This window comes from Manacus vitellinus, unplaced genomic scaffold (genome assembly GCF_001715985.3).
Source record: "Manacus vitellinus isolate BGI_N305 unplaced genomic scaffold, ASM171598v3 scaffold_16_pilon, whole genome shotgun sequence".
NCBI classification, from domain to species: domain Eukaryota; kingdom Metazoa; phylum Chordata; class Aves; order Passeriformes; family Pipridae; genus Manacus; species Manacus vitellinus.
This window is the reverse complement of record NW_021939189.1, coordinates 10,992,552-11,280,909: the sequence shown is the minus strand read 5'-3', so window position 1 is coordinate 11,280,909 and position 288,358 is coordinate 10,992,552. Positions and strand designations below refer to the sequence as shown.

The 288,358-nt window shown below is 40.1% G+C and overlaps 6 protein-coding genes and 4 long non-coding RNA genes across 21 annotated transcripts; 4 read left to right on the top strand and 6 right to left on the bottom strand.

Moving 5' to 3' along the window:
• Nucleotides 1-23,615: 23,615 nt before the first annotated feature.
• SLC24A5 (solute carrier family 24 member 5) lies at nt 23,616-32,063 on the top strand. The gene is made up of 8 exons (XM_008925433.2): nt 23,616-23,826; nt 25,236-25,319; nt 25,402-25,505; nt 25,825-25,925; nt 26,677-26,960; nt 27,904-28,110; nt 31,017-31,118; nt 31,669-32,063. Exons 1-8 carry the CDS (start codon nt 23,616-23,618, stop codon nt 31,989-31,991), a joined length of 1,416 nt encoding a protein of 471 aa, XP_008923681.2. The 3' UTR covers nt 31,992-32,063.
• MYEF2 (myelin expression factor 2) lies at nt 27,686-59,270 on the bottom strand. 8 transcript variants are annotated; one of them, XM_018069730.2, is made up of 17 exons: nt 59,098-59,270; nt 44,364-44,596; nt 43,101-43,153; nt 41,833-41,840; nt 41,630-41,723; nt 40,586-40,777; nt 39,778-39,931; nt 39,327-39,376; nt 39,176-39,239; nt 38,902-39,003; nt 38,660-38,710; nt 38,514-38,585; nt 38,139-38,237; nt 36,078-36,149; nt 34,666-34,868; nt 34,504-34,555; nt 27,686-32,885 (listed from the first exon to the last, which is right to left on the bottom strand). In XM_018069730.2, exons 1-17 carry the CDS (start codon nt 59,157-59,159, stop codon nt 32,722-32,724), a joined length of 1,725 nt encoding a protein of 574 aa, XP_017925219.1. In that variant the 5' UTR covers nt 59,160-59,270; the 3' UTR covers nt 27,686-32,721. The 8 variants fall into 8 exon arrangements, with proteins under 8 accessions (XP_017925219.1, XP_017925221.1, XP_017925222.1 ...); XM_018069732.2 differs by having other exon boundaries at nt 38,514-38,558; XM_018069733.2 differs by having other exon boundaries at nt 38,517-38,558.
• A 1,406-nt stretch (nt 59,271-60,676) lies between these two features.
• On the top strand, nt 60,677-62,565 carry CTXN2 (cortexin 2). Its single transcript, XM_018069741.2, has 2 exons — nt 60,677-60,917; nt 62,120-62,565. Exon 2 carries the CDS (start codon nt 62,174-62,176, stop codon nt 62,420-62,422), a length of 249 nt encoding a protein of 82 aa, XP_017925230.1. The 5' UTR covers nt 60,677-60,917; nt 62,120-62,173; the 3' UTR covers nt 62,423-62,565.
• Nucleotides 61,249-63,382, bottom strand: LOC112840994. The gene is made up of 3 exons (XR_003212649.2): nt 63,026-63,382; nt 61,773-61,878; nt 61,249-61,363 (listed from the first exon to the last, which is right to left on the bottom strand). It is a non-coding gene; the product is annotated as an uncharacterized LOC112840994 (long non-coding RNA).
• Nucleotides 63,383-65,104: 1,722 nt separating this feature from the next.
• Nucleotides 65,105-111,693, top strand: SLC12A1 (solute carrier family 12 member 1). 3 transcript variants are annotated; one of them, XM_018069728.2, is made up of 27 exons: nt 65,105-65,150; nt 66,988-67,587; nt 72,953-73,087; nt 73,302-73,377; nt 77,311-77,406; nt 78,705-78,844; nt 79,303-79,413; nt 80,344-80,455; nt 80,944-81,071; nt 83,760-83,844; nt 85,554-85,705; nt 87,342-87,449; nt 88,156-88,279; nt 89,209-89,310; nt 91,138-91,293; nt 92,410-92,509; nt 92,594-92,705; nt 95,119-95,259; nt 97,159-97,265; nt 98,114-98,196; nt 101,109-101,252; nt 103,171-103,302; nt 103,535-103,646; nt 105,330-105,416; nt 107,572-107,707; nt 109,686-109,753; nt 110,728-111,693. In XM_018069728.2, the coding sequence occupies exons 2-27, from the start codon at nt 67,177-67,179 to the stop codon at nt 110,861-110,863; spliced, it is 3,294 nt and encodes a 1,097-aa protein (XP_017925217.2). In that variant the 5' UTR covers nt 65,105-65,150; nt 66,988-67,176; the 3' UTR covers nt 110,864-111,693. The 3 variants fall into 3 exon arrangements, with proteins under 3 accessions (XP_017925217.2, XP_017925218.2, XP_017925215.2); XM_018069729.2 differs by lacking the exons at nt 65,105-65,150; nt 77,311-77,406 and adding exons at nt 65,158-65,298; nt 78,030-78,125; XM_018069726.2 differs by lacking the exon at nt 65,105-65,150 and adding an exon at nt 65,158-65,298.
• On the bottom strand, nt 66,386-79,392 carry LOC108639103. Of its 2 annotated transcripts, XR_003212650.2 has the most exons (5): nt 79,235-79,392; nt 77,668-77,853; nt 72,800-73,007; nt 71,011-71,101; nt 66,386-70,269 (listed from the first exon to the last, which is right to left on the bottom strand). It is a non-coding gene; the product is annotated as an uncharacterized LOC108639103 (long non-coding RNA). The 2 variants fall into 2 exon arrangements; XR_003212651.2 differs by lacking the exon at nt 72,800-73,007.
• Nucleotides 80,291-85,002, bottom strand: LOC108639105. The gene is made up of 3 exons (XR_001920272.1): nt 84,939-85,002; nt 80,932-81,108; nt 80,291-80,410 (listed from the first exon to the last, which is right to left on the bottom strand). It is a non-coding gene; the product is annotated as an uncharacterized LOC108639105 (long non-coding RNA).
• On the bottom strand, nt 87,244-107,844 carry LOC108639104. 2 transcript variants are annotated; one of them, XR_001920271.2, is made up of 5 exons: nt 107,536-107,844; nt 102,732-102,787; nt 101,995-102,102; nt 93,075-93,205; nt 87,244-87,556 (listed from the first exon to the last, which is right to left on the bottom strand). It is a non-coding gene; the product is annotated as an uncharacterized LOC108639104 (long non-coding RNA). The 2 variants fall into 2 exon arrangements; XR_001920270.1 differs by lacking the exon at nt 107,536-107,844 and having other exon boundaries at nt 102,732-102,881.
• A 5,784-nt stretch (nt 111,694-117,477) lies between the features above and the next one.
• On the top strand, nt 117,478-122,524 carry DUT (deoxyuridine triphosphatase). Its single transcript, XM_029958731.1, has 6 exons — nt 117,478-117,685; nt 118,990-119,101; nt 119,974-120,018; nt 120,790-120,864; nt 121,682-121,752; nt 122,197-122,524. The coding sequence occupies exons 1-6, from the start codon at nt 117,530-117,532 to the stop codon at nt 122,251-122,253; spliced, it is 516 nt and encodes a 171-aa protein (XP_029814591.1). The 5' UTR covers nt 117,478-117,529; the 3' UTR covers nt 122,254-122,524.
• Nucleotides 122,525-147,563: 25,039 nt separating this feature from the next.
• Nucleotides 147,564-281,080, bottom strand: FBN1 (fibrillin 1). The gene is made up of 65 exons (XM_025894832.2): nt 281,043-281,080; nt 279,241-279,323; nt 278,242-278,340; nt 271,525-271,620; nt 269,876-269,971; nt 241,488-241,685; nt 238,224-238,349; nt 233,619-233,744; nt 229,682-229,840; nt 226,659-226,817; nt 225,227-225,367; nt 224,316-224,435; nt 220,813-220,938; nt 218,565-218,687; nt 214,093-214,215; nt 213,012-213,164; nt 210,745-210,798; nt 209,712-209,837; nt 206,723-206,848; nt 205,968-206,087; nt 204,873-205,010; nt 203,835-203,885; nt 201,272-201,397; nt 200,239-200,463; nt 198,882-199,007; nt 198,661-198,789; nt 198,047-198,172; nt 197,789-197,914; nt 196,949-197,071; nt 193,287-193,412; nt 192,370-192,495; nt 184,180-184,302; nt 183,482-183,604; nt 181,566-181,691; nt 179,974-180,096; nt 179,287-179,409; nt 178,256-178,420; nt 177,799-177,867; nt 177,562-177,687; nt 177,167-177,289; nt 176,898-177,056; nt 175,919-175,990; nt 173,803-173,928; nt 172,607-172,729; nt 169,583-169,708; nt 168,714-168,830; nt 168,185-168,313; nt 167,800-167,919; nt 167,224-167,349; nt 165,128-165,277; nt 163,717-163,782; nt 162,897-163,013; nt 162,418-162,537; nt 160,665-160,787; nt 160,111-160,242; nt 159,366-159,491; nt 158,605-158,811; nt 157,916-158,041; nt 157,576-157,698; nt 156,551-156,667; nt 155,890-156,018; nt 155,005-155,124; nt 151,504-151,735; nt 150,302-150,476; nt 147,564-148,838 (listed from the first exon to the last, which is right to left on the bottom strand). The coding sequence occupies exons 1-65, from the start codon at nt 281,078-281,080 to the stop codon at nt 148,449-148,451; spliced, it is 8,466 nt and encodes a 2,821-aa protein (XP_025750617.2). The 3' UTR covers nt 147,564-148,448.
• Nucleotides 281,081-288,358: the final 7,278 nt, after the last annotated feature.

Here is a 288,358-nt window from a genome sequence, read left to right as displayed (position 1 = left end):
CAAACTTCATTTCATATGATTGCTCAAAATAATCACTAAATAGTTCATATTCCAAGCATTACAGCTAAAAATTTTGATGGAGTCACCGGAAAGCAACAAAATAATACCGTCAGCTAATCATCATCACTGCCAAACTTCAGCATCTCACCATACAGGTGCTCATACAGAGAAGACCAGACACCTCACACTAGACTGAAAGCTTTGCTGCTCTGCATGTGTATTCCTCACTGCAATCATCTAGGTGGAAACCCCTGCAGGGACAGGCAGGAAAAGTGTGTGAAGAAGAGGTTTGGTTTCATGAAAGCTTCTGAGCTTTCAAATCTTCAGCTTTCTGCCAAACCTGAATGGAAATTTATGAAACAGCTTCCCGTAAAATTATTACAACTCAACCTAAAGGTCTGGTTTTCACTTCAGTTATATGCTGTACATGTACAAAAAGAGCTTTAAAATGAAAAGCTGGTTTCAATTTAAAGGAAAAAAAAAAAAGAGAGAGAAAACAAAAACCGAAATAAAAAAAAACAAACAAAACAAAAAACAAGCAAACAAACAAAGAAAATAACTTTCTATCCCCAAAAGGTGAAATGGGAATGACATCACCAGAATTTTTTCTAACTTTTTTCAAAAACAATGTCTTTAATCAACAATCAACCTAATTTGGCAAGATATTTTGGTTCATATGAAGCACTTACCCCAGAAAAACACGTTTCTGTCAGAGTTTGGACTAACTATGGCAGGCCTACTGCTCCCCAGAAAAGAAGGGCTGATACACTACTGTCAACCAACACTGTGGCTGTTGGTTACCAGAGAGAAGAAACGACTTGAGCTACATAAATGAGCAAAATGAAATTAAAACAAGACCCTTCATCTCAAAGCTCAGTCCAGATCATTGGCTGTGCAGCCCTCCTGCTCCCCAGGGAGCTTCCAACCACTGAATCAGAGGCAAAACAAAACTGTTGGCCAGGAAATACACGGTATTCACAAGTGCTGTAACAAGAGGTGTCTCTCAAAGGAATAACTGCTGAATGCATTCCCAAAACCCCAGTATTTTTAAACCCTAATCTTCTACTTAGGAATGATCTACAGTCTCTGGCACTTTATGAACCAGTTGTTATCATTTTACACATCAGACAGGCACAATCTAGTTACTGTGTCCCACTTCCCCATGTGAGGCAAAGTGACTAAAACAAACTTCATGAAGGCCCTTGTCCTTTCATTCAGAAATACCAGCTTTATAGAAACTGCTTCCAGCTGCACAAGCACGTCAGATTGGCATCAACAGAAGAAAAAAATATTTTCCCTCAGGATATTGTCCCCAAACACTCCCAGCAAAAACCTTTTTCTTCTAAAGGTTTCCTTTTGGGATGAAGTAAGTCCAAGGCTTTGTCCTCTGTGAGTTGGCATTTACAGCAAGAGCAGAGGAGCTCATATGAGGAGTCCTTTGATTCCAGGAGAACAGTTGCCGTGCTGTCAGTATAGCACATGTGATTTTGCATGTGTCTGAATAAGAAGGGAGCAACAGATGAGAAGAGGAGATCATTGCAATGGGGAAAGAATCCAGTTTCTAGTCTGAATGAACAGAAGGTGTCACAGTGCAGCTTGCCCTCTGCCTCAACACTTCTCAATTTTGGTTTCTAACATCACAGGCTAAATCAATTTCCCCCTTCTGGACCAGAGCTGGAAGAAAAGCTTAAGTAAAATGTCTTTGTCATAAAGGATATTACTCCCCTGCAGTGCCAGATGGGTCCACAGACATGCAATTTATCCAGTACTGGGAGGTGAATATAGAGCTAGCACAACCATTTTCTCACTACTCTCTTAAGCCTTTTTTGTTTTTGCTATACCAGGCGAAAGTTCGTGGTTTCAGGCTTTTCCCAGATTGCAAAAATTAAAATCTGAGCAAGTATACAGGACAAGAACAACACGTGCTGAAGAATATTAGCCTGAATTACCTTTCAAAATCAAATCTTTAAACAGAGCCCCTCTGCAAATACTCTCAATCAAAAGTAAAGTATTAACGTACTTGCAAAGGGAACTCAATCAAATTATAACCACTTTAATTCTGAATAAGTAATGAACTAGATTTCCATAAGCAGAACAGTCCATAACTAGCAGCTGACAAGTTGGTCAGGGGGCATCCAGAGGAAGTGGGAGAGATTTCTCTGCACAGGGGGAGGGAGACTTTGTTTAGGACACGGTATAGATCCACATTCAAGGGGTCTGCACCATTCAGAACCTGCCCAGAGGAAACTCTCAGCTTTAGGATCACAGCCATCTGCCTCTAGAGAGAACAGAGAAGGTATTGACTGCAAACTGTGCCCTAAAACTCTGGTAGACAGTGGCTTGGGCTGAAAGAGGGAGTAGGCATCATTTCATCCAGGTATGGGGTGCAGGCACAGAGTGGAATCATATCGGTTAAGCAAGCCAACATTACTGACCCAATCTTCAAGGTACAGAGCTTGTAGCCTCCACTTCAGGCCATTTAGAAAGAGAGAGGGAGTTTGCAGGACTTCATGTCAGCTGGGAACAAGACATTTAAGACCAGATCTCTGATTAAGTGTGGCCTCTTCTTTAGCTGCACAATTCCCTCTCTATTGATACAGTAGACACAATTCCTTTGCTGGAGTTTGCTCTGTCCAACTCAAGGGTTTATTATTATTATTCTGAATTTGCTGAAGGCAGAACACCTCTGCCTGGAGGAGCACGAAGTCTCAGCTTTATCAAAGAACCTGTGCTCTCATCTGCACACAAAAAGAAACTGCAGTGAATACTCAATAACAAGAACTGGAGGGAAAATAGAGAAGACACTTTCCTTGGACTCCCACTACTGCAGCAGGAATACAGTCTATACTGCTCCTACCCCAGTTCACTGTTCTAGCTTCTGTGAGCTGAACAGCTTAACACCTTTCCCAAGCAGGAAGTCTTTGTTGTCTAGAGAATTAAGGGGATAGATGAAGTAAAACTGCTCTTTGAAAACTGCCACACCTAGGGAAGTACTAGCAGAGATACCGTGGGAAGACACTGCTGGGTCAGGCCTAGATTCTGCCTACACCTGGAAGGTGTTTCTGCATGTCTGAGGAGCAGATGTGCTGCTGTTAGAGAAAACACACAGCCCTTGCAGGTAAATCCACTCCTCTAGATAAGTTTCTTGCTCCTCATTGGCAGACAAAATATACTTACCCCAGTTATATTTTTGCTATTTTCCTGCAATTTTGGAAGAACAGTAAAGAACTGATGCACATCCTGTTTAAGCCCCTTTGCTTGCAAGTGGTCAGAACATCTCCCAGCTAACCCAGTCCTGTTCTGCCCAGCCATTCCATGGCACTAATGACACACAGGGCCACATGCTTCAGTCTTCCTTCCCCATCACAAACAAATATACTGCTCATACACAATAACATGATAAGTGGGAAGGACAGCAGAGCTGAGACAACTAGGAGCAGACTATCTCAGCTAAAAGAACCACTCCTTTTGCCTTCAGACCACCTCCAAATTATCCCAGGAAGCTGGCCAGATTAATTACCCTGGTAGACCACACACAGCCCATGGGTAAACAACCTTTGCCTTGAAAAACTGACTTGAATTATGAAACTCTCTCTCTTGTCAAAGGTGCCAGGCTTGAAAAATAATGCTGCACAACCTTATGTTTTCAGTTGTACTAGTTTAGGATGTAGCCTATTGCACCATGTTAGCAGAGTGCTGTTGGAGGGTAACTGCAGAGGTGTAGGAGGGCAATTAAAAATCTCACCCACTCTCAGCCTCCTGGCTGGGTGACTTCCAGAATATGAAGGTTGTTTTAATCTCAGACAAATACATGCATACTTCAAATCTCTCTGCCAGGTCTGCTTTTTATGAATAAGGTACTGAAACCAGCAGGAATTCTGTTCTCACAAGGTCCAGAAATGGGGGAATTCTTGTGAATCTCAAATCCTGCCAGGTAGGAGAAGCCAAGGGACCACACAATGCACAGTGGACAGGGACTGAGATTACTGTTAAATCAACATGCTTTTGTCAGTCACACACTTCAGTGTTCATTTCTGGAAGCTGGTTTTGGATATCATGCAGAAAGGACTATAATTGGACTGCAGTGCAAAGCTGTGCTTTCTTTGGGCACCTAAAGTGCTAAATGACCTTGCAAATATCTGAGGCAGCATAGCTGTACTACCAGTGCCTCCCAAGTGACTTGCTATGATAGTGATCCTGGTTTGCTACAGCTACACAGCATATGGGCAGCATCTGATTTGGCATGGACTGGAGATGCTTTAAGGTGGACCTCGCTATTCCAATCCTTTGTCCTCAGAACACCACATACACTCTAGTGTGAAACACAAGGATGTGGATTAGTTTGATCTAAAAGTGAATTGTTCTGAGGTGCTGGACTGTGAAGTGGAGTGGCTGCATTCCCTCACACCAACCCTGCTGCAGGAAGGCAACTTCTAGCAGAGGGACAGTAACAAATCACTGCAGGACAAGGACATCTGAACTGCTGCAGCTGTTTGTCTGGGCACACAGAAGCCGTGGCACTCAGCCTTGTTTCAGCAAACAGTAAAGGTTTTGATGACTGAGCAGTGGGTGCTTCAGGCCACAGAGGAAGGCTGAGTCCAGCCACCCCAGGAAAGAGAAGAATTAAACAAAATCAGGGAAATTTAGGGTTCAAGAAGCAAGCTTAGATGAGAGGAGAAGATTTACTTGGAGGCAGTAACCTGCAAGTCTGCCATTGGTAAAAGCACTTAAACATCTTCCAAGATATGGAGGAGGATTGCTGCTGGGGCCATATGGACCACTTCCCATCGTTATTTTCCACACCTTTCAGGAATGTTTTCCCTTTGTCTGTCTGAATTCATTTTCACAAAGTACTTGACAGTCTGCCATAAGCTTGATATACTTAGTTTAGTTCTTGCTAATTACATAGCACCTCAGCAATTGATTGTATACTAGCCAAATAAATCCAGAAAATAGTTCTCAGTAAGACACTGTTTGTAGCAAACAAATTAGTAAAACTTTAAAATCAATGTTTATAATACTTTTCCCATTGCTAGTGAAATTGTAGGAAACTTAATTAAGACTATCTTGTTAAAGGTTAAGCAAAACTCTCTGCCAGAAAGGAGGCTTGAGGGTGGGTGGAAGAATGAACACAATATACAAGAAAGACAGTACTAGTCTTTTGGCTACCTACAATGAAGGGTAGCAGGTCGCTCAGGGGAGCAAACACAAACTTCCTAGAAAAAGGAAATTTTACCTTCTCAAGACAAAAAATTTTCCCTTCAAGACATCGTACAAGGAAATCTTGCTTAATAAAATGGCAAATGCAGTGAAATCACCTACTGTCTTCCTAATGAGGTAATATAAGTCTTAAGTCATCAAGGAGATCAGTCATCACAGTGACTCTCAACTGTCAAGACTTGAGTTAAAGCAGCCCCCTTCCATCTCAAAAATTGACTCAATGTTGACAAAAGCTGAGCAAAAGGTTCAACAAATACTGATCCTTTCTGGAGTAAGGGGAACAAAACAAAACAAATCCAGCCAAAAATCACCAAGCCAAGCCACAAGCCAGTCACCACAAGAGAGGCCAAGCTAAGCAAGATGAAGCCAAACTTCAACCCAGGCAGTCAGGCATGACCACTGTCAATACTTCACACCTTCAACAATAACTGAAGCATTTGGCATCAACCCACCCCTCAAGGAGCCCACTGATCTGGAGTGGGAGATCCAGAAATAGTGAAAAACGAGATTCTTGAAACTCTAACCACAGACAAGATGAACAAACCCATTAAAAGCACAACTGAGTAGAACAGGTATGGTATTACATGATTTGTTGTTTTTAAAGATCCTTTTAAGATCATAATAAACATCTTATTCAGCAGTCACCATCAAATAAAAGCCACTTTCTTTAAATATGTGTGTATATATACATATACACACAGCTATATCTAGGCAAATCTTTCTTTGTTGTGGGATAATTTAGAAACAAGGAAGGCTTATGCAAGAAATTCTAATGGAAAATGCACCTTAACATGACTAAGAAATACACAATGTGCAACACACAGCTTCAGAGCTCCTCACAAAGCCTGAATGATCTCAACCACCAACTCCCCTGCATCATATTGTAGGATTAATGCCTATTTTAAAAATTTCTAAACAAAACAGCCTGTAATCTCAACCAAAACCAAAATGAAACTAAATTCATGTTTGAATAGCACAATTACTTTTAAGGCAGAAAAAAAGACAAGGCTTAGTTACATATCAGTACACAACAATGGTGGAATGAAGTGAAACATGAGAGACATATATGAGCCATCTGAGCTGGTTTCAGAAATGGACACTGGCAAGAGAACAACTAGTTCCCTGAACTGTTTAAGCACTCATGGCTAATCTCTTGTTTCCTGTCTTCTATCTTTTCTTCCTCTCATTATCTCCAATCTGTACTTCAGAGGATGCAAATTAGTCATTTAACAGACCTCAGTGCTGTTTTCTCCATCTCACTTTAAAATAGTGGCATGTCAAGGACTTAAAAAGAAACATTGTGCAACACAAAAAGAATGTTTATGCTCTATTGCTACAAGAATTTCTGTCCAATTCAGAATTACTTTTCAAATACTAAAATATTTGATACGGTATTAGAGATTATTTGAGGAAAAGACAAATATGTTTATGAAACACTGTAGATTCAGCTAGTATTTTGAAACAAAATACAGTAAGTGCTTTTGACTAAATTACCATGTGTCTATAGGATTCAGTATGTAGAATTTCAGAGGGATGATTTAAAACATGCAGGAGAAAACAGAATAGTATTTACATTGCTAGTTACTAAGCTCAATACCAAGCATGCATGGGGCTTCCATTTAGTACAAACTCCACCACGTACAGCACAAAAGCTTTAGAGCTATTTTCCCTTGCTTGGATATGAAAGTCTCTCTGACCACTCAGCAATTCAATGTTTTTCAAATTCAAGTAAGACCTTGTTACTGGCAGACTGTTTCCTAAACATCCACAACTACCACACAGGTAACTAAATTTTGGCCTTATGTCCAACATTACAAAAGAAAGAAACTTGTCCATGTGTCTACTGTAAATATCAATGCACATTCTGCAGGCAAGAGAAACCAAACAAGATAATTCTGTAATATACAACTCACCAAGGCTGAACACACTTTCAAAGCAAGAATCTGAGAATACAGTGGTTTTGATAGATTTAAAGATATCGACAGCCATTCAACTATTACAATTTATATTACAAGAGAAAACAAATGCAAATAAAACAAATGAATCACTTACCAATACTACTGACTGCTTCTGCCTTAAAAAAATGAATTACCTTTAGGATCAAGAAAGGGCATTAAGCAAGTTCTGGCACGTATCCGCTACACTGGCCAACTGGGAATTAGCAACACAGTCATCCACACCTAAAGGAGAATTTTTTTTTTTCATTTAAATGGTGAGTAAACTCCACCATTTAAACAAACTACAGTCACATTTTAGGTAACAGTACTGCAACTGCTATTTCTACCATGAGATTTTAATCGGTTCTTAGCCCCTTCCATCTGTAAGGAATCCATAAGCTGATAGCAAGCGGTGCTTTCCTGGTCATGCAATTTACACAGCCCTGGCCCATCTAAGTCACAAATACAGACTGTACAGAGCAGAGTGCCTGTGAGAGAGAGGGAGAGAATGAATTATAAATGCATCTAATTTGGCTATAATTCAAGCTGCACATGTGGACTGAGAAGAGTCCACGGCCCAGAGTGTATAAGCTGTCGCCAAATTGCATTTTGCTAATATTTCATATCTGTAGCCAGCAAATTAAGCCTGCCCAAGTGCCTCCTACCCAGGTAGCTGTGCTGACTGTGTTTAGCTAAACAGTCAGTTAAACAGCTACAGCTTGGTTTTGCTTAATATGGTTTCTCTTAAAATTTTGACAGCTGGCTACTCTAGCAGCTTTTAGCCGAATTATTGCAAGGTTTCAATTTTCATCTTAAACGCTGCAGAAAGGTATGTAATCATATTATGCTAATAAATAACCAGTGCTTTCAAGGTCAACGGAGGAAAAGGATCATAAAATTGTACAAATCAAAAATATAAGAAAAATCATAAGCAGGTAAAAATTCTAATTTATTTCACATTGATGCTCCTCACTGGTGGTCAAATAAACACTGTTTTGCTTTCATTTCTGCCATTCATTTTGATATCCTGAGGTATTGTCATCAGCAGGAGGAGAACATTAGTTGTGATGGAACATTTGCTTTCTGAGAGCTCTATAATTCCCCAAATGTCCTCGTTGTATATTTGGGTATGCAATGGTAGAGATATACCTGAAGCAAACAGAAACCTCAGAAAAACATTATCTGTATTACATGCACAACGTTACTGTCTGCTCAAACAACAAGTAGTTTCCTGAGAACAAAATACTTAAGAGTACCTGGCCATGATTGTTTCTATTTCAGAGTATTATGGTAGCAAACATCTTTTACACACATAGGTAAATTGCTGGATGCACAATGACCTAGCAACTGAAGTATTTCATTACCAGAGCAGATTTTGTCCGTTCAGAACTTGATGCAAAATCAGCTGCAAATGCACAGGACTTATTGCTTCAGTTAAAGGTGGAATAACTACACATGTTGATAAGCACAGCTGCTGATTAATAATCACTCCACTTGCACCTGAGATTTGTCTGCATTTGGATATGGTTCCCAAGCATCTGGATTTCTATTGACAGCTTTGAGATTAGGAACTAAAGGTCACCATGATATGGTTGAAAGAGAAAATTTTACAAACATTTTAATTATATAGAATATCACATTCAGTGCAGGGGGAGAAAATCAAAGTAAGGTACTCAAATGCATGAATCTAATAATCTTTTTTTATTTATCTCTACAAAAATACATATATCTATGTAGGTGTATCTATCATCAACATTGGTATGGAACTACGAATTTCATTTTTTCCTTAAAATAATTAAATATCAATTGCACACCACATTTGTATGCACTCCAGTAGGAACACAGAATGAGGTAGCATGTGAGAGCAGGAAGCTCTAGGGAGACAGGGTCACTACACTAATAAATCCACATGGACTGCAACAGATGCCATCTCCTGTCAAAGCCATTAGAAAACACTTGATCATTTGCTCGTTTTGTTTGCCATGTACAGCATAATCAAGAAAATGACTTCTCAAGTAACACTAATCTTAAGAATTTTTTATCCCTAAACAGAATATAGACACTGTCCTTGTTTTAAAGGCCACGGATATAGGAGGGAATTGCTAAACTCATCCTGACAGGCATTAGCAGAGCCAGGAATGGTGCATTTGTTTATCACTCTGCTCTCTGTGCTTCGCAGGGTCACTGTCTCCACAAAGCTGTGAAGAACCCACCTGCAGACACGTACAGACTCACACAGACATATCTGTGTAGCAGCTGTGTAACAAAACACACAAGGAAACAGTGGGGGGGGCTGCCGAAAGGCAAGGACTAAACAGATCTGCTCAGAATAAACAAGATAATACACGTGCCTGGAGCAAACACCAAGTGGCTACTACACAGCACTGCATCAGAGATACACTTCCCACCATTCATCTGCCAAGTGAAGACTGCTAATAGCACAAACCCTAGAAATCACAGTGGTTGTAGAAGAGTCACAAAGAGCAGTAGGAATTATTTTTCACCCCCCTCCAAGTCACCACAAATCTTCAATACAGAAAACTTTTCCCATCTTATTAAAGTCCAACTACGCTAATAACAGTTACAGAACCATTCACCATACACTTTTGCTTTACCTGTTGTGAGTCTCTACTCCCACCCCTGGATTTTAAAGACATGCTTGGCATGACTGCTCAACCAGATCTGTCTGAAGATCTTAACAGGCTCATTCTGTGTGAGTAGCAGCTGAACAGAAATTGCAGCCACAGCACTCAGCCAGGCATGTCGTGCTCATCACACTGAGAGCTTGCTGAGTTAAACCAGACAAGACTGCAATAACCTTGGGCCTTTAAGACAACAAATACTAATCACCAGCTGACACCAGCAAGTTCTGCTTTCTAGTGAAGTGTTTTCATTTTTGTATATATGTCCCCTCAAGAATCATCACATTTTTAATTGCTTCGTACACTGCAATGATGGTGCCGAGGACCCTTATCTTGAACTTGTAAATCACCGGTCTTGCAATGAAATAACATCACAAGGAGATGTTGCTAACCATGGCTTAGCACTACCCACAGTACACCTGTCACACAGAAAAATCATTTCAGTTTTCATATGAAGCAAGAACAAATTTATTGGGGGGAGGGGGGAACTCTAGAACTTTATTGCTTCCATAATCATTTTCTGTTATCTGATTCTTTCCTGATCGACTGCACACAGAACTGCCTGTAAACGTCAATGGGAAGTACATGACAACGACTTTGGGAGAGGAGGGAACAACCTTCACTAATCTTTCCAACAGCTTTTAGAATTACCCTTTTTTCCCTTAGTTTTTAGCAATATACTTGAACACATGTTATCTGAAAATAGCTGTAGCCAGTGTAAGGTGGTATGTATTTCCTCATAGCAAATGATATTCCTCATTTAACTAGTTTTTAGATCAACGCATATTGAGGCCAGCAAATATTACAAAGAGGGCAGATGATGTAGTGACATTGGCAGGCATTAGGGAATTGTTCAACATAAGGAATTCCCAAGTGCTCTACAATCAACAGTTTGCACTTAACCACAAACATCTGCATAAGAGATTCTCTCAACCCTGGGAGAAAACAAACAAACAAAACACAACGAAACAAAGAACCAAACCCACAAACAACCAAAGCCAAATAAATAAAACCAAAACAAACAAACACCAAAAAAATCCAACTCCAAAAGATAGCATCAAAAAATGTAAAAACATAGTCAGAAGTGGAAGAGGGTGGTTGGTCTGTGTTGCACAGATGCTCAAAGTGTCAGGCACTAGCTGGTAAGGTAAAAACAAGTGCAACACACTGATTCTAACACACAGCTCACAGATGATCCACATCTGTGAGGAAGGGCGTCCACATCACTGGGAAAATTATTCCCCAGTAGGTACTATTTCAGATTGATAACACAGTCAGCTATGAACCTCCCCCAGAATTAGATCTATCTTTTACTTCTCGATTCCAATACAAATAAAAATTACACTGTTTTCTATCCCTGTGACTGATGTGGGTTTCACTGGGTCCAACACTGCATGACATGACAAAGTGGGAAATATCTTTATTGCTTTACGAACATTTTGCATAGCTGGGCTTGGCTGTTTGAGACAGATAGCTTGCTGTAGGTAAGATCAAAGAGGGGTGTAGGGGGAATCTGACAGGAAAGAAAAATGATGACCTAGATAAGGAGCATCCCCACAAACATTCAAACTACAACACAGAGACTATTAGCTGTGAAGAAACAACCTGCCTGCAGCCAGCAGTTACATGGCTGCTTTTCCAAAGCTAAAGGAAGAGATACAAAATAAATAAGTAAACAAACACAACAAAACATTTATTCCTTGAAGGAAAAATTGAGCAGAACCAACACATTGACACTTTCAGAGCATGCAGCAGTCAGCAACCAATCCAACCGGCTAGACCTGGAGTCAGCTGGCATGTAAACACCACAAAGAAAAGTCAACAATGCAGTAAATGCAGAGAGGCCCTTCGTTTTTACTACTGGGTGAAGAAATAAATTAATGTTATAGGCTTTGCCTGGATAAGTCACTTGGCTTAGCCTACTGGTAAAAATTGCTCCAGCCACAGAGGTCAAGGCACTGAGGCAGACAAGAGAGGTAGTCTGACAAATGCAAGAGCATATTAGCACTACAGAGAGAACATCAGTAGCCAGGCTTGAGATCCAGAGGCAGTCCAGCCACACAGAGCAAAGCTCAGCCACAGCCAGTCAATGTGAAATACTGTCCTTGTGCACTAAGGGCAGCCCAACCCACAGCACAGCCCATGGGCTGGTCAGGAACCAAACCAGGGTGGTGGGCACCACTTGTGTAACTCTCTCCATATGACCTATCAGAGAAACAGGGGAGCAACATGAATCTCACTTCATACTCACTTCCAAGGAGGTGCAAGAAGCATACAGGTGTTCACTGCTCTCTTCCCTACCTGCTTGCCTTCAACAATGAAAATCACTTTATGCAATGACCACTTCATGCCTCCCTTGGCACAGAAGCAACATGATGACTTATCTGACACATTCCAGAAACCTCTACAGTACTTCTCAATGCAGTGCAGACTGATGATACTCAGGACAGTCAAATATTTAGCCAATTTTACTCGTATTCAAGCTTGCATAATACAAATTTTATAAAATAAAGTGTTCTTTCCCTCCCCCCCAAAAAATATATAAAGTTATATTGGAATGTGCTTGCTTGTCATGTACCTCCCTTACCATGCTCTTTGCTGCTGGGCTGAGGGCCAGAATAGTTCTGCTTTCCAGATTCCAATCTTGTTTTTCTCTGAATGAATATTGGAATGAACAGACTGACAGAGGACAATGCAGTGAAACCTCTTTAGGAGAAATGAAGGTCAAAATGTTGCATGGCAGCAGGTTTTCTGCTCCACCGGCAATAGTAGGAACACTGTGACATGTTCTGCACAGACAACAACTGCAGCTTCTATTCACACCCTCACTTTTGCAAACACTGTCCTGGTAATAGGATGAACAAGACATGTGGTTCCTCTCAGTGAACTGTGCTTTGAAAGTTGTCTTCCCTGAACAGCTGGAGGAATGCTGGTCTCCCAGTCTTCAGACAGGCCATAAAACATAAGACTTACTGACAGCCTGGAAAAAGCTCTGTTGCAGTACTACACAACAGAGCCAGTTTCTTACGAACCACTGCCAGCCCCATGTTGCAGGAAGATTTTTATGCTGTCAACTTAATAATGCAATAAAAGGCAGAGGAGAGCTTTAGTTATAAGTATCAAAATATAAAATTCTACCACAGATAGTGCTGGGAAGATAAAGTCTCTTCTCACAGACTAGAAGTGACAGCTTTGCATTAGAAAGCAGCAGTAGATATTCAAAAGCTCCAGGAAAACCTGTAGTAAAGGCACCAAAAATCAAAGTGCAGCTGCTCTTTTTACTGTTTAAATCATTATATATTAGCAACAAATCTTGTTGTTGGCCAACACTCAGAAATGGCATATGGCCAATAAAAGGTTCAGTGGAGTTTTCCATCTGTCACTGGAATCAGCTATGGCTCCAGCTCATACATAGTAAGTTTAGTGTCATAATTATTTGTGTACTAGGCATCAACCACTCAGTCTAACAATCATTTGACTACACAATTTGCTAAATATACTACCCAAGCAAAACACAACAGAAGCACTAAACTGGATGCATGAGATATATTTACAGTGTGTGAGGCTGGCACTAACCAGGGGTAAGCATGGAAATGGGGGGTGCTGTCCTGCCATCGTAGGTTATGCAAATAGAAACACGCAGTTGCATCCTCTTGGTGTGTGTTAAGGACAGTAAGGGGCACCATGCCCTTGTTAAAGTCAAGTGCCTGAAAGACAGCAAGTCAGTGAGTGGATGAGTGGAAGTGGACACCACATATTTTTTTGTACCTCTGCTTGTTCATCACAGATTCTAAGCATATGGATTTACTTTGTTGTCTTCACAGTCCTGCCAGCACAAGAAGGTTGACAGACTAAGCTTTAAACTATTTTGTTTCAGTATAGATTCAGGAAATACCTTAGTAAGAGCATTGTCTGAGGTTTTTTAAAATTCCTTCTACAGAATTTTCCATTAGTTTTTAGCAACTATGGAAACAGCAATGATATTTTTTTTGTCCCTCCCCCCACAGCACTCTGATGCTATGAATCCTGCACCAATAGGTCTTTAGAGATGTATTTAGATCTGGATTTTCCAGACACTGGGAGTTATATTTCAATCAGCCAAGAGTCACAGTCTGCTTGGTCCCAGATTTGGGTGCAGGCACAAGCAGATTTCTATTTTTTTAGTTCAGCCAGAAAAAATTGTAGCACTCCTAAATGCAGAGTTTTAACAAAGAAAGGGGGGGAAAGTATTCTAAACTGTGCTGGAAGTCAAAAACAAGTACATTTTTGTTTGTGCAAGCTTGTAACTGTACTCTTTCTCTTCCCTAAGCCTCAGTGCTCTGCATCTGCTCCAGGAGAACAGCCAAAGTAGTTTAGAGCTACTGGATCTGACCTGTGGCTGGCTTTTAACATTCAGAACTTGGGAAGCTGACAGCATGGTAAAGAGGGATGTAGGAATTCACTAAAAGTTTTTATAATATTTAATAATCCCTTTGTGGTTTGGTCAGAGCTGGCACAACTTCACAGTGATAAGCTGATTTGCACAGAAATGGGCTCATGGCTCTGACAGATGTTAACAGTTCACAAGAACAATTTTTTGCTGCAAACGAGGTCCTATCTACAGTGCTGGTTTGCTCTGAACAGGGAGGAGAGTAAAAACAGGTTAACTTTAAAGAAACCAAAACACCTCAAATAATAACAATAACTTACATGCTCAACTCAGTTGCTGAAACATTAGTTATCTTGGTTAGCAGGGGAATCTTAGAGTCCTCAAGACACTCGTGTGAGGGGCAGACACAACGGACTTAGGTCAGGGCAGCAGATGGAAAGCTGAGGACACCCTATAGTATCCAAAGGTCAAACACCCACAATTATAGAACTGAAGTCTATAACACTTTCAAATTTCAAATTATTGGACACCAGATATCTCACTAAGCAGATTTAGTATTCAGTAATATCTCAGGGACAATTAAACTGAGCATTTTTAAAGTCTATTTAAGTTTGCATACTTTTTTTATTGCTTCCATAAATATGAAATATTTAAATGAGAAAGTATTTGAAGAAAAGGCATTTGCAAGCAGAGCTTTTAAATGCCATAAGTCTTATATTGCCAATTGTTTGTCCTGTCTTGAAGATCAGAGATTGTGCAAGGTCTCTTACAAAGAGCATCAACTCATCACACTTGGCATAAGTACATCCCTCCTCCACAGAATCAAAACAAGTGTCATTAAAAAAAAAAAAAATCAGTTTACACTAACTAGAAAATGACCAGTTCTGGTTCACAGACCAGTTCACAGGAAAACACAGGAGCCCACCTAAAGTCATTCCTTGATTCCAAGTGATTTAGCCTTGGTTTCAGCAGGCATGGACACCAGAAAAGCACAACAAGAGGCTTCCTGCAGTGTTAGCCCAGCCCAATGTCTTCAAACAGTAACAAATAAAAATGTCTTTCCAGCTGTTGGGGAAAGTGTGGAGACAGCTCACAAAGATGAAGCTATCACCACTGCTCCTCCTCAAACAAATGGGAAAATATGCAGGAGAAAAAAACCCACAGTTCTTTTAACTACAAATTTCTCAGTGTGGCAGGTGAAATTCAGCAGCAACAGACTTGAAAAAGGAAAATAACACCTTTACATTTATAACAACCTCTAAACCGGCTGTTCTCATTCAAATTGAGAGTGCAAAGGGTCAGGGGTGGACATAACAGGTAAGAGCCAAAGTATCTCAAAGCAGCTCCACTGAATTGACCAGTTGTTATCAGTAGAACATCTATTCAATTTCTAGCTGATTTGCTTCCTTATTCCCACCATTTTTTCATCCCTGCTGGTGGCTTCCAGCCTGTTATGCTGGATCAGCTGTTCATTCAGTCAAACTCTAGCTGAGAAATCTTTGGCAATGAGTGAGAACATCTAAATATGATTCAGGAAAAGGTAAGCCATAATTGCTTGTAAAAACTTGTTATTAGCAAACCAGTCAGTACTAAAACATCTTTCTTGGATAGCAGAAACAGGACAGCAGCTGAAGATCTGGCTGCCATTTCCATCCCTGCTTACAAGGAGAATGGTCCATGGAAGAAGTCATATAAACTTGCATATACCATGCATATTATCTCCATGGTTGTTGATTATGTTTATCAGCGAAAAATGACCACAATGAAATCATGTTTCTAGTGGCCAGGGAACAGATGGATAAGCTAGAAGCTTTTAAAATGGATGAGGACATACTAAATCAGAGAGTTCACGATATGCGAGAATATGAGAAACAAGTTTTAGCAACATAAGGATATAATAATGGTTCTATCCTGAGGGAAAAAGTTTCAGCTCTATCACATCAGTTCTTCTGTCAGCAGAACATGATTTTTGTGGAAGATAATGCTGTATCTATATATTCTGTGCTAGCAATTAAGACACCAATATGTTCATTTTTTTAAGGTCTGATAGAAACTTAAATGTTGCCTTAGAATATTAAAAACATTATGCTCTGGCATATACAGCAATGCCAGAATTACTATTAAATGTGTGAGGTTTTCAATATTCTCCATTTCACAGTAGAGCTTTTTTAACTTAGCATTGTGAAGGAATAATCAGTAGTAGCTCACCAGCAGTTTATGCAAGTTTGAGAGAAGCTAAGCCCTCTGACAAAACAAACTGCATTTCTGGTGATATCTCATGAGGAAGCAGAGGGGGGCTGCACCAAAGCTCTCTAAAGAGACACATTCTCAGAGATTGCAATAATTTTATCCTTCAGTTGTCTGCCCTGCTCAGTTTGAGCAGTAATAGTTCTGTCATCTCCTCAGCAGAAGCACAGAATTGATTTTGTTCCTTCACCCTCATGTAAAGCTTACAGCATTTCCAGAGGAAAGGCAGGCGTCTGCACACATGTACAATTGTATATTAGTCTGGATATAATTTACATGAACTCTACCCAAAATATAAATTGGGAGAACTGATTTACCAAGAAGTTCCAGATGAATTTGCATAAACTCCAGGTTCACAGAGCTGTTTGTCTAGACCATCTTTTTGGTGCATAGCTGCCCAGTTATGTTTTATCAGAAGTTTCTTTCTTCAGTTTGTTGCCACCCACTCCCTTCATCACAGAAATCACAACAGGTTTATGCTTCACTGTCTAGCCAGGTTGCCACAAAGGCCCCTGCTCCAGCTCCTGAGAAAACTGTTCACCACCCCAACCCCCCCTTTCTTCTCCTCCTCCTCCTTAGCGAAAGCACAGCCAAAAAGCAACCAGTCTAATGTTTTCCCTGCTGGCCTCACCCCTAAGGCTGCAGAGCAGTGAAAGGAGGAAGAAAGAATTTCCAGGAGCATCTCACAACGTGCACAAAGGAACAAAGGTTCAGCATCACGGTTACTGCACCAAAAACTGAAAGCGCTTTAAAATGGAGTCGCATCTAGGCTGATGCACAGGAACATAACCCAACATACACTAGTAGTGTTTTGCAACACACTGCCTTGTAGCAATCGACTTCTGGAACTGAGGAACATCCTCAAATCAACAACATCTATTGCATTGTAAATAACATTAGTACACGCTGATGTTATCTGGCGAAACAACTTGGTAGCCTGTGAGATAGAACTGAATGTGTCCCTTTTCTAGTATGTCAATAATAATTATTTTTCTAATGCTTGTTCAGTTACAGAATACATGAAAAGGAGCAATCGCATTGAAGAAAACATGATTTGATGTTGTTTATGTAGACACTTATGTTCTGAGAGTTTGTTTTATCTCCAGAGATATCACTGAGATTACAGAACTTGCAGGCAATAACCATAAGAATAATATTATAAGAATAATAATTTTCATTTTATTTATGTAGAATATAAATTCCTAAGTACTTGCAAATTCAAGGTCGGCTGAAAGTTGCCAGAGCAGCAAGATTGTTTCATTAGCAACACAATAAAAAAAGAACAGCAAAACTTTAACAAACCCATTAGACACACTGCAGACTGCAGAGGCTGTGACACACAGCCTTCAACATGCACCTTGATCTCCAAAAAAAAATGCTGAAAGGACGGCAGCAGCAGATAAAGCCAAGCCTCAAGACAGCCAGAGTGAGAGCCGGAGTAAAATAAAAGTCATAGCAAACACAGGCTTCAAAGGGTGGGAAAAACAAGCACATACTCCAGTGTAAGTACAAGTACAACTGTTGGCTAAAGTGTTTGTGTTCATGGTAAGAGGAAAGAAAACAAACAGAAGAAAAAGTCACTGAGAGACACCAGAACTCCTTGGTGCACTACACTTGCAGAAAAGACAAGCTTAGAAACTGCAGACAAGGAATGGTTTTTCTGCTCTTTGTTTCTCCTTTGTCCACAGAAACAACACCTTGAATATTTGAGGGGGGGGGGAAAACAAAACAAAACACCAACCATAAAAACACCCCACCCAAGGCATTATGAAAGAAATATGTGACTCGCTCATTGCCAGTATCTACTCTCACTTATGTTTTGTGGTGTATTTATCTGCCCCCTTGACACACAAGTGTAGAAATAGAAGTTGGATGTGTATTTGGTCTGTACATAAATTGCTGGAGAGATGGAACAGAGCAACCTCCAGTGATCATGGTGCAATATAATTATCATCTATCCTCATAAACCTTAACATTTTGCTCCATGCTTTGGCCATCCTACATGCAAACACCTGATTTAGGTGTTTGAAGCATGCTGGCTGTTTGCAGAGCATCCTTTTTAGACTACGTGCAATCTTTGTGGTTAGATGGTCTAAAGGCACTGGGTATATTGAGATACCAAACAAGAGCTATACAGAGAAGCTTTTCTATAGCTTTATTACTAACTAGCAACAGCCCTACTCTCCTGGTGTATGTAGGTATTTATATATAGCAAGATTTTCTGTTGTGATCAGTCTAGATAGTTAATCACCTGCAGATATTCAGCTCCATGATACCACAAGCACTGGCATTACAATTCATTCCAATTGTCTTAATGAGGACTTCTAACCAAAGGAAAGCATTTAACACGGATGGGCACTCAAATAAATCAGGAGAAGTTCTTAAAAATATTTAATCTGGGACATGTTTCATTTTCAGGCTGAGACTCTTTCAATATCCTGAACAGATGATCAAACTATCCAGTGAGCAAGATAAGACCATGAGAACTACTGTAGAACTTCACCAAAGAGACAGCAGATGAAGTGAGAGGGGCCACCTAAAAACATACACTGTTCACAACTTCACAGCTTAGAGTCAGTAAAAACCATTCATGACATGTGCAAAGTCAGGACACAAAGGCCAATACGTTTGACTCACACCAGTCTGCACTGGCTATCACATGCCATTCCTTCACAGCTCAGCAGCTTTCCAGGTCGTCACTAGGGATTGCAGTGGAGCTATGTCTTCCAGTGATCTTCAAAGATATCCTCAGAAAAGGCATTTGGCTCTAATGGAGCTAAGAGTCAGAAATCAGATCCTTCCCTTTGACATTGTTCTAAAGCCATGAATGAACCTATCACCCCTTCCTCAAGTCATGAGATTAGCTTGAAAATAATACTGTCATGTGCTTATTTGCCTCCAGCATTAGATGCTCAGATCCTCATTTTCAAGCTTTCTACAACTATCTATTTGAAAGAAAGAGAAAGCAAGGCAGGATTCTTGTGTGGTTAATGTACATCAAGCTGATGCTTTAAGAAAAACGGCAGCCATCATGAGAGTTGGCAACTCTCAAATTGCTGGTTATGAAGAAAAGAATATTAAGCAGCTATCATCAATCTATCTACATCCAGGAAGTGAGCCATGAAATGCTGACAAAGGGGAATATCTGGTCTGACAATGACGGTATATTTATCTTTTAAATTAAGAATAATGGAGTTACACTGAAGAGACTCATTTTAACTTTGCAACAGTAAAGTATCTGTCTCATCACCTTAGGGTGATATTTGAGCACCTCAGGGTAAGAGGATTTATTCTATCAGCTCTTTTAAAGACCACCATTTTACACAGATAGTTATCACAACACTCCAAAGATGCCACAGGACCTGCATGAACAGAAGAAAAAGAGTGTGGAAACTCACCTTCCAAGCAGCACCAGCACAGCCTCCTGTCACAGTGGTTTGCCAGGTACTCAGTGCCCTTTTCATCCTCAACTTCTCTTCTGCCAAACAGGGATAACACCAGACTATCACAACGGTGTTGGGGTTTGGGGTATTTTTTGAGGATAAAAACATCTTCATGCATTTTGTTTCCCAGCACATCAGGCCTTGTGACTGGGAGCACACTCCAAACCCACACCAGGCTATTTTTTTTACCAACCACTACCAACAAAACCCCCAAAAACCCCAAACCCACAAACAAACAAATCCCAAAAACCAAAACCACAAGGAAAGGATGACACTAATATGTGATTGAAACAGTAGGATGCAGCTTGAGTTATAAGGAAAATTCCAAGTGCATTTATAGTTAAGGAAGCCAGAGAAACTTAGCATTCCTGCACAGGTATGATTACCTGTACCTAAGTTAGCTACAGATTTCTTACTAGGATCTATACCACCTTTTCTTTCCCCAGAAAGACTGGACCCCAACCCCTACAAAAATATTTTTTTTTTGTTACTTTAAGCTAGTCATGGATTGATCATACCATCCCAATATCTTTTCTAGGGACTGGATCCTTCCAACAAGGACTCATGCTCCCTCTAAACTCTGAAAAACTCACCTGCTTTTCTTCTTCATTACCCATGCTCTGTCTGCTGAAATCGTGAAGAAAGTAGGAGAAAAAACCCTCAAGCAATGCCAAGCAATTTCACTGCTTATAGAAAAACTCCATCTTGGACTTCTACAGAAGTACTAAAATCCTACCCCACTCGCAAGAAAATGAGTACTTGTTTTGTGGAGACACAACAGCTGATCCCAATGAACATTTTCTCTCCCACCTGCCCCCTAAATAGCACACAGCTGGGTCACACCTCTAGCCAGCCCAGCCTCCTTTTGCTTTGTGGGACAGCAAACCAACTCTCTGTCCTCAGCTGAATTGAGGAGCATTGAGATGTATTGTAACCAGTTCACACTGGAATGTGGTCACTGGGAAAGGAGCTACAGCTGCTGTATTTTGATGCTCCCTCATCCTTCCAGAGGGTTGTGCTCAGGCAGCCACCCCCGTGGGTGGCAGAGCACCAGTGTTAGTAACCTGCCTACCAAACAGCCACCTCCTCTCTCCTTCAGATGCTCTGGAAAATTTACATATCCATTTATTTTACTACCAGAGAGTGGAACTTTACCTTAACAGCAGCCAAAAATGCAGCAGCATGCATTAAATCTGCACTATTAGTTGACACATCTCAGCTTCACAGAATGTTCTCTCAGACTGCAGTGGCCCAGCCCGGGCAGCCAGTGGTGCTGAGGCCAGAGCATACTCTGGCTGCCAGTGTTTTTGTGCTGGGTCAAGCACGCAGACAGGCAGCACGTGGTTCCTCATGCTGGGACACCAAGGGCTTTTTTCCTATTTGTTGCTCTCTCCAGGCGTGTTCTTGGCAAGGAGGGTGAGAGTGCAGCACCCTCACTCACGACTTCTCAGCAAACTAAGCAGACTTCAGCCTTCAGCAAAATCAAAGCTCTGGCTTTGCTTCAGCTATGCATGGAGAGGGGGTGCCTATAGAAAGGAATTAGAGCTTGAACACCCAGTAAAACCAGAGCAGAGCAAAAGCTTCAAATCCTGAAATCACATGACTGAGCTTTCCTAACCATGCAGTGAGCATGTTGCTGTACCAGAGCTTGTTCCCATCAGAACAGCAGACTCATAAGTACTTTAAAGCTATTAAAAAAGAGTGAGCCATCAAAAAATACCTAAATTGAAATGAAGCAGCTGAAAAACTGTGCTGAAGTTTTAAGAGTAAGCCAATGATAAGTTTCAAGGAAGAGAGGCAGTGGCAAGGAAGCCTCTCACCTTGATAACAAAACCCTTTCTGTTGACCTATGTAAGGCAAGAGCCACCAGTAATTTAGACAGGAAATTTTGTACTGTTTTCTTTGGTGGAAAGTGGGATTTGGAAGAAAATCCTTAAATCTTTCAAAATCAGAATGACTTATTTTCTCCTGAAAATAAACACAGAACTCATTTCTGGAAGTTAGTTGTAACCCCTAAAAATCTTGACTATTAAAATCATTCTTGCTCTAGTAAAAAGCATTCTGGGCCACAGAGGGGTCAGAAATGGGCAACAGCAATTGCTGCAGAATTTGCTGCTCCTGAAAATTTTTCTCTGTGTTCCTATTGTAATAGTGGCTGTACAATTATGTTTCATTCAAACCAAAAGGAAAATTTCCACTTTTTCACCTTATCTCATCTCTTGTATCCTAGAGAAGGGTAGATCACATATTAGCCAAACACCACAGACACAGGGAATGAGGAGAGTTTAGAGGGATTAAATGCAATGGAGCAAAACAATATGCTCCAGTTTGCACTTCTTACTCATAAATGAGGGCATCAGCCCTGCACCTCACAAAGAATCAGAAATAAAACAGGCACCCCAAAAAGCCATGTGGCATCATAAGGTTTGAAATGTTTACACACACGTGTGTAAGTGATTCTATGGAAACACAACTGACTTCCTGAGAAACCAGTAACTGGGGAAGGGCAGGGGGGGCGACTTTACAAAGCTTAAAAGACTGTATTTTACTCTTTAATCCTCAGTTATACACATGACTTCATTGTGGAAAGGTTGCCAGACAAAGGAGTTCAGTGAATTGGGTCTGAAGGGAGGGATTGTGTGTAGGTCTCCGCTCTGCTCTTGCAAAAGTTCACCTAAATTGCACAGTCATCCTCCCCATCTCAGGGGCAGCCCTCTGCTCCCACAGTCCGGCACCGGGATCCTGGTAATCAATGGGAATAAGCAAAATTGTCACAGCAGAAAAAAGGTACGGAGTACCTTTGACCTCCCCAGACAGCCCACGGCACCTGGGTGTCGCGGTCAGCACCTTGCACCAAGACCTCACTCGCCACGGCCAAAACCTCCGCTGTCCCCCAAAGGCAATGCAGGACAGGGCGAGGAGCGCGGCTCCCTGCGGGCCCGTCAGGCGCAGCCCCGGCTCGGGAGGCGCTGCCGCAGAGCCCCGGCCCCCTCCTGCGGCCGGCAGGGAGGGGTGGGACCCTGCGAGGGGTGGCAGGACCCCTGGGGGGGGGGATGGAGGGACCCCTGAGAGAGGGGGCCAAGAGACCTGAGAGGGGCGCGACCCTGCAGAGGCAGCGGGACCTGCGAGGGGCGGCGGGACGCTGAGGACCTGGTGGGCGTGGGACCTCAAGGAGGCACGGCCGCCGAGAGGGGCGTGGGACCTGAGATGGGGCGGTGGGCAAAGGAGGCACGGCGCTGAGAGGCGTGGGCTGATGGGCGGTGGACCTAAGGAGGCACGCCGCCGAGAGGGGCGGTGGACCCTGAGATGGGCGGTGGGGACCTCAAGGAGGCAGCGCCGCCGAGAGGGGCGGTGGGACCTGAGATGGGCCTCAGAGAGAGCTGAAGCACGGCCGCGCTGAGGGCCGTGGGGAGCCTAGAGGCACGGCGTGAGAGGGCGGCGGGACCCCGGGCGGGGGGGACGTGAGGGCAGGGGGGGGCGGGGGGCGCGGCCCCGCGTGACGCTCGCGCCAGCGGGGCCCGCCGCCGCGGGGCTCGAGAGCGGCGCTCGCGCGGGGCCGGCGATGCGGCGGGCGCGCGGCGGGCGCGGCGCTTGCTGCTGGTGTGGGCGCTCGCGGCTGGGGAGCGCGGGCCCAGCGCCCGGCGGGAGCGCGGGTACGGGCGGAGGGGCGGGCTCTCGGGGGCCGGGCGGCATCGCTGCCCTTCTCAAACAGCGAAACCCACCGGAGCTCCGACCCGCGGAATTGAAAGGTGTCGGGATGTGTAACACTTCTGTGCTCAAATTTTCAGAAAACGGGACACGCTGTGTCCTCTCGTCTTCATCGGAGTTTCCTGAAGGATTTTTCACGCCGCAGGAGAGGAAGGATGGAGGGATCGTTATCTACTTCATAATTATCCTGTACATGTTTTTGGCCGTGTCCATTGTGTGCGATGATTACTTCCTACCCTCCCTTGAGATCATCAGTGAATGTAAGTGACATCCTGATCTTTTCCCTGTAAAACTGAGCAGCTTGGTGCTCAGTTCTCTTTAAACATTCTCTTAAAAACATTCTCTTTTAAAAAACTTCAAAGTTTGAGTGCTCTGAAACAAAACCAAACAAGCTTCAGTCTTTCTGCAGACATATCAATACAGTATTTAATTTGATACACAGGATCAATATTAGCTTGAAAAAACCTTCTCCGATTAAACTGCACAGGTATTCATTTAGCATTTGCTTTCTTTCTGACTGGAGGAAAATCTTAACACTTCCTCAGTATTAACTAAACTGACAATGTAACTCTGGGGTGCACAGTGGCATGTCCAGGTTACTAGGAAAAGAAATAAAAAAAGGGGGGGGAAGGCTGGTGTGTGGAACCAAACCAAGAAACCAAACCTCTCCCTGTATTAGAACATAGGAATTTAGCACCTGTCTAGAGTTTCTTTCTATGAAAGTAGTGAACAAGTAGCAGGATGAGCTACTGTTTACATATTAAAAGTATGACACAGGAAGCAAAGGAATACTGTGGTTACAATGGTTCTCTGACATCTAATCAACCTGTACCAATTCCCCTGGCTTAAGCAGACCACTGAATTAAAGAGATGGTCTTGGCTGGGAGTTCAGCTTTTCACTGCCAAGAATTAAAAACATTCCTTAGGGAAACTCATCCCTGAACACCAGAAAACATTCTCCAAACCAGAACACTTACAGAAAATGTAAGTTTAAACACTGCTGTAGAGCTGATTTTTTTTTTAATTGATGATAATTAAGCATTTGTCAGACTTCCTGCATGGTTGGCCAAACATCCCTCTTCTTTGTGCAGAAGACTTGATCCCCAGAGTGAGTTACATTTCAGGAACAGTCAACTTACCAGGACAAAAATCTCATTTCTTTCAAGCAAGACACAGGCTTTTATACTGTCCATACGAAGTGAAAATTTGTTTTTAAGAGTGCAGCACAAATTTGCATGTAACTAGTGCTTCTGGTATGTGAAGACACAGTAGTATAGATTTCCCTGGAAGACAGATAGACTTGATATGGATCATGTAACAATATCACACCAGTTCACGGAATTTCCCCACAATTACTACCCATATGAAACACAGTTGAAGCCTGCTTACAAATGCCTATTTTACAAGAAATATGCACATGATCTCAGAAATTCATTATCAGTACCTCTTTTCTTGTATTTAAACTAATTTCAGTAACAAAGTTAGAAATAAACTAGCCCAATAAATGAGGTTAGTTTTCAAGATATTATTTCATGAATCTCAAATAAATGCATTGACTGTACAAAAGTAATGAAAGTTCATTCTATTAAACTGTAGTAGCATCTAACATTAAATACTAATACAAGTAAAGGGTACAGACTACTGAAGTATCAATTTGCTCTATACCCAGGCCTTGGCCTCTCTCAGGATGTTGCTGGAGCAACCTTTATGGCTGCTGGAAGCTCTGCTCCAGAGCTTGTCACTGCTTTTCTAGGTATGTTTTGACTCCTTAGAACCTAGAATTCTTTTCCTTGTGTGTTGAACTGAAACATACCAGAAAGTCATTTTCCTTATAGGAGCTTTTGTGACAAAGGGAGATATTGGCGTCAGCACCATCCTTGGATCAGCAATCTATAATCTTCTTGGTATTTCTGCAGCTTGTGGACTGTTTTCCACTGTGGTATGTATCAACTTTGATAGTTCTGCTCCCAAGAGCCTAATAGTTATCTATTCTCATTTTCCAAGAAAAGCCAAGGGAGACTTACTATGACAACTGCCAAGTTTATTATTTAGTAGCAAAACCAGCATGTAATCAGTTTTAAGATAACTTGCTATGAAAGTTTTTAAAAACACTAACTTGTTAAATATCATACTTAAGTCATTCCTAAGAATCTTAAATTTTTACATAATATAGAAACAACATATTGATGCAGCATTTACAGCACTTAGTGAAAGTATTACAGAGAGGTTTAAGAAAAGTAAATGACTCTGATCTGCAGGTTTCCAGGCTATCCTGTTGGCCGCTGTTTAGAGACTGTCTGGTCTATACAATCAGTGCAGCAGCAGTCCTTGCGATGATCTCTGACAACAGAATTTACTGGTAAGAGCACAAGCTGTGTTGAATTCATGTTGACTGGAGATTAGCGAGACAGTGTTTTGAAAAACAAACAAAAACCCCCAAACTTCAAGTAGCCTGAACTGCCGTTCACTAACAGAAATAAACATCCTGTTGGCTTTAAAAAACAGAAAGTCACAATGCTTGTAAAGATTATTACCTAAACATTCAAACTCTGCATATTTATAAAGTTTGATCTGCATAGGTTTGTCTGTACAGACTTCACAATTTCTGTCACAACTGTTCTAGCATAGCAATTAGTGTTCATCATTTACTCCTTTTGAGCCTTTCCTTTCACAGCAGAATAGTTCACAAAAACATTTGTCTGCCAGAAGATCATGAGTTTCTGATGTTGCAACTCTTCCATCAACACCAAAACTCTTGTTACCTCAAAAAGACAGTCAGGTCCAGCACTAAGTCTCTTGAAGTTTCTAATTTAACCATCACATGAAGACTCAGTTTTGCAAACATCAGGAAGATGTTCAGTCAGTAAGATTCCCTGGGAAACATGCAGCTATACAATACACAAACAAGATTCTGCAGGGGAGGGGAATTAATCAAACTGCTGAAAGACAGGGGGACACTCACAAACTTCCATGACATCAGCCATACAACTGCAAATAGATGCTTTTGTGTGTTTTCCTTTTGCTACTCATGCAAATTTTCTCTCTCTACTTATCCCAGCCACTGGGTTCTTTTATACTACATGTTACATAAAACCTGTTTTTCATTCTAGGTATGAAAGTGCATCCTTATTATTGATATATGGGTGTTATATTCTGATACTGTGTTTTGACATTAAAATCAACCAATACCTCATGAAAAAGTTCAGTCCCTGCTGTACATGTTTTACAAAAGCTATGGAAGAGAATGCAGAGCAGCAGCCACTGGTTGGATGGAGGGAAGAGAGTGGACCTCTAATCCGTCAGCAGTCAAGGACAGACAGTGGAATTTTTCAGGATGAGCTGGACTACTCTCACCTTTCTACAAGCTTACATGGGCTTGATGAAATCTCTGGAGGTACAAGTACTATTACAGCTGTCTCTAGCACTCTGCATGCCTGTCTGCATCAGTTCTAATCAAGAGCAGATTCTGAGATAGTTTTAAGATTTTGTTCACAGAAGAACTCCAGCATAGTATTTAAGTAAATAATATTCTAACCTGGAATATAAAATTAAGCAAAATCAGACCGGTGGTATTTATATGAAGTTAATTGCTAGAGAATGTAAGCATAGTTGCTCATTTTTGTCATATTAGAACTTCTAACCGTCTTTGCTGTGTATATTTGAAACTTCCCAGCAATGCTGCTTGTAAAATGCACTACCACCTGACAGCCACACTGGTACTGTACTAATAGATGCTATTTTCTTATGACAATGACACATTCATAGCCCAAGAGATGCATCATATCAGAAGGAATAGCTGTGATGTGGCCACAGGCCATGTTTCTTCTTAGGCAAAAAAACAGTAGTTTTTTTGGGAAATGTTATGGGTAAACCTTTATAGAGAAGTTCATTTTTCATCCACCTTGGTGATGTGGTAATAAAGAACATTTTAATCATAGAGTACCAGGTTGGAAAGGGACCCCAGGGATCACCTGGTCCAACCTTTCCTGGCAAAAGCACGGTCTAGAGAATATGGCCCAGCACCTGTTCAGCTGAATCTCAGAAGTGTTTAGCACTAGGAATCCATCACTTCCTGAGGAGATCATTTTAGTAGCTGATTATTCTCATTGTGAAAAATGCTTTTCTTGTGTACAAGCAGAATCTCCCCATGAGTAACTTGATTTCAAAATTTTGTCCAGAGTGATGCAGGTACTGGGCAATACTACAGCTGGAACTTGAGGAGGTATTTTTTACCTTTTTTCAGTATTCTCACAAGTAAAGGACAGTAATATACTGTATGCTATGGATTCAAATTTAATTAATGCTACAATTTAAAATAGTTACTTTTTCTTCACCAGATCATCCAAATGTCTTCACCATGCCTGAAGCAGATATGAAGAGAATTTTGTGGGTGTTATCGCTTCCCATTATCACACTACTCTATTTGACTATACCAGATTGCAGAAGACAGTTTTGGAGGAACTGGTTCATGGTGACATTTTTAATTTCAGCAGCATGGATTTCTGCAATAACTTATGTTCTCGTATGGATGATAACAATAGCAGGTAGGTACCCAAAGTGCTCCTGCTATACAGCATCAACCAACCAAGAATCACTGAAAAAACATTTTCTCCCTGTGAAGTTTCCCTTTCCACAACCGTCAGTTTAGCAACTCAGACTTCACTGTAAAAAAACACAACAAGGAAAACCCAACAGAAACTTATGTTTGACTGCTTAGTTGGCCACCCTCTTCCATCTAATGATGGAACACTTTTGAGTTTAGCTGCTTCACACTACTTACCATCACAGGAAGGAGGATTTGTTTCTGTAGCTACAAAAAACCAGCCTATATTTAAAAAGAGTTTCATTAAACTGCTCATTAAGGGAAACAATTAGATACACAGCAATAAACTTGTCATGCTGAAGGCTGACAAACACAAAATCCACAAAGACTGGAATTAGAGGTTAAGGTTTTTGGAAAAGATCTGTTATTTCTGCACCTGTATTTTTCATGAGTGCTATAGTAAGAGACTTGGCATTAAATTAACTGCCAAAAAACGTCCCAAATTTTTGTACTATATTATTTCAACTATAGCATCATGTGTTTATTAACCATTCTTGATGTGTGTGTGTATGTAGATCTCTTACAAATCTGCATCATCAAAAACTGAAGCAGTGAAAGGATTGTGTTTAAGTGAGGGAAGGGGTATGAACTTGTGTGTAAAAACATTCTACTAAATGTTTTAAGGTACCTTAAGGTATTAAAGGTCTCCTCATTTCACTATTTCTCCAGTCAGCTTTAAAGAAATCAAGTTTTTAATTTTAAGAACAAGCAGAAAACAAAACTCTAAACCAGAAGGAAATTTTACAAAGCTTGCCATTTCCACCTTATAGTTCACTAATCCTACTCAAGCATTGTGCTAGCTCAGATATGAATAACTCCTTGTTCAGTGCAGAAACAGACCTACATGTTTGGTAAACCTTTGAGAAATAACTAGTAAATGGCTGGATACAACAATCACCACGTTCACCCCTTGGTCAAATAATTTTCCAGTTGTATCTAAAGAGCAAGGGTTCACTGTTCACTGTCTGGATGCTAGAAGCCTTTGAAACAGGATTCAAGTCAAAGTTATTGCTGTTCTACAAGACAAAGCATTAATTCATATGAAAGCAGGTACAGTGGAGATTCAGTAGTGTATTAGTTCACCTTCAACAGTCATCACAGGCAGTACTGGGGTCTTTGGCCCACTATTTCTAGGTAAAATATGTTCTACTTACATGTTAAAACACTAAAAGTTACACACACATTATATTCAAGTCCAGATTCTTTCATGAAGGTTGACTCAAAGATTCTATCGTTGCATAATCAGCCTATCAGAATTGTCACAAAGGTGTCACAGCTGGGGACTAAACTTAGATGGTCAAGAACAAACCTACCTCAGTACACCTTTCTGTTGCTAGCAAAGAAAATCTGACTACTTATAGCAAGACATTGCCACTGATACACAAAATTAACTAAAGGCTAGAAAAATAATACTATTCTATCTTTATGGTCAGTTGCCAGAAAAAAAAAAAACACAACCCTACACATTAAATAGAAGATAAATCTATCTAATAAAAAGAAAAATTAAATTCTCCTGAGTTTATATTCTGTCTTATAACCTTCAGAGGGCTAGAAACTACTGTTGGGTACATAAGGCTGGCTCATTCATACTTCACCTTGGTTTGACCCATTATTTTCCAGCCTGGATGGTTTATAAAAGTTGATTTTGTTGGTCGCTCATCCTACAAATCTGTTAGGAGCGATGGAAGGATAAAGAGAGTACAAATTCTGCAACAGGATCATGTTAGTCCCTCTGAACCAACAAACAGTTTCAAACATAAATTTACTGGGCTGCTCTAGACTAAGATGGTAAGTAATAAACAAGCATTGCTGACCTAGCTTAGAGCACTGCCTCTTATTTTATTAAAATTGCTCTTATTAGAGTTGAAATACTGCAAGTAAGAATTCAGATTTCAACAATAAAAAATATTAAGATAGTTTTTAGTGAACAAAAAAGTTTAAGAAAAACTAATTACTTAATAGCTTGAACAGAGGTGTCAAACACTTCAGCATACTGACCATTGTGAATGGTACAACTGCTAAAATGGTTTTGATGAATCCCTGTATTTTAACTGAAAAATTAACAGAGTCACAGGACATGTGGGGCTAAGAAAAATAGACAGTGGGGGAAAAATAAGCTGCCCTTTTAGTAACAGTTTAAAACTTTTCTTCATTTAAACAAGTATTTACCTAACGGAACTCACACTTCCAAAGGGTTACTTGTACTTACAAGTCATATAAAAATTCTGCATTTTGATTCTTCCAAATCCAAGTACTTTCTAATTGGAGCAAAATGGTAAACATGTAGTTGAGACAGTTTTCTCCTAATATCTTAATGACCCTCCTACCCAAGAAAATTCATGTGCTTTTCCCCTTCCCCTTTAGAGAGGGTGATTATAAGAGTTATTGCTTCATAAGTCTTTCGAACGCTAACGAGGAGACGCCCAAAACTGTAAGAGAGACTATATTTTCTAAAGTTGAAAGCAAAAAGAAAGAAAAAAAAGTAGTTGTTAGATATTTAAACATCTACTTTATCTGCAAGAAAAAATTCATAACTGCTATTTTCTTGACCACTGGAGACATTCCACACAGGTCTTTGAGAAACTTAAGATGGTTACTATACTACAGTTCCTTTTTTATTTGATCAAAGAACAAGGACAGGATGGTATTTCTTTGTTGTTCCTCTTGTTTTGAACTGCTTTGTGATTTAGTCATTTCATATGTAGTCAAGTTAGCTGACACATTCCATTTGAAATTACCATATGATTACTAATTCTTTCTTTAGCAAACATAGTGCAAAGCACTGTCTTTGGATGAAACCTAACTAAAAACATACTTGCATTTTCCACCGTTATTTATCAACTGCAGGTGAAACACTGGGAATTCCAGAGTCAGTAATGGGTCTCACATTACTAGCAGCAGGAACAAGTGTACCAGATACAGTTGCAAGCGTGCTGGTCGCTCGAAAAGGTAAAGATTTTAGTATTCCGCCTCATGCCAATGGATGTGTTTAAGAGGTATGAAGAAAAAAAAAGAATTCTAGTCAACACTTCCAGGAATTCAAGGAGTAACTTCAAAATTTGTGCTCCAGATTCTAGAGCTTAAGTTTACTAAAAATAAATAAATAGCTTACCTGAAAAAGCTGTGGCTCAGACATTTCAAAACTTCTCAGAGTATCTCAGAGAAGTATTCTAGATTGATCTATTTGTTGTTGATCAAGTATTACAGTTTTACTGCAGAACACAACTGTAGGTCTTGGTATTTTAAACTTAACTGGACCTTAGCCTGTCTAGCTTATTTTAAGTGCAACTGTGCAGATGCTGGTGATTTAGGGAGATATTTTTATGGTTGTGGTACCCAAAACCGTGTTCTGTAGAATCATGACTACAGTTCCTTCGATGCAAAATCTGAAAAGAGTGCTCTGTGAGAAACTGAGGGCTGACAGTCTGTTCCTCCAAAACAGTTTGGTAATTTCATCCAATACAATTAAGCAAACTTATTTGCCTTTCTTCTTTTACAGGAAATGGAGATATGGCTATGTCTAACATTGTAGGATCCAACGTATTTGATATGCTCTGTTTGGGAATACCCTGGTTTATAAAAACTGCCTTCATAAATACATCAGGACCCATAGAAGTGAACAGCAGTGGTCTGACATACACAGCCATTTCTCTTATCTGTTCTGTTGTTTTTATTTTTCTGGCAGTTCACCTAAATGGCTGGAAAATAGATAAAAAACTGGGAACCATTTGTCTTGTACTGTACTTAGTATTTACTGTACTAGCAATTTTATACGAACTTGGCATCATAGGAAACAATCCTACAAGGGTCTGTGGTAACTAGTTTTAATCAGTGATTATACTGATGAAAAAAATTAAAGCAGGAGGAAAAGATCAGTTTCTTCATTTAGTCAAAATAAAATAAAATAAAAAAACCAACTCCAAACTCCCACTGGGCTCTAAGTCTTATATACAGAACTAAGTCATGTCATCAAAGTAATATTAAGAACAAAAACATCACAGCTTAACTGGAGCCCTTTCTTTTAGAGTCAGGAATTACAGTATGACTACAACACACATATAAAACCAAAATCCTGAAAAATAAAAAGACATCTATTTTTTACATTACAATGTTGATACACACTGAAGGGCAAAAATAAAAACCAGAAAACACTAAATAAATCCCACTATGCAGTCTTGAGATTAACAGAGAAAATGGCTTATTTTATTAAAAACAGTATAACCATTCATTTAAACTGAATGACTAGAGACACTTGGCCTAATTTTCCAAAGGCACTGAGCATCCAAACCTTCCACGGTCAACAGGGACCTGCAGGTGCTCAGTGCCTCTAAAAAAACAACAAAAATCAGGCAAATTGTCTTTAAAAACCAAACATAGTAAGATTCAGTTAACAAGTATCACAGTATATTAAACACTATACTGTTAAAGGCTGGTGGGATTTAAAAGTTCCTTTTTTACATCTTTTGTAAGCATACAATGTTACTAAAAATGACTTGCTAAGATAGAGAAGCTAAACAAGACATAGGAATGTTCCTGAACACAGAATTTTAAATTATGCATTGCGATCCAAGCGGACATCAATTTCTCTGCCACTGATTTTTATGCCGTTCATTATCCTACAGGCCTTTTCAGCAGATTCTGGTGAGTCAAATCTGACTGTTCCACAGCCCTTTGATTTTCCATTCTCCATTTTTATTTCTGCAAACATTACATGACCTGAATAAATAAGTTAAACAGCAGTTATTTCAAGTCCTCAGTGCACTAACAACTTAGAGAACTCAGAAGTGATAAAAAAACATTTCTAAGTATAATCTAGGGGAACATATGAAACTGGCACTTCCAAACTGATGGTACATTCACTCATTCAGGCAAGGGGACATGGGACAAAACAGCAGTGAAGAATCCAAATTATGATCCACTATTTCAAATCTTCACACCAGCATTAAGAAGAAGTATAACTATGCCTGTATTTGACCTCAAGTTTGAAACAAAGTGCCCTGTAAGACTCAGAGAAAGGTCTGTGTTTCATTTACAGACACTGACAGAAGGGTGAGTATTGACAGGCATTAACTGAACTGCAGATTAGTCCAGTCCACTGTGTTCATCACAAAAACATATCAAGCAATAGCAACAATCAAACAGTTTTGTTAAGAAGCTGCAGAGCAAAATGAATGTCTTTAAAATGATGCAGTTACCGGGTTAGGAGTGGTGGATAAGTAACATGCACTATTCAATTCTCGCCAAGTCTTCTTGAGGTTGGACACCCAACTCACGAGGCATTATTTTTATGAAGATGTCTTGATACCTCTAAGAATGTTCAGTTCCCTGGAGCTAATGAGTTTCTGCTTATGGTGTGTTATAGCACATCCCTCCTGAGCCCCAGAATGCCACTAGGAACAAAAAACTTGTCCCTAAAATATATGACTTTATTTTTAAGTATCATATAAGACTGGCCTTTCACTGAAAGAAACTGAACACGGGGAGACAGTCTTTGTATTTCCTTATGACACTGACACGAATACAATCTGTTGCTTGTAATTCTTAAAAGCAACTGAACATAATTACTACATCTGTTAGCTGAAAAAGAAATGATTAAAAAACCCAAATTCTGAAAAATCTGAAAGTTGCCAGGCATTTAAGACTTAAAAAAAGAAAGAACTTGTTGCACTATATCCTCCAGCTACAAAAATAACATCAACACCTTATAATTTTTCATAGTTGAACTGTGAGTTCCATTAATATCAAATCTGCAAACAGCTGTATAACTGTCTTAGACATCAGCAGTGTTTTAGATTATTTGTCTTTTCTGTCTCTCCAAAATAAAAGTCATCCTGTAATTCAGTTAAAGCTTTCTGTTCTGAAAGTGTTTTCAAAACACATCATGTATTTTTATACCCAAGCTTTATTTTTTGTTTACTTCTGTGAAAAGACAAACTTTTCTGAATTACATTAAAAAAATTACTGAATATTTGTAGCAATCCTTTATCTTATATCAAAAGGCCCCTTATTTCTTAAGATAAAGGGGAACATTACAGCCTTCAAAGATGCTAATCAGGATCATCTGTATGCCTAAAAAACCCAATCTGCCACTTTGGCAAAATTACTATCTCTGATTTGATGCAGCACCATTTCTTGAAGTAATGCATGACCTGTACAGCCATGCCTAAAAATTATTTATATAACTCAAGAAAGCTGGGTGAAGTAAGAAAGATTAAGCTCACCAAACTGTCCTTCAGAGTAAGGCAACAGTTTTGTCTTCCTGTCCTCATCTAATAAACACCACATAAAACATGAAGCTGATGGAGCTGAGCAGGGGTAAGATTCATATACATACCACACTGACTGAATTTCTCCTTTAGCTTCTGCCAGGTCAAGTCAAAAGGAAGCTAGAATGAAAACACATTATTGATAACAAAATATTACAAAGAGAAAAAGAGCATGGAATCAAATATACACACAAAATAAGCTTGTGGTTTCTACATATTCAATTGCTTACATTTCTCACAAATATCTGGTTGCCTTTAGAGCCCAATCTCTCTCTTATGCCACTTCCCATGGGGCCAGGCACAAACCCTCGGTCGATGTCGATGTTCCTGTCCAGGCCTCCACCCATGGCTGGTCCCATTCGATCGAATCCGGAGCTCATCCGATCCATCCCCATTCCTCCAGCCATACTGTTCATACCACCCATTCCACCACCTACACAGAGAAAGAAAGGGAGGATAAAATAAAAATCTCTTTTCAGTAATAAACACAAAAGTATTTTGTATAAAAATAAAATTCTTGCATTAGGAGAAAAATAACTTTATTAGAACTGCTGTAATATAAACCATCACTTTCATACATGCACAGTGATTTATCCAGTAGCATGGCTAAGATTTTAGGACAAACCATTACAAGACACAAAGTGTCAGTTCTAAAATAAAAGACCAAACTGCATCAAGCTGTTAGTCATACAACCTAATGTAGCAAAATGTTGAACACAAGTATTCAGATTCAAAGGCTGTCCTGTTTAATTAATAAAAATGTTACACCCTGTACCAAAAAGATCAAGTAAATAACTGTGGCCATGCTAAGATACAGATAATTTGACCAAATACACTATTGTTTATTTGGCTTCCTGCATTTACATTGAGCTTTAGTTAATGCAGCAATACCCACACTTAATGACAAAATCTTCCACAGAAGGCATTGTTTTGCAGAGAACAGAAGTTACTGCCAAGCACTGTAAAGAGCATGGACTTCCCTATGATACATGCAATGAAATATATTAATATATATTATATAAAAAGAACTAAAAACAATGGCATTCAAATATTATTTCTGGATTCGTAATTAAAAATTAATGTACAGCAAAACTATCAAGATCATTCAGGAGGGACATTCTTTTTAAGCCTTATGCCTTTCAAGATTGGCACTAGCAAAATTTTAGTTTCTCATCTGTTCTAGCCTGAGGAACTCAGACATTTGCTGCAATACAATCTTAGTACTGGAGCTTTGCACAAAGTTAAACTGAGTAATAATCTGAAATTCAAGCCTGATTTTTTATTTCAATGATGACTGATTTCTGAGGTTCAGTTTCATGAACTTTACACAAATATATGTGCCCATCTCTCTCTTTTCTGGAACACAAGTTTACTTTAATCGCCTTTCCCTCCAAACTAGAAGTTAAAACCATTTCAAAACTAAGATAAGAGAAAGACTATATTACCAAGTTTTCTTCTGAACTTTTACCTCAACAAAAGAGCTTTGAAAACTATTAGACCTGCAGTCACATGCAACAGAACTCTACTTCTTCCATAGACAGTGAGACACTACCCTACAAGGAAATCCTCTGATACAATTACATGTACACCACATCATTACATTGCCTATGCATTTATGTTCTATTGAAACAAGTTAACCTACTCATTCCAGATCTTACTGGGCCCATGCTAGGTGCTCCCATTCCTCCTGCAAAAACACCAATCATTGCACCACCTAAACAGAGAAAAATAATGAAGTGACATACACTGAAACCACCAGTTAGTGACAACAACAAAGCACACGCTGATGAAGTGCACCGATCTCAGTGTTACCTGGCACTACATATCTACAGAGCACTTTAACCTGTGCTCTTAATTCCTCCCTTTCTACTATGGGATTTAAGCTACTCTGATTTCTTTCTAGCTTTTCTCCCCTCTGACAGTCTGCCAGCAGCACAAACATGGTAAAACTAAATGAGCCACTTCCCACATTGGGAAGAACAACCTCAAAACTCAAGGCTTCATCTTATTTGAACTTCACAGTACAAAAATTCAGCAATTCTGCTCCAAATCAAACATCCTCAATTTCACTAATTGATGCCACAGCCCAATCAAAGACACCCTCCTTGGTCTCAAGGTTACTAAAGCCAAATGCCTTCATAGTATTTCCTCTTAAAATACCATCAACCTAAATATTGTACTGGAGTACAGTAGGACCTTCCCTGATTAAACACGGTCTCTATTAACTACTGTATTTGTGAGTGCTGTAATTTATTTAAGGTTAAGTTGGGAAACTCTAATCTTGATTCTCAGAACACTCTTTATATGGTAAGATTGCTGACAGGTTGCAAGATGAAGCTTGCTGGGTCTACTGAATGAAAGACTCCCCCACCAGTTTCTCACAGTGCCCATGTTCGTGCATTTCAAAACCAATGTATTACCAGAAGACTCAGAGCCCACTGCTTCCATGAACATTTACAACTGGAATCACTTTGCATTTTCACTCAGGAAACACTGGATGTTTATCCAATGCTGCAAGTAGCCAGATTGAAAGTATACATTCTAAGACATTAATTCCAAGGCATTAAGCCTAGCTCAAAGGACAAGCTTGTTATGTTCTTATCACTTCCACACAATTATTTTGTGTTTAGTTTTGGGCCTGTCATGACAAGAAGGAGTGTACCCAAAAAAGGGCAACAAAGCTGGTCAAGGGTCTGCAGCACAAGTCTTGTGAGGTGCAGCTGAGGGAGCTGGGAGTCTTCAGCCTGGAGAAAAGGAGGCTCAGGGAAGACCTTATTGCTCTCTGTAAGGTTGCAGAGATGGGGGGGTCAGTCTCTTCACCCAAGAAACAAGTAACAGAACAGGAGGAAATGGCCTTAAATTGCACCAGGGGAGGTTTAGATTGGATATTAGGAAAAATTTCTTCACAGAAAGGTTTGTCAGTCACTGGAACAGGTGGAGGAAGGAAGGGGTGGAATCAGCATCCCTGGAGGTATTTAAAGTTATGTAGGTGTGGTATTTGGAGACCTGGTTTAGTGGTGGACTCAGCAGTGCTGGGTTAAAGGTTGGACTCGAGGACCTTAGAGGTCTGTTCCAGTCTAACGATTCTGTGATTCATCCAGGTAACAGCACAGTAACAAAGTGCAAGAAGGCTCTACTGTTAAGCACTTCCAGGCCTCTGAAGATAGAAGAGTAACTCCTTTGAGGGAACCCCACTGTCAGCAAGACATCATCTATAAACAAAACAAAGCTGCCTCAGAAGAGGCAAAGAAATACCATCCTGAGCTGCATGAGCTCAGAAGGCAGGAAGAAAACTGAGGGCACTAAATTCACCATTCCTATCCAATGCTACGTGATTTGCAGTAAAAACAATGTTCCACCATGCATTTGCAAACAGGCTCTGGGGAGCCTGTTCCAGTGCCTGACCACATTCTGGGTGAAAAACTTTTCCCTAATATCCAACCTAAACCTCCCCTGACACAGCTTCAGGCTGTTCCCTCGGGTCCTGTCACTGGTCACCACAGAGAAGAGATCAGGGCCTGCACCTCCTCTTCCCCTCACGAGGAAACTATAACTGTGACAAGGTCTCCCCTCAGTCTCCTCCAGCTGAACAGATCAAGTGATCTCAGCTGCTCCTCCTACAGTTTTCCCTCCAGACCCTTCACCATCCTCACAGCCCTCCTCTGGATGCAATTTTCCACAGAAAATTTAACAGTTACCATACCCATCCTTCCAAAAGACTCTCCAAAACCACGGTTCAGTGCCATCTCACCACGACCAAATTCCCTTTCCATGTTTGCTCCCATTCCACCACGGAACATTTCTATAGAGAACAAGGCAAAAAACCAGGAATATTCTGTTATTAACATCGAAGTTTATGCTCCGACAATACTTGTTTCACAGCTGCTTGTTTAAATAGACGTGGGTCTAATGCACAAGTCAGAGGCACCCATTAAATGTTTAACTCTCACGCCAGTTACTAGGCCTCCACTCAGGCAACTGTTTCCTCTGGACTCATCTATATTACCCATCCCTAAAGGAAGAGCTTTTAATAAATAAATATTAGCAAACTAGTAAGTGTACAGGAACGGTGTTCAACTACCTCCCATTCGGTTGACTCCAAATCCTCCCATATTGGGCATTCCTTCCATTCCACGAAATCCAGCAAGTCCTGTAAAATAAGGACGAGTGTTTTCTATACAGTATTAAAGAAACACTTAAAGCAAAAAACTTCACTGCACGTACCGCCTCCCATTCTACTCATTCCACCAAATCCTGGACCGTCTATTCCCATACCTTTAAACCAAAAAGACAAACAACATTTAGAAGACAGGCAAGATCCTCATGGATTTTTAAACACTCACAGATAGTTAAAATCTCTAAATCACACTATACAAGGCTTCCTTAATCAAAAGTCTGTCATTCTTCCAAACACAGAAGTGACAATTTTAAACTGTACAACTTAAAAATTAAGAATGTGGATTTACCTCCTGGACCCATGCTCCCCATTCCACCGCCCATGCTCAACTGTGTTGCACTGATGGGTTGTCCACCTGGTCCAAGTCCCATACCAATGCCACCAAGACCACCTTGAAAACAACAAAATAAGTATCATCAGAAGAGAGATTTTCTTCTGTACAATACAGAGACCACAGCAAGCAAAAGTACTATTAAACTATGCCAAAAAAGGCACTAAATTGTGCCCAAACATGTATCATCACATATTAAGTGCAAGCAGTAGAAAACAGAGTGTGCACTCACGAGGTAACTGTGAGCCTTTGCTGTCCGCAACACGGAAATCTTCGTGAGGAACTGATTTGTCATCCTGTTAAAAATCAAGGATGTCATGCCACGATCCTTTCAATGTTTTGGCAGAGACATTATAAGGTAGCAAGAAATGTAAGCAACTCACCATTTTTACATGCATGGGTCTATCAAACAGGAATTGTCCATTGAACATCGCTGAAAAAATGCAAGTCAAGGAGTCTACAGAAAGTAATTTTACTATTTAAGAAGAATTAATGTAATAACTTATTTTATTTCTGTAGAATAATTAGGACGCTTATCTTTCCTTACCTGATCCTTAGAATGCCAGCAGATGCAATACAAGCTGTTAGGTACATGGAAGTCAGTTTAACAACTGTCATACTCTTAGATATTTTAATTTAGTTCAACACCACCAGGAACTTTTAGACTTTAGCAGTAAACTTAGTCACTTTTACAAATGTAATCTGTACACTATCACACTCTACCCCCTATACACAAGCTACAAGGCAAATAAGCACCATTTGCAAAACTATGCCATCAGAAGCCATTAAAGACTAATCCATATTTGATCAATTGTTTTCCAAACCCAAGGATACATATTGCTTGAACAGCTTCAATTGCTTGTTCAAAGGTAACTGTTCCCATCCCTCGACTCTTGCCATCTTTATCTTCTTTGATGTCGGCACGCTTCACAGTTCCAGCAATGCTGAACACCTCCTTCAGCTTCTTCCAGCCAACTTTAAAGTCAAGCTGACACACAGAAATACATCAGTGAGTTCAGTGCACATCTCTGTTCTGCCATTACATTTGAAGAGATTTCCTGCATTGCTGTTAACTCTTCAGCTTCACAAAATGCTTGATGAATGTAAATAGCCATGATTTTGTAATATACACACACTACATCAAAGTCTAAAAGCAACAATTTATTCTATGTACATGTATTTTACTTTCATTAACATACTAACGTTGAGGAATGGATTCGATCTTGAGAAGAGCAGCTGTACTTCCCCAAGCCCTCCTGCAGATACAGTTGTTTCTTGTGCAGGTAAAGAACTTACATTGTTATATTTATTGGAACTTCATTAAGTTAGTCCAAAGTAACTAGCAGATAAACTGAAGTGTATATTTAATTAAAAAAAATGCAGTTGTAAATAGCAAAAAGATGTATAAAATATTTTTTAATCAACAAATAACTATGCAATAATTATAAGTGCATGCCAGCCTCAAAAGTTTAATGTATCTTTCCATGTCCAAAATATGAATATATACAACCTTTTCAGTTGAATATAGTAATTGTGAACTAATTTCCAACTTCCTCTTTAATATATAAAACTGAACTACGCAGGTATAAGACGTCTTACAAAGATCAAGTATTAAAGTTATAAAATGCAGTTTTAAACTTACATTAGCAACAAAAATAGTGGACCCAAGCCTGCCTGCCTGCAAGTTACTGATAACTTCAGGAGGAATGTTTGGATTATTGAGAATAGAAGGTGGTAAATTCATTATTCCAGGTGCTGCATCAGGTCCATGTCCTCCTGGAAACTGTCCTCCCCCACGCTGTAATGCCCTACGAGCATGTTCTCCTTCAGGATCCTGAAACATGGGCAAAATAAAGCCACTTAATGACCAACAACAGGACTGGCAACGAACAAAAAGTACTGTTGAAATTCTACATAAACCCATCAAAATTATCAGCTGATATCCTTGTCCACGTCAGAGGGATCAAAGACTGAATTAGCATGGAGACCTAATTCCCTCACCTCTAGAGGTGGGTCCTTTTAGATGAGGGTTGAGCCATATTGGCAAAGCACATGCTGAGGAAGTGTGCACTGCCACTTCACATGCTGCACCTACCCTAGGGACAAGTAGAGAAGATTTCAAGCTAAAGGACTGTCAGTCTGGCACCTTCCTCCAGGAACTGAATTAATTTAATTAGGTGGTGGATTTGTATTATTTATTAATACCACTATTAAAGTTGTAATAGGATAAGAAGAACTGCATCAGATACTGTGATATAGTACAATACAACAGAAATGTTGGGATTATTTCACTTTCCAGGCAGCACAACTTCTCTACTTCCAGCCCCCTTGTTGCACATATGTAGTAGTCTGACAATTAGCTCCTTCTGTGCCATATTTTGAGGCAGGTAAGAAATGTAAACATAGAATTATTTAGGCTGGAAAAGACCTGATGACACTAAGGTAAGAATATGAAGTTAAAGTTGTTTCAAAGAAAAACAGCATTAGATTATTTTGACTTTAGGATTTTTGCCAGTTCACTTGGGATAGCTTCTGCAAGCCAACAGGCACTTTAGTCAATTAAGAAAATTTCATAAAAACTTAAACTGGAAATTACACATCTAAAACTGTCAAAACACTGTATTGTCATCTCAGTAACTACAATACCTTCACTATTTCAAATTCAAAACAGCAGCAATAACCATACCTCTTTAATATTCAGGGGTCTTCCACTAAGATCATATTTGTTCATAGTGTCTAATGCTTTCTTAACAAATTCTTCATCTTTGAATTCAACCACACTTAGAGAGAACAAAACATTTAGAGTATTAAAATAAAGTCCAAAATGCCAAAACAAATAGAATGTTTGAATATCAGTGTGTTTCTACACACTTAGAAAAAGAAACTTACCCACAACCCTACATCCATGAGATTTGTCATCATATGTAAAGAGAAAACAAGCAAACAAGAAGTCAGTCAGCACATATAGCAGAGCAATGAAGATTCCAGTTAAAGATCCCAGCTCACTGTTAAATAACTATACAAGTTATTTTCAGCTTCAAAATCCATAATACGTGTTCTTTAGTGGTAGCCAATCTGAATTTCTCCTGCTTTCTCAATATACATACCTTTCAAATGCAAGAGAACACATTGTCTCTTACTCTCTTAGAGTCAAACCAGAATTGGAAAAATGCCACACAGATCCATGTAAGGACAATTGGGGAGAGGAGGTGGGAGGGAAAGGGAGGAAAGAAAATAACCCCAAAACATAACCAAAAACCAATCAAGACACTCATCATGTCATTAAAAGCTGCCCACTGACTAAAGAATTCAAATCTACCTATATCGAGTATACCAGTACAATGAACAGGGAGTCTGCAAACCTCTTCAGTATAACAGCAGAATTGAGAAATTACCTTGTAAGAAAATAACCTGATTGACTGCACCAGAATCCTTCTAATAAAGCAAAGAGTAGAGGATTGCTTTAAGTATAGCAAAGCTGACAGCATGTTTTAGTTTTAACAAGTATTAAAGAAGTAATTTACAACAATTGATACAACCTCAGCTAAGACTCAAACCTGCATTTCTCATGTTCTCACTGCAGGTTCAGAGCTGCTATCGGCCCAACTTTTGACTATTTTTAAGAAGACAGAGGAGCTTTAACAATCTTCACTCCTAGTGCCTCATTGCAGGCACTCTGCTGGCTACCAACCATCTCCATCCATTTAGTTTTAGGAAAGCAAATACATTAATCCAGTGTTTAAAGTACCAACCCTGCAGAGCTGTCAAATCAGGCACTTCACACAGTATATTCTTAGCTAACATTTTATACTCATTGGCCCCGAGAATACTACACTAACAAAATTTAAATAAAATTAGTGGTTTGTTGAACGTCCTTTATATGAAACAATTTGTACCAAAACAAAGGTGTTGGCTAAAAAGAATTAAGTAAATGCCATTTGTTAACATTTACAGAAGTACTTTGTCCTTTACAGCCAGCTAGTGTGAGTTGCATGAAAGTGTCAGACTACTTCTAATACAGAATCCTCAAGGCTACCTTAATGAAAATCAGTGTAAAAATGAAACTTACTTTCCAATAACTGGTACAGGTATTATACAAAAATAAAACTGCTGAGGAACTTTTAAACCTCTAGCAGATTGTTGCCCACGGCACTTACCCTTGATTTTCCTTCAGCATCCTTAAACAGCTCCACGTATGTAACCTCACCAACTACATAAGACATACAAAGGGAAAATACCAAGAGACAATGCATTTAAACACCAGTATCTTTCTTTACTGTGCCCCTGTGCACAAGTCTACAGAGAATCACCTATTATTCACCAACAATCAAAACCAGACCAACATACCTCCTGTCAATGGCTATGTAATTTAGCTAATTTTCAGAAATATGCAGCAGCCACATTCTCAAAAGCTAAAAACAAACAACTATATTTAACCTAATTCATACTACAGATCATATTTTGGCCAGTATGATATAGTTGGTGAACAAATTCAGATATAGAGTCCCTTAACCTAACAAATGAAACGTCAACGTTCACTGGAAAGTGTTACATTTATCATCCTACTCACAACACCTGTTTTAAGGTGACTTTCTACCTGAATATCTTCAATCATAAGTTTGCCTTCAATAATAACCAAATTTACACATCAAATATTTCACAGCAAGCGACTCACTTTCTAAAGTAGGAAGTTTCAGTGAATAAACCAATCAAATAGTCACGTCACCTTACAACAGATAAACCAGCAGTTACAGAAGGGGTACTGGCATTTTTCACAGCCTAAAAGCCAAGTGTGCTTTGCATTACTTTTGAAGAATCAATTTTTCAAGGAAAACACAGAACTAACTTTTTACAAAATCCGTATATTATCATTATTTTACCCCAAACTTAAAACAAAATTTTGGGGGCAGTAAGATTTCTCTATCAGAACTGCAACAATAGTAACAAGCTTTTAATACAAATCTCCAGACAAACAGTCATGGCAGCAGTGACAATGCAGACAAAGTTAATGCCACAGCCAGATTCCACCAAAGAAATACAAAACAACTTTTGAAAAACATCCCTTATTATTCATGTTAACACACTTAATGTGTTGCTTAAATACAATAGCCCTCGAAGAAAAAAAGAAAAACTACAGAAACTACAACTAGAGACGAAACACAATCTCTTTAGGAAGTCATGAGGTCATGCATATACTCTCTACTGTCACACCAGAATGGCAGAAGGTTTGAGCACTTCATTTACCCATCCTACCCTGCAATGCAATTGTCTCGGATGAAAGAGGGGGAAGGGAGATAGATGTACCAAGTAAAGGCCAAAACAAAAAAAGGCAAATCAAATCTGTGTGGCTCAAAGGACACATACACTGCATTTGAGTCCTATCCCTTTCTGTGTGAAGTGTATTATAAGGAATAAGTTACCTTTCTCTCTCATAAGATCTTTAATAGCTTGCCATTTCATGTCATACGGGATGTTGCTAATAAAAACTCTATTACGATTAACAGCCTTCTTGTCTCCAGAGCCTGCATTCTTCTCCTTGGAATAGGGCTGGAATCTATTCTTGTTTCCAAGAGAAGGGATTGCCTTCGCTTTTGCAACGTACTTCTCTTTCACAGGTGCTTTCCCCTCTTTTGCTGTCTCATCATTTTCCCTACATTTAAAAAAAAACAAACAAAAAATCCAAACAAAAACACTATTAGTCTTGTATTGGATCATTAGACCATCATAGCTCCTATATATATATGTGTATATACATATATATGTGTGTGTGTGTGTATCTACCTATCTCTATATATCCATATTTATCTATGTAGCTGCCTATCTCCTATGCTATTATAACTTCCAGGATGTTAAATGTTGCTTTTCAAGTTAAGAAAAATAAATTCACATTACAACTGTAATTCCAAAATACATGGTTTTATCTAGAACAAAAATAATAACATTACAATATCAAGTAAAGAAAGTACATCTTGCTATTTCAGTTACATTCCATTTCACGGAATCAAAGAATCTGTGACTGGTTTGGGTTGGAAGGCACTTTAAAGATCATCTCGTTCCCTGCCATGGGCAGGGACATCTCTCACTGCTCAGAGCCCCATCCAACCTTGAACACTTCAGGGATGGGGCATCCACAACTTCTCTGGACAACCTGTTCCAGCACATCATGTCTGTCAAGATTCACAAACACGGTACTATAGACTACTACAAATACCAAAACAGAATGACTCAGTTGAAAAATCAGCTCTTAGCACCCATGCTTTGGTGCTCCCACCATCTTCACATCACATTTAGCCAAGTTACACAATATTCACCCCAAAAGTGAGAGCTGAAACGGTCTAAGTTACAAAGCAGCTCAGTATGCTTTATTCAATGTAATAATAATATATCAAAATCAACTCAATTTGTAAATCAAATTGTATTTTATCTACCACATAAAGAATTTTTATTCACAATTTGTGCCAGATTGATTTTAGACAGAAATTAAAATTCAACTAAGAACAATTACTTTTTCAGTCTCACTGCTTAGCACTACTAGAATTTGAAAACTTGCTAAATGCATGGGGAATAGCTGTATTAAGACATGATATGCACCTAAGACTAATTAAGTTACCAGATATTATCCACCAGAAACAACAAAATAGACTTCTGGCCTTGGTCTTTCAAAAGTTTACCAACAGTAGCTGCTCCCCTTTTAAAATTTTTTAGTAGAAAATTTGCTGCTTCTCTTTTAAAGTAGCCCAAATCTCAAGTTCAATGAAACAATACACTTTGACCAGAATTGGATTAAATATCAGAACTCTTTGGCACTCTTGACATTGTTACTATCCCGAGCTGATTTAATCTGCTACCAGAGGCTCAAGGTGCCTGAATTGTTACTTTAAATTAGGAGAACTGCTGCACTAAAAGATCCACTCATTAAAGCCACACAAATGTGACCCACTAAACTTAGAGACCCACATCACTGTCTACTTAGTTAACTAAGAGAAGCTTAAAAAGTACTTTTACACAAACATTTATTTAAGAAGCTAGCATTATCCACTCGAGCTGGAACAATTAGAAGGTGATGTCCTACAGAACTGACAGAAGTAACTGATTGTGAACCCTCCTTATATTACATCACTGCCTTTACTTTATTTCCCACATTTCAGAAGGCTTAGTTTTTATCTCATTTTGATACTTTGGAAGGTTGCTGGTAGAAAATTAGCCAAAACAAGCATTTCAGTTTTACAACCACAACATATGGTAAGATCACTGATTTTGGATTAGCTGAGTATTTTCAGCTCTCTGCAAAGTTAACCAAACAATAAGTGGAAATCTTGCACTCAAAAGCACATACAAGTAGCCAGCCTTTCATGTATTATCTACTCAAGCTTGGCCACATTCCAGGGAGGAAGAAATTCAAACACATCCATATTCCTCCCACGACTTTTTCCCCAATTCTGAAATACTCATACGATATGAACTTCACAGTCCTTGTGTTTACCAGTGGATTAAGAGGAAGATTAGCAACTGGGAAATGCCTGGACACTCCTCTGGGCCAAGTATTTGTAACATTTAAAACGTTTCAAGTCAATGACATGTTATCTGGCTGAAGCATCCTCCAGTTTCCCTCTGCATCATCCCTCCTCCACACCATCCTGCCCCTGTGACAACATAATTCTTGTGTGGCTGGGTAATGAAGTGAAATGGAGGGAACAATGCAGGAACTGGAGAGAGCCAGAGGGAGAGGAGAGGGAAAGAGTAGAGTGTCAGGTTTTCCAGTCAGAGCAGTTCCTTCCAATCCAGTTCCATTTGCAAATGCAAAACTCCTGTCCAATGAAGCTCCTAGCAAAAATCCAAGTTCTTCCTTAAGTTTTAGGATTAGAGCAATGGATTCTCTTTAGCCCTTTAAGCTCTTTCCTGCTTACAGGATTATGAAACAGCCCCTTGGTGCTCAGTGCAGTGCCCAGGAACAGACAGGTCTCCACACAGGGAATCCACAGGCTCTGCAAGACCTGGCTGTACAAATCAGTAGAGAGCAAAGAGGATACAAGTCTGGCACAAACTCCAAAATCTGGGAAACAAGATGACACTTCACTTAGTCTGGGGATCACAGCCAGTCTCCTGAAAATAGAGGATTAATTAAAGAAACGATTCTTCTTGCAAAACTCATCTGCCAAGATCCACACAGGCCAGTGAACAAGCTGGACGCAGAGATCCTTTTATAGTTCTTACCCTCCTCCTTGAATATTAAAAATAATTTCAATCAAATAATACATTCAAAGTAATGTCACATTAGTCACCTACAGACCACAGAAAAGACAGCCTCAGAATCTATGACTTGACATTTTCTTGAGGGAAAAACAATAGTAATTTCTAGTCTTCACCTTTTGTATGAGCTACACATTTTATAGATTTAATTAACATTTGCCTTTGTAATCATGAGCAAATTTCCAGTATTGGAAAAAAACCCCTACAATTATTTCTTTAAAAGAAAAAAAAAGCATGTCCTCATTGATTAGCAAGAGCAATTACACCTTTGGAAAAAAAACCCAAAGCTTTTGAACTTTCCATAAAGTTTTGGAAACAAAAGACAAGGTTTCCATAAACAAAACTAGCAGCCTAAAACATAATAACCACAAGATACACCAACATGAAAGCCCTAAAAGCTGATCTTTTAAAACCAAATTTCTACTTCTCTGCTCACAGGTGTCCACAGTAAGATCAGTCGAGATAGAAATGCAAGAAGTTCAAAACATGTGATTCCAAAGCACAGCTTTGTTGTGTGGAACAATTCCCACTGCTCAGTACAATAAATTTATGGAAGTGTGCATGTTGAGACCAGGATTCCTTTCCAATTTAATGAGTGCTAATCAAACCAGGTTACTGATTTATTTTTTTAAGTAATACATTTCACCTGCCCACTGACACCTTCATCCTTCCTACATGTTTTGGGGAAGACTAGAAACTGTATTCGAAAGAACAAGATTTGTATCTCTGTCACTAAGAACTCTGCATTACTTTCACACTTCAAGTTGTGATTTCTACTACATGGAATGACTGGGATTTTTCATTTGCTTGTGAGGTTTTGGAGGGAAACGAAGACATTGCTGACAGGAGCTATACAGAGAAATTAAGTCATTACTTCAACAGCAGCAACCCCAAAAGAGCAATAAAAATTTATACACCTAAAAGGAGCAAAAGGGTGACAATCTTCCTGTGGAAATTCAGTTCTAATCTGTGTAGTTTGGAAGCTGAGGGCCAGACTCAGGAGGGAAAAAAGCAAAACCACAACTTTTGTTTTATAGTAATGTGAAATTTATAACTTGTAAACTAAACTAAATTTCACAGGGCGTCAAGTAAAGGCATGAAATATGCCTTTATTCCTCCAGCTTGATATTGAAGTTGGTCCCTCATGCATTTTTTAAACACAACAGTATCAGAGCTGGGCTGCTTGGAACATGTCAAAACTTAACAGACCTCAACAGCTTTGATGTACTGCAACAGTAAGTCTACTACAAATCCATTTTCCCTCCAAGGTTTGAATGAGATTAAACGAGATATGGAAATTCCAACGATCTGAGGCCAAAACCTAGTTCATGTAAAGAGTGACAACCCTCAAAGCCTAACATCAAGAGCAACCGCTCACAAAAAAAGTTATTCATCGTATTGTTCTAGAGAGCTGGTAGTTCCAGCTCCCTTATACTATGTTCCTTTTAGACAAGGATCTGCATACTCCATGTATAAAAATGTTACAATTTACAAGCAAACTTCGTGCACGCAAGTGTGGTTTTTGTTTCTAGAAAATAAATCACTACAGGGCTGCCTTACCACCCTCACGTAAACAAAGAGTAGTTCAAGGGCTCCACAGAACACACCGCCCCGGCCACAAGTGGAAACGTGACCGGCACCAGAAACGACGCGGACACCCCTGGAACGTGTCAATGGTGTCCCAGCCAGCCCTGCCCGCCGGTGAGGCCCCACGAAGGCCAGCCCCGCGCCGCTGGCCCGGCGCCGCCCCCCCCCCGTGCCCGTGCCCAGCCCGCGGCCTCGCCCGCGCTCCCGGCCGTGTGTCTCTGTGCCTGTGTAGCCCCGGCGAGTGCCCCAGCCCGCGGGAAGGAGCCCGGAGCCACGGGGGGTCCGGCTGCCTCCCCCCGCCCGCCGCTGCCCCGCCGCCGCCCGGCCCTGCCCCGCGCTGCTCCTCCGACACACATGTTGTGACGCCCCCCCTCCCCCACCGATTAGCGCTGCCCGCGCCGCTTCCCGGGTCCGCCGCGGCCGCCGCCGCCTCCTCGATCCTGCGGCGGCTGTTGCGCGGCTGCTGTGTGGCGGCGGCTGTTGCTGCTCGGCTGCGGGGCTGCTGCCCGGCCGCCTCCTCGCCCTGCGCGGCGCGGCCGCTCGGACCCTGGTCGCTCTCCGCCATCTCGTGCCCGGGGCCGCGGCCCCGGCGACCGCCGGTTTTGAAACGGGCCCCGAGCGCCTCGGCCTCGCCGCCGCCACGGCCAGGCTCGCGAGAGCGAGCGCGCGCGGCCGCGGGAGGGGAGCGCGGGACGCGCGCGCCGAGGCTTTGCGCGTTGCCATGGAGACCCAGCCCCGGCCGCCATGGCCGCCGCGGGGCGGGCGCGTCGCGTCAGGGACCTCCGCTGAGTCACAGAATCACAGACACAACCACTGGGGTCATCGAGTCCGCACATTAACACAGCACGGCCAAGCACATCGCTAAACCATGTCCCCAAGTGCCACATCTGCACGTCTTTTAAATCCCTTCAGGGATGGTGACTCCGCCACTTCCCTGGGCAGTGTGTTCCAGTGCTTGGCAACCTTTCCATGAAGAAATTTTTCCTAATATTCAATCTAAACCCCCCCGGTGCAACTTGAGGCCATTTCCTATCATCCTACCACTTGTTTCTTGAGAAAAGAGACCAACTCTCACCTGGCTCCAACGTAATTTCAGAGAGTTGTGGAGAGGGATAAGGTCCCCCGGGGCCTCCTTTTCTCCAGGCTGAAGACCCCCGTCTCCCTCAGCTGCTCCTCACAAGACATGCTCCAGACCCTTGACCAGCTTTGTTGCACTTTTCTGGACACACTCCAGCACCTCAATGTCTGTCTTGTCATGATGGGCCCAAAACTGAACACAGGATTCACAGTGTGGTGTCTCCAATGTGAGCAGAGGGGGATGAGCCTGATATCCAGCCTAAACCTCCCCTGACTCAGCTTCAGGCAGTTCCCCTCCAAACCCTTCACCATCCTCCCTGCCCTCCTTTGGATGCTCTCTCATCACTTAATAGCTTAATGTCTTTTTCATATTGTGGTGCCAAAACTGCACACAATATTCAAGGTGAGGCCACACCAGTGAAGAGCAGAGTGGGACAGTCACCTCGCTCATTCAGTTTTAGTTAGAGCATTGGAAGCTTCTCGATGGCAATTTGTTCTATTCTTATAAAAAACAATTTATATATTTATATATTATATTTATATAATATCTATTCTATAAAAACCAATTAAATATGAATAGCTGTAATTCTACTATAAAATTTTAAAATCACATAGGTCTGTGCCACACACATAGTACTAAACATCTTGCATTCTCTAGCATTCGTCCTCTAAGACATTCATTTACTTATGAGGTAGAATCTGCAATATATTCTTCTGAAATTCCTTTGGTTTCTTCAATTCCAGTTGTCTCTTGGGGAAAACAATAGGTTTTAAGTAATATTTTCAGAAGAAGTAAAAACATTAATCATTTGGACAATGTTTAATCATTTCACTGACCATGAGTACAAAAGCATTTCCAAAGGGTATTTCCAAATAGTATATAAACATCTATTATATAAGGAAAGCCATTCAATCCTCTGCAATGAATTTAGATCAGTGGCTTCTGGTTGCTGACCCACTGACCTGGACTAATGTGGGTTTTGGAAATAAACTCCTTATGAGCTGCTAGCACTTTCTTTTGCCTGTCCTCATGACTGTCACAGCAGGTAACATCTGAGATTTCTGAGAAAGCTCAAAGATACTAAGAAATACCTCAATAAGCTACATCCCAGATGAAGGTAGAAAGGCATGTCCAGGGGTCTGATAAGACATGTAATTCTGTTCACACATTAACCATAATTAAATAAGTATCTTGGTATTTGCGATAACAATCATCACTGAAACAGTTAATGTTTACTTGCTATTGCTGTCATTACATTTTACAGCTCTCACTACTGCAGGATGAAGGGCAGTAATTCCCATGTTCAGGTGACTAAACCCTGGTACCAGACCTCTGTTCAATTGTGCTTTGTACAAAGCATCTCAAGTGCTTGTGCTTGGAATCCTATACTCCTTAACCCAGTATTATAGCACGAAGCAGCTGACATAATTCCTATGCCAACAGGCCCATGGATGTTAGTAACAGGAAGAATTACTGAGGTTCTTATACACAGTTTGCCTACTTGTTCCAAATAACTTACTGGCTATTTCAGCTGCTACCTCCTCAAGTTCGTGTACCTTTTGGGCCAATGGGTATGCCTGAGATGGAGTTAGTTTTCCCCACAGCAGCCCATCATGGCTATATCTCCAACATTCCCGCCTCACCAGCAGGCTGAGGGTGGGCAAGATTTTGGGAGGGGACATAGCCAGGACAGCTGACCCAAACTAACCAAAGAGATATTCCATACTGTATGACATCTGCTCAGGAAGAAAAGTCAAGAAAAAGGAGGGGGGAATAGGGGCCATTCATTATGGCATTTGTCCTCTGGAGCAACTGCTGTGTGTACTGAAGCTCTGCTTCCCAGGAAGTGGCTGGACATTGCCTGCTGACAGAAAGCAGAGAATAAATCTTCTGTTTTCCTTTGCTTCCACATGCGGCCTTTGTTGTATTCAATTGCCTTTATCTTGATCCATGAGTTTTTTTCCATCTTATTTTCTGTAACCCCATCCTGCTGACGGGGAGAGTGGTAGAGCGGATTGGTGGGCACAGCCAAGGTCAACCCACCACGGCCCAGCACACACACAGTAAACTCAGGTATCACACAATGTGTTTTGCAATAAATACAATCCATACACATCCAGAGATGAAGTGGTGTTTTGTATCAGAGCTGCACCGGGGCATAGTTTAGCTTGAAGCCTGGAGGAGTGATACCAGCTTTGCCCTGTCCCCCTTGCACCCCAACTCCGATTTACAGCATCCTGTTTAGGTAGTTGCCTGTGTTAGAATTTTTATGGGAGTCTTGCCTCCTTTTCTACAAGTCTCACACATAATCACTCAGTATTTCTGTCTTCAAAGAATAATAACAAAATTGGGAGAACAATACCACAAAGAGCTGTTACAGACCTGACAAGGGGTAAACTGGGATTAAAAAGTCCCAGTTTCTTTGGTCTACAAAAGTGTGTTGAAAAATGTTTAAGCTTTTTCCTAGGAAGACTTCTGAATATGAAATGATTGAAATAAAAATAAAATAAAAAAACTACTTAGCATAGTAAGTGAAAAAAAAGGAAAACCATTGTCTTTCCATGCCTGTATTTGTGCTGAGAAAGTCTCCTTTGTTACACACTACTGATCTCTCCTGGGAATATTTTAAAATTATAATTTGATATATGGGTTTTCAACATCACTTCCACCTTTGTTCATGTCCTTGCAGGAGACAAACAAGGTTTCTGAGGAATGTTCCTGTTACAAGGGTATCCCTCATTTAGTACAACACTGCTACAAGTGTTCTTGGTCTGCTGTCCTAACAAATTCCTCTCATCATCCCCTCATGTAAACAGTGTCTCTCAGTTGTAGGGAGGGTGTATGGCATAAAGGCTGTTTATTCTTGGCAAGCAGAGAGTTCACAGCACTGATTCACACATGGAGTTGAGGATAATGGAATATTATTAATGTTCTTGCATATATATGTAAATATATATGCAACTGTAAAGGAACTACTCTTGGAAGTCTCTTGTACAAGTAGTAGTTACAGAGCTAAAATAATTACATGTGTTCTAAGTATCACCATTCTTTTCAAAACAGTAACTCCAGTCTGTTAGTAAATTCAAGTCTCAAGTCCTCAATGACAAAGAACACATTGCTTTCAACTTGCTAATGAACAAATATATATCATCCTTTTAGAAAGGACCGTTTTAATTGGTCTGTGGTTTATCTCAATGTTGGTTTTAATTTTATTTCCAGTTAAGTCATGATCAAAAGCAGTTCATCAACACTTTCATCAGGTGGAACTTTTAAAACTATTCTATGTTCCTGAAAGTCAATTTGTATGGAACTTCAGAAAATGGGACTTCTGAGCTTCATAGGTCTTAAATCCATATGACTTTTTTTTTTGTAAATTACTGTTTTCAAGCAGACATTGTTCTCACCTATATGATGCCTGTATGGTAAATATGTCATACATAATTTTTCTTGGTTTTGTAGCTCCTAAATGTGCTTAGCATTTTCCAGACCCTATCCCCTCTCCAAGAAGCCCCGAGTACAGCTGGAGAAGGGTTGCTTTAACAACAGATTCACTTTGTAAATCATTTGACTTTTGTAGCTTATTTAAAGATTCCTTTTTGCACAGACACAAGTAGTTCCAGACCAGTCTGCATTGCCTAAGGATGCAACCAACCTACACTGCTTTATTTTGTGCTAAAAAAAAAATTAAATTAACCCTACTCTGCAACTGGCACCCTTTTTTGCATACTTACAATGCACCTGGAGTAAAACAATTTTTCCCAAATGCTCTCTTTGCAATTAAACATTATCTTCCTAGTCTGAGAAACAACGTGGGATCAGTCACAGAGGAGACCTGCTCTACTTGATCTGCAGGGGCCTAACTTCTTTGTCCCTCATGGAAGGCTTACATCCTCCTAAGTCTCATAAAATTTTTCTTGGTGTTATGCAACCCTTGCCCACAGCTAAAGAATCTAAATCTTAATCACCTGGTTTTTACCCCTAAAAGGCTGCATAACCAGATTTTTGGTAGCACTTTTACTGGTCCTATATTAAAACAACTCACATTACTCTCTCTTCCTTCAGACATTATTCTAGCTGCTGAAGTTACAAAAGAAAAAAACTAAGCAACCTGCTTGTGCTTTGGTCCTTCCTTCCACAACATGCCCTTCCTTCCACCCTGTCAGGCTGAGTGCCCCTTACATACCCACCAGCTCCGCTTTTCACAGCGAGGCAGTAAACACCTCCCTCCTGCAGATCTAAGAAGAACCCATCCTTCCTTTGCCCTCTCCCTAGTTGGCCAGGAGCTTGCCCCAATCCCGGGGTGAAGAAGCTGGAGACACACCTGGGGCCATTTGCCCTCCTCATGGCCGAACTCTCTTGTCCCACCCACACAAGGTGGCACTGTTGATTTTCACTGTATGTATTCCCCCTTCCACCTTTGCCCACACTAACACTGGTTGGACTTCAAAGTGGTGATTTTCAACCTTCTTCAGTTTCTGAATCCCTACACTTTTCCTATTTGAAGAGTGGGCCTACTCAGACATTTAACATGGGGAGACTGCTTTGTAGGACTTGTTTTTCTGCCTCATTCTTGGCAGTCACCAAAGGAGTACCCTACAGACTCGCAGGGCTGTAGATTCATTTATGTCTCTGGTGAAGTGAGTACCTAGTAAAAGCATGGCCTTTAGCCAAGCACAAAGAGAGATTCAGATCTTTAAATATTACAGAAAAAACCCCATGGTAGAACAAATGTTAAATACCCTGAATTAAATTACTTAAGATAATTCCCACTTGTTACTGTGATCAATACGTAAATTAATATATAATCCTCACATACTTCCGCTGTGCCCCTCAATTACTGCTTTTACATCCCCTACTTACTATTGCTTTTTGATTATACATATTCTCAAAAATTTGCTTAAATTTGCTTAGGAGGGGAGTTTCAACTTGATCTGTTTTTTCTGTGCACTATATTACTCACTGACTCTGCCCACTTCAGCCCATTTAAAATTTCTAGCAACTGAAGGGAGAGTTTGCTTGGGAAGGAACACTCAAAGAGCTCTTTAAAGCTAAACTGAAAAGCAAGTTACAGTGGAGTTAGTTATCCCTCAAAGGAGTTATATTTTCTTAACACCTACACCACTCAAGTGATCCTTAAACATCAAAAGTATTAACCGGCTAACAGCTCTAAGAGTTCCTTATTGCTTCTCCCTCATTGGCACCCACTTGCCCAACCTTAAATTAGGCCAGTTGAATTTGCAAGATCAAAGTAACAAATTACCAGATGATTATAAAATCTCTATGTCTGATCAAGGGCTCTCCTTTGAGGAAATACAACTCCCTAAACAAGGATCAAATTAACAGCAAATATGATTGAAGTCAGATGGAAGTGATAGTTATTGTTCTGGTGAATACAAAAAAGATGGAGCCTGATAAAGAAATGGAAAATGAAGAGTAGTGAACACTCCCTTTGTCTATGTACCCAGTATGGGTCACGTACACAGAACAGAAAAACAGTGCTGACAACTGGTAGCTGAAGAGGGAGATTCATTCTCTGGTGCTGGCTGCCAGTTTCTTTTCCAGTTTTATTTCCATGAAAAGTGGATCTCCAATACATAAAATCAAAAGAAAAGTCTTTAAAATAGAACATGAGTATCAGATTCCTAGAAGTAATTACACAATTTCAGCAGCCTCTGCCATGTCATAGTACAAGAGGGGTAATTATTTCAGTGTTGAAAAAAACCTCAACATTTAATCCTACAAGAATAACAAAACAAAAGGATAATATTAAACCTATAAGGAGTAAGATCCCACAAGTAAACTTTTCCCAGGAAAAATGGTAGTGAAAGGCCCAGTGTCAATGCCCAAATTCCAACAGAAGAGACAAGATGCATCTGCTCAAAATTATTTGTTTCTACTGTCAATATTGTCCCTCGTTCCCAGAGAGAGCAGACATATTCATCCTGGCTACTCCCAAGACCTACTTCCAGTAAAGTTCTCCAAGTATAGCAATGCTCAACAATTATTGGAAAAGCCTGGATTTATGTTACTCTCCCTTAACAGTTGTGCCAGGTTGAAGGGGGTACCATGAAATTCTCAGACCTTGTGTTTGATACTCCCAAAATCCCAAACCATAGCTGTTTCCATCTAGTGAGACCTTCATGGGGCCCTCAAGTAGATCAGGGACAGGGCTAAAAAAGAAAACTAGAGCTCCTTAGGAGCAGTAGAGGCTCTTTATATACATAATCTGAAAGCACATTCTTATACTATTTAAAACTATCTATTTATAAAGTCTTCATGGATCTTCAAATATGAAAGGCACTTCAAAAATTAGCTTGACTTACAATTTCAGCAACAGAGATTATTTACCACATGACGGGTGCTGCAACATTAGAAGATCAAACTAATAACCATTAGCAAGCACATAGTTACCCATCGGTTTAACCATTAGTTCTACTAGCAGGAGAAATCTGTGTTTTGACTCTATCCAATGCTTAGAAGTCCACTGCTGATACGACAGAGGAATCAGGCAGTAAAATGGCAGGCAACGCAAACCCCTTTTTTCCCAGATCATATCAGGAAGAAGGTTTAACCTATCCTAGAGTTATTGCATGTAGTGAGAAACATGAGGAGTTTTAAAATTATTTTCTGCACAACAATTCTGCTAGCAGGTCTGCAGTAGTCTCAAAAGTCTCATGATGTGTATCAGAGTGATACAGTCCTGTTCCACTGACCGACGTGCATCCCTGCAGGATGGTGTACAAAAATGGAATCACTATCCTTTAAAAGATTTGCCATTTATTAATGCAATAAATACAGATCCAGCTTTGGGAAAATGAATCTTCTTTCCTAATCCACCTTAAACACCTTCTGTTGTGGTAAATGGAAGCCTCTCTAATATACAACCACCATCAACTAAACGCAGCTAATGAAAGGATATAAAGCGAGGCTTAGGCTTTAATCGTTATTACCGTTGGAGCTATTGGGAGGACCCGAGTCCACTCTGCGGGCGCAGCCCTAAGAGGCTTTCAGGTCCCCACGCCCCGCTCAGATCAGTGTGTCAGCCCCTGCCCGCAGTTCCAGGGCAGCAGCGCGGCCCCGCCGCACCCAGCGCGGCTCCACAGGTCCCGCTCCGCGCCGGCGGCGGGGCTGCGCTGCTCGCCCGGTACCGGCGCTCCCGGCCGGGAGGTACCGCAGCCCGGTCCCCATCGCTGCGGGGACACTCAGTCCCGGCCTGGGCGGCGGGAGCGGAGCGGAGGAGGGAGCGCTGCTCCCGCCCGCTCCGCAGCGGCCCCGGCCCGGCCCTTACCGATGCACCGCACGTAGTGTTTTGCAGGAAGTTTCCACGCTCCTCGGTCTAATCGTGCAAAGGGGGGCCGGAGAAGGCGCGGCTGAATTGCGAGAAGGGGGCGGGGGGGGAGTGGAGGAGGAGGCGGTAGCAGCAGCAGCCGTGTTTAATTTTTAATTAGGGCACTTTGAGCAACCCTCGGCGGGGTCGCATCGCCGGGCGGCGAGGGAGCAAGGCGAGCTGCCCCCCCCCCGCCGCCCGGGACCACCCCGTGCCGGAGCGTCGAGGACTCCGACTGCGGCTTTCGCGCCGCAGGCGGCCCCGGAGCGCGGGAGCTCCGCCGCGCCACATGGCAGCGCGGGCGGGGGACACGGTGTACCCGCGGGCGGGCGGCGGTCTCTGACCTTGCGGCGCCGCCCGGCCCGCCCGCACGCCCAGCGGGGCGGGGGACCGAGGGACCGGGGCGGCGGGGGGAGCAGGAGCAGGGACAGAGCCTAAATCTGCCCTCCCTGGATAGCGGGGCCGGGAAAGCGAAGGCTGTGCGCGCAATCCTACAGCAACAATTGCTTTGCAGGTGCTCGGTCTCTCGCAGCGTCCGTCCCCAGGGAAGCAGGCAACACTTTTCCACGTTCACAAGTTAAGGATGATGCTAATGAGCGTTTTATTTTCCTGCATCACTGTATTATCGAAATCTAGACTACATACATGAATTCACAGCACAAGAGCTCCTGTCCAATGGAGACTCCAGGCTGATGTATTTGCTAAGGATAAAATCTCATTTCTGCAATTCATTGCTTGTTGGAAGGATGGAGGTGTCACTGCCCGGCTGCTGCTTCTTTGCAGGGGAATGCTGTTTAAGTGGAAAAGTGTTGCTTGCACCCAGAGTTACCATGCTGCAAAAACACTGCCTGCTTGTGTGGGGCTTTGCTCTCCTTGCAGAACAGTGAGCCATGCCTTCATTTGCTGGGCATCCATGCCCTGGCCTTCCTACCTTCACCTCCCTGTATGTTTTCTTAGAACCCTGAAGAGACAGTCTTCTCTGCAATTTAGAGAATACAGGCATGCAGTGTGCACATGAGCATGACAGGTTGGCTGTGTGGTCACAGCACGGCTTTTGCAGCATTTCTGGCCATGTGTTATTAACTCAGGTAGCTCAGGCCCGTTGGAGAATTCCATATTCATTCAAATTTCCATTTCATTAGGACTTCTCCACTGTTAGTCTTTTCATCCTACCACCTCCTGTGCCCATTTTTTCTGATAGCATTTCTGGGATACAGTTTAGTTTCCCTAAAGAGATAGTTAAGTGCAAATGAGGTGCTTCCAAAACTTTAAATGTCCCTAACCACACCACCACGTTTTCAAGTTAGGTTTGTCCTTACTCAAACACAAGCTTGGGACTGAAGCTATTAGAAGTACTTTGAGAATGACCACATCCATGAAACAGCAGCTGGGCTGCAGACATCCAAGAGGTGAACAGATGGCCACTGATTTGGTCCATTTTGTTGCACACTACCGTTTATGAAGTGGGTTTTCAGGCAACTGAGGTTTAATCATGCCAAGAGGATGAATGCTCCCAGCTTGAGACCATGTAAAGATACTCCTTTCCAGTACCAAGCCATTAGAAAACAAATCCTATAGGGGGTTCTGTGAGAGAAGGACTGAAACCCAAAACACAAGGAAGATTATTCTGGCTACTTTCTTAATCTTCTCAGATTCTCTGTAAACATACGAGTAAAGGCTAGGTCTGAAAAAAGTGGCACCCTGTCACCGCAAACCACCAAAGAACTGGAGCTGGGGTCTTCAATCAACACCAAACATTGGCAGAGTTGGGCTGATGATGCTCCTAGGATAAGAATTTCAACATCTTTTTTCCAGCTACCTCACAATACTTAGTACCCATGGTGTTCCCCTTCACCATCCCCCCATAGGTGCAGCCAGCACCCCCAGCTTATACCTCCCTTCTTCTTAGCCAAGTGGTCTATATGCTAAGCTGTTTTCCTCATTCCTATTTTCTTTAGGACTCTTATGGTTCATTCTGACCTCAGAAGGGCTTCCAATGGCCTTTTATTTCACAGCAGGATGTTAAGGAGCCTTTCTTTTTGCCAGTGTTTTTATACGGGTAACTCCAAGGAGTAGAGTCTTCACCTGTGAAAAGAAAAGTCAAGCTCAGTCTGGGGCCAGCCCCCACAAAACAGCTCTGCAGATTCTAACTGATACAATGCCTGTCCCCATCATGCTTTTCTAGAGGCTATCTTTGAAGATTTTTGGATCCAGGCCATGTTAGTTAGCATTCAGTCTTCTGACTCAGGACTTGACACATACTCTGCAGCAAATGACAGGGTATCTGACTGACTGGGAGAGGACATCAAACCTGTGTGCAGCACTACAATGTGGAAACAATAAAACAGGCATGCAAGGTCAGATGTGCTGCCACAGTTTTGGGGATACATAATTAGAGCAAAATTTCCTGTGAACGTGGAGGCTTCAGTTACAATTTCTGAAATTCAGGACAAGGAAGAGAAGAACACAAAGCTGCACATTAGAGTTTCCCAGAACCAATCCCCCCCCACCCCCAGCAAAATGCATGGTGTTTTCTCAGGCAGCTGTTTCAGCCAAACTTTTGTTGGTTAAGACTAAGATATATTTTTCCATGTTTCAGCATCAGTCCAGCTTTGCACAGAGATCTGTTGCATAGTGTCTCCTGACAAGCACATAATGTACAAACAAATCCCATTAATTCCAGTGTGTAACCTGCAAAATTAGTAAGACTGGAAGTCATATCCTTGGAAAATGAATATGACTTCTTCTCTATGGTGAAGAAATGTCATGTCAAACACAAACATATTTGCCTGGACTCAGCTCAGATGCAGGGTTCTCCACAGCCAGCCTATCGCTAAGATTTTTCTCTATGTCTTTCAAGGTTGCAACTGGGGAGTTTGGGTCTGGCTTTTCCAGGTAGTGGCTAAGTATCATTTTCCAGTATAAGCCTTAAATTTAATTTTTATAACCCAGTGTCCTATGATTTCTGGAAAGTAATTTTTTTCCTTGATTGGCTCTTGTTCAAATCAACTGATTTGTGACATAAATTTGTGATATTGAACTTTCTGTGATTTTTTTTCCCTGCAGAAGGTCAAACTTAATAGAAAAATTGGAAGTATGCCCAATGAAAATCCATATAGCAGGTGGGCTTTACCTATGATACATTTTCAGAAAATAAATATTGCTTGTTGTTGACATTATTTCTAATTCCAATAGGCTATATCTGGATCTTTTCTCCAGCTTAACAGGAATTAAAACATTGTGACCCAAAGAGCAGAATATAATTCAAAACAAGGAAGGATCTCATACACAACTATATAGAATAAACAGAACATTGGCTGTTATGCTCTGGCACACATGTAAAGACAGTAATAGGAAAACATTATTTAACATCTACTACACTGAGGTTTATTGCAAAAAGAAAAAGACTTGTGTCTTGCCCTTTTAACCTTTGTTTTAAAATGTTTATTCTTTATAGGATAATTAGTCAAAACCCCCACAAATTCTGAAGTGAGAAAGGAGACACCAAAGAAGATAAAAGTTCTGTCCATTTCTGTCTGCTCAGGAATGCCAAATCTTATTTTTGCTTTTTTTTATTGTAGAGTATGGCTACTTTCAGCCATGACTGCAGTACACAGATACCAGAGCTCCCTTTAACCTGGCTTAGCAGTGCAGGTACCTGAAGCAGTGTAGCCATGGCAGCACAGAGCTCTGAGTGGCCTAATTACTCTGCCAGGAAATAAATGGATACTGGTAATTCCCTGGGGAAAAAGATGGTTGAACCGTTAACAAAAAGAGTTTTTCCCTGAGGCATGTTCGTTAAATAGGTGTTAGCAAGAGGCAGGAAACCTCAAACTCTAACCTCAGAATAAAAGTGCCTTTGTCCTTTGGTGCTTTTGATGTCCCAGTCCTTCCAAACCTCCTGCTGTCTATAGGTACAAAAGAAATTTGTGATTCTAATATCTGATAGAAAACCTAAGATAAAGCAAAACGATCCCCACCCCCAATTAAAATCTATACATAAGATCTCCTTAAACAGGCAAAAATAACAGGTTTCACCTGCCTGGAAACACACAGAGCTCTCCTGGTGGCAGTGGCAGGGTGGAGTTGCCTGAGCCTCCTGCCCTCCATAGGACACACTTTAGGGTCAGCGCCCTGAGCAACATCAGGAGGGATTTCAGACCTGCTGTTTCCTATGCCTGTAAAAATGGCAGGATATGTATGTATTTAAGGTGAAGACCAAGAAGAAGAAAAAAATGGGAGCAAGATTTAGGGGAAGGGAATTTAATTCTGTTATCTCTTCTCCCACCAATCTTTCCTCATACACAAGAGCGGACATGTACAGAGAAAGGTGAAGGGGTAATTTTATCAATATGCTCACTTTCTTACAAGCTCAAATACACAGCATTTTTTTTCTGAAACTGGGGACCAAGACTTCACTAAAATTGCACACACAGTGGTTTATTTTACAAGTTGGATCTATTTATTTAGACTCGTGATCTAAATCAGATGGCAAAATCCATATTATTTGGCTGAAATTGCCTTTGAGGTCAATGCAAGTTTAACTAGTTTAAGGATAGAGATTTAAAGCCATTTCAGAAAACATACCTGGCTTCTCCAGGTGGAGACCTCGGTGAGTATTGCCAAATCAGAATCTGTAGACTTGTGCCCAGCCTGACAAAATACTATTTGCAACAGCCATGTGCTGAAGTTCCTGTTTTGAGGAGACAGAAAGCCAGAAAATTGTGAGTTTGCTGTCTCATAACAGAGGCCAGTAAGTGGATAGTGTGTAGAGGCTAAAAGTTGCAATTTTTTCATATTAATTTAAATGTGAAAAAACAACAGGACACTGCTAAAATCCGAGCTGGTTTTCACTTCCAAATGTTCATATACTGCAGCTTAGATACATGCATCCCATTTAGACCTAACCACACTGATTGGACTTTTCTATGCAGGCAAAGAAGCAATAGAGGTGAAAACCCCACAGAGTCACCAGGATGTGATGCCCAATGATGAGCAGTAATTACTGCAGCAACACTTCAGCCAGCATGAGTGTCAACGAAATGTCTGCCTTCCCTCTGACTCTAGAGCAAAAAACTGGCTTTGCCTTTGTGGGGATTTTGTGTGTTTTCTTGGGACTTCTAATTATCCGATGCTTCAAAATCTTGCTAGACCCCTACAGTAGTATGCCTTCTTCTACATGGGAAGATGAAGTTGAGGGGTTGGATAAAGGAACATTTGAATATGCTCTTGCATGAAAACTCACAGAATATCCTGCCTTAAATTTGATGTTGATTTCATTTTGGAAACCAACTGTTGTTACATTTGTTATACATCCCCGCATTTCGGAGATATGTTGGTGGCGTCCATTTTGTTAAATAAATATTTGTTGCAAACTCAAGAGGCGCTTCACGTTGCTTTTACTTACCAAACAGTGGAATGGTAGGTAAGAAATGGTTAACAGAAAAAAAATACTACAATAATTCAATAGAAAGTGATGATGGCCAATATTTTAAGAGTCAGATGATATCTGCTTCTTCAGAGAAGGATCTCATTTCTACTGTGTCTCATGATACGCTGGAGAAAAAGATGAGTAACACAAAAGACAGGCTCATGAATGGTGCATGTTTAAATGGTAACACCCTCCCCTCCTCATCTGACACAATTTTCTGAAACTCGTAGTCTGTGCTTGTACACTGCGAATACAAAAGTGGAGGACAACAAATGTTGAGGAGGTGCCTGCAAGAGGTGTGTGTCTGTGTTGCTGAGGTGAGAGGAGCAAGGGCTAGTCCACATACTACCAATATTAAGAAACTAATGGGAAAGCCAAAGATCACATCCGTTGCTAACTCATCTCTCACCTTCCAAGAAGAGCAGGTGCTCTACTGCTGACTGGTTATGAGGAAAGTACATTGCTTCTCTGTGAAAACTTGATGTGGTCCTTTGCAAACACTGTGTAACTCACATGAGTATTTTTTGATAGATCTCCCAAACTACAGCAACAGAAACTGAAGCAGAATTAGTGGAAGGGAAACAAATATCATTAAGGAAGTTTTTGATACTACAAACATTCAGCCATACAAAATATATTACCTGCTCAGAACTCCAAATCAACATCACCACAGTCCCAGTCCCCCAGCATCTCCTACATTGTTAAAAATTTTAAGTGGAAGAGAAAAACTGAATGTTAAATAACCAATCTAACTCTAGCTGAATTGGTCAATTGCCACTTGGTTACAAATGTCGATTCAGTTTAAACTGGAACTTAAACTGTCTGGTTAACAGCTCCCAGCAATAATTACACCAGCTTGGCAAGGCCCAAGCAGAGACAATCATGCTGCTCACCCATTTGTACCTAGTCCCCAAGAGGGACAAGGGTCCAGAGCTGACTGCAGAGCTCTGTACTCTCCAGCCCCTCTCCACAGCAGGTTCTGCTGCTCCTGCAACTTTGTACAGTGTTCTGGATCTTTGTACAGATCCGGACTGTCACTGAAGAACTGGTCATGGGAGAGCCTATCAAAGCAGAAGTGAAACAGTGAAAGCAGAGACTCAAATTTGGATATTCAAGGTCACCCTCACATACACAGCTGTTTAGCAAGTGTGACAATACTTGACAGAAATTCAATTCAGTTTTTAAGAAGGCTGGCATTAGAATTTTAGGCACTGTCACTTTTGCTAAACAGCTTTGTTTGCAACGAGGAGCTAAGACAAGGAGATCAGTTACAGCAGCTGTTTTCTTTTTTCATGTATTCTGAAAAAATATATGTTATTTCTTTTGCCCTATATACTAGGCAGAGGCAGAGAGTGGAACAGCAGACCTCAAGCGCCATTTGGAACATGAAATACTTGATTGTACGGGGAAGGACATGAATCTCCTGTCTGAAGAATATAACAGAGGAAAAGCCAACATCAATCTACACCGGTCCAGTTGAATTATAAAACATAAACAGTTTTGTGAATATATATGTACTGCTTCAGACTGTACATAAGAAAAAATGTCAGACCTTCAGAGATTCAGTATATTGCATTTATCCTAGTTAATTTAACCATAAAATCCAAGGTAGATATCAGTACAATGATTCATGTGATCTGTTATTGCTGGATAGGATCATCCACTGCAGAGACCTGACACTGCCATTCTTTTTATGTACATCTAATCAGCACAGCTGAGCTCTGTGCTGTCAGGTTAGAGTGCTGAAGGTACTTAAGTTATCTGGGTTAAATATAGCTCAGTTAGCTTTAAACTACACAACAAACACAGCAAACATACCCAAAGAACCCCAATATTGTCTTATGACTTTTGTTCTTGACCCAATCTATTGCTGGAAGCAATTATCAAGTTCCCTTATGATTACAAAGCTTCATCATTTCCTGCCTGCTCTTCTCTGCATCCCAAATAGACAAGGAAGTCAGCCTTCCTGGAAAGAATACAGAGAACATAATTTTTCAAAGGTTTTCCTTAAATATACAGAATAAAACTTAAAAAGAGGTCAGGAGTAAATGGTTCAAAACTGCATGTGGGACAAGGGACCCCCCAATGACCAATCCCACTGACTTCACTGAATGTCTTCTGCATAAAATGCACCCAGCAGATCCTGTCCTGAACTCATTATCTACATGACTATATATGCAGAACTGAAAAACAGAGAGAACATGATCTGTCCATAGAATCTGGCATAGCTGGGAGGGAAATGGAGATAACAAAAGTATTTTCAGGCCCCCTTAGAAATTTTGCAATGCCATAAAGTCAGTAATTGTAATGGATAGGTACATTTGCTGGTTAATATGTAACAAGCTAGAATGTCTCTCTAAATCACCATCTAGAAATGTTTTGAAAGAGAGGGATTGGATGGTCTATTCAGTGTATTAAGCAGGAGAAAAATCTGGCCAATAAGGCAGAGTCTGTAATGCCTCAAAGAGAGGGATAGACTATATGCATGAATAAAAGAGGCAGGTTGTCCTTCCCTAAAAACACAGGATTGAATGGTAAGTTAAATTACCCTAATACGGTAAACTTGATTATTTATGCGTAATGCTAGAATGCTAAACACAAAATTATTGACAAATAACAGTTGAGAGACCTCTGGAAATACATTGTGAAAACCAAAGTATTATTTTCAAGAACAGCAGAAAGGTAAGAGACTTTACTTTTCCTAGCAAAACAGTAATATTATGGAAATAAGACAGTGAAATGACAGAATCATTTTACTTGGTAGCACAAGTCATCAAAGCAAATTGTCATCAAAGAATTGGGATTTCATTCAGTCAGGGAGATGAGAACAAATGTAGTTTCACTGACCTTAATGACAGAAGATTTGTTTTTGCTCCTCCGTGCCTGCAGATGAAACACTTCCTTGCAACTTTAAAAGGCTGAAGGAAGCAGAATACTATCTATGATCAGAAATGTGTAATAATAATAACACTATTGATAATCCAGAGACAGCAGAAGTAAAATAAACTAAATAAAAGTAACATTGCTGTGAGGCTTACAAAACATTAGGCAGGAAAACCAACATAAATATGAGGGGGTTAAAAAGTGGTATCATAGCAGAGAGGTGACAGCAGAATATTATCTGTAGCTTATGGAAGAAGTGAGAAAATACGCTTTAGGTGTATCTCATACTGAAGATGGAGGACTTTTTATTATCAGCTCTTCAAATTATAATTTTGATATGTGATTTTAGAGAAAATTTACATTGCTGAGCTATAAATATTGATGGCAGTATTTACCTTTCTGTGCCAAGGGGCCAAATGCATCTCACAAAATCATTGAGAAATTTAAATTGAAAAAAATCTCAGGAGGTCATCTAGTCCAACCTCTTGTGAAAGCATGAAACTTAAAAAAAAATGCCTGTAATGGGCTTATTTACTCAGATTTTCAGTTCATATATTGCTTTAAAAGATATATTTTGTTTCTAAAACTTTCTGCTTTTACAATCACTTGCAGAGTTTCCATGTCTAAGCAATGCTCTGGTTTAGTCCCTTTGAACAGGCCTGGACTCCTGCTGAATTATACAGGTCTCTACAACCACACTTTCTAATCTCCTTAGAAATATGTTTCAAGACTTACGGATTGCCATCATTTCAGTAGCTCATTTAAGGGTCATCTGGGCCATACTGTAAATTGCTGAAAAGGTACTTAACCCACTAAAGGCCTTAAACATACATACCCCTTCTTCTCTTGGTGTTTTTGTTTGCTCACTCATTTTCTTTGCTGAGGGTCTGTGTGGGGAAGTGGAGGTGGGAAGGAGATTATACAGCTATATGTCCACTTTTCTGTGGGCTGCGACTCCAAGGGAGCCAGAACAAGACAGAGGAACGGGACAACAGGAATCTCATGACATTCAACAAGGGCAAATGGAAATCCTGTACTTCAGACAGATTTAATGCCTGCACCGTGCAGGGAGCAACTCTCCTGGAAGGGACCTGGTGAGCAGCAGGTTACAGAGGAGGCAGTCCCCTGCTTTCCACGTTTTAATTGCATGGTCATGTTCCAATTGCATGATCCATGTACATGGATGCTCACTGTGTCACCCTGCTTCTTTCTGGGTTTCCATAAAACAGATTGAAACTAGAGAAGGTTTTGGCCCCTTTAGCGCTCAGGCCTGTACCAAACTACTGCTGGTTTGGTTAAGGGGTCAAGTGTGTCCGTCACTGATGGAAACATCTCCACAAACTCAGTCTTTGACTCAAATATTTTTTTAGTCAACAAGTCATAGGATGACAGTCTTATGGATACTTGGTGAGGTCAGGGAGAGCTTATAGTGGAAAATATATCTAACCATGCAAAATAACAGAAATGTTTCATTTATATCTTTTATAGCAGAAAAACAGCAGACAACATTAGGAAGCCTGCTTAGACATTCAAGAGAAAATTCTCAGAACTTCATTACTCGAGGAGTAAAGATTTCATATGAAACAGCAGTAAACCCTTTGCTGTAGCTGCTACTAACTGGCTGCAGCCACAGAAGAGTAAAGGGCTCAGTGACCTGAGTCTGCAGCATCCCTGAAGATGTCCATGAACAATGCACCAAATGTATTCTCGGATCCAAATGCAAATCGGTTTCAAGTTAACATAATTAATGAAGGCCATGACGACAACGAAACAGCCCAAGAGGATGTGGGCTCTGACCCACCACATTATGAAGAAACATCTTTTACTGATGAAACACAGAACAGACTGAGAATCAGTTACAGACCAGGAAAAAGAGAATTATATGACAATTTCCTTCAAAATGCAGAGAAAACAGAAGCTAGTTTACATCCCTATGATACTCACACTAAAATGTATTATCTACAAACTTTTGGCCATAACACAATGGACCCAGTTCCCAAAATTGATTATTATAGAAACACTGGCAGCGTCAGTGGGAATAAGCTCAACAGACCAAGCTTATTAGAAATTCATGAACAACTGGCAAAGGTAAGTGAAAAGGAAAGATACAATTTTTCTCTATTCTATTTCCAGACTGTTAATTCTGCTTATTAATATGAGAAAGTCCTTAGATTCATGGACCTTACCCAAGAGAAAAAGTACAAGTAATTACCATATTTCCTCTGGTAGCTGCCGTCTGCTTGCTGCTCTGTATCCTGATCAAAGCAAAGATTTTTATTAAAAGGTGGTCATAAGGTACTTGATTAACAGAAAAACATTGCTTAATCTTGTCTAAAAGTATGGATCTACTTAATCTCTTCTGTTCCATGTAAGAGTTAGGATGGCAGATGATAAATGTCAATTCATAATTTAACCAGGCTACACAATTCACACTTATTCTAAACTTGAATTTAACATCAATGCATAACTAATTTTGACAGATTCCTCCGCTGTACTCATTAACAAATATAAGTGTTATAAAAAAGATTATGTGCAACAAATGCAATCTCAACCAGAAATCCAAAGCACTCCCTGTTTATTGCTGTAACAAACCATTCCAACTGCAAAAAAGAATCCAGAACAAGAGTGTTGAGGCTGAGTGTTTGCTCAGAAGAAGGATAGCAGACAAGAGTTTTCAGGTGCTGATTCAGTGAATGAATTTAGGCCTTCACACTCATTCCAATGAATTTGGAATGAATCTGAAGAGCTTCTTGAATGACTACACAGAAAGCATTTATGGAGGAATGATTTGGCTAAATTCCTCCTAATCTATCAATGGAAGAGCTGTTTAGACTTTGCTCATGTAATAGATGGGGCTATATCCATGTAAAATACACTTACAGAGAGAACTATAAAACAGAATACAACTGTCTAACCTGCCTTTGAATGATTTTGTAGAGCTGTTTCTCCTCTCTCCTTAGGAGAGACCTATTTTTGGTGGACCCACTGTAGGCATTTACTATTGATATATATGCATTTTGTGGGGAAAAAAACCCCTTCCCCTTAGCAGACTCTTCCTGTTTGCTCCACTTTTTCCACGTATACACCACAGTAAGTGAATAATGAAATACCAAAACATGCCCTTTATCATGATAATCCTCACTTTTGTCACCCCCCCATGGCTACTTGCAGAAGAATATACATTTGTCAGGTATGATCCTCTGGGGTTTGCACGTTGAAAACTTCCACTGGAAAGAATTTGAGAAGTTGGTAATATTAAGTCTCAAATACCAGATTTTCACTAATTTCTGTGTTAGTGTCTCAGACAGGTGAATTTTGCTGTCTAGTCACCTATCTAGATATTTTAAGGGTTGATTACCCTATGTGGAAAAAAAACCAAATAGCATGGAAAGCTGTAATAAGAACTTCTGTGGCAAGAACAAATAGATTACACTTTGAAACAGTTAAACTACTAAAAGACCTACTACAAAACAGTGGAATAACACGTTACTCTACTGACTTCATAAGCCATATCTTCCCCCTTAAGCCACAATACCAAGTTCTCTGTAAAAAGCAGAGACACAGGATACAGCTACTTTCAGAATCAAAAACCTTTTTTGAGGTTCTTAATTGTGCACTTATCAGGGCAGGGCTGGAGAGAGGTCATTGCTATAGTCAAGCTGAGACTAAAAGTGCCAATATGCAGCAAAAATCCCCATTCTTTTTTCTGTGTTGGCCAATTGTGAAATGAGAAATTTTGAGAGAAAACAAGCTCTCATCCCCATTCCACTCAGTTTTAGATACTTCTAAGGTCTGAATAATTTGGACAAGCATCTGATTTTTGGATGCTGGTCCAGATCTTGTTCAGACTTCCACTCTCTGCAGATTCACCTGTCCTAAGGAGGGTAATATAAAATAATGAAATCAAGAAAAAAAATAGCCATTAGCAAATTAGGACCCAATTCTTTAGGATCTTATTAGGGCAGCTTCCTAGCCTTGGCCTAACTTACCTAAATTAAGGTCTCCACAGACCTGTGTAAAATGGCTTACATGGAAAGGAGAAGCATTTCCAAAGACAAATGCAAAGTGGATATAAAAGGGAAAAAATATGAATTTGGTATCTGTATTCGTTTGCAGATGTACAACTGCTGCTCAAGAGACTAAACCCATTTCTATGCCCAGAAGAAAACTTCCTCTTATAGAAATAATTTACTTCAGTAGTGGCCAGAGAGGAGTAAAATAGTGTCTTAGCTTTGAACATAATGCTGAATGATAAGGTACTGAACATAAGCATATTAAGGAATTTTCAGTTTTGATCATAACCAGAAAATTCCATGGTTTTTACTGCTGCATCTCTCAAAGGTTTGTATATTTGAAACAAAATGAGATAACTTTGTTTAGGTTTTTTTAAGGCTTTCACTTAGAGAAGGTTAAAAAGAAGGCAGATGATATCACGGAATAAAATGAAGGGAGAATTGCTTCACAGGTTGGGACTTTTAGGGAAAAGAGCATCATCTAGCTTGGCCATTTCCATACTTTTTCCAGTATTCAGCTTACAGAAGGATAATCTTATGCCTTTCAAAACAGGAAGGTGAATGTCAGAGGTAATGGGATTTTTGTTACACTGGCAACCTGCTGTGCCCTTATGTGAGTTGTGGCCCTGGTGTGGGAGCCACTGAGCACAGCCCTGGAACAAACGAGGCACCATTAGCAGGGCTGGAGTCTGTGCCTGGCTGTCCTGGGTCTCCCTTGGTGACCTTGGGCAAATCACTTCGGTCTGCAGAGCTTATTCTGAAGAATAAACAAACGCAAGGTCACTAAATAGCAGATTAGTAGGGAAGGGAATTAGGATGGTATGAAAAGGAGGATACATATCCTATCAGGAGGATAAGATATGTATGAGCAGCTGGACAGGGGCCCTGCCTGCAGCCCCTGCCTGCAGCAGGAGCTCTGGCCACCAGCAAGGAGGGGATGAAATGCCCCATTGAGCAGGTACAAGGGTTACACAATAGCCCGAGGTGCAGTTCTGAAGAGGATGCTCTATTTTACTTTAACACTAAAATCTGGGCTTACCACACTACACCCCAAGGCAATCCCACCCCCCTCACCCCCAATTTGAAACTCAGATTGTTGAAGACAACTATACTGTCACAAGCCCATTGCCAGATTCTGATAAGAAGTGGCATATGTTTGACTTCAGATTGCTAAACATCACATAACTATTCCCATTGTGCTTTGATGCTGGGCTTCACATCAGAAGATAAATATTAATATTTAATACTTTTTTTTAATATGCAATTTTTCAAATGTCAGAATGTAAGGCAGGCTGAAAGGAGCTTCAAATATCTAGTTTCCACACTGCTGGAGTCAAACGTGTGTCATCTTTTAGCAAGACATGTCAGGTTTTTGCACATATTAAGCCACAAATCGCCAATTAAATCTCTGAAAAATAGTCTAAGTGCTACTTCACAGCTGATGGCTGCTGATAATTACTTGGGCTTAATATTTACCCTACATAAGAAATAATCTAACCTTTCTTCCTCTTGGCTATTCTCCACACTTGTTACGGAGACTTGATGAGCTCATCATCTTTAGCCCCAGGAGAGATGAAGACTAAACCATTCTGAAACAAGAAAGGAAAATGTTTGGGTTAGTTCTTTTTTATTTTTTTTTTAAGCAGTTAACTTTTTATTTTAGTAGCTTTTCAAAATGTTCTGTCACTTTTATTCCACATCCTTAATGCATGAGTAGCACAGGTACAGCTGCTTGGTAAATAACCAATCATTCACTAAAGCACGCCAATTTAAAATGCATTTATGGAAGGTTTAAGGCCATAATTTATGATAATGGCATAGAGAGCACAAATTAATTCAAAGTACAGAGGAAACAACTTGTTTCAAGTACAAAGACCAAACCCTTTTAATTTTTTTGTCTTTGAAATTCTAACCACTGTAGCAAAAACCCCTCATATTATTCTGCTGATCTTCCTTAACTCACTTTAATCATTTACCGTATTTTGAGCAAACACAGCCATTATTATTTCAGGGTAAGAATTGTCAAAAGTATCTAAGTAACTCAGGAGCTCAAAGTCACAGGCTTTCAACAGATCTTGTATTCCCATTTCACTTAGGGCCAACAGGGCTGTAGGCACCAAGTTTAGTCCATGTCGAAATGTATTATCCAGTCACTTATTTCTCATTTGTGAGCACAGTCCTGGATTTACTGTGTCAAAGGCATTCTACAGCCTTGCATCATCATGACTAGAGCCCCCATCCATGAGGGGCAGGTCCAGATATTAGTGTAAAAGGCATATTCAGTTGGCCTTTATGTCTGTTCTGGGTTTGTGTGTTGGGTATTTTTAAGTTCACGGACAAAATACAGAAACAGCCTTAAAGTCAATCAAGATGAAAAATCTCATATGTTTCACAGAATTACAGATGTTTTTCCTCCTTGACCTGCTTGGTTAATCTGGAAATATCTTCACTAACCTCCAAACCTTAAAAGCACCTTGATTCCTTTCCAGAAGTGCTACCCACTCCTGACTCTGCCAGACTATGGCAAGGGGCTTGGTCCTTCCTGAAGGCCTTTGCAGAGGACCCAGAAAATATCTGGCAATAGCTAACCTAATGCCAGCTGCTCCCAGAACCAGGGAGAGCTCTGAATAAGATAAAAAAAGAAATTAAAAGCAGCAATGACAAAGAGCATAAACCTCAGCACCATGACTAATTCCTATTCAAGCCACAAGAAATATATCATGGTGCTAAATTGCCTCAAAGATTCTGGGGCAGAAGAGCTGAAGAGATAAAATACAGATTTATATTTGTAACCTAATATGAACAATCTAAAATTCTGGACTATTATTCTGGTTACACCACAAATACAGCAATTCCTAATCCTATCTACTATGGTTACACCAGAGGTGGCTAAAACACAGAAAGGATTATTCACTTACTACATTTCACTGGCATTTCTCTAACTGTTTTCAGGAATATGTTACCCATCTGCTGCTGCAGTTATGTTTGTACTTTATCCAACAGAAAACACTGGAGTTCATCACATAACTTCACCATGCAGCACTCAGCTCAGTCTCTTTTCACTATTGAGCAATTATCCCTCTTTCTACACTTGGAGTTATTCATAAATTGTTGCAAGAGCATGCAGAGGCCAACCAGGAGCCTCTCACTATCTTAGATGCTCTACTTACATATCAACACAATATGTATGTGGAATAGTTCACAATAAAAACACTTAAGTACAGATAATAATGTATTTACTCTGCTTAAGCGGTTCTTTCATCTTTTCTCCCCATTAGCAAGCCCACCTGCTGATGCCTGGTGTAAGCAGAATATTGCTCTCTACTCCAGAGGCAGTAAAACCTGATCTTCTTTGGAATTCCTTTCTCCTGTGTCTCTTATGCAGCCAGGTGTCCTCTGCTTTGCACAAAACCGTGTTTGTTTTCTGTGTGATTCTCCAGAACATCGCTGTGAGCACTGGCTCAGTGGAGAGAATGGCTAATGGAGAGAGCACGGCTGGAGAGGAGACAGCAGCCAGCAAGGAAGAGGAAAACAAAGCAGGATTTGTCAAGTTCGGATGGGTGAAGGGTGTGCTGGTGAGGAACTTACCTGCACTTCTAAACAAAAAAATTAAAAGCAAATAAAATCAGTTCTGTTACACTAAGGTCTTCTAAGAATTAAGAGTGGGAGATGGACTTCAGGGATGTTTGGGGTGTTTTTTAAAAGCCTGAAATGTACTCTGTCACGCTGCTGGTTGTTAACACTACTTTCAACATTGCACTAATGCAGTATTTTTTCTTTAAAACCTAGGTAAGATGCATGCTTAATATTTGGGGTGTGATGCTCTTTATTCGACTTTCCTGGATTGTAGGTCAAGCAGGAATTGGTATGTATCTTATTTAATATCATTTTCAACAGTGAAGGGATAAAGAGGATAAACTATACATGATCATGATTAATATATAATCTGAGATGTGCATTTGCATGTTGAACTAAATAACGTTTTCAAATGCTTGCCAAGGTAAAAGACATTAATCCTCCAAACTATTGGAATTTTCCAGACTCACAGCCAAATTACTGCTTAGAGGCACAGATCTGTTAACTATGCATATGATCATCACATTTGAATATTTCTAAGCTTTAGTGAAATTTGTATTTAGATCCTGTAACAGATGTAAACTTTATGACTCGGGCCAATTTCTAATATGTGAGTACAGAGTTAACCTTTAGGAGTTCACACTTTGCTTATCTGTGAAACCCAAACCTTGTCATCTACATATTAAAAACAACACTTCTTCACACTTCTCTGCAAGGATGAAAACAGAACTGGAAGGAGGTCTCATCTCATCAGGATTTTGTTATTTTTAACTGCAGAACAGTACTAGATACTAGTGTACTATGAAAGACTAAGTTTAAAAAACTCTGCTGTAGCTTTCATATAAATTAACTAAGTACACTTCACTATGTGCTGTATCTTTGCTTCTTCATTGTGCAATTTAATTAATCCAAATTCCAAATGCCAGTCCCTGGGGGACTGGGCTCCATCCAGTATGTTGCTGAGTGTTCAATGAAACCAGTGAGAGAGGAAAGTGCTCACAACGCTGCAAGAATCTCCAGCACTACAAGAGCAGCTCAATGAGGTGCAATTTCTGTGTGGTACAACTGCCTTTTTAGAGCTGCTGCTCTGGGGAAGCACAGAAACGTGACCTGCGATGGCACTGTCACTCTGGGATCCATGATCCTGCAATCTGGAGTGTTGGGGCCCTAATCTTTGACTGGCACCCAGATGTTGCAAAAAATGCAATCCAAAGGCATGATGGCAAGTATTCCAGTTTGGATGCTCACAGAATGGAAACATTAAGTAAATTAAGGAGCGTTGACTCTGCTGGGCTTGGATAAAACTCAGTGCTCAAAATCAGATGGTATAACTGTCATTCACTTCCTTGTTAATGGAAGTGAAATGAAACATTGAATCGAAACATCTCCAAAATTTTGCATGGTTGAAGTCTCATTTCCAATAAAATACAGTAACTTCACTCGAGCAAGTCTGAGCTTTTAAACAAAGAATAACAAAGGAAACGCTTATTAAGTAAAAAATCCAGCCACAAACTTACAGAAACACAAATAGAAACAAGAAACCCAACAATAAAAGATCCAGACCTAAGCAGGAGAACTTTAGTACTTCTGCAGTGCTCCATGCATGGCTCCAGCACTGTGCCTGACAAAAGGGTGCTTGCTGATTTTATGATGCATACCAAATGAGCACGTACAGCCCAGGGCACTCATAACTATATGCCTTGCCATGAAATTTCTGCATCTTAATATTGCCAAGACTTTGCTCTGGGGTTTCATGCAAAATTAGTTTTTAAGGGCAGTTTAGTAACTTATTGAGATCATCAAGAAGTATTACTTTGTTTTGAGGTGTGAGAATAGCCATGGGCAAAAGTAATTCATTTTGGAACAACTTACTTAGGAGCCATATGCCTGCTTTTCAATCGAAACTTTAATCAGATTTTTAACATTAATTTGCACCAACATCAGTTACAACCTTTCTGCTTTCACTTTTAATTTTACCATTTTAACTCACTGATAAGCAGACTCTCTTTCCTTAGAGTTTATTGCTCTGCTGTTGCTTTTTAAAGTTGCATGTGTTATGCAAGGAGGTTAGTTTTACTTCTGAAAATGAGACGTCAAATTCCATATGAATAATTTCTCATTGCATTTTCTGAATGTCTTATTAGCAATGAGCTTTAAGTCCCTAGCCAAGCTGCTTAAGGAGAACAGTGATGGAAGCTCATCATCACCAAGGCTCAGGGATTTCACTGGGTACTGCTACTAACATGGAAATTAAATGAGTCAGTTAAATCACCATCTGGGCACCATTTATATCCCCATCATTAGGGGGCCAAAGAGAGCAAACCCAATTATTTCCATATCCTGATAGGCTGTCTTGGGCAAAAGCTCTTACAGGGGGAAAAAAATACCATTCAACAAAGATCTGTGTTTATCATCAGCTGGGAAAAAAGGGACAGTATGGTCCTGACAAGATTCCAGGTCCAAAACTAGTCTGGTATTTTCACCTAACATCTGAGGACTACATGTACCTGGAATGGTTAGCCAAAGGAAGGTAAAAACACCAAGTTTATGTTACCTGAAAATCTGGCCCTGAATATTACAATTATGTTATGTTATATGACAATGTTTTGGTTAAGTCACTGCATTTTACGCACTTTTATTCTTAAATCTCATAATATTTTTTAAAAATTAACATTAAAGTCTTTCTATGAAGATGTTACTATCAAGTTAGCAACTCTATATATCATATACATGTTAAAGACATGAATTGTGAAATGCAATAAAACATCTTTGAAAAATACTCCTTAGGATGCACATGCACTTACCAAATAATTTTAAAACTACTTTAAGAATAATATGTCTAAATTATTCAATTTAGGAGTTAACAGCTAATTAAAAATCATGTTCAGCCACTTCTCAGACACAAAATTTGCATGGTTTAACCTTCTGTGTAATGGTAGCTGACCAAAAGGAATGACCATTTGGATTTCTTTTTATACAGACCTGCATACGAAAAGCTGCATGACTAGTTAGAGTTCAGAAATCAATAGGATAAACATAATTTATTAGAGGTTCAAATCACTTTGAATATCCTACACCACGTTATATATCATTTATGTCTTGCCCATGACATCTTTCTGTCTTAAAGGACTGTGATAACATGGCTATAATTTAAGCAGTAAAGAACATTCACTCAGGGACTGGGTGGCTATAACCATCCAGTATGAACTGAAGTCAGGAATCTGATCTGGAAGCCAGAAGGTAGAAATAAACCAGATGAATCAATCAGTTTGTAGTACTTCTCGCTCAGTGATAGTTGTCAGATCCAAGTTTCAATCTGCATGAGCCCTGGTCAATAAATATTGCTACAGCCAATGTATGTTCTCCAGTTCCACACTGAGCACCTCACAGACACAAGGCAGCTAGTGCATAAGCCTTAGCAAGCTCAAATAAAACTGAAAACTGATTGTTAACAGAAACCTGACCATATAACCAAAGACTGGAAATGTTCTCAGATTTCAGAGCATAACCTAAACTAAAACCCAGTTCACCTGTAACTAATCACCTTTCACTCATCTTCAGATGTTTGATTATTTCTGTTCAATTACTCAAGTTTGTGATATCAGCTAAAAAAAAAAAGAATATTCTAAGTTCTCTAAGATTACAGGTCACCTGTTAAAGTAAATGGCATCTAAAAAGCAGTATTTCCATTTTCAAATGTTTGTCCTGTGTTAGACTAAAACTACTTTTTGCAGGGAAAGAGGGAGATGAGGACATCACTCAGGTTTTGTCTCTCTGCCTGACTGATTCTTTGTCCTGGTGCACTATGAATCTTCCTCTGACTCACTATTTAATTATCTGATGAAAGACAGCAGCATTCTTACAAGAGCTCTGGTTAATGTGTCAATCTCCTCATTTAAACAGCTAGGATGCCTGTTAAAGGTAGATATAAGTTTCCATGTCAAGGGACACTTGTTTGTTCATTTCCTTCAGCCTTTGAAAATCATGAGAATTTCTGGCTAGAGTACTCCTATCACAAAGAATCACTGCTTGAAGACTGATGGGAATAATTTACTACCATGTCATGGCCTCCATGAAAATGTTCTGCAAGCTGCAAATGGTCAACAAACCATCTTTTCAGTTTATTGCTCTGATTCTGGCCTGAAAATTCAATTTAAAGAGAGAATGATTTGTAGGAAACATGGAACATGAGTAAAATATTTTATCTTCTTATTACTGACAGGTCTTGGAGTAATCATAATTCTCCTCGCCACGATGGTAACCTCAATTACTGGGTTGTCAACTTCTGCAATAGCAACTAATGGGTTTGTCCGTGGAGGTAAAAATCTTAGGGTTACTAATGCTTTCAAGCCCAAAAAGGTATTTATGTATTATTTCCGTGTGAGACAAACCAGAGGGACGATAAACCAAGTGGTACATCTAAAGGAACTGGAAGGTAACAATTCTAGCCACCTCTCATCACAATTTAAGGCATGTTTTAATAAACCACAGATTTCAGTTCAGTCTGAGAAGTACATTTCAGGTGTTCCTGCCTGCTGGGAGCGAGGGATGGCTGCTGGCTTTCCATGGCTGCTCTTACCTTTCAGCTGGTCTTTTCTATTCAGAGCATTCCAGGTTGGACATCCTTCAACAAACTGAGCATGGAGACACCTCTTCCTCTCATTTTAAATACTGATGCACATCAGTGGATGCCTTCAGTTTAATGCCTTCTTTATAACACTTCTCACATTTCAGCCACTCCTTGGAAGACGAGTAAATGATTTTGCTGTAAAAGTGCACGTCAGGTATTTTATGAAACAAATTTCTAGTGCATTTCAGAGCCTTTAAGTTCTATCTGGCCTGGTCTAACCTCTCTGGAAAATGGCAAGTTCTTACTACATCATTTAAGCACAACAGGTACTGGAATATACTTGAATATACTTTCTTTTTCGGATCTTTCAGGTCTTGGAATCATAGTTATTGTTCTGAGTGTAGTAGTAACAACATTGACAGGTATCTCCATGTCTGCCATTTGCACTAATGGAGTAGTAAGAGGAGGTAAGTGATTAAGATCTCATGAAAAATACAAAAATCTGCAGATTTTACTTAGAGAAATAAATGGAATTGAGATAACTGTGTTATAAGCAAAGAAATAATAAGCAAATATATTTGGAGTGATTTCTTTCAGTGCATCAACAGCAAATTAAAATGTATATAAACTTAATGCAAAAAAGATTAAAGATTTACTGCAGGAGCTTAAACAATGTACCACAGAATATGATCCTTCATGCTAACACTGGGACAGATCCACGTAAGTTAGAACCTGTCTGGAAGTGAGGTTCTCTCTCCTTGGTGTTATTATATCATGTATCATGAAAAATTATAACAAGGTCCAGTTTTGCATGCTAATGTGCACTAAAAGATTTCTGCAATAGAAAGGCATACTGTGAAGTCTGAGGGCAGAACCAGTACAAAGCACACTGCTTTTCTGTAAGTGCCCTCTATCAACATAGGGCAAGGTTCAGTTATATTTGTGAGGCTGAAAGCACAGATTTCTGCAGTAATTGTTCTGTGGGGAAAAAACAGCAAAAACTGAGCATTTAGTTGTGCCAAAATAACAATCATTTCTGTCTGCAGGTGGAGCATACTATCTTATCTCAAGGAGTCTGGGCCCAGAGTTTGGTGGATCTATAGGACTTATCTTTGCCTTTGCCAATGCAGTGGCAGTGGCCATGTATGTAGTTGGATTTGCTGAAACAGTTGTGGAACTTCTTAAGGTAAATGTAGATGTAGATGTTTCAGGTATATGATTAAGTTAGTTTAGTTTTTTTGTGTTTTGTGTGGCTTTTTTTCTTTTTTTAGGGGGTGGTGTTTTACATAATATATTTGTTTAAGTGGTGATACTTTTTAGCTAAGGCTTGAGGGACATTTTTAGCAGGGAAAAAGCTGGTTTGTCTAAACATGCCACAGAACACTTCTCCATTATTTCTACCTTATGAATATATTTCATACATTTCTTGACAAGAATCTCAAAATCAGAAGAGGAACAGGCATCTAATTAGACAGCCAAATAACCCCAACTGCAGAAGGCCAGCTGGAACATGAAATACAAACACTTGGTCTCATAAATCTCTGCAACTTTGACAGCTCACTGCTCTCTACTTCACCTTGTTACTTGATCCCACCAGTTGGGCAGAGAAACACTGGTTCTATTAACATTTCTCACTGCTTTCAGGAGAGTGATACTCTGATAGTAGATGAGTCCAATGACATCAGAATCATAGGCACCATAACTGTTGTCTGTCTTCTCGGCATCACTGCTGCTGGCATGGAATGGGAAGCAAAGGTAAACCTTTAAAAGAACATTAAAGCAAGTGGTATTTTAGCCTACTGTACAGAATTTGTGTGTGAGGAATGCTACACAACAGGTAGAATTTTCAGAGGCACCCCGTTTCAGTTTATGCTTAATCTTTCTAAAAGTAAGAGCAGTTTAATCATTACATTCAATGAAAGCACAATTACTCCACACTCTTCCTTGAACATACATTTAAAAGCAAAGAGGAAGTTTGTGTTCTGCAGACAGCTTGGTTATATTGATTTTTATAATTCATGGCTTCATTTAGAGCCTTGGCTAAGTGCCCCTTTTGCCCTTATTTTTGATGCAGTTTGACAGACTAAACAGTAGTAAAATATTGTTTTATCACTGTACTTTTTCAAGCCCTGCTCAGCAGAAGATCTCTATTTGCTACCCATGATTTCTGCTATTCCTTCACCTGTAAAAAAAGGTCAGAATGCAAATTCAAATGGAAATACTTTAGAGGGTGTAATATAGCTATTGAAATCAGGACCAGAAAACAGATTCAACAGCATTTTTACATTCTGCTGTGATGGAGACTAGAACTACTTGAAAAAGAGATCAGAAAACAATTTGATATTACAACCCTTGAAGTCACAACTCACTGCAACTAAACAAATTTTATAACAATATAAAAATGTCTTATACTTGATATTAATGCATTACTGTTCCATATGCCTTTCCTTGTATAAAGAAACTAACATAAAATTAAATTATAACTACATATTTCATTACTCCCTTAGTAGAAAGTATCTGCTGTTGTCACTAGCTGATTCAGCTATCTTGATTCCTGGTAGTTTGGAGAACTACAGAAATTAATAACCTGTCATAGGGAACACATACAGATAACTTACTATATAGCCATCTCCACAGCAACACAAATTAAAACTAACAGGAAAATCTTTTTGCTTCTATTAATAGGCTCAAGTTATTCTTCTAATTGTTCTCCTTGTTGCCATTGCAAACTTCTTTATCGGGACAGTCATTCCTACCAACACCGAAAAGAAGGCAAGAGGCTTTTTTAATTACCAAGGTAAGCAACCTTGCTATCATAAAATTATGATTTGCATTCTTTTGGCTTAGCAGTAAGTTAAGGATTCCACTGAAAAAGGTCACAAGATCAGAATCTTCTGCCCAAGTTTAAGTGAGCTTGCAAACAAAGGGAATTTATTTCATCTTTAATTTTGAGTCTGTCTCTCTGCTGCTGAAGTTGACAGCACAGTGAGCTGCAGCTTGAGTCATTTATACATCAGTAGAGCACATTCAAACTTTAACACAGACCTAAGTGCAAGTACTGCAGTGACACTTCTGTCACTTCCATGTGGCTCTGTAGCTCTGAGATGCAGACAACCACATCCTACTGGGGACCAGACTGAGGAAATCAAATTCACTTTGCTTATGATATGAGACACATTCAAACCCAGTCTTCCAGATGTGAAAGACTGGCTTATTCTCCTCATTCATTAAGTAACTTTGGAATCAAATCCTGGTGGTATATTTCATTTTCACCTGTATTTGCAGCATCGATATTTGCAGAAAACTTTGGACCAGATTTCAGAAGTGGAGAAGGATTTTTTTCGGTGTTTGCCATTTTTTTCCCAGCTGCCACTGGCATTCTTGCAGGAGCCAATATCTCAGGAGATCTGAAAGTACGTATTTCATTAACTTCATAATATTATCTGTAGGCTGAAAAAAAGAAAAAGAAAACAAATCATGAATCAACTCTGTATTCAGTTTTAAACCATGTCTTATTTTGGGAAGCAAAACTCTCACTTTTAAGTACCAGATTTATTAATTGAAAACATCAGTTCACATCTTCTCTCATAAGCATTGTGGCTATTTACAGAAATTACCACAGTTAGATTTGGGTTATTGTACCATTTAAAAGCATGTTTCAATAACCTGTAATAATATATCATTAATGGTCCATTAGCAGCACATGACATAAGAGAAATTATATGTGTATCTCTTAAAGCTTGTATTTTGTAAACATCAATCCAAACATCACCCCAAAAACCATACCTGTAAAGCTCAAGTTTGTACTCACAGGAACTGGCAGAGACCACCTTTTGTATTCAGGGTCATAGCAAGGGCAGAGCAAACAGGGCATTTAATGAAACTGTGTCCCAATCCCATGTCACTACTGCTGCTCAAAGGAAAAGCTGCAAGCTTGCAGCTGTGACAAAAGAAAGGAGTCTGAAGAGAAAGGGGAAGGAGGTCCAAGGGCAACCAACTGTCTTGTTGTGGCCATTCTGTCTGTTCCCCACTCTCCTCTTGCTGTTTAGCAGTTATAGGGGGTGATATTTCCAGCAGCTAAAATTACAGGTAAACTAGAGACAGGAATTTAGTTTCGAGTGCCCTCTAGTTTCCATCACAAAAACATCCAACCCCCCCTCTAAATTAAAAAGAAAAATAAAAAAAAGTCACCAACAAGATGTCACTCACAGCTTGATAACCCCAGTATGTCAAACTAAGTTATTTGGCCTTCTCATATAAATCCATTGCCTTGGATACCCCAAGGATTCATCCAAAGGTCTGTTATATCTGTATTGGCATAGGAGTCACAAGTCAACCACATCCTACCACACTTGACAGCCAGTTCTCTTCCTCACACTGAGCTGATGCCTCATCTCCTTTGTTTTCAAAGGACTGCTTTTCAAGCCAAGCACAGAGAGAACTACATTGAAACTGAGCCACTGATAGCGTCAGTGAGATTCTAGTTTTAATTAAAAAACCAAAAATCATTGTACTCCTGCCCAGTGAGACTGAATCAGCCTCACACAATCTCCATCCTTTTAACAAACAAAAATAATTCTTTTGCCATATATGGTGCTCTCTCTACATGGCAGCTCCCAAAGCAGCAGCACTTCTTTCATAAGCTGTTTGAAAGAATCCGAGCAGACAGAGTTCTCCCGTTGGATCTCTGCAGTTGTTTCAGTCTGACAATAAGTGGATTTCTATAAGCAAGTCCTCCAGACTGCAGATCCCCACTGAGCATGTTTAGATGCATTAGACAGGTCTAATTAAATTAACCAGCCTCTCCAGAAACCTAAAAGACAAGCTAAGGAGTGTTTAAAAAGTGTAATATTGACCAACGAAACTTTCTTTGGAATTTGTTGCAAACACCTTCATACATGCTCCTGCAGCCACTACACACTCAAGTTGTGTCTTAGTCCAAAGCCTACTTCCAAAAACAAATAGTCTTCCTGGTGACATCAGTAGGGTTTGGAGCAGCCCCTAAAGTGCTAACAACATAGTATATATGTGTTTGATTTTTGACAGAATTTAAAAGTTGTAAAGCTGTAAGAAGACTTAACCCTAAGATTTAAGGTTACAGAGTTTAAGATAACCACATTAGACTCTAGATGACCTGAAACATGCACACCAGGACTTCATAAAGTTGCCAAAGTCTGAAAGCAAAGGGTGTTAAATGCACATCAAGTGACTTCAAAACTATTTTTCAGCTCGATAAATCTTTACGTCATTTAAAAATCATATTAATTATTAACACAGTTAAGCCATTCATCCATGTTTCACATTGTTTTTAACCATGCAATGACCGTAGTTATAAAAAGTCTGTGACTTAAAATGCATTCAACTAATTTTTGATTTAAAAAACCTTACTAAACCAACTTAAGAAGACACTTAATAAAAAATGCTTCCTAGCATAAACAAACACACCCTAAATTGTAAGGTTATCTAGCATTAAAAACCCCTTAAAAATGTATAATGCAGATCTTTGGACTCAGTTGCATGATCAAAGCTGATATTGTTGTGAGCTAGTCTGTAAGCATCATGACCCAGCCTTAGTAACTTATCTAAATTAAATGTCAAAACAGTGAAAGAAAGTAGCTGTTGTGAAGACCCAACTAACAATTACTAGTTGCTAATCACAGAAGTCCTGTATTCTGTACAGGGTCACTGCATCCATCTCACCAATTAACCAAAAATGGTCCCATCTTGTCATCCACAGGCGTTTGATGGTTGGTTCAGTAATTATTTAGCAATTACATCATCAAACATTAAAATAAAGCCAACGGCAATGTAAAGAGAGTTTGGAGCTCTCAGAAATGCAGAGATCAGGACCCTCCTGCTGCAATAAATGTGACCTCTGTACAATATCCTTCACTGTGTCCAGGACAGGAGCACTGCCCCACAGGACCACTTCACACTGTCTGCGTGCTGGGACCTGAAATGTTGGTGTAGGTCAAGGGATAAAAATCTGCCCTCTAAGGGTATCTTCACACCACAGTGTGGCAAGACTCCCAGCAGGCAAATGCAATCAGACTGCAGCACACACACTCACAGTGTTTTTCGTGTCCCTGCTTTGTTTTAAGGATCCCCAAAGTGCAATACCCCAAGGAACAATGCTGGCCATCCTGATCACCACCATTGCTTACATTGCCGTGGCCATTTGTGCAGGTGAGTACAGAACCTCTGCTTCAGGTCTGCTTTTGTACAGTTCAGTTTGGAAGCTTGGTATGCAAATGAATGATTAACCTCACTGCTTTTTAGTCCTGTGAACTTATTATGTAGAGAGACAGTAGTTTTGATTTTACTGTATGTAAAAACAGTGAGGGGGAAAAAAAGCAGTAATCAGCAGAAATGAAAGTGTCTTTTTGGTAGCTGGACCTTCATATAACTTGTATGGTTACTTTTGCTGACAAAGACCACTAGCATATAGTATCCATGAGCATAGTAAAGATGAAAGGAACCTCTGATCAATCTGCTGATCTTTTGTTCCTTGTTCACACTGAAATTTCATATGGCTTCTGCTTTCTCTCACTAGTCTTACTGAGCACTCATGAGAATCACAGAAACAGGGTAACACATTTTGTATGTCATATGTCAAAGACACAAATCAGTTCCTGTCTTACAGAAGATACACAACTCCATACTCTGCAGTATTGGAATGTGAGGTGACAACAAAGTGGACACAAATAAAAAGGAGACCTGTACTGAAGCCATGAACTGTGTTGGAGGATTATGCAGTTAAATCCTCATTATAAGCAGACAATAAATCTCTAGTCAAGAAAAATATTTTTCTTTATGTATTTAATAGTACTGTAAGAAAGAGGGTTGTAAATGACACCCCTTCTTATGAGCAAATACCTCAGTCCTGCATGAAAGCCCTGCAGAGTACTTCCTTTTCTGGGAGATGACTCTCAAGTCTTCTTGACTTTTGTTGTTCTTGTACTTTATGCAAAAGGCAGAATGCTTGACTCAAGCCTCAGCTCAGGTCACTGCATTATTTGGATCTAAATTTCCCCTGCAATTTAAGTTGAAGTAGTCATTCTTCACTTTCTATTATAAATTTCCTTTCTATTATAAGTCGTTGTTGTTTGTTTGAGAACATTGCACAAGCAATAGCTGTATTTCAAATTCAGAGCTGCGTATTTTTCAGGGCACTATTTCCTTTTTTTTTTTCTGTTTGCATATTGGTTTCCTAAATGGACAATGGTTATTTTGGGACTCTCAATGTTTTTGACATATTTGAAGTTATCATAAAAACTTACATTTTGGCCACTAAGGATGTTGAGATCAGCACTCCAAGTTGCCTCCATGTGTTTTTTCTCATTTCTGGTGGCAAGCAAATAAAGACAACATGAATATCAATAAACACAAAAAGAATATAGGCAATTTCTCCTGTTTTTTTCATCATATTGGTATCAGTAGGACTATGACAATTTGAATAGCTGAGGACCTGGGTCTCTAAAGCAATTGTGTGTCCTTGTTAAACAGAAAAATGTGTATGCCTAGACCTAAGACCCTCACTGACCTGTTTCCTTTGAATACTGGCACTTGTAAAAGTAGTGACAAGAAGACAATATATTTTCTGAGTTAGTTAATTTATTGTTGATTTCTGTCTTGCCTAATCTCAGAAATATGCTAATCCTCACTAGTCAACTGGCTGATTATTCTAAAAGTAACAGAAGGAAATATTTGCCTACAGACACCATGATAATCTAAGTCATAGAACAGGGTAGTAATCTCTGCCCAACACAAAATGTTGCTCTTGGGATGAGTCAAAGGTAGCAGTTGGACAAAATGTGTGCAGATTAAGAGTCAAATGGCAAGAACATTCTTCCAATGTCACAAGGAATGAAAATAATATATTATTGTTTCCACAGCCTCCTGTGTTGTACGAGATGCTACTGGGAACATCAATGATACAATTGTACCTGGAATGAGCTGCAATGGATCATCTGCCTGTGGCCTAGGCTATGATTTTTCCAGATGTGCAAGTCAGCCATGTGATTACGGGCTGATGAATAATTTTCAGGTTCTAATGACATAATATGTATAATCATAAGCAATACACGAATACATAATATATATTACAAACATTCAAACCCGTTATTTATAGACAACTAACTGCAACAGGACAACCACTTTTATCTAAAAAAGGAAGGAATTATAGGAATAATGAAAGGCAAAAATCACCTGCATTCCATAATATCTTCATACTGCCCATCACTAGCCTTCCTAGCACTCTGGTAAAGTCTTTATCTCCTCTTTCAACAAGTACCATGCAGCAGTATATGCTGTAACATCTTCAAACTGAAAGCCTAAACTTAACAGAGACTTCAGGAACTGTTAGATGAGCAACTCACCTCACTGCTCTTGACACATGGATGTGATTTTACCTCAGGGGTGCTGTGGTCACTGTTAAAGGTTTGTGTCATGGTACAAAAAACAGAGTTCTGACTTCTTTAAAAAAAGTATCCAAAAATAGTCGAGTGAAAAATCAAGTGAGAAGTAATGGGGTCTTTCTCCTAGGCCAGAGAGAGACTGTCTGCCATTTTTATTCTTCAAAATAAAGCATAGGCAAAGCATCAAAGTAAAGCAGTTCTGCAGCCTGACAACCACGGCTCCCAGATCTCTGTTCAGCCCCTCTCCTTCATGGCCTGCAAGAGGAACTCACCACCCACCTGCACTTGCTTTTCAACTAGTCATTTGTAGCTTTTAAACTCACTTGCTTTTTTCCCAGCTGGCTCTGCTAAATGACAGGGCTGGGTAACCACCTTAAAAGGGATATGCTGTCCCTTTCACAGACTACCTTCCTTTCCTTTCTTGATCATTTACCATCCTCACTCCCACCTCAGTTCAGCTGCCCAGACCTGGGGCACTCCTTTACATCAGTGACCTCCCTACAGCCATAAACGGAGTTGCACTTGTTGCATTTACCTTTGCCAGACTAAAGTCAGGAAACAATATATCTTCATCTGACAAATCTTCAGGATTAACTGGTTTCTTCCCACACACCAAAAAGCATCTGACAGCCACAGCCATCTATCTTTTAGTTTTCTTTTCTGGTGCTTCTCAACATCCCTTTTGCTTTAGTGGTCACAGAGGCCAGTCCAGCCCCCCAGGAGGGCTCAGGGAGGCCTAACAGGAACCAACATTGCTGTTTGCAGCACTGTGGTTATGCCAACACAACCAGGCACTTTCTCTCTTTTTTAGCCATATTAAATAATCAAGGAAACCCCAAACCAAATCAAATGCCTCCAACCACGTTTCATACCTTGGTGCTTTTTCCTGCCATTTCCATTTTCCTCTCTTGCTAGGAGCTGGCTATTTACTTGTCAAATAGAGGCTGTTACTTGTAGCAATCAGTTAGTAAAGGCAGTGAGAAAATTTCAGAGAGTACTCATCTGCCCCAGCAGACAGCTGCATACTTGAATAAAAATTTGGCCATGCCCCCATTGCTTTTTATTAAAAGAGAAATAATAGTATTTCCTTACTTCACAGTTGGTTTGTAGCAGATTGAATTTAGAACCATGAAAAGCAGAGACATAGAAAACAAGAGTACTGTCAACAAAATCTGCATCTAAATGTAAGCCTGACTATTCTTTTTACCTTTTTTTTTCATAAAGGTGATGGCTGACTCTTCTTTTTACCTTCTTTTCTTCATAAAGGTGATGAGCATGGTGTCTGGCTTTGGTCCTCTCATCACAGCTGGCATCTTTTCAGCTACTCTGTCATCAGCTCTAGCATCTCTTGTCAGCGCACCCAAAGTCTTCCAGGTAAAATTAAACTATCCATTTCCTTATACTCAGTTTTACTTCAAAGACACAAAATTTAGTTGAAGTCTATGTGCCAAATGTAATATATATTTAAACAACACTGACACCTGTGGGAGGAAAAGGCAGAGAAAACAGTATGTACAATGTTTTTCAACAGAAATAGGCAGGTTTCATCCTCATACAAGGGCAACAATATTCCTTTGGTCAGAGCTCAGCTTTGTTGCAGGAGTGGGGATACACACATGTCTGTTATAAATAGCTTGAAGGCTACAATAAGCTTTAACTATAAATATTTTGTGCAAAGCACCTGCCCAGCTTTCCAGAAGTTGTCTGGGCAGCAGCAATGTGGAAAGAGTGGGAGCAGAGGGCATGGGACAGAGAGATAACCTGTACAAATTACACCAAGCCACTGATTTGGGCTTCAATTTCCCCCAGTTTAGATTCCATTTAACTATTTAATTAATCTTTTCTTTTAAAGCACTGAATAAGCATTAAATGCCTGTATTTCTGTTTCCCACTATATAATAACGTAGTAGCACATTGTCTTATCACCTTATTTAAATGTTCACCTGCCATGGCATTGATGTATTTGAAGTACTAAGATATATCTAACTTGTTTAGGAAATGCCCAGCAAGCTGCCACTCACAGTGACTTCTGATGCAAGAAAGCACTGCTTAACAGAATTCTGTTCTGATTTCTTACCAGGCTCTTTGCAAGGACAATGTCTACAAAGGGCTCGAGTTCTTTGCCAAAGGATATGGAAAAAACAATGAGCCCATCAGGGGATATGTTCTCACTTTCGTGATCGCTATGGCATTCATTTTGATTGGTTTGTATAAAGTAACACAACTGCTATAATACCATGTTCTGAAATTATACAAACTGATATCTTGATACAATTATTAGCTATGGTTAGAAAAATTTCCAGTCAGGTAAGCTCTGACATAAACTCAGGCACACTCAAAGTCCTGGTAGTAGTTCCATTATTCTTAATGAAGGCAAAAGAACCCAACAGGGATTCTTGTGACATCTCAACACCACCACAGCCTCATTTTCAAAGATGCATTTTCAATTCCTGTTCACTCTGCTGGAAGAGGGCAGTGTTTAGAGCTATATCAAATAAGGCAAAGTCACAAGCTTTGAAAATGGTTTTTCAGTTTATATTGCACATAGCTCTGAGGTAGTCCTGAGACAATCAGGAAGCCTACTCTGCCCAAACCTTCCCAACAGTCAGGTCCAAAGTAAATCAGTTTGCCAGCACTTGTGGTAGAAAATCCCACCTACCATATTTAGGGGTGTGAGAATCTTTAAATCAGTTTTTCCAAGATTAGAAATTCAAACTGTCTGACACTAAGTAAATTGGATGTCTAGTAGAGATAATTCAGATTTCCATTTAAAAAGAAAAACAATAAGCTTTAACTATAAATATTTTGTGCAAAGCATCTGTCCTTTCAATTATGTATTTAAAATTCTTAACTTTACACCAGATCTACATTGTTAAGAGACAGCCTGTAGAATCACAGTATCAAATATAACCTTGCACAGCACATAATGTTATTAAAATCAGCATTAGCAGACATAATTCATATGAATGTACATATATCAAAGTGGCCTTCAATTAGTAAGACAGTAAAATACCCAAGCTCTCCCTGGATGACAAATTCAGAAAATGTTCAGATTTAACGCATCATTAGGAAAAAGCCAGCCAACAATCTAGGAACCTGGTGCCTAAGTCTGACTTGTGTCTATGTCTTGCAGCTGAACTGAATACCATTGCTCCCATCATTTCCAATTTCTTCCTGGCTTCCTACGCCCTGATTAACTTCTCCTGCTTTCATGCCTCATACGCAAAATCTCCAGGTGAGTCTGCATTCACCAGTGATTTAAATGTGGGCTTTCTGACCTCTGCAAGGTTTTTACTCTATGTCAGAGGAAATTGCAGCACATGTAAAATACACCTAGGCTATGTGATCTGATGTTTTACTGCTCTTATTGAATATGAAGACATTTTATTTATCTCCAAAAGATAAAAATAATGGCTCTAGTCCTTACAATCTCTACAGTTGTACAGGATGAAAAATACTTCAGGGGATCCCACTGGAGCAAAAAAAGCTCCTCCTAAGAGTGTTTTCCCCTCACTATCACAAAACATGGGTGGATAAAAGCCTATGCCAACTCTAGCCACATAAAGCAAGGTATAGTGGGGAGTAATCATGTCCTTCTCCTCCAAATCTACAGTGAAGTGTATGGGGAGGTTCATACAAACAGTAATTGCAGTAGAAGTGATCCTGGCTGGAGGGGAACATGTAGAGCAAGAGCAGGTCCCCCAGACAGCACCAGCACATCTCTGCAGTACCTGGAAGCAGAACTGTAAGGTGAAATGCAATGAGATCCTGTTCAGGGCTAACTCTCTATATTTGTGCAGCAAAGGAACATAGTGGCTTTCAGGCTTACGCATTGCCACAGCAGAGTGATTCTCACATCTTCATGAATGAAGGGGAGACACCTTCAGGACTAAAGCCAATCAGCTGAGCACCTCTGGGTTTGGCACATAGGAAAGACAATTTCCTGATGCTATGAATTAATTATTCAACTCAAGGAGCGAGGAATACATTTTTGATTTCCAGTGTGAAGAAACTGCAATTGCAACACAAATGTCAACATCAGCTTCCTTCCTATAGAGCTGCATAGTGCCATTTGTTCAGAGGGCAGAAAAGATGAGCACTTCTGCTAATTACCTGCACAGCTGAACAAATGCAGATATGCTCCACATGGCCTTGGAGCTGAGTAACAATTACCTCTATAGACTTCATCTGCCTGCATCTGACTCTACCACTACTTAACATTTCAGACAGAACTGCAGCCATTTTTCTTTTCTCATTTCCTCCAGTTAATTTCTGCCAATTCACAGTGATAGATTATAATAATTGCAAGGCTGCAGGACAGCAAATTTCTTCACAGCAGGTTCTTCCCATTCCCTCATTACAAAGATGATCCAAGACAGGATCTTGTGTCTTCTGTGTTTTTTCCCTCTCCAAAGAGTGTGCTCTGTAGAACACCTGGCAGAGACCTGCAAACCATGGAGGCTCACTGCTTGCCTCATCATTTTAATTGGTAGCAGGGGATGGATTCAGTGCTGCAGCTGAAGAGCAGCAGGAATAATATCTTTTTAAAGTCAATTGCAAATGGTTTTATTTTTCTGCAGTGAGGTCAGGAGATTTCCAATTTCAGACAGGTGCACTTACAGTATTGGGATAAACTCTCCTCTCAGCAAGTGTTCAGCTACCAATAATAAGTTCTGTGTATATGCATCAAAAGGACAGTCACCAATTACCTGGAGTTACAGGAAAATCTGTTTCTGATGTTCTGAAATGTTCTGAACCAGTAAACTTTAATTTGTGAAAAATACCTATAAACAGAATAGCTACTCAAAGCCATGCTGAGCAAAGCAGTAGGAAACAGCAGAAGGCTTGTAAGACCTATATTCTGTGCATGTTGAAACCTACAGCAGCCAACACTTAAAAGTATCTGTTGATGCAATGCCTGAGAATTTGCACATATCACTCCCACCCCTTCTGACAGAGCCTGAAACAAACTGCACATGGGTTTGTATAGACAAAAAACATGAATCACCATTTCATCCATATATTTTATGTTCTTCCAATTTTCTCAATTGTCTTTAAACAGGTTGGAGACCTGCATTCAGGTATTATAACATGTGGGTGTCACTTTTTGGAGCCCTGCTATGCTGTGGTGTGATGTTTGTCATCAACTGGTGGGCAGCTCTCATCACTTATGCCATTGAGCTCTTTCTATATATTTATGTAACATATAAGAAGCCAGGTAAGGCCAAATCCTGCTGTTATTCTGTGTATATGTTATACAGCCAGACTTGATTTTAAAGGAATTCATTCTGCTTACAGAATTAGCAATTACTTTTTCTCTGATATCTTTATTTAGAGGCAAGCCTGAAGCATCCCATTAAATTCCACTTTATATAATATAGATTAAGTTGATAATCTGGTGAATGTTTGCCTATTTAACAAGTACTTCAAGTATGGTTCAGGGCTTTCTGTAAACATTCCAGCAGACTGGTTTATTCCCATCACATCTTTATGACATTTGGGCTTTTACTTGAGTATCACTCATATTTTTTTTCCACCCACACACAAAACCTTACCTGAATTTTGCAGTGCTCCCAGCTGACTCATCCAGGGTCATCACTCAAAATTTAAACCTGCTGCCCATTATACAACAACAAAAATGTAATCTGAATTACTCCTGAACTGATCATCCTCCAGCACCTCCTTACAATCCCTCCATAAATCAAAAGAAGATGGGCACACTTTACTGCTGGAAAAAAACTACTTAGTAGCTCAGCAAATCACAGGAGGTGTCGTCAGAAATCTGTGTGCTAATACAGCCCCAGTATCAGACAAGACAGTCTGGTTATTCATATCCAGGACAAAACTAACCCAGGTCCAGGTTTCAGTGCTAACCACCTGAATTACTTCTGCAGTATAAAAAAAATAACACAAATAAAAGGGACAAGTTTCCCAGGAGAAGATGTGTCTTCACTGCAGCCAGCTGGGGACAGAAACACCTGGTCTGAGACTTATTCTTTTCTGTGTATTGCTGCACTGTTGTGTGTCCTCCCTGTCTGGGTTTTCATACCCATTGGGATGGCCTGTGGTTCTTTCCTGTAAATATATCATCAGGTGTAGGAGAACACACCTGTCACAAGGCACTTGTCAAAAACATTTACTCGCATGGGGTTTTTTTGCATCACACAAGCAAAACCTATTATTGAGAAGCACAAAGAACAATAGGTCTGTATCTATGAAGTATGAGAGAATATATCCTGCTTTTTTCACAGAGCACCTGATTGCTGACTTTTGCAACAGAGTGTAGGGAAAAGCCCATGGTTTAATACGCATTATTTATCTCTATTATATGCAGAAGTAAACTGGGGCTCCTCTACACAGGCTCTTTACTTTGTTAATGCCTTAGACAGTGCTCTGGCATTAACTACAGTGGAAGACCACGTGAAAAACTTCAGGTAAGATTTTCAGTGAACAGCAGAATGGCTTATCCTGGACATGTACATCAGCCAAACATATACAGCCTCTTTTCTTCCTAACAGACCTCAGTGCATAACACTAACAGGAGCTCCTATGATCAGGCCTGCTCTGCTGGACATCACACACACCTTCACCAAGAACAACGGGCTGTGTATCTGCTGTGAAGTGTTCACGGTAAGGTCAGCTCAGACAGAGCTGGAAACTCAGCCCCAGTGGGTGCTGCAGGTCTCCATTACACATCCCACTCTCACTCAGCACACAAAGTTCCTGTTGGTGCTGGTCTGTGTCTGTGCAGACCATGACAGAGACTCGCACTGAGAAGGAATTTTGTCATAATTCTTGACATGAAAGCCATCAGCTGATACGGAGCCTGCTGGTAAATGCCTCATTGAGATGCATTTCAGAGTTCATAGCAGATGGACCAAAAAATGGTTTGAAAAAAATAGAATATTACAAGGAAAGATTTTAGGCTTAGAAGACAGAAAAACCCCAAATCACACAACACATAAACTTTGAAGGATTATTGTGCAAAAGTCAAATTACCCAGGCTCCATTTTCGGCTTTGTCATTGATTTGCAGTGTTAGGGTTTGGCAAGTAATTCAGCTCCCTTTGCAGTGGTTCCTCCAAAACTGTTAGAGTGCTAATTCTGAGGATAAACATGCTCTTCTGAGACCTAAAGAGAGGAGAAAAGTAAATGTCTAGTTATAAATACACAGGAAATGATGTATCTTGGAAGATGAAGATCTAGTCTCTCATTAGGACAGAATAAAAATAGATAGGTTTGTAATGTACAGAGAAAACGTATTTTAAATATTACAATGACCTTTTAATTTTGAAAACAAAAAAAACCCCCGGCTCATGGCACCAAATGGGGATGCAGAATCTTGATAACAGAGTCATTTCAGGAAAGAGAACGTATTCCTCTACAAGAGTGTAGGAATAATTCATTTGATGCTGCCACATTGCAGAAACAGAGTACAGAAGATCCACACGTGATTCTTCTCAAATCAAATGAATCTATAGAGTGACTAGTCCCAGTTCTTCCCTACTATAATTATTGTTAGCTTTCCCATCACATGCAGTAAGTGTAGAATCAATCCCAACAAGATCCTGAAACTATGCAGCTTCCTAAAGCTGAGTCTCAGCAATGTTCCTGAATTATTAGACATGTTTCTCTATATCAGTACTTTCTAAGGAGAACTGAGATTTCATTCCTGTCCATACAAAAAACCCCTAAGTCTACTGTATTAGTGTAAGCATTGTAATTGTTTTGAGGGGAGGAGGTTTAAATTATTTCTTCGGAAACTTAAGTGAAATTTAATTTGCTTGGTAATAAAAATGTGACAAAATGAACCCTTCTGATTTGCAAAATTGTGGTAAAAAATGGACAATAAAATTCCTAGGAACCACATTGAAGAGCAGCCTACAATATATCATAAAATACAGCAAGACTATTCAGCCATAAATATAACACGCAGCATATTTTGCCTCAAAAGCTGACATGCTGTTAGCTATGCATGAAGTTTTGAGAAACCATGCCAGAGAGAGCATCTTCCACTCCTTTTTTCCAAAAAGCAGCAAGAAACTTTCCAGGAACACAGTGATAGATAGTTCAGACATAGGCAAAATAAATACAGCAACTGAATATAAAGACAATTTAAAGTTTACTTGTGTCTGAGGTTGTGGCTGCATGTTGGCTTGAACAGTCTGAGTTTCTAGTAAAAAGGGCTATCCTGCTTTTACTCCCTGCCTTCACATACAATATTTTTGCAAGGTTAGTCTTCAGTCTGCAAATTCACTGGGCTCCTTGTACAATTGTACAAACATTACCACTGGTACAGAGGAGGAGCAGGGGAGGACACACACAGGCTGTCCCCTGACAGAAGGGTGGGACTGGACCCCTGGCCAGCAGAAACATTGTGCAAGCCAGCTGCAAAACCACCTTCAGGTTCTCTCCTTAAAGAGATAGGGAAGAAGGGTAAAACTTGTTTTTCTCCCCCCTTACCCACAAGAAAACTTAAATCTTATTGTTCAAGTTATTATTCCCAGCTCTTCAAGCAGCCAAGATCAAACTCTCCTTAAGTTCCATCCATGTCATGTGATTCTAATATGCACATGGATTTTTGTCCCATTAAATTACCAGATGACCAGTGAAACAAACTGGTGTCAAAGGCATTTGCATCTTTAATTGTATTGCACAACTCTTTTCTCTTACTGTTGGTAGATAGGAGCTTAAACAAGTATATTTAGATCTGCTGAGACTCTTTTACGTAGTCAAGTCAGGGAGGGACTTTATTCACTCTGAGATGCTTTATCATACCTTAGATTTTTTTTAAGATGTTACAATCCATAGTAGTTCTTCTTTCTGTCAGAATCACTATATTTAAGTAGCATTAACAGCCTCAACCTCTCAAACAGAATGTGAATTATGTTAGCAGCACACTTCTTTTCAAAGGGCTGAATCTCTGTGGACCCTTTTTGGAAATGTATTTTTCTGGCTCTCCCGTTTGCTCACAGGTAACTGCTTCAAAATCACTGTGTGATGTACAACACAAAACTTTAATAATATTTTATTGTATCATGCAGGGCCCACGCAAGCTGTGTGTTAAGGAGATGAACAGTGGCATGGAAAAAAAGCAGGCCTGGCTCACAAAGAACAAAAGAAAAGCCTTTTATGCAGCAGTGGCAGCTGACAGCTTCAGAGATGGAGTCAAAAGTCTTCTTCAAGTAAGCTTTTTGTTTACAAAACACACAGAAGAGTGTTACATCAAAGCATCCCTTTATGTGAAGCATTACTGTTTACTTGTTAAGAAGCCCTGTGTATGTATGGATGGATAATGTTATAGACAGAAGGGGTATTCTGGGGGCAGAATGCAGAAGGGGCATAATATAAATGTATATTATATTACAGATTATTTCATAAAGATCTCGTTCTGGGCTATGGCATTATGAGACAAGGCAGACTGATTCTCTCCTAAATGAACAAGACACTTATGAAAAAAGAGAGGCATCTGCAGGGCAACATACGACTGTCTTTGCAGCTGACACTTGATACACTTCAAATCAATTCTATTGTTTGGTATTATGCAGCATATTAAATATATGAGAATGTTTCTGCATTAAATGAAAACTGAAAATGTGTAATATACATTTTCTGCAAACAGCAAGAAGGCCATTTAAATAAAAGTGTAATATTTTTCTATTACTCTAAGAATACAGCAGATCATTTCCAACAGTCCATTTAAAATGGCTTTAATGAAGGCACAGAGACACTGTTTCCATATTTCCCATCTCCCCCCCTTCACATATATGAATATTTAAACATACAGGTACTGAGGCAAAATGTAGAGAAAATTCACATCTTTTGCACAAAATACACTGCTGAAAAGACATCAGTGCAAACTGAGACAGTAGGGAACCAACTAAAATACTCTGGGTAACAGTCACCCACTGGCAGCCTACCAGGGCTCTTTGTACACTTGCTGAATGGACAGTACAATTGAGCAAGATGAAATGCTATTAATAAAGGTCCCTTTGTTCTATCAAAGCCTCACAAAGACACTTCATCTTGGGTTTATACATTGTCTCAGCAGGAGATCCCTCTGATGTTTTTGAGAACTGTTACAGTCTGATGATCTCTTCCTTTCCATTACTACTATTGCCAAAGTCAACTACTGGACCACAAATAATTCCCTTCCAACAAACAGAAGGAAAACCATATCATCACTATTGTAACCTAAAGTCATGTGCAACAATTATTGATTTCAATGTAAACAGTGCAAACCCACCAAGATTCCAACAGTTTTTACCTCTTTTCTGCTTGCTAATAGTAAAACTGGGCAAGTGTAACAACTTGACATGCTGGTATTTTTTGTGTCTCCTCCTGAAGGTTCCCAATACACTGAGTGTTTAGACTTCTATAAAAATTAAGTCAGCTGAATCTAGATCTGACTACTCCTACTTGTCCAGGTTTTAGCATCCAGAACCAGTTCTGGAGGCAATTTAATATTTTGACAAACCATTTCTTCTTCCTGTTTATAAACTATAATTTAACAGTAAATAGTAATGCTTCACATAAAAGGATACTTTGACATATCTATAAAGCATGCTCACCTGATTTTGGATAATCTTTTGAAAAGAATACAGCAAATGGAACAGCAACAGTTTCCAAATTCAAGGAAAAAAAATATTCTTAGGAGGCTACACCTTCTCTGTGTCTCTGAGGTGCTTTAAGAGACTTCAGACTCAGTTCATCTATGGAGTATTCCAAAGCTGATAAAAGCTTTATGCTATAATGTTAGAACGAGCATACAAACAGTTCTGAACTCTCTCTTGATTCCAAGTTATTGAACCATTTTAATGAGAGCATGTCAGAAGAAATGCAAATGAATGCTAATTTAGCAAAACTACATTTATGTCGTCTGAAATTATTTACAGTTGGAATGATTTAAAACTAATCTTTCTGATTTCTGCTTGGCTATGAGAATGAAGGGTATTTATGAAATGCAATCTAGTTGTAAGTGTCTGCAGAACATTACTTCAGTTATCTTTTGCCATTACTTTTCATTTACAGTTAAAAGCATGTGTGTGTGTGTACCTTTCTAAGCAGTGTTTTAATATTGTTAGGCCTCGGGCTTGGGTAGAATGAAACCAAATACCTTGGTGATTGGATTTAAGAAGGACTGGAGAAGTGCACCTGCCACACAAATTGAAAACTATGTGGGCATTATACAGTAAGTCAGCTCAGCACCTCCCTTTTCACTCCTCTTAGACTGGATTAACATAGCATTGCCATACAGAATTTGATGGGTAGAAACAATGTAAGTACCTACAAATCTAGGCTCACACATCCTACCTCTGTAACAGAAGTTACTGCCCATTATAAAAGGCTCCTTGGCTTCCCACACCCAGTAGGATCTGCCTGTCAAACATCTGCACTGTTGGAGCTGATGTGGCTTGACAGCGCTAAAGGAGCTGCTCTGCCTTCAGCAGGGCTTTTGCAGAGCTGTATTTTCCCATTTTTAGTGGGCAGGAGCTCAGAGAAAAACAACCATCATGTACGCACTTAGGGAATAAGAGAACATCATGGGATTCTTCTTTTAAGCCTAGGAGACAGAGGAAGAGCCTTGCTTCAAATCTCATGTGTGCCTAAGGCTCAGCAGCTCTGTGGGTTGGGATTTCACTGGGAAACAGTCATTTAGAAACAGGCTTCTCATAGATTTCTGCTCAAAATTCACCATAAGAGAGTTACAGAGCAACAAACCCCACTTCAGCTCTGTTATTTCCTCAGAGAAGGGAGAAAAAATTACCCAATTGCAACCTGGTTCCTAAAAAAGTGTTGTCTGAAAGATCCATTCCAGGAATAGCCTATCTGTTCCCATTTCCACTCATAAACTTCTTTTAAATAAGGGAAGAAAATTTATAGTACTTAGCTTAATCTTGGGCGATTCCTTCTGCAATTTTACCTAGCCTGTCCTCCCTGTGAACAGTAACACTCCCTCTGATCTTCTCAAAGTAGCTTTCCTCACTGACGTGCGTGACGCAAAAAGCATATTTATTCTTCTTTTTCTTTTTTTTCCAGTGATGCCTTTGATTTTGAGCTTGGGGTGATTATTGTCAGAATTAGCCAAGGATTTGATATCTCTCAGGTCCTTCAGGTTCAAGGTAAGACTCCACAGCTGAATATCTGTGCTGGTTACATGTACAGCACAAGAAGTACCCTTAAGAGTCACCACCTGCTTTCTAGGATAGCTCCTACACTCATGACTTCTACAGTTCCTCCTTGCTTCTGCAATTTAAGTCCTGCCCAAAATTCTTGCTGATCACTAGCAGTGACAGAAGGAGTTCAAGCCTAACACATTAAGGGGCTCTGCACTCCAGAGAACTCAACTCCCAAAGCAGTTCCAGCACAGGCACAGACTAAAGCAGTAAAAAAATCATGCTGTGCCACAGCAACCTGTCACTCTGCTGCACATTCCCCTCCTGGTCTTGACACATCTTCCTCCTTCTGCTTACCTGAGATCTCTGGGACTGGCAGGAATCAGGAAGCTGCACTTTTGGTACCACCTCTGCAGAACTCTGGGGCCCAGAAAGTTCCCACTCATGCAAAGATTTGGAACCCACAGGAAACATCAATTCTTCTTTACCTTTTTGTTCATTCTTCCTTAGGTTAGCAGTGCATATCTCAGGGGAAGTGGAAAACCATAGCATAACCTCACCTTGAGTCCTGTGTGCAGTTCTGGGCACCCCAATACAGAAAAAGACATTAAGCTATTAGAAAGCATCCAAAGGAGGGCCACAAGGATGGTGAAGGGTCTGGAGGGGAAGCTTTATGAGGAGTGGCTGGGGTCACTTAGTTCATTCAGCCTGGAGGAAGAGACCTCATTGTGGTCTTCAACATCCTTATGAGGGGAGAATTGGAGGAGCAGACACTGATGTCTTCTCTCTCGTGACCAATGATAGGACCCAAGGGAACAGCCTGAAGCTGAGTTGGGGAAAGTTTAGGCTGGACATCAGGAACAGGTTTTTCATCCAGAGGGTGGCTGGGCACTGGAACTGGCTTCCCAGGGAAGTCCCAGCACTAAGCCTCTCTGAGTTCAAGAAGTGTCTGGACAACATTCTCAGGCACATGCTGTGGTCCTTAGGGTGTCCTGCACAGGGCCAGGAGTTTGACTCAATGATCCTCATGTGTCCCTTCCAACTCAGCATATTCTATGATTCTATGAACCATTGGGGGATCCATGCCATCTGGGTGGAAAAGGCAGAGGGACACAGAGCAAGCAGACAGCTGCACCTAAACAAAGGGCTTCCAAAAGCCACATACACAATGGCAGCCTTCCTTTTGCTTCTTCCCCTTTAGCACACAGAGGTCTTATTTGTTCCTCAGGTATTCTGGGGAAGGGAACAGCTCCACATAAAATAACCCTCAGAACAATTCTCTCAAGGTGTTCAGTACGATAATTTCCCCCACATCTCACTCGCTCAGACAGCGCCGGGCTAACCCTGGCGGTCCCTCCCTGTCCCCGGTACCGGCAGAGCACGGTTCTCTGCTGCCGCCCGCCGCCAGCGCCGCGCACCGCGCCGGCTAATTACAGCCCAAATTAACACCCCAGCAGAGCGGGCAGCCCAGAGTGAGGTGAGGCTCAAAAGCAAATCACCTCCCCGAATGAAAAGGCGCCAGAGACTCCTTTCAAAAGCAAGGTAGATGAGCGCTCGCTCAGCAGACTGGCAGCTCGATGTGCACGGAGAGCCACGGGGACTTTGGGAAAAATTCTAAACTAATCAAGATTTCTTCGCCCCCTCGTGACACCTGAGAGAGATCTGCCTGTCTCTGCTTGATGCGAGTCAGAAACTGACTGCTCAAAACCTGCAGTCATTGGAACACCTGTGAAAATACAGCAAATACCAGCTCTGCGTTCTTACAAAGTAACAAATGTTCTTCAAGTGTTCAGACACAAGGAGTCAGGAATTAATTAGGATTGGGGCGGGGAGAAAAACCCTCAAATATCAAGAAATGTTTTGAAGTAGATACAAAGCCTCTGCAGTGGAAAACAAAGATCATTGTATTCTATTATACTTTATACAGCATTCTGTTCAATGGAGAAACTGAAATTTTAGTTTTGAGTCACCATTAAGTTTGTGACTATCACCATGTCTGACAATCAGAAGCACATGGTGTCATGGACTATAAAGTAAAAGAAAGGATATTCTTTCTGCTGGCAACTCAGAGTGTCAGCAGAGTTAATAATGTCCACCTAGTGAGAGTTTATTTTTTTAACACAATGTCTTAAATGAACTTTACAGGAACTTTACTTAAGTGAACATTTAGTTCATTATTACTCAAATAGAAGTTTTCCTTAAGAAAAAAGTTTTCTGCAGGCAAATGCCTGAACCACATTAATTAGTGCCTCATCATACTATATTCCACAATAACATGTGGTACCTTTTCCTCAGCATAAAGCTAATACTGGCAAGATGAAATTGTTCTTTTATATTACTAAATTTACTGGATTGGTTAGCTAAATCTTACATCTTTACAGCAAATGCTTAAAAATTAAAAATATTTCAGCATAGAAACTGATGGCATATTCAGGATCCTTAAATATTTCTGAGAATCTTGAAGTCCAAACCATGTGACTGTTCTTAGAAAAGGGACCCACAGGCTCAAACTCAATATCTGATCTTTCTCATTTTAGGAAAATAGCTTTTCTAATGTGTTTTCAAATTCTTGGCTAAAGAAACCAATCAAATATCCACTAACATAACTCAATATCTCATGTAACTATAAAATGTCATAATACTGAACTTGATCTGGAAGAGAAAACCTAAGAGCACTGTAACACACCCCACTGCTGTAGGCACAGGTACCCTAAGTTAGGGCTTCCACAGGTGAATTCAGCTTCCTCCTCCCTATTAGTTTGCAAAAAAGAAGCATTTTAGCTTTTCCTCCCAGCAGCTTCACATTGTCTACAAAGTACCATAAGAGCAATTACATCACCACCATTAGTTCAATAAGCGATTTAATTTAAAAAAGAAAGTGATGTGTTACCAGTTCATTTGCCTTTTCCAATATACAGAGGAATTAGAGAAGCTGGAGCAGGAGAGATTGGCACTGGAAGCCACCATTAAAGAAAATGATTTTGAAGAAGGAAAAAGAGGCATCTGTGGATTCTTCAAAAAAGCCAGCACACTCAATATCTCAAAACATGAAACAAAAAAGGGTAAGTTCCAAAATGACAGCTCCTTCCTGACCCTGCAATACACCCTGCTTTCACCAATATACAAACTGGACTTTACTCCAAGCCAAAAGCTCCTGAGCCACACAGAAGCCCCTGGAAAAGGACCTCCCCTGTACAAACCTGTCATGGTGGCTACAACCCTGTAATGCAGCACAGAGTGACATCCTCTGCTTGTAGGATACACTACCTCGTAAAACACAACCAATTTCCTCCCCTCATTTGCTAGATAAACTTCTCAGCTCAGCTAATGTTCAATTCTATTTGTCAAAAATAGAATATGGTTGGTTGACGAACACAGAACAAGTTGGTTTGGGGATTTTTTGGTTGTTTGGGTTTTTTTAATAGGCTGTTTTCAGTTTTTAAACAGAGGCCTTTCTTCCTCCTCTTTAAAGAAAATAGGAACATATTCCCAATATTCAGGGAAAAAGCAATCTTACTTTACTTAAAACACACACACAAACTCGGTACAGAGCTGAAAAACAGGTAAAAACAGCACAACTGCTCTATATTCTAAGCATAATTTCATAAAAATGCACAAGTGAAGGTGGTAAAAGTACTGGAAGTACATACACAGCATGCTGTCAAATAACTAATTAACACATAACTTAAATGTGTAGGTGATGAAATCAAAATTACATTTCAGATATAGTAAAATGATACAGAAATACAGCCAGAATTTAAGGTCTCATTTCACAACTGCTAGGCTGTAATGGTAATGACCCACCTGAAGCCATGCTTGTTCACAGACATGTATTTTCAGAATTTTCACCTGCAGAGACTATTACATCTGGCTGTGCATGCAACTCCCACAGGTATCAGGAAGATCTACAGACTGAAAACATAAAATGTCATTATTCGTTAGTTGGCAGACTTCAGTTCATTTTGCAGGCTTCAGTAAAATATATTTTTATGACAATTCCAACAAGAGTGTGCACCTCTGTTTCAACTACCCTTTTTGATTTAGTTGAGAAAGGCATAAAGGAAATACATATTGCACACTCTGGCTCTCTATATGAGATAGATTATGATAATAAATATCCCTGCCTCTCTCTTTTGCTTTTATATTCATAGTCCCCGGAGTTGTTGCATCTTCCAGCAGAAATGCTAGAACTGCTTTAGAACTATCCTGTGCACACTCCAGAAATACAAGAAAACCAAACAAAGCATTTTCAGAACTAGCAGATCAGAGTAAAACCTCTGAAGAAGCCTGTCTGCTCCATTTAAAATACTGCTCTGACACCATCTCTTTGAAATCATTGAAAGAGGAGCAGTAATAAAGTCACAGGCTTCAAAAGATGGAATGAGAGAAGACATTGTTAGTGCATAATCAAAACTATAACTTTTGAAGCCAACCAAGCAAACAGAAAGGACCAGAATGTATTTTCAATTAACAAGGACCAGCCCAGCCCAGGGAAGCAGCCATATAGGTTTGTGTTTCCTGCCTTCCAGCCTCAGCTTCACCTGTGCTCCCGCTGCATCCTCATTTCGTCCACCATCGCTGTGCCTTCCAGGGAGCTCTGTGTTTTACAAGACAGCTGAGATTGTAAATGAGGCAAAATAACACATTTACTTCTAAAATCTATCAGATATTTCCCACTCACTTTTTAAAGCCCCAGAGAATTTTACATTACGTAAAAAGAGACAGAGAACAAATAATCAGATAACCCTTTTCAAGGTGCTATAACCTAGTGACAATGTATCCCACAAGCTTTGGTTTCTGTGAGTATTGGCACATTAAAACACATAGCATCCACTCTGTAATTTTTTTTCAGATTTAAAGTATAAAAATTATGTCAGAAACAGTTCATTTTCTTGAAGCTTTCTCCCCGTTTGGCTCCCTAAAGGTACTCGTATCCTCGCTTGTCAGACATCCTTTCACATTTTTTCTTTCTCACTGCAGAGAGCACCATTAACACCATGCAGTCAATGCACGTGGGTGAATTCAATCAGAAGCTGCTAGAAGCCAGCACTCAATTTAAAAAGAAGCAAGGAAAAGGTACAATTGACATTTGGTGGCTGTTCGATGATGGAGGTAAGGAATTTGAGTAAGAACCACAGGGAGAGAGATTTCTGTGTTACCAAATATAAAAACAGGCTTGGGAATTCACATTAAACCGTTTTCTTTTAAGATCACATATTCAATTTTATGTCTGGATTAAATGTTTTAAAATTAACTTACATCTAATGCTGCTGAAGTGAAGGATGGAATTTTTAGCACACAATGCACTAATCTGATCTTCCTGTAATTTTCTATGTTCTTCCAGGTCTAACAATCCTAATTCCTTACATCCTAACTATCAGGAAGAAGTGGAAAAATTGTAAATTAAGGATCTTCACTGGAGGAAAAGTCAACAGGATTGAAGAAGAAAAACTAGTGTAAATATAATTTTATTTATCTCACTGTTCAGTGTTTGAATGATGCTGAATATAATGCATATACAGCAGGAAGCTGGGAATTTTCCAGCACAACCGGTTTGTTGTACTGTGGGCAGCAGGAAAAAAAAAAAAGATGTACTTGACAGAAAGGTGTTGAGCTTATGGCATAGCCCTCAAGGCTCTGCAAATGGTCATTACCAAAGGAAACTCACATCCAGCACTTTTTCCCATTAATAGCTCATATTCCCTTCCCTAAGAAGAACAGTCTGCACTTCGTAATGAGAATATAATTACTTTTATGGGATTTACATGAGATTGTCCAGTTAACAGCAAGTGAAATTGCACATGAAACTCTCATATGCAATACCAGAGATAGATAGCTCACATAAATGTGATTAACTGTGGCAAAAAGTAAAGAAGTTAAAGAGCAAGTTAATCAACTTTAAGATCAAGTTGATTTTACTCAGCTTTTTAAAACAAGTCTAGATTTCATAATCATCATTTGCCTTCAAGCAAATGAAAGGTACTAATATTAACTTATTTTTATCATCACTGTATACAGCACCTTTCCTTCCAAAGCACTTTACACACTAGAGGCACAACTATTTCACCACTGGTGGAAGCAGCTCAATTTGGGATGAAAATCAGCAACTGCTTAACAAAGAGCAGTTAAAAACAACATCAGTCAAGTTCAATTTCAGCCAATTCAGAAGTTAAATTTAGCTGGACTTTTACTAGCATGTAATTCCCCAAATATTAAAACCTCTCCACAGAAGTTGAGACTTTTCTCTTTTTCCTGTTCAAAACAAGGATTGCCCCAAGGGACGTCAAGATTTATAGAAGCAGTATGTTCTTCTCATATATATAAAAAAAGAATGAGTAAACTCTCAGGTCATAAACAAATATGTACTTCTACCATGGTTTGCTCCTAGGAACTCTCTGACCTTTTCAAATTCCAAAGCTTACATACCAAAAAAAAAAAAAAAAAAGAAGGGGAAGGAGGTGTGGGGAAGAACCACAAGACCCCAACTGTGCTTCAAACAAAGGCAAAACTGACCTAAGCAAACCTCTGTAACCTCAGCACAAACACACACAAAGCTATAAACTATTCCTTCTGCCAACCAAGGCTCAAAAGTAAAGTATTTTCTTTTACGAAAATGTGCAAAAGAACATGTGAGTAGATCACTATAAATTCCTAAATGAAAAAGACTCTTTAAGTATTGTACACTAACTTTCTGGACCAGATTTTCACCAACACATGCACTACCAGTGTTGTACACCCTCCATGCATAGAATTCTGATAATAACAGAATAACAGAAGGCTTCTGTAAGAATTGGAGGATTCTGCCCTACTGCATTTTGAATATTCTTCCTTTATAACTCAAGCCTTAGGATATACTTAAAGTACCATTTTTTCCCCAAAATGTAAACACCCTGCCCTCTGTCTGCTATTAATTTCCAGTTTTTGTGATTTTCATCGATCATCAGTTAAATGAATTATACTACAGCAATCACATTAATCCAGTTCTGTAATTGCAAATTGAAACACTAAAAGCATTTAAAGTAATTTGTCATATAGTTAAAGATAAGATATCAAATGCAGTTGTCTAATTCATTTATGAGTGTTCTTTGATACAAGGCACTCAGAAGCACAGTGATAAAACATTTCTCTTTTGTTTTCAGGATGGCTTCACTCCTAAGCAAATTCAGAATAAAATTTGCTGATATTAATATCATTTGTGATATCAATATAAAGCCCAACAAAGAGAGGTAAGAAACATTAACAAAATCCATTATTTAGCAGTCAGCCTTTATCTGGAGCTTGTTTTTTTTATGTTGAGCATTAAAAACAAAAAACCAAAACACACCACAGAGAACAACGCTGTCACTTTATCACAAGAATTTTCTAAGTACCAAGAGCAGGAAAAAGAAAAGAACCTTTTAACAATCACAATTCAAAGAGTCAAAACCATAGGCAGCCTTTTTCTTTATGTTGTAATTATAAGAATTTTAATAAAGACTAATTAGACAGCATACTTATGAGCCACTAAATTTAACAGGCATTTTATGATGGCTTTTCATATCTATTTAGCTTGCAATAGACTTCAGTCATAGTTCTTCTGTAAACTGACCATCTATGTCAACTCAGCCTTCTGGGTTTTATAATGAATTCATAATATTTTTCTGGCCAAACATAAGTATATTTCCTCTTTCCCATGAGGACAACATTATAACACTCCCCTATCACTCAAATATAATGAAGGTTCAATTTTTTTAAAAATTAACTTATCTCAGGTAAAGGTTAGGAAGTTGGTAAAACAGTGCTCAAGGAGCTCCACCTCCAACTGTGTCAGGTAAAAAAAATAAATCTTAAAGTCCTTCCTTTCTAAAACATATTTCCATAAAAATCATCTATGTAGACATCTGCTAATGTAGACAAAAGTCTACAGCAGGTTGCTCATGAAATAACTGAATCCTAAACTCAATTCACAGTATTGCTCTTGGTCCACTGAAAATGTGCTCACCTTGCTATGCTCTCTTCCATCCCCTCCCTTACTCCACCCAAAGCCCTTCCTCTGAATTCAAGTGCAATCCCAGGTTAGTTTCTCAGTCCTTCTGTGTCCTGTTTTTACACAAACAAATAACTTTGCAAAAACAATATTAGATTCACCAGTGTTTCTATGGTTCGTTGGAGATTTTCACTTAAGAAATGAAACTAAAGAATATGAAGATTTTATTACTAGATACCTAAAGTCACCTTTTATTGCCCTCTTGATCTCTGAAGTAATATTTTTTCATTATATAAAGAACTGTGCAGAATACTTCTTTTTTTCCTCCAATACAACACAGTGATTTCACATAAATAAAAGTCAGCAAAGGGAATTCATATCTGGCATTAACATAAAACACACACACACACATGTGCTGCATCAGCAGTATCTCAACAGAACAAGTGAATATTATGCCAGACACTTGCTAGACCACCGTATCTCTCTTCCAGCTGGCATCCCACTTATTTCATTAATAATAAGAGAACTATCACTATTTTACATACTGAAACAGAGAGTAAGGATGTTGACAAACTGACAACTTAGCAACAGCCACACTAAATGCTGCATGTCAAAGTCTTTAACCCACCTCATGACTTCCTGGCCATAAAGTCCAGCCTGTGCCCAGTCTCCCATTTCACTTCCTAGTGAGGTCTGTCAGCACAAAGTGCTCAGAGAAAGACACTCACACTGACACAAGAGAAACTCCCTCAGGTCTCTGTGGGATTATAAAAAACTTTCAACAATGCAGCAAGCAAGGAAGTTTCTCCAGATGATGACAGTCAAAAGCTTAAAAAAAAAATGAAATTCACAGAGAAAGTCTGTGGAGAAGTGGGGAAGTTGGGAAATGAACACAAATCTGAGCCCCCATATAGCAAAAAACCTACAGCATTTCTTTCAGCCCCTCACCATAGGAAATTTATATCACCTGTTTATCCATTTCATTAAAATGCTCAGTAAAACTGTATCAGTCAAGTGATTGGTCTTGCTAGAGCTAAAACAGTAATAAAACCTTATATTTATTATGAGAAACCATATTCATTGTTAATATTACTAACTAATAGTTAGTAATTAGTAACCAGTTTGGAGTTATTGTAGAAGTAATTTTTGTTAGAACCAGGAAAATGCTGAAAATTCTCTGCCAAATGCAGTGTTTAATTATCCTCAAATAACCTTTTAATTATCCTCAAATAACCCAAACATACTGAAGTGGCACAGATATAACTTGGGGCACAATGTAACAAACAATAGTTAAAGATTTTGCAAGTTTTTCAGCTGCAGTTATCATCAGCAAGGCCTGTCGTACACAGTGACTGTGAAATAAGTTAGTGAGTTCATACCCTGCAGCAAGGCCTCCTTTGTAATTCCTGTTTCAGCTGGAAATTCTTTGAAGAGATGATTGAACCATATCGTCTCCATGAAAGCTGCAAAGATATAACAACTGCTGAGAAATTAAAGCGAGAGACTCCATGGAAAATTACAGATGCAGAGCTGGAAGCATTCAAGGAGAAGGTAAAGCCTTGCCTACCTTTTTACATATGTAGCTTTTCTTACACTCCAGATGTTTGAAGCGATTAGTAAGAAAATGTGAAATACCAGATATGGAATGAGAAACATGACATGTACAAACCTGTATTTGATATTTACAAATTGGATTTATATTGTAAACACTGCAGAGGTGTGTTATGATTGCATTATTCAGCACTCTAAGACCTTGGCAGGTTTACACAGTATTTTCCAGGCTGATGAGAAGCTCTGCCCACATCAGAGCCAGCCAGATGAAAACCCACTGTGAACAAGAAGCCACATAGTGCTGCACTGAGCCTGAGCTAATCGGATCTGCTGAGAGCTTTATTAAATGGCTCCACTGTTTTAGAGCTTGAACCTCTCAAAGACTGCAGTTCCAAACATTCACCACTTTGGGAAACGCAGGACTGAATCCAGACACCACAACTAACTCTAGAAATTTCTCCAAAGGCAAGATTTAACATGGATTCTTTCCTCAACGGCAGTGTGCAGACTAAACCTGTCCACAGCACAGGAGCTCTCCTGCAGTTCACAGGCACTTAAGGCTGATGTTGGCTGACCCACTGCGTAAATTAGAGTCTAGGCTGCTCTTTAATTTACTGGAAAATACCTTTTTAGCAAGGGACTGCCAGGCTTCATCAGGCCAGTACCAAAAGGACACTGCAAACTCTTTCACTCTTAAGAGTGTAACTCACAGAGAATTAATCTAGCAATTTTATTTATGGTTCCTATTGGATTAACCCGAGTGCACTGAGAGTTATCTCTACTTTATGACACTAGTAACTTCCTCAGCAGAGCAAGGATTGTGACTCTGAGCTCAGAGCTGCTAGAAGTCACAGCCTGACATACTAACATAATCAGAAATCAATGGTGATTTAAGATAACACACTACACTACCAACTGCAGCAGCTGGGAAGCGGCCTGGCTGCTCACTGTGTTACCCTTTTCCTGGAGCTGATAACCAGCATAAGGTTATGGGAGTCAGCTGTGGGCAGAAAACCTTAGAATTACTCTCAGCTTCAACCATCAAAAATTGAGAGTCAGAGCCCTTAAAACATCTCAGTATAAAAGACAATGGGAATATAATCACAAATATTCTACACACTTGTGTGCAGAACCAGGATACAAGAGAAAGAAAATAAATTATTAAGCTTGGTCACTAACTAAAGAACCAGAAAAATACCCTCTAGGTTGAAAAGTCAGCAACATGAAATGTCAAGTTGCTCTATAAAACAAGAACAGCAACAAAAATTTTAGCTTACACACCTGAAAAGACCTGCCCCTTATCTTTAAAAGTAAGGCAGTTCTGGAAATTTCACAGAGGACATTAGAACACATTTAAAATTCAATAGAGAAAAACCTGGCAGCACAGATAAAGGGTGATATTATAGGATGACTCTCATGAGATAACAGCTGGCTAAATTATGAGGATTCTTAGCTATACAACATGTAAAAGAACAGTAAGAATTTCTGTAGAGGAAGAAATGTTAAGGTGTGAACAGAAAAAAATCCAGCTTTTTACTTTCTCCAGGGAAAGAGAAAATAATTTACAAGACTAGTTAAGACACATCTATCTTACACAAACCTGCCCTGGTCTCTTGTTCCCTATGACTCGTGTTAAGTTATAAAAACTTTGGGGGCCTGAGCCTGGCCTGATAAAGGCTCAATATCAAAGTAACAATCATTTACAAACCATGTCAGTACAAAAATAACCCCTATTCCCCAGGAAACCTTACACAAGGGTGAACAACTCTGGCCCCAACATAACTACACTAATCAAGAAGCATGGCTTGGCCTCATGTTTTGCCATCTCTCTGAGTCTGGACCACAGAGCATACCACAGGGCCAACATTGCCAAAGCAACAGCAGAAAATCTTCCTGCAAGGGGCAGTGTAGAAGTCCACGAGGCACCAGAACTGAGGATCACTGACTTCACTGATCTTTTTCTTCTCCCCTGTTTCAGAGTTACCGCCAGGTCCGTCTGAATGAACTCTTACAGGAGCATTCCAGAGCAGCCAACATCATTGTCCTGTGAGTGCCAAGATTTTGGTTCTAACTTTGAGAATAGTGTGTAAAGGGATTCTGGACTGGAGCAACAGAAACCCTTGAGTTATTTCATTGAGCACAAAACCAATCTTTCGAGTACCTTCTGAAGGACTTGCATCTGGACTGATAATTCTCTGGGACTACACTGAATATGAATCTTTCCTGGTCGCTTAAAAGAAATCCCTACTCATGAAAAACCTGTCAAAAATGTAATCTTCACATCCAATCTGCATGTTGAGTGTTACATCTGCTTGCCTGCCTGCAGAAAATACACATTTTTCCTTTCTTTTCTCCCAACTATTACAAACTCAAAGTTAGAAAAAGGATTCTTTTGGTTTGCATGTAAAAAATAGGGTTGTTAGCCAAGATCTACTTGAAACTTGAGTTAGGATGATGCAATTATATAAAGGAAAAGAGGCCACCAATAAAATTACCAAAAAAGCAAGCCATTTCGAGAATGAATTTTTAGTTAGAGCCACATTTTTTATAAATTAGCTTGCACCTGTGATGTGCAGATAAACCTCTTCAGCTCTATTAATTCAGTCTCCAAAAAGAGGGTGATCACGTTACCATAAACTGACCCACACTTTAAAACTCCCATCTCACAGTAATTACAGATCAGAAAATAGGCTGATGGACTGCAAAACTGTTCATGCACTGTATTTTTTATCCTTTAAAAAAATTATATTATGTGTGGGCTTTATGAAAATATTCTTTACCAGTTTAAGGTTACAATCACAAACAGTTCGTGTCCAGTACAACCAGGTGAGCAAGAGTTTGCAAATTAAGGCCTGATGGTAGTTTTGTACTTGATGATATTAAAACAATCATGTGGTCTTATTATATCAGAGTTGTAAATGAACAGTTAAGTTTTCTACTTAATATTGAGTGAGAAGCATTTTACCTGAGCTACCCCTGCCTTCATAATGATAACTTTATTTTTCCCTCTGCCTAAACAGGAGCCTCCCTGTGGCAAGAAAAGGAGCAGTGTCTGATTACCTGTATTTGGCTTGGCTAGAAATTCTCTCCAAGAACCTTCCTCCAGTCCTAATGGTCAGAGGCAACCACAAAAATGTACTGACTTTCTATTCTTAGGAAAACATCAGTGCCTAGAATACGCCTTGCTTGTTTTCAACATCCACATTTCTAATGGCAGTGATGCATTAAAGACACATTTACCTAACACAAACCTAAAAGGCAAATAATTGACAGAAAATTTTTCAAAAATCCAAAGCAACACAGCAAAGAATTAGACAAAAAATGTAAATGGTCCCTGCTGGTTTTACACTCCAGTACAGGCAAAAGAAGGAAAATCTACCTATATATTATATGAGTTGGCAAATATTTGAATATACAAAGAAGAAATTCCTCTGATTTTATAGAGTATTGAAAATTATTTGATATTAATCCTAGAAAGCCAAAATTAACTTCTACAATACAAAATGCATTAAATCTATAAATAAATACTTCTTTCCAATTGCACTATCATAGTTGCTAATAGGCACAAAATAGGATTAAAATGAAATGCACCAACTTGTGAGAGAGAATAAAACCTGTATGGCATCCATCAGGGCAAAGCCATAAACTAACAGAATGCAAGTAGAATACTTGCAATGCTGTTTGATTGTAATATTGCCAAATTAGGACCTATTTCTACAGCAGATGGTTTTACTTAAATTGTTCTGCTAATTTATATTAACTGTAACACTTCTAATTAACTGACAAACAACAACCTCACCTTTATAAAAATATGGACTCTACATGACATGACTTGATATTGAATTTTCAGGCTCTGACATGGAATACAATGTCTGATTGCAATAATCAAATGTGGTAGGCAAATTTCACAAAGAAATTAGTAAAATCATAAATATTCTAACAATATTTGCTAGGAATGTTAGGGTTAATACAATCTGACATTATACTTTGGGATAACATGTACAGTGATTTATGTGATTAGAAAATAACAAAAACCCATTAACTGAGTTGAATGCCTTATTTTTTGATTTATATAAAAGATTTATCTTATTTTTGACTTTCTAAATAATATTCATTATACACTAACTTAAAATAAAGGAAATCCATTAAGTTGTGTAATTTTTTATTTTCTATTCTGCAACATTATGGTACTTTATAATTTCAGCTGCCAAGAAAAGCAGATTCTCTTTTTAATGGGGAAACCTATATTCTCTATGTAAGCATTATTTAAATTAAAGACCACCAAGGAACATGGTTAATTTATTTTCTGTAGTTCTGCAAATCCTTGACAGAGATTAACTGACATCTAAACCTCATGAAAGCCAGGGAACCCTGAATTTCACTAAATGTATATTTTAAAGCAGCCTCAGCTTCCATCTTGCTTGAATTATTAGAATTTAACTTGGGGGAAGATCTAGCACTGCATCTCCAAAAACGACAAATATTTGATATTCATATTTTTCTGAGTTCAACAGCAGCAATTCAGCAGAACATGGTAATGTAGCCCAGTAATCCATGCTTTATTTTCTCCATCTATTAAAGGCAGGATATGAAATACTGATATTTTCTCATAATGTTCTTCCTTCGCTCCTTCTTACACATTTACAACCAAGCTGAAGGATCATTTTGCAGTTTAAGTGCATTACACAGATATATGAGTTTCCTCCATACACCAGACTTCCTGCACAGCTCTGAGCAAACCAAAGCTCTCATTCTGCACCTGCAAAAAAGGAGATTATTCTCATCCCTCACAGTGACGTTGGCAGTGATACTGCAGCTTCTTACATGCTCTCAGGTCCTTCCAGCTTTGTAGAATTGCAATGGCCACCATCCTTTTCCTCTCACTTCAGACACCACACAGGTGTAATCTGCATGTGGCACCCAGGCAATGCAAAGAAAAGAACTTTTAGGGAGGCTCCACTTAGGCCTTTTGTGTCTTTCTTACCACGGTCTATGAAAGGACCTGGAGGAATCACACACCTCTATTAAGCCATTTAATTATGTACACGAGAGGGGATTGTTTCCTAAGTATTCCCAAGTACTGCCATTCTCAATCTACAGGGAACATTGACCTAAACTGTTTTGGGGGACCCAAGCAGATCCAAAAAGAGAATGAGCACAAAATAAACCAGCAATGGCACTTCCAATACTATTCATACTTTTCTCTCACAAACACAGTGATGTGGGGATTGCAACAATAAATCCCAAGAGGTACTTTTCTAAGTGAACAGTCATCAAAAACTAAGTACTAACATAAACATTCCTCTGAAATTCCTTGCTTGACCTACAGTGATTAATTATAAGATGTATCCACACAACAGTGTTATGGGATTTATAATGAGTAGCACAAACTGTGAATGCAACAGTTCTTAACTACCTGAAAGTATTATTTCCACAAATTCACAAGTAATTTAAACACAGCAGCATTTCTTGTTCCTCACTATGATTCCTGAAGTGTGTGCATGACCAATTTGGAGAGTACACTAATTATGGACTATCTTAAATTGCAACTTTGATTGCAAAATTTTGTTAGTCCACCTACCTCATTTCTCACTCTGTAACCAACACTTCTATAAATTACGCATAAAACAAGTGCTGAATTTTAATCATCATGTTAGTAACTAAATTCTAATTACACATTTGACATCTCTAGAAAACATACAGCTCTAATGCTGTCTAGTACATTTTGAGCTTATATCACACTACCAGCTCTGTGGGTTTATATAATTTAGGGTTGACTTGATCAGCCATGACAAAAGCAAGCATAGATAAGGTGACCAGGGACATTAAAGTGTGAAAATACTGTTGCTATGAAGCAAGAACAAAGAATATTTTTAATTTTCTTCAAAAGTCCAGGCATCCTGCACAGTTAAGGGCCTGTTGAAGTGATCCACTATTGTCTCTCTCATCAGTGAATCTTACCTTTCCCTCCTAACGTCAGTGGAGCTCTGACAGGTATCACAGAAGGCATTTCATCACAGTTCAGAGACTATGCTTTCCTTAAATCTTTTTACAACCACTGGTAAACTGTTCAGCTTGATCACATAACCCCTAGAGCATAGTCCAGATTATGCTGTCCAGAACATCATTCTTCCAATGTGCCTTTCACTAGATTTTTCAGTCCCCAACACAGATTACTTTTGTGGGGGTGTTTATTTAATTTTAAATCAGCTACTCAACAGTGCAAGCAGAAAAGTTTTCTAACCAAAAAGACACTCACTGTGAAGACAAACTGCAGCTATGCAAGTCACACTGCAAAGAACATGCTGCTATCACACTTCACACACAAAGAAGTTCCCACTTAATCATCATAATCACAAGGTACAAAGCTCCAGCCACATGCACAGTAATTTTCACCAGCCTTAAACCTCTGCAATTTTCATTACATCTTTGAAGAGTCCTATCAAAAGCCTTCCTGGATAGACAAAATATAACAGGCTGCCCTTAATTCTCAGAAAACCTGGACATTCATCATCTTTTCCCTCTTCTTCTATGATTCCATGTGGTATTTCAAGATCCTCACGGCAAAAGCAGTTTCAGCAACTGATGAGCAGTTTACAAGCAAGAGATATGGCAACAGGTAACGGGAATTAGCACTGAAGTTGTAGACGAGGGCAAACAGCTGCAGAGTTTTAGCTATAACTGACTGATTTAACTCCCCTCACCTGTTTGTCACCTCCCCTCAGGTAGAGGTCCCTGACTTATCAGCAAAGCTGGGAGAACAGAATCTGAGTGACCCTTTCCAGCTTGAAGTTCAGGGGTCTCCCTCAGGCTTCTGCTTCTGGTTGTTTGGCTGCCACTGGACTACAATGAAGTGAGTGTGGATCACTCCACACTCTTGTTACCTCTTGCTCTCTCTCCCTTGCTACCTCTTTGCAACTTTTGGCAGAAGGTCGGTGAACCCTTGAAGTGCTGCAGCTCTTTGCTAAATGAGTTATAGATGAGGAAGTCAAGGTTTTGTCACAATGTGCCTCAGCAGACATCAGGCCACCGTTTCAGACACGTGTTGATGCTGGTGCCTGGCTGACCCAGCCCCTGGCAGCTGTGTGACCCATCATGACTGTGTGGCCAGCGCTGCTGAGGGAACATCTCACACCGGCCTTGACTCTGCAAAGCAAAATGGAAACAGCAAACAGATACAGGGAGCTGTAGTTCACATTCTCCACAAATAACAAGAGCAACAGCCCACAGTCGAGCTGCTGCTGGAATTTCATCAGAGGAAATTCAGTTTCAAACAAAATAAAACGCCAAGGTTGTCTGGAATGCAGTAAAAAGCAATGGCAAAATTCCACAGCCCCCACACTGTACAGCAAAACACGCAATCAAAAATAGAGCTTCACTGTAAACACACTCATCATAACAGCCTTTAAAATTACAAACCTTAATCAGTGGGAGAGAGACAGCTGTTCTAAGTGAGAGTGGGCTGGGAAACACCTCACTTAAAGCAATAGTTTTCTCCTAATAAAAATGCTCATTTTAACACCAAAACTTCATCGGAGAGAATTTTTTTTATTAGCTCTGAAAGAAGCTCTGTGTTTCTTTCTGTGGACAATAAAGCAGCCTCCACTGCTGCTCTCAATCAAGATAAAAAGGTAAATAATTCCAGTTTATTTCAGCTTTATCTTCCAAAGTCAGGAAGAAATGCCCAACGCAGAGCAGGACTAATCAGCAACCAAGAATGCAGGAAGGTTGGCCAACTGACTATCTACAGAGCAAGCAACACGCTCCCAGGACCAAGGCAAACTTGCCCAGACTCCAAGCATTCGTTTTTTGTTTTTTTTTTCTTGTAAAGACGTGGGGCAAAAAAGTGTCGCTCAGCCGAGACCTTTCTCCTTAATAATATTTTTGGATGAGTCCTCCTATCTATTATTCAAGGACTTCCAGGCTACCTTAAGCACAGTTTAGAACCCAGTCTGCCTCATCAAGCCTGGCCATTCATAAAATTTTTCTACACTATAATGCAGGATGCGGTTGTAACTTCTATAAAGTTCTGCTTATATTAAAAAAAAAATTCATAATTAGATATTCACTTGATACAATTCAATTCTTATACACTTCAATTTGCGGATGGCTTACATCAGAAGCCATATTTTAAGTAGTGTTTTCACACAGATCTGTGATACATATGCATTCTCATTCAAACACCTCATATTATTTAGACTGAAAATACTGAACAGAAATAAACGGAAGCACAAACTGGGACATGCTTCAAAATATTTTTTTGTAACTGAACTGCATAGCAAAGGTTTCACTGCCATCTGGCTGCACTTAAAAAATGTAACATAGCAAGGAGACAATCAGATACACTTAGATCTCAATTTTTTTTTAAAAAAATCCACAAATAAAAGTTGACAAAATTTAGACTAGCAAAGAGAACTCCAACTCTCTGCAGCTACTTTGCAGAGAGACAAATACCTCCACCACACTTGTCAGGGACAGCTTTGAAACTACGAATCCAGTGGATAAGAGTCTTAGCCCACAGCACACAGAGCTATGGGGGAATTTAGGGAATTCCCTAGTCCTATATAATATATATACATCCTACAGCTATAGATATAAACGTAGGAAAAATAGAAGGGTAAAGTACAACATAGATGGGATAGCAAAAGAGGCAGTGAGTAGGAACATCAAAGACCGTGAAATCACGAGTCTTCTACAACGACAAAAGAACAAGAACAAGAATAGAACAAAAGGACGGGCCGAGCATTGATAGGTTTTCCTATCTACAGCACCGACAAGGGTTGTTTCCCTTTCATAAGGTAAACGCTTCTCTCGTGGCCTGACCATTCCTGAAGGAGGAGCCTCCTTCTCCCTCTATCCTGTGCAACCTGCTCTAAGTGAATCTGCTTTAAGAGTAGGATTAGACTGGATGATCTCGAGATGCCCCTTCCAGGCCCGACCGCCCCGTGGCCCAGGCGCTGTGTCCCCGCCGGGGGTCGGTCCCGGGGAGCGGCCCCCGCCGCCCCTATGAGGGCCCGACCCGCGCCCCGCCCGCCCCGTGCAGCCGCAATCGCGGTCCCCCCGGCAAACGCCGCGCGCTCCGCGGGGTCCGCCCGCCCGCCCGCGCACGGCCAGTGCCGCGCCCGCCCAGCGCCGCGGGCCGGCCGCGGCAGAGGGCTGCGCTGGCAGCTACAGGCCCGCGCCGAGGCGGAAACGGGGCGCCGCTGCTCCGCCCGCGCCCCACGCGGGGCGTGCGGACCGCGGCGCGACAAGCGGCCGGGCGGGCGGGCCGGCCTCCAAACACGGCAGCGGCGCGATGCCTGTGCCGGCAACCTTCGGCTTTGCTCCTTCCAGCCCCGCGGGCAACTGTAAGGGGGGCGGAGGCGGAGCACAGGCTGCCCGACCCTGCGCCGGGATGCGCGGAGCACACGCTCAACAGCCCGCGGGCCCCGGGGAGGTGGGGAAGCGCACCCCTGCCCCGCTGAGCGCCCGCCGCGGCCCGCCTGACAGACGAGCCGCCTGGCGCGCGGGCCGCGGACCCTCCGCGCGGAAGGGCGGGGGCGCCGCGGCAAGGACCTGACGAGGCCATTATCACAGGGAGGGGGGTGGGGTGGGGTGTGGCGGTCGTGCGCCGCCAACAGCAAAGCTACGGGACGGGCCGGTTTTCCCCCTGTCCCCGCCCGCAGTGGGCCGTGCCGCGTTTTGGCGGGCTCTGTCAGTCCCCTCACGGCGTCTCCCTTTCCCCAGCCATGCCCGCCTCCGAGGCCGTGCCGCCCGCAGTGGGCCGTGCCGCGTTTTGGCGGGCTCTGTCAGTCCCCTCACGGCGTCTCCCTTTCCCCAGCCATGCCCGCCTCCGAGGCCGTGCCGCAGCCGTCCCCCAGCAAGAGGCAGAAGGGCTCGGGTCCCGGCGAGCACAGCACACGGCTCCGCTTCACCAAGCTGTCCGAGAACGCCGTGGCGATGCCGCCCCACTCGGCGAGCCCTCGGGCGCGGGGCTCCGCGGCTGAGGGCGCTGTCGTGACCTCTTGCTGAGGGGCTCGCGGGCCTGGGGGAGAGGAGGTCGGAGGTCAGAGCTGCCCTGGTAGTTATCTCCCTTGCTCCTCCATCCTTGGCCCTTCATCCCGAGGTATCTGTGGTCCAGCCGTGCTGCATCACTGATTTCCTTAGAGGGCGATGCAGTCGTTGGCCAAAAGCCAGGCTTGACACATCATCCGGAATTGCTGTTGGTGCCAGCATTGGTCGGGTGCCTCACTAGTGAAACAAAAAGAATTGGTAGTGCACGTGGGCCCTCCTTGCCAGCGCTTGTGCTTTTCTGCTTTCCTCTTGGCTGCTGGGTGCGGCAAAGGAGGTTGTGGCAGTCTGATAATGATCTTAGCTGGAAACCCATGTGGGTTAATGTACAGACTTAGGTTTGGGTGAATTTATAACCATTGTTCAAAGGTTTTCGCTATGTTCAGGAATAGTTGCAGCTTGTGGTTGTTTACACAGTGCTTCTGGGATCCAGTACAGTCACGAGTTACATCTGAACTTCACTGTGTCCTCTTCTACCTTTTTTAATATTACTTAAAATAATCAGCCTGAGTTTTTCTTCCTTCACCTCTCTGACTTCCTTCCTGAAGATTTGCCTCAGCACCCTTTTTCTTTGTATTCCTTTTGTCCTACCGTGGTGCACTGTAGACCTGGAAAAAGTCTTGTTTTTTAAAAAACCTTTCAGTGCTTCCAGTGTTTAAAAATCAGTTCCTTGTCAAGGTCAAGATATAAGAAGTGTTGTCACCACTGCCTTTCATTAAGCCTCCAGTTGGGTATTTTCAGCAAGTTCTTAAAATCTCTGTAGTTCCAAGGAGAATCTTGTGACTCGTTAACTGTCAGTTTGCTCAGGAACATTGTTGCCTAGAATTTAACTTAATAAATAATTAATTTTAATTACAGTTAGTTCATCTGCAGTAGAAAGCTTCATCAGAGAGTGTGTTATCCCATAAGTTTGCTTTTGCACAAAAAAATGCACAACCATGTTCACCCAATGGTTACTTTAAAGTTAAACTTGTACTTTCTGTCTGTCTTACCAGGTAAAAAACATTTTAAATTGTCAGTTGTAAGACTGTGCTGTTCAAGTGACACTTCCAAAATCTTAAACTAGCACTATCAAAATTAGAGCATCTTGTATCTTAGGATCTGCGTTAGATTTTGCAAATCTGTAAATATTTTTCTGTAAGTTCCATTTTATAAATTCCCAACCAGAATAATTCTGGTAATTTTTTACCTTAACAGAGAAGAAAATTTAAAAAATATTCTCTATAAACTAGTGTTTCTTTCTTTTCTGTAGTGCCTATGACTGTGTGATACCACCCATGGAAAAGGCAGTAGTGAAAACAGACATTCAAATAGCACTTCCTTCTGGGTGCTATGGCCGAGTAGGTAAGTAAAGAAGCTATAAAAAGGCTGCAGAGTCATTCTAGAACAGGTTTGACACCATCTTCAGCTTTCAGAATTAGTCTACACAAAAAAGATGCCACGTGGCTGTGTGATTTATTAAGCCTTGTAGCAGACATTTCTTGTCAAATACATTTGAAGTTTGGTGTCAAGTGACAAAAAGATGGTTAGCAAAAATGGTCATAATCTACATACAACTTCAGAGGCTCTGCAATAGCTCATTATTTCTTTGTGGTTTCAGAATTTGAATTTGAATTAAACAAAGACCAATACGTAATGAACATACAACAAATACATCCCAGGATGCTTAAAAACTAACCCCAAAGTAAGAATACTAGTGAAGTAGAATTTGACTACTTTTTGTGACAGAATACTTGGGAACACTTTAAGAGATATTCTGTTTATTTTGTGCATTCGTTTTATGAATTATCTATGAATTCATAAAGTAAAAAAGCAATAGCCACTCCAGTGGAAGAGCATGATCAGTTTGCCATGTCCTTTGATTTGAAAGGAATATATGTGTGCATTTCTCTTATCCCAAAGAAAATTTTGAAGAGTGTCATCAAAGTAGTCTAAGGGAAGTAAAACCCCAAACCCCTGCACATAATTTATCTGTTTAAAATACTGCTTAGTAAATTGCTTGCCAAATGTTGTTTTCCATCATAACTTAAATGGATTGGCCTCATAGCCTTTTGAGATTATGCCAAACCAAAAATAAACCAGGATTGGATAGTCTTTGTCTGTTCCTGTTGCCTTCCTTGGAGAAACCTACTCTGCAATTGTTGGTCTAAACCTATAAATATTGTCTTTTAAAAGAAATAAATTATTACACTCACAAAAAAATTCTTCTTTTCTAGCACCACGTTCTGGTTTAGCTGCAAAGCACTTCATAGATGTTGGTGGTAAGACTTCTGTTATTTTTATTAAGACTTTGTAAATACGGATCACAGAAGTTCCTTAATTTCCCATTGTAATGTGTGTAAATAAATAATGGGTAGTCTGGCAAAAGCAGATGACTGGGTAACACCTCAGAGAGCCAGTGCATCATCATTATTTTTAAACCTGCTGAATTATAAAGTTCAGAGAGAAAAACTCCAAAGAAGCAGAATATAATTATATTAATGTGCATTGGTAGATAATCTTCTGAACTATGTAGTTAATACAGTTATACAAAATATAAGAGCATGCCAGTTTTCAGTCTTGATACTTAAATACAGCAGAATGACAATCAGTTTCTTAAAGCTCCAGTTCTGTTACCCTGCCAGAGGTACAAGATTTGGATCTGTGCAAATCCATAGCTCTCAGAGGAAATGTTAAAGTTAACAACAGATTTCTGCTTGACACCCAAAGAGCTGAAGTTAGCAGAACAAATGGAGCCTGAAGTTGGTCCAGCTGTCTTGATTTCAGATGGGGTATTACAACTAAAATTAGTAGTACAGTGGTAAAACACTTCCTGACGTGTGATGGTGTTTTTCAGTTCTTTTTGCAAGACTGATTAGCATTTTTAGAGTCTTGGTATTTGCATATATATTGTTTGATTGTGCATGAGTAGTATAAAGGATGTCAGTACGAGATGCTGTGGTGATTTATAAATCTAAACATTATCTAATCTAGTGATCTAATATACTGACATTTATTAACTGGATATCCCTCTAAATTCTTTCTCCTGACAGCTGGGGTTATTGATGAGGATTACAGGGGAAATGTTGGTGTAGTACTCTTCAACTTTGGCAAGGAGACTTTTGAAGGTAATTGCTGAGCTTGGCAGAGCCTGTTTTCAGCCATCTGACTGGGAATGAGAAACTTAACTTTTTCTTTAAAAGTTTATGCAGAGTTAGAATGAGCTAAGAACATTTTTCTTCTTTCAATTAACAAAAACATGGATACTTAATAATGTCATGTCAAGGGAATACATAAAGATTCCACTCATAGCAAATTAAGCAGCATGCAAAAAAACCTACCCCCCAAAACACCCCCCCACCACAAAACCAAACCAAAGAAAACCCTACTTAGCTAAGCTTTAGAGTCACAATCTGTACTGAAGTGCAGACTGTATTAAGCTTCATCAGTTTTAAGCCTCAGTGTCCAGTTAAAATATTGCCAGTGCAGCCTCTTCTGCATCTTCACAGCACAGGCTTCTTAGGGAAGCTCAGTGAACCAGCTTGGGTACTAGTGAGAAATCCTGTTTTCCTTTTATCAGTTCAGTTTTTTTCCCCCAGATTCCTGGGCCTAGTTCACAAAAGGGACCACATTATACATACAGCTGTCTCTCCATCTCTGCACTGCTTATGCTTAAATGACACTTAAGATGCCAGAGGATGGCAGCAGGAATGAATGGAAGTGCCTTGAGCTGATCCAGCTGCTGATACTTCACCTTAAAAGGGCTAAGCACAAGTTTATCTTTACCTGGACTTTTCTGGGGCTGTCAACATCTGCTTAACTAAGTTTCAAATAAGTGCTTTCACTCTTATTATGTTCTGATACTCTTGAAAGGTGATTGTCTAAACTCTGGATTGATTATTCACTGTTTTTGAAGGAACTAATAATATTTTAACTTCATTGCAGTTAAAAAAGGGGACAGAATTGCCCAGCTCATCTGTGAACGCATTTATTATCCTGAGCTAGAAGAAGTTGAAGTAAGTTGCCTAAAGAAAATATTTCTTGTATTTTCCATGATTAATAGTTTAAGATATTTGTACATAAGATGAAATTTATGATATAGATAAATACTTTGCTAAAATTACTTTCAGTGTTAAAACTGCATAGCAGCAGTGCTACCTAGATGAAAGTCTTGGTTCTTTGCTCACCCCCAGGTGGATTTTTTTTTGGTGTGTAGTTTTCAGAGTTAACAGGTACTTGAGAAATACTTCAGTCTGTACTAGAAATAGTTGTCTCACAATGTGTTGTTTAAACTTGTGCAAAAAGTATTCCAAAGTGTCTCATAAAAATGTTTTGGTTTCTCAGTTACAGCTCTTGTTAAATGTAAATGTACCTTTCTCCATGGTAGAGAATATCTGTTGTATAGAAACAAAAAGCAGGTAAAGGCACTAAACGAGCTTATCCTAATTGATGTCTTTCAGGCTCTGGATGATACAGAACGTGGTGAAGGTGGCTTTGGTTCTACTGGGAAGAACTGAAAATTACTTGAATATGCTTTATTTTTTTTTTCGTTACACTGTTTCTAAATTTTCATTTGAATTAGAAGTGGGATTTTAGGACTGCATAAGAACATTTCCAGTTTTATTCCAGCTTCTCTGTATCCTCCTGTCTATTTTTACAGGCAGTGAATTTGCATAATGGGGAAATGTGCACTACTGGCTTGGCTGATCAGTTGATGTTTGGTCCTCAGCAATAAGACTGTGTTGTTTATGTGTTGATTATACTCTAATAAATTAAAAAATAACTTCACAATTTGATTTTACTCACCTAAACTAAAAGGACCAATTTGCATTAATCTTCTGAAATCCATCCTCCCCGTGGCCCAGGTTTTCATACTGAGAACCCATTTCATACATTTCGATATGACTTCCCACTCTGACCCCTGAAAAAGGCAAAGATACTAATATTGCATCTTCTACAACCTGTCCAAATACTTGTGTTTCTGTTCAAAGCTAAAATTCTGACTTTGATCCTTAGCTGATCTTCAAGTAGCCAATTTTTCCACTCTCTTATATTAAGAGCAAACAATACAACGTTTGAGCTAAATAACAACTCGTCTGGAAATAACTTCTGTATAGTAAGTGCTATGAAATATGCTGTTGAAATATTTGTTGACAAATCTATTAGTATGTTACTGTATGACTTACTGAAGCAGTGCACAAATTGTTCTTTTCAGTTCGATTTTGTCCATTTAACAGAGGACTCTTTGGAACCTGTCCTGAACCTGATTCCATAAGTGTGGGAATCTCTGAAATGCCTCAAAACCTTTTAGGTGAAAGAACATGCCCAGGAGAGCAGAAACAAAAAAGGAAAAAATAATGACTATTTTTCCAGTTTACATAAGAATTAGAAAAAGGCTGTAAGGCTCTCAAACATTTTTTTCCTGCAACTGTCAGTGTTCTTTTTAGATTTTCTTGGCTGAAAGGTCACAGGTACGAAATACTGTGCTTTAAGTAGTGCTTCAGCAGTGGAGAGGTGGGCCTTTTGTAGATTTAAGATGTTCATTCCTCTTGGTAGTCTCAGATTAGAATAATCCTACTGGTATTAGTTTTATGTCCTTGCCTAGAACTAACTATTTTCAGTGAAATAAGCCCAAAATATTTTACATTTTGTGTATTTTATCCCAGCCTCCCCCACAGTGAGCTGCAAAATAAAGTGTAGTATGAGAGCATTCATATTCCTTTGGCCATGGGATAGTTATTGACTTGGCAGTGCTGAAACAGTAAGTACATCCATCTTTGCCTGGGGTAAAGTCTTTCCCTCCCATGTGCATGATAAGCTTATTGTCTTTGTTGTTGTTGTTCCCTACCCCTCATCACAACACTGTCCTTGCATTTGTATACCCAGACCTTCCTGAGCAGGCTCACCAGGCCAAAGCAAGGAGCACATCACACCAGTGCACCTTCAAATGAATTGGAAAAGCTGAGCTTGACACTAAGTTTCTTGCATTCTGTAACCTGCCAAAAAGGAACTTCAATTACCAAAGGCTATTTGTAGATCTTAGAATAACTATCATTCCTTATGTAAAGCTGTTTCCTCCTGTAAGTCAAAGAGCAAGTTTTGCTGCTCTTTTTTATTCCCACCTCCCAAAGTAAAAAACCAGCGGGGGATACACTGAGGCAAGTCCTTTTTGGAAGATTCTACAAGATAATCTTGCTTGGAACAGCAGCCTATGAGGAAGAAGTTGAAGTTCTGTTGATACTCATTATTTGTTGTGTCAGAAACCGACCTAGTTTCCATTTTTGAAAATAATACTAATACTCCAGAATCTGAGATAAGAAGGAATACTCATTGGTAGAAAAAGCAGCTCTTGAGATAGTAGCTCAGAAACATGACAAAGAAATATATCCATGCCTGCTGTAAGTTGTCAACATAAAAACCAATATCTAAGTGTTATTACCAAAAATGCTCGCTTATTTTGAAAATTGGTATAGTGGAGTTCCTTTCCACTGTTTCTCAATACTTATCTAGAGAAGCATATAATGAGTTTTAGATTCCTGCAGGGCCCCCAGTAGGACTTTGGAAAGTGTCTCTCAAATAAGAAATGGTTTCAAGCTCCCCTCTATACTGACTCCTCCCTGTGCACCAAACCATTGCACCAGGGTAACAAATCTGATAATTCCTGTTTGAGTGTTGGGAGATTTGTGTTCTCACCAGGCAACAGGAGTTACCAATGCAGTAAAAGTTCTTAAGTTGCTACTGCAGACCAGGGCCTTCACTGACACCTGTAGAAACTTTGTCCTGGTAGTGAGGAGAGAATTCTTACAACAGCATTTGCTGTGTTCTGGTTCAAACCAAGCTCTACATCTCTTCACCCTTTTTTTATTTAATGTCCCACAATTTCATTAGTATGAAAAGCAATATCCTCCAAATTATTTATTTTAATGTTCCCTTTTTCCTGTATTATCTTGGTATCTGGCAAACATACACAGGAGGCACAGAACAGTACCTGTCACAGAAGGTAGTTTTTAACTTACCCTTGCTCTTGCTTATAAAACTCACCCTCTCACGTGAGCAAGGGGAAGAAGGCAGACTCACTCCTCAGCAAGGTTTACACATCCCTCTTTATAATGGTAATTTTTAGCACATTTGTTCCTCTTTTAAACAAAAATCAGAATGTTTAAAAATTTTTATATTAGCAAAAGAGAGGGAGGACTGGGAAACACAATCTTGTTCATTACTTTATCTGAGACCTATCATACCTACATTACCTAGTTGTAAATTAGTTTTGTAATTCAGTGAAAAAATGCCTTAGTGCATCATTGAGTGAACATGCTTCAGCCTTAGCAAGGAACCTCAGGAGAAACTGGACACTGGAATGCACAGGGCTTACTTCTGTGTACACAGATTCATGTCTCCAAACCCTGCCACTGAGGTGTCATCCCCAGGGCTCACTGTAGGTAAGAAACAGAAGAGATGTAAAGCTATTAAAGCTATTTGCAAAAAAAAACCCTAAATGAAAATTACATTAAATAAAAGTTATGTTGGGATGTTCTCCATTATCACTGAACAGAGTCAGACAAAGCTATTTAAGTTTAGACTGTCAACTATTCTTGACTCCAAGAGGAATTACTTAAAACTTGAGGAATGATCTTGTGGGACATCCGCTGTGTAAATGAAACATGGAGATTTTGTAAATGAAATTAATTTGTAGGGAATTCTTGTGTGCAGCAGAAAATGGCATTCTCCTGCAGGGAAAGGAAAAGGACATTACTAACTAACAGTCTGCTTCCTTTCTTTTAGAAATGTAACAATGACTTGTTGCACAGGTAGAGAAAAATCTGGCCTCCCACCCAGGTGCAAGGAAAGTTCTGATGCTTGGCCCCAGATTCACTCCATGGTTTGGGTTCTATTTTGGGATCTGAAAGGGTTCTATTTTTTGATTTGGACTGAGATACTTATGGTAATCTCTATGTCCTTAGAAAGGCAGAAGCTCATAAGCTGATGAGAGTTTTGAAGGAACATGTGATCCCTATACAATTCCTACTGCTTGAACTCTCCACTTGTGGACAACAATCTTAAAAGAAAAATTATGGCAATGATGCTGCTGATCTTTAGTCCCTTTCTTTCCCCCAGAGTATTAACCTGGTCTTTAGTGGCATTTAAGCACTGTTTCTTCAGTTCAGCAACAGTTGTATTACTCTGTGGCATGTTAGGAATTTTTTTTGATCCATTTCGTGTTTTTTAGATCAGCCACTAGATGGCACTTAAAGTTTGCTTTCTTTTCCACTTTTTTTCTAGAGGTATTTTTCAAAGATCTGTTCATCTATAATTAAGGGTTGATGACTCCCATTGGGACTGTGTTGGCGGAAAGCAAGATGCAGCAATATTTGAGTGAAAGCAGGCAAAAGTATAACCATTAAAGCGGGAACAATGACTATAATTTAAATAAGATTTGGGTGGTTGCAGTGTTTGCATAATCCCTCCTGGCATGCAAGAGCAGTAGAGAAGCCTGTGGCTTTGCTCTCCTGCTGCGTTTCAACAAAAATGGAAAATTGTAATGAACAGCAACATTTTTCCTATCTTTCATACTCACTCTCTTCTTACTCTTTCTTCCTCCATTCCTTTAAGTGGATTGCAGTCTACTTAAGGATTGCATTCTAATGAAATTAATGTATAGCTTGGTAAACTCTGCACTGGATTTTCCAAATCAGATGCCTCTGGCTGCAAGTTCAGGATATAAATTCAAACTTTCTTAGTATGTGTTAACCCAGTAAGGGCAGGTGACACATAGTATCCTGAATTATGTAAATTTTTACTAAGGTTACCGAGTTCTGTATTGGTTGCTACTCCTGTAATAACATAGTCTGGAGCTCTTGTATTTGTCTTCCCCCTCTTCTAATTTTTTTTTTTTTAATAACTAACATTGTATTTTGGCTTAAAGATGGTTAAATAAGTTTTGGTAAGTAAACTTCTATGACCCTGCCTATTTCCTGTCCTGTCAAACCTTTCCTTGTAAGAATAACAGTGTCCTTTTATTTGGTGGAGTGTAGCATGATGTTTTTGGCAGGCTCAACATTTTTGACTTGCATAAATTTGTGACCTCAAGTGCAAGAAAAGTGAATGCTTGCTTCAATGCCTCATGGTTTCTGCCTAAAAAGAAAAGTGTCCACATCGCTAACCATTACAATTTCTGAAGGAAAATTATCAGCACACTTATTCCACCTGATTGCACATGACTGCACTTCCAAAGAAAAGAACCAGAAATAAAAATAAGTATTTTGCACCTAGTTATGTAAGGTACCAAAAAGCCTGAAAATATAGGGCAGAGTGTACTGCCTTCCTGGTTTCTAGAATTGGCACACGTGGCGCTTCCCTCACTAACAGCTATTTGGCAATCTCTGCCTCAGTAAGGATGTGATTCTGAAAAGTGTAAATTTGGGGCTGCTGCTGGGCAGAGAATGTCACTGCATGGTTAAAGGTTGCAGGATCAGGTCTGAAGTGAATTTACGTAATTATTTTCCTACACTTTCCCTCCATTAACTGTGGTTATTTAGCTCTTTACCACTGAAGTGATGCTTTTCCCCTACTCAGAACGCAGCAAGAAAGCCTTTTACCCTGCCAAGTCTGAAAAACTGACAGATTAATTTTATATTGAGAGCCGTCATCCAGAAAGTAACTACTGTATTTGAATATGTAAAGTATGTTTAAGCAAACATATGTGAGCTGTATATGCCTACTTACTTGTTTCCCCTTAGATTTGGATGGGGTTTATGTCACAAAAATTTTATATTAATATTTGGCTTTGTAGAGAACATTTATATGGTAAATTTTGGAACAAATACGAGGTTTGTATCAATTAATATTTCTTGTAGTCTTGAGCTGAAAAAAGTTATCTTTTATCTACTATTGTTTATAGCAAAGGAATTAGTTTGCTTTCGTTTTGTAGGAGGAAAAAGAAAAAACAAACAGTCATGAATGTAGCATCTTTGGCCAGATTCTTTTAACATGAGTCTTTTGTGGTTTATGGATTCCTAGTCTGAAAGGTTGTCTCCAAGTGTCCAAGACAAAATAACTGTGTGTCCTAGTTGGAAGGAAATGTCTTTCCTTTGCAGCTAAACTAACTGTGCCATGTCTAGGAAGCATGGCAGAGTATAGTATCCAATGCTGCCTTGCTAACACACCTCAGTCCTGACTACAACCTCCCTGCCTGCCCAGCTTACACTCTGGTCACTGCCAGATTCCAGGGACCCTTCCATAGGGTGCAGGACAGATCAAGGAATCCCCACTTGTCAGGTTTTCACAGCAGCAAACACAAACCACAGTCTTGCTTTCCTACGCTTCCATGTCACAGCTATTGCTGGCAGGGAGCCAAGCTGTCAGCATTACAGGTAATTCAGGCCATTCAAATCTGCAGGAATTTATTGTTCATCCTATCTATGGCTGTATCTTAGCAACATATGCAGGCTGGAGCAGTCAAAGAGAAGGAGGTGGTGTTTTGTTAGGGGATAAAGTAGGATATTTCAGTCCTGTTCTTACCTTTCTCAACTTGCATTAAGGCCTCAATAATGTGAGAAAATTGAAAAAGGAGCTGTGACAATGACAGGAAATCATGCATCCAGCAACACTGCCCTTCCCAGATGTCAAGAGGAGGTGGCTGAATAAGAACAGACTCAGCACTCCCACTTCATTATTTTGGTGAGGGTTTTTTTGATTGGTTGGTTGAGTTTTAATATTAATCATATCAATTAAGCTACTAAAAGTTTTCCAGGAAAAACTGGATAAACCTCACTGCCTGGAAGACTGCTACCAAATGAAAAGCCAAACTGCTGCTCCGGGGAGGCAGCACAGTACTGGTATTTTTGTCAGAAAATCATTCCTCACTGTACATCTTGTTATCAGTTTCTAGCCAAAAAAGGCTTTAAGAGTGGCTTTAAAGAGGGCTTCATATTTCTGGAAGCATGATAGATGTTGTGTCCCACCCCAGGTCACCTGCAAAGAGCCTCCAGACTGCTGTTCATAGCTTTCCCAAATGCCAGTTAAGACTGACTAATAGTCAAAACAGGCAAGCTTTCACCATTGTATCTTGAGCAGGCTGGAGATCTGCTGTGTGGGAGAAAGTAGCCTCTGTTTGCATTTACTTTTTATTTAGATGACCTTTGAGATGCTTAGCATTTATGGGACAGCCTGGACTGAGCAGAAAAGCATAGCTCAGGCACTTCCAGGTAGTTTGGTTCCTACAACAGGATTTTTGATTTTTCAGTTTTCAGTTCTGTCTACTGGCCACCTGCTTGCCAACAGAACCCGCCTATTTATTTTTACATCATTTTCTGCTAACAAAGTTGATTTTAAAACCATGAGAACTACATTAGTAACAATAACAACAAATTGGACTCCACCTCTGTCCCCCTACTCCTGAAGTTTGTTATTCAGATGTACATAACATATGTCCAAGGCATGGCTATGTGTATATTACAGCATGCAAATGATCACTGATGCCAGGGCTGCATACAAGCTAAATGAAAAATTATTACTCATTTGCAATTATTCCAAGACATTTTGAGTAGCTGCCAAAATAACAGAACAGCTGGATGAGGAGAGGGATAGGATCTGTTTAAGCTGGCACTCAGGCTACAGAAACTCATGCAAAGTCACAGCCATGGTTGTCTGGAAGACTTAACTTTATCCCACTGTTGAGCTGGTGCACAACACGTGTTGTTGCGTGCTAACAACATCTGCCCAGAAAATGGGTCACTCTTCCAGTCTCCAGTATATTTGAGCTGCTGGAGAACACTGAGTGCCTCTAGAGCCACAGATCAACAAAAACAATGTCACATCAAAATCAGGACTGTCTGCCTGTGGCAGGTTTGTTCATCATGATACTACACTGTGGATACCAACCCACGTTAGAAATTATATGGGAATTTATTACAAATACTGTGACTGTGTGAATAGAGTAGATGTGGAGAAAACTAAGGGTTATCTTGTATCTTTTACCCCCTTAGGATCTCCCTGGATAGAACCTTTCCTCCTTGTGCCTTTGCTCGTTGATCTCTACCTTCTGGATCGCCAAACTTTCATCTCCAGGTGTGCCATCAGCTAGCAGGAAATGGGTAGGGTGATTAAATAGGAGCTTGAAAAATTCATGTGAAATTTGCTCACTTCTAGTGAACAGTAGAGAAATAATTTAAGCTGTATTTAACTGGTGCAAAAGAAAAGTGCTTACAAGTTAGGCATTAGAATCAAAATAACATTAACAGCAAAACTCCTGGCTTAGCATTATAAAGCATATGCCAATAGTCCAGGGAAAACCTTTTTGGTGTAACTCCATCACAGGTCTATTAAGTTGCTTCTTCTACTGATAAAAGTATTTTACATGGTCTCACTGGTCTGTGCATGTTCCCAAAGTCTGGTGGTGTTGCTGGCAAAGCTTTATTATATTCCTGCATTACATAGGGAACTGTGCAAGTGCTAAACAAAAGAGAATGACATCCAACTGCTAACAAAGACATGTTGGGTATTCAGATTTCCCCCCTCCTCCCATAGCCAAAGTGGCAGTCAGACAAAGGCTTCTTCTGAATCCTTGCTCATTGTGTGAAGCACAACTCAAACAATCACCAAATGGTATTAATCATGGCCTTCCATAGTTCTATAACTAATATTTTTAAAGTTATCCTGCATGCTAAATATAATTTTCAGCAGCTGAAAACTGTGAAACTGATACAGCCCTCATCAGAATACTGAGGGTACTGGCATTGCTTTAAAACCATCTCCATGCTCAACTTGAACAGTTCCTATGCACATAGATCTTCAAGAAAAGTCAGAGGACTGCATATTTTAATAGCTATGGAAGTATTTCATTGGATTCATGTTTGTTAATGCCCAATACTCAAGGTCAAAAATAACATTTATATATTTGGCTAGAAGCATTGCCTTGCATGAGATGAAGATGCCAGAAAGTTATGCTTGATCAACAGTAGATGCCCAAGGGATTTGAATGAAAACATTTGGAAGAATTAAACCAAGGGCTGTCAAGAGTCCTCTATCTATAAATGCAGTTGTTTTTAGTAAACATCTGTTGAGTGTTTTTAATTCACCTAAGGAAAATATGTTGGAATTATGGGTTTTTTATGTGTTTCTGGGATACGAGATCACAAATTGCCAAAGAACTCTGGCACGATTAAAAGGAGGGAGAGTCAGACAGAACACTTCAAACACTAGTCAGGGCAAATTCTGACTGTTTGCCAAGTGAAATGCAATCGATCAGGGTTTGTGCACTGCTTACTACTGAGAGATGACAAAATCTGAATAAGGAGTAATTACTGGAAGAGACAGCTGTGGGGTGGGGCCCAACATTGGCCTCATATGATCTGTATACAAGAAGTCATTAATATAGAATTACATCTGAGATACAGTATAGCCATAAGACTGAGGGACCTTCTCGCAGAGTCCCTTTTGTCCATCAAAATGAAACATAGAATGCTTCTGATATTTCACAGGCTCAAAGTTATTCCTAAGGGCAAGAACTAGTCATCTATGTCATAGTCTCCCCAGGGAAGCTGTAGAAACCCTTCTGGCTTGATGCAGACAAAGAAAGGAAAAAGCACCCCACAGAGAACAGCCCTGCATTGGCTGGTGGGTTGAGTAGATGAGTAGATGACCTGATGGGTCTTTTCCATCTATAATTTTATTCTGCGGCTTTGATACTGAAGCCCTGTGGACATCCACAGTGCTCTTGCTTTCCTGGAAGCTTTAATAAAGATCTGGTTTGGAACTCAGAATAACTAATACCACTGAGCAAATGACTCTAGTATGGGGTGAGAGGAAACAAGAATGCCAGTGGGAACATGCCCTGTCACGCTAGTTAGGTTTATTCTGGCCATAAACTCCAGGATTCCCTGCAACATTTGCATCAATATACAGGAACTGCAATGGATGTCAGCATGCTGCTTACTTCAGTGCAGAAAAAAACCAGTGCATAACCACTAATTGAACTGTTTGCCCAAGATATTGTTTGGATTTATAAACTCCCATGTCTGGCCTGGTCCAAAGTTCATTAGGAGATGCAGAAATCAATCTAGAAATCCTCACTCAGCAACAAACATGTCAGTATTTCTCTAATCTTTACCTAGTGTGTGGCTACCACAAGCCTACTTCCTCTTCACTGTAGCACATCCTCTTGTTAAAGTTGGTACAAGATCACAAAAGCCACTTTGTCACATTTATTTGTCAGTCCAAAGACTGTACTTTCTACTTCACTCTGTTGCCACTGGAGTTACTTCAGGGGCAAACACAATTCCAGTTCTACCTCAGAGAACAGCAGGAAGATTCACAATCTCTCTTGTCACCCAACACTTGGTCACAGGGACAAGGCTTGGTTCTCTGTGTGAGATACACCAGAAGCCCCTAGGACAGAACCAGTTTTGAGCAGCTTCTGTTGGTCCATAGCTCCTCAGCTAACAGTCAGGTTTCCAACAGTTTGCAAAATTTAAAGATATTTTGCCAATACATTAACTAAATGAAATATGGTAGAATGTAGCCTACAGCAACAAAGATCTGAATCTAGAAATCTAATCTGTGGAGGAATAGTGGTACCAGAGGAATATTCTGACTCAGCTGGAGCAACTTCTCAGATCTGAAGGAAACTTTGCCCACTGGGAACTCACAGCAGGTCACAGCTCTGTTTCTCATGAGATTGGCCACATCTGTTCCCTTTTATGCAAGAGAAACACTTCATTAGGGCCCTATGTAACCTTCTGTTGGGCAATACTGGGCACTCCTGGTTTCATGAAATGGTGAATCAGTGGGTTCCATTATTGCTTCATACCTCATACAGTAAAGTTTTGGGTGGGTTCTTGGACAAGAATCCTGGCTCTGAAAGGCATGTTTGATATGGTAGCCTTGGACACAGCCATATAATAATTCAAGCACTTCTTACGAAGTGCATGTGTTTACTTACATCAATAAGCATAAAATGAAAGCCATCATTGCTATTGTGTAAAATAAAACCACGTCAACACTATTATATCTCCTGGAATTCAGAGGGACCTACACAGACAAAGGACTCCGCTATGTGGCTTAGGAAAGTATCTTAAATTCCAGACCTTTCCATCTGCTGCAGAATGGCCCTGTGGAAAAACCTCCTCCAGAATTGAAAGCTGACTGTAAAGGTCCTCACAGGCTGGTATCCCTGAAATTCAGTGAATCAAACTGCACAGATATGCAAGGCAGAACAGAATCTGGCACTTAGTAACATATAAGTTGCTCTTTTGAAAATTTTTGAATGTTTCTTATGACTTCAGCAGTTTATTACTTGGCTCTATCACAATCCAGTTTACTCTCTAATTTCCAGAGTAAATTTGAAGTCTGAACGCATTAGAAACCTTGAAGAAGCACTAGGCTGTTACATAAGTACTGAAGGTAACTGCAATTTTAAAAAAATACAGTAGGAGTCTGACTGCTGAAATCAGTGGCATTCATACTGGGCTTTAACAAAATACTACTTTTACAGTGAATGAGTAGAGAGGTCCTGGGCCCTCAGATGTCATGTCTTTCCTTCCTTCAGTCTGGACTGATATGGGGATGGTGGGTGAAGACTGTGGTAGTTACCCTTAGTCCAGCAGTAGACTAAATCCAGCACAAGTGTAAGTGGACACCAGGACTGACTTGCCTCTGCCACAGGTCAGGATTTAGTTTCTTTCAGTCATTATCCCATAAAAATGCAATAATCTTTTTTAGTGGCCTATACCTCTTTCTGTAAAACCCTTAAGTATGGGGTTGAAGGTACAGACATGACATTTGGTCAGCACAAATCCACTCTCAGACTTACCATGTCTAAACCTAAAATAGTCATTAGTATAACAGGTAATTGAACACAGTGCCACTTGAAAGCCTGGTTAACTAATCAGTCCCTCACTACAGAGAAAAATTCTTGGTGGGGCAGTAGTTCTGTTTGTTCCCATTCTTACCTTAATGTAATATTGCTGCTATATTTTGTCCTCCAGAAAGCACTAGGGACTGTGGCTTTGCAGCTCCCTCTTTCCGCTAAATGCCTCACACAGATGACACACCCTTAGCAGTGCTGGGCCTGAGCTTGGGAACATCAGTGTGTTCCAAAAACCAAAGTTCCCACATTGCTCCATAATTCGCTGCTATCGGGTTACTGGGCCAGCCACAAATTGACTAATGTAATAGTCATCAAGGATCAGGAGGTTTTAGGGCGAGTGCTTAATTTACAGGGGAGGGTGATTTGTCCTTTAGGTTCACAAACACTTTATCAACACACAAACAAGCAAGAAATCCCCGTCTGCCAGCCATGCACAATACAAAACTAAAAGGGAATCTACAACCTTAACTTGCAGTGATAGATCTTAGACAGGCCCTCTGAATTCTGTCAGTGCTGTTTGTACCGCGGGTGCTTCCCCAGCTGCAGGAGAACAGGCCAAGGACATGAGAGCCACTGGGACTCAGCACTGCAGAGCATTGCTTGCCTTACTGTGACTGAGGAATATCATTCTTAATTGGATATCATTCCCTCTCCCTTGCTGTTTTCAGCCCACAAACCAAACAGCAACAGCAATCAAGAGCAATTCCTTTCCCCCCACGTGCTTCACTGATGAAATGAAGCTTTTCCTACAAAATCATTTCAGTCTTAGAAAATCAGATTAGGCTTTTCCTAAGCTAGAAGGGTCTTTTGAGGTGCTCTTTGAACTTCAGCTTTGCATGGCTCATTGCTTACTTCTCATAGTCTTTTAGCAACCAAACTGGTTCATAACCTGCAAAGAGGGACTTTGCTCCAGCTATAACAACAGGTTAGATTAGAAGAAAACAGGACTTACATCTTCAGTAGCTCAAAATCCTGAACACACTGATGTTTTCTTCACTGGACCAGCTCAGCAACGCTGCAAACACTCAGAAAGTGGTGAAATGAGCACAGGCTGTAATTATTGGCTGCAGCTGTTTACACCAGCCAGTCTCCTGCTAATTACCTTTAATTGCCAGTGTCATGGAATCAGAGCCTGGTTTGGATTAGAAAGTACCTTAAAGATTATCAAGTTCAAACCCCTGCCATAGGCAAGGACAACTTCCATTAGACCAGGCTGCTCAGGGCTCCATCCACAGCTCCTCTGGGCAATGGTGTGTTCACCAGGATGAATATCTGGTGGTGACCTGCAAATGATCGCCAAATAAAAGTCAGTCTGAATTCACTGATTGGAAACAAGCAGGGAGAATTCATTGAAAATCTGCCTACATTCTCCCAAGAGCTGCCCATCCTCTCTGTAGTAATCTGCTGTCTGAAAGAGTCTTCTAAATGTTCAACTGCAAGATCTAAGCTAGACAGTTATTTTACGGTAGATCATCCTTCTCTGGATATTGCAACGCCAGCAATCTTTCTTAGTATTTCATTTGCTTAGTAATCAGTGAAGAATGTAGTCCTAGCAGTGTTTTTTCTCCAGCTGTTGTATTCACTACATTATTTTATCATATGAAAACCCGTATATTTCCACCTAGAATGACTTTATTCAGTCTGCAACTGAAACTCATCTTAGTGGCATCTGTAAAAAATATAAATTAATTTTGGAAGACGTAATTGCTTAACACTACTGGACTGCCACTCTCTGGGACAGAGTGATTTTTGTTGCTTGAGGTGAGCAAATAAACATATTAAACTTCCCAAATCAGGCAGACTATAGGACCATGAGAGTTGCATGGACTTACTATAGACTTCATAGAATATGTTTCTTTTTATTTAACCCTTCACTGTCTCATACTTTGCAAGTATCTCTAGACTTCTGAGCTACTATCAAAATATATTTCATACAGTTGCTCAAAATAAACCACTTCGTTATCTGAGCTCCTCAAGCTCCCAGTGCCATAAGCACGGCTCACCTTTTCTCACCCATGTGTATCCTTGGATGTGTGTTCTGTGTCTTAATACCTTGAAGATTAGGTGAGACTAAAAAGTTAAATCAGGTCCCAGTGCGGACTGTAGACTCAGGGTATCTTCCTGCCAGCTCTGTAAAAGAGAAAAAGCAAATGCTGTTTGTTTGGTGCTTATACTAGAACATGCAGTACAGAAAGCTGATAGATCAGTTTATGTTTCCATCCTTCCTGAAAAGAAACTTGACTTTATGCCATCTGCTTCTTCTGACCTGAAGGGACCTGGTGCTGTGGAAAGTGTGGAGTTCACCTGCTAGGCTATGTGGCAGACTTTTGGGCCCCATTTCATTCCTCAGAGCAACTATTCTGATGCCTGTAGCATCAGCAATCTCTGAAATAACTGTAAGAAACAGAAAGAAAGTCTGTTCATTCCAAGGAGCTAAACGGGAAATAAAAGTAATGGATTGATTTTCAGAGTCTGACCTGATATGTATTTGGCTCTAAGTAAAAACCTCTGGGTATCATATCACCAGGTGGTTGAAAGACTCTTTTTTTTTTCTTTTTAAAGAAGTATTTACAGCACTTCAGGAAAAAAAGAAAGTAAGAAACAATTTCTTAATTAGCTTCTATCAGGAAAGGGAGGAGTGGACAGGAGCCCCTCGTACAGCACTGATTGAAATTGTGTCATGTGCTGTTCAGTGGAACTTTGTTCCCCAGTGACTGTAAGCCATGAGCTAACTTTAATACTCACTGTTGCTTTCTCTGTGTATGTACTTAAATGTCTTCTAGTAAAAGTGCAAAGCCCAAAGCCACTGGTCAGCATCAGCCAAACTAAAGCACGAGCTAAATGTCTAACAGCTGCTGAGCTCGTATGTGCCTTTCAGGAGAGGCTGGATTAGCTGCCACCCAAATAAAAGCAAGCAGCATGAGCTTCACCTGTATTGCTCTGCAGCAAAGGGGTGGGAGCTGCTACCAGTGGTCTGTCCTTGTGGGGACTAGACCTGACTGACCCTTGGCTCTGCCTAGACATACAAGCCTTGCCTTTAGGGTGCCAGACTGCTCTTATTTCAGATTTGAACTCCCACCCCAGTATCAGTGTTGAAAGAGCTCTATATATCAGAAATCCCACAGCACAGTTTAGAGATGGGCTCACCTGTGATCAGTGGGAGGGCAACTCTAAAGTAGCTGTTAAAGAAAAAAATGTTGCTTGAATCCAAAAATGGAGAAAACCTTTCAGTCAGCTTAATGAATGGTAAGGTATGGGAGAGTTTGCAAAATAAGAAGAAACCAGTGAAATAGCTGTTATGTAATGGCAATTAACTTCCTTAGCTCATCTTACTTCTTAATTTACTCAGGTAGGTGGCAAAATATTGTCACTAGAAGTCATATATCCTGGGGTGATGGGAAAACATATGAGCAGGAGGCAATTAAATGGTTGTAAAACGGTTGGACAGAATATGACATGGTGCCAGCTTCACCTAATGAACCTGCCCAAATTTATAGCTGGATAAAACATGTTTATTTATGAGTCATTTCAGTTCTCAAGTGACAGGTCAGATCTGTGGAGTGGCAAGCATAGCATCATTATTGAAATAATCATTGGCAAGCATTGTGAGATGCCCTTATGTTAATAACATTTAATTTTATAAGCAGTTCTGGATGATAACAAGTGACTGTTCAGTCAATTGAATGAACACAGAGAAGTGACTGGAGGCTGGGTTACTGGCACAGGGTCAAGGCACTCCTGGGCGGGTGGGACATCTCTCCATCCATAAAAATTTTTGTTTGTTACTTATGCTCTGGCCCTCTGAGAGCTCAGAGCAAAACTCCACTGACTGATGAAGTTCTGCTTCTGCGCCAAAGTATCTCCATCAGCCATTTCAGCTGCACAGCACCTATCCCACCCAGGCCTGTCCCTATTGCCAAAGTCATCTTCACAGCACATCTGTCTGAGCAGGACACAGGCTCAGCTGAGGGAGCACCAAGGCCCTTCTCTGCTCTTTGTTTTCCTTTCCTGTGCTGGAGCTGTGGATGGCTGTGCTGAGCTGTGCTGTGCTGAGCACGGGAGAGATCCCAGGGGCACTTTAAGGATTCAGGGTAAAATCTTGTTCCAGTGAAATCAATGGAGTTCTGCCATTGACTTTGGTGGGGCCAGACTTCATTCATAAAGTGTTGACTGTTATAATAGATTTACCAGCCCTGCAGGCAGCCCATGCAGCAGTGTAATAGATCTGGCACTCTTGCTTCTAGAAATGAATCCCCTGGCTCAGGCCAAGGTCTGCAGAGAGCAACTTCCCTGTGCCAAGCCCTTCATCTGGGAAACCTCCCACCTGATACTCCACTGTGAGCCTGGGTGCGAGTGGGGCTGACCTGTGCCTCCACCACAGAAGGATAACCATTCATGCCACCCAGCTCTGGAAAAAGCCAGAAGTCCCGTGCAGGTGCAGCCCAGGTGGTTCTGCATTGCAGTGGGCTGGTCCCTCGAGCAATAGCAGCAAGGATGGACTTTTCTGGCTTGAGCTGTGGCCAAGCTGCCCCTCAGCAGCCTCAACACAAAGATGGCTCAAGCCACCATCTGAGCCAGGATCTGCACAGGCAAAGGGCAGAAGTCTGCCCTGTTACAGGGCCAGGACACTGCTGTAGCAGCCAGCACTGAACCTGTGCTACAGCTGCAGAGAGAGCTGTGGTCTCAGTGCTGCCTGCCATGTGTACTGCCCCAGCAGGATGGTCACTTTATTTGAAAAGAAAAAAGAGGAGAGAGGGAATCCTGCTCCATTGTCCTACTGCAAGTGGAAAAGGGCTGAACTAATTCAAACCAAACTCAGAACAGAAACTCCTCCCAGGCGGAGGCATTTTTCTGTCAAGTTTCAGCCCTGGGAGAATTTTTACAGCTGAGCAATAAACTCTAGAAACAGAGGTTAAGGGCCTCACCAGCTCCAGGCTCCTAATACAGGGAGCAGCACAGAGCAATGGGCACTCTTTAATCTGTAGGAATGTGTCAGGCTGATGGGAAGCTGGACTTACCAGGGAAAGAAGGGGGTTAATTACCATAATTGCCCAACAAACATTTCCTAATATTGTCACTTTTTACCCACAAGTTACAATTTCTGTTACTATAGAGGCAAGATGTTGATACTGGATTCATTTTCTGGGTTTTATTCCTTTTTGTCATTTTTCCCATGAACTAATAAGCCACAGTGGATTTGAAAGTATGAGCAAATGTGAACACTATACAAAGCACTTTTATGTTCTATTGACATTTTCTTCCCACCCTAATAATTTAGAGCTGTTAACATAAAAAAAAAAATAAGATGATCATACTTCCCATCACTTTCATTTCCCAAGTTTATGAAGGAAGAATTGTGAGTAATTTCCCATAGTTATTGTTTGCAGCACAACACATGGTCTCAATTACTGGGATAAGAAACATAGAGAGAGTATTGGTGAGGATAAATGATTTATCTGTGCATTTCATTCAAAATTCATTTTCCATGCCATAGTTTATATTACTCTGATCAACCATCATCTTTTTTATTTGACTTTATAAACATAATCCAACTATTCTGAGCAGGACCCTGGGTCACAAGAGATCAGTTTGCTGACATATTTTTAGAGTAGTGAAACATCTGCAGAGTGACTCTCCACCAGATAAACCTACCTTCTGCTAAAGGTATCTGCCCAACAAGGGCAGATCTAGACTACTAGGACACAAAAATAACTCTTGGGTTTGACTTTTGTTCTCATTTTCAAGAAAAGGAAAAGGTACAACAGCTAGTATCAGGATCCATTCTCACACAGGACATAATTCCATGCATTTTCTTTCTGGCACTTGGAGGTGCTTCACTTGCCTTTGCTCCACTGCTGCCTTGAAGATGCCATTTCTGCATTAAGGACCTGCCTGGCTGCAGGCCCGTGGCTGATCCCTCTGCATGGGAGCTGTCTCTGGAGCAGCTGTACAACAACCTCCTGGTGCTTTGGTCCCGCTGCTCAAGGAGCAGACAGGTACCATGGACATGGGACTGTGCTGAACCAGCATGTGCTGTAAAGAGGCAACCCCAGCACAGGTCACAGCAGCTCAGATGTGGCACAGGAACCAGATTTATTGCTTCAGGACTTGATTGTTGTGGTAGACTTGAAGAGTGTGCTACTGCCTGGCTGGGACAAGCTGGTGGCACTGCTGAGACTGGCAGCAAATGAAGTTTGGTTACTTGCAGGTTTTGCAGGGATGGGAGTTCAGCTGACAACAAAAACAGCATTTCTTTCACTTTTTTGCTGGTGCTCAACGACAAAGCTGCTTCTCTTGAAGGATTGCTCCTGGTTAGAGACCATGCAGGTCATGAGATATTTAATGCTTAGGGGGCTGGTGGGAAGGTCCCCCTGCATAAATCCTTTACCAATACTCTGTTTTTTAAATAAATTCCATGCTGGGCTGTGGGGAACCCAAGACTTTGATATTTGTTAGCACAAATGAGCCCAACACAAATAGTTGGTCTTTTTCACCAGAGGGTTGTGCAACTCCTGCCAGACTTGGCCTTCAACCTGGGCCTGGTGGTCACGTTGGGACCCACAATTTCCTCCCATGATTTTTTCTATGCTGCAGAAAACACTTTTGTTCCCAGCATATTTTGGGATATAGGAGTGCATAGCCTGTATGGGCAACAACATGATCTTTAATAAACTCTGTCTCCTAAATGACATAATCATATTACAGGGCAAGTACATAATGGGCAGATTCACACAGAGATGGCTTCGTTGAAGAGTGAACTTTTGAAAGAGTTCTGCTTCTCGGTTCCTTAGCTTTGCTCTGAACACGTGTAGTGGATTTTTTCAGCCTTTTTTTTTTCTTCCTTTCATTGCTGGGTTCTGCTTTTGGTCTTAATCCATGAAACACAGACATGATACATGATTTAAAAATAAAGACCAGGTCTCCTCAGGACCTTGCCCCATCCCTCACCAAAATGATTCCACACCACACAGCAGCTCTCATGGCCTGAGATTCACCTTAGGATCCTCCAGATCTGGCCTCGTGCTGTATCACACCACAGTTGTACTCACCAAACTGATGCTGGTCTAACCTAACACAGCATCTCACCTCTGTGGTGCTGTGAAGTAAGAGCTCTACTAACAGACGAGGGATCTCTGAACTTTACATTCTTTTTTGTGGCTTCTCCCCAGTCCTGTGAGGACCCTGAGATCTTGAAAAAGTACTGGGACAGAGCAGATTTGAAAATTGGAGGCAAAAAAATTATAGCAAAAAGCTTTTAGTGAAGGGGATTTATGCCTTTGGCAAGTACAATTTAAACATGTGGAACAGCAAATCTGTTGAATTCTGTCTTGATCACTTACCTTTTTTTTTTAATTCAGTAAATGAGGAATTGTCTTTAAGGCCTTATTAATCTACCTGCAATACTTGCTGAAGTCTTATAATGATCTGGACCTAATGGACCTTGGATTTTTTTCTCTTTGGTTCATTTGGTAACCTCTTACCACCCAAAGCCCTGTGTACTGCTTTACAGTCCTTCCTGAAGTGCAGGTTGGCTCAGGAGTGTCAGCCCAGGGGGCAGGCTGTGCATTAGAGCTGGCAGCCTTGTGCAGTGGCTACCACAAAGGCACATGGCTGTTGCTTCACACCAAAAATCTCCTCTCTTCCAGTTCCCTGTTGTTTCGGCTTTGCAGTGATGTGGATACAGACTGACAGTGCAGTTCCCTTCATATTCCTTGTCTGCTCTGCGCTGGCACTTTCCTCCTCCTTCCTGCCCATCCCTCCTATCACATGTTCCTCAAAGCAACAGCAAGTTGTGCTATCACCTTCTTCTCTGGACCCAGCACTTACATTCCCAGCTCAGCTGTTCATATTTTTCCTGTTACTTGAATCCAGCTCCTGCTCAAGCATATTCCATCTACAGTTTATGTTTGATGCAAAAAGAATCAGGTGATAAAGGGTTCTAATGACGATATATATTTTTTTATTTAAAAAAACAACTTTATATCTGGAGATCTCTTTAAAGTGCCTAAATGAATCTAAAGAAATCTGCATGAGAAGTGTTTTCAGCTCTTTTCCATCCTTAAGGTATCTGTGCTATGGCAGAGCTGGCAGCACTGAAAACTGAGACCTGTAATCCTCTTGGGCACATCTAGACTGGGAGAACTGGCACCACATCGCTCTGAATCTCAGCAATTCAGGTAGGAAGTCCATTTCTCTACTGTGTGCTTGGATGTGAGCCATTTTTAAATGCAATGTGGGCATGAGGACCATTAGTCCTGTTCCCTGAATTTACTCGTTAATTCCCTTGTTAGCTGAATTTACTCCTCAAACCGCAAACACACAGTATGGGCTGGATCTTTGTTGCATAAGCCAAACCTAAAGTCAGTGCACTCCAGGCATGGAAATTGCACATGCAACTTCAAATGAAGAGTCTGGGGAAGGTTTAATTAATTGGAGGATTTAGTGGAGCAGCACAAACCATGTCAGATGCTGGCTGGCCACGCATGGCGTCAACTGCAGTGGGGGGAACAGATCTCAGTGCTGATGCAGCAAAAGAGGCATGTGCTCAGTGTGGTGCAGGGCTTTGAACTCCCACACTGGGAACCAGTTTCTGCACAGTTTATCTTGGGACTCACCTCTTTGTTCTGATTGTTTTAGTTTTATGGTCAAAATGCAAAATCAAAATGGAACTCAGCCAAAGTGCCAAGATTTCCTGGTTACAGGTTAAAATGAAGCAGAGAGTCCATGGTTTGTATGGTTTCAACCTAAAATCATAAATCATCTGTTATTCACCTAAAATTTGTTCCAAATTTACTCAAAAGTTGGCCTCAATTTGCCTGAAACTTGGCCCATGATTGCTTGAAACTGAGCCCAGCTTCAGAGAGAGGTTCATGAACCTCCACAAACCTGGCCTGAATCTTGAGTTTGTAATGAAACCCAAAACCAGGGGAGTTTCACCTGGTTTGGTTTTGGTTATAGACATTTCTCACGGCTCTAGTATTTATTATGATTACAATAACAACACATTTATACAGAGCTGCAAGCACACACACAACTCTGCAAAGTGAAAAAGTCCAGACAGTTTTCCTACCTGTCCGAGCTCACGGGCTCCATCATGTACTGCACTGCACACACAGGCCCAGACGGGCTGCTCCTAGGTTGTCACAGACCAAAAAAAAAACAAGAATCACTCTGAAGCACCTCACACAGGAATGACAGGGATAAAGAATCAACCTCCAAAGAAAACTAAGTGGTAGCCCTGTTTTCTGGGCAGGTTCATCCAGCAGTCTGAGACATGAGCCAGGCAAGCTGGCAGAGCCCAGGTCCTGCTCACCAGCAGTGTCACTTTTGATTATCTCCATGCAGCCTGCTGGCCTGGATACTTACCCAAAATCTTTCTTTTCTAGTACAAAACTATCAGGCACCGACACTCTATTTTATTTTTTTTTAAACTGGTGCTGCTGCATCTGCAGTGGCAGGGTCCTGGGTGGGGGTACCTGTGGGGAGAGCCACTCCAGGGGCTGTGTGCTGGGCACAGGGACATGCTCCTGACTTTCTGAGGAGCGTGGGGAGCTGCCAGGGCTCCAACAGGCTCCATCTGGGACGCATTTTGGTGCACAGAGGCTGTTCCCATGGCTTTTTGCCTGCTGAGGCTGTCATGGCTGATGAGCCCCTGTGGCTCCTTGTCCTCCTCTCCAGGGACACCTCAGTACTTTAGGATTGCTCCTGGCAGAACGGCCATTGCCTGTGGGCTCTCCCAACCCAAAACATCTGGTTCTCAGTTTCTGTCCTGTAAAACAAGGATGACAAACTCATCCCGACCTCACAAGGGTGTAGCGAAGCACTCACATCCTGCAGCCCTGGGAGTCATAGAGAAGCTCATAAACAAACAAACCTGCAGATGTGAGAGCCAAGCCAGGGAAAGGGCTGGGCCTGCACTGCCACCACGTGCAAGGGAAGGGCCCAGCCCAAGAGAGGGGAAAAAGCCCTTCCTGGGTACTTAAAGGTTTATCACGGTGTGAGTTTAGCCTGGAAGTACTGAGATACAGTTATTTGTCTAGACTCTTCAGAAAGAACACATACATTTCTATGGGTGTGTGTCTAAGCAGGTTGAGGACTCAGTGCACACTCACAAGCAGCAATAACACGTTGGACTGGCCGGCTGTGCCCACACGCTCCCGCTGGTCCTGCAGCCCAGGCCTCCATGGCTGCTTCCTGCCATTGCTGTGCTTCACAGTTAGAAACAGAAAGGAGAGCCTGAAATACAAAAACAAACACTCTGGTGACCTCTTGGCCTCAAGGTTCCTCTCCTGAACTCAATGGGAAGCTCATAACCAAGAAGTTGGCTTGGGTGTGATGTTCCTCAAAAGCATTTGTTATGAGGGTGTGAAATATTTGGCAAGTTTTAAGGACAGCAGAAGCAGATTGTTGGAATTTGTCAGAGCTGAAGTCATCAACATCTTCAAAGCTTTTGCTGCACAGAAAGAGGGTCTCATCTTCAGGCAAACCAAAGTGCAAAGCCCACTCCAGAGGGAGCGGGCGTGGCCCTCAGGAGCACCAGTGGCCTTGATGAAGCACAACACTGAGTGGGGCCATACCACAGAACCCTATTGCCGACCACCTGCACTTGCCTGGCACCAGCAGCACCTCTGCCTGCTCCTGTCCCTCTGCAGGGATGGCAGCTGGGCGCAGCAGTACCCCCGTGGAGATCTGTAAATGACAACTCAGGAGAAGCACAAGGCACCAGGGCTGGTGCAGGACCAGTGCATGTGACCGAAGCAGAAGCCACGTGCATTGGGGTGTTTTGGGCCATTGAATGACTGCAGTATTCTGCCTCCTCCCCATTTCTTTCCCTCTTGCTACTACTGCAACCTCTGCAGTGATTTAGGTTTTCATTAGTGTAAATGATGGTGTATTTTGCCCCAAATTACAGCTTTCTTCCTGCCCTAAGTTTCCACAGCATCCAGAACCAGCATGATCCTGCAGGCTAATGTGACACCCTGGACCTGTGGCACCCATGCACAGTTTGCACACAGAGCCCCTCCACGCAGCCGTGTAACCGCAGGAGCTCGCACAGGGGCTGCACGGGTCTCTGCAGGCATCCAACACTCAGGCCACAGGCAACAACTAGGAGCTCTGGGATTTTCTGAACACAAGAGTTTTAGCCAAGTGTTATTCTGCCAAGATTGTGATAACATGAGGGCTTACTCTGGGCAAATACTCTGGTAAGACATTGCCAACCCAGATTTACTGGATTAATCAGGTGTACATCACATCTTGGCCTTAGCTTCTGGCTGTTCCTGCGCACAGAAAAGCTAAAAGACTTGCTCTGGGGAGAGGGTGAAGTAGACAGGATCCTGGGTCCAGACATCCCAGCTTTTTGAAGCTGGTGTTTCCCGTTAGCTCCTGTCCTACCTGGCAGCACAGGGCAGCTGGGAGGCCCTGAGGGGTGTACACAGCTCCTGCAGCTCTGGCCTCATCCACTGCTGAACTCTGGCTTCCCTTCTAGAACTGAAAAGACAAGATTTTCTCATCACAGCAGTGAAGTAAGAGAAGCTGTCTCCTCCCTGACTGGTGCCTACTCAGAAAGTAGCAGCACAACATAAGCTGTTAACCTTGCTAATTTTGGCAGAAACCATCAGACCCACAAGAGTACTCTGAGGCTTTAATGGTTCAAGTACAGCATCAGTTTAAAGGGAGAATCCTAAAAATTCCTTCACAGCCAATGTCAATTTTTAAAAGCAGTGAGAAAGACTTTTGCAGTGCCAGTACCACCACCTCCACCTCGGTCTAGAGCAGTGGGTTTAGTGCCTCGTGATGCACTTACCTGTTGTGGTGCTGCTGGCAGAGACTGGCAGTGCCCAAAATTGGGCCCAGGAAGGTGTAGGCAACTGCTGGACAAGAGCCAGGGCATCTTGCTCTCCAAACAGCTCAGGCCTGTCTGTGCTAAGAAGTCTTGACCTGATTAGCTCTTCCAAAGCACAAAGCTGAACTTGAATCACAGCGTAAAATATTTATCTTAGAGAAAACCTGAGTATGACCCTTCAGGACCTGCCATAAGAAAGCAAACACTTGGGGTCCTTTGAAAGTCAGCTTAAAAGGGAGACTGTGGAAACAGTCCTGTTCTGCCAAAATACACCTCGGCTGTCAAGTTTACAAGATAGTGTTACAACACACAACAAGAGAATGACTGGGTTTGTACAGTAACAAGCCATCTCTGTTAACCAAAAATTACATTTATTATCCATGCATGCACCTATGCAGAGTCACATGAACAACTGCAGTGGAGGGAAGCCAGTTATTTCAAATAATTAAACATTTTGCTATTTCCTTGAATTTGAAACATATCCTATAATTGCAAAAGGATGCATATTCACAAACACCTCTACTTCTGTCTGTTTAGTGCTTAGTCATTCTAGTATCCCACTATCAAATGAAATACAGAAGATTATTTCAAAATCACACTGTAAGTTACAAACCACTTTTTAATTGCAGGTCTCACGCAATGTTAGCCAACCTTTGTGCTTCGCCGAGCCTCTAAGGAAGCTGCAGAAATTCAAACTAATGCAAATAATCATATACATACAGCAACTAAACTGATAGGCAAAACCAACATACCAGTTAAATGGCACTGCTGCAAAGAGACAGGTGAATAATTGCACAAGAAAATGGATTTTTACATGCTGATTGGTACAGCAAGACTGGGGTTTCCATTTTCACATCACTAAAAGAGCTGCTGTCAAGATTTCTTGTTTCTACAACGTAACAAAGGCAATTTGCAGAACTGTGCAGGCAATGCTGAGGCTGCTGTAACACAATCAAAGAACCTTTGGCATCATACAGTGTTATACAGAGCTTAAAAGTAAACCAACTCTACTGGACAGAGTCCTGACAGGTGTTTCTGAAATCATTCTTCACAGTTCCTCTCAGTGTTTAAGGGCTGAGAGAAAATACTTAAATTGTACACTTAACTATAAACCACACCATCGTGCACACTGGCACTGAAAATCACTCCCAACCTGCTGAAATAAGAGTGCCATTTACAACTGTAAAGTTCTGATTATATGTCTCCATAGTTACGGAACATGTGGAAAAAATACACTGTCCAACATTTTGGCACACTAATAAATAAAATCCAGACATGGTCTATTAGAAGTATCAAAGTAACCCTGTGCACAAGCTCCTTTTTTTATATAGTTATATTTGTTATGCAGAAGAAATCACAGAGAACTGAAATCTAATTACAGAAAATAATACAATTTGTGGTGAATTATTACAATACATTTCCTTTCCAAAGCTATTATAGCTCAATATATGTTCCCTCTATCAAATACAGTCTGTCCCATCAGCAGTTTCAGTGACATGGCTTGCTGCATTTTTTCTTCCAGATTTTATAGCATCAAAACTCAGCACAATGTTCTGCTACTGCTAAAAGATACGCCATAGCATTTGCAGACACAAGAACACCCACATCATCAAATAATTAATTTGATATTAAAATCCAGCTACAACTTGCAATGGCTCTTGGTATTGGATTATCCCTTTGTTATCAGTCCCATTTATTTCACAGTAGCTGTTGAAATGGGGATAAAAGAAATGAATATCTTAAGGCAATTTTAGCAAACAAGATTTTACACACTTTACTGTGTTTTGTGTATAATGATTTAACATCCATTTCTACATATTTTGGCTATCAAAGTTACTTATTGACAGGATTATTCAGGTCACATCATTGGAAATGTTCTAACTTGCTTTTTGGAGCCACACAGTAACTTGACAGAGGTTCACTGCTGTTTAGATTTGTGAAGGTTTCTGTATTTCTTCTGTTCTTCGTTTGCATGAAGAATGAACAGCAGCAGCACCTTCAGGGAGAAATCACCTGGACACATGGACAGATACACAGCCAACCCTACCAGCAACACTGGAAGCATAGCAATGCAGTTTATCACACTTTTAGCAAGAACACAAGGCCACAGAATAAACTAAAAAAAAAAACTGTTTTATTGTGACATTTATGACATTGAACCCTTGTTGATATGAATGACTATGGGTACTCTTGACATGTTACAATATGTCATGGTGTAGGATGGCACTGATTGTCATCTGACTTTTGAGAATGTTTAATGGTCCCTACTGACCTCAGTGCATTTTGGCAAGTCACAGAAACTTTATCATCAGGTTTGTGTATACAGTTAACAAGTAGTTGGTCTTATAAGCACCATTACAAACCCTCACATTAAGGGTATTATTAATCTAGTTTACAAATGCTTCATTGATAAAAATAGCATGATTACAGTATACACACACTTAATTTACATGTAATGTATTATAGGCATAACTGAGATAAACTACTGAGCTAACTTTGGTTGATTGAAGTATTTAGACTGAATAATGGCAATTTTGGCTTCTAAGTTGTGTAAATATTACAGTGCATTTATAAATCTAGGTTGAAAATTTACTAGCACCAAATGGATATCATAAATGGCTGACCTAGTAAGTTGTAGTTGGAGAAGCGAAGTTTAAGAATTACAAAAATAGAGCTGTCCATCAGTTGAAAGCACATTCTTGTACCTCTGCTGAAATGATGACGTGTCTTCAGCATCAGTGGCCAACTTCCAATGATAAAAGTCCCAGTTTTCAAGATTCAACATATCAAGGTAGCTCAGCTACACGTAAAAGCCTGAGAAAGTGGTAGTGTTGAGCTAGGGTATTCATCCTGTACCTTGTTTATGTAAAAATATAATAGTGCTCCTTCATACAAATGTACTCATGTAAGATTGTACCTATGATATGGAGAATCTGATTGGGAGGAATATTCAGTCCTACCTATCTATCTTTGGTTTAATTATTTGGTCTTTGGTGGATGAATTAATGAAGCAATATCTGAATTTTCATTTTCAGGTTATCTCCCAGCTCACCACTGAGGTAGTCTTTGTCATGTTTTGCTTCAAGCTGGTTAAGTTCCTTCTTTTTATAGAGTGGAATACTACTGATTTGTAATGAATAGTTTCCAGGCACTGGCTTCTTCTTTGTGAAATGAAGGTAACTTATCCCGTCCTTCTTATTGATTCTAAAGAAACCATCTTCATTTCCGGAGTCAATTAAATATCGGTTATGGTTTGTCAGTGTTGTGAGGGCAGGAAGCAGTTCCAGGATGCGATCTTTGTTACTGAGATCCGAGATGTTGATGGAGAAGACTGCTGCTTTTTCAATATCCCAGCTGGCGAGACTGATTGGCGGCTGCAGCTCCTGCTGATCCTGCACAAGAACAAAGGACGTTAGTTGGCTTTGTCAGAGAGCGTTTCACATGTGCCTCTGTGTGTGTATTTCTTGCCCAGCTCTTTCACTATTAATTAAATGATCTTAAAAGAGAGGTTCTGTTACATCATCTGTCAAATCCACTGTTGTGGGCTCAGGACTCCTCAGGATGAAGTGGAATGTTTGCACCCCGTGTGGGTAACGGGAGCCTGAGACATGCCCTGGAAGTTTCTGCGCGTGGGTCCTGCTGCCAGACAAACAAAGCCTGTCTGTGCTTGGAGCCCATGACCGACCTCCTACAAAGAGAGCAGCCAAGGCACACTCCTCCCCTCTGCCAGGGCAGCCACAGGCTGACCAGAACAAGAACGTGTAAAGGACAGCAGGATCTGTGAGGGAGGCACGGCATTTAGGAGAGGGTTTTATGCTTTGCAAGATTCTCTTGGTTTAGGTGTGGAGCCAGGGCAGCCTGCAGGTGCACCAGAGTGCTGGAAAAGCAGCCTCACCCTTCACCTCCGACTGGGTGGTAACGTTTCAGACAGCACATCAGCTGTAATGTTTTCATTTGGAAAGCAAGGGAAGCTCTACATCACCCTTGAGACAAATCCAGCACTAATCACAGAGAGTAGTAAAACACACTGAAGAAATACAGTTTATGATCCCACTCTGCCCAAAATCTAATGTTCACACTTTTTAGGCAAAACCAGTCTCCTGCCTTCCTGTGTTAGCAGAGCACGACGCACTGAGCATGGAATGGAAACAGTGAACAGGCTCCCGAATTCCCTGCATTTGTACATGGAAAAGCAAGTTCTTTGGCACCTACACGTGAGCAGAGAGTCCAGGTGGTACTTACCTCAGAGTAGTGATAGTGTGACAACATTTTACCAGAGTGTTCAGTGTCTCCTGGTTATATTTTAGGCTGGTAGTCTTGGCCCCAGGATGGCCACCTGGGTGACTGAGAGCAAGGGTCTGGACAAGACCCAGGAAGGGCTGCAGCCCTGGACTCCCTCCAGGCGAGTGTGTGTGTCCAGAGCTCTGTGTTTCCTTTGGAGAGGGCTCCAGCCCCAGACACACAAGACAGCACTGCTTGGCAGGGTCCACATCCACCCTGAGCAGCATGTCCTGCCTTTCTGTCCACAAGGTCACACAATGGTTTTACACACCCGCTGCCCCTGACCCCAGAGCCTGCCCTTGCTGGTGAGTGGACTGCTCTCTACACAGCTGGGTGGGCACCTATTCCAGTCTGTGATGTGACATAAATGTTGGGTACAGGGCCTTGCCTAATGACAGTGAAAAGCTCCAGAAAGCCCACACACAGACTACCTGACATGCCAAACCAGCTTTGGTCTGTTTTTTTGGGGGTGTAGATTGTTCCCGAGGTATTGTCTCTTGGCACACCTCCTTCTGAGTCCAGCCTTCACAAGACAACCACAAACCCTTTCCCCCCTCCAAAAAAGGCCAGTTACCTCTGCTTCACTTGCTGTTTCATTAGTGCTTCTGCGCTTCCTTCCTCTCTTGGGATAGCCGTTGATTTTACATTCATAACAAGCTTCTGGAGAGAGGGAGTTGTCATCTACTTCTCCACTGAGTGACAGTTCTTGTCCTTGACCTCTGCCTAGCCCCACTCCAGAAACACAGTGTCTGAGGACGGAAGAAATTCAAAATTAATTCCAGCAAGACATAGATCTTATCAAGAGCTGAATTTGGGGGACTGTGAGTACAAATAATAAAGCAATTATGTTGCATTTATTTCCTAGGAAAAACTTCTGCTGAAATCAACAGACAAAATTGTCACTGAAACACAACACAGCCACCTCTGATTTCAAGAATCTGGCTCCACGAGGCTTTGCCCAAGAGAGACCTGCCAATATTTAACGGTTTTAAAAACACAGCCTTAAGCTCTGAGTTGTTATTAGTAATTTCTGTTATCCAGCCTGGAACACATTTAAAGAGACCAATTTTCAGAAACTTCTTTAAAATCGGAAAAGTGAGGTCTTTCATAATGCATCCCAAAGGTTTGAGTCTCCTAAAATTTAAGCCACGATCTTTCTGTTTTCCATTTGGGTTTCTTGCTCCTATAGGTTGCACTACCCTAGCACTCCCACTGGGGCAAGTGAAAATTGGTTTTCTCAATAAAGCAGACATTTATTTAAAAAATATTCATTTGAAACACAGAAGAATATGAAACATACAAGAACATAAGAGCATACAGAATTGTTATTCCAACCAGCGGGTGAAACCACTTGTATAATATCATTTCTCTTTGCAGTTGGCAGGGGGTGTTATTATTAATGTTTGTTTTGTTGAGGTTTTTTTTAAGGAGACAAGTGATACACCACAAATCACAGCGAGGGGTGTGAGCTCCCAAGTGGCAAGCCCAGAGGACTTGGCAGGCTGCTGGGGTGTGCAGGAGAGGTGAAAGCAGTAGCTTAAAATATATGATTGAACCTGGTAGCCCTGACCAAATTTCAATAAGCATTAAACCCCTCCCTTCCCACCCTCCTCCTCATCTCCAAAATCAGCAGGTGCCTCCAGCTCTTGAGCACCTCCCCAGTCCTATCCCTCTTTAATTGCTGACAATTCCCCTGGTTCTGCTACTCCACACTACAAAGAAAGGAGTGAACTACGTCCCCTTGGTATCTGTTAGTTTAAAATGAGAATCCCTTACCCTTGTCCTATTCTGAAGTAACCAGGTGGACATCCACAGACATAGCCACCTTCAGTGTTTGAACACCCATAACTGCATGGGGCTTGTGCAGAACCGCATTCATTGATATCTTGGCAACCTCCACTAAACTGCTCATACTGAAATCCGGTAGGGCACATACATTTATAGCTTCCCAAAGTATTGTGGCAAGATGCTCCTCCACAAATGTGTGCACTGAGACACTCGTTTTCATCTGGAAAAGAAGCAGAACATACCACATTAACTTTCACTCTCAGGTGTGGCCCAGCCTACCCCTTCTGCCAGGTCGTGCTTGGCTGCTGCTAAAGGTGCTGCCACATGGGATGGACAGAAACAGAGCAGGGCTTGGCCTCACCCTCGGCTGGGGCAGCGGTCGCTAGGAGATGACTACAACCATACAACACAGCAATATTTGGGCTACTCTACAGAAGATGTTTTGTGCCACGTCAGCTCATGCTCTGGAGAGCAGAGAAACAGAGGAGGTAGTTTTTTTTTTGTTCCAGAAACAACTGAAAAGAATAAAACTTTGTACAGCCAACAATCTGGTCCAATAATCTCCTGTTCAAAATGCTATTCGACATTAAAGGAGAAAGAGTAAGGAATCAAGCTCTGACACCTTTTCCAGGCATTGAAAATTCCTTCCTACACACTCACATTTAAATATTAGGTACAGGTAAGGTACAGGAGCAAGTAGGAAAGCAAAAATAAACACAGCTGTAGGTACAACAGATTGCCACATTCTGAGCCAGCCCTTTTCCAAACTTCCCAAATGTGGCACTGTAGGAGTTCAAGGTCAGTTCAGGCTTATTTACTGTAAATGGTTGCTTTTTGAAATGTAGCTGGTCTGATTTTTTTTTTTTTGTCTGATGTGGCAAATTGCTTAAAAAAGTTCTGACTGCTGTTGCTCCCCGTGTTCTGTGATTAATGCATATGTCCATTGCATGTGTGTGCACACAAGAAATGCCATCTGGAAAGTACAGAGCAGCATCTCTGACCTCAGCATCCAGGTTACAGGAGAATAACTACTAAGTCAGAGCATTATTGTTTTTTTCCAAAAAATGTGCCTGTTTGTTCTCTGTTTAAAAGCAGTGACTTTGCTTCTTGCAGCCTGATTTACAGCATGGTGCACTATGGAATTGCCTGGGCAGGGAATGCAGTCACAGACAACACAAGACATGGGAGGAACCAAAGCATTCTTCAGTGATTATCTAAATGTGTTGCAGCAACATCAAAAGTCCCTGAACACTTCATTAAATAAGCTAAAAAAGACAGAAACTGTTTGCAGAGTTGGGATTGCCAAGGAATATGAAGGAATTGTCACGGAAAAACCTATTACATGGAGATTCTTCCCCTGTGGTACACCCAGGAGATCTAGATAAGCATCTTAAGCATATACAGATACAAACATTACAATGTGAACATGTGGAGAACACAAGGTATAAAACCTGAGGCCGAATTCTGTGTTCCCGAAGCCTGCAGGGGTTTGCCATTAACTCAGAGTGATGTTTCAGTATTTGTCACACCTAAAAGCAATTATGTCATAAATGCAAGTTTGGGCCACAGAAAGTTACTGTACCAAGAGCAGATACATTCACTTCACAGCAAGAGTGTGAACACTAGTGAGATTAGTTCCTGCATTTTGGGTGATTGGTGGAAGAAAAAAATATGAAGAAAAGTGAAAAACACCAGTTCTGGGACCCTCAGGCTCTGTGCAAGCTGTGCTGTCAGGTAGCAGCCTTGCTCTCCTGTGCTCTGAGAGAGGCCATGAGGACAGAGGAAACCAAGCCTCCTTCCCTGCAGCTTTGGGTTTCTGCCTGGATTGCCCCATCCATGTCCAAGAAGGTGGAAGTGCTGGCTTAGTCTTGTCCTGCTTGTGGCTCTGAGAGTCATTTTCCCTGGTGAAGTTTCTGGTGACCAGTATTTTCGGTGCCAAGGCTGAAGCCTTTCTTTCAGTGGGGAAAATACCAGCGCTTGTGCATTTTGAAACTGGTATTCCCTGTATAAATCTAAACAGTAGTCAACGAGCTCAAAAGCTGGAATAACAGTGTACACCTGGTTTGGAAATACACTGAGTTAAACGATTTCACCCAGGAAGACTTGGAAACAGCCAAGATGTTTTGCAAAACTCAGTGCTGCACTTTTTCAGATTCCACAGTGTCCTCAGCAGCCAGACGTGACAGTGCTGGTTGGGTGTTGTTTTTTTTTTTATCCTCCTGCAGATTAAACTCTGATTTAACCCCAAACTCTGCTAATTTAATTAACATTCAAAACCCCCATGTTTGTGCTCTCTCCTTGTTCTCTGTATGTTACAGGCATGGAGTGCTGGAGCACAAGCAAGCAAACGTCACTGCAAGGACCGCAAAAACTGTCAGGAGGTTTGGTAAGAATAATCAACAGCAGAGACCTCCTTGGAGCACCACAGTGATAACAACCAAAGGCATTTTTATGTTTCTGAGAGCAAAGAAAACCAGAGTTATAAAGCCCTTTGTTCTCAGACAGGTCATCAAGCACATCTCTGGGTATTCACAAAAGACCAGCTCACATTAAGTGGGATGAAAACTGCACGCAGTTGTCACTAGAGGAAAAATCACTCCTGTTTCTCTTGTTTGAATATGCTACACACTACACTGCTGACATAGAGGCTCTTCCCATGACTGCTGCACAGGACCCAGTTCTGACTGCTCAAGTGAAAACCAGCATCAATGCTCTGCACATGCAGCCCCACCTAGGAGGGCTCAGAGACTTGGGATAGAAACAAAGTTTAGATAGGGAAGAATAGTTTAGAAAGGCATTTTAATGCACCAGTGCATTTAGTAATTAACATAACTAAAGAGCACTAACATTTGTTCATTTTAAACAGAATTGTCTTGTAAGCACTCGTAAATTGTATCACAAAGCTGCAAGGAAGCATCTTTAGACAGACAGCAGCAGCTTTGCTCAAATATGACAAATTGTTAATTCTGTACAAAGGGCTTAAACACAGCAGCCTTCCTGTAGGTGGTGTAAGAATGGCAAAAGCACAGATCAAACGCAATTTTAATAAAATTTTAGATGCTTTGGGCCAGAAGTTGAATTTTACAATTTAACAATCCAAACTTGTAGTTCTGAGTCTGCTGGGTTCAATCCACCATCCACTCTTAGACAGGACCTGTGTCCAAGCAGAGACTGTTGCATGGCTGAGCAAGAATTCCTTTGTTTAGACCACAAAATATTCGGGTAACACAAGTTCCCCCAAAGCCAATACAATTTCTAGCACCCTCAAGGAGAATTTGTGCTTAAATACTTGTCAAACCAGGGCAGAGGTTACTGGGTGCTTCACATCTACTTTGCCTTTCATAGGAGGGCACGCTTGGAATGAAACTGCTGAACTTAGCAAACTGTGATCAGGAAAAAAAAAAGGCAAACTGCACCATTGCCCTTCACTTCTTGCTGCTAACACAGGTAACATGCATTTTAATGTATGACTTTACAAAAGTGACTTGCCAACACATTGGTTCCACTGGTAATGCTGGAGATATCCTTGTGGGCAGCTACACCTGTATCCTCCAATTATATTCTGGCAGCCATGCTGACACCGGTGGTTTCCATCACATTCATCAACATCTAAAAGAGTGAGATATACTCTGAGTTTTGGGAGAGAAGCTCAAATTATGCTGTATTTGAAAAGTATGTTACAAATAATCATATATATTCATATATATTCATATATCATAAATATGGGTATATTTCGGTTTGGATTTGTGGCTCCACAGCAAGAAACATAGGGCTGAAAACCACAGAAAGCTCACATTCACCCACAGTTTTCAGAGTTTTTGCATTCTGCTATGGAGCAGACAGCAGGAACACATTTGTATATGGTTACCCCCCCAGTGCTTTCCTAGGGGTCCCAGCTCCTCAGCAGACAGACCCTTGCTTTTACCCAGGCATCCAACCCAGGAATCCCAGGATATCTCTTTTCAAAACAAACCAAACTCTATCCCAGGAGAAGGCTCTAGGGACCCAGAGGAATAAGCCTACAGCCCTTGAACTCTCTCTTTAGCAGGTTGCCTTGGAGATGCAAGACTTCCTGTCCTTGGCAAGTCCCTCAGAAATCCATGAAGGATTCAACAAAAGTTCACTGAACTTACAACACTTAAACTGAAACATTCCAGGCTAAATTGACATCTCCTCAGAAAATATCTGTCCAGCTCTTTAGCATCCTGCAACATATCCATCTACCCTGGCCCATGGAGAGAAATACTACCTTGTTGCTAAATTTCCATACACACCCCCCCTTCAATCTACACATGCTTCCTCCACAGGTCCTTCCTGGGATGACAATATGGCTGAGAGATGAAGGAAGCAAGAGAAGGCCTGTGTTGTACCCACCTTCACAGCTCTGCCCAGTTTGATCGAGTGAGAAGCCACGTTGACACTCACAAACAAAACTTCCTGGTGTGTTCTGGCAGATGCCCTTTGGCCCACAAAGATTGATTTCAGTGGCACATTCATTGTTATCTGGAGGAAACCAAAGCCTCAGTGTTAGTTTGTAGTTGTTGCTGTGAAGGTGATCATTCAGCCCTGCTAAGGATGAATGGGTGGTGGCAGGAGAGTATGTTTCACAGGAAGCAGTTTCGTTTAACATTTCCACAGACCCAGTGGATATGTGTTTAAAAGACAACTGCAGAAATGTGTATTTCACGGTTATTGTTTCCAGAAGCCTTGAAGTGATCTCAACAAGCTACAAGAACAGAAATAGAACTATTTTTTGGCTCAATGGATAAGAAAGGGTAAGGCAAGAATTACAAATTGGTGTTTATACTGTCTGGTTCTTGCAAGGGCAAAATGTCAAAGACATAAATTATGAAAGCAAGGAAAGGTAGGAGGGAGGGCCTCTTTGCATCTTCTGCTCTGGGGGGACTGGGATCGGAACCTGGCCTGTTTTTCCATTTGGTTTCTCAGGAAGGTGATTTTACCTCCTTGCTAGTTTGCTTCTGGAATAAGGGTCAGTAATAAATCCCAAACCTGTCTACCTTCCCCCATCACCTACCAATGCAGGCTGTATGGTGCTGAGTGAATCCAGGAGGACATTTGCAAGTGAACCCCCCAATGGTGTTGACACAAAGGAACTGGCAGTTGTGCTGCTTTGTTGCACATTCATCAAGATCTGAAAAAAAAACAAGAGAACATCTTTCACTTACATTCCCTGGACTCAGAAAGAAGTGATTACAAATAAATGACATAGCAAATAAAGCCTTTTGAAACTGCATTTCACTTTCTGTGCTGGCTTCTAGTTCTTCTCTCATGAAGCCTCACATGTAATGAATGGGACTTTGGAGCTACACCAGTGTCCATGCCAATGCTGATTTAGACACCACTCTCATCTGTCTGAAAGTTCTTGTTACCATTTATTGACTGAGCAGACATTTATTATGTAAGTCACCACCTTCATGAGAAGATCTGGCAGACTGGAAAGTGGCCTTGCACTGAAGCACACTATTACTCCAAAAGAAATATGGAAACACTAACAGCAAATTTCACTGTTGGTCTCCATGCCAAGTTAAGAATTGCTGCTCTAACTTGTGTGGATTCAGTCAGATCTTTGTTACCAAGATACATAAATATATGGAGTTCTAATGAACATTTCAAAATCTCTCCTGCACTGCTGTGCCTTATCCAGCACACTGCAGAAGCAGTAGGTAAAAATTCTGTTGATGGTGAGCCCAATGCACTGCAAGCCAAACTCATCTTTGCATCCATTATGATTCATTTATCACTGAATAATATGGCTTAAACCAACATGCTTACCAAAATAAGAACAATCATATATATACACTATTGGCTACAAAATCTTTTAAGATAGCTGCCATCATCCTGCAGAAATACCTGTGGATCTACTGTTTACCAAAGAGCTAACTGAAACACCAGCTCTATCCTATGCAGACCACTTACACTGTTTTCAGTAGAAATATTCACATGAATCAAGGAGACAGATTTGCATCATTTAAATGTCCTTGCATTCATTTTTGCCTGTGAAACACAGTTTCTGCAGTTAATTCTGTTCTTGATTTTTACCTTTGCAGCTTCTCCCATCTTCTTGCAGAATGTATCCTTTAGGACAGGAACACTGGTAGCTCCCCTCTGTGTTTTTGCAGATGAAATTGCAAGGTTTTGGAGACTCATTACATTCATTCAGATCTAGGAGAAGCAAAACCAGATACCTCAGTGCTGGTAACCAAGATCTGTGATGATGTTTTTCAAAACATTCAGAAGAGATCAGAAAGAAACCAAAATCCCCAAAGCACTTCAACAAATGACATTTTATTTTCTCATTTTTCAAAATCTTTCTATTTCCCTCTTCCAGTCATCTCTTGGAAATAAACTTCATATACAAACACCATGGTGAAAAACCTACCTATGCAGAGAGTGCCAGTTATATCTGTAGTATAGCCAAGGTTGCAGTGACAACGGTAAGATCCCCTCTCATTGATGCATTCCCCGTTGCGGCAAACATCGTGAATAACCTTGCACTCATCAATATCTGCAATTAAAGGAGGGTTAGTTCTCAGTGGAACAACAACTGATTTTATACAGCTCCAACAGATTCTTGTGACCTGACGTAAAGAAACCCACACTGTACATAAAATAATAAAATACTGCACAGATTATAGAGAAATATTAAGTGGAAAAACATGGAATCTAGCTTCCAAATGCAATGAACAAGCTGTAATTGGAAGCAAACAACTGGAATTCATAATTTATTAGCCTCCACAAATCAAAATCACTTTGCTTTCATGAACACAAATAGTTCTTAAGGTGTACCTGCAACACACCCAAATGTGAGAGTGCAAATTCCCATTTGAGTGCCTGTCAATCAACCAGCATGCAAAGTAAGTCTCTGCCAAGATGGGATGGATGCCTCATCATCCAGGGACTTTGGCCATGCACTCTCCTCCCAAAGGACTGGAGTTTCTCAACACAAAAACTCTCAGAAAATTTCAGCTGATATCCAAAACATTTAGGACCTCCCATTGTTCACATACTTTATAATTTATCACTTAATTTGGCACTGTCTAAGAGAGCATTTAATAGAAAAGTCAGTACCTGCTCCGTTAGACGTGTATCCTCGGCCATGAGGGCAAAGCTTCTTAAAGGCCACGGTGCCTGGGAAGGGACAGACCTCACAGTTTTGCCCCCAGCCTCGGCCTCCATCACAGCAGCATTCAGACTTGGTGACAGAGTTCCTGTTGCTTGATCCGATTTGACACATACTTTGTAAGACTTCAATGAAGCAGTAGCCTTCCCTGTTGTCTGGAAGACAAATGGTGCATCACAGAGAATCCTAATGGTGACGACCTCCAGAGGGTCATGAGATACTGGGAATTTAGTCAGAAATATAACAGAAAGGGCATACTTCACCCTGAGACTGTGGAATTGAGAGTGAAAGACTATCAGCAGTGAGAAAGAGAGCGTGATATCTAAGGGAAACAAAGACAGGAAATTTAGCAAAAGTTGGAAGAGAAGAAATTACAATATGCTTATAAAAATGTATGTTTCTGTTTGAACCCAGAGAAAAAGGACTGGCTGAAAATCAGGAGCTGAGAAATGTCAGAGCTGGCTGGCTGACTGAAACCACGGAACAGTCAGTTTTCATAGCAAGTCACCCCAACCGTACTGACTGAAGCAGGAATATGGTGAGGATGGGAAGGAAGAACTTGCAAGAGGGCCCCTACATACAAAGGCCCCTTCCCAAAGGCATGTCAATTCAACAGTTTGTTTTCTCATTGTACGTTTCTAAGTTTAATTTCAACCCCAGTTGCTGCTCTCCAAGTGACAGTTCACTGGGGTGTTAATGTGGGACTTACCAAGGCACTCGTCCTGGGCATCGCTGACGGTGAATCCCTCATTGCACTCACACCTGTAACTGCCCACTGTGTTCACACAACGGCCGTTCTCACAGAGCCCAGGTTTGGTCTGACATTCATTCTCATCTATTTTTTGAAATTACATGACAAAAATCAAGTCAATTACTGGAATAATGCAGGTTAGAGAGGTTTTATAGAATTCTTGAGCTGTGCATTCTGCCTGGTTAAACCTCCATTTTTCTTCTTTTTCTTTTATTTCAAAAGTCTCTTTTATTCAATTTTCAGAGGAAAGATGACCACCTAGCTCACAATACTATATATGTTGTTACTACATTTTCTCTGCAATATATTCCTCACTGGTTTTCACAATTTTTCACAGTTACAGCGGCACTTCTGAATGCCATTCACGGTTTAAAAACAATTCAGATCTACTCTCATTTGTGCTAACAGAGCTAAACAAGCCTACAGCAATGGATCCAAACCTCTGCTTTCTTCCCTCAGAGCTATGCAGCAGCAGCAGTATAAATTGATTGTAAAGACACCCACATCCAGATTTTCTACTTTCTGCCCACACATGTGCACACCTGAACAGCAAAGCGAAATGTGTACAGCACCAGTAGATCCATTACACAGGTAGTTGAGAAATCCTTCCCCTGAGTTCCTTAACACTTTGTTAAATCCAAAACTTTTAGCTTTGCTGAGGAATTGCGTGTTTCAGGAATTTCAACACTTCAGTGTCACTTACCTATACAGCCTTCCCCATCTGGTCTGCGCTGATAACCAGGCCCACAGATACACATATAGGTACCAATTAGGTTTTTGCACTCCATCTGTTTTGAGTCACAGTCATGAATTCCTTCTTCACACTCATTCTGATCTAAAACACAAGGTTTTAGACTTCATTATACAGAGGGATGATCTTGGAAATTCACAATAGTAAATTCTGACTTTGGAATCTCAATTGTAATTAAACCCTATACATACATTTATTGTTCTAAACCATAAAATACACGAGCCTTGAGCAAATTGATTTCTCCCAAATGCCCATTTTTAGTGCAAGACAAAACCACATCATCTGATATGACCTCACTTAGGCAGATGTGTAAGTTTACTGGCAGGACAGGACTAATACAATCAAGTGTATAATGCAAACCATAGAATTTCATCCCAAATTCTTTCTGACTCAGTTACTTCCTGGGATTAAAACCCTGGCCCAATAGTGCAGTGAGTCAGAGCCCTGCCCCTGCAGGAACTTGAAATCATTCTCTCATAACTGTGAGAGTCTGGTAGGAGCTTTACCTCTGCACATTCTCCGGTCCTCTCGCAGAACGTACCCCCCGGGGCACTTGCATTCGTAGGATCCAAAAGTGTTCACGCAGCGGAAGGCGCAGAGCAGAGGGTTCTGGATGCACTCGTTGACGTCTGGATTTGGAGCGACAAAGACCATGGGGAAAGTGAAACACTCGTGTAAAACTCAGCAGACTTGAGTGCACAGGTTTTAAGTACAGGCAACACCACAGATCCCAGTTTATTGAGAGCTAAATTTTAATAGCTGAGGATCCACGGTTCTACTCATGGATTTCTGTATGAAGCAGGCACCAGACACGCCAGGATGTTTGCACAGCTACCTGAAGTTTGAATATGTTCAACAGCAAGCAGCCAATGGAAATAATTTCCAGATCCATGTTGCCAAAATACTGGCTCAGTTAAAACTGTATCTTTTCCACATCTAGGTTCAGCTTTTATGATTGGTTATTTTTTAAATTCTACATTCACTAATTCAGCTTCTTCATAAACTAAATTCCATAAAACAGTATCCTTACTAGAAACATTATTTTGAAGTGCATTTACATATGGTCTGGACTACTTGAGTAAGTACTGCTATATAGTGATGTTTATGCACTCTGCTAACTCCTCCTCTGCAATTTGAGCTTTCACCCAACATTCCACAGGGAAGTGAATGAAGTTCTAACTGTATATAAAACTAATGCAATTTGATGCAAAAATAGAAGCATTCTTTTGTATGGGCTCGCAAAGAAATAGATTGTGGCAGATAATTTAAGAACAGCTGTGTCAAGTCAGAAGAGAGTGTCAGAATGTCCTAGGACATTCTCCTCTCTCTGGTTTTAACAGGAGGAGATGAATATTAAAAAACCTCATACCATGTACACAGAGATCTTTCCCCTGATACAGCCTCTCAGTTTGAGGACTTCCACAGCCAAATGCCACAACCAAACTATCAAGCTTAATTTCCACTGATGGATTCCCACACAAATTTGTATAATTTCTTTCTAGGTCAATTTATACTTGTGGCCTCACTAATATTCTGCAGCAAAGAGTTCCACAGCTTAAGTACGTACCATGCATATAAAAATGTTTGCTTTGGTTTGTCTAACATGTTCCTTCTATTTTTGGTACCTTTACCACTTGTGGCTTCATAAATTTAAATCATATATCTCTTCAACCACATTTTCCACACTGAAAAATTCTAACTTATTTTCTGACTGTCCCTTCTATAACTCTGATCTTCCTTACTTCTCTTTTCTTTGTACATTTAATTTTTGAAATGAGACACCAAAGCACTATGGAAAATATTCAGCCTAGGGGTACCATGGTCATTGTCTGGTACTGTATTTGTATTTTCTGTTTTGTTCCCCGTTTCTTCCCTAACAAACTCAGGCAGCCCATTTCCTATTTTCATCACCCATAGGGAGTCTCTTCACTCAAGGAGGAAGGCAAAACCCACACACACAGTACACAGCCCTTCCAGGAACTGTTCTGGAGGGACTGCACCCCAACATGCTCCTCTGTGGGCAGCCCCTGAGCAGACACCACACAAAAGCCTGTTCCACCCAACCTCCAGTTAGAAGAACATACTCCAGTTCACAGTGGATAGAGGAAGGAGGAGTCCATTTTTCTGGTTCAGATAAAGATGCATTGTTCCCAATGTCCATATTTTAGTTTTAAAGCTGCTTTACTCTCCTCAATTGTTTTCAAAATTAGGGACCTGTTTCAGCACACAACAACAGCCCTTAACAGACAGGAGTCTCACCTTCACAGGTCATCATCGGCCCAGGCTCAAAGCCCTCAACACAGGTGCATTCAAAACCTCCCACCACATTCCTGCAGGTTCCATTTCCACATGGGTTTCCAACAGCACATTCATCAGTATCTGCAAGCAGTTAGATCAAAACAAGAATAAGTGGTTTTACTCAACCAAAAAGATATAAAATCTATGTTGTTGATGTACAAGCAGAAAAATAAAAAATCCAAGAATACACTTAAGTTACTGGATTAGAATCATGGACTCCCAGCATAATTTGGGATTGCTAGTGGTTATCTGGGCCAAACACTCAGCCAGGGCAGGACCAACTTGGAGCAGATTGCTCAGGGCCTGCCCTGGCAGGTGTTAAGCACCAGCAGGGACAGAGACTCCACAACATTAGAGTAAAACAACCTCACTGCTCCTTAATGCCATACTTAGCAATTCAGGAAAACCTTTAAAATGGAAGATGAAACAGCTCTACTTACCCACACATTCTGCTCCCTGTAGGATGTAACCATATGGACACTCACAGCGGAAAGACCCATCTGTGTTGATACACTGCCCAAATTTACAGTTATCTGGATCAAGGCACTCATCCACATCTTAACCAGAAATATAAACAACACAGTAAGTGCAACTGACTTCATGTGCTTTTAAACTTCTCTCAAAGAACAAGTGTTGTTCTGGCAAGAAATATTCCTGAGATCACAAAAAAATACTAATATTTGAATTCTGATATCTTAGGATGAAGGCACAGAATTTGTTTTGCAGGCCAGCTTTCACAACACAGAAAAGAAACTGATCCTAAATGTCAGATATAAACCTCTCTGACTGGGGCTATAGGCAGAGCAGCAGATATGAAAAGCAGTAGTCATCCAGCGCTCCTTAAATGCAAACTTTTGCCAGTAAGGCTGAAGTGCTGTTTGTCTTGGGAGAGAACAGAATGTACTGAAGGGATCTGGGAAACTGTGGTTTGCACTTCTGGAGGATTAAAACCATTTACTGTAAACAGGCTACATATATTGTACAAGAAAAGACAAGTGGGCTACATGATCCATCCTCTAGATCCTACATAGGTTTCCTAGCTCTAAAAGAAGTTTGATTTCTGAGATATGAGATATTCAAGCTTGAATTTGAAACTGGTAGGAAAAATTGAGAAAAAAAAAAGTAGTACAGAAGTTTCCATAATTCATGGCTTTTGGAAACTGTTGCAAAGGTGTTATTCTCAGTTGAAAGGGAGAATGACTTATGGGTAGAAAATGGTACACTGATGGAACTACAGCATTGCGAGGTTCAGGTACTCACCCAGTCTTGCATCCCCAGGTCCAACAAGGATGCCAATTCCAAATGGACAAATCTGTCTGAATGCCTCTGTAAAAAAATCAAACCATATGTTAAATTCTATCTTGGCAATCAGCATCACTCATGAGCTGCACATGTAACCACTGCTACCAGTTCATCCTCCTCACGCTCAGGTCCAGAAATAAAGTGTGTAAATATATAAACTTCTAATTTTATATTCATCCAAAAACTATATGGTCATTTTACATTTCATCTGATCTCCTGTGTGCATATTTGCAAAATTCTGTGAATAATTAGCATTATCTTAATTCATTAAGGAGCAAAGTAATGCAGTATTTCTATTGTAGAAGTATCCACAGTACTGACTGCATTCTTTTCTGTTGTGAATGAAAGATTTCCTACATTTTCTGAAGACACAATTTAATCCAGACTCAGCTATCTTAAAGCTGTGTCTTTTTGAAAAGGGCCTTGATCCTTTGAGAAGAGTTTGGACTGTGCAAAATATATTGAAAAATGTATGTGCTGACGCTTCAAGAAAATGCTGTGACATATATTGTGCTTTTCCAACCGGCTTCAGTTCGTATGATCCACGTCAGCAGAATGAAACATGCACAGGCAACAGGCCTAGGAATATTGCAACTGGCACATCTAATTCTCTTTTCTATCCTTGGCTTCTGTGAGGATTGTCTGCAAAACATCTCCATGACTTATTAATGAAATGAACTGCCATCATGTATTGCTGAAACCAGTAGTGCTGTTAAACCGCATTTGTCAGCAGGAATTAAAGTCCATTCAGCAAATTGCACCAGGATGGTACAGAGGCCTGTTGACTTGCTTGATGCCGACTTACTCAGTCTTATAAAGGATACTAACAAAGTAAACTCTTTCTTTAGCAACAGTCCAGGGAGGTTTTCCTTCCTCAAGGCCTGCGTTTTGTCATTCTCTGCTATTTTTGCAAGTCATTCACATTGATAAGTTTGCACATTTACATTTTTTAATAACAAAATTCAGACGTGGATCTAATTTAACTGTTTGCATTGATTTTTTTTTTAATTAGATTTCATGTTTGTAGAACCTCTTTCTGTACCTATTTACAATTAGATGAATTCCATTTGTGTCTTGCAGGTATTGCCACTCACAGCCTACCAAGGGCCTACTCACTGCTTTCAGCTTTCCACATGTGACAGCACCCCAACACAGTAACAAATCTACAAGCAAACAAGGAACATACTCGAGAACTGACTATCCAAGGAACATGTTTTTGAGACTGCAATGGCATCTACTTTACAGAGAGCAAGAATAATTGTTAAGGTTAAACACCTCTGGGGAATTATTTTTCAAAAGTCCTTCTTATAAGCATCCCAATCTCTTTTCAGTTCTGAGAGCTTTTATGACAGTATGGTCAATAACTCACCATCTGCTTCCTCTGGGCAGAGCTCACAGGGATCTCCCCATCCCTGCCCCTTTAAGGCACAGCAACACTCTTGTTTGGAGTGGTTTCGGGACTTCGGCACAGAACATTTTCCATCTTCAAACTTGGTAAAGCAGTAACTTACTCTCAGATCTGCACAGAGAAAAAAACTTGTTATGAGCAGTTAGGGTGATTTGGCACAATTTTCACTTAGAAGTGTTAATTGCAAAATTACCTGAAAAACCCCCACCAAAACACCCAACTTCCATCTAAGTCTATAAACAGGGATCATTATTGTCTCTGACTGTGGAAGACCTGAAGAAGGAGGGAAGCTTCCTACCTCAGTAAAGGAAAGCTATGGGGTAGAGTGTCCTACTTAGTCATGGAAAAGGAAGGGTTTTTATCTTTTGTCCAGCAGAAATGGAAGAGCTGTACTCTCCTCTTATCCTCATTCCTCTTTGTAAAAAATGAATATTGCCTCAATTTATTTATATTCTATTATTAGTAAGAATCACTTGAATCAAGACATTTTAATTAACTTGCAATGACAATAATGTGTAGTGTTAAAATGAGAGGCAATTTGCAATGGTGCTTCCCTTCCTCATTCCTCCTGGAGGTACAAACAAAGCAAACTGTCTCAGTAGCACTGTATTGTGCGCCCTGAAGCTGGGTAACCAGGATCCTGGAGCTGAGCTGAGATCACAGACCACAAGCATTCAGCAGGCAGAGAGCTGGCAGCTGCCTGCACTGGCAGGGGGACAGCAACAGGGCAGTTATGGAAGCAGCTGCTCATCCAGTTTTCTGGTGCAGCATCAGTGGTGGGCAATGTCCAGGTTTTACTAAAGTCCGAGGTAATGGGAAGTTTGAAACAAAACTTTGTTTGGCCTGAGATACTTGAAAAGAACCAGTCTGCTTCAGGGGATGGAGAGAAGCCCACCTGAAGTTCACACACAAGTGTGCATTTTCCTCTGACATTATATGTGAAACAGTGGTCTGTGTTAGACTAGGTTACATTCTTTTTTATGATTTTGGAGTTTTTGTGATTTTTTTCTCCTTACCTGAAGAAAATGACACCCTCACACTGAAGAAACTTCATTTATGCAAGCTACATAAGCACAGCTAAAATATCCATGCTGCTTTCTTGAAGTTCAGTGAAGTAACTGTGCCAAACTGCATGGTGGTTTGGAGACTTGGATGAATGTTTACTGCAGGTTGGTTTCATTTTTACCAAAACCACAATTTCATTTAGCCCACTGTGAAGTGAAGAACTCGCTATGGTGTCAACAAGCATCACTGTTCTGTGCCAAGCAAAACTACAGAGGTCCTTATAAAGGTCTTACTCATCAGTGGTTCCCACTGTGCACACTGTGTATAGGACATTTAATGCTGTATCTATTTAATAATTTTCAAAGCCTTTAAAGTAACTCACTCCCTAATCTGTTGTGCTTGTTCTTTATACACAAAATAAACTAACCTGTGGCTTTTCTTTACTAGATGCTCAGCTTTTAGCATCTGGTCTGTCTTAGTGCCCATGTTTAGGCTCTGAACAGTGTGTGCAGTAATCTGGAAGCCAAAAGACACTTCAGACTTTTCTAAGCAGATGGGTGCTTATTGTCCTCACAACATTGTTTCCAAATTTTTTCCACCCACACATTTGTGGAGAGGAATAGCACATAACAAGTGCTATGGTGAATATGGTAAGTGCTAAGGACAGCCCAGTAAACAGAAATTCTGCCCTTAGGCTCCTGCCTGTGTTCATGCTCTATTTCTGTGTCATGTTACTGTCTATACAGAGGCCAAGTATCCTCAACGTTTCTTCCAAGGGTGCAAGAAAGGACTGCAGGGCAACATAATTTCCTCACTTAACCTGGTGCATTGAACATTATCTTCACCCCTTTTATTGCAATGTTCTGTTTAATGACAAACAGATGTTAGGGCAAGACAGAACCTGGCCCCAGCTACAGAATTATCATGTTTTCCCTATGAAAAACACTGTTCGAGTCCAGAGTCTCCTTGCTATATTAGAAACAGCCCACTAATAAGGCTTTTCTGAAGCAGCACACAAATTTTGAAATGCCAGAAAATAGGAATGAACCTACCTTGGCATCGCCTTCCTGTGGAAGACAATACAAAGCCTTCCGGACACAGGCATTTGAAACTGCCTGGAGTGTTGCTGCATGTGCCCAGGGCACAAATTTCTGGCTGTTCCACACACTCATCAATGTCTGGAAGAAAAGTAATTAAAGAGATGAGAAATAAAAATATTTACACTGGCAGCTGTACCACATGAAATGCAACCTTACATCGTCACTGACACCTATCAGACTTGACAAACAAAAAGGCCAAACAAAAAGAGACAGAAAGAGGAATTAGAAATCCAGGTGCAAAATCTCGGGGTAGTTTTCAAATCTTCATACAGTGGGCAAACTTTAGCAATGTACCATCAAGCAAATAGCCTGGAATTACATTTTTCTTGGGTTCAGATCAGGTAATTCTGGTTCAAACAAATGTTGGTGATACTTCTTATGGGAAGTGAGGGACTTACTAGTGGCTACAGTTTAGAACTGTACACTGCCACAAAAGACTAAACATTGCTCATGTTTAGATGCAGAGGAAATTGGTAACAACTGTGAGCAGCTAGGAAAGGGACAGAAGAGGGATTGTTCTGTACACACCTTCACATTTGTCATTCTGCAGGATGTATCCAGGAGGACAGATACATCTGAAAGAGCCATCCAAGTTCTGACATGTGCCTGGAGCACATTTTCCAGGATCCAGTGCACACTCGTTGACATCTGAAAGAAAAGAAAGATAATTTATTTGAGATAATTGCTGTTATCTCAAATCTCTGGCTGAGGCTGCTTTAACTTTGATTCCATCAAACTGAAGGTGGAATTTCCTAGGAGCAGGAGAGAAGTCCTCTTCTCATCCTCTTGTCATTCTTTTCCTCTGCTCGATACAATGATGACAGTGTGACAGTTCTCTCTGACCTACTGTTTTACTAAGCATATCTCCTCAAGCTTTGCTGCACGTTTTTTTACCCTAAAAGAAAGCACTCACCAACACAAGTCCTTCCATCCAGAGCCACCTCATAGCCATCATTGCAGAGACACTGGAAGGACCCAATGGTGTTCACACACTGACCATTCCTGCAGAGCATTCCATTTCCACTTGCACACTCGTCCACATCTAAAAAAATAACAACATTGAAAGATATGTAAGAAACACCAGTAACAAATGAAATTGGGTAGGTGATATTTCAGTTTTCACTATATTGACAGAGGAACTGATAACACAGAGAATCCCCTGTTTCAAATCAAGTGAGGGGAAAATACCACTACCACTACTGGTCTGTGTCACAAAATTGCCAAAGCAGGAGTAGAAAACCATATGGCCCAATATCACACACCAACATTTGAGTGGCTCTAGAAAAGTGAGGAGAGCATAATCAAAGAGGTCTTCTGAGACTGAAGAAATTGGGTTTTGTCTTTAATCATGCAGATCGTGCAAGAGAGAAGATGGTACTTATGGTACTTTTATTAGGAGCAGAAAGTCTTAGGAACATGTGCCTGGTCTCAGCACTCCTCACCTATGCAGTCATTGTTGTGGGAGAGGATGAACCCCAAATTGCAGCGGCAGTTGAAGGAGCCAATGGTGTTTCTGCAGGTCCCGTTGCCACAGGCGTCTCTCTCACACTCATTAATATCTACAAAAGAGGAAAACAAGCAGCAAGAATTTTAATCACTGATGGGGAAAGTCTGTAGCTATTGGGCAGGAAAGAGAAATAATCCACTGTCAACAGGGTGAATAGAAGGGAAAAAGATTGTTGTACCTCCCAAAAGGAAGATTTTTACATGGGTTTACACAAAAATAATCAAGGGTGAACAATCATTTACCTTAATGTGGTTCCTATATCACCCTTCCCAAATGAAGTCTAAGCTAACTTTAATCATAAGCATTTTGAAATCTCAGCTGTCTCAGAACAGATGACTAACAGCTGTGACAGGGTTAACCACAAAATTTCCTTCTTTATGAAGATGACTCTTTCTAAGAAGGGCATTTTTCTGGCAAGAAATTTACCCTTCATCTACTCTATGAACAAGTAGTCTGTACAACATTACAATATTAATCTATTAAATTCCTTGCCTAAAGCAATAAATGAGACAAGATGCTCTAGAAAATTCTAAGAATGAAATATTCTCCTCAAAAATGAAAGCATTAGCAGTTCACTGACAGGATATGCAATTTCAAAGGTTAATTCTACTTTAATGAGATATTTTTCATTCATTATCAGCTTCTTAACACCTCCAGTGGCCAGTTAGGGTGGTTTTGCACCTTTGCCTGGCAGTAAATGGCTCACAATCTCAGTTATTGTAGTGTAACTCCTTATTACAGAGAGGACAGGCTTAGTAATTATCTTAACAGAAACCTAAGTACAGCTTAATTTGATATACTTGCCTATACACATTGTTCTGTCATCATTGGTCTTGAATCCATTGTGACAAATGCAGTAGAAACTTCCAACAGTGTCAATACACTGCCCGTGGCTGCAGATATTGGGAATTTCTTGGCATTCATTCCGATCTGAAAACAAAGAGATGCACTGGAAGTTAAGGCCCCTAAACTGCAAGGCTGGTAAGACACATTAGCAGCAACCAAGAGAGTATCCAGAGCACTGTCCAATTTAAAATAGTATTTTTAGTTTATTAATGAGAAAACCATTACTAAGTAAATCTCAGAAAAGGGGTTACTTGCATGTAAATTATCTTTCCCAATATTTGTGGAGCTGAAAAAAATTTAGCATAAAAATTACATTTACCAAACACAAATCCTTGCTGGAGGGAAAGCATATTGCCATGGCTTTGAAAAGTAAAATTAATGACACAAAATTGTAAAGGGTCTGAGTCTGAGGACTATACGTTGGTTGCAGCAAAAATGAAAGATGCACATGAACCACAGTGTGTAGTCTTCTCACAAAAGCAGCTACTTGCTTTTAGCTACATTTGATTGTAGCACAGATTGCTTCATTAACTAAAGGAAATAATACAGAACAGAAAGGGAGATGAATCCCCCCTTTCCTCATTAAGCTTACAGAGAGGTAAAAGGCTCTGTAAATTTACCTACTCATCATGCAGAGATAAACCACGTACACATACACATGTGTGTTACAGCATTCATGCAATGTGATGATCATGTGAACTGGAGAGAGCTCAAACAGCAAGAAGAGTTACAGCTATATGGAGTCAGAAACTGTTTTACATAATTCTGCAGAGAGGGGAAAGCTCTCCTGACAGCCTGTGATTGCTGCCTTGCAATAGCAGGGCACCCGTTATATTTGTTCAACAGCTGACTGCTTCCTCCTACTCTACTTACAAATGCTTTCAGGCAGAATCCAGGATTCTATCAACAGTAAATGAAACAAAATGTTAACAAACAAAATGTTTGCTCTCCAGCACAGATTCTCCTTGACAAATCAGAAGCACGAATCCAATGAGGTGTTTCTGCAGACCTCAACACCAACAAGAGCTGTTTTGATTCAATTCCTTGTGTTTTGTCTGCTGCAGCTCCAAACTATGAGAACTGAGGTGCTGCCATAAGCCTGTATTACAATTGATTAGACTCTAGTGTTCAGTAATTTTCTTTTATATGCAATCTAAGCCAAGCAGATGCAGTTTCTTACCAAACCATCCCCAGGTGGTGGCAAAAGTAAGAGTCAAGTTGTTCCTAATTGCAAAGAACTTCATGTACTAAGCCTTGTTTTCCTGCCTCTACTGCCTCTTCTCTGCTCTCTGCTTGGCACAGGACAATCCTGATAGCTCCCATCCCCAGGATTTCTGTACAGCACATGGGGCCATGAGTAGCTCTGGATGGGTGTTCGCTGATGACCAAGCTCTCCCAACGTTATTAATGATACCACTGCTAATTAGAGTCTAAAACAGATACTCAGGGAACCAACGCTGGATAACATCTTAGGAACTCCTAATCTTCACAGGTCAGGGGAGCAAAGAGAAAAGAAAAACTGACTCTTTGGTACTCTTTGGGCAAATGAATCGTGAGTTAAAGTCCAAGGGAAAAGTCACTTCTTTTGGATTTAACAGAGAACATTGTACATTCTTAAAAAATGGGAAGGCAGAAATGTCCTAAGTGACAAAAATTAATTTATATGAGAAATTATTTATCTTACCACAATAGATAGCATGAGAAGAATGCTATTTGGAAGGTAAGATAAATGCACTCATAGTACTAGTGGCTGTGATACATCAGGTTTGACTCAATAGCACATAAACATTTTCCATCCAGTAGCAGAACTGATCCAATCTTGCAAGGTGCTTAGCACTCTCTGCTCCCAGCAGAGTGGTTGGGAATTTCCTTCCTTTGCTGGATCACATACATTATCAGCCACTTCTATTTCAACTCTAATTGTGTAACTTTATTTTGACCAAATATAAAATAAGAGCAAAATACAGGGAAGTATTACTGTTTGTGCCAATTCATCTTTAGCATTGTAACCCATATCAGAACCTCCCCTGGCTCTTCCTGTACTGCTGTAACGAACCCATAACAACAACAATTGCATTAGGAACATATTGAATATTTACATGTGCCACTGCATAGCTTAACAAAGCAAAGCTTTAGTTCTCATAGTAGAGTTCTGATTTCCCCTACACCCTTTTCCCTCAAGAGTCACATGAAACAATGAAAAACTGCACTGCAGGGAAAAGTGCACTTCCTAAAAGTCAAGTACTCAGAAGCAAAAACTGAAGGAAAAGGTTACCAGTTTTTGTTGTAATTCTTATTTTGTTCAGAAATGTATATAGCATATAATATTTACAGCAGCTTGGCTCACAGCAGTGTTTAAAATCTTCAGGTAAGCAAGATAACATGAATGCCTCACTGGACTATGATATTATAAGAAAAAGCAAATAGATTAGAAAACTGCAGTCCCATTCAGTGAGTAAAAATAATGTTCAGTGACCTGTTTAAATCCATATCAAAGTTGGGGAGCTTAACAATAAGCTTTTTAAGTTAGTTATTGCGTTCAGGCCAGCAGATAAGTCTACCTTATCAGCAGAGACCCGAGCAAGCAGTGAGTTATTTGTAAAAATACAAGTGGAAAATAAATTGCTAAAACACATATAGCAAATTATAATGAAAATCAGAAAATAGCCAAAAGATAGTGCATCAATTGGTCTTCCCTCCCTAAACATAACATGGGCTAAAGAAAAATGCTTGTGGTCGGTAAGATAAAGTGAAAGACAAACATCTACTTAGGTTTTTAACTCCCATTTATGCATCTGGGGGATGTGCCCAGAATTACCAGAATGTTTACAGGATGCCCCAAAACGCTTTAAGAGAAGGGTTCTTGGAGCTCTAATCACCTCCTGGTAGAGCATCTTTCTGAGAAGGAGGTATGCTCTTTTTAGACTTTTCAAACCCACTCATTTCTGCAGACCCTCACCCGACCGAGCCAGGGGAACTCACCCATGCAGCGACCCGTTGAGGTGAACCTGTAGCCAGGTTTGCAGTCACAGCGGTAGCTGCCAGCTGTGTTGACACACTCTGCATTTTGCTGACAAACTGGTCCATTCTGGCATTCATCAATATCTGTCAGTGCAAAAACAGAATTTCATATTTACGGGAAGACGTCAAAACCTCTATTTTCTTAGTATAAAGAATATTACTGTACCCAAATACAGGAATTCCTTTCTAATTCTGAAAAAAAATAAATATATAGATGAAAGTTGATATTTATGGCACATTTAGGTATCTCCCTGAAATTATCCCAAATTATCATTTGTAAAAATTCAGTCCTATTTTGAGAATTTATGTAATAGCTTTCTGTGGTGTTGGAGGGCCCATGAAAGGCTTGTTGCAACATGTCACATGGGTGAATTTCAGTCTTAAGACTGAGATCAGAATAAGTAAGCTGCTGTGTATGCACAGTCTCCACTGGAGACTGTGGGGATCTCCCTTGAGCACAACAGAGCATCAAGATCCCTGCTGGATATTAGAAGCTTTCGACATAAACAGCAGCACAAAATTTTAGGCAAAAACATTTTGATGGATTTTCCTTACTTAAGCTGCTGCAAAAAGAGAAGTTTATCTCCCCAGAAGTGTATCTGGATTTTAATTAGAAGCAGCACACAGAAGATGCTTTCACTCAAAGCTCTCGATGCCTTGCTTGCAGCACTCGTGTTGCCAGCAGTCACAACCCATACCAGAGAATGACAGCAATTCCTGCTGCTATTTTCAGTTTCTCCACCAAACTGACTAATACAATGTTAGGAAATGTTTAAACTGGAAAAAAATTATCATGTGCTTATATTTTTTAAAAAAATCTTTGTTGCACTAGAAAAAAATATTTTGGAATTAAAAAAATTATACTCATGATCTGACTCAAGACTACTATTTTTTTCTTGGCTTTACTGTCAAACGTGAAAAACAATGTTTCTTCCCATGACTGCTGACTCATGTGCCTTCAAGGCCTTAGATGTCTGATGGAAAATCTGGTATTTTCTATGCAATAGAATTCAAAATGCCTGAATTAACACAAACTTATTACACTGATAATGCTATTTTCCCCTCATTACGGATGACTTGCAAGTGTCTCAGATGTGGGGGTGTGTGAATTGCCAGCTGGTGAAACACCATTTCTCTGCAGAGGAACAGCACTTTACCTTCGCAGACCAGCAGCTTGTCGTTGTAGAAGAATCCCACGGGACACTCGCACCGGAAACTGCCGACCATGTTTATACAGATCCCATTTTCACACACTCCAGGAATCTCTCTGCATTCATCAATATCTGCAAGAATAATTGGTTTTAAATACTTGTAAAGAGCACTTCATGGAATCTTCCGCTACAGAACATGTCCTTAGGCATTTATCCTTAAGATAATTATTAAATGTATGATGAGAGCATCAGAATTTTCCCAGTTGCAAGACAGTGAGTCATTCCAAACTGTGGAAATGTAGGTATTTTCTGCTTCTTCAGGTTCTGACTCTTCACTATACTAAAGGTATATCCTGCCACATAGGAATGCAGAAGGTATCATATGTCCTTCCTCGTGTCTCCCACCCACAGCCCTGATGAACCTCCTCATCTTCCCGAGTGTTGCAGTGGAGTTATTGGGAAGAGCCAAACAGGGAGAATGTAACTGTCTTTGGTTTAATACAGGAGAGCAAGACTGAATGCAAACACTTGTCAGAACTAGTTTTGCACTGTTTTACCCTTGTTAATCTGAAAAGACTTCCATGGGTTTATGTAACAATTTGAAAGTGCCAATGCCAGGTAACATCTGAAGTGCTGCCAACACGTTATTAATCAGATTGATTAACCCAGGCAGCTGGGGCTTGCCAATGCTCTGTATACACCCAGGTTAAGTAACTGATTTTGGCAGAAAAAAACCCCAGCTGCTATTGCAATTATATGTCTTGCCTATTGGGCCCTTACACATCTTAATATTCTGACAAGATGACAGAGTTCAGAGACTCCTCCAAAGCCTCTGTCTTTAGTAAACACTGCCACATGCACTGAGGTGCACAGACACAGAATACAGGGGGAAATTACCAGCTAACAGGAGTTTCCAACAGATAATGTTGTTGTGGTTTGGTTTGGGTTTTTTTTAATGTTGTTGCTGGATCCAACCCCTCATTTCCTACATTAGATCCTGAAATTCTGAGCCCTCTGATATAATGGATGAGTAAAAATAGAACTACTTCTGTCTCTGAAACAACCACCTGGAGCAACTATCTAGAACTTTAACCCAAAGAGAAGAGCAACATCATGTAAGGATTGTAAGCAAATATTACAGGGTACACAGAGCACTGTGGCACAGTTGTGGCAGGGCAGACAGAGCAGACTGCAAACCTCCTGCACACATGGCAGCACTGCAGATGCAGCTTTTACCTGTGAATGTCAGCACCATCCAAGGGCTCCCTGCTGATCCTGATGAATGGCCTAATTAGCTTGAGCAGACTCAGCAAAAATTTGGGATAATGCTAATACCTAGGAGTGGGTATTTTGCTTCCAAGAAATGACCTCGTAAATAATAAATACTGTACATTTTTGAAACTTCTTTAAAAATTACATTCCCCATTTTACTAGAAATATTTCCATCTAACTAGCTGAACTCTGCATTGCAGCAACAGCTTAATGCTAATGCATCTGATCACTGCCTATATGCTGCCTCTGTTTGTTACAGGGCACATTATCTGCTTCTTATTTGCATTTTAGTGTGAATAAAAACAAAAGGGAGTCCCATTAGGGATTTACTCAATTCCTTGTCCTAGAATTCCTCATTCTCTCCCTCTTTTTGTTTTGCAATTTGTTACTTGCGATTCAAATGTAACACACAATAACATATGTGAGAAATATTCCAGCCGAGCAGAAAAAAGGATTTTTGTGTCAAACCAATACACAGGGGGACTGGTGTGAAATGTCAGATTAAATCTTGCTTTAGTTTGAAGGAAAGACTCCCAATTCCTCTCAGACCAAATGCTGGTTGGCCTTACTCCCAGACCTCTTATTCTCAGTATCTGTGCCCTGCTCAGGCCTGGTTACAGTTTCTTTGGAGTTGTCTGTTGCCTTGATTAGAAGCAGCAACTGTCCCTGCTGCCAGCGAGGAGTAGCCAGGCAGAAAGTTTGCAGGCTCGGACTTAACAGAGGCTTGAACTCCATTACACTGTTTAGTTGTCATTCCTCCCTTGAAAAAAATAACTGGGAAAACAAACCTCCCCTCTTTCCTGGGCAGAGGCAGCATGGAGTTTCGTTCAAAACATAAGTTACAACTCACCAACTGGTAATCCTGTATAAATGTCAATGAAGAAGCCAGGCCTCTGACTTCCACAGAGTGTGGAGAATTCATCTGCAACAGGAACACAAAGCAGTGATTAAAGCATTTGGAATTAATCAACAGTCAAAAATTCATTATATTCTTTGCCCAAGAAAATTCTACTCTTTCAGCACCTGCAGGGCACAAAGAGGTAGGCAGCCCCTTTCCCAAACTCACCATGTTAGGTGCAGTGTTTGCATTTGGGTTCTCATTCAAAGGCCATTGAAATTAGCAAATAAAAAATGTAGAGGGATTCGGATCAAATGCTGGGTTTTCGTTGTGTATTCCTATCTCTGTGCCTTACAGTGTTTGCACACAAGTCCAGATCTGACTTTTAAAAACCTGAACTATAAGTTGGAAGTTAATCAAATAAGTGTCTAGGAAGTTGCTCTTGAAGCAAACCACCTCAAACCACAGTCAACTCTGCAGCCTTATCCAGTGTGGAGGAGTCTTGAATGCCCTTACAGTTAGCACAGAAACTCCCACATCTTACATTTAGCTGCTTAGTACAGATCATTCTCAGAGGAGACCAAGCTATCTCTGTAAACTCATGGCTACCACAAAGGCCCCTTGTGGCAATCAGCAGTCGAGGCACAGTACAGCATTTGCTGGAGCAATATCAATAAGATCTTGGTCAGTGGCTCAACACTGGATCATCAAGCACTTGCAGAGACAGATTAACCAATACAGAGCAGGAACTCTCCAATACAGTGAAACTGGCACAAAGGTGGCACAGCCCAGCAGCACAAACACAAACCACTCCACATATGCCTTCATTGTGACTAGGGCTGATCACCCCCAGGCAAAAAATTAACTAATCCCTTCACTTTAGACACACAAGAGTAGAAAAAGACATAGCATCGCTAACAACATCACACTCACTAATAGTAATTATGATGTTACCAAGGCTTTCCAATAGTTCTGCAATACAAAAATGTACCTGTGCTCGGGATAGGACACTGTTCACAAGGCTTATTCCATGCACGTCCAATGTTGTAGGAACAGCAGCACATTTTCTTGGTCATATTGAAGAGCAGCTCACCATCACAGGTTTGATTGTCAGGATAGTAATTTCTGTAACACAGACTTCTTCTCATATCTGTGAAAATGAAGAAGACCCCAGGCCAATGAAGTAGGCAACTCTTAGGGAAGATGATCTACCTGGCCCAAAGCAGTGAGATAAAGCTTTAAAGAACCCCCAACACATACCCATGCAGTTGTTTCCTCCATTGACTTGCATGTAATCAGGAGGACAGATGCAGGTGTAATTCCCAACAGTATTGTAACATGTTCCAGGTCCACAAATGCCAGGTGTATCACATTCATTCACATCTAGGAGAGAACACAAAGGCAGTGAGTGAGTGGCCACAGAAGCTTTGTTGTTGTGCTTCTGAGGATGAAAATGTGTCAGTAATACTTGGTCAAGATGGAATTTTCACTCTCTCAGTGCAAGACTTGAACTTTTTCCAGTTTTCCCACCCTTAAGCTTTACACTGCTTAGTCTGGTTATGCTCCTTTTCAAGGACAGATTAATTCTCTGCACATTGATCTGTCATCATTTTCAAAGAATAAAACAGAAGACTAGGTAAGTGAAGGCTACATACCATCACACACTCGAGTCTCTTCATTCAAATAGTACCCTGATGGACACTGACACTGGAAGCTACCAAATGTATTAATACATTTTCCTCCTTGGCAAAGTCCAGGCAGCTCTTGACATTCATCAATATCTGTCCAAACAAATCCATAAACATTTCATTAATGCTTTTCCATGAAAAACAACCCTCACTAAAGAGTTTCATAATTTTAGACATGTAAATATAGGAAAATGTAAACATTACCTTCTAATATAACTGTAATAGGGTTTGGTCGGAATCCTTCCCCTCCAGGGCAAAGAACCTTATATTCAGCTGAAACCAAAACAGACTTATGAGCATACAGTGGTAGAAACATTTTCAGCACAACTATTTTTGAAAATGGATCTTATTATTACAGATTGTTTAAATGTAAAGTTACAAAGTAATCAGACATAGATATTATTAGGTTTTACTCTGTAACATCAACTGCTATTCTATTTCATAATGTAGGTTTTTGTGTAACACTAAACTTGCTCAGAAGTGATAATAATATTCTGACTAAGTAATCTTTTTGAAAGACTAGTTAGTAAAGTTTTTGGTTAACTCCTGTCCCCTGTATGTACACAATAAATGATTACACCACTATTTGAGTTACCTGGCTAAATTAGAAAAAAATCCAGCTAAGACACTGCTGTGTTCAACCCAGGAAATGCAGACTTACTTGTGTTCACAGCTGGGCAATGCTCACAGGGAACTCCCCAAGCCTTGCCCAGGGAGCAGCAACAGGAGGCCTTGGAAACACCCACTCCAATCTCGTTGCTGCAGAAGGTGCCACCGTTATCTCCACGAGTTTTAATGTCCAGGTAACAGTTGCCAGATCGGGTATCTATTCACAATGTACATAATGACAAACACATTCCATGAGAGCAAAACACAACACATCATCTTAAGATGAGGGGTACCTACAGATGGCTCTCAGTTCTTGCAGGACAGCCAAAGCAAGTAAGTTGTGTTGCCCAGGGAGGCCCAGCATTTCCCACTTGCATAGGTTCATGGTGCCCCATTCCTTGGCTTCGTTGGACTTCTCACAAAGTAGGGAATTTACTTATCATGACTAAGGGTAATTCTGCCAGGCCTTTTCTCATTTTCATTCACATTTTACCCCACATTTGTACATCCTTCCCGTTCCAGAAACTCATTGCTTTCTCCTCTCCTTGAGGTTAACAAGCATGAAAGCATCTACTAAGTGTCAGAAATTTCAAATACATTTGAATTTGAGAAGCATCCCTCCACTCTCTTGAACAAACAAAACCAAAAAAATATGAGAGCATGACTAAGCAGTTGGAGCCTAATACAAGAGTATTTCCATTGGTCATGAAGCTGCACCCAGCCAAGCTGCACTCAATACTCCAAGAGCATGGGTGGCTTTATGCCACAACTTCATTTGCCTGCCACCTTGGGGCCAGCTGGATGAGGGCTTAAGTTTGTTGAAATTTAAAATTGTCTACGCCTGTTGTAAATTGTGGACAGCTCTAACAGGCCCCAAAGGGTTGGTTCTGGCAGCTGGGCACTGCTGGCATTGCTGCATCAACTCTGGACATGCTCCTGCTGCCCTACTACAGCTTCTAAGCCAGGGGCAGTGGGATGGGAATTGAGGCCCTTTTCCATGACCTGGGATTATTCTTATGCAGCTGGGCTTGCAGTCCCTCTGTGGAACTTCCCCTGTAAATAACATAACAAGTGGTCCCTTACCAACACATCCAACTCGGGTGGGATTCAGCTCAAAATCAGGAGGGCACTCACAGGTGTAGCTCCCAGCAGTATTGATACATGTGCCACTAATGCAGGTCGTAGGATCTGCACATTCATTAACATCTGCAAGAAAATACAGCATGTGGTAAGCAAATATTCAAGAACAGTGCAAGTCATGGATATATCAGGTACCATATGCTGACCATCACAATCCATTAGTCATGAGATACTGATCTCCAGAAAGCTCTAAAAAAATAAAGGCACCTTTTAGAAGAACAGTAGTCTGAGATGCATCCATCATTTTATAGGGAGGGAAAAAGTGTTTTTCCTGAAAAATCAATCTATGAACTTATGTTTTCACATTCGCTTTATGAATTCACATAAAGTACTAAAAAAATACTTAACAGAAAAATACAAGACAAGGTCAGAGCTGACCACTCAGTGCTGTGAAGTACTGTACAAGGCACAACACATCTCTGCCAGAGGGGTTCTCTCTGATCTGCTTTCCCTTTCTTAGGGGGATATCAGAGGTTGACAAAGAACAGGAAAGAGAAGCGTGTTATACAGTAGGCAACTCCGTACTTTCCTATATCCAGTTTGATCTGTATAGCTTTCTAAAAGAATTTCCTAAGGAGCTGACCGTGACACTAACAGAAAATTAAAAAGCACGTTGTTCCAAAGTTTTACCTGTGCAGTTTCCACCACTTCTGTCCAACTCATAGCCCACTTCACACTCGCACCGGAAAAGTCCCGGAAGGTTATGACAGGTACCGTAGACACAGATGTTAGGAAGGGAGCACTCATCAATATCTGATAAAGGAACAGGAGGGGAAAAATATGAGGTTTCCTTATCTTCTTAAGACATAGACAGAGAACTGTAAAAAGGTTCAGCAACATGGATCTGGAAGCCAACAGCTTCTGCACACAGTATAAGACAAGAAAAAGTAACATGCTGGAGGACTAAGGAACCTACTCCATAACCTTTTCTGGGGGAAAAAGGCTCCTTCCAGTATCTCTGGAAGCCACGCCAGAAACAATCCTAGCTTGTTAGTGGGCTAATCTGAAAAGTAGCAATATTAAACATAGAAGAAGATATGCTTTAAAAAAATGAAGTTTATTCTAAGTCAGCAATCATCTGCAGAAAGCTGGACACCAGCAAGGGAAAAGCTTGTGTCCAAAGGTGAATTTCATGTTCATCCTCAGGTTTCTATATTTGACAGATCTGAAGTTTGGCAAGCAGAGCTCACTTTTGTGCTTTTTGTCCAAATCATATGAGTCTGATTCAGTATTTACTGAATGCCACATGCACTGCACAAAGAATGACCAATTTGATACAACAAAAAAGTGTGTATTTACAAAGGACCTTAAAATACTGCATTTAGCATACACATCTGAAACATCAAGGCAAGTCTGTTTTAGCAACAGGAGCTGGGCTCTACGTAAGCTATTTAAACTTAGCTAAAAGGTCTGAAAGTAAATTGTTTCATGAAACGTTATGAAATCTAATATTGGTTTAGTTTAAAGAAAAATTCACTCTCATAAATTATTTCTCTTGGTCAATTGCTAAAAAAATACACAGAACACTTTTCAAGGGGGAAAATTCTATTTATAGTGATGTACTTATGAACTCCATCAAATACCAGTTACTAAGAGTTATTACTATGTCAGATGATATGGCTGAGTCTTCTTGACTGACTTAACTGATTAGTGCTATATCAAATGAGGATTTCAAAAGCTGAAATCAAATATATGACCTTAATCATGTTGGCAACATGTTTATTATTTGATTGTTTTGAATCTTCATATATGTAAAGCTCTTATGAACGAGTTGTAAACAGTTAACTGACAGCTCACCCTCAAAACTGAACAGTCATGGGAATTTATTTTTTTGTTGTGGTCATAAAAACTTTTTGCAAAGCTTCACACTCTGATTTTGCACCTCACAGAAGCCCTCAAAGCATGTTCACTGTATTGGCTACCAAATCACTGTTTTTCAGTTTCATACATACCAATGCAAAGTGACAACTTTTTCTGTTAAATTGTTATGAATAAGATGCGGAACTGGACATAAATGGTCAATGAAAAGGCAGGTACAACAGGTAGATGACCACTTAGAGATCCATAATAAATGTATAAACTGCAAAAAAGCAACTACTACTGACAATTTTGATGCTGTTCTCACCTCAATCACAATTGCAACCAATTGTAAAATTTTTGAAACATAAAACACTATTAAGACAGAATTTGTTGAGCACTGTTTAAAGCTTACAGAGAATTACCTTCACATGCTTTCCCATCTACACTTGGCAAAAATCCCATATCACATTCACAGCGATACCCTCCAGGGGCATTGAGGCACTGCCCATTTTCACAGAGATTCAAGTTTTCTGAGCATTCATCAAGGTCTGTAAAAGGAAGAGAAATAGCAAGTTTACAGTAATATGGTTTTCTCACCAACATATGTGAGCTGAAGCTGCAGTGTTCCAAACATTTCAACTATTCTATTACCTCTGAACACTTGCAGAGGAAACTGCAATCTAGTTATGAGCAGAGGTTACTACATGTAACAGCTCAGTGTATTTCCAACATGCTGAAAATACAGCTTCTAATCAAAAGGAAAATCAGAGAGAGGCACAGACTCCTAAAGTAGCTACAGTTAATAACAATTGGAGGCAGTACACAGGGTCAAATTTAGACTCAGAATGAGCACGTGAAATTTATTATAGTTATTGTTTCTATTACAGCAGAGCCTAGAGGCAGTAATTGAAAAAAAAAGAGGTTTACTGTGCAATGAGTAAACATATGGTAATAGGCAGTTGTCCATGTCAAACATACAAAACACTGACAGAAAGTGGCATGAAAGGAACTTGATCAAAATTAAACTGCAGGTTAACAGTTGATGAGAAAAACAGCCTTGATATTGGACCACGCTCCCCTTCAGACAGCTCGTGGCCCTTACTCTTTAGCTGAAATGTTACACATCACAAAAACACCTGCTTATTGTAGCAGAGCCTGGCTGGCACTGTGAGCTTTGGAAAGTCCATGGCTGGCAAATCAAAAGTAGTACCTACAGGGTGAATGCTGCACCCTCTGGCAGAGGGCCTACAGAACACTTGTGTGCTGTAGTTGGAGTCCCAGCCACCTTTTGAATCCAGGAACAATAAAGTACCCAAATTTAAAAAAAAAATTCAAGTTCTACTGAAGGCAGAAACTCGGTAAGCACTCGGCTGAAGGATGTAGTTTATGGACTCCTGGAAATCATCACGTGGAAAATGAACAAAGAGCACCGGGTTAGGAAGGCAACTGAGGAAGCTGAGTCAGATTCAAGATTAAATTATATGGAAAGAACTAAACAGAATCCCAGGGTTCACTTATAATTTGGACTGATTCTAATTCAGCCTTAAACCTGATGAGCCAGATTCTCAGGTGCCATAAAAACCTGCTGTAGTTGATAGAGTGCTGCTGATCTGCACCAGCTGAAAACCTGGCCCAGCAGCTGCCCGCCCATGGCTCTGCTCCAAACAGCGTCACCCTGCACAGAGCAGCACTGACAGCCCGAGGGCAACAGCTCCTCATGACTAAGCATACATGAGCTAATCTGCTCTTCAAAGCAGAAGACTGAAGTGTGGGTGGGAAACATCTCTCTAGCAAAGTCTAATAATTACATTTACAGTTTATAAAATGAGGTTTCTGAAGCAGCTACTTCCCTCATTCTACACGCCAGCACTGCATCCTGACACCATCTCTCAGGATGATGCAGTAAAGAAGACAGACAGCACACACTCACTTTTGGAAAGAACAGATATTTTTAGGCAATTTTATGAAGCAATTTTAATGCATATGCCCTATTATTGAAGTATTAAGGTGAGGGGCCAATGGACTGGTTTACTAACTAGCCAAATTATACGATCAAGCATTGTTTTAATAATTTTGCCACTCACGTCAACTAACAAGGAAAGCTCAATGAAAAATTGCATTTTATCAAGTGAAAAAAAGTGATTGATTTAGACTAGGTTTACTATACAGTATTTCTTTCAAGTTATGGCAACCTAGGTGAAGGAGAAGACAATGGACAATGACATATTAGCGCATAACTTCAAATGTTTAAAAGCTATTTTTGTGTATTGGATCACAGACTAACTTAGGCTGCAAGGGACCACTGGAGGTCATCTGATGCTTTCCTAGGAAAGCTCACCTGTACAAGTGAAGCCATCCCCAGTATAACCTTCTTTACAGAGGCAGCGGTAAGAGCCCATTGTATTCTTGCAGTCAGCATGTGGGCTGCACATGTGGGTTCCATTGGAGCACTCATCCAGATCTTTAAAATAATAAAAAAAAGGAAAAAAAAGAAAAGAAAAAAACAACATTAGTTAAAAAAACATACCATGAATAGAAATTTTAAATAGCGTATGGCACACAGAAGCTCTACTTTAAATCATCTTCTATAATAAAACCCATAAATATGTGAGGTCATCTGATTGAAGAAGACAGTTTATTTGTAGCACATCAAAAAGTCTGACAAGGTAACTGTGAATGAGGAAGCTGCAGGGCACTCAATACTAAGACCTGTACCTTGTTTTTACAGGGAGCACCAGGAGACTTCTCACTGCCTGCCATCAGTTGCCCTCAAGCACACAGTGTCTCTCTCCATGGTCACAGAATCACAGAATTTGCTGTGTTCTCACCATTTCACAAGCCAAATATGAGATAATGCTGATTTCAGTTACCATGGCAGAGAATTTGTCCTCTAACAGATCATGTCAGATCGACCTAACAAGTTTGATAATCACTTTTCTTCACAATTTATAGGTGTGGTATGGTTTTTTTTCAGAATTGCTAGAACCCCACTGTGGCCCAGCCTTATAAATAAATACAAATGCATATGACTCTCACCTGTGCACTTGATACCATTTCCAATCCAGCCAGGGCTGCAGCTACATTTGAAACTTCCTGCTGTGTTTGTACATATGGCGTGTCTGTCACAGTTATGGGCTCCAATTTCACACTCATTGATATCTGCAAAAATACAGAGATGTTTGAGAGGCTCATGGATCACACTTTCTCATATCCAGATAACTGACACTGGAATTTCTCAAGAAAGTCAAAGTGAACATGAAAGCAAGCCTGCATTTCATTACAACATGACTTTAAGAAATGAAGTAGAAGAGAAATAAAATCACAAGAAAGAAAAGTATAGAAAAGCAAAGAAGCATGTGGCATATTTCAGACATGCTGCCCCACTACCTATTCTCATAGGCATGTAAAGCAGTACTTCTGCAATTCACTTCAAAGCCTGGTAACTGCTACACTCGAGGAGGAAAACAGTAACTCAGAAGACAGTTTTTCCAATCTGTCCATCCTGAAGCCTGCAGAGAGGGACTACATTGGTGGCTCTACATTGCATGGTTTGCTAAAAAGTCTCAGAGGCAACTCTAATGCCCAATGTCTCCTGGAATGCAGCACTCCCAGAAGCACCCATTGTATCTGCATGGATGCTGATGAACACCAGCTAGGCACCACTCACAAACTCCTCCTAGGATAAGCCCAGGAACCTCACGAAGCTTTGGCAGACTCTGTGTGGAAGGTGGAGGATGGGCTGTGTTTACTAGGAACTCAGGAAACCTCAGAAAACAATGGAAAAAAGTCAGCATCCTTGAAGACACCAAGTCATCCAATCTTCAACACACACGTTCATGCCAGCACGTTCTATTTCAGTACTTGCTATTTTCACCTTATTTTCATTCTTGGTCATTCTCTGGCAATATCATGATGTATAGACTGCAAAACCCAAACTGAACTCCATTCTTCCTTCTCACAAAACATTATTAATGCCCCATGTAGGTACTTGGAGAATGTATAAACTCAAAGGCAAAGTTTTCAGAAATTATTACTGGTAACTACAACAAAACTGGCAGGAATTTTCTTGCACATCTGAGCTATGGATTTTATGGTGTTTTCTGTAACTGAGCTCTCTCTAATTGTGCTTTACTTCCACGCAGGATGTAAATTATCTAGAGTTCATATCAAACCACTTAAAATTTATATCAATATTTTAGCCCTCCCAGGTGCCTTTGATGTTCCAGTAAGCCAAATCATCTCATTCTGTACAATGAGCTCATGGAAAGGGAAAACAAGCTCACAAACACTGCATGATAACAGACAACCCCCCAGCTCTGACCCCTCTTAAGAAGATGATTAAGAAAGGCATCAGCCATCAAACATGTAACAACCTTTGGGGTTCTCAGCCCCAAAATCAGAGATCTGAGTCTCCCTATCATCTTACCTAGTAAAAATTAGCTCTTTAAAGAGGGCATGATTGTGGAACTATTGGAAAAACTGTCCAGGTATGATTTTAATCATTTCCTTTGTAACTCTTTCTTAGGTTTTTCTGCCCACACTTGTCTAGACAAAAGGCTGTGTCCTTTCTCTATGCTCTGTACACATATTTTGCCTTTTCACAAAGGCAACACATGACTTCGAGAAGCAGACAATATCTGTCCATCATGCTAAAATTAAATACCCAGAAGGCCAGAAAACACCCAAACCCACTGCTGGTTTGGAGTTTTTTTTGTTTGGTGGGTTTTGGGTTTGCTTGGGGCTTTTGGTGTTGGGATTCTGGGCCTTTTTTTAGTGGTTGGCTTATTTGTTTGTTTTTTGGTATTGGTTGTTAGCTTTTGTTTTTTTGGAGTTTGTTTAAAGTCTGCATAAGTGGAATGTCATCTAATCTTACTTTTCTGAGTCTCTTTCTAAATGAGGCATTGCTTTGAACCAAAACTCCAGACATGAATGTTCCCATAATCTGAATGCTGTTGTCTAGATATAGATCTAAATGTGGCAGCTGGAATCTACCATTAATGAATGTTGACTGCACCAACAAGCCTGAAAACATGCAAATGGATACTTACTTTTTTAAACCTTAAAAAAAGGGTCAGAGCAGATTTGCCTTTCATATGTAACCTCAAAAAAAGGGTCAGAGTAGATTTGCCTTTAGCATGTGCAGAAACTCATATGAAGATAACATCACACTAAACAGGAAAATAGTGTCTGTCAAAAATCTTAAGGGTGGTCAGAAAAAAACCCAACCCATATTGGCTTGGTCTGAAGGGAAAGAGTAGAAGGAATTTAGAGAGGTCAGCTACAGTATACACTGACACAAGAAAGCTGAGGCAAAAAATCTATAGTTTAACCTTTACATGATTTTAAAACCCAAACTGTTAAACCACTGCTAACATTAAGCCTGCACTGCATTTGATTATTTGATGCTTTGAAACATACAATCACAAGTTTCCTTATACCCTGCAGAGCACAACAAAACACCACAAAAAATTATCATCAGTAGAGAGGTTTCTGCCAAGAATTTTTTTAAACCACCAGCAAACACAAACAGAAACTTGCATGCAACAGCTACACCGCAATGAAGTCATGCTCAGACTCAAATTTAAGACAAACTAAGCCAAGTTTTCCACTCTCTGTAAAGTGACTGTGGACTTCATCCCACCTTGCACTGACCCGCTGACACTTGGCACCAGAGAGCCCCCATTAACACCTCCCAGTGGGACAGCAGCACCATGACACTGGTGCCCTCACAGTGGACACTCGTTCCCCCATCAGCTGTTGGACACACACACTAAAAAGCTTGGAATCTTTTGTGGGATGAAAGTTGCAAGTACATATCTATATCCAAGTATTTATAATGGGATCAACTTTCTCAGAGATCAGCCACTGAAATGCCATTCCATTTGCTTTGAATAAAATCCTGAAATCCTTCTCAGCTTTTTTCCAGGAAAAGTTTTCAATAGATTTCAATGCGTTTTGTCTGGGTGAAGATCAAATGTGGAATGCAAAATGTATTTTCTAATACGATCTACCTTTACTGGGACATTGCAGGGCTTATTTCCATGATGCATGGAAAGGTTTTCAGATACTTAAATGAAAGCTGATTGAGGCATATAAAATACCATCACTGGCTTCATCCCAGATTTTACTTCTTTTCAAAGCTACCTGCATTTAACTCAGATGTTGTTTTGCTATAATCCCTATTCTCTCCTTTCATTGCACAGCTGAGTTGTAAGCCTACATTTATTGCATTGCAATTATTTCCAAGGCAAAAGAGATCTCAGACCAAACACAGTACTGTGTAAACAGGGCAGTGAAATCAATGGAATTTATGCCTGGTTATAGTGGAGCTTAATATGGATTTATGCTGCCATAAGTACTGAATTATGGTTTCACAGAATGAAACAGAAAGGAGAACTTGAGCTCTACTGGGGAAAAATTAACTCAATATAAATATCTTTAATAAGAGCATGAGTCCAGCCTGTTCTGTCTGCATGGCAGCACAAACAGTACTACACTCTTCAAATACTCCAACTATTTTCATTTGATTGTTTGAAGACAAAGGCGTTACTCGGTCTGAGTAAAGGTATCATGACCCAAAGAGCACCCAGGAGGACACTACTCAAGTCAGGGTTTCACACAATGATGGCCTATTCCCACTGACTTCATGGGGATTTTCACTGAAGAGTAAAGGAGTGAGTCACTGATTTATATCAACCTTCTCCTTCTGCCTCCAGTATGAGTCCGTGACAAGCCAAGGAAAATAAAGACATTCCAATCCAAGACTGACACTGCATCCTCAGCCAGTCCCACTGTGCCCCAGTCCTGCTGCACACATGTTCTCAGCTTTGCAATTGCACAACTCCCATTAATACTAAGGGAGTTGTCTGCCTACAACAGATGAGAATACGCATGATAAATAATATGCAGGTCTGACATCATAACAATCCCAAGCACTCTGGGGAAAAAAACCTGTCAGTCACCCTACTCTGTTGGCTCCTTCGGTTCTCTTCTTTGGACAAATATTTTTTTCTCTCAAGTCTTTGGCAATTAATGAAGCACCTCTCCCATTAACCACAGTGGCACAGATTTTCAGGGCTGTTGATATGCAGCAAAAATACACGTCAAATATACCTGCCATGTTGGCACTACGCTTGCAAATGTGGCAAGCAAAGGAAAGAAATCAATAGCCAGTATCTGCACAGCACATCCCTTCACAGTCTGGAAGTGGATCATTAAAGTTAGCCAGACAGAAGTACGAGGATAAGTCACTGTATTCTCACCTACATCCTAGAAACATCCAAGTAATTTCTTTGCATTTGAACAGAGGAGAGTGAACATTAACTAAAGAAAATGTTCATAGCTGGGTGTGAAATCCTCTAGGTACTCTGTGTACCATTTCCTGTTAGGTTTCATGGGGCTTCAAGGGTCTATAAGGATCCTTAGCAAAATGTGAATTTAATTCAGACTCCGCCTATAAATCAGTACTGTTTGTCAGGAATTATGCAAATCCCTTAAGTAGTTTCTGACTTTTACATTTTTTGGCAGTCTCTGCATATCTGTGCATTTTATCACCCTGACGTTTCACTGGTATTTCGAGCCTGGGTCCAATTCCCAAAGGGCCAGTCGTCTGGTGGAAGTCACAAGGCATTTCCTCCTCCTGGGTTCCTGCCCATGTAATCAGGTAGGAAAAGGGAAGGTTTTTCAGAGGGAAAAGACTGTGAATTTCAACTTGGTGCTCATACAAGTAGAAAAATATATGGAAAAATGCCCCTATTCTGATCTTTCTACACGTAAAATTGTTTTCTCTTTTGGAACCACTCCTGGATTTTATTCAGCATACTGTACAATAAGCACCTCTTGGAGTTTCACATGGGGAGGTTCAGCCCTTGCCTGCTATCCATCCTTACATCATCAGCATGCTGGGGTGCAGCGTGTTGTTGCTGGACAGACGCCTACTCCCAATGTGCTCCTTCTGTAATACCCCCCCTTGGCGGGCAGATCTCAGCATTGTTATCTTCTGGTATTTGGCCTGACACAGCCAGCTCCCAGATTCATAAGGGCAGATGTGTGCTCCATTGAGACCAGAGCTCTTTTGTGCCATCAAGACTGAAACACAACATATTATTAATGGCCAGAAGCCACTAATAATGGAGAGGAGAGCACATGGAGTCACAAAATACTATGGATCTATTTCTGAGGGCCAAGGACAGGCTCACCTTTTCCTTTCACTGAATCAGATGTCTGACTTCCTTAGAATCAAGTTATTGCCAGCCATACAAGTATGCAGTGTGCACTCACTGCTCCTGTATCCACTTATGTCATCATTACTGGATGACAGAAGGTCATGTTCAAGACCAAACTCTTCAAGCTCACACCCCACACCAAGTTGAACACTTTCCACCAGTCTTTCTCCAAAGGGCACCAGCATGGCCCTTGCAGAGTCAGAGCCTAATCTCAGCCTTCCAACTCCCTGAGCCTGCTGTGGAGAAATCCAGCTGACTGGTAAAGCACATTTATTTTTGATCTGATGACCATGTTGGGCAACTTCTGTCGCCAAGTTCACATCCTTCAGCTTGGCTCTGTAAAGAGACAAACTGTGCCCTAAGTTTGTGCCAGCCCCACTCCACCAGGGGCAAACAGGGGGGCTGTACACACAGCCATAACTGCAAGGATGGATGGGACAGAGTCAGAGAAGGATTTGTTTCCCTGTGAAAATATCAGAGCAACTAAATCTAAGGCTCTACATCAACAGTGAAATATTGCAAATTTACAGGCAGCACTCCAAAGTGGTGATGAATCACAAAATACAAACTCAAGTGCCAAACCAGGATTTAATTTCTGCACAAATACACATATACATTATTGACAGAAAAAGTGCAGACAAGATATTTGTCATAAAGCTGGGCGATCTGGAACCAGGAGAGGAGAAAGCACAGCAATCTTCTCTCTAGTGGCTGTGCTCTATTGCCTGCCTAGAAAACTGTAAAATGAACTGCTCTGAGTCAGTATTATCACAGTCTGCCCTGTGAATGGAAATCAAACCATTCGTAGCACTTGATCTTGGAAACCTGCATCTACAATGTATAATTTTGCATAATAGTTTAAAAACTGTATTTTTGTTACTACGTTCTGTCCACATTCTTATTGAGAACCATGGAGAGGGGAGAACTAACATCTGTGTGGGATGGGAATGTAAGTCAGTGGGTGGATTCTGAATACTGTTAAATGATTGGGGGGAAAAAAAACAAGTTTATTTGTTAAAATGGAAACAGTCAGTAATGACAAGACAGCTGAAATATTTAGACAAAACTGTAATGGAACCCAAAGGACATTATTTAGTTGTTCTCATGAAACAGAGAATCTCCCATTCAAAGTGCTGTACACGTTTTTGTAATTTTTTTTTCCATGGGAATTCCTAAAAAAGTGGGAATGCTTTTGATCTGTCTAAGACAAGAACTGAATCCTGGGGTCAAGGTGCTGTTGGCAAGGTCCCTGCAGAAGAAGTATTGAAGGACACTCCCATGGTCTGCAGTACCTGAGCCTGGGAACTTCAATTCTGCTCGAATACTGTGCAAACATGAAGTGGGGAATTCAATGTTCTCCAGCAGCAGATCAGATATTTTAAAAAACAGAATGTGAGAACCTGCATGCTGTAGTTGCAATGGGACCAGTTTCTTCATTATGAAAGCAAACTAGAAACTTCCCACTCTGCTTCCTGTTTTCTTATTTAAATACAAAAGATTTTGGTGATTTGAGCATGGTCCCATCTCAGTTGTATCAGCATAACTGATACTTCAACTTTTTATCTTAGAACACTGGGCTCTTTCAAGTTACTGAGCCCCTCTATAATATCTCTATGTTGTAACTAAAGTGTTCTACTGTTTTTCCTAGTTAGTGACATCCTCTCTGAAACATCAGCATGTAGACAAAAGCAGCATGGAAAGATAATGATATGCAAGGAGGTGGGAAGAGCCCACATGACAGACAGTGTCCATCCAGAGGTCTGGGCTTGGCTGGGACCAGGAGGGAAGGATTTCCTGACCTCTCTGTTAACAAAAAAAACCACTGCTTGGGACATTTGCCACTACCTTGCATCACATCATGCCAAAATGGTGGCTGTTTCCAGGCACTTCCCCAGAAGCCATACCTCAGATTCCTCCCCTGCCTCCATGACCTTTCTCTGTCTTTTGCCTACTACTGGTTGCTCATTCCTCCCCGAGTGCTCCTTGCTGGGAGCGGTATCTGCGCCATGTGTAACAGATCAGCGCGAGGCCTTTCAGGTCTAGAGTCCTGAAGATCTTCATATAATTTAGCACAGAAACAAAGAACATTGAAATGTTGGTCTACAGGGTACAATTAGGGATTTCTTGGATTTAGGTCAGTTCATATGTAAGTCAAAGGCAGCTGTTACGAATGCACAACTATTTGTCCACGGTCCAATATGCAAAGTACAACTCCAGCTCTCAGATTTTTCTATGAGAGCTGTAAAAAAACAGCTTCATGTATTTGGGGCACTTAAAGAAGCATATTATTAACTCTGTACAATAAAGGCAGACTAAGAATAAAAGTGTGTCTCAAAGACACTGCCAGAAATATGTTTACCTTAAGTTTACATTAAAAATTATATTAAACATATGTTTGCATTCATATTTGGGCAGAGTCTGAGACTCTCAACACCTTGGCTTGAGACACCAGCATTATTAGTATCATGCCCTTAGAGCCTGTATATTTGAATCTCATTTCTGCTTGCTGGCAATACACAGAATAAAGCAGATTCTGACTTTGCTGATAGAATGTAGCTCTGTAACTGTATCATTTCCACTTTGCAAAAACCCAAAATATATTTAAGCATTTATTTCAAGGCATCTGTGTTTGCCAAATAACACTTCGGACACATACCTGTTATTTACTTGCATAATGTACAATTAACTAATCCAAACACACTGAGGTCCTTGGGAGTTTGTCAAGGTACAGATAATGGCATTTGCTGTTCTCTTAGATGAACAACAACACAGTGATACGCCCAATTACGTTCCCAATGGACATTTTGTCACTCATTTCAGCAGAAGCAGCATCAGGCTGTACCACTGAAGATTAGCAGAACACAAGCTCAGCAAATTTGGATGAGAGGTACAAAAAGAGCACAAGTAAGTGAAAAGAAGCGCAGTGAGAGAAGGTTCCAAACACCAGAAAAGCAGATTCACAAGTTTAAATAAAAATTAAAAATTAAACTTTAAAACATACCTGTGCAGCCAGTTGTGCCTTTCTTGCCTGAATATCCCATATCACAATGACAGATAAATGAGCCTTTTGTATTCTCACAGGTTCCACTCAGACAGATGTTTGGATGCAGATCACACTCGTTAACATCTAAAAAAACCCCGTGAATTAAGATTTATTAATAAAATTCTTAGAAAGTATTTTGCAGAATCTCTTGAGTTATGAGTTTTGATACAAAAAGTGGGTCTATACATGCAAATTAAAAACTGCCCAGGTTAGTTATTCCTTACCTAGCGTACCTTTTGAGATCTGGGGTAACAATGCTAAATTACCATATCTGTATTAACATACCTTTAATTCCAACTTTTCTTAAAAACAGACACTAAGATTCAGTACATTATTCAAAGAATGACTATGACTATTGATAATTTCTAGGTATGTGTGGGTGTGTATATACATTTATACATGCACACATACATTGTCTAGTTTTGTCAGACGTTTCTCCCCAAATACGCTCGAGATTTTTAATTCAAATGTGTGTGGTTTCGGAGACATACTCTTTCATGACTTTATTCTTCCAAGGTACAAGACTTGCACACAGTTTTGTCTTAGAGACAAGTTTAAAAGAGCACTGGTGGTTTTCTTGCTAGAAATTTTCCTCGGCATCATTCACCAGCACTTCCTTTCTGCAAGCACTTTTTTATCTGAGCTGCATAAAAACCTCACAGAACATCATGTCTGCATCCCAATCTGCAGAGATTACATCTGCATTTGTGCAAGAGTCAGGTGCTCAGGTCCAAAGGTCAGGTGGCCAAAATTAGGAGATAAGAGCAATACTCTTTAAATACCATTGTCTATTTAGATGATGATTTAGAAAGAGTGCCTTAATAAATATGTTTTCCACATTTGATGCAAATTGGAATATATTTACTTTCACTTACCTATGCAAGTCTTCATGTCTTCAGATGCCATGAACCCATCATAGCAAAGACACCTGTACTCTCCTGGGATGTTTGTACACTGGCCTCCATCACAGATGTTAGGATTGTCTTCACACTCATCAATATCTACATGGGAAAATCAGATTAAAATATGTTACCTTTACAGAAAGCAATTAACCATCATCATGGCAAAGCAAGCATTTTAACACTCTGCTGCATATGAAGATTGAATCCTCGCAATAACTGAGTGGTGCGTTGCAAAATTGTCCCTGTGAGTAAGCTCTTCATCTTCAGCTAAAGTCAGTGGCAAAACATTCCTCTCTGACTCTAGTGGCAACAGGAATCAACTTTTCTCTCGGAGAAAAGAACCCCAACAGAACCTTTGTCACACCACATTGGCCACATATAACTGAGGATTCTTGGGTATAATCCATCATTGAAGTCAATGGAAGCTCTGAAGTCAAATTCAGTGATAAAAAATATCAAACTTTACAGAGCTTTAAAAAGCTATCATACATGCAAAATATCCCTACAGGTCTCAAGAGTGGTGACAAACTGGAAACACAGAGCTGAACTCATGATGGGAATAATTACAGTACATACATTAGTACAATGAGATTTTTATGGTCTTTTTTAGCATCTCATCTGACTGGTCAGGCCTCTAGGATGTAAGCTGTTTTCTCAGTTCATGAAATTGGCCATCACTGCTTGGGGCCAAGCAGCAGAAGCAGATACTTCATTATATTAATGCAGCCATGCTAAGTTCTGTAATCTTTCAGAGCCCCTGGGGTTATGTTAGTGTTCCTTGTAAAAATCTCTAGAATCTCCCTGTGTCAGCACCAACATAGACTAGAAAGAGCAAAAATCAGAAACTCTGCCTAGTGATACCATGGGAAAAAAATCAGCACAAAAAGGACAAGATTCAGGAATCCTCTCCAAGAGAAAGGGTGTAACTCATTATCAGAGCAGTCTATTGTGGATTGCAGTAATTATGCAGCTGCAGAAAATGAACTCACTTTAATTTAAAATATTATGTTCATTATTCTGCTGTATTTCTAGCAGTCAGTGCTTGTGTGGACACACTACTTCTGCAAGGAAGGAGGCTGACCAGTCCCTGTTTATCTTAACAAGCAAATAATACTGGCATGGACATTAGCCTGAAAATGTTAATTTGGAATGGAATTTGAATTAACATGCAAAATTAAGCTCTAGAAATGGGCATAATGATTACAGAAATAAAGAACTTTATTTACTAACCTGTCACTGTACTGATTTCACAGTTGGGGGAAAATCAGCTGACAAAGAACCTGTTGTTTCTCCTAATTGAGCTGATTATTTATGCATAACCTCACCAATTCAAACCTGACCTACTACTGAACTGCACAGCATTCTTACCAGCTCAATTATCAAGAAACATATTCTGTGATGGCTTCCAGCTTCGTGTGATGTTAAAGATAAAAGACATGTTCACACAGAGAGAAAACTGAAAATGTAAAATAGGTGTTTCACATACGCAGGTCACAGTTCTGCTGTATCTTGCACCAAGCACAAACATCTAACACAGTACAACCAGAGGAGAAGAAAATGTCACAAATATTTTTATTCTTATTTTTCACTCAGTGGAGTGCCTTTGGGCAGAGGCAAAATTTCAGCATGCAGATTTTGAATATTCACCAGATGTTTACGTATATAAAAAACATCTTTTCAAGAGAAGGCAGCAGCATTTTAGATACTAAAAGGGAAGTGAAGATGATCCCTCACATCACTGGATGTTTTCTTACATTTGTCTTGACATTCAAAGGTGTCTGGTATTTCTGTTATTCAAACTTTTTTTATGTGTGGTTATTGCACTCAAGTCTTTATTAGAGGAGACTATGAAAATTAATAGCTAATAGTTATTACTGGCTGGCCACTGAATGAAATTCTATTTTTCAGAGTCAAGGCTGGATATGTAAAAAGTCACAGCTAAGATAAGATCTTACTACAAACTTCTATGGACACGTTTATGATCAAGTTACTGTGTGGACAAAACCATAGAGAATCCATCCCCTCCCCACAGCTTCATTTTGTTTTAACTTTGAGAAGGGAAAGATAGTAGTTTTCTATTATAGTTTTTAGTTCAATATGAAGGAAGGTGCTCTAAATTATCTGCTCTGGGTTTGAATTCAGAGATGTGTTAAAGCACAGAACTGCTTCTAGCCAGCAGACTTGAGACCCCTAAGACTGTCCAAGTGTGTACTTGGGTCATTTAGTCCCCAGTCAAGCCAAGAAGATGAAAAGAGAAAAGTGGCTCAGAGACCTCAACTCCCCCCTCCTCCCTTCTGTCTCATGTCACTCTAATCCTGTCACTTGGGTTCAGATTTTGGCTGAGGCACAATTTTGATCAACTAGTTTTATTTTTCCATTGAAAAAGTGCCCCAAACACCAAAGCTTGCCTTTTCTAGAAACTTGAGCTAAAGCAAACTATTTCTAATCTAAATATTTTAAGTTTTGAAATAATTAATTTCAGGCTCAATCAAATCTTCCCTTTTCCTAGTTGAATTCTGATGCTTGCTGAAGGTTGGCTACTTGACATCTTTCTGACAGTGCAAGCTACAATGTGTGGGGAAACTACATTTTACTCTGCTTAAAGGCTCTTTTATCTTCTGGAATGGTAGTGAGTGACCTCAGGGTAATTGAGACCCTGGTGCGAGGCCTATAAATATTTACAAATTCTAAATGTGAGCTCTCTCTATTAATTCAGTATAGAAAACTCTCTATTTGTTCAACTATAAAGGCAATTCTATTCCAAGGGATTAACCCTGTTATAATTCTCATGCTCTTCAAGAACTCTTGGATGGAATTGGCAAACAGCTGGCAAATATTCCCATGCCTCAGCAGGCCAGTGCTGTGAAGCAAGAAATAAAAGAAAAGTAGGGTAGATTCATCTTTCCAGTAACCTATGTGGAAATCACCAAGTACAATTCACTTCCAGGGATTATGACTCCCAGGCTCCCAAAGGAGAAAGCCCGGCCATAAGAGAGCTCTGAAAATTTTCTCACCAGCCCTGTTAAGAGTGCAAAAGAGCTGTTCCCTAAAAAAGATTCATACTATTCACATTTCAGTTTCTCTGAAAGTCAGTCAGTTCTGAAGCAATGCAGGATACTTGCATTTGACTAAACAAAGAATTAAAAACAGGAATTTTCTTGCTTGCTTAAGAGCAGATACCACACAACCACAGAACAGGGCAATCAGCTTCTTTTCTAGGTTTTCTGTCTTTTCTCTTTCCAGTATAACCATACAATACACATGCACAGCATTTCGGCTTCTATTCATGATAATTTTTTTCATGGTCTTCGACTATTTTGGATTTCAATCTAAAATAATACCTTAAGGGAGAAAATTTATCTCCTACTGAAAAAAATGACAGCTTCTTGTTATGAAATTCAAAATCAACTTTCTGAAGTGATAAAGAATTAATTCCCTTCAAAGCAGTTCAGTCTGCAGTTGTCCAACTCTGATACTTTCGAGATGTTTACTTTAGAAAAAGAACTTCACTTTCCATGTATTTTCTTTTTTTAATAATGTATTTGTTACAATGCCTTTAATCTTTAAAAGAAGGTCCATTTTTAAACTATTGAAATAAACCCTCCCAGCAGAAAAGGTCCCAAAATCTCCCTTACCAGTGCATGTCCTGTGGTCTGGCATGAGGGCAAAGCCTTGTTTACAGCTACACTCATAGCTGCCCTCCGAGTTAGTACAGAAGTTCTCACAGCCACCATTCATTATACTGCACTCATCGATATCTGAAAAGGAGAAAATTACAGTTAAACCCCACAATATCTTTTCCTTTAAGAACATACTTTGAGTCAGCTTTCCAGAACAGCATCAGTCCAGAATCTACACTTGGCATTTGCACACTACTTGAACATTCAAGTGTTTGCAAATATAGGCACTGGGATGGATGTGATGCAAACTAGGGATGGTATCTGACTGCACATACGAATCATTCTCTTTCTACATATAGAAATACCACTGCTGGGTTACCATAGTATCATTAGAGCAATAAAGTTTTTGTAAGGATCAAGGTAAAAAATTACTAGGCAGAATTAAAGCCAATGAATTTTTCACGTATTTCCATGGCACAGAAGAGTGTATGTATGTAACTGAACCACGTGATTCTACTTCGTGCTCTGTCAGGAACTGATGATATTTAATTTTTAATAAAGTATAGAACTAATCTAACAGGTTATTCCCTCTTAATGATCAAAGTCTGAAATCTGAGGCCATTAAAAATAGTATGTAATTTTATGCATCATGATTGATTTACTGGAGAAAATAATCTCCTACACAGCTAACTGTAGCACTGCCATAACAATAGATGTGGACGTTTTGGGGGTTTTGCATACTATTCTGACAGATTGTAATAGAAGTTTTGAATAACAGTTCTAAAGGTCTTTATGTAACTACTAAAGTGAAACAATTCTGCGTGTTTTATCTTCCCATATAGATTTTGTCCTTACCAATACAGTATAACTTGTCAGGTGTGGACTGATACCCAGGGTTGCAAGCACACTGGTACTTTCCAACCAGGTTGACACAACGGCCATTTCGACACAGGTTGGTGCTCAGGTCACACTCATTAATGTCTGTTGCAAAAGAAAAAGGGGAACACCTTTCAGGGCTGAAGGAAAACGGGACTAAAGCAAACACCGTAAATGCACAGCACAAGAGTGGTATAAAATGCTGCACACAATATCAACTTTGCCTGCACATCTCACCTACACATGCAGAGATATTTGGTGATATCTGATGGCCTGGAGGACAATCGCACCGAAAACTTCCCTCTGTGTTGATGCAGGTGCCGCCTCGGCAGAGAAGGGGGTTGCGCTGGCACTCGTCGATGTCTGTGGGGAGAGGGAGAGGTGTGTCACTGCAGGGCCAGCACTGCCACAGCATCAGCCCATCCCTCACCACAGCCTGGGACCCATCACAGCATCATCTGCCTTGATCGACTCGGAAGCCTTTCCTGTAGCCAGTCACCCCTTACCCCACAGCACAGTTGAAAATAAATAAAATAAAATGAATTCAAAAAGGCTTTTTCTAAATTTTAATCTACTCTACTAACTGCAAAGATCAGGGTGGTGTCCCACTTAGCAAAATGGACTGTAGGAATAAATTTAGCATCTTAAAATCCTGTCCCTTGCTTATATATGCTTTGGCAACTTGCCAAAGTAGCAAATTCACATTTAAAGTTAGCTTTAATAAGACTCACAAAATAAGAGAGACTTAAATCCAGGCATAATCAAACCTTAAAAAAAAACCCAAAATAAACCATGCATAGGTACCAGTACATAGCATACTATTGCACATCTAAGGTCTATAAGAAACATACCCATGCAGTTTTTCATCATCATAAATCCACTTTCATAGCCTTCAAAACATTCACACTCAAAGTCTCCAGGAGTATTGACACAGATGCCTTGGCCACAGAGATCAGGAGAGATGCGGCACTCATCGATATCTGTAACACAAAACACGTTCCCGGGATTTTCAAAGGAGTTCAGTTTTTCCTTCTCAATTCAAAGTTATGAGAGAGGTACCCATGCAGTTTACCTGTGCAGTTCCTCTCTTCAGAATCCAGGGCAAATCCACTGTCACATCTACACTTAAAACTGCCAATGGTATTTCTGCATTTTCCATGGGTACAAAGGCTGGGGAACATTTTACATTCATTGATGTCTGAAAATGAAATAGTATGGACATATGATGTTATCACTTCATACAAAAACAGTGCACAAAAGAGCAATGCTGCCATCAGAGCTCATCCTTTCTCATGACAGTGACCCCTCCTTTTGGGAAAATTAGACCACACTACATAAACTGATACCAACTTCACCCCAGCCAACAGTGTAGACACTCCACACTGGAATTGCCAAGAACACTTGCTGCCATAAAATGGTATTAGTCTCCTCTTTGTCTGCAGGATCTGATCTGCAGCTAAGTGAGATTTCAGTGGACAGAGGATTAAGGCAAAGGAAGTTTCCAAAGAACTACTCTGTCTTATGATTTCTGAGAAAAAAAATGTGACTTCCATGAGTCACGGAAAACATAATGAGCCTAAATAAAAGCACATGTCACTTTTCTTTATGGATAATTAATGGCTCAGTAACTGTTTATAAAACCAAGGCTGAAACTAACAACAGCAATTGTCATTCATATATATTTTTCCCTCTTTTCAGACTTCATAATGTTTAGGTTTTGGGTAACTGGTTTTCTTTATAAACATGTTCACATCCGTTTGTGGTTCTGACATTGTCCAGTTTAACCCCTGTGGTAACCCTGGAAAGACACTTTCAGCACAGGATACAAGGGTGTCACTACGTGATTTCCATGTAATGCTGGAAGTTTACCAATAAGAGTCATAACTTGTTGTCATGACTTGGTTTACAGTAAATCAAGTTCTCCTGATTTGAGCTGGAATTCTCAAATAGCTGGTAACTATTTCCTCCACTTCTCCAAGTAGTTTCATAAGAAATTCCCCAAATTATTCACCATTCCTTGCTTGCTTCACAGTAGAATGAAAGTTATTGCACCCTTCATAGGTAAGGATTGCTCTTTCAATACATCCAAAGCTGACTGCCCAGTTTGTTCCAGTTCTTGTACTATGAGGTGCCAGGAGGAAAAATCAGGCACAATTTAACCTCTCTAGCAGAGACACAAATTCTGTGTTTTGAGGCTGCAGTATTATATTCTGCATTAAATTACTGGTATTAAATAGTATTAAATTCTCTTGTGGTTTATTCTGGCCTTAATTTCCATGAAATCTAACTGGATTTCCAAATGTGCCTTAAGGTGAATGAAGTACCTGACTATCACTGAAATTTTCAAACCCAGAGCAGTTGTCTGAGGGAACAGTAAAAGGGAAAGCCAGCAGGGTTTGCTGGCAATTAACTGCAAACAGAACACGTACCTTTGGAGAAAGGTTTCCCACTTATCTCTATCTTGGTGGAGAACCCAGGGCCCCTTGGACAAAGAGCTTCGAACTCGGGAGATCCCTTCAGAGGACACTCCTCACACTCGTAGCCCCAGGCTGCCCCCACGGAGCAGCAGCAGGCATCCATCCGGTGCCGGCCTGGGATCTGGGCACTGCACTGCTCGTCCTCGTGCTGCAGGTAGCAGCTCTCCAAGCGAATGTCTGTTGGGCAATTGAACAACATGTTGAGAAAGAAAGAGAAAATTTAGTTCACTGCAGAGGAATATTTTTCCAGAATCCCCTTTCACAGGACAGTTTGCTCCACGTTTTTGTGGACGCAGAGGAGCGTACCAAGCTCACTGCAGAATTCCTGGCAGCAAAATATTAATGCTAAATTCAGAAATTAAGAGTTGAAGTATGTTTAAAGCACCAATCTGAAAGATGGTGCTCGATACTTGAAGTAAACTAAAAAAGGATTTTAAACATTCCAGCTTACCATACTTATATAAGGCCTTTTAATTACTACAGGCTATGCCTTGTTCGGAGAGAAATCTTGGGCATTTACTGTCATAAATGGATAAATGTGCTTTGGGTGGACAGTACACAAAACTTGGACATTCTGGTGCATCCTCCACTAAGGTGTACAGTGTGGTGAGGAACATCACATTCCTCCTCACACACCCAAGTCCCAGCCCACAGTGGTGTGTCCCTCACTCTTCCAGCCTTGGTTTCAGTGGGGCTGCAGATGAAGAGTGCTAAAAGCACAGATAATCTGTAGGGATTTGTCAGATGAACAATCTGGAACTAAATCAATGCTGTTCACCAGCTAGCAGATGGTGATGGGCTTTAGCTATTACCCTTGGTATCTGTTCCTATCCCAGTTGAACTAAGTTCATGTCCCTGACTAATTCCATTTGAAAAACGGGGAAAGATAATTTTCTTTACTTGTAAGAAAACACGCAGTGCAGTCATCACTCACCACACAGATTTGCTTTTCCCTAGCAGACCTGTACATGGAATTAATACCTACCAAGACAAGTCCGCCCAGAAGCATCTAAAGTCATTCCATTGGGGCACTGGCAAACAAACGATCCCAAGGTATTGACACACTGCCCATTTGTACAAACTCCAGGAAACACCTCGCATTCATTTACATCTATTTCCAAAAAGAAAAAGTAAGTGTAATCACTAGCATGCTAAACATGAACAGATTAGAAAAAAATGCTGACATTCTAATGTTTTTTAGGATAAAATACAAAACCAAAGCAGCTTACATGGTCTGACAAAATTCAAAAATTTACGATTTCCTACGCAAGTCAGCCAGAATCAATTAATTACAGAAAACTGCTGACAATCAGAAATAATGCATGTTGCTATTTGCCATTTCTACACATACTGAAATCAAATTCAAAAGTAACAGAAAAGGGAGGGGTGTTTAAAAATTATATCCATTTTCATACTCACTGTGGGCCAGATTTTTGAAGCAAATGGGCAAAGAAAGACAAAGGTAAGTGCATAATACATTATGTATTATTTCAATTAGATTAAATTATGCTGTATCTTTAAAGATTTTTAAAAGTTTTCTGTATTTGTATTTATTTTTCGTTTTTCTGTCTTATCATGAGCACCTCTGCATGTCTGGAAACTACAATACCATTTGAAATCTGGTCCTATGACCTTGCCAGCAATTGGCAACTTTATATATTAAAATAACCTCCTTATAACTGCACAGAGAGTTTAACTTCATTAAGACTATATTTCTATATTTAAGAGGTAAATTTAGCACTTTTGGGTAAGGATAATTTGATTAAATGTGTTAGCTTGGCCTGAGCATAAATAAATGTTTACTAATCTAAGTGTGGGGTCATCCCATCTATGTCCTTTGTGAAAAGCACAGGCTTCGCAACTGCCTTTAGGAAAGAGCCTCCAACATTAAAAATGGCCCAAGACGAAGTATGACAATTTTTAAGACAGAAGAGGACAAGACCAAGAAATGAGTAAAGAATGACTGACAATCTGTACATGAACACTCATGTACAGAGTAATCAAGAAGTGGGTAGGTTGGGCTGGTCAAGCCCCCAGACAAAACTCCTGGTGCAAACAGATTCTGCAGCTCTCAAATCACATGGAGCAGGACAGAGGACAAATATGGACAGGGGGAAATCAGTGCCTTTTGCCCTTGGATAGATATTATAAATTGACTGGAAGGTACAAAGTAAAGCCAGTGGATTACTAGAAACCACTGCAACGCTGTTCAGGGCCTGTGAGCAATATTGCAGCTGACAACTCCAGGGCTCACCCGTAAACGAGAGGAATGCTGCCAATTTAGTTTGCTTATTTCCTTGCACAAGGTCTATTACTCATTTTACACAGGCTGTATATGGGAGAACTGAGTATCACCTTTTGGGAACTAAACTTACTCCCTTGTCCTGCCTCTCACTTGCCAGTAAATTTCCTAGAGACCTTTCCCTGTCTTGAAAAACGCTTACATTGGTTGAAAACCAAATAAGGCTTCAGTAATGTTACAAGCAAGGGAAACTACTCTGAAAAACCTGGGGCTATCCAGGTCCCATTGAAATCAGAAAGACTAAAGCATGTAATAGATGTAATCCAAAGTGCTGGTAAAGGAAATGCTGAAAACAGTTATGTCTACATCTTGAAAACTTTCCATCCCAGCAGTGTTGAAAATGTTCTAAGACTTTCCTTGTGAAGAGAGATAGGTGGGGCCACTTTTTTTTTCTTTTCTTTCACTTACACACTCCAGAAAGTGTTGCTGAGGTCAGATAAGTTATGTACAGTGGGTCTGCAGCACAGACGTGCCAAGATATTCAGTCATCATTTGGAAAGCAAAGAGTATGTGTGAGGGTGTTCCTCCGCTTTTTTATTTTTTTGTTAAGGAAAAAAACAATGTTTCTTTATGGAAGCTACATATGGGAGTAATTTTTAAAAAATATTTTAACTGCAGTGTCATGTCAGATGTTGTCAGTCAGGATGACCCACAGCAGTTTGAGACTCTCTGTGCTTCTGCATATTATGTAAATATGCAGTACTTTTCCAGGGGTTCAAATCAATTCAAAAGAAAATGAAATAGGGTGGGACCTTCAATTCTCACAGAACAGTATAGAGTCATCTCACACCAAGCAAAGAGCTGCACATATAAAAAAATCTTTAACTTTTTCTTTAACCAACAAAACTTCAATGTGAAATATAGCCTTTAAACATTCTTTTTCTAAAGCAAAGTTACGGCTTCTCACGTCACCCTATTATTAATGCCATGTTTTATAGTATATATAAGATGCATACTTTGCCCAAACAGGTTACTCAGTTAGCAGGATTTGAAGAGAGAGAACTATTTCCTTATACTGGTAGACATTATATTTGCAAGTGTGTACTTTGAGATAAACTGTGAGTATGTAGGAATGTTAAACAAACTGAAACCAAATTCATCCCTGACATAACTCTAATGAAGTCAATTGAACCACACGAGGTAAGAATTTGGCATAGTGTTCCTCTATGCTAAATTAACTACTTAAATCAAAACACTGGCATTTTTTCATTCAAGCTCTGATTTATGTTAGGGCAACAATAAATACCTTCACACAATGTTCCTCTTATTCTCGAATATCCCTTTTGACATATTGGGTCTGTAAAACAAACAAAAGAGAACTTTCAGAACGTTACAGTCCAAAACTGGCCATTAACTTATTGTGCAAAACTGACCATGTGAAACATTATCTAGTTTATTGCTATGAGAAGTCTGAGTGCTTAGACAGTATCCCAGTATTTTCTGAAATAATAAAGAGATAAGATGGGGCAACTACATAAACTATACAGAGTGTCAGCCACTATCATCTTTTGCTTCCCATGTGTCTCAGCTGACTAACCCAAAAGTGGTTATGATTCCTGCTTCATTCAAACCAATTAATTCATTTCACTTGATCACAGCACATTACAGCCTTATTTACCATGGATGAATGAGGATGAATTCTGTTAAGATACACAGAATGAATTTAACCAAAGTTTTGAGCAAACTAGCAGCTTTCAGGATACAGAAATAACAACCCACACATATTTCTGCATTCATCAGCTCATCCCTGGGTTCCCAGCCCATCCCACTGTTCAGTCAAATTACCAAATGAATATGAAGCTACCTCAACCCATTTCTTGATCAACTGTACAATTCTGTAGGTCATCAGTTAATCTACAGAGTATAACAAGGGCTACTCCCTCTCCTCCCTCCCTTACCACACCAAAGATCCATTTGTTGTGAACATTTTCTTGGGAACTCTGGGGAAAATGCATCTATTGCTACATCATTAGGAATTCTAGATCACTAATTATGACAAACCATGCTAAAGTAATGCTGCAAGTTACAGACTGTAGGTGTGGTCCCTTCCCTTCAGTGTTTAAACTTGTAAAATATTCACTGTAAAACGCAGAGTTAGAACCTCCTATAGATACACACTACCTCTCAAATATTAAAACTTCTCTTTTTCAGACTGAATAAGGTGCTTGATAACAGAACAAGTAAAGTTATTTGTCTAGGCTGTGCCCAACTTCTATGATAACAACCTGGACCAGCCTCAGAAGAAGAGAAGTCCTAAGTTCCTGAGGAAAATGAAGAGCATTACCTCGTTCACACGGTGTACATGGGCTTCCCCAAGCAGCACCCAGTGAGGAACAGCACTGGGATTTCAGAGTTGCTCCATTGATATTTATTTCACACCTTCCATTCACTATGTTCTGCCAACAGGTACCCTTAACAGTTTCTGTTTGGAAAAAAACAATGTATTGTCACGCAGACTCTTTAGCATTATCCATTACTATATTTACAAACACATGTGAATTTAACCATGAAAAAGAATTATCCTTTCATTATAATTTACCACATCAGATCTAAATATATTTTAAAATCACTTAATTTATCCTTCTCTGTGCTGGACTATAGCCTGAAATCATCCCAGCATAGAGTTCTTGCAAATCCTAGTTTATGCTTTTTGTCCTTAACAGGGAATATGTCAATACCATTCAAGATTTGAGTCATTGTATTTATTATGACTCAGATTAGAGGCACATGCAGAAGAACAGGGTAGATATGAAACCTTGGTAGATCTTCCATTAATCTATTAGATCCCCCACTCTGGATATCTGATCTTCCCATACAGGGAGTGCCAGGAGATAGCTAAGGATCAGACAGCTGTAGTTCCACAGTTTTTCTCACTGACTAGACAAGAGCTATAAATTACTGTCCCCTCCAGAACAGGTAAGGGAAGAAATTACGAGTCCATCAAGTATCTGAGTCACAGCATTGTCTGTGGATGCTCCTGAATTGGTCTGGACTGCAGATAACTTGTTATGCTCCATCTCAAATAGAAAATTGGTCTTTCAAGAGAGCAGACCCTAATGAGAACATGTTCACACCTCTTACAGGAGAAACCAAGTAGGTGAGCATAGACCTGAAGAAGCAGTCTCAGCATTTCTGTGTTAGTTACAAAAAATGTTCACCTCTTTCAAATTTGAAAAGGAAGCACACCACACTCCCAAGTGTACTCTATGTACCCATAGTAATGGTGAAAACAAACCCTTTCTTAACATTGTCTCTGTAGTGTTTTCCACTAAATTTATCTGAATTTTATTTTAAAGTATATTCTAACTTGGTGTACCATGGTCACATGTCACTGGACATTTTTAACCAGCAAACATAAAATTTTCAGAAGAATAAATACCTATACAGATGGTTCTGGTTGGATCCAAAGTACTTTCAGGAGAACATTCACAAGCAAAAGAGCCTGGTGTGTTTTTGCACACTCCATTAACACAGGGGTTGGATTCACACTCATCAATATCTAAAAGAGAAATAAAGTGCCATTAGTGCCAGAAATAATTAACAAAAAATACATAAGGCTCTCTGCAGTTTAGGGAAAAAGGGAAGAAGCTTTCCTCATAACCAGTCTTCCTGATACTCCACTTTTCTATTACGGAACTCTTCACAATAGACTAACAATGCACGTGTCCTAAAGACACACTAACACGTTAGAACATTAAAACATTGAACTTGGAAGAAGCATCTGATTTTTTAGTGATATCCAGCTTTGTGGACTGTGCTGTTACAATGATCTGACACACATCCTGTCTGTGAGTTCAAATGAGGAGCTGTTTGGCTTTCTTCTTCACACAACAGATTTGTAAAGCTTGATTCTTCTCAAATTTTTCTCACCCTTGGCACAGCGTGGGCTCACGGGTAGTAGTAAATAAGGAGCAAATTAGCACAGACATAGTACAGGCAGTTCCATGAAGTTATCTAATGGTTTCATTTTGGCATTGTCTCTCCTCATTCTCCTACCTCCCCATAGAATTTATTTATAGTGGGGTTTTTCAGTTTTACACATTATATCCTCATCAAGGTTCAAAGTGTTTCTGGCACAAGCTGAGAACAATCCAAATGAATAAAACCAGGATGAAATGGAGTGTTACCAATTACCTTCACATGTCTTTAGATCAGGAGTGTACACAAATCCTTTTGGACAGGTGCAGGTGAAACTTCCTGGGGTGTTTCTGCATTGCCCATTGTCACAAAGCAGCATGTTCAGTGCACATTCATCAATGTCTACAATGAAAACAAAGAACTTTTTAAGAAATTCCTAAAACAGAAGTCAGGACAGAATTTCCCTCCCGACAGCCACATTTCAGAAGAGACAAACAGGGCAGGGGGGTGTGGTGTGTGTGGAATATGAATACTAAATGATTCTTTTAGTAGACAACAGGTTTGGACAAGAGCCTGTACTTTCTTTCCTCACATATTCATAATATGTGACAGTCACACCACAGTTCAAAATAAAGCTGGGAATCACACTTTCTTCCTATATTGTGGACTAACATTGGGAGTCTCTGAGTCCCTGCACAGCAGCCCCCACAGTCATGAAAGAAACAAGGAGAGGACTGGTTTGGAAAAGTTTGCTGATCATACTGGTTTTTAAAACACCATTTTTTCCAAACTGGCTTTGAACTGTCTTAGATGTTATGGTTAAAAAGGCTAATGTAAGTATACACTTGCTTCAGAGGTGAAAAATTTAAATAGAAATGCTAGTGCTACATTTCAAGTACCCTTAGGAAATCTTTGGAAGAACTGTGGTCATCAGAGAGAAGTTGCAAGAAGGTGGCAATGAGCCATGAATGGCAGGTGAAAACCAAGAGAGACCCCAAGAGCAGACAGGAACAATTGGCTAAGTCAGAGAGGCCTCAGAAAGTGTTGAGAGAAGTTGGGAAGCCTCAGAGGGTCAGCGCAGCAGCTGGGAACAGCAAAAGTGCTAGGAAAAGAAGGGAGACTTGCAGAGTAAAACAGACCATGTGGGAAGCTTCACAGGAGTTCAGAAAAATTGAGAGAGGGCCAGGTGGAACATTATGGAAGAATGGGAAACAGCTGTGATAGAGCATGGATGTAGGCTACAACAGGGTGGGCTGGGGAGCATCTGGAAAACTCACAGATGGATGGGGAAAAGAGAAGGGATGCCATCAGCTACAGGCAGACACTGAAATGGGACATGGATAATTAAAGCCAAAGAAGCAAATGGGAAAATGGGATGAATTACGGTGTGATTTTTATCTAAGATAGATCAACCCTTTTTTATTTTTTTTTGCAAAGATAGTGGATAGTTTAGACTGGATAACACAGATGACTTAAGCTATTTAGGTTCAAGTAGAGAATACAGAACCCAAATAAAATTATTATGTCAGCTGGAGATAACAGGAAGGAATTTAAGAATTTTAAGGTGGTTCCAGAGCTGGAAAGGAGAGATTACAGTAGGATATATTAAAAAAGAGAGTAATCACGATGAAGAGAGGATGTTAGAAATGCCTTTCAGGGATCAGTCTTGGGACTGGTCCTATAAAATACTCATTGTAATGCAGAAATAAAAAATGAATGGAATCAGAAACTGTGGACAACACTAAGCTGGAAGTTATTACCAATACAGAGAATCAGGCGATGCTAAATTAATCCTGACAACATGAATGAGAAAAATAAGATAAAATATAATCACCAAGGTTCAAAACTTTGCAATTAGGGACCAGTAACAATAACATGCTAGAAACCAGAACTCATCAGTTGAAGGCTACTGAGAAAACTCTGGATGTAACTCCCAATTAGAGGTTGACTTTGATCCCAGAGTATAACATGTATTTGAGAGAAGACTAATGCACTCTAGCATCAGTTTAGGCAGGATATTCCTAGGGGTAATGGAGAATTTCTGGCACAACTATACAAGCGACTGGTCAGACTTCATCAGAACACTGTACACTGGTCAGATCAGTTGTGTTCAAGAGAAGACTGCAGCCTTCGCTTTTATGAAAAGACTGGAAGTGTGGATTTGGATAGCTTAGCCAACAGAGTTTGAGAAAAGGATACAATGATTTTTTATAAATACTTTAGGGAGAAGTGCTGACATGGTGCTAAGTCAAAGAATAATATTAGTACAACATCAGCTGGTAATAAAATGGTCACAAATAAATTCTAACAGGAAATCATAAAAAATTTCTAATCAGTCATGCAAAGGAGGTCTGGAACAATGCAGGACTGGGAGAAAGGAATCTAAAGGATTGTAAGTTATGGGCTTTTGATGGGACCATGTAATGGAATAAGAGAATTGCCAGAATTTAAATTTCTAATTGGAGTCTGCAGGCATCTGATGGTGGTTTTTTACATCCCAAATAGTGTGAGAAGAGACTGGAGTGTTGCATATTTGAATTCTTTTTATCCCATGCCACAGTGCTTCCACTGGTCACTTCTAAGGAGTGCAAAAAACTTCTTTCAACTTTTCTGATAAAAAAATTTGGCTTTAGATATTTTTCACTTGTACAACATAGGAAACCAGCCCTAGCCAGAGACACCACGCCATCAGATTCTGCTGGTGCTTCCAATGACAATAAGCTTTCCTGTGTCTGGCCAGTACACTTAACACAGTTAAACCAACAGCCCTGTCTGAAAGTTGAAAGGAATTTTCCTCAAAGTCAGAGTTTGGATAAGCCATGTAAGCCTTCTGTGGCATATTGGATGCTTATCTTCCTATGATCAGTAGGAGTTTTACTTAAATCTCCTTCTCTTGGAGGCAACCTAACACACTGGGGATCCTAGATCTTCCCTATGGTGCACTACAATTGCAGGTTCTGGCTTCTTTTGATTTTGAGAAACATTGGCACAACTTGAGTGCATGTCCAGTGGACTAAACTGAACAGGGTATTTATTGCCTGGTTGCCAGTGATTTGAGTCAATGACAGAAACAGTCCCTTACAGCCCTACAGTGGAGGATTTTTATGAGTATTGCAAAGCACTGAAATTAGAATAGGATTCAGCAGAAATATCCAGAAATATCAGAAGAGCAGTAAGTGGATCTGCTGAAACATTGGGGGAAAAAAAGTGAAAGAGAATAAAAACAAGCATCAAACTTCAAAGTGAAAAATGGGATATTTCATACCGATGCAGTTTTTCCCAGTTGAATCTACTTCATATCCAGGGTCACAAAAACATTTGTACGTTCCATGCAGATTCTCACACCTTCCATTTGGACAGAGATCAGGATCCAATAAGCACTCATTAATATCTAAATAAAGGGAAAAAATAATGAACATCTGAGCCAGTTGTTGAGGGGTTGTGGGGGTTAATTCTCCAAACTAGCAAAAGACATTTTCAATATCACTAACATTGGCTGCTCCATATTGTATGATCGTGTAGTTCTGAATAGGAAATTCCACTTAAATGTTCACACTCAAGAGAAAGAAGCATCTCTTTCACTCTGATTTAAGACCATTTCTAGCCCACAGTCATTTAAGAGACTTCCAACTGTAGATAAGAACTGGGATATTAAACTGGGGATCAGAGATTAGATTTAGAGAGGCCCAGGTACTAATACCCTCCCATTTCTTGATTCATAGCATTTCCGGATGGCATCACTTCCCAAAGCACTAATATCCCTCTTTTCTGAGTGCTTTTCCCTGTCTACTGCCGGCAAATCTACAACCAACATTGGCTGACTTAAGACTTTGCAGTTTCACAATTCTATGACTACAAAACTTTTATTGTAATCACTTCCTCTTTCTCTGTATTTAGCCAAATTCTATGAGTCTGGCCTCATTTTGAAAGACAAAAAATAAGGAAGCTCAATGTTCAGCATAGCTTTGTTCTTCAGGATGATTTCACTTGAAATATGCAAATATTATTTACATACTTGATTTCAAAGTCATGTAGGTAATAACATTTCTCACAAATTTGTCATTTGAGCACTCAAATACATTCCCTGATGTAAACTAGAGAAGACACACTGGTGAAATGGCATGCTCCATTCATTTCACCCTAAATCATTCCAATGTCTTGTAAACAGCTATCTGACTAAGCCTTTCTCCCATTCTCTCCTGTCATCATCCCCACCAGCAGAGCTAACAAATTAAGGATATCAAAGTAACTCTTTTAGATAGAACTGCTACAGTTTGAATTACATTAGGTGATCTTACCATTTCCTCCTGCAGTCATGCCAGTTCCACTGCTGCACAGAGCCTGATATTCAGCTGGAAAAAATATTAAAATACTTACTGGAATATTCTTTCTTAGCTCATTGCTTTCAACGTCCCCATTTACAATATGACAATTAATTATTCGAATGAAATAGCATGCTTTTCAACTCTTTGGAAAACATGAACAACCTCACAGTGTTCTGAACCTGTGAAACATTTTAGCAGATTCAGGGTCTGCATCTGCTTACGAAGATGGATGAGTAAAAACTTCACATGATGAACCATGGCATTTAGGAATAGACATAAACTTCATGCTGGTCCTCCCACACAAATGAACCATAACATATTCACAGCAAGATTCTCCAGAACTCATATGTCCAAGCCCTTACTCAAGGTGCATATTCAAAGTGACCAGGAAACAAATGTTTTTCCTATAAATCTAGACCATATTTAACTCCATTTAGCAAGAATCTCTTCAGGAATTCATAACAGATCAACTAACTCCTATCTGTTATCCTTAAAAGAAAGTAATATGTATCAAAGCATCTCAAATGTCTCAACTACTGCTGGGCTCAAGTTCTTCTTTTGAGTTCAGAACAATTAACATACTGAACTGACAGCCAGTTCAGCATTAATTGTTGCCATATAGGTCAACATCTTCCAATATATTTTCACTTTCATAACAGCCCAAATACCTACACTGCTAAAATTAATAAATATTAGAAATATTTATGGAATTAGCTGTCTTCTCTTTGAGGGAAATCACATGCAACACATCTCCCAATATTAACCAGCAGATTAATGTGTACCCTTGCCTAAATCAATAATCACTGTCACTGTATGGGAAAGCAGACCTGCTCTGAACATGCATCAGCAAAACTTTCAGTCTAAAATGGCAGAAACTTTTGCAAAGAGCTTCTGAGGAGCAGAGAGGGCAAAATGTCTTCCCTTCAGGAGTTTTTTTCAGTCTCTCTGATAAAATGGTCCTCTCTAAGAAATGTTCTCCTTCCCTCCCCCACTTAAAGCCCAGAGAAATGCTACACTTCACCCTACATGAGATGGCACTTTTTTAATAATTGAAGAGATGAGGAAAAAAACACAGGAAAAATGGCTTACACTTATGTAAATGTTCTGCAAACGTAAATAAAATACAAAACAGAAGTCAATGATAGACAGTCCAACATTTGTAAAAGATTTCAACTCTACTGTACAATAGGGCCCACTGACATCATCAGAGGTTGTTGGAAAGGGTCCTTCCTATTTTTCTAAAATTTCCTTGGTGTTTTGCTATTCTAAACAACACACCAAGTTATAAAATGGTCACCAGCAAGTTCCTGCCGAGGAGCTCACATCAGCTCAACCAGCCTAATTTGTTCCAACTGGTTTTGTCTCCCTAATGCTTTCCATACAGCTATCATTTAAAAAAAAAAAAAGATTTAAAAGATAAATCTAAAGTTATTTTTGCCTACAAAGCAGATACCTTGTTAGTATGACACGCTTTTGAACTACATATCAAATGGCTTATTTTGTTTATATGCAACAACAAATTTGCTGAGTGAAAAGAAACACTTAACAAATTTGGGCTTTCAAACTAGCTCCCTGCAGTCAGTCACCTCCACGAAACCAAGGTCACTGTTTACTGGCTTCATGGCAAGGACTGTGTCAGCAGAGTCTTATTGGAAGAAGTGCTTTCCTAAGAGCAGATCCCGCCCATCAGAATGATTAGGATTGCTTCCTTGCCAGAGGGAAGTTATGTTCCAGCCAACTTCACTTGGTGAGGATTTCAGTGACAGACTCAAGTATTCACAACCAACTTAACTGGACATTTCTTTGTGAGTCAACTGTCCACAGGCTGGTTACTGAATAAATGATTTCAGATCTCTTGAAGGATATAGAATTCAGGCAGCAAACATCTCACTGGCAGGTGTACATGAAGATCTGAATCATGATTTTTCCATTAATAACTCAAGTTCAAAATTATATTTTTCGTTATCTACACCTACCAAAACAGAGTTTGCTTTCTGAAAATGTACTGTTTATTTTAATGTGCGTAACGACTCTGGAACCAGATACCATACTTTACTATTGCTTTAAAAAATCAGCTCCTATACTCTTACAACAGGCAAAACAGAAGATGGCTCAAAATGTAACATTATACAACAATCTAACTCTCCTGATTTATTACTATAAAACTGCATTTTACCTTTCTAAAAACAGTTTATTGACTGAAATCTTAAATTATAAAATTACCAGTAAATATGCCATACCTGAATTTTGTGCTGGGCAGGGCTGGCAAGGCTCTCCAAAGGCATAGTCAGTGCTGGCACAGCAGCACTCTGACTTTGTAACTGCTCCCGTTAATGGTCTCACACATTGTCCTCTCTTGTAGCCACCGTAGCATGTGCTTCGCATATGTGTGTCTGAGGAAAGAAATCTCTCTTAATCCTGCCATAGCCAACTGCAGTCATAAATTATAACAAGTATTAACTGTAGCTCGGGTGTCATAAACACTGTAAAAGAGCTGTCAAAACAAAATATCTTTCACTGTTTCCCTATGCTTTTCACCCACCTATCCCCTTCCTCTACTCAGCACAGGAAATTCTTCTTCCTCATGCCCCCAGGAATTCAGATATACAAACTAGTTACTGCACTTAATGACTACACGCGCACTAGTGAATTACTAAGTGAATAATCACTTCTTAACCATGAACTAGCGAGAGGCCATGGGGAAAATGGACAAGTCTCTGCTCTTTCTTTGCTTTAAACAAAAAAAAAAAAAAAGGAAAAAAAAACCCAAGGAAAAGTAGCGCTGTCCCAGTACATATGATCTCAAATGTTTATGTCTTCAGGTCCAGGGGTGACTTTTCTCACTTTTTAAAAACTGGCCCATAAATGGCTCTCAAGCACATTAGTATTTTAAAATCAAACACTGAGTTTGTACAGAAACAGACAGAAAATTAGGTACCTCCCACGTCAAAAAGAGGTGAAAGAGTAACTAAATCTTTAAGCTTAGTGACAAAGGAAAAATTTTACATTGACAGAAACAGGGCAAATTTTCACCTATTCAAAACTGTTACAGCACTAGTCACCCCTATGCTGTACAGTCTACCTGACCTTGTGATTGGAACCACACATTTTTTTCACTTTAAATGCAAAGGAAATGAAAACAAGAGCAAAACAGGCTATTACAGTAAATACTTCAGAGCTATTAGTATCCACTATAACTACTGCCCACCAATCCATAAAAATATGGTCCATTCTACATTCAAACTTGATGTGTCCATCAGTATGGCATTAATGTCTTAACATTGGTTGACTGTGGCTCCCCACACATTAAGCTTGTCTTACCAACACAGACACGTCCGTCCAGTCCCACTGCAAGGCCAGGGAAACATTCACATCTGAAAGAGCCATCAGTGTTCACACAGCGCCCGTTCATGCATATTCCATCTGTCTCACACTCATTGATGTCTGTTGGAGAACAGAATGAGCTTTATTAGAAATTAAATTACATAGTTAACCAGTGCCAGTGTCAGTGCCTGGCTGAAACTTGCATTTGTGCAGCTTATTTTCAATGTATCCTAAAAAAATATAGAGCGTAAATGGAAACTAGTTCAAGTAAAGGTTTTGTTAGGAATAATAATTAATTCATTCCATGAAAGAGAATAAGAAAATGCAAAATTCAGGAGAAATAAACAGAACAAAACAATTTTGCTTCCCTTGGAAAGTGAAAAGGGGTTACATTTTCCTAAGTTGTTCCCAAGAGGTACATGTTCCAATTCAAGGATCATTCAGGCAAAATCATAATTGGAGGAAGGAGGAAACTGTGACTGCTAACACAAAGGACTTATGTAGTATACAACAGGACATTCCCTTTCCATATTAACAGTTCATGCTGTAAGAAATCAGTCAAAATAGCAAATTGAACCTTTCACTCCCCACAAGGTGCCTTCACAGGGCCACCAAAGAATTTCCCTTCCTCCTGCTGCGAGTTCAGTTTTTGGAAGCACATCTGAATCTCCACAGTCAGACCCTGCCCTCAGTAGTGTCCCTCTGATGATCTGCATGACAATTGGATTTTCCTATCAGATGCTCATTACAGCCCATTTTATAAACTCTCAATGAACAGACTGCACTCCAGCCTTGAAAGGAATTTGTTAATGATTTGAGCCTTGAGCAATTGCCCAGCACAAGCTGCCATCTTTGCCCAACAATGGTACATTGAACAATAAGGCCCAGAGCAAGGAAATACAAGAATGAAGCCTTATAATATTAAACCATTACAAAGAGATGTTAAGTTAGTAAAAAAATTATATAGATTGTGTATCCTGTTAATAGTAAGATCATTCTCTAGGTGCAGAGAGCAAGTCATCATTTTAGAAGTGATTAAGAAAAGGAGTGTTTAAAATATTGTTTGGAAGTATGTATAACCTTCATAAAATAATCACTTCATAACAACTCTCCATAATATATACAAGAGACAGTGTGTGTGACAATTTCCTTTTTTCTGACCTTAAAAGGGCAAATTGAGAGTGAAACACCTCTGTGTTTTACTTAGTTTGTGTTGTTTGGCACAAAACGTGGCTTGTATGATCCAAGATTCCTTTTTCAAACTGCGTTTTAAAATAAAAGCTATATTTAAGTACATGGGCTCAATGCATTTCTACTTCATCTTGCAATCTTTTGTTCAGTTTCAGACAAATCTTAATTGCTTTTCCCACTTTAAATTTAGTCCCTACTCAGTTTAGGTAAAAACAAAGTTGGGATTCAAAATGTGCCCATACTATTTAACAGTGTAGACAGTTATTTTGTTAGACAACACAGAACTCCTGAGACAGATAGAGATTCCCCTAAAAGTGGGAAAAAAAATTAACTTTCCTTTTTTAAGGTTATTTATAGAAACAGAAAGGCAAAACTAATTTTCTTCTGTTTCCTGTAGTACATTTTTTAAAAAGACTTGGTAAGCTAGTGAAGGGTGAGATGTGCAATCCTTTGTCTTTTGCACTGATTTATAGATGTGTTGGAAATACTATTGTAGATGTTTTTCAGAAAGATAAAGTGGGTCACTTAGGATGGTGCAGATCAGCTGAAAACCTGGTTTCAGTGAAGATGGGGTGAAAAGCCTCTGCTTTTACCAGGACTGAGATTCCACACAGTAAATCAACTTCACACATAGGCATAAAGTCTAAATCTCTAACCTGGAGAAGGCTCTGCTGTCTTTTGTGGTAAAAGTCACTATTTGGACAATTTAAAATATACTCAACTTGGTTCTGGAAAACCAACTAATGGATTCATCCTCCATGTTCAACGAGTTTTTGCATTTCTGCTTAGCTTGGTTAGTAGTGCTAGCGGGGTACAATAAGTCCTCTAATTTTAACCAGGAAAAATTTACTCAGACTACTAAACTACCATTCTCAGTTGCTTTGCAGAAGCTTTCAGTTTGAGGAATTTTTAATCTCAAGATGAAACAATAAAAGGAATAATGCTTCAAACCTCTGCCTGCTCCATTTAAGTGATTCTGAAAAATCACCAGCAAATCACCACCGAAAAAAGCTAATGGTGAATAAGTTTAGCATGTTTTGTATTTCAGGGAATACACAAGACTGTGGTGTAACATTCTTTTTTGGCATGTTATTTCAGAAAGTCTAAGTGGAATTTTTTTACCAGACAGCCAAGCATTTGCCCTGTACTTATACTTAAATTCCAATTTTATGGAACTGCCAATTACATTATCCCCATCTTTGGGTTAGAAGCCCTTCTTAACAGTTGAAAATTTAGCCTACAGTGCATCAAATGAGATGGTTACAGAAGCAACAAGCTGCACTCCTATTCCTCTGTTGATCCCCTAAAGAGTTTGGAAAAACACATGTTCAACTCCCTATCAGAATTGCTCAGGCAGGAAACCAATTTGCTGCAGAAATGTCAGTTTGTGCAAACACACATTCCCAACGTGCACAAGCACTCACTGCATGTGCAAGCATGAGCTTAGAGTTTAAACTTGTGTAAAATTTAATGCATGTACTTCATAAACAAACTGGGCTAAGGCAGTGTGAATAATGAGTGTTTCAGAGATTACCAGTTCTGTGGGACACAAGGTATTTACTCCGTACATTTGGCATGTATGGAAAGGACTTAATAAGGACAAACATCCAAATATACAGGAAAAGACATTATTAAGGATCAAACTTTTAAACTTTTAGTAACATGACTGGAGAGAGTTGTGCTCCTCTAGCCACTGAAGATCTGGGAATTGTTACATGATACTTTGGGCAAGTAGAAGAAAGGAGACAAATACGAAGTGGGTAAAAAGTGTAATTTGTGTGTCCAGGTCTCAAAATCTGGTTTGATTTTGACCCAATAGCAATTTTAACACATAATGAACGTTTGCATGCTCATTCATAAAGAACAAGGCTTACAGTAGGTGTTGAAAGGCAGTAGGAGAAATCCTTCATTTTACTATAAGGTCTGTTCCAAGTTTCAGTAGGAATCAGTTGAGTTCCCTGCAATTTTGGATACTTTTCAAATATTCCTCCTTTGATGCACAGAAGTAACATTTCTCTAGGGCCAGAAACCCCTTTTTGACTGTATCCATACTCCTGTTTAGCCAGGAGGCACATAAGAGAGGCTGTAAAGTTGAGTATCATCATGTTTTAAGCAGTCTGGTAGAGATACCATCTTCTTGGGTGGCATTTCAGTGCACAGAAGGATGTAACAAAAAAAAACCAACAAACAAAGAAACAAAACAACAACAACAACAACAAAAAAAAAAACAACCCACAAAAACAAAACAAAAAACCAAGACCAACCACCAAAACCCACAAAGAAATAATACAAAAAATACCAAAAGATACTCAAGGCAAAAATTAAGACAAGCCTTTGGGCTGGGCTGAGTTTGCATCCATGAGTCACATCCCTGCTAACAACACAGAGCAGCCTGTACCAGGTCTGGTACAGTGTTTAATAAGCAAAAGGATCAAATTAATTCACCTTTCATGTCACTAACTCTCAAAACTGAATTACTTATTCAAACATTTACTTTTGTTATTGGTCCACAACAAGATGCTGCAATGTGGCATTTTTAAAAATTTGCTGAAGTGTAATCAAGCACTTTTTCTGCCTTGATTCCAAGAGTTAAAAGATTTTTAATTTTTCAAAAGAAAAACTGTAAATAACTTGGCCCACCACTTGTTTATTCCTTATTTTGACTTCTGCTTTGCGCCTGTAAATTTACTGAAACATGAAGACTTACACACACAAACCGTGCAGTTTCTGACGGGACTGAACAGAAACTCCAGTGCCATAACCAGTAACCAGGATGTTGCAGTGTCTCCCACAGGGGGGATTGCTGAGCTACTGCAGCAAATGGCAAAGACAATTTTGCTGTGGTGCTCATGTCTGCACCTTGGTCACACAAAGTGCTGGCCACTCCTTGGAGTACTGACTAGGAGGCAATGAGCCAGGATGCTTGGGTGGCCAAAGGCAGAAAACTTTAAAAGGCCAAACACAAAGTATGAGATATACCGGAACCAAACGGCAGGAGGCTAAAAAAATGGAGTTTAACTAGGTCAGATCACACGGTCCTTGATTGAAGGATATTTCCCACTGGTTGGTTTGGGTGGTTGCTCAACACTGTGGAGAAGACTGAGTACTGTCTGCACAATGACAAATCATTCTAGCTGATTAAAAAAGCACATCTGATGAGAACTCTGCCCAGTACCTCTTGTTCCCAAGGATCACTGTAAGGACATAATGTGATTCTTGAAGCTACCCAGAGAGATATGACTCACAAGCTTTGGGAGTCCATAATTTATTGTGCTCACCTGTGCAATAGCGTCCATCAGATGCCAACTGGAACCCTGGTTTACAAATGCATTTAAAACTGCCATCTTCATTGATGCACATCCCATTGAGGCAAATGTTCCTTATGCTGCATTCATCCATATCTGAAAATGTACATGATAGACATAACGCTCACGATGTTGAAGCAAAAGAACTCTTATTAATTATATCCAAAAGATAAACCTTAACTTCTTTCTTAGTTGTCAGAGGTACATAATAATGAGAAACATATGATGGGACATACTGCACTGTCCTAGAGGATGTGTCAAAGCAGTGACTCCATTTTTCATAATGAATCATTAACATCCAAAAAGAGCAAAGAGAATGAAAACCAGATGAGAAACTGGACAGTTTAACTGCCAGTTGGTAAAAGCCATCAAAAAGTGAGAAAGGATGTAATTGAAGAGGGCTTGCAATCTTAATCTAAATAGAAGGTATGTTAGGAGCAGCCTCCTGTTAGAAATGGTAAACACAATTTTACATCATTAAGAAGACCTGGGAGGGGAGGAGTGAACATTTGGGTTTGGAGTGAAAACTTTTATAACCTCCACTGGATGAGTCTAAGATTTATGATGTGGGAGAATTCCCAGCACTGTACTCGAGCATGCATTCTGTGGGCACTGTCATCCTCAACTTCCATTTAAAATAAAACCTGGCCCTTCCCCAGACTTAGCATGACAGGCCACACAGGAGGATACTTACTAATTATAGCTTCATAATAGCATTATATTACCCCTCTGACATAATGGGGTAGCATGAAAGATTCAAATAGGAAAAGGTGGAGGTCTCAGGCACTGCTATTCTGAACCCTGCACAGTTACTCACACAATGGGAAAGAAAAAAAATAGGCAAGTACAGAGAATTCTGTGCTTGATTTGAGTAAGCTTTTATATCCTCTTAGTCTTTACTTTGTCCTGGCACAAATGAAATCAGTTTTGGATGCTACATCCCCAAAAAAATCAGCACTATTCACCAGTTTCATCTGAAGGAATACATGCAGTTACATTAAGGTATGGCACAATGCCATGGTCTTTTCTGATTAGTGTGTGTGTGCATGTATTCCTAAGAACAAAACTCGATGCATTACAATGCCAGAGATGAAACTGTTTCATAAGTGGATGCAACAGACATTCTGGCAGCACATGCAATGGAATTAAAAATGTTTTACCAGACTGCCGATGTCCTGGTTCTTATTACTATTAGCACATGGTATTTGGTGGGAAAGGAAGAAATCAGCATAAGGGTTTTTTTTTTCCCAAATAGACTCATTTCCAAATATATTTAGTCAATGTACTTCCATTATAACATATTTAAAAAGCAGCTTATAGTGCTAAACTGTATCTAAAAAAGAGTCAGGAAAAACAGAGTCTTAAAATGTCTGTCTCTACCAAGGATTAACAGAATCACTACTAGCACATAAAATCACTGGATCATAATGACATTACAATATATTCAGAATCGTGCTATTTTCTTTAATATTGCAGCTGTCTTGGACAGAAATTACACTTCTAGACATGGTGTGTTTTCTTTTTACTTACAGGCTAAGTCAGACAAAAATAATTTATGACTTAAAAAAAAATCGTGTATCTATCCCAACCAAGAATTTTGGCATTAAGTCTTTGAGCTGAATCACTGAGATAATATTCTGCCAAAAATGTTTCTAAGAACAGTGCTTGAAATTCTTTTAACGTATGAATAGATCATTGGGAACCCTCCCAAGGACCTTGGGAAGCATGATAAAGAACATTCTTCTTTTTTCCCCCTTTACTAAAGGTCTGGGAGGTAGGAACACATCAATTATGTTTACAAATTTTTCTTAAAACAGTTTTTATAGGTCAGACCAGACTGCATCTACATAAAACACATTGCTAGTCACCCAGTAAGATCCCATAAAGCATGCTGTAAAACACACAGTAAAATCAGGCAGCATGTGACTCGTGCTGTGTTTTAAAATGTACCACTCCCATCAAAGAAACTGCATTTTGTGATAGTGGTATGTGCTATTTCTCCTGCTGGACAGACATCCCGCTGAGGATTGCCAAGCCAAGGCTCCAGAACTGGCTGCAAAAGACATTTCACTTGCCCTCCCAGATACAGCAAAAGGTATTTAGAAATCTGATTCCTTGTTCCTTCCCTTCCCCCCACCAGAGGTCCTTTTCTTTTTCATTGACATGACTAACCTCTTGCAACTGTAATTACTGATATGGAATAACTTCAGAAAAGTCTTACCTTCACAGTTTTTTCCATCAACTGCCACTTGGAAGCCAGCATTGCACACACAGTGAAAACTGCCATCTGTATTTATGCATCGTCCATTATTACAGATACGACCATTCTGTAAACATTCATCAATGTCTGAAAGCCAACCAAAAAGAAAAATAACATTTGGGGGGGGTGGTCTTTTTTACACTCAAGAGGAATTTTTCCTATTTCCCCTTCTCTTAGGTTTTTAAACCTACATGGAAACTATATTCACCTGAAAAAAGATTTATTTTGATTTCCATAACTCAATGTTATGGGGGTGGAAAATGTTCATCAGCTTGAAATTTCAAGTTGCTGTGAAAGAATTTCAGTGAACAGTACCCTGCAGCTTTCTCAAACAAGAATCACAATTGTTTGGGGTTTTTTTGTTTTTGTTCATCATTAAAATATTTTTGCTGAACTTTAACTTAACAGTATCTAACTACTTAAGAAAAGATGGGGGAAAGCTTGTCTTTTGCTGCTGCTTTGGAAGATAACAGGAAAGTTCAAGACTTTCCCACCTCAGAAGATATTTCTCCTGCTTATTTTATATTTGAAACATCAGATCCTCATTTCCCTCTCTCTGCAGGAGGTGCTTGGCAAGTGCTTTGGAGGACCTGAATAGTGATATCACACGAGGCTGGCAGCTCTCCCTCTCCTCCAAAGGAGGGGAGAGGAGATGCTGAGACAGACTGTCTAGACATTTTTCAGATTGCTCAGTATTCTCCATCAAGGCCTGGACCATCTCCCAGAGATTCCTGCACACAGGGGACTCTGCTCACAGAGATCACAACCAGCCCATGCAGACCTATCTATCATGCAACCACGCTGTCTTCCCAAACATCCTGGGGGTGCCCCTCCCCAAACCCTCTCCTCAGAAACTGCTGTGCTGCAGGAAGAAGCAGAGCACAGGGCATCCTCCTCAATGTCCCTGCTCTCTGGGCACCTATGCAGGGGGAACTGATGCCCCTGGAAATTGTGAACTTATATTTGCCTTCTTAGCAGGGTGGTAGTTCTGGGAAGCTGCTAAGAAACCCCTGAAAATAACTGTTTTGCAAGCAAGCAACCAAGCCAGCAGGGGCAAGAGCTGCTTGATGAGAGCTTGGGGCACTGGCAGCTTCTAGCAAGTGTACAGACCCGATAAACATCCCCTCGTTGGATAAACAAGGGTCATCAACCAGCAATGCATAAAAGTGAGTTTCCTCTCTGCTCAGTCCCCTTTCCCCCCCCCACTTTTCTGGCACCTGGTTGTACCTGAGCCTGGCTTCAGCTACCCTACCAGCTTTCTTCCTTAGGACAGCTAACATGTCACAAGATTTTTCTGGCCCTTTAATTTTTAGAGTTGATTAGGTTTTGTATTTTCATTCATCTGATGCCATCTAAATTATGGTGCAGAAAATTAACACTGAATCTCATTGTTCTTTATATACACACAAGCTGATCAGAGTCCCACTGCTAGTCTGACACATTTCTAATTTTCAAAATATGAAATAACATCATGATCTTTTTTTCCCTCAGAGAAATTTGCAAAAAATCAAAGCCCTTCCTTCACTGAGATATCCATAACTTCTGTCATCTCCGTGTAAGACCTGAGCTCCTCTTCTCAGAAACGTTGAGCAGATTACAGTAAGCAATTAGCTATTAAAGCTTTGACTCCCACACATTCATAGCTAATGGATCTTTTTTGGAGGTCCATTTTATATCCCCTCTTCTGCAATTGAGAAGCATTTTTTCGTTTAGATTACTAATCACAATGTGACAACTTTATTCACCTATGTCTCCAATTAAGATATTCATTCAGCCAAACTCCTACTAGAATTATAAGGGATCCTAGTAACAGTTGAGTCAGTAGCTTGTGATACAGACTGCAATGTTTAATCATTAATCAGAGTCATCATGCAGAAAAAAACCTGCCCTGGAAGCTTGGAGCAAGGAATAGATAAACATCTGGTCATTATGGAGACTTTGTTTTTCAAGAGCAGACGTAAGGAATACATTTGCAAAAGCGTATCAGCACAGACATATTTGTGCATGCAAAAAAATAAAATCTCAACATCCAAAGTAGTCATGCAAAGTAATTTCACAGCAAATGCTGATTTTGGCAGGCATCAGTGCTATATCCACATTTTGCCAAATGCACCCCACTAGCCTTTTTCTTTTCCTTACACTGGTCCTAAAAATTCCTTCAGAAAACAAAGATTCTGCACATCGCAGCATTTTCTGCACTGTCTGTCAAGCAAGCACAGTTCCCATAGACTGCAAAGGAACTGCTAAGTGACCACACTTAAATGCCATTAAGCTACTGGGCTTCTGACAACCATGTGTTTGTGTAATGAATCAGTCAAATTAAAAGCCTGTGACAAAAATGACTCATGAGTAAATTCATCACGGCTGAGACTCCACTTCAGCACTCCCTCACCACTAGTCAGCTGAACTATGAAGATGCTTCCGCAGCATGGTTGTTTGGCAGCAATTAGGTCAAACCCTCCCAGCAACATGCAGCAGTAGTGCTGGCTCTGCATGTCCTCCTGGGCTGCAGTAAGCTTCTGTACCACAAATACCTTTCTGATTCACAAAAGGAAGAAAAAAAACGCACACTAATACAGATAACTTTCTTCTGGCTTTTCAGAAACTCTCTGCTCCAGAATGAGTGCATGCTCTGTGCCCTGCACCCAGCCCAGAAAGCAAAATACGAAGACAAGCTGTGACTCTGAGCATTCAAACATCCTGTTTCATTTAGACGCTTCATTTCTTAAGAACTATCAAAGTAATCCTTCATTCCCCCACCAGAAGTCTCTCATTATGACTTAACTATAAAGGACTGCATCACTTTTGCAGCTGAATTCCCATCCCAGGACAGTCTGGGAGCGACAGACCCCTGACAGAGGGTTGACTACTGAGGAGCTATGTGCTCCCCACTCCCATAGGAAGACAGGATGAAAACCATCATGACTATTGTTGAGCCTGATCTTCAAAATAACACTAATGAGGATTCTACAGCTTCTCTATCTAGACTTTCCCCAGTGCTTCACTACTTTTCCATATCTTATTTAAGTTTTCATTGACATAATTTATGTTTAGTTTTTTCTCTGACAGTGAGCAGGGACAACACTGCAGGGGCACTGAAAGACTTATCTTTCCCCCTCCAACCCTTTTAGTCTTTTAATAGTCTTTTATAGATAAAAGGTTTCTTCAAAGAAGGGATGTTTAATTGTCCTTGAGATCCTCTGGTAGCAAAAGAAAAAATTTCTCAGTATTTAAAAAAAAGAAAGTATGTCTTTTCCACTTCAAAGCCACAAATGGTGCCAAGATACTTTCAGCACAAGACAAAACCCGTCTGTGAACAGCAGCTCCAGCAGGTTAATAATTTTTACTGCCATATCTGATCTTCTTTTTAAAAAAACCCTCATATTTAACACATCTGTTAAGAACTATTTTCCCTCCTGGTATGTATACAATAGTACAGACCAGGCTATAAGGTCATGATTTACCTCTGCACTCTGTTCTTGTGGCTGTGCTCTGGTATCCGACACGACACTGGCAGATGTAGGATCCTGGGGTGTTCACACAGTCTCCACCAATGCATGGACTCCTCTCACATTCATCAATATCTGCAGAACAGAGACAATATATTTTTATTACAACACTGCTTGAAAGTTATTCGTGCCTGTAGGGGTATTTTATCATTTTGTAGTTGGACAAACAGTGTCCTTCACTCTGAAAGAAAAGCGGACACCACAGAATTCCTAGGAAAAGGATCCCACATTCTAAGCTAAGAAGGAGCTGGGAAAAAGGAATATTCAAAAAGACAAGATATTGCATGTGTGAGAGGTAAAGGCTTCAATCCTACATCTCCACATTCCCAGCCGCACTGAAGACACAGATTTTGACAGAACCAAAATCTTGCCTGTAAGAGACAGCTAATACTTGCTTCCATCATCAAGCTCTTGCTAAGTTCCAAAATTAAGGGTCTCAAGAGCCCAACAAGATACTCCTCAGGAGCTGAAAGAGGACTTGTAAATCTTACTGAGCCCCATTTTATGACTTCTTTTTAACAATAGGTCATTACATACTCAAAGAGCTAGTAGCATTTTAAAAAGGTCGTTTTCAATCATTAATAAACATGTTATAGTCGTAGGCTAGTAAAATAAGAAATCCTTGCTTCTGTACAATTTTGTTACAAGTTACAAGACTTGCTAAATACTGTCTTAAAGGTAAAACTGTTGTAAAAGTAAGTTTGCCATTGAAATCAATTAGTCCTTGGAAATCTATTTACTGGAGAGTTTTTGGAGGGGGGACTGTTTTATTTATAAACTCTAAGTTGTTACATTGTGTGGAGAACAGGGTTTTTTTTCCTTTAAAATATATTCCTCTCTGTGATTTACAGCAGAAAACCACATACCAATGCATTCCCCTCTACCATCCAGCTGGAATCCTTTGTTGCACTCGCAGCGGTAGCTCCCAGGAGTGGGAATACAACGCCCATTAAGGCAGAGATGTCGGTATGTTTGGCACAAGTCAGTTAAGTTCACCGGCAAGATCACTGAAATAACAAGAGTAGGAAAAACATTTTAATGTTCATCTTAATAATTTCTGGTAATCTGCAACTTGTGCAGCATTTTCCATTAAAAGTCAACATTTGCCTTCCATTGTAATGTGAATTACCTAGCAAAATGGGAGAGAGAAGATGACAGTTTGACTCCTAGAGATTTGTCTGAAAACAGCTAACCATTGCTGATCTTTTCATTGCAGCAAGTCTGAGTCTCTTCTCCTGCCAAAGAGGACCAAGTTGCTCACAGCCAGAGATAAAGTGGGTATGTGGCACTGCAGGGACTCTACTAAAAGCCTAGAGTAGCGAAGAGCAGGCAGACTGGTTATTTTCATTTTCCCAGATAGCAGAGTGAGGAGGGCAGGGATAGCCCTGGGAGATATCCCTATACTGTCTTTGGCAGGCAGGCGTGAGCTGGCTCTGTCCCTGCTCCCAGCTGACCAGAAGCTGTGCAGCTACGTCAGTGCCGTGTCAGGCCTGAGCTAACATACTTTGCCTCTCAGGCTTATTAGCTCAGCTTGGTGCTGAACCAAGACTAAATAGTTTCAGCTGGTGCCAGTGCAAGCAGAGATTGCTTGCATCTGCACAGAGCACAGGCAAAATCAGCTTCTGTTCACTTGTAAGAGTGTGGCTATGCCAAACGATTTCAGGTGGCACATGCCTACTGCAGACTATACGGGCATGTAGTAAATTCCCTGAGCAAAGGACAGACCAAGGAATATATTCATAGTCTGCTCTGGCTTCCTCCTTGCTGTCAAGAAAACTAACACATCCACGTGTATCACTAAAAAAGTTCTTTCTGCACATTGGGTCAGTGTCCAGCAGAGTAGTATTTTTATCAGTACACTTCCTCCCTGGCCAAGTGAGGGTGAGAAAAACAACCTGAAAGAAGCTGCTTTCTCCCAGACAAGCTCTTTAATGTAAATAACTTTCACAACCTAGTCAAAGAGCTATTCACATCCCTCAATGCTGACAAGCAGCAAAACTTATAATAGCCTCAGAACAACAATAACGTAACTACTACAATATGTGAGCTGCAGTACAGACAGTGAGAATGTAATTTATGAATCCTATCTTAACAGGGAAAACACAAGGTACACTTAGCATAAGATACATGGTAACAGGCTCTGATTAAAAGGATATCCAGAGACTACACATCCACGTGAAGTAAGCAAAAGATACCAACAGCTGAAGGGAGCATGCTGCTACTGAGAAAAGCATGTTTTTAAAGAAGTTAAATGCACATAGTGCAAGGAGAGGTTTTCTTTCTTTCTTTCTTTCTTACCATGAGGTGGTGGAGCCCGAGATGGATAGACAATTTCTGGCTGTGGAGGAGGGAAAACACCAGGAATGAGTGGTGGAGGGATGACGTCAGGACGGGCCGGAGGAAGGTCAGGTCTTGCTGGCAACAGAGCAGCTACTGTGCACAACTTGCGATACTCATCTGAAACATGAAAAAATAAGTCCTGCTTTAGACTCTTGCAGCCTTTCCATCTAATCCAACTCTCCCCCTTTTTGTGGTGCTTCAGATTAGCAATAACAAATCTTAAATAATTTGGAAAATGTGAGTCTGTATGTTTTCTTCATAGTAATGAGCTTTGTTCTGTGAACTGAGTCATTAATGCACAGATTCTCAACACTACGTGTCCCAAGACTGCTGGTAAGAAGGTAACATAACTGACATCCTGGATAGGAAGTGGAACAGTGAGGTGGGGACCTGATCTTAACCTACTTAGTCTTCTTTCAAGCAAAGTCTTTAGTGAACTCAGTGTGAAGTTTACCTAAAGAAGGACTTTTGGATTTGATCCCAAGTTAATTTAATAGAAAGCTTGTCACAGAGTTAGAAAAATACTTAACAGGGAAAAAAGCCCAGTTTCAACTGGATTTCTTAAAAGTTAACCTCCTAAAACAAAAAAAATATAAATATAAGCAATGAGGCAAAACCAATTAGAGAATGAATACACTAACACTACTTCCCTGTGAAAATTAAGTTTGCCAACAAAAGCAGAAACCAAACGAGGTGCAGTCTAAGGACTGTAGCCAAGGAGAAACCAAGTCAGATCCACATGATATTAATTCTTTTCCACATGATGGGAAAACTATCTATTTTGCTGTAAGCACAGTCAATTCTGAGTGTGATGCATTCTCCTATTGTTTATCTCTATTAGTGGCATCTGCCCTACTGCCCCACTTTTCCTCCTGCCCCCGACTCTTTTGTCTTTGGTAAGTGTGGTTTTGGAACTTGTGATCCAAAAAATGCACACAGAGTATCACAATTAAAGACCACATTTCCAGCTGACCTAATTCATGTTCACAATTCATGTGTACACAAATAACTATTTGTGAAGCCAATACCTTTGAACTTCAAAATTTAAAGTTTGTGGCACAACGGGGGAGAGGAATTGCATAATGAAAAAAAAAATTAATGAATTCCTGAAACAATATAAAAAATGAGAACTGAAAAATAAAGTAAATGTTAGGACAACTAAGCTGGATATTTCAGCCTTCAACACTTTCATCTCACTTCTGCTTCCACCTGTAATATACATTAGAAGCTTTTCCTGAATGACAGAGGATTTGTTAAATAAACATTGTAGCCTTCCTTAAGTTATGCTTTTCCTGATTATGAAATCTGCATTTATTTAATGCTCTTAGATGATCAGTTTGTTTCATGTGTCACTGCATTTCCCTCTATTGTTCCTTAATTTTAGTCTTTAAATAGTGTCAGTGGTAAGCCCTATTATTCCACATAAACAATTCTTGTTATGTTATACAAATAAATACACTGCAAGCCTTTTTTATTGCAACTTTAATCTCCATGTATAATTTCCAGCAATAAACAGTCTATTTTATAGTAGCAAGTGGGTCTGCTGCCCACATTGAAAATGCAACTGCCCAGTTACATTATGCAGTTAGTGCTCCCCTTTATATTGCAGTAAATTTCCATTTCAGAGTTAGAGAGACTTTGGGCCACTGACAGCTCTAAATTCCTCGTCTTGCTTTCTCAGGATACGCTAAGGAAGGAATAACTGAACTTGATTAAATAATGACAGCAATACCTTAAATACATGTAAAGCCTTACAAAGAATTTCAAAGCACTTTTGAAAAGAGTAATTTACAGTGTCAATTTATATCCCAAGTCAGAAATAAAACCAAAAAAAAAGTGGCATGTAACCCTGATCTGGAAGACCTTGCATGGATTTATGAGTCAGGAAGTCCTGGGTTGTAGCTCCTTCTCCATGACGTCTCAGTCTGCAGCTTTGGCCAAGTTACTTTACTTTTCCACCCAGTTTATTCACCAGTTAGATACGAATAATTAGAAAGTATGTAAAGAAAACAAGGAACTGTGTTAAGACTAAAAGCTTTCTCCTTGTCTTCCTATTTCACATGATTATCAATAGATTACACTATTTTTTCAGCATTATTCTAGCCAGTTTTGAAATTTCAACATGTTTAAATATTATTAATAAGGCAGTGACAGAAACAGAAAGGCTTCCAAGAGTTCTGACTGTAGATTTCTGATATAGTACTATGCAGTTGCACTCAAAGGATTAAAAACAAGAATAATAAAGACTCCCATTTATGAGCTCTGACAATGACTGAGTTACACTGCTATAGTGTTACAATCCCTACTCCTCCCTAAACTCAGCACCTCTCTTGATCTCCCTCCCATCCTGAAATTCCTTGTATTTTCCTTTTCTAAAGCATTTCATTAGGTCTCCAGTCCTAAACAGTGTCAAAAACATCTTCCCTCCACTCCCTCACACTGAGTTTCACAATCTGCCCGTCGTCTTCCCTCAGTTCAAGTCGCAGGTTATCTGGGGATCTCAACACACAGGGAGGCAACAAAGTAAAGCACATTTTGGTAGCAGACAGAAGCAACGTTCTGTGTCAAATTTCAGGAAATATATGGCACCTCAGAATGCTTGTCATGAGGAAGGAAAAAACGGTTTCCCAAGGAGAATGAAACTGTAGAGGGAATAGGGGCCTATTAGAAGGCTCTAGAGGAAGTAACTTGATCCTGAAGAGGATGCTGAAAACAAAATCTGAACCAGGTAAGGTCAGAATAACTTGGTCACAAAATACGAATTAGCAACAAGTAATTGTTTCTGTCTGCTTGGCGTAGCCTCCTGGGGGTCCTGAGTAACCTGCCATAGGAGGCTTTGCTTGAGCAGGGTGGGTTGGACTGAACAACCTGCCAAGGTGCCCCTCAGCCTCAACCATTCTGTGCACTCTATAATGAAAACATTACTGCTAAAAGACAGTCAGCGTTCAGCCACGCTCCCAGGAACTCAGGGGGATTCCTACCGGTGGATCTGATGGGGCACATTTCGGGAGCGCTGGCTGGACTGGAGGACCAGCAGCGGCCGCTGTCACAGCAGCACTGCATCTTGGACATGGGCTGGGGGAGCTGATTCCCACAGCGCCCGTTGCTCAGCGTGGAGAAGCAGAATCCAGGACGCACGTCTGCCGAGAGAAAGGAACGGAGATATGTAATCATCCAGCGAGGAATGGGACTTTCACAAAAGGGAAATGCCCCATTTTTCTTGACAGATTTACATCATCAATGACACAGCCCTTACAAGGTTACAACCACCAGAAAACAAAAGGCAGAAAAACAGAAAAACCTAGATAATATTTGGGCTGCTTTGGATTCAGGTGTAACACCTCCTGTGAGAAAGCTGCAGTGAAATTAGGAACAGGAATGAATTAATGGAGGCAAAAATACAATAGAAGCATATATTCAGTACATAATAAGACTGTGCCCCTAAAGAAAAATTGCAGTGTCATGTCTTTTAAAGATAGTACCAGATCAGTTCTGTCTAAGCATTGATTTGAAAGCCACTGAAGCACAGCAATAAATTCACAGCATCACAGCTCAAAGTATTACTTCATTTTTCATTAGTCATGGCTTCCCCAGCTGAAGTATGCAGTGATTTGACAAGATATAGGCTTGCAGGCAGGAAAGAGCAATACAGCTTTAACTGGTGCCATCACACTGTTTATGGAGATGTGCTGGCTTCCTGTCTGAAAAGGATAAGCACGTGCTGTGCAAAGAACATCCTGTACTCAGATTTTATATACTCAGCTCTAACAACACTGCACAGAGATCCCCCAGCTTAGCAAAGGAAGAGAAAACGTGGATGGAAGAAAAAAAAATCATAAAAAATAATCTTGTGATACCATCTCAAGCTTTGAGGAATTGTTTCACAATATGTCACATCATGTCAAACTCAGTATAAGCTGTGATGTGATTTGATGCTGCATGATAAACCAGACCAAGTTTGTTTCTAACATATACAAATATTTGCTGTCAAAATGTAGTGGAAAAAGTTGCACACATAATCTTATAACAGTAGACATCATTTCCTAAAGAAACAGTACCTCAATTATCCAGAGCATGGTGGATTCATCTGTCTAGTACTAGTGCTTTCCAGAATTTACTAGCTATTCAAGAGGTTATAAAAGAAAGCAGGGAAATTTCTTACTATTTTTGAGGCAATTGACATATAGTGATATGTTGGGAGAGTCTGTGATGATTCTGCTTTTTGTTAACTGGAACCCTGAACATGGATATTACTGGCAGTATAGCTAAAAGAGTCAGTTGGCCTTTGTTTCCAAACTTTAGTTAGGTCACTCATATTATCTTATGATGATAATAGATAGATAACAGAGGAAAAAAAAATCTACTCTGTTCTATTACTGGTCCTCCATTTTCTCCTGGTATCCAGCAAAACTGCCACAAACATTTACTCCTTCATCCACCCTTTTAAAAATCAAATAAAGCTCTGATGCAAATTGTTGGTGGAAAGGAAACTGTCCTCCAGTACACCTGGAGAGAGATTCAGATGCTTGGTGTGATGATGGAGTGGATGGCAAGGAAGGAAGTAATCTAACAGACTCCATCATCATCCTCTGTAATTCGTCGTTCTCAGTTTTGGTCAGCACCGAGTTTTGTAACATTTAAAAGCAGCAATGGGAAAAAGTGGAAAAAGAATCTACATGGGATCTGTGCAAGCACACAATGTACCAGGAAGAGGGAAGCACACAGCAAACATCTTTGTCTACTTACAGGTGTAAGAGTGTGCCCAAAAGCCACATCATTTTCAGAAAAAGACAGTAACGTTGTAAGAAAAATATAAAATCTTTCCATACGCATAATGTGGTTATTTTTACTTCCTTTTTTCCCCTCTTTCATTTTCATTTTCTATTCCAAATGGTAAAACATACAAATATGGGCAAGAACAGCAGGAAAAAACATTTTCACTGTTTCATTTTTAATATTTTATTATTTTTACTAAAAACATAGTCTTTTGAAAAGGCAAAAAATCAGTGTGAGAAAAACTTTCAAGAAAAAATTGTCTCTTAAAAAAATATTTAAAAAGGTCATCAAAAAGTAACACAGACCAAACAAATTTATGCCAGCTGGAAGTATGGGCAGCTTTCTTCACAGCATTCTTTGTGTACTCGCGTTGAGATGCCCCACTCTTGTTTCTGCTCTTCAGCTCTAGGAGATATTATCTTTGCTTTGTCTATTCTAATTTCTAAGGTTTGTAATAATGGAACTCCCAGTTCTCCCTTTGGATGTTTGGCCCCAGTGCTGCTCAGTTTGAGTCCCAGAAGGGATACATTTCTCAGAAGCACTTCCTCCTCTCCAACAGAACAGACACGTTCAGCTAACACTTTTCACTTAAGACAGGCATTTTGTAATTAAAACAAGATTACATGCTTTGCCCAACACTACTGAAGATTTGGGCTCTGTTCTCATGAATATGGTAAGTATGTAGCCTGCATATTAGACATGAATCCAAAATATCTGCAGACAATTAATAGTGCTTCCCATTTAGCACGTTTTGCCTTAGACACAAAGCCAAAATGTTAATGATGGCTCATAGTCTGGCATATTATTTATTACATCTTGTCATCATTGAAGTCCCCAATTCTTTAGCTGAACTACTTCAGCCTACAAATACAGGGGGTAAAAAATGCTGGAAAAATGCAGGAATATGGGTGTGAATGCTGGGTAGTTCTGACTGAGTGGTGACTATAAAAAGCAAAAAGCAAATGCAAGTTGTGCATCTCTAGAAATTTTTTGTTACAGAAAGGCGAGTCTCCTTTATAAATATTAAGTGCAGGGATCAATCAATGATTCAATGATCCATAGTCATTTAGTAGTTATTAATCTGAAGCAATAAAAGCAAATCCCACTGACACTTTAAGTGCAGAGTATGGATCAAATCTAGAAAAATGCTGTTCTTGATGATGGAAGAAATACTGTTCATTCCTTACAACCTGTAGAAATTGAATGGCACCATTCAAAATGAATCATAACCCAAACTGTTTCCAGATCTCTTGGGTAGGTTAATGCAATTTGGTACTGAACTCTACACAGTTCGGGATTTTTTTCAATTTTTTTCCAAAATTTTTTTCTATCAAAGGTACTGAACACAGGATGCTTTCTTGAACCCCAGTGCTGGCACTGCCTATGAGCCTTTAAGGTAAGCAAGCTAAAACTGAGGAAATAAACCTTTAATTTGATTTTTGCCCAAAATTCAGAACTGGCATTGAAAAAAGAAATTCCTGCACGAAAATGAGAAATAAATAAATTAATTGAATACTAGACCTGCCTCAGAGCAGGCTGTTTGCTTCTCAGAAGGAATAACTGCTAACACTGTTCTTTCATGGCTGTGGCATTGTGTTAATTCACATAGTTTATTGGTGCCTGGTCTCACCAGTGTTGGAAGACAGGTTCAGCTCTGCCACAGTGAAAACCTGAGAGAACAGCCCTGCCAAATCATCAACATCATGAAACCGCATACAAATGTCCCATACCCAGTTTATCACACTACCTCCTTTAATGAAAAATACCTGTATTAGGATCGTAACTGTTGTAATGCAAATTTGCTTTTCTAAGTGATTGCTGAATATAACACGAACTACATCAAAGACAAACAGGAGAGCAATAATATCAAGGGGATGGGTTAAACAAGTTCTAAGGCAATAAATATGGCATAACAGAAAAAATGCAGTAAGAAAAATGAAAGGGAAGGTCACAACGAACAGGGAAAGAAGAAACATTCTGCAAATGAAAAACTCACTTCAGAATATATATACAGGTACATGATGTATTTCTGTGTAGAAGGATTTCAAGATTGCAAGTTGAAATATGTTTCTGGTACACTGTTACCCATTTTAGATATTCAGGAATGTTTATGACACCTACTGCTTAAAGGATTGTACTCACCTATGCATTTTAAGCCATCAGGAGCTGTATAAAACCCTGGAGGACACTTGCAGAAGTAACTGCTTACTGTGTTTGAACATTCTCCTCCATCACAGATTCCAGGAATGGTGCTGCATTCATCAATATCTTCAAGGCAAAAAAAGATGCAGGGGAAAGTTAGCTAAATTAGTTCTGGCACAAGAATAGCTATTTTGTAATTAGTGTTAATGATCAAATTCAGTGTGGTCTGAGACCCCTCCTAACTTACACACTAAGGGCATAATCAGCAGTTTTGAATCAGCATCTTCTGTTAGGCATCTTATAAACAGAAATGAAACAGAACCAAAGAAAATCTTGTATCTGTAAATTGCTAAAAGCCAAAGACTTTGTTTTACTGTTAAATAATGATGGATGAAAATCTTAAACTGCAGAGGAGATTTACTAACTCTAAGTAAAGTGTAACCCCTTCAGTTTGAATTCTACATACTAGAAGAATTAAGAAAAGTCTGTTGGGACCATAGAATAAACTGTGCAATGACCACAGTGATCAGGATCTTAACGTTATCTCCAGCAGCACAACAGTCTCCTGGTAACACACTGAGGCATCAGTTCAGTACAGACTCAAAGGGAAGTGCAGTACTTACTGAATGGCCCTTCCTTCTCACTGCACTTGGTTTTTGTCTTGGAAATCCCTCATATAAAAGCATTGAGCAGCTAGGTATTGTTTAACTAATCTGACAGGATTATAGCTCAGAGCAGGATGACTGCAGGCAACAAAAATCACCTTTCCTAGCTTTCTTCACTAAGTCAAATTACACTCACAAGTTCTGAAGTTTCGAGAGGTTTCTAGACAGTACTGAAATATCAACTGCAGAAGTCAGGCAATGTCCACAATTCCCCTTATATTTTGTCAGTGATTTTAAAATAAAATTTCCATATCATGATTGTCTTCACTAACAAATCTCAATCCATATACTAAATCATCATCACAGCTACAATGCAGAAAAAATTTCAAAGTGTGCAGGAAAAAACCTAACAAATACCTTCCTACACCTCATCATAGCTGCACACAGGAACAGAGGGAACTTGAAAGGTTTCTTCCACAGCTAGTTTATATTATCTACAGCTATGTGAACAACAACCTATGTCAGCCCCAATTGCTCCTTAATTACCACCAGTAGCTCGCCTGTGATGTGTAGTTACTTTCCCTTTGGTTTCTAGTCTTAAAAATGCAGCTGTATCTAATTAGCACTGCTCTCATCTTGTAGGGACCTGGAGTTCTGCTGAGCTTAAAAAGCAGCTTGCTCTGTTCCACAGTACCTACAAGAAGGGTCAGCTAAGCAGGGCAGAAAGGGAGGTTATTCTCCGGAGTGATCCATGAAAACTGCTTGTCACAGCCATTAAAATCACCCAGTTGCTCTCCTGACAGAGAGCATCCAGCTAGAAATAATGGCATCACAGGACTCTACCCAACCTCTCTCCAGAGATCCAAGAACAGATAGACACATGGCTGTAATAATGATTTCACCAACCACAAAAATTTCTGAGATGAAATACTGCAACACCACCCAGCACACCAAGGCAAGGAGTGAATAACACCATAGTCATCAAAAACGATTGAAGGAATTTAATGTAACGCCTAAATTGGAATTTGGCCCCAACAGATGGAGGAACACCCAAAGTCCCACAGGACCATTAACGAGTGTTTCAGCAAGTAGACAGGATTTCTGCTCTACTTCTCCTGTGAAGACAGTAATACAAAAACTCAGTGATACAAAAACTAACATTTTCTTTCTCCTGGGTAAGGCACAGGATGCTCTAATACCTTTGTGCCTCCTTGCCTTTGCAGGAAAGTAGCAGAGGGCTGGGATGGCACACAGGTAACCAAACTTTGCAGACTGACCCATCCCAAGTGTGCAAGGCTTTGGGCCCTCTCTGCACACATTCTTGTCCAGCATTTTGCCAGCTGTCCTGATGTGGGTCACATTCCTCACTTGGGTGTGTAAGAGGGGTGTGACTTTTTGTTCAGTGCTACTTCCAGGGTGTTGCCAAAGCCTCAAGTCCGAGTGCCCTGGGAGCACTGCTAAGAGACTTCTGGCTTCTGCTCCACGATTATACTCCACAGGAGTCCCAAAAGTCTCAGTGACAAAAAATGTGGAAATTGAATTTTGGTCTGAATAAAGCCCTTAATTAACAGAGAAAAATGCAGTCGTTAATGGATCAGATTCAAGCATTTTCTGACTCAAATTCACCAATGTTTATCTTAAAGTCAGTGTTGCCACTGTTTATATAGCGTCCGACCTTTTTAAAAGCAAAATCATCACTCTTTATTTTAGGGTTGAGCCTAACCCAAACAGTATTTCACTATTTATACCAGTGTTGACATTCATATAAGCAACATTGCTGTTGTTAAGCATGCAACTTTTATAAAGGTAAGTTTACTTGATGTACTTGCAGACTTAAATGTCACTCCAGGAAAAATTACTCCCCCCCCAGTCACCACAGAAAAAGTATTTACCTCAGAATTAATGCAAATGGAAGAGGAATAGTTATATGAAGCAATGAAATAAGGTTTCCACCAGCTATGCTAATAAAGAGAACCTCAGGCAACACACCCCATTTCCCATCTTGTTCATCATCTCTCTGTACCTGATGATTGCTATCGTGATCCCACTTTAACGGGGACCCCCTGAAAAAACAGTACTGGTAATTCAGCAGGTAGCTCCCAGTTGTACTAGATCAGTGACCAAGGACACGTTACAACTGCCAGAAGTAATTCTTGCTGGATAGGAAGTTAAACCAAGCACACAATCGGATGTTATTTATTAAGTATAAGAATTAATTATAGTTAATTACTAGAAAACAAACACCTTGTCTTATGTTGCCGTATAAAACTCAAAAGATAAACTAAAATACTGGAATGGATATTCTGCTGTTTCATGATCACACTCTTAATGTTGAATCTCTATCGTATTTCATGACACTGGTATAAAGGTGCTACTTTTAATTCTTTGAATTGTATTAATACCTACACAGCCTTAACTAAAATTGTTTGGTACCTACAATATGAAGATGCACTGAAAGTAACTCTGTCTGTTGAAGTTCAAAAATCTACACGTATGACATTAAAGAAGGAAAAATTCATCCAATCTTTGCAGCGAGGCAATCACTCCAAAGGGATTTCACAAATGGGGTGGGAAATTTGCAGCAGCATTTGGGAGCAAAGCAAGCCACACCAGGTTCTTGGGTCCAGTCCCTTAACTGTTACCAAGCACAAGCTCTGAAGTTGGTGGCTGTTTGGGGTTTTTTGTTCTTTTGTTGTTGGTTGGGTTTTTTCATGATTCAGCAATTGAAAAATACCACCAAAATGTTTATGTGATGCAGCCTGTGCACACTTACAGCTCTCAGTTTTTCATTAACTAATACTTAACAAGGCACACGTTCATTCTTTCCTATTCACCACAGTCTTGGTACTTCATCCACAGAAGGAAACACTTGCCATGTTGTTCTACCCTAAATGTAGGTTACATTCTGCCAAAACCATTGGCAGACGGTACATAAACCATGCTGTGTACAAACTCTTCTGAAATTGCTCTTCCTAACGTGCAAATAAATTACGAAGTTTTGCCTGAAATAGGGATTTTTCTTTTGAAAGAATAAGTCATAATTCTTCTGAAATCACTAAAAAATTTCAAGTGCTTCTTAAAAGGCACCTGATGCAAGAAAGGGTGGTGAATCCACACCTTACTCTTACAGTCGAAATCCTTTATGATAACCAAAGTTAGCATTCCAAAATCACTAACCACTTATGAAACTTGTCTGCTCAAATTAATTTAATTTTTGTCTAATGACTGAAAGTAGAATCAGTTGCAAGAGTTTAAACAATATATGGACTTCACTGTAAATATGAATCAATAATGTGCAACCGACACATTCTAGTGCTATGTTCCATAGGTATTCAAAATTCTCTTAAAGCAAGGGAGACATCTATGCTTGATTGTTATATTAGAAAGAAAAAAACACTATCAAATCACAGTCAAAAATTAGCAAGATTCCATAATCACCCACTGTAAATTTCCACACTATTATCTAGCACCTGCTGTACTGTCAAATCAGGATGACCAATAAGTAAAGATAAAATGTTCGTCCTTCTGTGACATCTGCAGCTGTAAGGGTGAGTTTAGAGCACAGTCCTGCAGTCTTCACTCATCAGTGTCAAACTCTCACTTATATTAAATAAGTAAGATTAAATTAGCTGAGCAGGTAGGAATGTGTTGAACCTTCCAGTAATATACACTCTTTGGTTAAAAGATCCACAAAGAAACAGGTGCCTCAAGTATTTCTAAAGCAATATATCAGTTGGAAAGTATTTTTAGTTTTAATGTTTAATGTTAAGATGTACCTTTAAGTCTGAAATGTTACATTACAAAAAGGCTGTAAAAAGCTGCAGGGCCAATATTTAAGCTTAGGAGAAAGCATCACTATTTTTATTTTTAGTGAATAATGCTGTTTGCATACTCATGGCAAAAGAGACTGAAAAGTTTGTTACAAACTGTTAAACAAAATCAGTCCCCAAAAGAAGACTCTCCCCTTTTACTTTCAGAAGAAAGTTCTAGAAGTTCTTACCGTCACATTTTTGTGTCACTTCATTAAACTTGTGTCCAGCTGGGCATTTGCACTCAAAAGATCCAACAGTATTAATGCAATTTCCCCCTTGACAGATCCCAGGGATGGCTTGGCATTCATCCACATCTATCATATAAAAAAGGAAAAAACATCCACTTTCATTTCTCAAGAACAGCCATAATAATTTGTCTACACAGAAATTAAAGTAAATATGCCTAAATCCATTCTTCACCCATCATAATATTATGATACTTGCTTGTGAAGACAGACACTAATTTTGTAGTTACTCTATGCGAAGTATGATTAAGTACAGTACTCTAAATATTTTCTGCAAGAAATCACATGGTTATTATTGTTACAGACATTAAATATCTAACTGCTATTGCTTTGTTTTTCTAAAACATCTGGGGAATGGTGTGCAGAGAACACAGCCAGCCAGAACTCAAGTTTCTTTGAAGTGTCTGAAGCTGGGCACCCAAAATCACTTGCCCCTTCCGAAATCTTGGCACCTCCATCCAGTGCTTAGGCCACCAGTGCAGAGGAGCAGGGTGTGCATGGAAGGGGTCTCATGGAGAGCACGAGGAACTGCAGAGTCACTATTGATGGAAATTAATAACTCATCACTCCAGGAAGATCAGCACCAATGACCTTAGACTGCGGTTAGGATTTGACTCAAGAAGTTTCATAGCCATAATTAATGTCTCAAGAGGAATTATTAATGACCTGCTCAGACATACATCAGTTTGGAGGGGTTTTTTCCCTTTTATTTTTCTCTCTTTGCTTTTGATTTTTTCACTGAAGAGAATGAAACAACAGAGATGGTATCACAGGCTAGGTAGTAGGCTCACAACAAATATTTTCAAGAGGCCCCAGTTTCTGGCCTCATAGCTATTTTAGCACAACAACATGTGTGCCGTCACTTAGCTGCAGAAGTGTTGTCACAGCTTAATAACAGCTACAGAGAAGAGGCTAAAGGAGGAGTGGATTGCAATAGGAGACTCAGGAAGTCTGGCTCACAGTCCCCAGGGGCTGCCCTGTCTCTGCTGCTCAGAAGCTCCCTCAGGAGCACCAAGCACTCCACTCTATGATCCAAATTCCTGTGCTTCCCCCAGTTCCCCAGGAGAACCAGCTGCTGCTGATAAAACCTGGTTGCTTGAGTTCTTGGGCTTCACACTGGGCTGGAGATGATGCCTTCAAATCTCCTATTATAAATCCCAGAGAGCCAGCTGTAATGTGCCTTGCAGTCTGAAAAGCGAAGTATTACGTCTGTACAAAAGGCCAAGAGGCAATTTTCCTGGGAGTAGGAAGTTTCAGGAATGCCAAGGGGCATATCTGTACCACATGGTAAACTGTTATGTAAAGATCCAGCACAGCCTCAGCACCATGACAGCCACATTGCTGCTGGGACTCAAGCTACAGCAATGTGCTGTGCTTTAATAACAGCAATCAGTCAGACTTCATGGCACTGTACTGACTTAAAAAAAAACTCAAAAATTAAAAAAAAATAGAAGTCGTACTTCTGAGTCACAATGTCTCTTTCAAAATCCCACCTTTTGGCTTTCATTTTTCTCCTTTGTATCTTTAAAAATCTCAGCTGTGATATTAATTTAACTTTCGGTCAGACTTTGAGCAGTGATATTCTATTTACTTTTGAAAATAAACGTGCCCTCCCTTTTGTTTTATTTTTTCTGACTTCTCCACACAATAATAAGGATTTCTTTTTCTCTTCAGAGAACCTGGATTTTGTTTAACCTGCTTTCCTTTATTTAGATTGAATATGGATGTGAAATCCCTGAAATGTCTCCAGTCTAAATGGAAGTTATCTGATTTCAAAAGGACTGGATTTAGTACAATTGCATGAAAAATAAAGCTAATATATGATCCCATAACAGATCTGTTGAAATTATGAACACAATACTTGAGAAGAAAAAACTGGAAAATACAAGTCAAACATTCTGGGCCAAAACTGTGTTGGCACCACATGCAGATTAGCATCAATGTAGCTGCTTGCTAAGAAATGTGCAGTAAGCAGAAGTATCCTTATTCCAAACTGCACAAAACCCATTGGAGAGGTCACTACAGCTTTCCCATGACACAAACAATTGGGATATAACTAGGTGTGGCATAAATTCAGGGGTGTGGGCCACATATTTATGTACATAAGTTTTCAAAAGTGTCCAGAACCTCGGTCCACAGATTTCTGCACAATTTAGTCCTGACCTTTACAGTGAGAGGGGGAACAGAATCACTGAGGTCAAAATATGGGCAGATCATGCAGCACACACAACCATGTCCATCTCAAAGTTCACAATGTCTGTCTGCAGGCACCAACCAGGACTTGGCTTGTGACAGAAAGTATCTACATTTTTAATGCAATGGAATGCCTTGAAGTCCTTCATAGGAATTTCATGGTTATACAAAATAACTCATAGATTTATAATCTTTATCTCCCCTATTTTCAAAAATATTGTAACTTATTAGAAAATGTTAGACAGATTGAAATAAACTGGCTCCAAAGATATGGTCCTGGGAATGTATAATCCACATCGGTTTAATACATAGTTGCCCCTGTTAACTTTCTCCTGTTTCCTGCCAGACATCCAGACAATAAAAGAATTTATACAGCTGGAAGTATTAGAATAAAAGCCAAAAGCAGTGTAAGGACTTTCTATGGTAAGGCATGCTCTGAAAGAAGTAAGCAACATCTGGGTGGATTTTACAATTTGAAACAAATGCAAATGCATTTCCAAAATTGTATAAAATGTATAATAGGGCATTTCAAATGGCACGACAGGCACTTTTCTCTAGGTCAAAGCAGTGTAGCTCTAGAGATAAGACACCTAAGATGAATTCAAAATCAACACCTTTTAGCTAAAAAATCCCACACTGGATAAATGGAGCAGCATTGCCACAGATTGATTTTTGCATGTTTTGAGTGCTTTCTGCAACAGAACAAATTCCTCCACAGAGTGATGGAGTGGTACACTCAGAAAAACACGATTACAGAACCAAGGGAAAGGCTGCTGGCAGTGAGAAATTCATTAAGATGCTGGCTGCTCTCACATGACCCAAGTTACTAATGTACTCAGTTGAACAGCAGACACTCACTGAATCATGAAGTAATGCATCTGACAGTGTTTTTCCATTCTTCACACATATAGCTGAGAATGGCTTAGGACAGGTTATTCACAGCAGTGTAACTCAATTAAGATTAATCCAGTAACAATTTCAGCAGCTTTGGGGGAGGCTTTGCTGGTAACTTACCTTGACAGGCCCCCGTTCGGATGTTTGGAATGAAGCCCCGGCGGCAGGGATGGGGCTGGGCAGGACACATTTCGCAGGGGTGGCCCCACGCCCTCCCCACGGTGGCACAGCAGAGGGTTTTTGTGCAGACTATTCCACTGAGCTGCCCCTGGCACATCTGGTTGGTCACCAAAGTGAAGCAAGGGCCGGTCCTGTAATCTGAGCCAAACACAGGAAATCGAATCAGCATCACAATAAAAATACACAACAAAACTCATAATAAAGCAGAGCAACAGCACCTCTAGGCAAGTCTTTTTCATACAAATTGCCCACCGACCCAACAATTTTACTTAGCAGTGTTCTGCAGAGGATTTTTTGTTTCTTTCATTCAAATCCACTGATAATATAAATTGTGACTATTTTACCAGGACTATTATAAAATTAAGATCCTGGAGGTCTCCTTTGCTGCTTGGTTTAATCATTCATAATACTCTTTCAGGGGTCTTTTCATCAGTTGCTTTAAATATTCAGTGCATTAATTAAAAGAATACTGAAAAAAGAGTTAGGATATGTTTATTTTCACAAGTGTTGTTCTCAAATGAGGCTCAAGGGAAGAGAACAGACTGCAGGAAGTTTTTTGAGGACAATTTGCACTGTTACTCAGGCATACGCTGCACCAGACACATGGGTAAGCTTTGCCTACAGCTGAACGGAGGGCATGTGGAACACATCTGCTTGGATTTGTTTATGGTAGGACAGGTCACTTAGCCAACAGACAGAATTAAACTAAGATATTAATGAAATACTAGCAGGCTTTATTTTGTTCCATCCTCCGAGGGCAAAAAACAAACAGTGGTATTGCCAACTCCTGCTGTCTCCTGAACATCCAGGGTGCACACTCCAGTCAATTTTTCACAAGCAACCCTAAAATGCTTTTTTTGTCATGGTGCACCAAGACAGAGTCCAGCATCCTGTAAGCATAGCCAGCAAATTATGAACCTGATGTTTGTTTGTACTGAACTAGTTACCAGGTGCCTCAGCCAAAGTCACTAAGTAATCCACACTGCCTTAGACTCATAACATTATAAATTCCTCCAATTTTCATGCCACTTTCAAACTTCTTTTAAAAATAGTATGTTTTCAGTAAGCCATTGTTAGAAAGTGTGAAATAAGGCAGACGTGAGAATGGATGCCTTTCCCATCTGCTCCACCTTCATGCCAATCTAGGAATGCTGTGTCCACATCCTATAATTCTGATAATTAATCAAGTCATTCTGATCTAATTAATAAAATAGCTTACAGAAGTCCTGTAAGCCACACAATAGTGCTGTATTGCTACTGTTGTCTTCATCAATTAAACATGATGATCTCAGAAAGGATATCAAGTACTTTGAAGGACCTATCTCCAAAAAACTTATACTAAATGACAATAAATATCATTTCTTCTTCATTAATTATGTATTACTTCCTATAACTGCCATTCTATATTTTGTCTGTTTAACACTTCTATAATCACTCAGATCATCTCTTTTCCTTTTAAAATACTAGAACAACAACAATCTTCTTTAAGCCTCTATATTTCCAGATTTATGGAGAATTAACCTGCATGATATGAGAACCAATTAGCTAGCTATTTTCAGGTTTCCTGGTTAGTTGGACTAGCTGTATAAAAATATGTAAATGCAAATCCTGCTAATTACTTTCATCCTTAAAGGCTCTCTGATTACAAATATAAAATTCCTTTCCTATCCCCTCCAACCAGTACAGTTACATTTACTGTACAGTTCTCCCTTCCCTTCTCTAGCAATTCCATCAGCCATCATGAAATGGGTCAGAATGTCTGATAACATCTCCCTTGCCTTTGATTACTTAATTCCTTGTCATCATCATAACTTTCTTTGGCCTGGTATTTCTTAGTGGGTCCCTTCATTTCCCATATTAATTTCCTACACTACAACTTCTATCAAGTTTTCCCCTATTTTAAAGCATTTTTGTAACTGCTTTATTTTCCCAGTTTGACAGGTTTGTTTTGCTTTTGTCAAAACTGCCATTGCCTTCTTTCTCATTTCTCATTCTAGACATGCAGCTTTGGAGCATGTAATACAAAACCAAGTATTACCAGCTTAATCTTATTCCTTCAACACAGAAATGAATACAAATAGGTCATGATCAATTATACCTATCAATTAAAAAAATTAATTTCCCAGATCGATTCTTCATCCTTGACCAACACGAGAATTCATATTTTACTCTGTGCAAAACTCCTCAGAGTGTAACTTCTAATATTAAAGCAACAGATGACAATTTCTTTAGAAACACCCTAGTTTTGTGGTGGCGACAGGAAATCTTCAGTGCACCTCCTCAGAATGAAATCCCTCATTGTAGATTGTCCCTCTGCCGTTTATATATAGACGCTTTGAAAAGGAGTCATTTTGTTCTCTGTGGCAGCATCGTTCAGCACTGAATAACCCATCTTGTACTTTATGGTAGGATATGAATGGATCAGTATTTACAATTGTCTGCTTTCAAGCTATAAATGACTTAGCAGTGGCTAATATGTCTTAGAAATACGGTGAAGCCCACAAAGTTAACTTCATAATCACGCAAATCTTGAAGTAGGTCAAATATGCACTCAAAGTGCATGAAGTAGGTCAAATATGCACTCAAAACCAAGCAAGTCCAGCTCCTATTTGTTACTATTCAAGTTCATAACACTTTAGAATAGAGAATTACAGACTACTTTCACCTAATCTTTTGCCTTGATAAATTTTATTCTTAATACTCAGTTTTCTGCCGAGTACAGTTTTCCTTCTGTTTTCTCAAACTGTCACTTTTTCACAAGGAAGATTTTCTTTTTGTTCTTACCAGAAAATTCTAAATGTCAGAAAATGCATAAGAAAAAGATCGTTTGGATGTACACATCAACCTAAGGTCACAGAGAAATCCACATGTCAAGTCCATTTTTTTTTATGCAGAATAAATAGGCTGAGTAAACAGAGCTTTAAAATGAAAGCATTCTTAATAGTGAGTTTAGGATTTTTTGACAAGATAAAGGTCTACAAGAAGGAAATGGGATTCTACTAACACATCAATTGAAAGAGACTTGGGATATGAGCTTAAAACCACAACCTTTATTTTGCAGCAACAAAGTTTCCTTAAACATTCATGTGATATGTGATTATTCAAACTACTTCAATAAGTAAAGCTGAAACACAAGGTAGCAGTGATCAGTCAGGAGTTGAAAAGATAGAAAAAGGGAAAATATAGCCAGAAAAGCTATTACACAATTTGTTTGGGTTTTTTTTCCCAGAGGTAATTTCGTTTTAACTGAAGAATGTTGAGACTTGAAATTACTTTAGTAAAACGATTTTTTAAAGATGTGCAACTGGTAATTCAAATCTAATGCAAATTTCAGCACATGCAAGCAGCCTTCAGTAAGGCATTAGTCATAATGTTATAGTCATAAGTTATCTAACAACTTTATCTGCTTCTTCACATACTTCTTAGCTATTTGGATAAGGAATAATTCCACAGGGAGCCTCAGACAACTGAAAAGACAGTAGAAACTGTAAAACCACATTAAGATATTAAGCTATAATATTGTCAAAAAGAGGGAATAGAATGACACTGGTTTACAGCATGCAACAATTTAGCTTATTAATTCCACAGGAAAGAATCAAGTTACATTTTGATCTAGAACTTGTTCCTGTTTCAGCCACAACCATCAAATAATTTTAGTTATCTTCTCAAAAGATCCTTTATGTTCCTAAAAGCACCAGACAGGCTGCTGAAATATGTAGTCCTGGCAGGCTTTGATCAAAACCAAGCACAGCAATAAATAACGATAATTGTTCCAAGTAATTCTGGACAGCACTGAAGAGACTCCGAGCACCAGGATAATGCAAGACTTCTGACACCAGATACACATCTCAAGCCAACCTCTGCTTGGCTTCAAGCACAATATAGTTTTTAATGTAAAAATAAAGGTTAAAAACATTGTGAACTAATGGAACCTGAATGAAACAATTATGCTACTGCAAGGATGCTGGAGGAAATTCTGATCCCTCTTTCCTCCAAGATGCACTATAAATCTCCAGTAAAAGAGTTCTTGATGTTTCAAAGTAATGGCCTGATTTTGCAAACTGATAACCACCTGTTGGGAAGGTTGACAGACCTCTGTTAAAATAAATGGAAATTGAATGGGTGCAAAGGTTGAAGGATGAGACTGTAGCAAGCCAGCATGATCAGGATCAAGATCTCACTGCTGAAAACAGGAAAATGCCCTCTCTTGCCATGAAGGAAAAATGGATTACAATAAAATGAGTGCTGTTTTTCCAGTTCTCCTCACATAGCATGCACAGCTCCCACGAGACCTGGGGTTGCACATCCAGACCATTGCCTGGAGGGAGGAATCATTCCTCCAAGCTCTTAGCACCTCACGTGGGGAAAATCGGCATGAACCCCTAAATCCAGCCAAGACTGCTGTGCAACTGAAACCATCCTCAGCAACACAAACTGGCAACTTCCCCTCTCTTTAGTACAGCAGGAAAGGGAAAGAAAGGAATATTCCATTATCATAGAAATTATGAAAGAAAGGTCAGAAAGGGCTCAAAGGCAAGTGAAGTATCTTAAAGCTGATCTTTATTACAACTTCCTTTCCTGCTGGGCAGTATTTTTCTTTCTGCTGTTTGAAGGGTTGGTTGTGGGGTTTTTACCAGCCACGGATAAAAGCGGGACATTGGAAGTGAAACACAGTTTTATCTCTGCAAAGCCCTCAGTGCTGCCCAGGTGGGACCTGTGGCACTTGGTGGCCTGTGCCACTGCTCAGCCAGCCATCAAAAGAGAATCCCAGTCAGAATCTCAGTCAGCTGTACCCAGAACACTCTTTTCAAAACTGATCTCACACAGCCAAAGAATAATGCAAGCTGAAAGGTTGGCAGTCTAAGTTTCAAACTGAAGAATCCTTTTAACACAATACATGACTTCAGGCACATTTCAACTACTTTCCTCAAATATCCAAAATGTGTATTTCCAATGGGGAAATAAAAAAGAATTTGATAGCAATTCTGTTCTTCAATGGCATTCTTAAAGTGCAAACCAGGATTTTAAATGGTGAGAGAACTAGTAACTAAGCAGTTACAAGCAGAAAAAAAAATACTGGATAAATAAATTGCAGCACTCTGCAGTTGGGTGCAGGAACAGTATGAGAAACAGAGCTTCCATTTTTCCCTTGCCTGAATGGCAGGTGCTGAGAATGCTACATATAAGAAAAGATATCACACCTCTGTTATGGGGGGAGGGGCCTTCTGTTAAATACAGCTTTTAAGTAAAGTACAATTAGGATTAGAAAAACAGATTATGGGATTTCCAAAGGAGTTTCCAAAAAAGTCCAGTGGCCGGATGCTTGCATATGGAGAAAATTAATGGAAGGAGAAGGGAATTCTGAATGTGTCAAGTCAAATGTCACCAATAAAATTATATGAGGATGACATGAAGAAAATTATGTGTTTGGAACAGGGATACAAAGTATTAAAAAATCATTTTCACTGAGCCATGAATGAAGAACCTTAAATGAATCCTAAAAACACACACATATAATCCTATCTACCTAAGCCAATTCAGGTGTGCTTGTACAGAAAAAAAATCTGTTTTCCCGAGTTTAAAAACTGGGAATGGAAGAAATATAGATCAGATATTCTGATCTAACATCTGAAATAAGTGGTGACACAACTGTAGCATTGATACGATAAAAAACACCAATCCTTAAAACTTCAGTTCTTTGAGAACTGTTTTTTGAGAGGACTGGAAACCATACCATACTTCTCACTATAGAAACAACTCTACTGCCAATGGAAAAACACAGTGTCCATCACTATGTTTCACAGTACTTCAATCATTCCACTCTCTTCAGAGAAGGTAGCCATACATTTGAAGACGATGGCGAAAAACACAATGCTTCTCATTTCAGGAGGTAGGATGTGCTGTGCCTGAAATGAGAATTTTTGCACTAAAATTCCAAGAATTGCAGAGAGTCTCAGAACTGACACAAGAGAACTGCATGACCAAGCTGACTGGAGCAGTAAGCATCACCATAGGACAGAGAGTTACAGAACACAAGGGTTTGTAACTTCAGGCTCAATTTCAAAATCCAAGTGATTCTAGGTCTTTTTAGACATACTAAAATCTCCTGACAAGGACAGAGAGAACAAACAGAAGGCTTTACAGACATATTCCTCATAAAAGACTAATGCAAACCTGTGTGTGTCACAGTACAAGAGAAAAAGGGAAGGGCAGTAAGCTTGTAAATCCATCTTCATTTCAAAATGTCCCTTTCAGTTGCTGGTAGGCTATAATCAAAGGATATTTTGCACATGAGATTTTATGGATTTTAACTGCTGGTCATAAAAGTGAATGACCATGCTCAGAAACCCATGGGATAAATATTATTTGCCTTCATCTTCCCTAATACAGGGTATGCTGCACATCTCGATTCGTGGACTGAATCAAGACCAGACACATGACACATTCCCACATTAGCTCCATGCACTGACTTCCAGCTATTAGAAAACTCAGACACAATAATGCTCTGTCCACAGGTGACACTGAAAGGCCAGCTGATAAATGCATCCAATCACAACACACTTTTTTTTTGTTCCACACAGGCCATTTCCTTAAATAATTACTCACTGTTAAGCACTCCCTGTCCTCTCCTCCCCCCAGCCAGACACCATTACTCACCCCAGTCAGATCCCAATGTGTCATCATTGGAAAGTACATGGCAAAGATATCAGAGGGTGTTCAGAAGGAAAGAAAACAAAACTTCGTAAATATTTTAAAACTTATTTCCTATGATGTCTGACACTTCTCACCAATGAGGTTTGGTAGGTTGAGATGTGGTATGTGAAGAAATTATCACCATGCCACTTCTGTCTGCTCCCTTCCAGTGCCAGAGATGGTTTCACATATTAGCAAGACCATTTCCCAGCTGCTTCAGAGCAGCACTGAGCTACAAATTGCTGAGATTTAACACTGGCTAGTGCTAAGATGTCACTGGAAATAGGGACTCAGAGTGCAACCACTCAGGCACTGTTTCTGGCCAGGATATAAATCTGGCAGCAGAAATGTCTCAAAATACTACAGCTGTGCTGTGCACAGATCACAGCTCCAAGTTGCCTCTCGTTATTTTAACAAGGGTAAAAAACATCCATGGAAGCATATCTAACACTGGTACCATAATTCTATATTCTGTATTAGTCTGATACAAAAGTTAGTTACCGCCTCATATAATCCAGCCCTGGGAATATTATCCTCTAATTCATGAATCTGATGACCCCATTTCTGCATGTCTTCCTCACCTTTGCTTGTTGCAAATTATTCTCATATATTGACTTGCTGGCACACTTCAGTCTAAATTTATTTTCCATTCCATAAGCTGCTTCACAAATCCATTTCTGCACAGATGATCTGTTTAACATGTCTATCTAGCAAATATTATCTAGTCTTCCTAGAATACTTGTTAAAGAACAGGACTTTTAAATAATAGTTTACTAATAAGAGACTAATGAGACTAATGCTATCAGTTGCATTTGATGTATAGAACAATTCAGGCTATTTTCTACAGTATGTTGGCAATCCATTTTCCAGAACAAATACACAACTATTTTCATGCCAATTTTGTTCTTGCAACTGACCCAGTTCTCAAAGTCCGTAACTGAAAAGTAATAACATTACAGTAATAAAATAAAAAAATAGTGTTCAAAAATTATTATTACAGAATTGGAGTGATTTGTTGCACACACTTTAATCCAACACACAGACTAAGCATTTCACCAAAATCAAAGCTTTAGCTCTCTTGTTCCCAATTATGTGCGGCAGCAGTCCAAACACAGAAAATTGTTACCACATTTTATTCTTTTCCATGATGAAGAAAACAGTAAGCAATGCAGTTAAATGTAGAATAACTTCTCATTTCTGAATAGTCAGTTACCTGACAAACTCTAGCCCATCCTACTTTGCTGTATAACCTACAAAGGAACATGTCTTTGCAGATTTTAATTCTTCCAATTTCTTTCACAGGCTAAAAGCAATTAAATAAAATTGTGACTTGATTTTCACCCTTTTGCTAAAGAGTAACTAACTTTGGTGACATATTTGTTGTTAAGACCGGACAATTATCAAGGAGAATGGATTCAACTAAAGAACTCTGCAAGTTTCACTTAAAAATAACAAGTTGGCTGAAGTTTATTACTACTTTTTAAAAATTGTTCTTAAGAGTGCCACGTTATAGAAACTCTCTTAACATACCACAAAGTATTAACTATTAACTAGCAAGGTGAAGACAAAACTAATTGACGAGCTCTGTGCATTTTTTTTCTCTTTGGCTCCAGAAGACATTGACTAAAGTAACTAAGACTATCCAAAAGTAGTGCAAACTGTGTAAGAAAAATAGATTCTAATGACTTACAGAGTATGAAATAGAGCAACATCCAAAGAGAGGGAAAATGCTTCAGACAATGCAATGCATATGACTTAAAGAGATACTGCTCCATTTACAAAGGAGAGGGAGTGGTACAATACATTAGAAATAACATGGGTTTTTTTTCTAAAATATAAATGTTCCTCTGCAGTGCCATGAAACACAATACAATTGCAGAGCACTGGAATGAAACTCAGTCCAGAACTGAAAACAGGTTATAAATAAGAAGGGGAGGTGAGAGGGAGAAAGGAGCCAATTCCCAGTGAAATACAAAGAGTAAACATACAACAGGAATGGAGAGAAGTCGACTGCTTTCAGTGTGGGAAGGCAGGAAATGTAATAATGATGGTTTGGGTGTTGGTAATTATATGTTAATTTAATGACACATACACAAATAACTTTTGTGGTCACAACAGAACTCAGAACTTTTAAAGTCCTGGCAGCTCTTTAACAAGGTAATTAGAACAATCAACATCTTACCCCTTTATAACAGGAACCACCAAGCTTGTCTGAAGCAAGCTCCCTCTTTGCCATAACTCAAAAAGACCAGCACTCCTGAGAAACTATAACAATGGAAAACTTCCACCAAATGAAAGGAAGGGGCACACAGATTGTATCCCTGTGAAAACTCTTCTCCACATGGCTCCACATTCCTTCAGCCAGGCACTTACCCAGGTTTTCTTATTCTCATATGCATGCATTTTCTGTGATATGATTTTGGTGACGACAGATTTGATATTATGTAAATAATGATTTTTTTACTAGCTAAAGACTTTAGAGTTGGACTAGATGATCCTTGTGGGTCTCTTCCAACTCAAAATATTCTGTGACTTTGGAATAACTAATACTGTTCTTTTTGAGTAAGGCTGTAACACAGAGTTTTATGCTGTATACAGCCAGCTAAAAAGACATCAAAAAAATCTGAAAAACAGTGACAACATAGAGTATTTTGATTTTCACAGAAATATTTTAACAATTATTTCATTTCTTGATTGCACAATAAACCACAAAAAAAATCTCAGAAAGCATTACAACTTTAAGTCAGTAATGTACAAAAATTGCTTCAGACACTAATATCTCACCTCTAACTCTGTGGTGAAAAACATCAGCTACTTAATTGAAATACCATGCAACCCTCTGTGTTACAGGATCAGATTCCTTCCTCTATGAAACTGTGGCATCACTCTGTGTGTACACCAGCGTAATCATGACCAGAGTCTGGCTCATTTTGCATAACCACATATATGGGATTTGCATTAAGACTGTGGTCCAAAAATAAACATGGTAATAACATGTACTATTTAACTCTGACTAAGTCCGATGGTATCTCTGTTGAAATGTCACAGATTACATGCCATAATTCTAGAATTATCTCATGTATTCAATTCCTATTGCTAGAAGTAGAAAACATCTCCTTATGAGAAGGCAAATGATCTAATCTTTACTTGCATGTCTTCAACTAAGCAAGCATGATTTTATTAAATATATAATATACCCACCAATATGAAGCACATGAGATGCTAATACATGTGCTTCATTACTCATATTATTTCTTTAAGGCTTGCTGTCATTCCTGTCTTCGCTGACCATTGGTTGAAGGAGTCAGCACTAACAGGTGGATGTCCCTCAGCATCCATGAATGACAGGCCTCAAGTAAGTGAGGACCCTCACATCTTTCATCTAAGGGTTATAGGAACTACTTATGACAATTAGCAATTAAACCCTTTGTAAAACCATATTAAAAGTCTGATTTTCCCAAGCAGGGAGAGCGTGAAGACTAATAAGTATTTTAAAACAAGGAGGTGGGAAAAACAAAGAGATGTGAATCCACAGACAATTCTCAAACTTAGGGTCAAGCTCCCTTTTTACTTGCATGCAGCAGGCAAGAAGAGCAAAAGGTCTTTACTGACTCCTGTCAGTGAAGTAATGAAGAGCACTTTTTGGTTCTTTAACTTAAGGTAGCAGTTGAGAAATGCAAGACTTTCTAAAAGACTTTGAATTACCATGAATATTCTAGGTAAATATGGGAAACTTTCTGTGCATTTACTGAAATTGTAGGCAACTCCACATTCTTAGCACATTGGTTAACATTTCTTAACTTTTTAACAGCATCTGTGCTGATGCCTTTGGTCTCTCCTTACTCATCACACTTGCTACATTATTTTAGTCTAACAGGTATTGCAGATCTGTTTTACCTCAGCACTGGAAACTGGCACAGAACAGGTTGGTATTGGAGGTGCTCAGATACAACACCCAGAACAAAGCCCAGCTCCCAGTTACAAGAGAAGGGTCAGACTCACTGACTTTGATGAGAGAATGACAATTCAGTGGGGGAATCCTCACACAAAAAACAACCAGTGTGGGGCGGTAAAGGGAGGAGAGACATCCAACCAGCTTCAGGGGCCTCTTTCCAAAAGCTGGGCCATACTGGCTCAACCAAAAGCGACACACTCCAATTGTATTTTACTAATTATGTGCTTTGAGGAATAGCATCAGAATCCTGGAAACTGTAGTGTGTACTGAATGGTCCATTACACTGATCACTGTACAGTTTTGCATGATTTCTCATTACTTATTTTAGAAATTCTGAGCTGAAAAATAAGGTTTTCTCACCTTCATGCTGCATAAATCCCAGCGGTCCCTCAAAGTTGATCTTTGGGTTTTTTTCCTTGATAATCACAGACATTTATCTGTACAAATGCACAGAACAACTGGAACTGATGGTTTCAAAAATGGAGTTCAGTAAGTGGTGCTCCAAAACACACGTGAAAGCCAGTGAGAATCAGATAAGTAATTTTTATTTGAGGGATGTGGGAGAAAGGAATCAGGGGTTCAGCAAATAAACCAGGTGTCTGTGAACAGATAACTAGCATACTGAGGAGAACAAAGAGCTCTGGCCTGTTCTTTGTATAATAATAACACAGTAATGCTGATTTCATACAAAAATGGGAGATGCCCATTGAAGAAGGTTGCTGGTTATACACGTACATATATCTGCACATACTTGCACTTTTTTTTTCCTCTTCCATTTGCAGTACAACAGACTCAAGCTGAAGTTTTGTTACACCCTGGCTATACAGAGATGCTCCGAAAGATAAGCAAATACTCAACATAATAGGAATCACTCAGATTTAGGTCAGCAAACTACAAGCCTCACTAACTCCCAACACAGGAGTACTTAACCTTTGCATAACACGGGTGCCTTAGCCTGTCATGCGACCCAAGCCTCCCTTTCTCTGTTTCCCCTGTGTGGTGTAACTCCCTGCATAGCCTGGCCTAGCCACACATCACTGCTAATGCATCATGATGTGCGAGGAGCACCAGAATCTAAAACACATGAAAATTAGAGAGCCACAGACAACAGAAGTCCTTTAAACACATTTTCCATTCTTAAAAAAAAATCATTAAAATGCCATGAAATTAAGTACAGCCTTTACAAATTTAACCACGTTATTTATAGATAAAATAATAATTTATGTTAAATTTACGAAGCCCTAACAGGCTTTGCTTCTGTTTACAGATAAAAGTATCCGCAGAAACTGCCGTTGATCCAGATGCCTGTCTAATACATAATACTTCACAGCCTTACAAAATGCTGCGTATAAAAGGATGGAAAATGCTTTTTGGCCTACTTTCTACACTGACATACTGAAAAGGAGGGAGAGTCTTGTGGTTGAGACACTTGGCTGGGACTGAGATGACCTGGGTTCAGTTTCAGACTCTGCTACAGACTCCCTGTACGTCCTCACACAAGTGACTTAATCTCCCTGTATATTAGCTCCCCACATGGAACGTGGGGCTGCCAATATTTCTGGATGATGTTGGGGTTTTTTCCTCTTCAGACTACACAGCCTTTGGGACACAGACTTGTATGTTTTCTGAATGATAAAGGGAGCCTCAAGCTGAGTTCAGGCCTCTTGGCATCACCCTAATAAAATGAGAAAAGATCTTTCATGTAAAGTTTTTGTGTTAAGATCCTTCAAGGATCTTTTTGTTGGGTTGATTTGGGGTTGCATTTTGGGGGGGGGATGGGAGACTGTTGTGGTGGAGTTTTCTGGGGGATTTTTTGGCTTTTTAATGTTCAATTAATTGTTAGTTTCTAGTAAAAGACAAGAGGAATTCACTCCTGGGATTTTCTGTGCTGGGCGAGTGCAACAGCAGCAGAACACATTCCACAGAGGAACTCATGCACAATCAATTAGGTCGTCTAATTAATTTTCCAACTCAATAGATGCTATGGACTATTTTTTTTTCAGAAATATATCTATACTGGATACACATGTGTAAAAGCAATCCAAAAACTTCTAAAATCTTAAAGGAGAGGACCGATAATATTCACTTGAAGGGAATGGGCTGCTACATGGGAACGATGCCCTCTCACGTGGGATTCATATTTCTGTCATGAAGGGAGAAAACACATACCAGGGGATAAGAGTATTTTCCAGTTGACAAGGTTATGCAGTTACCATTAGGGACTGACTTGTTAATCAGTATTTATAGTGATTTATGATATTAGGGTACCCTGTAATTAGGGAGAATGAAAACATTGACCATGTGGAGAGAAAGAGCAAAAGACCCATTTAAAAATAGGCTTGAACCAAACAGACAAAAAATGTAAATATTTACAGGGGTTTTAATCACAGATTACATAAGGTGCTACAGCATCTAACAACAGATATCTGTTTCTCTAGTCGTAATTCAAACAAAATCTCAATGTGTCTGAATAAGGACTCTGGAATGAAGATTGAAACATGCAGGAGAAGAATGGCTAGAGAATTTTCTGCCTTCTCTCACAGGGACTTCAGCAGCAAATTTTCAACTGACATGAATTTTCTCTGTACTTCCTTTCCCATCATTGTGATCACCCAAAAGTCCTTATTCCACACCAATATGATGAAGTGTTTGTGAGATTATAATTATAATTGTGATGTCTGGATTAAAACAGTGAGCTGTGACATTTCTAAGGGTCCTAAGGGAGATGACAGTGAGTTGTAGAGAATACACAGATATTTGATAATCCACAATTATGGGAAAGCAGATAGAAGCACAACAAAGCACTTCAGTGGGGATTATTTTACAGCCATTTCTATGGAAGCACAGACTAGATTTATAGAGAACTTATAAAAATGCCCACAGTAAATATAAGGTGATAAATGTAGCAGTTTCTCCAACCTGTAACACTAATCAGTATTCTGTTAGTTACTGTTTCAAGCAATGTGGCTGCTGGATCAGATGAAGGGATGAGAGAGAGAGCAAGCTCTGGAAACGATACACACTGCTTGTAGGTAGGGGAAAACCAGAGCAGAGAGCCTTCAGGGAACAAGTGTGAAGGAAACAAGGATACAAAGAAGCAAAACAGCAAAAGAGCAGAGGGAAGAAAAACAGGAAGGCAGCAAAGACGGGATGGATCAAAGCAAATCTCAGAAATGAGTGGGAGGCACAGAGACACGGAGAGATAATCAGTGGGAGCCAGCAGACACCACGTGTGAGAAGGGGAGAAAAGGAAGGGGAAGGGAAGGAAAAGGCTGGCCAGCCCGAAAGCTCTGCCAGCCGACCAGGAGAGGGAAGTTTGCCAGGGCAGGCCGGCCAACTAACTAGGTAAAAATGAGGGCCAGAGCCAACTAGTAGAGAGCAGCCAGGCAGCCAAAGCCATCCAGGAGAGGAATGAGTGCATGGAGAAGGCTGGGAGCAGTTCCAGCTCCACCCAGGAACCAGGTGACCTGCGGGAAACACCCCCCTTTGCAGGAGGTGAATTGGGCATTAGCAGCACTGCCCCCTGTGCTCCAAGAATGGCACTGAGCAAGAAGCAAAAAGGTGCCTGAGAATGTCCCAGCAATGGGATGAGAATCTCACTGACACATCTGGCTATGCACTCTGAAATACTATCCACTAGTATCACTGGGTGGCCAAATGTGAATAAACAACGATTACACAAATGGCAGAGATTAACGACCCATTTTTCTAAAAGGCATTTTCCTCGCAATTGCAGAGTTGATTTCCATATTCTTTTTCTACTTTGATATTTTCAAGTTGATAAGGTACAAATTATGTACCCCCATATTATTTATCGAGTTTAATGTCATAATCCTAAATCAGGAAAAACAAACACCAGGCCAGTGATAAATGAGGGTATGAGATAAAAAAGGGCTTACAAATCACATGAAGAATGGCCTAATCTAGCACTGACAACATACTGCTTATCTGTTAAATTAGGCAGCTCCTATCTATCCATTTCAAAGAAATAAAATTAAATGTATTGAATGAGAAAAAATTTAAAGCTGTTGCTAATGGATTTCTACTAGATAGTAAATACTTCTGCTGTCTTCTGAACTATTTCTCCCCACTGAATGAATAACTGAACAATTGAGTGGATCAGAATAAACTGTGGCAAGACCTAATTGTGTTCCTATCTTTAGATTTAAACATAAAATTTAATAAAAAAAAAAAGGCAGTAAAATATATATATTTAAATTATTTTTGAGAAGAACAAGCTTCATTTCACAGTCATCAGACTGTTAAGCACATTCTGTTCATTTTTTTCTCCCTGTTAGTTTTGTTCTCCCCAACAAGTTTTCCTGCTTTAACTCAGCATCATATGAAGCAGGTACTTAGTTTGACAGGTGGTCCTATCAAGGAATCAGGGTTCACAGAATGAACAGGAATCAGGACTCACAGAAGTGAGGCAATCCAGATATAGGCAGTGTCTCAATGCTTATCTTACCCTTCTAGAAATAGGGTCTGATCCCCAGAGTAAGCTACTAATCCAATTCAACTCCCTAAACTCCTCAAGCCAAAAGGAGATTCCCAGCTGAGACAGAGGATACTTTACATATTAAAAGACAAATTCTGCTTGGGACCAAGTGCAAGAGAATGGTACATGAAGGCAGCACCTTGGGTTTCCCACAACTGGTCAGAGGAGAGAGAGGAAGGGAAGCAGGAAGGAGTGCCCATCTCCTGCTGGGGAGCAGTGAAGAGTTAAGAGGGGTAAGCATACAGAGTACAGCATAGTGCAGTTTAAAGTTCCTCTGTGGGAGCTCTGGCATCTGCCTAAGCTGCAAGGTTTAGCAATTACAGTGCCAATTTAAACTTGTACCTAAAAATATAGGAAATATTTTCATTTTTAGCAGAATGGGTACATTTAACAATCTAGGTGGTCACCAATACACATGTGCATCACTCCCATCAACGTTAGTGGAATAACAGACTGTTCTGAGTGGTGTCTAAAGTTTCAGCTATTTGTAAACCAGCACTGTGGGAAAACTTTTAGGCAGCTTTAAAAAAATTCTCATTAAACAGCAGACAGCTCATAATTTAAGACACTTCAGTGGAAGAAAAAACTTCCTCCTCACTATCAGAAGTATTTTGCACTACATCCAAAAGGTAAGTAGGATTTCCTGAAGAAATAATGCCTTTTATCCACATTCCTTGTCAGGAAAGTGTCTCAATATCTGTTTTAATAATTAAGTTTCAGGTTTCAACTACACTAGTGATAAATAACATTCGCATTAGAAAAATGTTTTTAGAGTATCAAATAGTTTAGTCTTATAAAATAAAATAAGCTTGTGGTGGTTAAACTACCCTTACATAAGAACATTTTATTAGTGTGTGAATACACTATAAGCTTAAGTTATAAAGATAATTTAGCCCACACGTCTGAAATGAGATAACCACTGGATTGGAACTCTTGCTTGGCAGGATGCTGATCTCTTTCTTTCCCCTATTTCATTTAATTAGGAACTTGAAATTGGATCAGCAACTTTTAAACAGCTGATTAAAAGGCCTGTTCACAAAAGTGATCTTGGTTATGTTTCCTGTGAGCATCAGGCTGCCCCTCTGCAGGGCAGCAAGCCCTCCTGACACACTGTGATCTCATTCCGCTTCGGAAGAGGTGTGGGAGAATCCCTGCCATCCTGGGGACTGCACCTGCACCTCTGCAGCAATATCCCACCACTGCAAACCACACACAGGACTGACTACTTAGACAAGAACCAACCAACCAAATAAACCCAAAACAATAACAAATAATAATAAAAAAAAGACACAAAGACATAATCTCATGGAAAAAGGAAGGGACAAAACTCTTCTACATCCGCTCCAATTTGAGCATAACCTAAAACCAACTAAAATGCAAAGATCTGCTTACACTTCACCAGAGGCCATTGGAGGACACATATACAAACTTGTCTATGTGTTAACCAATGTACATTAACACACCTGCATTCTAAAACCACTTTGGAAAGGAGAATATCATATGAAAGACTGTGTATGCAGCATGCAAACCCAAAAGGAAAAGAACAGGAAAAAAACATTATATTATAAAACTGAAAGAGGTTGTATTTTCTTTGCTATTTACTCCACTAGAATATTTCTTATTCATCATCTTGAAATCCCTAATTGCAGTTAAAAATAAAATACCATTCCATATAATGGCATTTTCTATACCCTACAGCCATAGATAAGAGTCTTCTTTGCTAAAACACATTCATATATGTGGCTTACGCCTTTAAGCACTTCTAACTTTTATCCAATATTGCTGATTGGACATTTTGTGTGGTAGCACAGCACAGATCCAATTGCTTTCTCAATAATCTTATTGAAATCTGGCTGACAAGATCTGATCAGGTCAACCCTGACTCCTGATTGAAAGCCCACCTAGGTCTTTGGATGTCCCTTTCATGTGAGTATGTGTGTGAAACGAATATACAATCTACCCTGTGAACTCAGCCAAACAAAAGGCTGTAGAATAAACATAAGCCATTCCCTGCAGGGTTGGGCAATAGTTTACACTAAGTGGCAAATCATTACTGCTTTCGATGTTCATTGAAATGCCAGTCATCTCCAACTCTCGGTTTTTCCTTGGATGCAATGGGCACTTGCCTAGAAATATCATTTGTGGTATTTCATGCAGGGTCACTGCATAACAGTTTCTAAGATTACCCAAATATTTATGAACAAGGAATAGAAGTTATATGTCCATATGCACAAACCCCACCTAATTAGTTTAAATTATTTCAGACAGTAAAAAACTCAATTCTCATATCACGAATTCCTTCAGCAGACAAACACAAAGCAGTCTCTCAGCAGGGGGAGATGTCAAAAGGAGCTCCTGTAAGCTGCACTCCAGACAACTACAACTGAAGTGTCAAAACTACCTTAATTCTTCTCAGTAAGTCTCTCCTCCATTATACAGAATTCAAGGATGTGTTACCATTTTTTTCAAAGAGGACCAGGATACCACTCCTAACATGTTCTGGGTATGGTCAAATCATTGATGCAAAATCTTGCTGCTGTTGCAGAGTAACAAAGAGAAATTCCTCCCAGCTTGAGACTGAACGGGACATCAACAACGTAGGCTGAAGGAAGTTGTTATTTCTATTCAAAATTCTAAACAGCTGTTTTCAAGGCAGATTAAAAGATTTTTCAATGTTTGGATTCAACTCAAGAGCTTTATCTAACGCATACTTTGTATTTGAGTATTTGTTGAATTAGAAATTTAATAGAGCAGCTGAGTATTTTAAAATCTTTTGGAAGATGTGAAAAAGGGATGTGAACTCTAGCACACCCTGTAAAACATAAATTTCTTACCAAAAGAATATGTTATTCATGTGCTCTGTACATTAGGTCAATTATTACTCACTTTCTTTGGAGAACAACCAAGTGCCTCCACCCTTTATAACAGAGCACTGTAATCAACTGTAGCAAGAATAGCAGAATTATTCTAATACACATCAGTGGCTCAGGCCTGAGCTTAAAAAGGCTTGAACAGTAAGAGACTAAGATGGATTTGCCATCATATTTCCTTTTTTTTTTCAAGAGGGAGAGAAATTAATGTTTCTTTGTACACCTTTGTAAATAATTTCAATTTCACATAAATAGGGGAAAAAATTATAAAAAGGAATGCTTTAAATTTGCCCTCCAATTTAAACACTTCTACTATTTAATGACAAATTCCATAAACATTCTGATAGCAATACTTCTTCCATTGCACGTCTTTCATTTCTGCTAACCCAATTTAACCTCTCATCTTCCTTGCAGTCAGCAGCTGTACAAAGCATTTATTTTTTTTTTGTACTGACATCAGCAAGTGACTGAAGTGCTAGTGCTAGATTTAAAATGCCTTCTGAAACCATGAGTTTTTGTATTGAATTTGGAACAGAGTTTGATACAACTTGTACTGTTAGTTTAATATAGTATCACCTTTCACGGAGCCATATCTTGTTGGGTTCCTGCTGGGACCTGAGAGCTGAAATAGCACAGGGTTTAATGCATGGCACTTCATTTTGCCCAGCCTGGCTCAGGCCAAGAGAAGCATTTCAAATTATTTAGATAACCACACAGATTAAATACCCAGCAAGATAGCCTGCTAAGTCATTCATCATTTGCCATTCCTGGCCTGTGCTTGTGTCTAGCAATGTTTTTACTAGAAGAGCCATTCAGATGAATGGAATGCACATCTCCACTGGGTCTCCCCTGCCCAAGCAGCAGTCTAAACTTCTCAACCTGCCTTCAGTGCTCTTTTCCCAAGATTGTGAAAACTATTTGGCTACATCCCTTCTGACATCCTCTTCTTACCTATCTTCCCTCCTCACCTGTTTCTCTTGCTTTTTCTTTATGAGCCCAGATTTCCTCTCCTTACTTCAATGCCTCAAAATGGTCACAAATCATCCTCTTATTACTCCTCTATTCTTCAACTCAAGAATCAAGCAATTGGAATTAGTTCACACCGTGTGGTGCAATTCAATTCCAGACACAGCATCTACATCATTAAATTATGTCTTATCTTAAAGATTACTGGAGCCCAAGTAACCCAACATCAACTCTCCTTTCACTTACCTCATCTTTCACTGTCCATTTCAATAGTAGATCTTTTTGCCTTCCTGCCCTGTGGCCTGGAAGTAATTTTTGACCTTGTGGTTCCTTCTGAAGCCTGTATTAATCCCATTGTAAAGCTGCCATACTTCCATTTTACAAATCTCTCCAAGTTACCACTCATACTGTCCCTCCAGGACATAGAGATTCTCATAAAGGCTTTCATCATATCCCAGCAGGACAATTATAGTTCATTGCTCTCTGGTTTTACTATTACCTCTTATAAACATTTCAAGTTCAAGCAGTATCCTGTCACTGTACTGCTCAACTGAACTAAGATGTCTGGCCATATTATTCCAGCCCAAAGACAAATCCAACACCCCCTTAAGAAGCAGTTCAAGGTGCCTCACTTTAAGATCCATCTTAATTGCACTTTGAAGAAAGTGCACAACGTGCTCTTTCCACTTTATGTTCACTGCTTTGCTTCTTGCTGCCGTTCTCAGGAACGTAAGGAGACATAGGAGCTTTTGAGGTCCTGAAATCTCCTGTCACTGAGGGACCCAGCTGCCTCCTAAATCAGGTGAAATATCACTCAAGTACCTATTAGGTCCCCGCATTTTTTGTCTTAAGTGACAAGCAGGTAAGTACAATCAGTGTCCAGTGCAAACAGGAAAACTCCCCTTACAGTGTCTATAGTTACTAGCAGTTAAAACCATTCCCTATTCCACACCCCATGAACCATTGTAATTTTGACAGCTTATTTTTTTTTAAGATGTTCCATTTTTAGACTTCTATTAGGCTAGTACATTAGAAATTATCAGCATAACTTGTGCTTTCATTTCACAGCACTCAATCAATTGTTGCCACAGGATAAATACTCCCTGTATTCTGGGTAGCAGAACACACAAATAAAATAAAAAAAACATAGAAGATCCAGAATTATGAACACTTTGACAATGACACTGGATCCTCATTAAATGGCTAGTAGGTCTGAATGATACAGCTGGAGGTTTTACAAATCACAGACTAATATATATTTTAACACACCCTCTGGTGTGACTGGCCACAGTCCTGGGTAACCTGCTCAAGCTGATCCAGCTTCAGCAGGGGAGATGGACTAGATGATCTCAAGAGGTCTCTTCCACCTAAGCAGTTCTATAAGCTGAAATACAATTAGAAATTATCCTCTCTCCCTGTAATTCTTACAGGTCTATTTTTTAAAAAATGTAAATGCATTGTTTGATAGGTGGGAGTTACTCCACTAAACAGCAGATGTGCATTTTAGTGTCTGTTTTTGCTGGAGATGAACTGATTTCCCAAGCCTTGCTGAAAACTCATCTATTAGCAGACTCAGAGGAACCATTGTAAGCAGTAGGACCTACGTGGAAGGACTTAGGGCAAAAACTGGTGGCTTAACCTTGAGACCAAAGAGCACTATGAGATTCCTGTGTATAGAGAAACAAGAAAGAAAATGGTAAGTCTAATAAAATACCACTGAACTTTTCACCACTGCTGCAATGCCAGCAAGAACCCTTCTCCTGCTTCAGCTCAGGGGAGCAGGGGCTTTGTCCCATGCTGTGTGTAGTGGTGCAGGATGAAAGGATCAGCCACCACTTCCCCAGGGAGGCAAGAACTGTAAGCATACAGGTTTCTGCTGAGCTCTGCTTCCCTATGACTGTCAGCACCTCTGTGTTGGAAGAAAAAGCATTAGAGGGTCACAGAAGACCATTTGTTCCAAGGAGTAAGGAGCAAACGGGGACAGCACTAAATGCCTGGCAGTCACTGGGTAAACTTCACAGAAAACATAAATGTTGGGGGCAGGACCATTACAAAACATGATCAAGACCATTTGGTAAGCCAGGCTTACTGGAGTTAAATGCTTTTTACAAAGAGTCTCACACTCTAAGTTAAACATTCAGGGACAAGTAAAACTTGTAAGAAATAAAAAAGAGGCCACTCCTTCAGTATGGGACTTGTAATCTGAATTACACCACCAGGAAACAAAATTAAGGCTACGGCACAGCAGTCACACTAAGCTACCTGAGCTAGGTTAGCCTGGGTAATGCCTGCAACAGATACAAAACAAATGCATAAGGTCACATGCAAAAAACAGGTGCTTAAAAGGTTTCATATTTCTTTTCTGAAAATATAAAACCCCATGTGTATATATGAATGTAAACACACATGCACTTTTAATAACTTTCATGCTTTTTTAAAATTACTTTTCCCTAGCCTTTGCACACCTTCCCACAAAAAGAAATACTGAATCTTGGTTTCTTTACATAACAAAATTCCACCTTTTTCCAAAAGGAGTTTCTTCTGGATAAGGAGTGCAAAGCCAGACTCTATTTTACAGCATAGAAGAATGTGGAGAGTGATATTTCTCTCAGGGCTCCTTTCTTTTCAGACCTTATTTAGGCCTCTTTTCTTTTCCTACAGCATTTCTCTAAAGTGCCAAATGTACAAGCTGTCACCAAAAAAAAAAAAAAAATACAAAAACTACTCCGTCAATATTCATGAACTTCTCAAGGGCAACTGTAAGTGAGAATGTGCCTGTCCTTACAGCTGTCCTTTGGTAGTTGTTTCCCACAATTTTTTGCAGCATTTATGCTGCAAAAGATAGGAGATATCTTTCTAAATGCAACAGTTTACTCCAGAAAAGTTTTAATTTTTACAGAGATTTCATCAGCTCTGTTACCAATATATTGCAAAAAAACTTATATGTGTCAAAATAGTCCCACTGACCACTTTGAGCACCTCTGCTTAAGATGCATTTTCATTAGCATTTTGCAGCTGACCTATATAAAAGAATTGTTTTACTTGGACATGCCCTCTTCAGTTTATCCTTGCATTAGGTACGATCTATGATGTTTTAAAAGAGGTTTCTTTTTTTTTTGTTAGAGCTGACCATCATGAAAGTTTTAGATCACTTTAAAAAACAAAGAAAGAAAAAAAATTAAGTCCATAACCTAAACTTGACTGAGGCACCATACACACTGATATTTGTTTGTGTTGCAACTGAAACAAAAATTTTCAGTTTACCAGCCCAACAAGAAAAAAAAAAGCTATGAATGGGCGATTCACAAGGAAAACATTTGTTTTCATTGTAACAAATCAAAGGATTTCAGGTAGCTGTGCTTTCTTATACCAAAATATATTGCAGACCAGAGAAAAAGGAACACTTTTCTCCAGGAATACCTAAGCAAGCATTGTTAGATAAGCTCTCAGCTGCATTTACTCATTCCCTGTATTATGTACAACTCCAGGAGTCACCATTTTGAAAGCACTTTTTCTCTGGAAAGTTCCACGAGAAATTAATTTTACCCACGTATTTTATTTCCCACAAGTTTTGTAGTGACCCAGAAATCGGGAGATGGCTGAAATTAGAAAAATGAGCCTGGTACAATGGTACTAAGAGAGGAAGAGTAGCTTGAAGACACTCATTCTGAAGGCCTCAAATGCACAACCATGCTGCAATGACAACCAACATCAGTAAAAGCTGATTCAATCTTTCAGCACACACAAAAACTTGACTCTCGTGATACAACACATCAGATGGATTCTTTCCAATTCTCCCTGGAACGCCACAGAGCACAGATCTGGCAGTGCAGGCCATTCAGGGAAGATATGTCTCTCAACTGCCTGCACTGTGTATATAAAAGTTATATCTGTATTAATGGAACATCCCATAACCAAATACACAAAGACATCTCTCTGTCTTACAACTTCTACCAAACCTCTTGATGAAAGCACAGGCTCTGTTCTTCCTTTCCTAAGACACTACAATTCCAACTGCAAGTACCATGTGCAAGCAGAGCCAGCACAAGGTTCAGCCTATCTGCAGTGAGAGCAGAACCAAATTTGTTGCACAGCAAACACGTGCCACAGGCTGCCAGCACTCTTGGAGGTAGGAGTCAGGTTCAACAACAAAGCTGTCTGCAGTTCCAGAAGGATGATAGTGATTCTCACGTGAGTCCCTTCAATATCCTACATGCAAGAAACAAATCTTACAGATTTGAACAATGCAGCTATTTCATTCAAATGTTTTTATCCTCACTTATACCAAAAATATGGACTTCCCAATTCGTGATTACATTTGTATGCATCTCCACTGCTACAATGAAATCAAACCAAACCAAAGTCCAAACAATACCTTATTGCACATCTAAAGGTCAGTGCCCTTAGCAGCCAATCAAGAAGGCATGGAAGTATAGAAAGGTCTGCCAAACAGTTGAATGAAAACTTTAGATTTGGATTTGTTTGACTGAAACCAAAACTCAATTTGGAACAAAATGTAAATGTTCAGCTTCATGTACAAAAGCTGGAGCCCTCACATCTCACATGAGACCTTAGCCATATGTACTTAATCATTTATGGATCTTGATTAAACTTTTAAGCACATATCCGAAGAAACATTTTAAAACTTGCTATGTGATATTTTAGGATACACAAAGCATAGAGCAAGCAACACAGGACAGGTTATGGGGTGTGTTTGCAAGGAGCAAAACAATGGATAAAAGCCTTCACATACACAAGATCTCTAAAAATGCTTTTTGGCATCAAATAACAGACTGAGCTGAGTCCTGAGTTCTGATCCAGAAAGCTATTGATTATACTGCTAAGTATGATGAAGAATTTTAAATCACACACAATTATTCTGCAGAGACTAACTTCTCTACCAAAAAGCTGCAGGTTCAGTTTTAAAAATTTAAAAACTCATCCACTTAATCTCAATCTATTTTACAGAAAAGATAATCCAAGACACCGATACTGAATTTTTGTTTTAAAACAAAAAGGTGACAACATGTATTAAAATTACTTTAAACTCAGTAAAACATCACCCTGTGACTGAATGTATTGATCTTCAGCCTGAAGCCATTTTTCATAACTTTTCAGGGTGAAAAATGTGTGCAAGAATCCTTACTCCAGGCCTTCAAGTTTAGCCATCCTTTAGCTTGCTGCTATAACACTGTACATGCATTCATGTTACAGGGCTGCAGAAACTACATGTCTATGTCAACAGATGTGTTTCTTGGAAGAAAGCTACAGAAATCAAGTTTATTCAAATGTTTGCCAGCTACCATATGCTGCAATACTACTTTAAATGCAACATACGGCTTTGGGAACATACTTTTACTGCTATCTACACTTTGTTATTTACTTTCCATTTAGACTAAATACCAGAGACGGGGCACACTAAGGGGTGCAGTGTCCTCTTTGTGAAAACGTTCTACCCGTTGTAGTATTTAGAAAGAAAAAAATATACAGAGCCCTACACTACTCTTGACCACTTTCAGCGGCTGCACTTTCATAAAGAGGCTCTGGGAAAGATATTTTTACATATGGCATTAATTCTGGGAACTTTTAATAATGGCCAAATATAATTAAAAATTATGCAAAAATTCCTGCCATGAAGAGAGCAGTACAGAAACGACTCTGTTTGAAGAAAAAGCAATCATTTGCTCATATTCTGAGTCCAGAAAAAAAACAAAACACACGTGGTACGTTTTTGATATTTGAACTACATCAGGTCCAATTCTGTTCCTACGCAGAGCGAGTGGCAAAACTCCAGAATGCAGCAGGATTGAGCCCCTGATGTTGTCACAAGCATTCAAATAAACAAACAGGGCTGTAACACATTCTGAGCTTCCACTGTGTTCCTCTAAATGAATCCAGACAGAAAAAGAAAAGCATATTTCACTGCATTTCTGCAAGACAAGGATAACAACAATGTGCAATTTTATATTTTATAGAATTCGCCGTCTCAAAGTATAATTACCCAAATGTCCAAAGAGAAAGAGTTACAAATAGTCAAGAAAGCCTTTATGCACAAGTTTGGAGGCACAGTTCTACCAAATCTGATAGGGTTGTCTGATCTCTCTGAGCTCCTAACATCAATTTTTCCTATGGACTTTCATAAAGTCCATGATATAGGGATATTTTCACATGACCCAAACATGGGCATCTCCTATAGCCAGCTAAATCCCCCAGGCTCTTTCACAGATAATAAAAAGAGCTGTCGATGTTCTGAATCATCCTTAGGGGAACATAAGCTAAGTCTCTGCTCTCAAACTCTTCAGCAGCTCTAAAAGGAACTGCAGAATCTGTAATTCACTTGTTATTCAGCACTAGCAGACATGGTATAAAGATGGCATCTGGTTTTTAACCAGTGGGAGAAATTTTGCGTTGCCTGCATCTTCATTTTCTGTTACCTGTGATTTCTTTTCATTAACAACATGACTACTGATAAGCCAAAAGCTGAGTGCACCTCTTGGATCTTAACTAACTGTCAAAGCTTGGGCCAAAATCAAGTAAGGCCATTAAGCACTTGCATAATTTTAGGCATAATGGCATCCCAGGTTTGAGTTTAAAGGCACGTCAAAGCCCATCACTGGACCGCAGCCAGGGAACTCAGTACCTTCCAAAAGAAATCCCTGAAGTCCAAATTTTAACTGAGACAATATCCATGAAATATTTTCCTTCCTGGACTATGTATTTTAAGTGTGTCTTAAATGGCTGTAGGAAGCACCTCCAACTCCACTACACTTTTACTGTTGAGCTTATGGTAAGCCCACCTTTTTTGAACGCTATCCCACAGAAAAGCCAGGTCTGTTGTATTTATGATACACCTGCATGCACTTGACAGTACACCCAGGTGGCTTCTCCTGCTTTGGAAAGGTGCCAAACACCACACCCAGCAGCTCAGGAGTTAACCATACATGTGTACTGCTCAGAGTTACCCATCCAGCCCTGGTGAAGCCAATCTCGCCAGTGACATGGCACACACTCCCAGAACATGAAGAGGAACCCCACTGATAAAAATGAATCTCAAAATTCCTTGTGCTCCTGTTTATAGTGTTTATAATGTTACACTAACATTAACACTTCTAAGACACACAAAAAGCAACTCGTGTGCCAAAGCTGTCCAAGGCCAGCTGCTACCCTCTCAAAGAATGACTGAATAAATACATAAAAATACTCATGCCACAAATTGGATGGAGTTTGCTGCACTGTGAAAGCAGCAGGTCTTTCACCAGATAAAGCCCTTTCATTATGCATGTATTTGATGCTATTGACCTACACAGAAGTCTTTTAGATCTTCATTAACAATCACATTAAGTCAGCATTTCCTGAGATAATGCCAACCAGGGTGATTTGTATTATAAATATGACCAAATGTATGGAAAAACTACTTAAAACAGAACTACATGACTTTGTATCTAAGAAACTCACTCTAACTTTGTTCTAACCACCTGCAACATTTTAACTGTTTTCCCTATCAGACTATCAGAAAAACCTCATTATTTGGTTGCCTCAAATTGTTTTATTCCAGTCAGTTCTAAGCTACAACACATGCAGCAAAGGCTGGAATTTTCTTTGGTCTGTGACGTATGTGCCACAAGCACTGTGTGATTGTTACTGTTAGCTGATGCTTGTAGAGAAAAGCAGGGGGTGATTTGCAGCAGTAAATGACTTCCATAACTGTGAGCCTGTGGCATGGCATAACCTCGACATCAAATCACAGCCAAACAGATGGAGACTGTGCACATGCCACAGAACTATAGCACTTCACATTACCTTTCTATTCAGCAATGGTGTTTTCAAAACAATCATCCTCTCCTGCTTCCCCCAGAAATGGGATAGTTTAAGAGCCTGTTTCTCTTCAGGAATTTCCTTTTTTTCCCCTTCTCCATGCACAGAGATGCTTTGGTTTTGTTGTTTTGTTTCCTCCCCCTTTTTCTTTCTAATAAACACACGGTTTTACTCTACAAGGCATGAATCTTGTCAATTTACTGGCTAACATCCATTCACATCAGAAGCCCACCAGGGAGTGTCACAAATCCACATAACTTTCCAAAGCTAGATTCAAAATATGGACCTCTTACTTAGCTGACAGCTGTGTAAAATCATATGCAGCCAGACAACTCCCCAGTGACCACACAGGTGCATGTGCTGAACAAGGCAAGTTATTCTGACTAAGACCAACATTAGTTTATACTTGAAAAGCTATCTTCAGAAAAAGTTTTTCTGATGGCATAATGTGATTCTGAGACAAAAACCACCACACCCTTTTTAGAGGAGGGGAACATATTAGCTCAGCTAGGTAGAGAAGCTGCAGGAAATCTGTGTGAAAGGAGCCAAATTTCAGAGGTTTTCTAGGAAGATATGACTATCATTTGGCCTCAACACACCAAGTGAGCATTAGCCAGAATTCTACAGCTCATTAACAGCTATTTTCTCTTTCATTGATAACTACAGAATCAAACAGATGTTCTAAGTAAAAAACTGCCTATGGACAAGGTATGTAAGTCACAGATTTCCACCTCAGTTGTGCTCAGTAACATGCATGGGATTTCAGGGCAGCTTGGTTTGGCTCAAATGGCTCTGTGTCTCCACCCACCAGAAGGCAGGAGCCCTGAGGGGCAGGACCAAGGCTGTCAGTAGGATTCAGCCTAGAAACTCGCCCAAATGCCAGAGTCAAACTGGACTCAGATCAGCCAACACAAAAGTAGCACTGAAGTCTTCTTCTTAAGGCTCAAAAATTTCACCCATGAAGAACAAGCAGAAGTTGTTTGAAATTCCAAGTCTTTACAGTACTGTTCAGTGCATTCTTACCTATAAGCCTTTTTTCTGTTCAAACTTGGGATTTTTAACCTAATTTTATATTTCTCTTACTCCTCTCCAGCAGTAAGATCCCAAGACACAGAACAGAGCTACTTTTCAATCTTTGGAAAAAATTCACCATTGGTTTGAACTACTTTTATAACATCTGAGTGGACTACTGAAAAGACTTCACACAGTGTCAACAACAATTTTATCTGCTGTAGGGAGTGCAGGAAATGCCTGCTTCATCCTGCCATCTGTTGTAGCACAGAACAAAAGGCTTTGGTCCCCCAAGAGTTGTTGTTCTGCATCACCCACCTGTGCTGCCCACATAGAAAAGCCAACCTCCTCCAGGTGCAGCACTGACAGTGGTGATCATCTGACACAGCCACTGAAGAAATTTCATGTGCTCAGCACATCCTCCACATGCATTTTATTTTGTATTACCATTTAAGTATTTTTAAGTTACTCTTAAGCAAGCTGTAACACAGTTTTTTCCCCAGTGATTTCGGGCACATACCTCTTTCACACTGGGGTCCAGTGAAGCCATACGTGCAGGCACATCGGTTTGGAGCCACACATCTCCCGCCATTCAGACATCCATTTTCACAGACAGCTGGATCAGAGGGAAGGCAAAAGTAATCTTTATTGAGCTACTGCCACAAAGACATGAAGGTATGTACTTGACCAGCTTCACTAGAGTGGCAAAAACGGTAAACATAACAGGATAGGAAACCTTTTTCCTAGAATCTACTTACAGTCTTTTCTTATTTCCTGGTCTCACTGGTATCATGAACTCATCTTTTCAAGGGAGTATAACATAAACACAGTAACAACCACAGCTTTTCTGACCTCTCAGAGCCTTTCTCTTAGGGATGGCTAGACAATCCCATAACCTCAAACTAACATCTCTTTCAACAAATAAACACTGACAGAGACTGCAGATAGAAGATGCAGAAAAAAAATCTCATCTCTAAATCCTCAAATGTATTTGTTCCTCTAACATAATAATCCAGTATTAAAAGGCTGTTTGCTGATGTTAAATAATTCATACTATTAACCAGGAGAGCAAAATGTAATCAATATCTATTCTGACTATATTAAACCAAGATATTCTTCCCCTGTACAATGTTGTCACTAGATTCAGGACCCAATTTTCCTCAGAATAAACTCCAAAAGCAGTTGCTCTCAAAAATAATCAGAAAATACAACATGCACATGAAAAAGGAGATCTTTAAATACAACTTGATGGTCATTGAGTAATGTTATTCTTTGTTCCTTTTCACATTCACTTCAGTAGAAAGAAGATTTCCATTCATCCTCTTTTATCCACTTGATATTTCACAGAGAAGGCAGAAATACAATTCTTAATCCTTTCACCATGTGATCCTCCTCCAGATTATTACGGTAAATTCCTGGTCCCAATGAAGTTCATGTAAAGTGTGCCATTGATCTTGACAGAGCACAAAAGGTTTTCATTAAATGAGCTAAACACATTTTCTCTGTCAGACCAATAGTTCAGTAGATAGCAATGTGACGACCTTGGTTAAAAGCAGCGTCTACATCCTTATTTGAGCTACTTCACAGCATTCCAGCCAAGAAGAGCGAGAGACTACTAGAGTCAGCTTGGGAGAAATTTTAAGCAGCAGATCCAGGAACACTTTTGGCTAAGGATTGATTGAGGAAATAACAAAAAAAAAAATCTGTCTGTCACCTCTAATAAGACATCACCAAAATGAGCAATGTATCTCAGGCATACTAGCTAAGTCTGATGCAAATGCTGAAATGAAAACAACACTTTGTATTAAAAATCTTAATTCTGTCTATAAAATGAAAACTGAATCCCATGTACACTCTGGATGTATGGCCTATTGCTCTAGTGAGTTAAAAGTCCTGGAGGTCAATGGTAATAACAGTAGTATGAGAACTACAGGATCAGGTTATATCCAATTATTACGAATTCATATGATGTTTATTTTAACAGTCCTGATCAGAAAGAATTCGCTCAGCATTCATTACAAAGTAATGTGTTTTTCTGTAAAACTCCACTACACCTGATAACAAACAAGGTCAACAGCAGTCGAAATTTAGTGCTAAAGGATGTCCAATCCACACATCACAGGATTACTTAACTGTGCACAGTTTCTACATTCACAGAAGGGCACTTACGCTGTCCACAGTGTGTTCCTGTGTATCCCTTCTGACAGAGGCAATGGTCATCACTGCAGCTCCCTCCATTCATGCACCGGATGTTACAGTGTTGTACTTGAAAAGGAAAAAGATTTTCCTCAGTTAAATCAAACCAGTCAGAAATACTTAACTGTCTGCTAAAGGACTTAACTTTTTTTTAGGGATTTATTCTGTGAAAAAGAAAGTATTAGAAGTCAAGGATGCACATTTCAGGACAGATACTACACTGGTACTACAGAACACAATAGATTTATAGTACCTAAGGAATACAGGACATGGTGCAAGAATTTGATGCCGCCCTCATTCACTGGAGACAAAGGCATTTCATATGAGTATAAATCCACAGAGCTTTTTTCATAGTTTGCAATGATGAGAACAAGCCATTAGTAAGGGAAAAGTACTAAACTTCTGGCAGATACCATCAAAAGGAAAGGGCATCTTATCATCTGGGAAATTGGGGAGAGAAGTATTAAAGGGAAGCATATAAGGAAGCTCCTGAAAACAGCCTTCTTTTGCCAACACATACAATACCAGAAGCTGATCTGGCCAGGTAGGACTTGCTGCATAAAAAGGAAAAATAAAAGAGCGTTTCTTTCTTTCTTTATGTCATCTGTGGGCTCACCCCAGCAGTAGAGCTGCTGCCAGCTGCTGTACTTGGGATCTGCAGAGCTCACAGACAGCATTTCCCCAGAGCCAACAACCTTCCCCTGCAAGGGGCAGAGGTAGGGGAGCAGCAAACTCTCCTCAGCTGCAGCCCCATCATTTATAATAGTTAACAAGCAGCTTAAACCCCATGCCAGCAAAGCATAATGTCTGTGCTGCATTTCTCCAGTAATAAGGAAAAATATATTTTTTAACTAGATGTTAGGAGCAACTAAAAGTATGTCAGGCTCTTCATCAGGCACAGAGAAGTGGGCAGGCCTCCCAACAAAGTGAAGTCCTTACAGGTCCTGCTGTCCAACACAGCTGTGAACTGGGGCCCGCACTCCAGTAAGCAGCTGGGAAATGGTTTTCCTCTTAACAGGAACCACATGAAAGGCTCCTCCCCAGATAGGATTACAGTCTGATCAGCATTTCAGTAGACTGTGATGCAGCACTGGATACCTACAACATGCTGTTTGAAATGCTCAGGATTGAAAAATAGAAATTGCATCCCCATCAGAGCCTGTCGCTAACAGGTGTTATGCCAACCACAGAATTTTTCCTCTCGCACAAAACCCTTAAGCATCATTTGGCTTTTTACAGTTCAGAAGTATGTGAATGGAATTTTATTTTTAAGTAGAAATAATAATTTTAGCTGTATTTCCTTCCATAGCAGTATGAATCCATAGAACAGAAGTTAAACATGAAACTAGAGAAAGGATTTAAAACAACCTAGCATTTAAAGCACTCCCTTCTTAATTCTTCAATTATAAAAGTAAAAACTGTGTATTACATTTCTTATGTGTTTAATAGTTACAACACATCTTTGTTCTACTTTGGATGTACTTCAGTACTTCAGGCAACAAAAATGTACTAACATTCCTCAACAAAAAGTAAAATTGTCTGCAAACACAGAGTGAATATCTGGTGAAGATTTTTGGACTATGTCCTAAGTAGGTCAGAAAAAGGTGTATAGTTACTTTAAAATGTGTAGTTCAACTTAGCTTTATACAATCTTAGAAAAACAGAGGGGATTACAAAAAGCATAGGAAATGATATCATCTGTCAAGCAGGGAAGGAACTTAAAAACCACAAACTGATTTCAATTAGAGCAAGCTATGCCAAGAGCTAATTTCCATTCCCACATGAAGACCAAAGCCATTTAAATAGTTTGAGCTACATTCGAGATAAAAAGGTTAACAGTAGCTTATAGGATGATTTTCACATTATTTGTTCAAGTAAAGTAAAGTATATTTCCCCATTTTGGGATAAGGAGTGGTTTTACACATAACACACACACACACAAAGTTTCCATAATTTGTCCTACTGCTTCTTAAAAGAACTTTTCCAAGGTAAAATATTACTTCCTCCTTTTTAAACTAAAATCATTATGGGAGATTGCTGGGACACCAATCATCTTTATTAAAATGAGCCATCTAAATCACTGAGCTTTCTCCCTTATTACCAGGCAAGAAAATCAGTGGCATACACTTGGTAAACTAATTACTTATTTTCTGCCCTCTTTTGAGGGAATGTTGAAAAGAGTATTTCCAAAATCATACCGACTATTCTGAAACATTACCCTTCCAAAAGTTTATAGAAACACATTCAAAGGCTGTCTGGAGCTCAGATGATGATGTTAAGAATGCATTTTTGAAAACTAGCATATTAATGCTGGTCCAGGTTCTCTTTTCTCAGCTATATCAACAATTCCGCTAATGTCAGTGGAGATATTCCGGTAAATGAAACAACCTGTTCCAAGATATCACATTGACAGAGACACAGGGAAAAAGCACAGGAATTACTATAAGGCTGGTAAATCAATGCATATACCTTTGCCTTAGCATGCACAGGAAATGTTAACATTCATAAATTATTGCTTTTAATCAATTATTGTTCTTTTTCACATCCAATTTGTAAACAGTCTGCACTGGAAATGTCTGAAGTCAAAACAGGAATAACTTTAGGAACACAGCTTTGTAACCCTGCAACAGAGCCAGAGAGACCAAACATATCCACACAGGCTTTGTGTGTGGGCAATAGTTGTGCTTTTTATCAAAGTGAAACAAGCTCTCCACTTAAGCACAACAGTTCCTGACTTCTAAAATAAATACTGGGCAAAAGTGACTAAAGCCTTCATCACACCCGGAGCGCTACCACAACCACAGACGCTCACAAAACGTGCAGGAGCTCACCAGGCAGACGAAAGGTAACACACGTGCCGTCTACTCTGCGATCCCAAACTAAGGAACACGAGGTGCGAGGGTCTGTATTCCCGAGGCGGGAGAAGCGCTGGAGCCGCTGGCCCAGCACCCCGGGCCGAGGGCGCGGCAGGGCAGCCAGCGGGCACCGCAGGAGAGGCGGCCCCTCGCCTCCGTGCCACTGCCGAGGAAACGCTCCCAGCCCCGGCCGTGCATGACGCAGGGCTTTCCCTGCCAGGAGCTGTAAACAAGGAATGACGGCCTCATCGCATCCCAGATGCTCAGCGTGCTTTCTCTGTCGAGTGACTGACTCAGGAGAGAGATGGCAGCCAGCGCCAGGACGGGACGGGGTACAGAGAAAACCCGCAGCAGCCTCAAAAACTCTGGAAACATTCAAAATTCAAGACCTTACACCACCTCTGACAGCAGCAGAATATAAGGGAAGGGGCTGAGCTCTAGGTTTTACTGCCATTGAGTGGACACCTCCCATAGCACCCGAGGAGTGGGGTCCCGGGGTGCAGAGCCAAGGCCCGGGCTCAGCCCCCATTGCGGGCAGTCTCTGAGGAAGACTCTGAGTGGGAAGTCTCTGAGGAAGAGTTCAGTCCTCAGCGGTGCCTCTGATGCTGTGGCAGGGGAGCGGAGCAGGCCCTGCTGTGCAGTCAGGCAGCGTAAGGAGCTTGCTGGAGCACACAGACACTTGTCTCCACAAGCTGCCACTCCCAGCACCCACCACAGCCCCTGCTGCCTCTGTCACAGCTCCCTTCCTTCAGAGACAGCCCCATCAGCAAACACCTCCTCTCTTTCAGCCAGCCTAAACCATTCTGACCACACTTGCTGGAAGCAAAACCAGCGGCTGAGCTCAGAGACACACCTGACCCATAACCCTGGGGGCAGCAAAGGGTGTCTGATGCCGTAGGAGACACCATCCTCCTGGTTCACCCCCTGCTCCCACTGGGCAGAGCAGCAGCTCCAAACGTGGCAGGATCATAGAGCACGAATGCAGCACAAACAGGGGCCCAGCTGCAGCCCCAACACACAGCAGCCATGGCCCGGGCAGTTTGGGGGGCAGCAGAAAAGCCACCACCACAGATCTGGCACAGCATGGAGTGTGGGACATGTCCTGCAGCATGGAGTGTGGGACACCTCCGCTGGACATCTCCCACAGCTAAGAGTGTGGGACATCTCTCACAGCTGCACCTGTGCAGCGTCAGAGCACCCACAGAGCCGGGGAGGGGGGCCCTCCACACTTGGCAATCTTATCTCCAAGAATGCTGTAAGCTTACCCAAAAATTCACTACTTACACAGAAATAACCACTACTCAGCCAGCAAGTTTACTGATGTCACTAAAATCCCTGCTGAGAAAACCACCAGCTGATCTTTTCAACCACAAATCAGATTCCTAAAGCTGACTCGTAACCAGAAAAGTCCCAACAACTGACCTGTGTGAGAATCAAACTTGGAGGCTTCGTTTTGCTCTCCAATCCACATGCTTCCCAATCTGCACTAAGTATTTGATATCAACAGATAACCAGTCTATAAGAGTCACTGTTAATTTTCTGTCAATGGGTGTACCTGCTATGTGTGCCAAGTACTGATTCTTTAAATACTAAAGACACAGGTAGCTTAAAATATCCAAAGGATGCCTCAGATGCATCTCATAGATCAGAAGCTATACATTTAATTCTGAGAAATCATGGCATTTTGATTCATACTTATGCTTTTTATTTTAAATGTGAAAAAATTGTATCATTTACATTTTTTCATTATTTTAATCAGTTTTCTTCTCATTTGTTAAAATACATAATTAATATAAGCTTTCATGAATGCATATTCTGAAAAAAAATTAACTGTTACCAAAGGCAGTTGACAGTAACCATTTGATGTCAAACAGTATATTTTGGTTTCATGTTTACTTTGTTTCCTAATAGCAGATCTAAGTCATTGTGGTCTATTGTGTAAATATGTATTCATGGATTTTGTCTACAGTGCCAACAAAGCAAATGACTTACATAAAGTATGCTCTGTAAGTATTAATGATGTGCTGGATCATAAAAAGTATTACACAAGAGTGCACAGAAGCAGTGGAGTCTTTTCTCTCTATTGCTTAAGGACATTTTTGCTTTTAGAATTGGTATGTTTTAATAAACAAAAGAGATGTAACCACATACATAAAATGTATCTTAATTTATTGTAGAAATTGAACAAAACATAAACCGTACCTATTATAAGCCAACTGCTAAGTCTATTTGTAAAGTGACTTAAAAGTGGGAACACTTAAAAGTGGGAAAACCAGTGTAGCAATGTAAGGAAAATAATGTCAGCACTGAATAAGATTTATGATTAGTAGAATATTCATACCTAGAAGTAATTGTCAACAACCAAATTAGCTATGTCACACAGGCTTAAGAAGCTGCTTGATTAAAAACTGTAGTTAAGTCCTGCACCCATTTATCTGTGCTCCTCCAATGAAAGCTAAAACTATGGAGATCAATTGTACACACGTTTCTGCAGCATTTTGCACCCATTCCTCCTTCCAGTACTCTTTGAGAACTCCATAGCTCCATACCCTCCTCATGCTGGCCTCTCCCTAACAGACATCACAGGAGCCTGAGAAAGGGGCTGAACTTACAATATTTACCATTTTAGTACATGCCATTCCATTACATTCCACAGTTGTTTTTGTTTTTCCACTGGTATTGGATAAAAAGGATGCTAAAACCACAAGCTGAAGTGGTCAGTTATGTGGTAAAACTCTTATCAACCAGGAAAGTAAAAAAAAAAGGGCAAGGTAAAAAATACAGATGCAAAGACCACACATTGAGTCTCATAAGATATTCAAAACTAAAAGGATTACCATTTAGCATAATATTACAGACCTCAGCTGAGTGCATCCCCCACTGACTTCAATTAATATGTTGTTCAGATAATTAAATGGTAATTGTGGGAACCAGTTTCCCCCAAAATTCTTCCCAGAAACTTCACATTTCATATAAAAATCAAAATCTTCTATATTCTAAGAGACAAGCACCACACTCTAATGAGAATACAGAGTAAGTACTTTACAGGTGGCATCTCAGATATGAACAGATATTATCCCAAGCAAAATCCTACTTTATATCAAATACTTAACTCATGTTAAGCCGTTGAGTTCTCTGGTTCACTGAATGAATTTAATTTTACTTGTTTTTCCCTGGATTTGGGGAACCTTCCTTGAAAATCTGAAATCCAAACATTTCTGGGAAAAGTCATCTCTCTGAAAAGCTTCATTTTCAGAGCATCTTTTTTTTCTGATGGAAAGCGTTCCACTTAAAAGCCTTGACCAGCTCTGTACCTCTAGTACCTACAGAAGTAAGACGAGATTCAAAAGGTGTGAACTGAGCCTGGCAAGGAACTGTAAGGCCTATGTAAGTAAGACAGAGCACAGTGTCTGCCTTATAACCCTCGAAATCAGAGGAGAATTACAAAGCATGTCAAGTTCAGCCAGTTGTCAAGAGTCATCCCTCATTACAACTTTTGTGCTGTATACAAGAGCAAGTCTGCTGTTGAATAGAGGTAAGGCATTTTGCAGAAAGCAAGGAAGACTGGAATTAGTGTTACAAAGTGCCAAATGAAAATAGCTTCCAATAAGACTAATTTGGTTTTGATTTGGCAAAGAAAGTGTCTCCAATAGCTGGTCTGTGAGTCACTCTTCAGTTTCATCACAGGAGACTACACTTTCCTTCCTGTGGTAAAAGTATGTCTGGTGACTCAGAGGTTATTTGTCTTAAATATTGACCACTGAACTATTTTACATACCTTAGTAGCTTCACAGACTCAAAAGAGCAATATCAAAGACACAGAAGAAATACTTACTTGATTTTGAACCACAGGAGGGGGCTATCTGACCATTTGGGCATGTGCACATGTTTGGTCTAGAGCAAAATCCATCCCCACAGGAATGTCTGCAGATTGCTATAAAGAAAACATAAATGCCTTTAAAATATGTTTCAAAAACCCCAAACACATAAAAAAACACCTGATAGAAAATTCAGTACCATAACAGAAATACAGACAAACTCATTAAATTGCATACAACAGATCCCAAAACAGTTCCTCCTGTTCGTCTGCATCTTTTTAGGGGACAGCTAAAACCTAGACCTTCACTATCTGCTATGAAAAGGTCTGGGAACATGCCACAGGCCACAGTAGATATAGGGAGATTTCCTTGGAAAACTGAAACTGTTGTCCATTTTACCAGACTAATCTTGGAGGAAGGATGGCACTGAGGCAGCATTACAATGCTTCCTTTATTTCTGCACCAGACACACAATAATTCCCAGCTGACAGCACGTTGCCTCAGTATCTCTGGAGAGTCTTATCAGCCTTAGGCAAAGTGCCTTTAGGAGTTATTTCTGGTATGCTGTTCTGTTACACACGAGTATGGACACAGCACCATGATGCATGTATATTTATATCCCTACATATATATTTCAGGGATATGGTCCAAACAAGCAGAGAAAATGTACTTGTTGGCCCAACGTTATTGCCTCCTTCCCTTTACTTAAATAGATTAACATATTCCACAGCTACTCACTCCCGAGAGTTCACACACCCCTTGGAACCCTTTACCACAGACTTAAACAGAACATGTGGATAAGATTAATCCTTTGTTAAATACTGGTATCACATCACTGTGTTGTAGCCCACAAACCTTTGTAAATTGGCTTAATACACTTAAAATGGTAAAGAAATGTACAGCTGCTATTGAAAACATATAGCAACACATTTCAGTTCTGGTATACAATTAAAAATACCCTGACACAGAGGGACAAAGATAAACCTCAGTCATAACACATAACTAGATTAACTTACGGACTATGCATTGGTTTCCACCAGGTAAAGTTTTCCATCCAGGGCAACAGTAGGCATTGTAACGTGATCCACATACATTTGGCCTGGGAAAAAAAAGGATGAAGTCTTATTTTTCCCCAGCAATATGTTGGAAAAGCAGAGGCATAAAATCAGAAAAAGTAAATCACTGCAATATACATTTCAATAATTACATTTAGAATGTTGTATGTTTTTAGCAGAACTGTATGCCTGTGGCTGGGGTTTTTAGGTAACATACACTTTTACAAATTGAAGATTACATTACAAACACAAAATCAAATCAGTAACATCTGAACAACAGCAACAGAATGGGCAAACCTTGTCTCATATCACCCCATATCTGAAGAATTAACCACACAGGTTTTTGAGCAAAACTAACATTTAAATATAAAATAAGGAATCATATCCATCATCATTAATGAGCACAGAGGAAATCTAGTGCTCTTTGAGTGGTAATTTTTAATTTTGCTTTCTCTTCTTTTCTCTAAAGCACTATTACTGCTCTCTGTTTTGTCCATGAGCAAAACTACGTATGTATGATTGAAACATGCCAACCAGAACATTAGCCAAAAAAAAAAGAGTCAAAATGTGTAAATTACTAACTACCAAAAAAATCAAGGATGTGGGTATATGCAGAGCGACAGGATCCTGTGAAGTGGGTATGAAAGGTCTACTGCCCTCCTTAAATGATGGATCCACAGGACTTTTTCTTTCCAACCCTTTCCTCTCATACACATTTACCCCGTCAAATAATTTTATCACTAGAGTTTACAATGAAAGCTGACAGGAGATGACACTATTCCTATCATGATTTTACTAGTAAAAATTGAAAAGTTGAAATTATTCTATGCCCCTCACAGATAATAGATATTTTAAATCTATCTTGTCCTATTTATTTAATGCATCTATCCATGCAAATAAAGCCGGTAAGAATCGCTTCAAAAATGGCAACGTGTGCCTTCTTTTGTTTTATGTCTAATAATCTTACCAGAGGAAAATTTTACAACCTCTATTAATATTGTGAGCAATTACCAATAGATTAATGCAGCTAGAGCTAGCTATAAACTGCCTAGAAACTGCTTTATTAAAATATTGTATACAGATTAGAGACAGATTTAAGTGTTTGCTGTTTTAGGAAGGGTTTTCTATTATTATTTTGTCTTTAGTCTTTCAGAAAGTTCTTCATTCCCAGTAATGCAATGTCTAAGTAAACAATCGTTACTTCATATGGTGAGGCAACTTAAGACAAACAATCTCAATACATACAAACGTTTCTTTATGCACATTTTCTAATTAACAAATTTTTTATACTGTATTTATTTAGGGATATGCATTGCTAATGCAGTTTCAGGTATTCTGATTACACCAATTGCTGTGACACTCTTTGGAATTACATGTTTGGCCAGAAACTACTTAAGTCAAAGCAAGCACTGCCATTACCTTCCTCTGGTTCTGGATAATTACAAAGTGGTAACTGAGGTGAATGTGAGCAACACAATTGGACTTGTTACAGGGTCCTTTTTTCTTCCTGCAACCAGTGTTAGAGACTCAAAGTCTTATTCATTTAATTCCAATGTATTCAGTTTTAGTAATGTCAGCTACTTCCCTGCAGGGCTATAACCATGTAACTTTCCTAGAGTTCCCTGTTCGTCAATGCCAAATGTTGCTCCATGATCATCTGCCAAGTAAGACTGGCAAGCAGACAAGTGAGATTGCTTTTCACCTTCTCCAGTCAGAAGAAATAATAGAACTCATTAAGACAGACAGAGTGGGTTTGTTGCTACCTGTTACAACCTACGGGCATAAACCACTCATTTCCCATTCCGGTTGGGGAGAATCTATAAAGGGCTGACCATAAAGTGATGTTTACATACTCTGTCAAATTTCAGTCTCAGCAAGTACATGGCTTTGGGGACCATCTGGTCCATGTTAAGAGCCAGGAGCAGATTTCTGTGTCACAGAGAAACCCGGTTTTAGAAATCCGTTTCCAAAATGGGACTCCGGAAAACCTAGATGTGCCAGCAACCATGAAGTCAGAGACCCTGAGAGCCTTGAAGCTGTCCACAGGGTAAGCTAAGCCATACACCCAAGAGGCTCCAACTCGGATGCAGTGGGCTTAGCTTTGAAAAAAAAAAATTTTTAAAAAGTCATCAAACTGTACTTCCATGGAACAATTTGAGCCCGACAAGTGCATTTTCCAGTGGAACACTTTTTCGTCAGAAAGCTGCTGTTTAGCTTATAAAAGAAACCTATATTAAAGTCTGAATGCCACTCTTTTGAGATGGAGGGAGTGTTCTGAATTTGTGCACATTTGTAAAATGTCTTTGAAAATAATTAATTTTGAAGGTTATATTCATTGATATTTATGAGGTGATCAGACACTACAGCAATAAATCCCCATAAATAAATAAAGTATTCAAGGTAATAACAATTTACCTCATGTAAAGTCATGGAAACCATCAATCAAATTGTCAAGGCTCTATCGTGGTACTTACTTTAAACAGTTACCCACTGTTGTGTTAAATAGAGCATATTTTCCTGCTGATACTATAAGCTATAAATACTAAAGAAGTATTTTATATTCTTATAAAACCGTTTTTCTGAACAGCACTACAAACTGAGTTCTGTTATAAAACCTGATTTGGAATGGTAAAATAAGCAAAAGTGCATCTATTCACCCTCAAACCACCTATAGCACCTTCCTTTAACTCCAAAGCCCAGAGGAGGGAGAGAACATCTTAGAACAAAGTTGTTCCCTCTGCAATTTAAAAAAAGATAAGTCTTTCACTTCATTTTAGAGTCGTTTAATTAACTTGTAAAGTATAAAAGGATTTCTGTAATGGTATGGTGCTGAGACAGGATGGTTGATGCCCAGAGTTTCATCAAAGATGTCCAAAGTAAACAAGAAACTATGTCTTTGATTAATGATACACAAGTACAAATTCAGTAGCAAAGTGAGTTGAGCAATTATCAAAAGACATTAGTCATCAACTAGAAAAATCTTAGAACAGCAGAGAGAAAAAAGTTCATCTGGAAATTGTGATAACTAACACTTGAGAGTGATAGGTTTGCATAGATATTGGCGGCATGTGTGTGCACCAAATTAGAAGATATTCTTCTTCAGAAACAACCACAGGGACCCTACACACCCATTACAAAGTAAAGCCTTGTCTGTCCTATCCCCACTTGTGGGGATGGAGCCTGGGCAGAACTGCACCGTCAGCGACTTCAGAGGGACACCCGTGGTCCTGCCCCAGGTCAGCACTGTGGGGCAGCACAGCTGCCTGTCACACCTTCTCAAATAAAGGGTCTCTTTTCTCCATGGGGCAACACGGACATCATCTCACAGAAAGGACCAACGGGGTCTGTCCCTCCCTTGCTACTCCTGCTTCCAGTGCCCTGTCTCAGCAAGGATGCCTGGCTGCCCAGCTCTCCCAAACTGCACACCATTACCCAGACACTGGGGGTAGATTTGTGGAGCAGGCACACAAACATAAAAGGATGGGAAGCAAATCATGCTAAGTTTGGCAGAGCCTTCTTATCAGATGTAATGAGGCAGCGAGGGTACGTGACAGCCAGAGAAGGGAGGGAGGTGTTCAAAAGCCGTGCATGAAGCTGGCAGCAGAGAACACCCCCCAGTCCAGGAATGGTGGGGGCATCTCTGGCATTGTGACTGTCCCCTCCAGGGTCCCGGCAGAGACACAGTCAGGGCCCCGTGCTGCAGCCTGCCAGGGGGGCCTGCTAATTCTGCACATCCCCACTCTGCCCTGCCTGTGACCCCTCAAGGAAATTACAGCCCTCTCCCGAAGAAAGCATTGCCCATCTGCAGCTCCCATGGGAGGAAGAGTTTCTGGCACTTCTGTGAGCGAAGCTTCAGGCTGAAATGTTGTCAGTAGCACTGCCATGCACCAGCCAATGCTGGCGTAATCCGGGCTGAATCAAACCCAAAGCACAGGTCTCAAATAAATTAGACAGAGACCAGACAGAGTGGGCAGAGAGCAGCTGAGTGAGTAAGAGAGACAGCTGATCACCAGCTAGAGCTGAGCTGAGATGCAGGCATAGTGGGAATGGTTTCTAATCATTCCCTCAATGTACTTTTCCTCTCCCTAGAAAAACACACAGCTATTCTTTCTTGCAAGAAAACGTTTCATGAACAACACCTATTAATTATTTTGCTGCAGTGGCTACCATATGTTTAACATAATGTAGGGACCCAGTCTTCTGGCAGAAGAGATGCAATTTAAAGCAACAGCATCAGTCAATGATTATTTTTAGAGAAGCCTTTGCCTATTTTTCTTCTTACATGGGTAACTCTGGTACCTGCTAAAACTGTACACAGAACTATTTGCTGATCATTTCCACATAAAATAGGAGTGATGCTTCCATGTCTGCACTGGGAGTTAAAAAGAATGACAAACTGCACCAGAAAAAATGGGGGGCTTGTCTTAGAAATGTGGTTGTCTAAGTCTGAGGATAACCAAAGTATTAAGAAATAGTAGCTAAGGCTCCAGAATGTGAAGTGGAATCCTTTATTAGTAGCTTTCAAGAGACACAAAATCAGATGTAAATACCTTTTGTTGTAAAACAGCTTAGGTACCTACCTGAACTTCTCAGTGTTTCAGAGTAAATACTAAATACACAGTGACTGAGCTCTGCTGACTCCACTGGAGCTTTACTCAGCTTTCCCACATAACCAAGAACTTCCATCATCAGAGACGCTCCAAACTTCAGTGGACACAGCCACGAGCAACCTGATTTAAGTTCACCCTGCTCTAAGCGAGGGTTGGACCACATGGCCTTCCAAGATCCCTCCTCCCCTAAATGACAGAAGTCAGGTACTTCATGCACAAATTAGAGGTCAATACCTAAAGCATCTCCTTCAGCTGCGCTGGCGCCTACCCCGACCTCCGAGGAGCAGCAGAGCTGCAAGCAAAGCAGAAGCAGGAAGGGAAGATCTGGTTCCTAATGGGATGCAGCAGCCAACAGCTACAGCACGTGATGGGCAGCTGTCCCAAGCCACCTGCAGCCCTGACACACATCACTCTGCACCAAGAGCCCAGGGAAGAAGCCTGGTTGTGCTTTGAACTCACTGCTTTCAGTGAGTACATCCACAAACTGAGAAACTTAACTGTGGATGGGATAGAACTAAATGCACGCATCTGCATTTAACATGCATAGGCCCTATTTCCAGGCACCCCAAATAGTTTAAACAGGGATTGCTTTTCTGTTGTTTAGCTAAATATTATAAAAATGGGATGTTTTTTATCACTGTGCCCTTTTTCTTCATGCAGTGAAGATTACTAAGAGAACTCTTGAAGCCATCTATTTCAATCACATAAAAGGAAAATCTAGGAAACAATGCTAGATTCTGGAACAAACACAAAATTTAGCTTCTGTTATCCTTTCAAGAATAAGCACGCATTTTTAAGCAAAATGTATTTTTTACATACAAAGGATTGCATCTGACATACTCATTTTTGCACTGCAATAAGCGAGCCTGTGCCATGCAGAGAGCCTAATATGATAACTATTTCTCACTCTGACAGTAAGGATACCGCTGTCCCAGAATCCTGGCTCAGTCCAACTGAAAAAATAACACGCTAAGCAGCTCTACGGGTATCTTTGGCTCCAGCCTATGTGCAAGTCAAGAGTTCAAAATGACATGCAAGTTTCCTGCAGCAACACTGAACACTTTTCTAACCCCAACCTCCATCACACACTGTGACAGCTAAATACAGCAATCCAACAACAGCATTTGACATTAAGTGAATTCTTCCGCACTTGCTCTGGAAATCTGACCATGTCTTTTGCAGGGACACGCTCATCTAACCTGACAGCCAGGCATTGTTCTCATTCATAGCCAGGGACAGACGCGTTTCTGGCATGTATTCCTTCATTGTTCCACTTGAGAATGTCAACGGGTCCAGTTCAAAACCCAGTCTACATGGCTGGGTAAGACACATAAAGTACAAGTATGCCACCACAAGAAACTATCTGCTGGGCCAGACAAGTACAGAGGGAAAGCAGGAGAGATCTGTCAGGTACTTTCTTAAAACAAACAAATAAACACACACACACACGGAAAAAAAAAGTATTTTCAGAGGACAAGAAATCATAGCCTTTTCTACCCTGGTAGCACTAAACAGCATCCCATAGGAAATGGATGTAACTGTGGGCAAGGACAATGCTTAGCTCCTTAGCTCTCCAGATGTCACTTCCAACAGGGTAACAGGGAAAGACCACTTCCCATCTCCAGCTCTCCTCCCCACACTCACCACGTAGATGCTAATGGCTATCAATAGAGGCAAACCTCTAACAATTTCCCAAGGGAAAACACAGAGGAGAGCTCAGGATTTCTGCCAGTCTGCACTGTGCACCAAGATGAGCAGCAGCACAACTGGCCAGCCAAAGCCAGGGCTAACCAGCCCCTTGTTGAGGATTTCCTGGAGGCTGTGGGATGTGCCGGTGCCACCCACCATTCCCACCATGAAGGAAACACAACCCTTTAGGGAGCCTCATAAACCTGACCCTTCCATCAGTACTTGTCAGTGAACGCCCTGAGGTGCTAAGCAATGCTATTAACTTGTGTGTTAAGTGCTCTCCCTTAGGCTACTGGAAGATTTATTTTAGGTAATATGTCAGTGTTTCTCCTCCTCCCTTGACTACACACTGTAACCTACCCTCTGCCTTTCTTCTTGCTGGGACAGTGATTCCACGTTTTCAAAAGGTCCATTACCTGCATCTCTGCCATAAGGAAACAGGAAAACCCTGTCGATACCGACCCCTCTCTTTTAGTTCACCTTTGTCCCTAGCAGACACTGGTAATTTACTCTGTATACAAGGAAGAGAAAAAGATGGAAAATTAGTGGGAAAAACAAAGAAGGAGAAAAGAGACAGGAAATAATGTTCCTGAAAGGAAACAAATTTTAGTTTGAAACCTCAGCTGAACATCACTGGATATTCTGATGTCCTCCAGCAAAACATGAGAGAGAGGGAAGCTTGAAAAAGAGGATGAAAATGATTAAAACTGTAGACAAAAGAACTGTGGCTTTCATTTGGTATTTCTGAGGCTTTAATGGTCATGAATCATTTCATAAAATGAGAAGTAGAAAGGAAAACAACAGATTCTCCAGCAAGTCAACATTAAAAATATTCTTCTAGATAAAAGCTAGAACTCCTTCATACTTCAGTGAAGATCTATAAGCAAAACCAGAAGGCAGAGGTTTTAATTTGACAGGCTACATTTTACATCCCAGTGTACCTTCCAAAGAAGAGCCCAGCTTTACTGAACTGTCACAAAAAAGCAAATTATTCTCCTCCTGCCTCTATCTGCACACCAATCTTAGCATGAATGAGGCTGTTCAGTAGGTCTGAAATCCTAAAATAAGTAAACAAAACTAAGTGGGAAAGTCAGAGTGGATGAGAAAACAACCAAAGGAGACATTCACAATACAAGATCAAAAAGCTACAAATATCTTTTCCAGCACAGTGCAATGGTTAATCAGAAACACTCCAGGCCACAATTGTTCCATTCTACAAAAATATTTACTGAGTCTGAGGAGTAAGACCAAAGTGACAGACATGCATCTCTATCCTCTTCATCCATAGGGTTCAGCAGGCAGATGAAGAAAAGCGATGAGATGGAAGACAATCTTATTGCTAATGATTCATTTCTTACTATTTCTATATTCACATTCCAAGATCTCAAGCTCCTAAAGTCTTGTTTAAGTAGAGATGGCCTCCTATGACCCAATATCTACTATATTTCTACCAAGAAGAAATTTTCCTGGTGATCCATGTAGCTAAATATTTGGGATCTTTCATTTTGGGTAGCACTATTCCAATAATCACAGTTGCTTGAGTCCACGAACATATTTAAAGTGAACCTTGTCAAAACTTGTATTGAAGTTCACATACTAAACATTCAAGTTTGTAGGATGGAAGATGAATGACAAAGACTGTCCTAAGTGAGCAGCACTGCCGAGAAACACACCACAGGAAAGGAAAACAAGCTTACAGGAAAACAGAAGCTGCAATTTTATCCGATAAGGATGACTGTAAATGAAGTTGACAGATGGACTGTCCCTGCCAAACCGTAACCCAGTGATCCTCCCTTTGCTCCCAAATACACTGAGAGCAGCCCTGTGCTTACTCCAAGTCTGCATCCTGAAGCCCAGCACAGGTTCTGACACCACTGTGTGAAGCTGCACATAGAGTACAAGCTCTCCCAGTTAACATGGCAAACAGATCCAGATGCGACTGGATCTGGTCAACAACTTAAGGAACCACCACTGAACAAAAAATGTATCTTGTCCTTGCTGACAAGGGAGAAGTCTACTTTTATAACTCTTCAGGAGGCTCTTGATTGAGGAAAGTGCAGCTGAGTTTAGCCAGAGGTTTCTTACGTCCCCTCCAAACAATTCTCTCAGGAAACCTGCACTGCAAACCGCAAATTACTGCATCCCGCTCCAACCAGACACACTCTCTGCAGGTGCTGTTCTGTTTTTCACCCCAACCCTTTATGCCTCCAGTTTCTAAAGACAGTACACCACCTGTCCTCATCAATGTTCAACTAAACACCAACAAACTGAGATCAGAAAGTCTCCAGAAAGACACCACCACACATAAGATTATAAAATTGCATAACAAATCCACAAAAGAAAATTATTACCTGGAGCACAAAGACAAAAAGTACAATCCATGACATCTCTTGTTTTCTGAGTACAAGCTGTAGGATAATCTGTTTCTAACCTACCAAGCAATTAAATCATAGCCACAATCAGCCTTACACAGGACCCCTCAGGTGACAGACAGCACTGCACCTTCCTGTGCTGGGACACAAAGTAACAAAACTGATGTAAAATTCTCCACTCGCTCTGCACACGAAGTACAAACCCATCACAGCTGTGGCCAGTCCAGCAGCATCTGGGTCAGTGTATCAGGCCAGCCCAATACAGTCAAGAGCTGTGCAGACAAAAATAGATAAATAAATAAATAAGAAAGAAAGGAAGAAAGGAAAAGAATTATATCCCATCTTGCCCTCCTGATCTTCAACACTGGCAAAGTGGTGCATGGACACAGCAAACCGGTTTCTTCTCAG

Coding starts and splice junctions, on each gene's coding strand:
- MYEF2 (XM_018069730.2), bottom strand. CDS start 59,159: ATGAACCATAAGAGTCCTAAAGAAAATAGGAATGAGGAAAACAGCTTA. Junction 43,154..44,363: donor AGATCTTATGAGAGAGAAAG/GTAACTTATTCC, acceptor TGTCTTATGTAG/TTGGTGAGGTTACATACGTG. Junction 38,586..38,659: donor AATGAGTAGAATGGGAGGCG/GTACGTGCAGTG, acceptor CTTATTTTACAG/GACTTGCTGGATTTCGTGGA.
- FBN1 (XM_025894832.2), bottom strand. CDS start 281,080: ATGGGAAATGAGTGGTTTATGCCCGTAGGTTGTAACAG. Junction 238,350..241,487: donor CCGAACGGGGGCCTGTCAAG/GTAAGTTACCAG, acceptor TTTATATGATAG/ATGTGGATGAATGCCAAGCC. Junction 180,097..181,565: donor AGATGGGAAAGCATGTGAAG/GTAATTCTCTGT, acceptor TTCCTTTATCAG/ATATTGATGAGTGCTCCCTT.
- SLC24A5 (XM_008925433.2), top strand. CDS start 23,616: ATGTGTAACACTTCTGTGCTCAAATTTTCAGAAAACGGGACACGCTGT. Junction 23,827..25,235: donor CCTTGAGATCATCAGTGAAT/GTAAGTGACATC, acceptor CTCTATACCCAG/GCCTTGGCCTCTCTCAGGAT. Junction 25,926..26,676: donor TCTGACAACAGAATTTACTG/GTAAGAGCACAA, acceptor TTTTCATTCTAG/GTATGAAAGTGCATCCTTAT.
- DUT (XM_029958731.1), top strand. CDS start 117,530: ATGCCCGCCTCCGAGGCCGTGCCGCAGCCGTCCCCCAGCAAGAGGCAG. Junction 120,019..120,789: donor GCACTTCATAGATGTTGGTG/GTAAGACTTCTG, acceptor TTCTCCTGACAG/CTGGGGTTATTGATGAGGAT. Junction 121,753..122,196: donor CTGAGCTAGAAGAAGTTGAA/GTAAGTTGCCTA, acceptor GATGTCTTTCAG/GCTCTGGATGATACAGAACG.
- SLC12A1 (XM_018069728.2), top strand. CDS start 67,177: ATGTCCATGAACAATGCACCAAATGTATTCTCGGATCCAAATGCAAAT. Junction 67,588..72,952: donor TTCATGAACAACTGGCAAAG/GTAAGTGAAAAG, acceptor GTGATTCTCCAG/AACATCGCTGTGAGCACTGG. Junction 88,280..89,208: donor TATGGCATTCATTTTGATTG/GTTTGTATAAAG, acceptor TATGTCTTGCAG/CTGAACTGAATACCATTGCT.
- CTXN2 (XM_018069741.2), top strand. CDS start 62,174: ATGATGAGCAGTAATTACTGCAGCAACACTTCAGCCAGCATGAGTGTC.